This window comes from Melitaea cinxia, chromosome 3 (genome assembly GCF_905220565.1).
Source record: "Melitaea cinxia chromosome 3, ilMelCinx1.1, whole genome shotgun sequence".
Classification (NCBI taxonomy): Eukaryota; Metazoa; Arthropoda; class Insecta; order Lepidoptera; family Nymphalidae; genus Melitaea; species Melitaea cinxia.
Window position 1 is genome coordinate 3,191,541 of NC_059396.1, and position 288,358 is coordinate 3,479,898.

The 288,358-nt window shown below is 32.9% G+C and overlaps 1 protein-coding gene across 1 annotated transcript; it reads right to left on the minus strand.

Moving 5' to 3' along the window:
• Positions 1-32,496: 32,496 nt before the first annotated feature.
• LOC123669311 (RNA pseudouridylate synthase domain-containing protein 2) lies at positions 32,497-209,300 on the minus strand. The gene is made up of 14 exons (XM_045602921.1): positions 209,037-209,300; positions 114,036-114,334; positions 62,940-63,026; positions 45,950-46,037; positions 42,981-43,203; positions 41,316-41,403; positions 37,154-37,262; positions 36,857-36,968; positions 36,171-36,367; positions 35,571-35,768; positions 35,039-35,131; positions 34,612-34,709; positions 34,016-34,237; positions 32,497-32,713 (listed from the first exon to the last, which is right to left on the minus strand). Exons 2-14 carry the CDS (start codon positions 114,216-114,218, stop codon positions 32,639-32,641), a joined length of 1,773 nt encoding a protein of 590 aa, XP_045458877.1. The 5' UTR covers positions 114,219-114,334; positions 209,037-209,300; the 3' UTR covers positions 32,497-32,638.
• Positions 209,301-288,358: the final 79,058 nt, after the last annotated feature.

The following is a 288,358-nucleotide window of genomic DNA, read 5'->3' on the forward strand; positions in this document are numbered from 1 at the left end:
ATTAAGATCCGTGGAAACAGCAGTCAGTGGCCTTGAATTGAGGATGCCTTCTATTTCAGTTAAAACAGTATTTAGCTGTTCGTAGGCTAGTAATGCCTTACCGACTATTCGCTTAAGGTGGTGTTTGGTACTTTTAATATCACTTTCCCAAAGTCCTCCGAATATTGGGCTGTAGCTTTTGGTATAAAGTGAAAATTGATACCTCGCACCGATGCGAAAGATTGCACTTGATATTGATGATTCTGAGAATTTTGCAATCGGTACAATTCATCTAATTGATTCCTTGTCCGTTTAAAGGTAGACCCATTATCGCAGTGTACATCACTGGGCAGGTTTCGTCTCGCGATAAAGCGCTTGAAACTAGCGAAGAATGTGTCAGTTGTTAGATCGGAAGCGAGCTCTAGATGAATTGCTTTCGTTACAAAACATACTAATCAAACAATGTAACCTTTTCCTATTAATTGTTTCCTAATACGACTGTTTTTTACTGAAACTGGCCCAGCGGATTCAACACCAATCTTCTGAAACGGGTCCCATGCACCTTCTGAAACACGTGGACTCGATGCGTAGACAAGGAACCCATTAGTTGCGTTGTAGCGAGAGCCTTTAATCTGAAACAAGTTACACATTTATAGATTATCTTTTTTATTGCACGGAATCCATCTATGATCCAAAATCTTTGTCTGAGGGAAGAAAGTAATAACTTTTGCCGTGCGCATGCAATAACTTTATATATTCATCTCTAATTATCAAAGCAGTAATTTCTGAACCTTTAGGTAATATTGCTGGATGTTGGCTTGTGTAGGGGATTGATGCGTTTTGTAAACGACCACCTGCTCGCATCAGAGCATTCGCATCTAGAAAAGAAGTTAATGCCTTTAAATTACCTGTTAGCTCTTTTTGACACTTAAGAGATTTAATTTCAGCTGAAAAATATTGCTCTTGTTCATGTTTAACTATCATCATCAGTGATCTATTAAGTTCGAAGGCCGTTAAGAAGCTTTGTTGCTTATTGGCTTGCGTTTTGATATTTTTGCAAAATCTAACTACATATACAAGCACACGAGTCATTTTGTTTATACTAGAAAACCTTTTAATCTTTCAAATATATTGGAATCAGCCGTGGTAGTGGCGGCACACAAAATAGTATTATTGGTCTTCATGTCAGACAATTGTGTTGGCACTGCTAACGTACCTGATGATTGAAAGGTATGAGGTTTGTTTTGTAAGAAGGATGGACCGTGCCACCACAAATTGTGGTCCTTAAGCTCATGGGGCTGAAGACCTCTGCTGAGGCAATCAGAAGGATTGTCCTCAGTATTTACATATTGCCAATGGCAGTTCTCTGAAAGTTCCTTTATTGCTCTGACTCTATTTGCAACATAGGTTTGTAACTTTGCATCATCGGTTCTCAGCCACGCCAAAGCTATCTGAGAGTCAGAGAAGAGGTAAGTGTTATTAATATTTATTTTGTTACTAAGAGTATTGAGTACTTTTTTACACAGCTTATCAAGTAATAACGCTGCGTTCAACTCTAGCCTAGGTATTGTTAGCTCTTTTCGGAGTGGGTTAATCCTTGACTTCGAACATAGCAGCTGGACGAGTACATTATCCTGAGCGTCAATAGATCTTAAATATAAACAGCACCCGTAACCCACGGATGAGCCATCAGCGAAACCTATCAGCTGTATGGTGATAGTATTTGATAATTTAACACAGCGAGAAATGCTGAGTGGCTCCATCTATTTCAAGCTCCTAGTGAAATCGACCCAAGTATGGCGTATGTCATCTGGGGGAGTAGAGTCCCAACCAGTATTAGTAGCCCACAAATTTTGCATAATTATTTTCGCATGTACAAATATTGGCCCAATAAGTCCTAATGGGTCGTAGAACTTACTTATGTAACTAAGTATATCACGTTTCGAGTCATTTCGACTGGCATATGAATCGGGGCATGTACTTTTGAAAACATCTTTTTCAATATCAAATGTGATGCCTAATGTTTTTACATAAGTTTCATGTTTTTGCAGGTCTAGCTCATTTAAATTTTGACAAGTTTTATTAACATTTTTAATGACTGAATTGCAGTTGGATGCCCACTTGTGGAGTTCGAACCCTCCTAGAGAAAGTAACTGAATTAATTCAGTTTGCATATGGAGCAATTGTTCTTCTGAACAGCTGTTTGCCAATATGTCATCTATATATGTGTTGTTATCTAAAATTGAAGATGCTAGTGGAAACTGGTCTTTATACCTGGCAGCGAGCTCTATTAAACAAAGGGGGGCTAGGTATAATGATGATTTTAGTCCGTAAGTGCCAGTTTTAAGTTGTATACACCTAATATCTTCTTCGGGAGATTCGCGCCATAAAATGTTTTGTAGTGGCCTATAAGATGGATCCAAATCAATACACCTAAACATCTATTTTATATCGCAGATAAAGAAAAAATTTTCTAGTCTGAATGCAATAAGTATATCAAAAAGACCCTTTTGCACCACTGGACCGTTGAGTAAAATATCATTCAAAGATATTTTTAATTAGTTTGCATCGATCCATCAAAGACAGCTCTAAGTTTGGTGGTGACAGCATTTTGTTTAATTACTGTATGGTGTGGTAGAAAATAAACTGGATCTTTGGACATATCATAGCTATTTATATCGCAGTTTTCACCACGATTTAGCTCCAAATATTGATCAATAAAATTTTTGTACTGATAGAAAAGAGTTGGATCCAAATGTAGTCTTTTTTCTAAGTTAAGAAATCTTGTGTAGGCCAAATGAAATGACTCTCCTAGCTCAAAGTTAACTTGTTGTAATGGAACTTTAATAGGCATTGTAACTTGAAATTTATTATTCTCGAGTTTAATAGTTTCATTAAAAAGTTTTTCGCAAAATTCATGCTCTGACAATTTTTCAGAAAATATTTCAGGCACCCGTTCAGTTGTCCAAAAAGAACTCAAAGAATCCCTCAAACTATCATTACATTCGTGACAAAATAAGGAGCCTTGTTAGCCTTTTTATTGTTAATTGCTGCACTGCTACTGCGACCAGCAACAATGTATCCGAAAGATGTGTGGACTACGATTGGTACATTGGAGTGCAGAGTATCTACTGTTGCAGGACGCTGGCCAGTGGGATAAGCTTTCCCTTCATGGTGTGGTAGCAGGACAATAGACGCATGTTGCAGAGGCAGGCTTTGCAGCTACGACGTGACTGGCAAGCCGCTGTGACTGTTGCTTCTGTTGTGTGAAGCTGCTCCCCGTTGAGAGGTTGTCAAAAGCTAGCGCTCGTTTTTCCAGGTAACTCAGAAACTCTTTAGTAGTGGGACGAGACTTGTTATCCCTGTCCATCTAGAAAGCTCAACCGGAAAAGGGGTCTAGCTTCCGGGATAAAATACATACAATAATCCTGTCCCAGGAGTCCACTGGCTCGTCCAGGTTTTTGAGTGCAGCCATATGTTGCTTCACCTCCGAACTCATATTTCGCAGAGTTTAAGTTGTTGACTTCGTCATGGAAGGTAAATCTAAAAGTGTGTAAACATTTTCGTGAATTATTTTAGTTTTATTATCATATCTTTCCTGCAAAATTTTTATAGCCTCAGTGTAATTTCTATCTTGCAAGGGCAAATTGTTAATTAATGCATGCGGTTCCCCACTTAAAGACTTTTTAAATAATAAAGTTTTTGCACTGGTGTTAAAGAAATGTCATTGTGTATCTTTGAATTGAAAATATTAATAAATTAGTAATAATCTGTGCAGGTATGACTACATTAGGAAGCTTTATTTTGGATGTGCATGGAGTAGCTGTCTGCAATGCAGAATTATTTAACAAAGTGTTCAGTTTGGTTACTAGATCCAGATAGGTGTCCTCGATTAAACTTGAATCTTCAGAGTCGTTTATATCGACAGCTAGTATTTTGATGCAATATTCATTATATACAACGACTACGACTATGACTACGACTACGACTACGACTACGACTACGACTATGACTACGCACCGCACCGCACCGCACCTAATGCTAAATATTTTTTTTAGTTGCTCCATTTTACTAGCGTAAGGGTTACTTCAAAATAGCATACTAAAGCTGACCATAAAAAAATAAAGAAGAATTGTGCTATAAATAAATGATTAATAATATCCAGATACAAAACTAACTCTATGCTTAATGTATAAAATAGATTTCCAAATACTAGATAATAGTCGAAATAAGATATTCGGTTTTTTTTTTCGTTTGCGAGCAACCACAATTATATTTACTTAAAACAGTTCTCGAATAGTAAGTTTTTCGTTCTTCAAAAATATCGTATATTATGTCGAACATATTTTTATTGCTATCATTTGATTTCATTAAATTATTATTTTATACTTGGGTATTATTTTTAACCCGGCAAACGTTGTTTTGCCAATAAACTATCTACTATAAGTGTGCGGGAATTTACTTATAATTGAAAGCGTTGTAGATAATGAAAGTATGCTTAGTGCATATGTATAATTAGTGCACAGAAAAATTAAAATAATACATATAACAGTCACTGCTACGATCGATACGCAAAAAAACAAAAAAAGGAGAGGTGACAACGGTAGATATCTAGCGAGGATAACTGATCGATTGATAGTTATCGACCAGCAAAGGCAGGAGATCAAATTGAAATGAGAAAAAAATCATAATTAAAAATTAATAAAAAATAAAAATTGCGATGGAAAAATAGGGGTTGGTCGTAGAGAGGTGGAAAATTAAGAGTAATATATTTTTTTTATTCTAAATCATGACAAAATAAAAATAAAAATCTTGCCAAAAAAAATTAAAGTTTATAATTAACAAATTAAATATAGGGGTTGAAAAAAAAATTAGGGTTGTATGTATTTTTTTATGTTGTATCATAAAAATAAAAAAAAAAATAAAAATTAAAAAAAAAAGTGGTGGACTACCCTTAACATTTAAGGGGATGAAAAAGAGATATTGTTCGATTCTTAGACCTACCCAATATGCACACAAAATTTCATGAGAATCGGTCAAGCCGTTTCGGAGGAGTTTAACTACAAACACCGCGACACGAGAATTTTATATATTAGATTAAATTAAAATAATTTAATTTGTATTTTTCATTTAAGAGAATTGTGCAAATTCTTATCAGAATAAATATCTTTGAGCTGAAATGTATACAAATGTCGTGTCGCAGTCGCCTTGTTATAATAAAGGACGTAACATCGTTTGTTTGAGTGGAGACTTGAGCTCTTGTGTTCTTTTACGTGAGATTAAGTGATCGTGAGACGTTCAGTGTCACTTCATTCCACATTTTGAATGGCTTTGTTTTTTTAAATATTTACTACTATGAAGATATAATAATGTATATAAGTATTACACTTCCTTATGGTAGGTCACAGCAGGAAATATCTTTTTCAAAATAGGAGTAGCCTTGTATAGTTATAATAAATAACTATATAATAATATAATAACTATATATATAATAAATAACTATATGTACAGAGTAGCTTATTAGCGCATAAGATAGCCAGCGCTCCTAGTGAGAATAAAGTAGTGTTGCCCAAATGCAAGAACAAGACGAGACTTAGCCAGTCTTGGTCTTGGTCTTGCGCCAATACACCTGGTCTTGGTCTTGGTCTTGGTCTTGCGCTCCCAGTCTTGGTCTTGGTCTTGGTCTTGCAGCAAGAGTCTTGCAAGTCTTGCAATTACCTATTAGTCTATTACTATTTATTAAAGTTTACTTTAAATCTTAGAAAAACGTATTAGAATTGGAACATTGTGAGCTTGAATTAACATAGCCATAGTAAAGATCAAGCAGATTAATAAATAACTGAAGATTTGATAAGAAATTCGAAAAATCAACTGACCTATATGTCGTTTTCCATGGAAGTAACTGTTTCTTAATAAACATTTATGATTTATAAGCTTACATTTGCTAAAACATGTAAAAAAACAAATTAATTACAATAACTTGACTGTATTTTAAAGAACAATACTTATCTGTCTAGAAAGAGATTGAACCCTCAACTTATAAGAAATTTAATAAAAGAGTTTTACGATTTATCATTTATTTGAATAAACACCTGTAGGTACTCTTAAAATTCGAAATTATTTTGCATGAGTATACATACGCCCTATGGCGGCAATCAAATAGTGTCAAATGTTATGATTTCGGCGTGGCGGCAACGATTGTTTTAGATTTCAAAAGAAGCCGCCGGCGCGTGTATCATAACCATGTACTTCCGAAAAGCGGCAAATTTCTTTGAGAAGTAAGTACAAAACCTTTGATGCCGCATTATCAAAGTGCCGATGGTTAAAACATAACTATGCATGCACTCAGTTTGATTTTAATAGATATTTTTTTATTCGCTATGTTTATGGTATTAGTCGTAATGCGCATAGGTCCAGTTTTTCATATTCTTTGATACAGTTTTTTGCGTCTCATAGAATTCCTAAGCGTACCTACCTATACACCGAACTGTTACACCTAACTACTCAGTGAAATAGCGCTAAGTCCTAGCTGCAAGACGCAAGAGTCTTGCAGGCTATGTCTTGTTCTTGCTCAAGTCTTGCACGGTCAGTCTTGGTCTTGGTCTTGCTAAAAATACGCGGTCTTGTTCTTGGTCTTGGTCTTGCAAAAACGCAAGAACAAGACCAAGACTGCAAGACCAAGACTGATTTTGGGCAACACTAGAATAAAGGCTAGGGACGGAACCGGCTTGCGATATTTCTAATTTTGCAGGCGTCTGTAGACTAGTCCGTACGTTTGCCATTTTATTGGTAATACACTTCACAGCTAAGTTGTTACGTATGGGATATACAAATTTTATGTAAAGTTGACGTGGAACTCGTGTAGTGGCGGGTGCATCGTGTCGCGCTCACACACCGGCGATTCCGGGGTCATTTCCCGTTCAGGATGGATGTTTGTATTTACATTATTTCTTTCCAGCCTAGTCGGCAGATATATTCCCTACCTGATATATTTCTATGAGTAACGATCGCTATCAGGTTTTTGTAATAACAAACGGGACCGAAAGCTTAACGTGCTTTCCGAGGCACAGTGCGGAGACCGACAAGGACAGATATCGAAACCGCAAACAAATATTTGTACAATACATATATCTATGTCGAGCAGGAATCAAACCTGCAAACGACGGTGTTAAGACGCCTATACACAACAATTACATCAGAGCGATTGTTGAAAAAATACATATTTGTATTAAAATTGCCGGAAATTTCGTATGGTTTAAAAGATAAATAATGCATTAAAAGATATTATCTGTTCCTCTGATGTTTCTATCACGTGGAAAAGCAATAACTGTAAACTCACTGGTTCTCTAAGATAAGATGTCATGAAATGGAATTTAACAGGAAAATGCACAAAACAAGGGCAGCTGAGCAGCCGACCCGGAACCATTTCCAGTTCACCTCACAACTAAGCTACTAATATTCGAAACGGACATATCCAAATCTCGTATAAAGTATCCAACCATTGAATAGTGTAACGATTCATATAAACAAAACTGAATCGTTGAAATAATGAAATACGTTAAATTTTAAACGACTGCGCAAAATTGTATATAATTATTTTTTGTATTTAAAGTTTAGTATAGAAATAAAATTATATATTTAGGGATCATCATCATCATCATCATCATTTCAGCCTACCACAGTCCACTGCTGGACATAGGCCTCCACGAGTTCACGCCTAAAATGGCGTGAACACATGTGTTTTGCCCATAGTCACAACCCTGGTCAGACGGGTTGGTGACCGCAGGGCTGGCTTTGTCGCACCGAAGACGCTGCTGCCTGTCTTTGGCCTGTGTATTTCAAAGCCAGCAGTTGGATAGTTATCCCGCCATCGGTCGGCTTTTTTAAGTCCCAAGGTAGTTAGTAGCGGAACTGTGTTATCCCTTAGTCGCCTCTTACTACACCCACGGGAAGAGAGGGGTGGCTTTATTCTTTAATGTCGTAACTACACAGCATATTTAGGGATAATAAATAATATAAAATCTTATCATTCAACTGTTTTATTTTTTACTTCTAAAACGTTTTTGGAGTTCATAAAATAAACAATAATTTGTAACATCAGTCTCATCATCAATCTCTTTAATCCTAGATGCTAGTGGCTGTAAGTAATACTTGTATCTTTACCTATGGAAGTAATCTTACACGAGCGGTGACTAACAAGGAACTTTGGGCATACAGAATTAAACTTTCAAACTTGAAGATACACAAACTAGACTAGAAATTATGTAAGTCGTGTTTATTACTAACGAAATAAGCTAAAAACTATTTATTACTTTAGTTTTAGTAATATCGAAGAAGTTTATCTTCAAGTATATAATTAAATGAAAGGTTATGCTTTTTATGTTTTTGTGGTTGGAAAATTTTATTTAATCTTTTCATTTTTGTTTTTGTTTGCTTATTAAAATTGTAGAGCTTTTTGTAGTCGACAACTTTTATTAGAGATGTAAAAACAGTTAAAGGCAAAAAAACGAGGCGTTTAAAAAAATTACTTTATTTTTGAATGTTGCTTTTTATTCAATTAATTGACAATGAGTTTGACATTTCACTGATTCTTCTTCTAATTTTAATAATCTGTGCCTCACACTTATGGGTTATGGTATTCGCATATAATAAAATCCCACAAACAATTTTGAAATTTTCTCAACATAAATCTAAAGTTTTTATTACAAAGAAATTAATAAATAAAGCGTATTATTCGGTGCAGGATTACGTAGTTGATAAAGATGTGTGGACTAAGTGGCGCTATATTTCATACAAGATATTACTAATTTTGTGCTAAAACACATTTTATATATTATTTCAAAAGAGTAACTGCGGAGTTTCTTGCCGATTCCTCTCTCCAGAATCTACATTCCGAATCGGTGGTAGCTTTACTTTTACAAAAATAATAAATACAATCAAAATTTAATTTGCAAAATGACGATTCGAAGATGCTTTTGGGGCCTATTTGAATAAAGTTATTTTTGGAACGAAGTTCCTTACGGCAGGCTTAACTTGGCAGGGCGACCGAACTGAAAAAATGTGATACTAAAACCCTAAGAAAAATATATAACGGAAGTGACGTAATGATAGTCGCACGACTGTATAATATGACGTTTGTAAAACTAAAATATTACTAGTAAACTTTTTTAAAATTATTTATGTAATTTTATACTGCCTACAAAAATAAATAAAGACATATGTTTTTTTTATTTCACTTGATAGTTTGAATTATTATTATTCTCTTTGATTTATTTTATTTTACGGTATTTGTTATTTTTTTAAATACGATATTTCCTAAATACTTTTATGTACTTAATTAATAACCAATCAACAAAATTAAAAAAAAAAAAAAGAAATCAAGAACTAGAAAATATATATAAAATTCATGTTTTTTTTTCAAATTGTGTTGCTTTTATACTATCCAAAGGAATTTCGTTCTTACCTGGTGTCCCATGACACCACATAATTTTATACATTTAATTTTTTTAACTATGCATAAAAATACATTAAATCAATAAAAATAAAAAACATTGCACACGATGACACACACTCGAATATATATTATTTTTTTTTTTGATATTGAAAAATTAATTTTGCGTTACGAGAATGTGTACATCATTGAAAAACATAGTATATTGGTAAGTCATAAATATTGCTGGTAACCCAATGATTAATAACATGGGTTGGTAAACATATTTTCAATAAGAGATCAATTTTGTAGAGATTTTTGCATGAGACGTTCTCTAAACGAATCTTATAGTAAAACTTTAGATAAAAAATAGACAACTAGACATCTGAAGGGCTCCTGCGCTGCGGGATGATCCTCTTTGAAACAAAGTGTAAGCTACGTTCCAGGCGGTAAAGCTTTGTGCCGAAGGCGGCTAACAAGTTGAAGCTGCAAATATGTATTTTAATAGAAAATCTGACAAGTATTAAAACGTAATATGAGCTTTTAGTCAGTAATGTAGGTAGGTAGTATAGTAAGATAATAACTGCAAAAGATCATGTATAAAATAATTATACATTTTGCTATTTCAAAATTGAGGAATATTAAATTGTAGAATTGCGTATAGTGTACAAAATATTACATTTATTAACTGAGGTGGGGCACTAAAATTTATTTTAAACATACCCTTGTTTGACAATACATAATATTTTTTTTCTATTTAATGACTTCTAGCTTTTATGTAGCAATACATATGTATTACGGTAAAAATTGAATCAGTAAAACATGTTTATTTATTTCCAAAAGAATATTTTTTATTCATGCAAAAGTAAATACTTTTTTCCTTTTAAAATACGCAAAAAGCTCTCGCGATCTCTTACGTTTTTTCTTTATTTTGTTAACATCTTTTATATAGAGTGACAGCCTCTAATACATTTCTATCTGGCGATGATTTTTTACTATATATTAAAAACATCTAAGGGCATTTTACTTCAGACCAGATTCAGATCATTAAGATCAGATAACTAAGATGTATGTAGTTGAAAATTTATTGCAATTTCTCGAAGATACCGATGAATATTTATTTTTTATTATATCAAATATTAAGTTACAATTATCTTTCCCTGCTTATTTATTTATTTTTCTACTTTGAAGAATATTCAAAGTCTTTGTCTTGAGTATGCAGCAGCTTATTAATTAAAATAATTCTTACTTTGGCAATTGGAGAGCGTTACAAGCTACAATCTAACTGAACGACGTATAATTATTTTAACTGAAATTATTCGAACTAAGAGTCTATGTGAAATGTTTATTAAATTATATATAAGTCATATTTAGTATTTTCCCCATTGAATTCAGTCAGGATAGCAAAAATTTACTACTTACTCTTTGTACTGTATCCACCCCGTAATACAATCTTCCAATTAAATATAGTAATTGAGTAACCATGTTTGATCACTGAAGAACAATCCTGACGCTGCTGTAACATTATTCTCGCTGTAAGCTTTTGAGTTTTCGCGGTCAGTATCAACGTGCTATCAAGAGTCGTGCAAAATTATTGCGTTTGCATTGTCGCACAGCATCGGGCATGACGATAGCTGAAAGCCATGATTTTTGCTTCATATAATTCAGCGTTTTCATAATTTTATTTTTAAATAAACTTTTAAATATATATATTTAAATAATGCAATATACCCCCTTGAGACGTGTAGTACGTGATCAATCTTACTTAATCTATGATCACCCACTTAAATATTCGCAGGAATTTGCTTACACTGTTTGACGTAACGATTAACGATTATCGACCTTATTCTAAGCTACGATAGAATTCAAATTTACCTAAAGCATTATAATTTTTCATCTCTACGCAGACAGTCGAGGGTAAACAGCTAAGTTTAATATACGTGTTTTCAAGGTGCACTTGCGAAGGAACAAAGTCAATAGTTTGTTTCCAGAAAACTCATTTTATTGAATCAGCTAGCCGTCTGCCCCTGTTTTATCCGGGTTAATTTTCGTTTTTAACACGAACGTTTTTTAATTATTAATTTTTTAACGGTCCCTTAAAAGTATTTAAGAATTTAAACTCCAACAGTATAGTCACCGGACAAAAAATTATCCTTATAAAGAAAATTAAGCTTTATAATACCAGGTCTTGTAAAATAACTTCTTTTAGCTTTACGCGAATTTTTAACAGCAAAAACATAAAATACTAAAAAATATTGGTGAATCCTAAAAGCGTTATATAATATTATAAAATAAAATAAATTGTATTGGTAACAAAACACTGCTTACGTAAGATAAAATTCAACAAAATTCAACCCTAATACTAAAATACAAAGATTTACACACAAAAAAAAAATGAATTTGTGATGTCACCAATCGGACGCTCACTCAGTATTGTTAGACATCGTTGCAACACTGATTTTCAGTGAGCACCGTGTATATGTAGACAGCAAAAATTACGGTAACGCTCACCATCAGGTGGGTCGTACGCTTGTTTGCCAATCTAGAAGTATCAAAAAAAGGAATATTAAAAACGAAAATAATTGTGTGCTAGAAATCATGATTAAGATATTCATAAAAATATAAATCATAATACCGCCACGCTGACGGTGCCATTACCGATATTCTAAATCAATGCTTGATAATCGACTCCTGTTAACTACCTTGATTTCCTTTACGGATGCAGCTTTTTCTTGAAAGGACACTTTGATTGATGACGCTATGATTAAGATCGTTTCGATTCTAATGGCGCTTTCGGTTTGATTGACCCAACAGCCAATCTTAATAGCAATTTCCTATACCAAAAAAACCCATTGTGATCTTGATCGCTTTCGTTATTGGGTTTTTTGCATAACAAATGCTTCTCGCGTTATTACGGATTTTGAACGCATTCTGTAATTCAATACCTACTTAAAGCAGCTTGTATTATATGTTATACTATTGTTTTAGTTATTTGTAATTGCTAAAAAAATTATAAAGTTTAGTAAAGCGCTAACTATCAAAGATTAGGCACAAATAATTGTATTTGCTCGCAAATGAAAAAAAAAACCGACTTCAATTACATCGACAAGTAATACAACATAGGTCGACGAAAAAATAGTCAAGTAAATACGCGTTATCAAAGATTACTCAAAAAGTAGTTATCAGATCTCGATGAAATTTCGAATGTGATCATATGATAAACATCAGCTTTCTATTAAATCAAAAGTCATCAAAATCGGTTCATTCAGTAAAAAGTTATGCGGTATACAACGTAGGTCGACGAAAAAATAGTCAAGTAAAAACGCATTATTAGATATAACTCAAAAATAGTTGTTATATCTCAAATAAATAAAGAATTAGGAGCGAGAGGTATACCAGCAAAATCTCTCTACAATCTTCTGAAAGACCTTGGCCTGTCGAGAACTGCAGTAAGTTCTATTTTAGAACGAGTGTCTAAGGCTGCACTAACAGGTTCCTACCAAATTTGACTAGACAGGGCGGGAAACTCGAGCAGTGAAGGTGAGCGTTGATGCGCATCTCAAAGGGGGCCTCCTTCAACCTACACTTAGATCGCAAGTCCTGGGAACTGCTCTGAGTTTCTCCTTCTGCCACACGACGGACCCGACACCCGCTCGGTGAATCCATGGAACGCTAAGAAGTTTGTCTCAAATAGGACCAAATGACACACACCACCTTTCGATTAAAAAAAAATGTCGAAATCGGTCCAACCAGTCAAAAGTTCTGAATTATACATTTAAATACAGTCGAATTGAGAACCTCCTCCTTTTTTGGAAGTCGGTTAAAAAATAGGTAAGCAAATAAAGATAAGTTTAATAATATAAAATAAGCTATAAATCTATCTATAATATATATAAAAGCGAAAGGTCACTCACTCATCACGAAATCTCCGAAACTATAACACCTACAAACTTGAAATTTGGCAGATAGGCTTCTTATAGGGCGTAGACATTCGCTAAGAACGGGTTTTACAAAACTACTCGACCCCTAAGGGGGTAAAACGGGGGTTGGAAGTTTGTATGAAAGTCCTATGTTTTTGGAGGAAGAGACTTGAAATTTAAAATGTATGCTCTATAGATAGTGAGAAGGTGTTCAAATAATGTATCTTTAGAATTCAACTCACTTTTGGGGTTAAAACGGGGGATGGTAGGTTGACTTACTCATCACGAAATCTCCGAAACTATATCAGCTACAAATTTGAAAATTGGCAAGTAGGTTCCTTATAGGGCATATACATTTGCTAAGAACAAATTTTATGAAACTCGACCCCTAAGGTGATAAAACGGGGGTTGGAAGTTTGTATGAAAGTCCTATGTCCTCCCGTGACCATGGTTGCTGTAAAGTATCCGAAACGTCGGGAATCAAAAGTTAATAATAAACCGCGATAAAATCCCAAAAAAAATTGTTTCATTAAATGAGTAAAATTCGCGTAAACATTAGAAAACAATAAGAGACTTGAAATTTAAAATGTATGCTCTATAGATGTTGAGAAGGTGTTCAAATAATGTATCTTTAGAAATCAACTCCCTTTTGGGGTTAAAATGGGGTATGGTAGGTTGACTCACTCATCACGAAATCTCGGAAACTATAACAGCTACAAACTTGAAATTTTGCAGATAGGTTCCTTATAGGGCGTAAACATCCGCTGAGAACGGATTTTACGAAACTCGATCCATAAGGGGATAAAAAGGGGGTTGGAAGTTTATATTAAAGTCATATGTTATTAAGGTAAGAGACTTGAAATTTAAAATGTATGCTCTATAGATGGCGAGGAAGTGTCCAAATAATACATCGTAATCTATATATATAAAAGAGAAAGGTCACTGATTGACATCACGAGAACTCAAAAACCGCTGGATGGTCCATCCATCCAAGATGGACAAAGATGAAATTTGGCAGGGAGGTAGATTATAGTTAGTAGACGTCCGCTAAGAACGGATTTTGCGATATTCCATCGCTAAGGGGGTTTAATTGGGGTTGATAGTTTGTATGAAACATATACAGTAGCAACAAGTTCGCCTGATAGGTTATTCATACTGCAGCCTGAAAATAAAACTAAAAATGTGGTGTATAGAGAGGTTTTATAAAAATAACTATTAAATTATACTAAATTGTGCCTTTGAAAAAGTTACTCAGAGTGATAAGCATTTCAAGTGACTGAAATAAAAAAAATAATTTGCGTTAAGCATCTTAATAGTAATGCATATCTTCATAACTACGCGGACGTAGTCGCGGGCAACAGTTAGTGTATTATAAAACAACCAGGACGCTAATATCAACTAGGACGCAACAACTTCGAGAGGGAGGCCGATAGGAGAGTTCGATTGGGCTGGGCAGTATTTGGCAGACTTCGTCAAGTCTTTCCTTCGAAGATTCCGCAATGCTTGAAGACGAAAATCTTCGAGCAATGCGTCCTGCCTGTGTTAACATACGGAGCCGAGACGTGGACACTGACGAAGGGACTGGTCCACAATTTTAAAGTCGCTCAACGTACAATGGAACGGGCTATGCTTGGGGTCTCTCTCAAAGATATGATTAGAAATGAGACTATCCGTAAGAGAACGAAAGTAACCGACATAGTCCACAGAATTAGCAAGTTGAAGTGGCAATGGGCTGGCCATCAGTGCCGCAGGACCGATAGTCGTTGGAGCAGACGGGTCCTGGAGTGGAGACCGCGTCTTGGCAAATGCAGTGTGGGACGTCCTCCGGCCCGTTGGACTGACGATCTGCGTAAGATTACCGGTGTAGGCTGGAAGAGGATTGCAGAAAACCGCGATGTTTGGCGCGAACTTGGGGGGGCCTATGTCCAGCAGTGGACTGCAATAGGTTGAGCTGACTGACTGAATGAAGAACATTTTTACAATGTTTTTTTTTTATTGGAATGAAATTTAATGGCTAACTTAGTCAATAGAATAATACGGGACGTGCTACTCACTACAATAACTATAAGATTCAAATATGAATTTGTATTATTATTATTTTTTTCCTTTTTTTACGACTTAACTTCACAACTCATTAGTTTAAATAATAAACATTTGCAAAAGTGACAACAAATTAAAACATTGATAAGTTTTGTTTACTTTTAAATGCTCTCTATTAGTTACTCTAGTTTGCCTGTTAATTTCGTATCTCTTATATAAATGAGTCGATGAATACATTTTCAGCTGTTGCTAGCATCGCCGCACATTTGAATGAGAATACTGTTACATCTCACTTTGTTAACATAACAAACTTATACAAGCAGCTTGTACAACTCGTGCCAAACCAATTACTCCCGTACTGTAATGAATTTAAGGATATATTGTTCCAAAATCAGAGCTTTAAAACGGTTTATAAATTTTGTCAAAAGTCCATGTTCTAGCTAAAATCTAGCGTGAAATGTGGGTAATAGAAGCATTGAAGTTTCATGGCATGAATTTTTTAAAATTATTATTATAATCTTTTTGAATATTTGTTAAGTGTCCAATGAAGTGGGAACTTGCTTAGCTTAAGGTTTCAATTGTTAATTAGCTAATTATTTTATATTCGATTCTCTCTCGTGGCAGAAATTTTTATAAAACCTTGTTTCCGGTCTAGGTGTCTTTAATGTCCCCGCTGTCTACATAGGTTTCCTCACCGTGAGCACTGCATACGTAAATCATGGTCTCAATTATTATCATAGACACGCGATAGCGATCGCTACTGTTAAGGAAATTATTAGCCTAATCGTAGTGGAGCAGTGTATTGGATGAAGTTTTACCCCTTCTTCAATATAGAGAAGGTTTTTCCCATCAGCGGAAAGTTTTCCAAGCTAATCCAGAATTATTATAAAGAATAAAGTACACAAACAAATTTGAAACATTTTATAAATCATACGTTAAAATTTTATTTATTTGTCCTAACCGACCATTAGCTAATTGCTTGGTCGACCATTCTGTGGTCGCAGCTACTAAAATATGGCTTGGATTTAAAATTTAATTGTGTTTGTAGTAATAATTAATATGATATTTTTTTGATTATATCAAATTAATATCGATTACTATATTCCTTTATGGGTTTCAACCGACTTCGAATAAAGGAGGAGGTTCTCAATTTAACTGTAGTTTTTTATGTGTCTTTACTAATCACTTTTTACTGTTACTTTTAATTGAACTCTAGCGCTTGTGGTCCCATTTAAATTAAATCGAGGTCTGACAAGTATTTTTTGAGTTATAATAATAATAATAATTATACACTAAAAACAGAAATGATACATAGCAAAGAAAGAAAAATATTAACAATATTTTCATTATGTACAAAGGCTGGCCTTATCGCTAAAAAGCGTTCTCTTCCAGGCAACCTTAGGGCAAAGGAAAGGAAGAAGGAATGGTTGGAAAGGTGAAAGTTATCTATAATAACACGTATTTAACTGACTTTTTTTTCGTCTACTTACTTCGTATTACTTGTCGATGTATTGCAGTCGGTTTTTTTCTATTGTCAGCAAACAAAATTACGCGCTGACGCTTAAAATATATTTCAAGAGTGAAATACTGATGAGTGAAATCTATCTGACTTACTCAGTTATTACTTTATGAGTTATGAATTATTTACTGAGGGGCAGACCTACTGTGGTAGTACCTCGACCTTACAGAAGACCACAGCTAAATAATACTGTTTTGAAGCAGTATTGTGTTCCTGTTGGTAAGTAAGATGATCAGAGCTCCTGGGGGGATTGGGGATAGGGTCGGCAACATGCTTGCGATGCTTCTGGTGTTGCAGGCGTTTATAAGCTACGGTAATCGCTTACCATCCGGTGAACGTACGCTTGTTTGCCGACCTATATATATATATATATATATATAATAAATAGAAAATTTATATCATTAATGTGTATATATGGATGGATAAGTAGATTTGAATTCTACTTTAACTAAAGAAACAATATCTTTTACTGTAAGTTGTAATAAAGTAATATTCAAGATTATTTGTAGATGATACTTATACTTCAAGTAGTTACGACTACTGTTTGGGTCTAGTTTTGCAAGTAGTAACTTTAATGCCGACGGTCGTGGATTTAATTTCCGCTTGGAACAGATAATTATATTTGTACAAATAGGTTCCAGTTAACAGTTTCTGTTGGGTATATTTATATAGTTATGGGTATGTGGATCGGAGAACTCGTAAAGTCATGGGTTGTTATCAAAGATATCTGATGGTATAGTTATTCATTTTTGGAAAATTAATCGCAAACTCTCGGTAGAGTAAAGGGGGAGGTTAAGCCCTTTCTAAATCGAGAAGAGGCTTTTGTACCCACTTGAGATTTTTTAGTTTGTACTTACCCAAGTACAATATGTACAAAGAATGGCGGTAAATATTGTATAGGTAATTAAAGAATACTTAGAAAGAATATTTGAATATGAAAGTAATAAAGAAAATGGGATCTGAAATTTAGGTCCATTATCAAACAAAAGATTTGCAAGACTTCCTTAAGATTTTTAAGTAAAATTCTACTTATATTCCCAAGAATTTTAATTTTAGTAAGTTTTGTTTTTAAACCAACATTTAAGTTTCTTAAATGAACATAATTCAACCTGTAACATTACCTTGCTGAGCATAGGCTTCTTTCTCCATGTAGGAAAAGGATTAGAGCTTAATTTACCACGCTGCTCCACTGCGGGCTGGCGGATATATTCCCAACTTTGAGGAGCGATCGCTATAAGCTCTCTATGACCGGGATCGACAGCTTAACATGCTCTTCGTGGTACGGCGTGGGGACCCACAAGGACGTCCGTCGTCCCGCCGTCGTGTCTTCGTCGTCTGTCCGTCTGTCCATTTGGATGTCTATCCAGATTAGAAATAAACATTTGTAACAAATACAAATGTTCATTCCGAACGTGAATCGAACCAGCAACTGCCGGTGTGTAGGCGCTAACACAGCTTCACAATGAATAAATCTTCGTTTACTATTGGTAATTGCATATATATATATTATTGAATCACCTTAGCCTAATACAGTCCACTGCTGGACATAGGCCTCCATAAGTTCGAGTCTAAAATGGAGTGAACTCATGTGTTTTGCCCATAGTCACCACGCTGGGCAGGCGGGTTGGTGACCGCAGGGCTGGCTTTGTCGCACCGAAGACACTGCTGCCCGTCTTCGGAATGTGTATTTCAAAACCAGCAGTTGGATGGTTATCCCGCCATTGGTTGACTTTTTAAGTTCCAAGGCGGTAGTGGAACTGCGTTATCCCTTAGTCGCCTCTTACGACACCCACGGCAAGAGAGGGGGTGGTTATATTCTTTACTGCCGTAGCCACACAGCGAATTACTGTATGTATGAAATAAAATCTTTTATTTATTTACTTGTATAAACATTTTTTATTTCTACCTTAACGTAATTTTGTACACAACCAATACATTATTAACAAAAGCTTAAAGAATCACATATCATTCACATTCACATATACATGTAAAGGTATATTTTTATGGGACTTAAAAAATCCGATTTATACATTAACCCCCAGATCAAGACAAACTTCTATATACCCAGCAGTAGGATATTACAGGCTGAAGCGCATAAATCAGGATGGAACCCACCCAACCAGCGTAAATATTATGACCACTGCGTCAAACCTTCATTAAGTGTCATTATAAGAAATATCTAGTAAACTTTCTGTCTTTTAAGTGTTCATAATATTATTTCAATTAAAAAAAAAAAATACTTAAGGATTTTTTAATAGTTTCCATTGTCCATAAAGTTATAGTGATATTATTGTCTGAAAAATTAATTATATGATAAAATTGAACGTAAATGACCGAAAACATTAACGCACGAAAGTACAATTGGTGTTAAATGAAATTAAATGATAATTATGTGAACGTTAAATAAATAAAAAATCCATTCACAGATTGCCCTTACAGAGTAATACATTTTCTTATCGTAATAGCTAACGCAAATTAAGAATCCCTTGTTGGTAGCGTTTCTGAACATTGTACTGAATTAATCCGTTTTTTTAGTAGAGATTTTTCTTTTCAAACACAAAATTAACGAAAATATGTCTTACTGTTATGTGACAAAGGGTCTAAAATTGTATATTAGTCGATTTGTTGGTGATAAAATTTAAAATGGCCGCCGGTTTTCCGCGTAATGTCCTTTATCTATTCAATGAGCTTTTCACTTACAATATGATTTGATTGTGTTTGTAAATGTTTCTGTGTATTTTATTTCATTTTAATGTTAAATATTATAGATATTCATTTATTTTAATTACTATATTATGGGTTGTGTTTTATTAATCGTCTAATAATAATATAACATCGAAGGTTAAAACTTTTCGCATATTAAATTAAATTTCTGTAAAAAAATGGATAAAATCATTATGAATATTATATGTATTATTATATTTTTATTTAACACGAATTCGGGCTTATACTTATTTCTAGAAATTGTTGTAGGAAAAATTACACTGTCAAATTTTTTTTTAAATTTATGAAATAAAAAACATGTTTTTAATGATCATTGAAAATAATTCATAATCTCCTCTGGTGATAGGAGTGCAGGTGCATTATTTGGACTGAGAATTGGAATTAAAATTTCACGGAAAATAACGAATTTACCTTGGAGTAACTTTATTGTATTAAGAACAAACAAATATTATTACTATGACATAATTTTGGACAGTCGACAACCATAAGTCAAATTTATTTTATTACGTTCCAATTTTAAATTTAACTTATTTAATGAGACTGGCTGGAAATGCTATATATGTATGTGTAAAAAAAATAAAAAATAAAAATAAACGGTGCAATTAAATTGCAAGTACACCAAAATGAACGACCATTTTACGATTCCTTTTATTGAATACTAATAAGTAGTTTTAACTTTGTTGCAAATAGCTCTTCTGGGGGGTCTTCCAAGCATTCAAGAGCTTGTCAAACCTTCGGAGCTGGCTTTTGTCATAAACTCTTTACAACAAACGGTAGGAAAGTTATCTGCCAACCTGCGGAGAAAACGGCGAGGCGAATTAAGCTCAAATAAAAACTCAAAGTATCTCGCACCTCGTAAAATGTTACCTTTCATTCTTTATGCGATACAAAGTCACATAATACAAATTACAAGACACGGGTTTACACAAACAATGTTTAATTATGAAGTACACGAAAAGAATAATTGAAACGTAATTGAACCCAAAAACGAATAAAAATGGCCTTCAATTTACAATATAAAAGTCATATAACGTGGGTACTCGAAAGTCAATAAGATTCAGAATGCCATCATTTACAGTAATCCTAACAAGTTTTGTCCTAGACGCCTGTTATTCAAATCGACCACCACAGGCGAAAATCTAAGATCGCTATCGATTTGAGAACTTCGAATGATAAATCCTAATATCTGCAATTCGTGCCCGAATAGCGCATAGCATTTAGCGGTGAAATGCGACAGCGAATGTAAAATATTACAGTTCAACTAAATACAAACAGATTATCAACTTTATGAAAAGAACAATAAGGTTTACATTTGTACAGTTATTGCTGTTAAGAAAATTGACAGGTAGTGTTGTCTGCAGCGCTTTGCTTGGAGTAAATTAGTAGGTAGCTGTTAGTTACGTTTTCTTTCGTATATTTTGTTACCTTATGTTGTACGTTATGTTTATTGTTGGCGAACGTCTAAGCCGTATTTTTCGGGTAATTAGGGTTGAATTTGCTTGTTTTAATATATATTTAAAATTTTATTGCTTCAGTTTATAAATTGATGTTATTAACGGTTGCACGCTATTTTATTCTATTTATCCATTTATTACTTCGTCGAGTTATTATTATAATAATTCTACAATATAATATTAAAACCTTATTTACCTTACCATCCGTGTAAGTTTTCACGATTTATACCTTTAATTATAACGAAACAACTAAATCGGTTTTATCGCGGTTAATTAAGTTTATTAGATACTCGAAGTTTCGGATACTTTACAGCAACCATGGTCATCGGAGGACCTCCCGTGGTGACCATGAAATATAAAAAAAAATTAAGAAGTCGGAGACGCAGGTTCGATCCCCGCTAGAACGGATTTTTGATAAGATATTTAAAAAAAATGTTTAATAATACCTGTATAAAAAAATTGTTTTATTGATCGAATCGATCTCTGCACATTTCTGCCACATTTATTCTCTTTTATAAAAAGATACCAGAAACATTCTAACATTCTCAAACGAGTCCCAATTGAGTAGATGGTATTGACCACTGTTTTAATGGTCTCTTCGATTTTTTAACCGACTTCCAAAAAAGGAGGAGGTTCTCAATTCGACTGTATTTTTTTATGTATGTTATATCAGAACTTTTGACCGTGTAGACCGATTTCGACAAATTTTTTTTAATCGAAAGGTGGTGTGTGTCAATTGGTCCCATTTAAATTTATTTGAGATCTAACAACTACTTTTCGAGTTATATCTAATAATGCGTTTTTACTTGACGCTTTTTTCGTCGACCTACGTTGTATTATACCACATAACTTTCTACTGGATGTACCGATTTTGATAATTCTTCAAATTTCAAATTTTTGTTGTAAAGGAGATATCCCAAGTTTAGTACCATGATAAGGAAACCAGGATCTGATGATGGGATCCCAGAGAAATCGAGGGAAACTCTTGAAAATCCGCAATAACTTTTTACTGGGTGTACCGATTTTAATAATTTTTAATTTAATCGAAAGCTGATGTTTGTCATGTGGTCACATATAAATTTTATTGAGATCTGATAACTACTTTTGGAGTAATCTTTGATAACGCGTAGTTACTTGAGTATTTTTTCGTCGATCTACGTTGTATTTATTGCTCGTCGATGTAATTGAAGTCGGTTTTTTTTTCGTTTGCGAGCAAACACAATTATTTCCACCGTGCCTCTGACCGTGCAATAAAAAAAGGAATGAATGAATAATATTTTATGTTGTGTAATAACTGAGAACCTATTAAATATAAAATAATTTTTTTTCATAGATCACCGATAAATAAAACAACTAAAATGAGTGAGCTTTAGATAGTACACGACTGAAGCAAAACTTTCTAAAACTTTTATATATATATATGTATATATATACCTCTCAACTTCTGTTCGCCTCGCCCGATCACACTTTTTGCAACGCTCTCGTCACGCATTCACCAGCTTACTTCCCAAGTCAAGCGTGCGTAAAAAAAGTTTTACTTCAAAAACAATACCAATAAAAAGTCGTTAAAATTGTTATTAAATAATGACTGCTGATACAACATTTTCCTATAATGATACAGAAATTCCGCGTTCCTTTTCACATCCGTGTCTGCTTCTGTTTTTACAATTTTATAACGGAAATTCGATAAAAGTACGTGAATATCACCTTATGTGGCGGAAATTGAAATTGCAAAAATATCATAATATTTTATCATTTGTACGCCAATATATCAGCTGCTCCAAGCAGAATCAACAGAGACCATTTTCAACGAAATTAATCAACTATATTAATTAAAAATAATTAACCGAAATGTATGTAGGTATAACTTTCGGACGACTGCAGTGAATCGTATAATATTTACATATTTTCGTCATTGACTGGATAAAGTTTGTAAAAGAAACGTAAAAAAAAAAAACGATACATTAAGAAAAAAATAAAATAAAATAACCGGCACGAAGATCGCTAGGTTAGTTAGTATAAGAGTATAACAAGAATACCGGAAGAGATTATTATGAATAATATGCAATAACCCCTACGTGTGGGAAGGAAAAATTGTAACGTTACGTTGGCGTACGTAGGCTGTTAAGTCCGTGGGCAGTAAAGAGAGCAATCTCGTATTGTCTTTTAATATGAAGGGCATTATTAATATTCTTATTATTCAAATAATATTCATATCATTATTAATATTAATATTTAAGGACAGATATTTTAATTTGTAAAGATACTTTCATAAATGATATTGAAACGACTATTTTTAAGAGAAATATGAAAAATAGTGTAGTATAGACGGTTTGACGCAGTAACTACTGTTAGTAACTGGCTGTTGCGCTAGTGATCGTGTATTTCAACTATTATGATTTTTTACATATGCGACGCGTTGGTGCAGCGGTCACAGATGACGCGTTGGCGCAACGGTCACAGTACTGACTGTTGCGCTGGCGGTCGCGGATTCGATCCCTGCTCACGACAGATATTTGTATTGGCCATATAGATGTTTGTCGTGATTTGGGCGTTTGTGCTTGTGTATTGTGTGTGTTCCCGGACCCCCAACACAGGAAAAAATCCTACTGGGAGCCGTTTTTGATTGATTTAATCTGTAACATTCCATATAGAGAAAAAAATCACTGTTTAGAGCTGCGGTCTCAAAAGTTGAAATCGCCCTAATGATTGCCAACCTTCGCAAGGAGGCACCTTAAGAAGAAGAGAAGTAACATTTCACTGCTGTACGTAGACTTCTATGCAGGCGGAGGATTTGAACTTAGTCCACCAGGCTGCTCCACTGCGGGTGGGTGGATATATTCCACACTAGAACAGACACCCAGACAGAAAGAAATATTTGTACAAATATAAATGTACATTCCAGGTGGGGATCGATCCCACGATAGCTGAATTTAAGTACTTTACCCACCACTACATCAGAGTGGTTGTTAGACATTTATGTTTGCGCAAACGTGTAGTCTATGATAAAAAATGCTCTAAATTTCTGGACTTACTCATGGGACTAGGGGCCATTAAGTGTAAGGTGTATTAATATTATTTATCAAAATATTATTCCTGTTGTGCTTTATCACAGTCGAACATATAACTATAATTTGATTTATTTAATAGAACATAGATAATTAATTTAAGTTATAAGATTGAACATTAAACAAAAGAGTATATATGCGTGTGTGTCAAATACATGGTTGTGTGTGTAATGATTTTGTTTTTGATTTAATTCATTTTTTATCATAATAAAAAAAAATTAGCACTCCTTTGTATAAACTGTAAGTGTGCGAAATTTCATACTCCTCCGTCCGCGCAATTTTCGTAAAAAGGGGTACAAACTTTTTGCTTCACGTATTAATACATAGATATTTTCTTTTTTAAAATGTAGTAGTAAACTCAAATCGCGTGTCACATCGAACAAACACACTTATTATTTAGCAAATTAATATTTCTCGAACAATAACACTTAAAATATATATGTATGTTACGAGAAACACATACTCTATACAACAGGAAGGCCGCACCCGATATCCGAAACTGTTCTTCGAAGTATTCTGATAATTAACCCTTTCTCTGGAACTGGCGTTGTGTTACGTCACCCTTTAAACCTTTTGCCACACGATGGGTTCATAATTCCATTGAACTACCGCTCTTTACGTATATACATCCGATGTTGTGAAAGATATCGCTGTGTACGATGTCCCTTAAATATGAACCCTTTTCCCTTAAGGTTGTATATTTATGATATTGTATTGATTTTAAGTTTCGGTTATTGCTAGGGAACGAGGTATTATTATGGCGTATGAAATTATCTTAATATTTAAACATTCAACAAATTTATAAATAAAAATATAACAAATGTAACTTAGACTTAGTAAGACAAATTTTATTATAACAAAATCAAGTTAAAATAAATTAATTTAACTTAATTAGTTTAACTATATAAACTAGCAAACATAATACGCCAATCGCTCTCAAATACTGATCTTAATTTAATTAACCTGTTAAGGTCTTAGCAAGATTAGTTTTGCAAGGCTAATTACATACTCTTCAATGTAAAAGATAGTTATCTACAACGCTGCTTGACTGCTTTATCAGTAGTTAACAACTGGGATTATATGCTGTCTGAGAAATGGTGGGCAAACACATATAGTCAAAATAAAAAAATAAATGGGAAAAAAAATGTACTGCTAGAAATACAAAGATATCATCGGATGTGCGATCGCCGTCGTTAAGGAAATTTCATTAACATTACGTAAGAATGACCGTCCATCACCTTCTGAAAGGTCTTCGAAAATTACATTATATTTACAAGAATATTTACAAGAAGTTGAAATTTTGACTTAAAAACTGATCTCAAAATAAAACGCTTTTGTAAAGCGACAAAGAAATTAGGGAAATAAAAGGTTTATTTAGAAATCTCTTTTCCCATCAATTTTGTTTGCAAATGGGTTTTATCTTTATTTCAGTATTCTTAGACGACGCGTTGGCGCAACGGTCACAGGATGTATGGAATTGTATCCATGGATTGTACCTGTTGCGCTGGCCGTTGCGGGTTCGATCCCCGCACATGACAAACATTTGTGCCATACAGGTGTTTGCTGTGGTCTGGGTGTTTGTGCAGTCCTTGTGGGTGTCCCCATCGTGCCTCGGAGAGCATGTTAAACCGTCGGTCCCAGTTGTTATCATTTGCAACTGATAGCGATCGTTACTCATAGTAGGGAATATATCCGCCAACCTGCATTGGAGCAGCGTGGTGGATTCATCTCTGATCCTTCTCCTACATGGGACTCCTACTCCTATATGCCCAGTAGTGGGATATTACGTACATTACAGGCTGAAGCAGTATTCTTAGACTTGTGTCTTTATACTCTTTTTTGTAAAGTAAAACGTGACGAATTTTATTTCCCTGTGTATAACATTCATTCTTTTGAAGTTCAATAGTTATTAATATTTTTGATAACACTGTCTTTAAATTCGTAATTTCTATGCGTTATTTAAGTATTGGACTGACCCTTGCTTCTCAATTCGGTTTTTCATTGAACTATTCTAAAGCAAGGGTTGATAATTTTGTTTCTTCGGAAATTTCTAGAAGTTATAGTTTTACTGTTGTCTGTGGTTATTCGAAGTCCCACCTTATTCTGTGTAAATTTGACTTAATCAAATTAAATTTCAACGTTTAAAATCCATGTTTGATCGAATTTGTCAATAGTTGAAAATTAATAAAAGGAATTTGAAGATTTTTCTTCAATTTTTCCAATCGAGTCAATTCGAATCGAAACTGATTAACCTGTATTATAAACGTATTTTATTATATTTATTGTCTGTCAATGTTAAATGTTAAGCACCAAATCTAGAAACATATGTAGATGTGATTTCAAAAAAAAAGTCGGTACATGAATATAACTGGTGATGTAATTATACCGCCTGATGTCGCTTTAGGGCACTATTATTTTCTGAGGTTAAGGAGCTTTCCTTTTTCTTTCTTTCTATTTTATTTAAATGTCCTAGATAATTTGCTGACTGAAGCCTAATAACTGTACGCGGTATTATTAATTATTATTTATTAATTTTGATTTCATTATCTTAAATTCTTAATTCAAACTAATATTCTAAAGAGATCGACTTACACGTTTAATTATGCAGGTGTATTTACGGAGGCAGTATCACCGCTTGGAGTCTTCTAAAATTATATCTCTAATTAATAATTATTTGTTATAATTAATAGATAAAATAATGTATTAAGCTTCGAATCAAGACAATTAAAACTGCGAGCGACGTTATAAAAAATAATGAAACTTATAACCAAACAATTTTCATTGTAATAACTTTACCGCTTTCATTCTTTCATCTCGCCTACCTCCTGTATAATACGAGCATTAAAAATCCAAATTCGTAATACACCTTAGATCCATATGATAAGGTACATTTTAGCTTATTACGAATACGAAGTGGCGAATATACCTTTCATTTGAGTATACACACTGCTTTTAAGATGGATATTTACTTGAGGATCGTCGATATCTTCCAAATACATTTGTATGTGGTACCCTTTATTTATCTACATATGAGAAGGTAACGTATTGATTATGGTCCAAATACGTGTGGATTTATTTTACTACGTTATTCTATATAATATCTACACAAATAAATAAAATTTGAGTGTCTGTTTGCAATATTAAAATAACCGCTTTTTACTAAATGCATACATATACCAAAATAACATTTTTTTTACAATTTTTTTCTGTCTATCTGTCTGTCTGTTTGTTTCGGCTAATTCAGTATTAGCCGAACCCGGTTGACGGGACTTTCACTGGCAGATAGCTGGCGTAATAAGGAGTAACTTAGGCTACTTTTATTTTAGAAATTTATTTATTTTGTAACTCTGCGAACTGAACAATTTTTTTTAATTCCACACGGATAAAGACGCGGGCACAGCTAGTATAATATAAAAATGAATCTCCGAAATATATGTAATAACTTTCGATAGACTGCACCGAATTAGCTCATTCTTATTCATTTTTGTGTTCCTTATTGTCTGGATAACTTTTGTATAAATAAAAAGAAAATATGATATATATGGCGTTCGACTCCTAACAACGTTCTTTTAAATGGGTCTGTGGGTATATTAGATCATGTTCCATGTAAAAAAAAAAAAAACAATTTCTAGCCCTTTTTTACATATTACTTTTCTTAATATACGAGCTCCTCGGGCAGGGTACTTCTGCATGACAGTGTAACGAGCGCGGGAGCATAGCTACAATTTACAAAGAAAAAAATTCCTCCCAATAAGCAGTTCTCTATTTGTGTCCGTCAGTTGATGATTTTTTATTTATAGGCGTGTTTACACGCCCACGAATAGTATCATACAGAACGAGTCTATCGAAGTATAGCTCGTTTATTTAAGCAAATTTTAAAATGAAAGGAGTCGAACACATTTTATATCCTTGAAAAAATCCGTGGTTTGGTCCGCTAGTGTAAGTTGTACGTAGTAACGTAGAGGGAAATGTGTCGTGTCTATTGTATCATTTGCAATTTTCTTCTACGTTACAATTTGCCCATATAAAAATTACTACTTACAGCAGCCATACTCAACCATTGTTTTATAGGGGCCACAAACACGGTTCAGTCATCGTGTCGCGGGCCGCAAGCAAAAACTATTTAAGTTTCAATTAAAACGTAATTCCAAGTTAATAATGTAGTTACTTTATTAATGAAAAAATAAGCTTTGAAAAAGATATATAGATTTTTACGTAATTTAAAGCGATTTTTGTATTTATGAACACTTTTTAAAACTTTTTTAAGGTCTGGTTTAGCGCTACATGCTATCCTTATTACATCTTCCAGATGAGAATCTGTAAGTATGTTTGTATAAATGTCTTTTGTGTATTTCATTTTTGCAAAAAGACGATTCGTACACATACGTATATCCAAAAAATATTAGTAGGATTTGGGCACATCTTTGGACGTTTTTATGCTTTTGGTACTCAAAAATTCTACATCTAATATATAAAATTCTCGTGTCACAGTTTTCGTTGCCATACTCCTCCGAAACGGCTTGACCGATTTTGATGAAATTTTTTGTGCTTATCTGGTATCTATGAGAATCGGCCAACATCTATTTTTCATCCCCCTAAATGTTAGGGGTAGTTCACCCCTAAATTTTTTTTTATTTTTTAGACCAAATTTTTAATTTCTATTTTTTTATACACACAACCCTAAATTTTCAACCCTCTACCATCAACCCCTATTTTTAAATAGCGTTTGGCGGCAAGACAACGTTTGCCGGGTCAGCTAGTAATCTTTATTTTTCCTTTTTTTTAAACAAAACTTCAAGATTAGTGTCGTTTTTAAAATCAATAAACTCACCGAACAAGTCAGAGTAATTACAATTTGGATCGTCTCAAATTTTTGATCCGAACGCCCATTTTCTAATGGACACAAAATTTAAATTGGTTTACAGTAAATTGGTAACTTCAGATGGGCCAACAACAAGAGCCCGGCGGGCCGCAGTTTAAGTATAGTGGACTTACAGCATAAATATTAATTTTATACCAGAGAGTAAATTGAGTGCAAGTTACTGATAGCTGTTGATAAAAATTTGACGAAAATTGACGGTTGCTTTGTATCATCGAAAATGTAATATTTTACATTTAATTCTAACACTGTCATTAGGATAAGAGTAATGTTGTAGTCAGCAGTCCAAATTGAAGTTATTTTTATTTATTTATTATTAAAGGGTTTTTTAATGAAACAAAATGTGTCAAAGATGAATTTTATTCTAATTATCTTTAAGTGGAAACATGAATTATCATAACACGAATCTAAAGAAGGAAACGCTATTATAACCTTAATTACCAATACTTATACAAAATAAAATGTCTTTCATGTGTCGTCATTCAAATAATTATGTCAAATAATATTTAAACAACAAACTTCTAGTGTATACCGCATTGGTATAAGTATAAATACAAATAACATACATCATGCAAAACATATTTACTATTTTGGTTCGCGCCAAAACTGATGTTCAGTGTGGCCAAACAAAAAAAAAAACAAAAAATGGGTTGCCTACATACAAATCATATAGGTAATTTTTTGTGGTCACACTTTACAATAAAACCGTCGTGCCAAATATAATACCTACATATTAAAACTGTGTAACAATTACAAATAACCGTAATGAAAAACATATTTTTACGTTTTATATTTAAATTTATTTTGAGAAGGCACATGAAAATTTCTTATGAATAAAATAATAAAACGAGCGAGGCGACGAAGTATTTCAATAAAAAGCAGAAACAAATTACAAAAGGCAATGATTTCAAAATGAGGCTCTATATATCGTATTTTAATATTTTTTTTCTGCGACAAAAATCGCAATGTCACAAAACAGCCAGTAATACAATCGTTTATTTTATCCGTTACATATAATTATACATATTATAACACAATGTATATGAACAATCTTACCAACTATATAAAAATACAACAATATTCACTTGTAAAGCTCATTTGGCTTCTATCAAGTCAAATCAGCTTCGCGTTTCGTGATATGCCACAGATTATAAATAATTTTTACACGCTACCCTTTTATTTTTTTAACTTTAACCAGTATTTACGCCGATGTCATTGAAAAAAAAATATCAAGTATGCATGAAGTTTTGAAAGATAAATATAGATACAAAAAATATAATGAAATTATAATGATATCGGTATTTTAGAGAAATTATAGCAATTTACCAATTAAAGTAACCCCATTCCATGACTAACTTTGATCCCAAACTGACGAATAGATATTGGGGTAACGAAAGGTAGACGTTTAAAGTCAACAGTACTCTAACATGAAGCATAGGTATATACAATGTATTATTAAGCCGCAACAGTGCGTGTCGGAGTAAGTCTGTCATTACTTTTACTCCCAAGACATTTTATCGCTACTGTCAAAACTATTTCACATTGAAAAAGTAATAAAACAAAAAAAAAAAAATACCACTTACTCCGAAGTAAATCACAAACACACATACAGGATATCATATAAATAAATATATTGATTATACGCACACTACAACTACACTACGAGTAAGAAAAATATATAATTTTCCATAGAATTAATTTATGAAAGCTCGTGAAAATATTTTTAGAGTTACAAGAATTGTCTTTTATATTTTAATACCTACTAACGTATCTAATAAATAAACCAGCGATGAATATTTAAAAATAAATTTGCGACAGAAGATTTTTAAAACAATCCAAATACGTTCATAGAAAAGACTGAGTGTAAGTTTACGTCATAATAGTAGTAAAAAATACCAATTTCGATTTGGATATTTTCAGTTGAAAGTGCTGCACACACGCTCATACGAATAATCGCATTTGATGTAAATAGCTAGTTTAAAATATAAAACTGACATTTGACATTGACAGACCATATTTACCAACATGACTTTTGACGGCGTATGACATTGACGTTTGACAATTGAAAGAAAAGAATCAGTAAACTCACACCCCGTTCGAAAAAAAAAACTGGTATCACTTATAATCTAGAAACACACAAAACTTATGAATTATGAAAACAAAACAAAAAAACTCTTACTCATGTCTTTAAAACTGCTGCTTCGATCTGTACCCAAACCGAATCGTAAACATTAAAACATCCCTCTTTGGATACACCTATTACTTTGGTTACTTCAAACGGAAAAATAATATCAGATTTTTAATCGGTAGAGATGTCTTTTCAAAAGATACTGTAAGCGAAACGTATGAAGTAAATGCATATCACACTTTCGATTAATCACACTTTCGATTAATCACCAAAACGAAGGGTAACGAAGGGAGATTGGTTTCAAGCGAATAACGCGATTATTTTAACGTATTTAAAGTACAAAATTTCCGAGGATACCTATACAGTCTACTCGAAACTATGGAAGCCAAAAACGTAGCGGCGTCACTAGCGCCGCCAATAAAAATGCATTTATTTCCTTAATTATGCATTTGTAGACGCGTTATATTTTACAGAGATAGCCGTTCTATAAACAGTGGTCCTATTTACGATTATTTTTCTTTAATAAAATACTGCAGTGGTCCGAATTTTTTAATATGACCGAATTACAGTCAACATTTCTCTAATATATTTTAATTCGAATATATAACATTTCGATTTATGATTTAATATAAAAATGATCTTACGCTTAAGCACTGAAAATTAAAAATGATACAAGATTTCGATTGAACAATTCAACGATGATATCAATAAAATAGAAGAGCTATCTCATTTACGTGATGAGATTGTGATATTATATGATGATCGTGGTTCAGACCCTGCCTCGTTAAAGCGATAAATCTATTTTACTGATAGTGTTATTTTTACAAAATTTGTTATTACCCCTTAATTCTACGCTACAACAAGCGTTAAGAAACAACCTAGATCGATAGGAACTGAAGTGACAAAATAAAATCTAGAATTCTACATACTAATCGAAACGAAACGAGCTCTAAGAGGATCACTAGAATTTTGGAAGGAAATGAAAAAAGTAGTACCAAAAAGTGCAATCGATGCATATAAAATAATTTTTTTCACTTACTCTACCTTAAACTAAATTACAAAACCTGCCTCAGCATTAAGATAACAGCCAAGTATTCACCAGTGTCGATATTTTATCTATCTTTGGGTCCATGACTTGGTAGAACCCGATTCTTTTGCTTGAAAAGCGCCTCGCGTGTTTTTAAAACATCAAAACATTAAATATTTTCAAGTAGTTTTTCAAGTTTTAGTTACATATTCTGTGACATTTAGCTAGAACTAACACATCTTGTATTACACGATATCGATCGAAAACATTCTTACAAATTTAAACATGAATTTAAACATTTAATTCATGTTTCTTATCAACAATACCATTAAAACGATCACATTTATTTAATTTAACATCATTATCATCGATAATGTCTTTGTTGGTAAGTCCAATATTCACTTCATTGTTTTGCTAGTAATATATAGAGATGTGGCGAGGCGCTTCTGCAATGGTGTCAAGACGTGTAACTATGAACTCTCTGGTTCCTCCCAATCGATGCTTGCCCATTGTGGAAGCTCCGTCTCGTATTCCCATCCGGGTCCCTGGAGAGAAGTAAATTAATTAAATCTATTCATTAAATTACAAAGAAAAGCCTAAAGAATTTAACATTTTTTTATAAGTAAAAAAGAACCGTACTATGAGAAGAAAATTTTTGACTATTTATTCATAAATAGAAAATACGTAACAATTTCAATCATTTTTGATAGAATGACATCCATACTCATAAGTGTCTTGTAACGACATCCTTTCCTGTGATATTCCCCGCCCTATAAATGTACAATGTTTGTTAGTGTTGGTGTTTAGTCCCTATTGTAGATTTTTGTGTAAATTGTGTTGTAAATAAATCATGTGTCTGTCCTAGTGTAATTAGTTTGTAATAGTTTAGTTACTAACAGCTGTAGTCTTAGTTTAACATTAAATGTTTGTGTTGTTTTAGGTTATGGTGTAACAATGAAAGTCTGACTATTTTGCCTGTTTTCAAAATTAAATTGAGTCTGTTATCTCAACTGCACCGACCAATCAATCTCCTTCGTGTGTTCTCCACTCTACGTGATATTGGCGGAATCAACCGTGCTCCTTTGGCACAACTAAAAGCCATTAAACCAATCAATCAATCAAACAAGTGTCTTGTATCATTGAAAGTTCAAATTATATTTAAAAGTTTGTGTCTATTTATTTATAAGTTCAATTCGCTTTTATAATGTTTAAATTTTTATAATTTTCTCTTCCATTTCATCTGTGCCTTGTGTATTAAGTTACAGTTTTGAACTAAATTCAAACAGACTATTCCCGGAGGTTTTAATCTGAAGTCCTATAAACTTCGTGTAGAATGTTTATAGCGTTCCGCTGCCTTGCTATACCTTGGTCAGATCGACTGCTGCCTTTACAACTTTGCTTACTTAAAAACGATATTTCCCGTGAACTGAAAGATTATTTACGACTTTCTGGGAATTTGTTAGTCTCTTGGTTATTGGAAAAGATATATTTACAATAATTTTCATTTTTAGAAAGCATGTTTATGGTAACTTAACAACATTTTTAAAGTACTAAATAGTTTTGCTGAATTATTAATATAAATATTTTATTACGATTCAGCCTTTAACATCCCATTGCTGGGCTAAGGCCTCTATTTACATGTAAGAGAAGGAGAACTTTTGTTTAATTTGATTATTGTCTTATAATTAATATGCTTTGTTAATTTAAGATTTGATAAATAAGCAGAATTTTGGATTGTTCTGAAAATGAACTTTATTTCAGCAAACTTTCGAAACTGTCAATTTACTTGTAATTTTCGTTATCTTTCAAAAGTATGACGATTTCAATATCAAAAAATGACGACAAACCTTGTACTTCCAAGCGTGTAGGTACATGACCAGGTCCCTTGGTCTGGGATCCCTGTATCTAACACGGCACTCATAGCAGTGAGGATCTGGAGTAAGAGCATCAGATCCAGAAGAACCGCCAGCAGTGGTGGTGACGCCAGCTGCGCTGCCAGGGTTCGTGGAACTCGTGGCTATGATCGCTGGCGTGCAACCAGTTTGGGTCGCCACTGTTACTTTTTCTGACTGTTTGAGAACAAATAACAATTTGATAATTAGGTTACCCTTTACATAAATAACTAAATATGGATTATTATGCATTTTATATATTTCTCTTCCGTTAAAATAAAAGTTGTTGAAGATTGAATAATTTTTAAGATTAGCATTTTATTCAAAATTAAAATGATCAAAAACCGCTTTTATTTTATAAAGCATCATCATCATCATCATCATTACAGCCTATACAGTCCACTGCTGGACATAGGCCTCCACAAGTTTACGCCAAAAATAACGTGAACTCATGTGTTTTGCCCATAGTCACCACGCTGGGCAGGCGGGTTGGGAAAGCATGGTCAATCAGTACTGTTCTAGTAAGAAATTAAGTTCCTTTGGTACATTACCTTAGCATCGCTGAAGTCTTCATTGAGGCCTGGTGAGGCAAGTGGAGAGGGCACTCCCACTGGGGCCTCTGATGCACTCGATGGACTGGCTAGAGTAGCTAAGGAATTTACAATTTCGTTTTTCAAATTATACTGCAAGCAACTGCACTTGCTAAAGGCAATTCTCCTATCAAGAAGATGGAAATAATTATATTAACGTTTTGATCTGAGTTGAGTTTTTTTACTATTTTTATTGTATAAATACAACCATGCTAGTTTTAATCATCTAAATTTAGAATGAAATAGTTTTTTAAAGAAATTAAATTTCACTGAATAAGTGTTTAAGAAAGTGTTAAAAAGAATACAAAAAAAGCTATATAACGCTAAGTTATACACTTTTAAGTGCATATTTTATAAATACATGAGAGTAATGTTAAAAAATGCTTACGCGTCATAACGGTTGACGGGGTCAAACCAGGGGCTGGTGACTCCAATCGAGGTGATGATTCTCTTGATGCGGGACCTTCCTCATCTTCCCCAACTGTAGTCAAAAATACATATCATATGAAAAAGTCACAAGAATTGGTTGGGGTAGAAAGTAGATAGGATGTACTGTAAGATGGTCCAGAACCCCACAGAAGGCAAACAGCTTTTAACATAAATACATAGTTATTTAGTTTCCATCTTCGTTTCAAATTTACATAAAGGAATTCGAAGATAAGGAAGGAAAGGATTTAGTTTTAACTGCTGTACGTACAGGTGTTTATTTTGAACATTTTTGTTATTATAGATTACGTTACGCAGCAGAAAATATCTTATTCAAAATGTAAAGCAACTCAACAACATTTCTCTGAAAATCAAGCCAGACAAAACTGCTTTCAACTAGTAACCGCATACAATATAGATATGTTGTTGCGCTTGTTTTTGCACCACAGTAGTAGAAAAAAGTGTTTTCGTATAGTAATTTTGATTTTTATCACCTTTATCATCAGACACGGGTTTGGAGAATAGCATATCATCATCAGCCGCATCTACGCCGAGCCAGTTTTCAGCATTGTGTATAGCGATCAGGTCTCTCACTAATTGTTCATCAGTTTTGCCGCCTGTATCGCCGCCTTTGCCTCGAAGCGGACCAAATACTGGGTGGTTGTATAGAGGATCGTTTACTACTGGATATCCTGGTTATGGAAGCACATAATTAAGTTAATATTGTGTGGTAGCTATTCGATAACGTATAATAAAGAAGAGGGAGTGTTGAAAATAAATAACCGTTATCACTTTCATAAAATTAGCTAATTATAAAATCGGCAAGAAGAAGAGTTAAATAAATTGTAATTAAATTTTGGTTATTTACATTAATTCATACGTAACAAGTAAATATTTATAAACTCAATTTTGCTTCATTTATTTTAATTGACACTTTTTTTTTTGTAGCTCGTAGTTTTATATTTTTATAACTTTTATTGTTTATGTAAATAGTCATGGTCGTAAAAAATATTACAATGTCAACCGTGAGTCAGCGAATGAGTGAGAACATTCTAATATAACTAAAATTTAGTTAAAAAACTTCACATCCTTACCCAAATATTGCAAATGTACTCTGATTTGATGCATCCTGCCAGTTTTGGGTCGACATAAAACCACGCTAGTGTTTGCTCCTGCATTATAACCCAATCGTTTGAAAACTGTCGAACAGTCTTTGCCCTTCGGCGAGACTTTACACACTCCAATCTTGTAGCTCACTACTTCTATTGGTTCTTGACATTCGATTTCCTCTCTATATAACAGAAATAGGTATATAATAAAAGAAATACATGAATTTGATTTTAACATGGAATATTTTCCACTACATCTATAAAGTAGTACATTTGAAACAATTTTACGCACGAACGTTAAATACGTAATCCTCTCAAATCCAATACAATCAAAATTAAAAATTCGTATTGCATAGGATTAAAAGAATAAAATAAAAAGGATTTTACATTTCGTTTTATTTTTGTTTCCTGTTACTCCGATTAATATTATTTCATGCATATGCATTTCAATTACAACTGGACTGTTCTCTCGCTCTACTGTTACAACTGTTCACATATTGTCGGTTTGTTTAACCTGCTTACTAAATATTATTATAATATTTATACAAATATTAAGTTCATCAATATTTACTATAAATTTTCGCACTCAAGTCTAATCTGCGATCAGATTTGTCATCAGTGTAAGCAAATGTTGCATCGAATATTTATTTAAATTAACAATCTAAACTCACTCAGGGAACTCGCCGTCGACTCGACAAACATACTCCTTTTGAACCTGTCGATTTCTTATTTGATGTTCCATTTGCCTCGCTTTCTTCGGACTCCTCCCGAACAGCAGGAGACCTAAGTTCAGTAATTTTTATAAATATTATTGATGTTGGAAGACTGCTTGATGTAAATAAACGCTTAAATAAGTTTGAAAATTTTAGGTACTGACGCGGTAACGTATAGATTATTTTTAAGTTTCAAAATGTGAACTAAGAAATAGTTAAGAAAGTTATGTAGCTCATAAATAATAAAGCTCTCACCTGATGTTAGTCTGTCAAGCCTGTGAATCGTCCTGAGGTTTTTGAGGTTATATTCTTTAGCGAGTATGAACACAACAGTGTTGTGCCGATAACGACCGCAAGGATGAACCTGTTGAGTCAATGTCTATGCTATAACGCAACATGATAATACCTCGTAACATCAAACAATAATCACATGAAACATTTGAAGATGATAAAAATGAACAGTATACAATGATACAAAGATAACGTAATAATAAATAAAATATTTTATTAAACTTAAATTTAACTTTATTTAAAGATTTCAATTAAATGCAGTTAAATAAAGCATATTAGCAGCCAATACAAATATTATAAAAAGCGGTGTTTAAGCCAAAGTAATTATATTGGTGATGTATTTCTCTACCACCCCATACGAAATAGGGTAGTAGATTTTAAATTCTGTAATTGATAGAAAATACGAGTGATCATGCAATTGCAATCGTGCGTAGAAAATAAAAATATAGTAAAATCTACTACGTTTTAAAGTTTATATTATTTCTTAATTAACTAACTTCTATCCTCTATTCAATGAAATTTATAAATTTCCTTGAACAGAGAATCATGAAACTATTAGAACATGGTTAATTCTGCTTTTAATAAAATAAGTATACCAATGCATCCATTAGGCTCGCGTTGTCACTTACAAGTGGAATTTTAAACGAAACCGAATCTCGTGTCTGGGAATAGTCATCGTTCCAAACTTTTTGTGCGAATCACAATCTTTGTCAGACCCTGGTAGCGAAATTACAATTATGTCACCGAGCACAAAATCCAATATCATTTAATAAAGAAATTTTCTGGTCAATAAAATTTACATCTGAATCTTGCTGTATTAATATTAGTTAAAATTAAAACTTGTAAAGGAAATAATGAAAAGGATTATTAAGATTTATTAGAATCAGTTTTGCTAGCAGATTTGTTGAATTTAGGAATAATAGTCGAACCAGGGCCTGACATAAAATCAAACGGTCCCAACGCTGACTCACCGGCAACGAGCAAGGCTTGTCTAGCACGAGAAGTTCTTCATCCACGTGTATGATGCGCAAGGGACTAGCGAGGACTGGCGTCTCGTGCCTGGCCCGCCATAGACAGATAATTATATTAACAAGCCCTATGATGTTGCTTTTGGGAAACACAACATTTTTGTTAAAATCACTGTTAAACATCATTTTAGATTTGATTATTGTTTTAGACATATCATTAAATCTATTAAATCGACTGCTGGTACAAAAAATAAGTCAATTTAATCTCAAGATAAAAAAAGGGTGTAATGATAAACATTCGCACTTCTATAGTAAAAATAAGTTTTTTTTCTATATCTGAGTGTTTAGTGAAACACTACAAAAATAACATGGATTGTGATCGATCGTTAAAAAAGATTTAAGAAAATAATTGCAGATACTTTGAGGGTAAGATTGAATAAGCTACCATAAAGTATAAAGTACCAGATACATAAATATGAAATAGTATGATAAAATTTTTAAAATCTCTTTGATTGGCGTTTTGCTTTAGTTTAAATTTTCAACAATTTCCAGTTAATAATTATGGTACTAAAAATAAAAAATAGCTGTTAATCCGATGTAATTATAAAGTAAGTAATATTATGAATCCAATGAGATAAAATTAAATAATCATACCTCGTTAACGGATCCGGTTAATTTTAACTGATATAGAATTCAGCGAAAACGTCAAACAGAGAATGAAAATTTTATAAAATCGTAGTAAAATAATGAACAGAATTCGCAATAAAATAGCATAGCATTGTGTCGCTTTCATTTTTTGAGGTCAGGTAAGGAAGAAGATCGAGTAATAAAAGAATAGGAAACGCAAAAGATTTTTTATACCTAGAATAGCTAAAGCAATTTCAATAGGAATAACGTCCTAGTTAACAAAACTCAAAGTAATTTATATGCTTCGTGTATTACCGGTAAAGAAGCAATTTTGATTAGAAATATAACTGAGACTGTTTCAAATATAAAAAGTAACGAATACAGTTCAGCGCAAAAATAGATTAGAACGATGGAGATAATTCATTCAAGAGTAAATTTAAAATTAATTTAAATCAAAAGTGCTCAGCAACACCATAGTAAGGTCGAATAAATAAGTGCGCAGGAGCCAAAGGTTCTATTCTAAAGGTACAAAATGCAAGATCAGATTAAAATAATTTAATAGACATTTTACAAGATGTAGTTCAAATAATAAAAAAATGACTGTGGAGTTATTGGTACGAGTATTTTGAGTGTTCTAGTAACTTAATTTGTTTTTAAAGTTTGTAGTGAATTCATGTATGTTTTACTTATATTTTAATATTTTATTTATCTATTGTTTTGATCAAAAAAAAATTTGATCTACCTACTTTTTTTTGGGACCGCAAAAATATCAAAACTACCAAAAAAAAAAGAAGCAACGTACGAAATTGACATGACTTTGACAGATCAATTTCTGTATATTAGTTGATATTATTTTTTTACAAAGAAGATAATGGTCGTATGTAAGAGATTCAAATTTTTTTATTCGAAGTTATCTTTCATAGAGATAATACCGAAATTAAGAAGCTTCGTACCTTATCGTTTTTAAGTATCCGCCATCTTCGGACATTATAAACGAATAGCAACAATATATCACTTTAAGATTATTGTGTATTCCGAGTTCCCTTGATGGGGATAACATTAATCAAGATAATTGGACACGGTCAGTCACTCGCTATAATACAACAAAAATAACTGTTTTTTAAGAATAATAAATAATAAAGACTTTACGCCTTTGGGCAAAAGTATTCTCATCGTGCTACATTGATTGTATAGCTATTATTAAAGGCATATCCGAAGAATATGTCTGCGTGCAATAAATATAGAACGATGGGTCTTTGATGTGGTTGATATTGTTCCTTGAAGTCACTTTTTCTTTTAATCAAGATTGAGTTTATAAATTTATAAGCTGTAACTAATCGATAATTCTTCTTAAATTATCTCACATTGTTATTTAAAATTAATTTCATCAAATGAAATTTGACTATTTTTAATTAGGTCAGATATAATAGTAAGTTAAAATACTATAAAATACTAAAGCAAAATAAATTACACTCCAATTTAAGCTCAATCTAAAATGTACGAGTGTGAATTTTATGATGGACGCAAGACTATGTTACGAGCATCACTTCATAAACTTTTAACTGCGTTTTAAGTATCAGCAGGTTTCAGTTTATCAAACGTTTTATTTGTGATTAAACTTAAGAACAATTTACGATATTCGATAGTAAAGTTGTTCAGAATGTGCTTCAATATTATTAAGTGAAATATTTAAAAAAAATCCATCGAAGCGAAACAAAGAATAGGGAAACGTTTTGTGTTTTACGACTCCTATAAATTCCGAACGGAAAGGTCGAAAATATATTCTTTGTATTCCTATCAAAACAGCTAATACAAAAAATAATAAAATAAAATCGTAGAAATTGATCGTAACTCTAAAAAATTTATGAATCTCTTTTGTTTAAGAAATCATATTTCATGGAAGCCCGTGAGTATGTGTATAATAAAGTTTTATATTATTGTCATACAAATATATTTCTCCGAATTGATATCAATATAAGAATACGAACAAATAGCTCTTTAAATAGAAGCTGTCATGATATCTCGAAATGTTATTCGTCTGTATATTTCACTGTGGCTATTTTCCCTGATATTACGGAACGCCGTCCTGAATACGTCGGTTCGTAACATCGCAATATTAGAAGTACTCCATCACCGAGTGCTCGAGATTATTTCTTGTTAAAGGCAGCACTTTGCGTAAAGTCGAGAACTTTGAGAGATTTTAGCCTTTACGGACAGGAAAAGCGGATTTCGGTTCGCGTTACACATATTTCGTATTGTTCTCATTGATAAAGTTACGAGACCAAAATGCTTTGTAAATTCAATTGCTGCAAATGTATAGTATTATATGTGTCTTCATTTTAGGTTGTGTTGTTAAATATGAAATTACACTAACTACTTACCTTCATGATGACCATAACCACGTTAATCTACATTAAAGGCATTCAAAGCGACTAGAAATTGAAGCATTGGGATAGATGCAACACAGGACACCAAGTAACATTGAACGTGGTACAAGCGAACATAACATGGCTGTCTCAATTGCCACTTACGGGGATAGAGGCTGGTTTGTTGACAACCACAATGTCCTCGTCGATATGTACGAGGGTGATCGGTTGGCTGGTCACCGGTACTTCGTGCCTGCAACGATACATACGTCAGGCCGTCGGCTCCTAGTTACAGATTCTGAGCTCGGGTGTGTCTAGTGCTTTGTAATTAAACATGTTGCTTCATAGGATATCACCTACGCTTCCAATCATTTTGCAAATAGCACATCAATTTTTAATCCTTTAAACTACAATCAATAAAAATTAAAAACAAAAATATAAAATGTATTTATGAAAAATGGTAAAATAAAAACAAAAAAAAATGTATTTATGAAAAGTAAAATTTCCTTTATTTTTTTATTTTTTGTTAAAATTTACTTCAACAACAAGATCTGTCTGCATTGTGTTTATGACAGGTTTTAGCGTTGAAATGAAGTCGGATGTTTGAAATTATATAATATAAGCGTACATTGGTAAACATATTATCAAAATTATGTTCGATTAATTATTATAATAACATCGTTTGACAAGTAAAGCTAAGCTTTTACTGAAATATATGGTATTATTTTAAGTAATTTATATCACAGTATAAAATGAAATACATAATCCACCATGACTAAAGCGATTATTCTTCGTGTAGTCAGTAGAATAATGTATGTAGTTTGATATTGTTTACATTCCAGTAAGGATAATCTCGTGATAATCTCGCATTGATGTATGTGGGAACAGATTTGTACGAGTGATAGCGGGATATATAAATAATCCCCGTAATGGAATAGCAGATTACGCAGGTGGTATCCTAAGATATAATAATGCAAACATGTTGCTCAGAATCCAACGTAACTAGTACCATTAATCTGATCTCGTAGTGTATGAAATACAGATAGCTCGAGACCAAACGACAACAAATGAACATGCGCGAGCGAAGTAAAAATAAGTTAGATATTCTTTAGATCGACGGTTTCATGTCTCGTGACTTTCTCTTAGTTATTATTCTAAAAGAGATCGTATCATATTATAAATATATTTTTATATATATTTTTCAGAGACAAAAAACCTTAGATGAAACTTTGAGTATTTATCTTATCGAAGTAAAAGAGGACGTTTACAAAACGATACAAGGGTAAAAACACGGGTAAAAATTTGATGTTAAGGAGAATTTATTTCGGTCGGAAAGTTCAGTGCCCTTGAGGTGTAATAAATATTTCAGTGCACTCGCATGCTCATCCGGTGCTCATTCGTTTTCAAAATTTACATAAATCTCATTATACTACATACAAGAAAAAGGCTTGTATATACAGACAAGCTTAATGATTATACTAATACAGAGATGTCAAATAAGGAACTAAGAATTATTTTCGTTGATCGAAAGTCTTTGACAGTAGTTAGTTTCGGACCAGGAAAACAACTCAAAGTTATTAATACACCAGTTGAATACAGGTTCCCTCGTAAGTTAAGGTACGAAGAAGATTGTTAATGTAGAGAAGAAGTTCATAGTTTCCTCTTAGATACTCATCTAAATAACAGTGTCGTGGTAATAGTTTCGTATAAATTTGAAAACAGTATATTGTTTTGAATGATGTGCCAAATGATTAAGTCTATCTTGTAAGCTATCTACAAGAGTAGCCATAGCTATAAATGGGTTGGAGAAGGTTGAAAAGTAGTCGATACCTATGAACGACGTTGGCGAGCAAATCGTTATGTTTGAGTCTGTAGTCGGGGTCGACTCTTTCGTAGTTGACTGTGAGGGTGCCAGCCCTGATACACCTTTCGTACTCAGCGGCGGGATGAGCCCTGAACTCCCGTGCGAAAACATCGAGGATCTTTTCCCCGACCCATCTTCCTTTGGTGAATGTTGTAAATGTGAAGTAATAAGGATAAACTTTCCTAAGGCCTGCAAGTTCAAAAGAAAACAGTTAAAAAAGCTCATCAGTAATGCAAAATAAAATTGAAATTAAAACTTTCAATTATATTTTTGGATAATTAAATCAACAGACCTCTTTATGTAAATTAGTTTAAACTTTGAGACCTTCAGTTATTTTGCATGAGCAATTTTTATAGTAACTTGTATTTTGCAAAATTAGATAAAAATGACTGCTGCTACTGCTGCTACTGCGGTCACCAACCCGCCTGCCCAGCGTGGTGACTATGGGCAAAACACATGAGTTCACGTTATTTTTGGCGTACACTTGTGGAGGCCTATGTCCAGCAGTGGACTGTTTAGGCTGTAATGATGAGATAAAAATGAACACTAAAAAATCTTTGCGAAAACATGATTAAAATGTACCTTTATTATTGTATTAGCTCGTCTTAGAAACGTGAAAACGTAAGCGTTAATAAAAAAACTCAATTCGCGGCCTCTTAATTATTAAATATTGACTTCAGTTTGTTTATAGGTCAAGTCGAATGCATAATGTGCTTGCAAAGTGAATTTTAGGTTACATATGAATTTTATACTGCACACCAACTGCCATTTCATCAGCATAAGTTAAGCTGTACCGAGTCTGACACTGCTGCATACGACAAGCTTCTTGGGATTAAACACAACTGTGTACCATACAAAGTGATAGCTAAAGTAGTAATAAAACTCAGTGAATTATGGATGTCTCGAAGACGGTATAGTTAACTGCGTTCGACATCCGTCTCTGACAAATGTTTGTATTGTGTGAAACACGTGTCTGTATACTTGTATTTTTTGACTCGGTAATGGCCATAAAGTTACTTACCATTACTTACTTACGTACTTTAGTATCTAATTGTAAAATGTACATACATTTTAATAGACAGATTTTTAACAAAAAAACAATTATAATATTTAGCATTCAGTTACATTACTATAATATGTCCACACCCTAAGTAAATACGTATATGAAAATTTCTTACCCACTATATTCTTACGAAGTTCATGTTATTGGCAAGTTTGAATAATGTGCTTTTGAGAGACATAAAATTTTAAAAAGTAGAGCCATTTACTGCCAACTGTGATCGATGAAAATATTTAACAAGTTCAACGTACTATGATCATAGTATAATCTAATATATAAAATACTCGTGTCGCAGTGTTTGTAGTTACACTCCTCCGAAACGGCATGACCGATTCTCATAAAATTTTGTGTGCATATTGGGTAGGTCTGAGAATCGAACAACATCTATTTTTCATCCCCCTAAATGTTATGGGGTCGTCCATCCCTAAATATTTCTTTTTAATTTTTAGATAAATTATTTATTTTTTATTTTATTATGATTTGGCGTTGAAAAATACATACAACTCTAAATTTTCACCCTTCTACCACCAACCACTATTTTTAAATGGCGTTTAGCGGCAAGACAACATTTGCCGAGTTAGCTATTTATAATATATTGTACTCAACAATATCTTCCTAATCTTCATATTTACATTATTTATTTTTATGTTAACCACATATTGGGGAATTCAAAACATTTTTTTTAAATATCATATCAAAAATCGACTGATCGTGCATCTCCGACTAAGCGTGTCAGTGCCCTAGCCAATTAAGCTATGGAACGATGTACCCGCTAGATCGAAATTTTTGATATTATGATTTTATATTCGGTTCTAAGAGACCGAGGCGCCGTCTATAATAAGTTCTTTACAGAACCCGTAACGGTCGATTTCTGATATGATATTTAAATATATATATATACATATATATATATATATATATATATATATATATATATATATATATATATATATATATATATATATATATATATATATATACTTTTTAATAAAAGAAACATTACAATCGAGAAAAATCTCACCACTAATTTTATATTTCAAAGGATTATAGAGCCAACTATCAATGAATTCGTTTTAACTAACGGCGACCGCTCTGGTGTAATGATGCGTGTGCCGTGTCGGCGGCGCCTAAAGAGCTGGTTGCGGGTTCGATTCCCACTCGGAGTAGATATTTGTGTTTATACAAATATTTATTTCCGGTCTGTTTGTTAGTCCTTGTGGGTCTCCCCACCGTGCCTCGGAAAGCACGTTAAGCTTCCGGTTGATATTATGTACACCTGATTGTGATCGTTACTCATAGTAGGTAATATATTCGCCAACCCGCATTGGAGCAGCGACGTGGATTAAGCTCTTATCCTTCTCGAACATGGGGAAACGTCGGGAATCAAAAGTTAATAATAAACCGCGATAAAATCCGAAAAAAGTTGTTTCATTAAATGGGGAATGAGGCCTATGCCCAGCATTGGGATATTACAGGCTGAAGCGTAAATAAACTTCTGTTTCTAGGACTATTGTTTGACTTATGACTTTGGCATCCATACTCGTATTGTAAAAAATGTATTAATTTTTTTAATAATTTATTGCACACTTTTAAATTACATGATTTACTTACTATACACAAACTTAAGAGGCGTCATTTTGAATATATCGATATTCAAATCTATCATTTCAAATCACTTTTGTTGTATTATTATTTAACAGTTTCAGAATATAAACTTAACTCTACATATATTTGACTTATTTATACGCACATGACAGTACTATACGAAAATTATTTATATAACATTAACTAGTTAGAAATGTTATTAAACAAATTAAATTATAATATTAAATTTTTATTTTATTTAGTAACATGTTCCTAAATTAAAACGCTTACCATTTTCAATATAATACGACGTTTCGTTGTATCTGTCGTCGGTGAAGCCGGGCCTTTTCGCCTTCAACGCCTTTGTTTCTAGTTTCGCCTGAAACAAACAATACGTGTAAATTATTGTACTGACGGCACGAACATGCGATGTTAGGACATATTGTACCCGCTGTCTACTCTCATGGGTTTTTTCGGCGTTTACATTATTCTATTCTACGTCTATTTATTGTTTATGTGTGTAAATGTAATATGATTATTGTCTTTGTAGCTAGCAGTAACCATTTTTCAAATAAAAAAAAAGAAAATTAAATTGTTTTAATATTTATCGATTACAATAAACGTATTGTTTTTATGTCGGTATACGTACATTAGGGTCTAGTCACAAGTTACTGATCTGCTTTATCAGTAGATGGTTAAAAACTATCTTCAGAGTCATAATTAAAATGAACGTGATTTCCACAACACAGGGATTCCTAGTGTGGCAGTCACTGCAGTCTTTGATGTTCTTTTTTGTGTATTTTATTTTATATAAAAATGAATGTTAGTCTGTATGTCCTTTATAGAATCGTTAACTATGCACTTCGTCATGTCATGATCTTCAGCAAAGTGTTGTGCATGAGCCCACAAAGATTTCTGAGTTGGTACGACCAAAAAATAAAAAAAATTAGTTTTTGTTTAAATGTTTGTCGTTTAAGTCCTTTTTACACGGTTTTACATGATTTAGTTATAACACAAACATCCAGTTGCTTATTTAGCAACAGACAATCTGTATGTAGGTACATCTATACTAATATTATAAGGTTGATTTGTTTGTTTGAACGCACCAATCTCAGGAACTACTGGTCCAATTTGAAAAATTCTTTCAGTGTTAGATAGTCTATTTATCGAGGAAGGCTATAGGCTATTTTTTTAATGCGTGTGAAACCGCGGGGCACATCTAGTGTTAAAATAATAAAAATATACATTAATTGCTTATGTGTACATTTATTACAAAAAAAAAAAATATATATATATTAAACAGGTGTTATCGAAAATCTAAATAAACATTAAGTTGATAGAGATCAACTTGTGTGGATATAAAAAAATAGTAGTAGGAAAGGACGACAGTGTGTATACAGTTACTAAACAGTATAAAAAAGTTTTGCGAGAAAAATATGTTGTATTTTTAATTTTTTTATTTATACTTTCAAAGGTGAAACACGATACAGATTAATCAGAAGCCTTACGACGTGGTGAAATAAGACGATTACGCGCTAAAATATTCATTAGTACGAAATCGGATTATAATAAACATATCAATAAAATAGATTCATTATTGGGGCTTTAAGTAAACGGCAAAGCGTATATATGATCCATGTAGAGACGGTTCCGTACCATTTTTTTTATTTTCTACTATTGCTTCACGTCTTTCTTATATTATGTTTGTATATCTTGTTCAGATTCGATTATTTTTTCTTTATATTTTTGGTGGATGACACTTGATGTTAATACAGCCTTTTAAATATTTATTTCATTATTATTATTTTTTTAGGAAACAAAAAAAAAATAACGTATTAAATGATTCACATTCAAGATCAGATCGGAACAAGAAATATTTAATAAATTAAATCAATCGAAAGGCCAATAAGTTTAGCGATTCGACACTAGAGGGCGCTTATATTAATTCATTAGGTAAATTTATTGAATCACTCATATTGTTAGTTAGATATGATACAAAGAAAAATGTACTAATTCTTTACACTTAATATTGCTTGGCAACGATTTTTTAGGTTTGAAAATGTAGACGAAAGTAGGTTAAAATGTATGAAAGTATTCTATTCATTCTCTTTAAAAGGTACTCAAGCTGTAAGGAAAGGAAATGCTGAAGGAATCATTTTGAAAATGTAGGTTGGATGTCGGTCATATAAAATGCCAGTTTCTACGTCTGTCTGTACTACTGTAGAAATATTACGTGATATGTTTCAAAGGTTGTGTTTTGTTTTAGAGTTTGTCTCTTGTTTTATTTTATAGTTAGCACTTTAATCATATTAAATCTCAAAGTTACAGTTGGGTCGGGACATATCTGTCAATTGACAGATAGACTGAGTTCTAAAGCATACGCGGTTAAAGTGATGTCGATATGGCTAGATTACTTTATTTCAGCTGCTTTCATGGTATAATATTCTATGGCATTTTGCTATGGGGCAATGCGGTTGATTTTAATGTCATTTTCATTCTGCAGAAAAGGGCTATAATTATATAAGCTACAATGGGATGTAAAGAATATCTAAAAGAAAAGTTGAAAAAGATCAACATCCCGAACTTTGCATTTTTTATATATGTTAGTCGTAATGATCGAGATCAAATGATGTAACATTCAGGAATGACCATAAAATTAATATTTCCTAAATGCCACGTCATCAAATCACACTCAATCACAGATTCCTATAAAGTCGTTCCTTTATAGGAATGTCTATTTTAATACTTAGTAATTTTTTTTAAATATATAACAATAACAAATATATCAGAGCCATAAAAATATTTTTGCTTCCTATTTATTTATTTTTTGGATTTTTAACGCATCTAAATTAAAAATTTAAAAATTAAAACTTGGCAAAATAAAATATCATAAAATAAGAACACAACAGTAATACATAAATTTATTTATGGGATAACGAAAAACAGTTTTAAAAAGAACGTCCCGCTGATTCCTATACGGCCCCTAAAAATAATCCTTAAAGCATATTGGATTGACAGAATATTCGCATTGTTGTATGGAAACGGATATAAAAAGTTTCCTAAGAGCCGTCGGCGAAATGAGAAAAGTTTTTTTTTTAAAACGAAACAATCCGCCCGCCACGAGATTTTTACTCATCCATTGTACGTGTTTTCACTTCACGGGTTTTTTAAAAGTCCATGTAGTTATGTCAAAATCGATTCTTAGTAATTTTTATAGTATTAAAGTCATTGTACGGTCAAATTTATTTTTAGTTCTTGATTTGTTCACGATGTTATGGTAAAAATGATCCATTTAACTAGTGTTTTGGAATGCCAATTTAATTGCCTGCTTAGTGTACAATATTACTCGAGTAATTAATGTATTTTTGGAATTTAGTAACTTAATTAAATTAAAATAAAACAACTTTGTTGGCTTTTATCGCGGTTTATTAAATTTTTCCATGCCCGACGTTTCCGCCCGATGGTCACGGGAGGACTGAGGCGTCAGACGTCCTAACGTTACGTTACGGAATCTAAAAAACCTAATATATCGCGATAAAATCTAAAAAAGGTTTTTCATTATAATGAGTGAAAGTCGCGTTAACATTAGAAAAAAAAACTTTATTCAATTTTATTATCCCATAAAGAACGCCATGAATGGAACGAAATTCAATGTAGTAGTCGTGGAGTATCCGTGTGGTAGTCATAGTGCCTGTGAAATAGTCGTGTAGTAGTCACGGAGTATCCGTGATATAATCATCTAGTAATCGTGGAGTAACCGTGAAATAATCATGTAGTAGTCATGGAGTAACCGTGAAATAATCGTGTAGTAGTCGTAGAGTATCGGTGTGGTAATCATATTGTACTCGTAGTGTCCTTGAAATTCGAAACGAATTTTTTTAAGGATAGTAATATTTGTTTATTTATTTAACAAGATTTTAAATAAAGAATATCAAGCTACTACTCATAGGGACGAAGATTTAACGGATTTTTTTTAATTTTCATTAAGCGTTAAAGAAAAACCGAGACTGTCAACGTACATTTAATGGATTAACGTCGCAAACTGAACGGTGAACGTTCTCGATGAATTGGTTTTGATTTACAAGTTAGGTATAAATTGTGAATAGAGATATATATTTATATGACGCAATAAAATTACAATAAGCAACTTAAAAAAAATTATAATAATATATTATAAATATGAATTATCGTTTCTAATAAGACTATAAGTATATAACATTCAGACATGCTATTTTTTTATTTTTTTTTAGCCCTTCAAATAAAATCTTTGACTGACAAAAAAAAAAACAAACTGCTAACCTCCAAAATAAAAAATACCCTTCGTTCCGTTACCATCACAAAAAAAAAAATCAAGAAAACTAATGTATTCAAATGAAGTGGGAGGGAGTACAAGGCTGAGTCGTAAATTCAGCGACCTCCACAGGACACTGTAGAGATAATGAAAACAAAATGACCCCCGGACCTGAGCGACGCGAAAACTTTAGACTTAAGAGAGTCCCGTTTTTTCAACCTTTTAAACTGAGCACATACTTAGCTTGTAAATAGTAGTCGTTATAACATACGCACAAACGTAAATAGTAAGCGTTACACAATGTGTGTTGTGTACCCCGTGATGGGATACATATTAGATAATAATGTAATAGTGAACTATATATAATGTTCCATATGTATTTTGTGGATGTACCTATAAAATAAAATAAAAAAATAGATAAATAAATAATTATGTAGTGAAATTTAAGTAAATAACAGAAATAGATAACTTATACATAGATAAACAAATAATAACTATATAAAAAATAAAATATATATATATAAGAAAAAAAAAATCCTTACTAACAGTAACATAGGTTTTTTTTTTTTTTTTTTTTTTTTTATAACGATATATATCCACGGGCTTATAATGCCCATGCTCTTGTTATTCCAATTATTTGTTTGTTACTCTCGATACCTTGGCACCTACATATGCAACTTAGAGACTAATTAAACTAAGCTTAGTATCACTAATCCTACGTGAGTCCACCGACCAAAATTTAAGGTTATGCTAACTTAATTTACTTATATATATATATAATTACTACTATTTATTATTACTTTTTCCTTTTCTTCACTTTTATCTTACAATTATCCAGGGGTAGAAGCTGTGTACATTTCTTGACATTTTTGTATTTATACTGTTGTTTTTATTATCTAAGTTTATATTTACACTTATATGCTAGTTATCATATATGTACACTTATTTCCTAGTTACCTTATATATACACTTATGGCCTACTGGCCTACTTACAATATACACTTAGCCTAGGTTACTGTTAGTAAGTTTTTTTTTTTTTTTTTCGTTTTTTGTTTCTTTTTTATATATATTCTTATATCGCACCCTTAATAAAACAAAGATGTAACTCAAAAATCGCAATTTGTGGGAATTGGCGTTTGAAGTTTAGCACTTTTTCCGCATTGTGTTTGATTAAAAATTACCAATTATTTGTAATGCTTTTAATGACTTTTATTATTGATATCAGTAGTTTAAAGTACAGAGATTAATAGAATAATAGAAAAACAACTGTGTTAAAATCTATAATAGCTGTAAAATGGAGATGAAAAAAAAGTTCCGACTTAAATCTCTTTATGCCAAAAATTACTCAATATTTTAGGTAGTATTTCAAAAAAAATCTCTTTAGTATTAAAACATAACAAAAAGTTTTAAAAATAAATCACAATGTTTCGTTTTATGATTATTTAATTGTAATTATGACGTTGTATGTACTAATGCATCATTTTTTTATAAAACGAAAACTGAAATTTATCACCTTTTTTTTAAATTAAACAAATTTTTATTAATCATCCGATATTTATATATCTCTTTATGGCTACAAATATTGTTTTTTAAACAAAACAAAAACTATACACTATTATAAGAATTAGGTACAATTAGTCTCTAGTACTGTGTGGCTACGGGTACTGTGTGGCTACGGTACCAAAGAATATAGCCACCCCCTCTCTTCCCGTGGGTGTCGTAAGAGGCGACTAAGGGATAACACAGTTCCACTACCACCTTGGAACTTAAAAAGCCGACCGGTGGCGGGATAACCACCCAACTGCTGGCTTTGAAATACACAGGCCGAAGATGGGCAGCAGCGTCTTCGGTGCGACAAAGCCAGTACTGCGGTCACCAACCCGCCTGCCCAGCGTGGTGACTATGGGCAAAACACATGAGTTCACGCTATTTTTGGTGTAAACTTGTGGAGGCCTATGTCCAGCAGTGGACTGTATAGGCTGTAATGATGATGATGAGTCTCTAGTAAATATCTCCTAAAATCACAAATAATTACTAACCACAAATAATCTAATATATAAAAATTCTCGTGTCGCGGTGTTTGTAGTTAAACTCCTCCGAAACGGCTAGACCGATTCACACGAAATTTTGTGTGCATATCGGGTAGGTCTGAGAATCGAACAACATCTATTTTTCATACCCCTAAGTTATCATATATGGCAAAACAACGTTTGCGGGGTCAGCTAGTAAATAGTATAAAAATCAGCAGTCTCTTCTTTCTTATATTGTCTATCATCTTGTTTTTGCTCATTGTTTGAATTATCATATGATACACGTATATCACACTGACCTTTTTTTGGTTGGTGAAACCCTAAGTTAAATACCGTCGGAATCAATATTTTCTGCACATTTGAATCGTCTCGCCATAAGACTCGACGAATTCCAACCACCAGAGCAGGTTGGGTTTCGAAATGACTACAACACCGTAGACCACATCCATACTGTTCGACAGATTATTCAAAAGACAGAGACATATAATCAGCCGCTGTGTATGGAATTTGTGGACTGCGAGAAAGCCTTCAACTGTGTCGAGACCTGGGCTGTCCTGGACTCTCTGCAGAGATGTCATATCGACTGGCGATATATCGTAGTACTGAGATGTATGTACGACGCAATGACGATGACCGTTCATGTCCAGAACCAGAGAACAAGACCTATTTCCCTGCGGGGTGGGGTAAGACAGCAAGATGTAATATCACCGAAACTGTTTACCACTGCGCTGGAGGATATCTTTAAGACCTTGAACAAGGCATCAATGTCAACGGTGAATACATCTCACTTTCATTTCGCCGACGATATCGTCATCTTTGCGGACACGTTAGATGAGTTAGGCCAAATGCTAGCCGGTCTAAACGAGTCCTCCCGACGTGTCGTTCTCTGTATGAACTTGGACAAAACGAAAGTTATGTCTAACAACCAAGTCATACCGAGACAGGTATCGGTCGATGGTACCCTTCTCTAAGTTGTTCAGGATTATATTTACTTAGGCCATACTATCCAACTAGGCCGCAACAACTTTGAGAAGGAGGCCGATAGGAGAATTCGGTGGGGCTGGGCGGCATTTGGCAGGCTTCGTCGAGTCTTCACTTCGAAGATTCCGCAATGCTTGAAGACAAAAATCTTCGAGCAATACGTCCTGCCTGTGTTAACATTACCGAGCCGAGACATAGACACTGACGAAGGGACTGGTCCACAAATATAAAGTCCCTCAACGTGCAATGGAACTGGCCATGCTTGGGGTTTCCCTCAAAGATAGGATTAGAAACGAGACTACCGTGAGAGAACGAAAGTAACCGATATAGCCCACAGAATTAGCAAGTTGAAGTGGCAGTGGGCTGGTCATCTGTGGCGCAGGACCGGTGGCTGTTGGAGCAGACGCATCCTGGAGAAGAGATCGCGTCTTGGCAAACACAGTGTGTGACGTCCTCTGGCCCGTTGGACCGACGATCTACCTAAGATTGCCAGTGTAAGCTGGATGAGGATTGCGGAAAACCGGGATGTCTAGCGCGAACTTGGGGAGGCCTATGTCCAGCAGTGCATTGCAATAGGCTGAACTGACTGACAAATATTTGGTTTATTATTGCAGTCAGAGTCAGAAGAACTTTGATTTTCAAACATAAAATTTCTTCTGTTGACAGGCTTATTAAACAACGTATTAAAATCTACAGTGCATCGTCGTCACTCAGGTCGACGTCACTTAGATCTGTGTATTATACTGGAGAAATATTGTAACTGGCCACACTATTGTAATTTCGTCGCTCTCTCAGCTGAATTTGCTCATATTTTGCTCAGTATTTTGTGGTTAATTGGTGTAAGACGTCTTTTCTTCACAATCCGTTGTAAAGTTTTGTGGCGCAGGGTTTTGGGTAGGCATTGAACTATTGGAGCTTGAAAAACTGGATGAAGATGAGCTAGAAGAGCTTGACGATGATGAGCTAGATGAATCGGAACTAGATTAAGATGATCTTGAAGACGAACCAGAGGACTGTAAATGGCTAGTATTATTTAGGTGGCATTTTTCTCGTCAACTCATAAGTGACAGTAAAATATTGAGTCGGTGTCATCATTTTTGTCAGCTCTGCAGTTACATTTTTGGCCTCTGGAGATATATGTATTTTGTTGATTTTCCTCTTCAACCTGCATAACTTCTTTAGTCTAATATAACAATAATTGATAACACTGTAGTATATTTTAAGGATGAATAATAATCATAATTATTTAATGTCAAAATAGCAGCATTGTTGAATGACAATGATCTATTCAGTCGTATTGCCATAAAAGAGTAACAATCATCCATCCATACGTCATCCTCATAAACTTTCACATTTATTACAGTAATCAGATGAAAAAAAATTATAACTTATTACACTATTATTATATTACTTAAAAAGCCGACCAGTGGCGGGATAACCATCCAACTGCTGGCTTTGAAATACACAGGCCGAAGACGGGCAGCAGCGTCTTCGGAGCGACAAAGCCAGCCCTGCGGTCACCAACCCGCCTGCCCAGCGTGGTGACTATGGGCAAAACACATAAGTTCACGCTATTTTTGGCGAAAGCTTATGGAGGCCTATGTCCAGCAGTGGACTGTATAGGTTGTAATGATACACTATTATGTTTATCTTATAACTTTTACGCTCGATACGCTGAAACTTAACAAAAATTGTGAGCTCTAAGACGACTCCGTTTTCAAAACCTATACAAATAAGCACAACAGTTACAAGTTATTCTTAACTTTTACACGAAAAGGGAATTAATGTTGAAAGTTTTTACTTATCTTTCGTCATTCTAAATAATAAAAAGAAGTAAACAAAAGTGACTTTTATAAATAGCCTTATTTATTACAATAAAGTGATACTTAACCAATTACTCCAACAACTAAGGCATATATTTCAATATAAAACTGAAGTGTTAGGCGTTAACTTTGTAAAATTTGTCAGTTTTTAAAACAAAACCGAAGTAAATCCAAATGTTACACATCATTATCAAATGTGTTTTCTGAGAGAATGAAGTATAACAAAAATCATCTTTTTATTTTAAATCCCTTTTAATCTAATATCGAATTATTTGATATTACTCAAAACGGCAGCACTTTAATCTCCGATCACTGCCGGTGCATCTCTGAATCACGCCACTTTATAAGAACTGACTTGTCAGTTCCAGTTCATAGAAAAGAGAGCAACAGTCGCGTATCTCTCTGTATCTTATAGTTAAAACGCCGGAGTCGAAGTCTACCTATTCTTTACGCGACGAAGACGGGTTTTCTTGTAAAATCTCCAAATCCTCAAATTTTGAGTTACATCTTTGTTTTATTAAAGGTGCGATATATTTATCACCATATATCGCACCCTTAATAAAACAAAGATGTAACTCAAAAATCGCAATTTGTGGGAATTGGCGTTTGAAGTTTAGCACTTTTTTCGCATTGTGTTTGATTAAAAATTACCAATTATTTGTAATGCTTTTAATGACTTTTATTATTGATATCAGTAGTTTAAAGTACAGAGATTAATAGAATAATAGAAAAACAATTGTGTTAAAATCTATAATAGCTGTAAAATGGAGATGAAAAAAAAGTTCCGACTTAAATCTCTTTATGCCAAAAATTACTTAATATTTTAGGTAGTATTTCAAAAAAAATCTCTTTAGTATTAAAACATAACAAAAAGTTTTAAAAATAAATCACAATGTTTCGTTTTATGATTATTTAATTGTAATTATGATGTTGTATGTACTAATGCATCATTTTTTTATAAAACGAAAACTGAAATTTATCACCTTTTTTTTAAATTAAACAAATTTTTATTAATCTTTCGATATTTATATATCTCTTTATGGCTACAAATATTGTTTTTTAAACAAAACAAAAACTATACACTATTATAAGAATTAGTCTCTAGTACTGTGTGGCTACGGTACCAAAGAATATAGCCACCCCCTCTCTTCCCGTGGGTGTCGTAAGAGGCGACTAAGGGATAACACAGTTCCACTACCACCTTGGAACTTAAAAAGCCGACCGGTGGCGGGATAACCACCCAACTGCTGGCTTTGAAATACACAGGCCGAAGACGGGCAGCAGCGTCTTCGGTGCGACAAAGCCAGTACTGCGGTCACCAACCCGCCTGCCCAGCGTGGTGACTATGGGCAAAACACATGAGTTCACGCTATTTTTGGCGTAAACTTGTGGAGGCCTATGTCCAGCAGTGGACTGTATAGGCTGTAATGATGATGATGAGTCTCTAGTAAATATCTCCTAAAATCACAAATAATTACTAACCACAAATAATCTAATATATAAAATTCTCGTGTCGCGGTGTTTGTAGTTAAACTCCTCCGAAACGGTTAGACCGATTCACACGAAATTTTGTGTGCATATCGGGTAGGTCTGAGAATCGAACAACATCTATTTTTCATACCCCTAAGTTATCATATATGGCAAAACAACGTTTGCGTGGTCAGCTAGTAAATAGTATAAAAATCAGCAGTCTCTTCTTTCTTATATTGTCTATCATCTTGTTTTTGCTCATTGTTTGAATTATCATATGATACACGTATATCACACTGACCTTTTTTTGGTTGGTGAAACCCTAAGTTAAATACCGTCGCAATCAATATTTTCTGCACATTTGAATCGTCTCGCCATAAGACTCGACGAATTCCAACCACCAGAGCAGGTTGGGTTTCGAAATGACTACAACACCGTAGACCACATCCATACTGTTCGACAGATTATTCAAAAGACAGAGACATATAATCAGCCGCTGTGTATGGAATTTGTGGACTGCGAGAAAGCCTTCTACGGTGTCGAGACCTGGGCTGTCCTGGACTCTCTGCAGAGATGTCATATCGACTGGCGATATATCGTGGTACTGAGATGTATGTACGACGCAACGACGATGACCGTTCATGTCCAGGACCAGAGAACAAGACCTATCTCCCTGCGGCGTGGGGTAAGACAGCAAGATGTAATATCACCAAAACTGTTTACCACTGCGCTGGAGGATATCTTTAAGACCTTGAACAAGGCATCAATGTCAACGGTGAATACATCTCACCTTCATTTCGCCGACGATATCGTCATCTTTGCGGACACGTTAGATGAGTTAGGCCAAATGCTAGCCGGTCTAAACGAGTCCTCCCGACGTGTCGTTCTCTGTATGAACTTGGACAAAACGAAAGTTATGTCTAACAACCAAGTCATACCGAGACAAGTATCGGTCGATGGTACCCTTCTCTAAGTTGTTCAGGATTATATTTACTTAGGCCATACTATCCAACTAGGCCGCAACAACTTTGAGAAGGAGGCCGATAGGAGAATTCGGTGGGGCTGGGCGGCATTTGGCAGGCTTCGTCGAGTCTTCACTTCGAAGATTCCGCAATGCTTGAAGACAAAAATCTTCGAGCAATACGTCCTGCCTGTGTTAACATTACCGAGCCGAGACATGGACACTGACGAAGGGACTGGTCCACAAATATAAAGTCCCTCAACGTGCAATGGAACTGGCCATGCTTGGGGTTTCCCTCAAAGATAGGATTAGAAACGAGACTACCGCGAGAGAACGAAAGTAACCGATATAGCCCACAGAATTAGCAAGTTGAAGTGGCAGTGGGCTGGTCATCTGTGGCGCAGGACCGGTGGCTGTTGGAGCAGACGCGTCCTGGAGAAGAGATCGCGTCTTGGCAAACACAGTGTGTGACGTCCTCTGGCCCGTTGGACCGACGATCTACCTAAGATTGCCGGTGTAAGCTGGATGAGGATTGCGGAAAACCGGGATGTCTAGCGCGAACTTGGGGAGGCCTATGTCCAGCAGTGCATTGCAATAGGCTGAACTGACTGACAAATATTTGGTTTATTATTGCAGTCAGAGTCAGAAGAACTTTGATTTTCAAACATAAAATTTCTTCTGTTGACAGGCTTATTAAACAACGTATTAAAATCTACAGTGCATCGTCGTCACTCAGGTCGACGTCACTTAGATCTGTGTATTATACTGGAGAAATATTGTAACTGGCCACACTATTGTAATTTCGTCGCTCTCTCAGCTGAATTTGCTCATATTTTGCTCAGTATTTTGTGGTGAATTGGTGTAAGACGTCTTTTCTTCACAATCCGTTGTAAAGTTTTGTGGGGCAGGGTTTTGGGTAGGCATTGAACTATTGGAGCTTGAAAAACTGGATGAAGATGAGCTAGAAGAGCTTGACGATGACGAGCTAGATGAATCGGAACTAGATTAAGATGATCTTGAAGACGAACTAGAGGACTGTAAATGGCTAGTATTATTTAGGTGTCATTTTTCTCGTCAACTCATAAGTGACAGTAAAATATTGAGTCGGTGTCATCATTTTCGTCAGCTCTGCAGTTACATTTTTGGCCTCTGGAGATATATGTATTTTGTTGATTTTCCTCTTCAACCTGCATAACTTCTTTAGTCTAAAATAACAATAATTCATAACACTGTAGTATATTTTAAGGATGAATAATAATCATAATTATTTAACGTCAAAATAGCAGCATTGTTGAATGACAATGATCTATTCAGTCGTTTTGCCATAAAAGAGTAACAATCATCCATCCATACGTCATCCTCATAAACTTTCACATTAATTACAGTAATCAGATGAAAAAAATTATAACTTATTACACTATTATTATATTACTTAAAAAGCCGACCGGTGGCGGGATAACCATCCAACTGCTGGCTTTGAAATACACAGGCCGAAGACGGGCAGCAGCGTCTTCGGAGCGACAAAGCCAGCCCTGCGGTCACCAACCCAGCCCAGCGTGGTGACTATGGGCAAAACACATAAGTTCACGCTATTTTTGGCGAAAGCTTATGGAGGCCTATGTCTAGCAGTGGACTGTATAGGTTGTAATGATACACTATTATGTTTATCTTATAACTTTTACGCTCGATACGCTGAAACTTAACAAAAATTGTGAGCTCTAAGACGACTCCGTTTTCAAAACCTATACAAATAAGCACAACAGTTACAAGTTAAGAATAACTTTTACACGAAAAGGGAATTAATGTTGAAAGTTTTTACTTATCTTTCGTCATTCTAAATAATAAAAAGAAGTAAACAAAAGTGACTTTTATAAATAGCCTTATATATTACAATAAAGTGATACTTAACCAATTACTCCAACAACTAAGGCATATATTTCAATATAAAACTGAAGTGTTAGGCGTTAACTTTGTAAAATTTGTCAATTTTTAAAACAAAACCGAAGTAAATCCAAATGTTACACATCATTATCAAATGCGTTTTCTGAGAGAATGAAGTATAACAAAAATCATCTTTTTAGTTTAAATCCCTTTTAATCTAATATCGAATTATTTGATGTTACTCAAAACGGCAGCACTTTAATCTCCGCTCACTGCCGGTGCATCTCTGAATCACGCCACTTTATAAGAACTGACTTGTCAGTTCCAGTTCATAGAAAAGAGAGCAACAGTCGCGTATCTCTCTGTGTCTTATAGTTAAAACGCCGGAGTCGAAGTCTACCTATTCTTTACGCGACGAAGACGGGTTTTCTTGTAAAATCTCCAAATTCACAAATTTTGAGTTACATCTTTGTTTTATTAAAGGTGCGATATGTATTTTTTTAAATTAATATTATATAATTAATCTTAATTAATTTGTTACACATGTTAAGTATAAATAATTTGTACACGTTATGTTATATGTAATTAATCCTATTTAATTTAGTAATTATTATTTATATTTATATAATTAATCGTATTTAATCTAGCACTTAGTACTTATGTTTATATACACACTATTTATTTATTCAACAAGTGTCTTCACACGTCAATAGTTTTCAACATGTCGAGCACACTCTCAGTGACGGCGGCATCTCTGTGATGAATCGCCATCTTGAGACTGTGCTCGAGTATTTTCTTATCCGCGGTCTCCGCTGCCCTCGCCACAAAGCGACCAATTGCGTCGTCACGGTCGTCGGTGTAATAGACACAGGTGTTGGTGTGTCTAGTCACCGCGACTACAGCGTGCGAAACGCTGTCGTGGATCCTGAGCCTCCTCGCCTTCGTCTGGAGGACAATGACATCCTCGTAGGTCTGGCCCTGCGCCTCGTGGATGGTTAAGACGCGCGATCCCTCCCCGGATCCGTATCCCTGGTCAGTCAGCAACCTCTTCTCCTCTTGCGTAAAGACCAGGTATAAGGTTCGGTCTCTTCTTGCAGGAATACGCGCGCCCGTGAGGCTCTCCACTCGCAAAGATCGGATCTTTGGGCTTGAGCTGTATACGTCTTTATAAACTTCGCTGATGGCAAGGGCTACGTCTTTGGGATTTCGATGCGTGCATGACAACTCGCACGAGATGGTTGTTATCCGGGTTGGTCTGCAGTACCGCATTTCGAACAGGTTGTCCCTGTCGATGTACGGCAGCTGGTTTATGTCTCCAATAAGGACTACCTTCTGAGCTCCCGATAGTCGGGCGGCCATTACTATGGCTCCGAAGTGGTTCATGAGGGCCTCGTCCACCGTTAGGCGGTTGATTTTTGAGCCCTCGTTTAACCCATTAACTAGAACGGAGGCCATAGTGCGCACCTTTTGCTTGGCTTTGTTGCCGTAGCGGTGCGCCAGTTTTTCTTTTAAGTCTTTGGCCGCCTCGACTGTGGTCGTAATCACGACCTCCGTGTCCTCATCGAAGTCCCCGACTATGCGAGTTGTCTTGCCGCATCCCGGTACCCCGTTTATCCAGGTTTATACAGTAACATAGGTTAAGTGTACATTGTAAGTAGAACATAAGTGTACATATATGGTAACTAGGAAATAAGTGTACATATATGATAACTAGGCAAATAAGTGTAAATATAGACATAGATGAGAAAAATAATAATGTTAGAAATTAGAAAGCAATTATGTGTATACTTCTGCATAAACAGTATTTAGTAAGAAAAAAAAAAAAAAAAAAAAAAACCGTCGGCGTCGGACCACGTCCTAGTTTTACTAGGCAGTCACAGGACTGTCGATCTGTAGTTTAATAAGTAGAAAAATCGCCTGTAGTATTATAATGCATGCATGATAAACAAAGGCACGGGCATTTTGAGCCCGTGGATCAAAATTTATAAATAAAAAAAAAAAAAAAAAATAGTAAGCGTTATAGCACACCACCAACGTAAATAATAAACGTTGAGTCTTAAGTTTTAGTAAATATAAAATATATAAACAGTTTTGTTTTGACTTGATTAAAGATAAGCTGTTTTTTGATTGACATGAAAATGACTAAATATTATTAATCTAATATTTATGAAAGTTAAATTTGTGTTTAGATATTGAAACGTTACAAGTATTTAAAGGTTTATCATTTTGTCGGATTATTAATTCTTTTGTTTATATATATATATATATATATATATATATATATATACTAAATTACAATAACTAAATTAATTTGATTTTTATTGGCTTAAGCTGGTTCTTCTAACGTATTTATAGAATATACTAAAGAACTTTAACTTCTACAAATAGCCTAGAAAAAATGTCTGTAATTAATTAACTATAATTAATCGAAATAGATTAAAATAACGATCGATAAAGACCCATTAAAACATCAAATGAGTGTGCACAGTGACGCTATCGTATGATTGATAGAAATTGATTCATGCCAACCATTTGGCACGGTGCCTTGTGATGCATGCAATTGTAAGCCCGATGTACATCCAAAACATTTCATTAGTTCAAAATATCTGGCAATTGGAATGGCCGTTTATATAAGCGATGCATTCAGATTTTCCAGACGGGATTATTCTCTGCTTCTCTTTTGTTATCTATTATTGGTTGTTTAATGACTTTTGTGTTGTTGATTTGAATTTAGAATGAGTTTGTACTTATTTACCGTTACCAAAAAGCGTTTTAAAAATACATCCTATTTTTATTGAGCATCAAAGACGTATGTACGAGTACAATTAATTATTTATTATTTACACCTAAATAAGACAACATTTTTTAATTTATAACTTGAATCACTAAATGAGTAAATGCGGAGTTTCTTGCCGATTTTTCTATGCAGAATCTACAACTTGAATCCGTGGTAGTTTTATTATTAATTGTTAATGATAGTTAATGTAAATCTACCACCGAAAGTAGATTTTAATTTTTTTAATTTCTATATTTTTAATATGAACATATTTATCTTGTAAAATATAAGTAATAAATCCAAAGCATTAAATATTCCTTTTGAATAGCATAGTACGTAAGTACAAGGTAGCATTTTAACATATACACTTGTCCTAAGTTCATAGTTTACATTGTACAAAGACCTTATACTGTACACTTTGCTACCGTCTACTTACATTAAAGTTAAGTCACGCTAATTTGAATTTTACACCAAGGGCATAAGACTTAAAATCCTTTCCAGGTTGTTCCCCTCTGGTGGTCGATGGTATCAGCCGATGGGTTGCGTGATCGAGAGCATTGAAAGAGTTCGCCAACTTTAATGTACATCGATGCAAATGAAATGTCTTTATTACACACATGTGTCTTTGGTATCAGTTGTTTGTGCATGTTATGGGGCATTTTATCCGCTTCCGATGTTGATGATAAACCGAAATAGCCAGACTGGCGTCGCTGACTTTCGCTTTCCAAATACTAAATTCGATTTTTTTAAATGCACCTCGTGCTTTAGTGAATAAAAATATTATGAAGAACAATGGATGATTCAAGACATTTTGAAATATGTTTGTAGGTCGACCTGCAATAGAGTAATGTGACCAAACTGAGCTCTAATTTTTCTTTAAGATAAAAAAATCCCTGTGCCCAACAGTGGTACATTTACAGTCTAGTCTAATGCTTCTGTAGATGTCAATAAGAGATGTTTATATACAGTAAGTATTATTTAAGATGAAATATGACATGTTTGCAGTACAGACATAGCAGAAATTATTTTTTTATTATACTCTTTTTTTATATTAGTATAAAACCTTACCTTCTTTAAATCTTTGTTGACGTCTGAGTCATCGGCTTTCCTTTTTTCGCAGGAGAGTATGCAGTTCTTGTTGCTGTCCTTTTCACCCTGTAACAAACGAAATAAAATTAATATGGAAATGAACTCTATAGGCTGAATGGCATAGTTTGCCTTTGAAATTATAAACATGATATGACGATAGATATATATTTTAATTACAGATATTAATCCTAAGTAGCCCCTACATATAAATTCTATTTTTTTCCCTTTTTTTAAATAAATAGTAAATCTATTTCAGAGTTGGTTTTTAGCCTTATATGATTGGAGATATGTGCTTAGTACCAGCGCTCGATCCCTCGGGGGTTACTCTCGAAGTCTGGTTAGAATTTCATCGGTGGAAAATATAAGAAAAATTCTTTCATTTTCTGGATTCATACTCTTGGGAGCCTTGCGGAGGAATCCGTCGAGCTTAATGGCATAATCCTTATTAATTTATGAGATATTGAAAATGAAGCCTCGGTAGTGGAACACTGATTTATCATTAGTTTTAGTAATACAACTACTACTATTGTGACACGAATAGTCCTTTTCTTCAATATAATTTTGTTTGATGGAAAGCAGTGATGAGATTCACTAAGCTAAATTAGGCTTATCTTAACAATGCCATCACTTGAAATTGTTCAAGTTACAAGTTGCTGGTAGAGTATCGTACTATTTAGATTAGAAACGTATATTAAAAATGTTTTGTAACGATGCTCTACAATACCACTCATAACAGTCATTTGACAGAACATACACCATATTTGCGGTTTGAGCGTTTGTGTTTTGTTTCTTGCAGAACTGTATTTTTTTTCAATGGCATTGGATTACATCCAACTGAGACTTGTTGTTCGGTTTTCAGAAAATTATTTATGTTAATGTATTGTTAAGAGTAGATTGGTAAATTCTTTAATATGACCTCTAAATAGATCTGACAAACTTTATGAAGTCGTTATAATCAAACAACTTTTTCGGATTTTAACGCGGTTAATTAAGTTTTTAGACGCCCGACGTTTCGGATACTTTACAGCAGCCATGGTCACGGAAGGACTGGATATGGAGTCGTTTTAGTAAAAGTATAGATATGAATAGATGACCTATTATATAAATAAATCATTTTATGTGAATAAATTCTAAAAAAAGCTGTAGTAAATATAATGATAAGTTTTCATACATGTCATGAATAATACACGCACACACATGACATAATTAGGTGTAGTAAAAATCGCGTGACGTTTACGAGAAATGAGCGTGCAGTTTGAATGCGTGTTTAATTTTGCCGTTCCTTCAAAATTATCATATAAATATATTTTGTAAAAATTTAGTAAAAAATCATTTAAAATACTTTTTCCGCACATAAAAAAATAAACTGAAAGCTATGTGGATATCAAAGACTACGCTAACGCTATAAAAAAATAAAAGAAAATGTTACGAGTAGAAGTCGTATTCATCATAAACTTAGTTTTTTTTATTATTTAATACCGAATAACTGACCGATGGGTATATGAAGTTTTAATTTGATTGTATTATTGTATTACATATAATTCATTATACAAACCGATCTGGTTTCTATCCATAAAAGAGGAACGAACATTTAGCATGAACAGTTTGTCAATTGTAATGTGAGCCCTATTTAGCCCAACTCCTTCATTTATTGGTTCATTTGTATTTATATAATTTCAAGTTTTTAACATTAATTGATTTTAGCATATTACTTTACATAGCGATGTGTTTATCAACCTCTGACAACTTATTTCTAGTTTCAGCAACTCGTAACAGTTTCAGTTTTCAGAAATATTTATCGCCGAAAGAAATTATTGAAAACTAGTAAATAAATATACAAGCAAATGTTCATGGATCCGTCATATAAAATTAATTTGCATGAATAGCGTCTAATGTTATATTTCGTATTATAATTATACATTCTACGTAAATATATATTGAGAGAATATATATGATGTTGGTTGGATTACATAGATTCAATGTCAAGTGACTCGTTATAATTTTACATTATACAGTCATAAAAAAGGGTTAGCAAGCGACAGAACACCGTTTTACGACCGCTCCGAAGCGAAACAGTTATCGTAAACGACAACGAATTTGGCAAGCAACGAAAACTCTGAAAACGCGAAATGCATTAATTAAAAATAAAAGTAGATTAGTTTAAGATCAAAGACAAGGTATAAAATTACGAAATGTTAATAAATCGTTGCGCTAGATTTTGAAATTAAAAGCCTGAAAATATTTCATTACGTAGCTACAAATTAATATAAATTACAATTTTGTACAAGAAAATAGTTAGCTTATCCTAAATTATAAAGATTTCATTGAAATAATTTAAAAAGTTAATGAATTAATTGTTTTATAAATGAGTTACACTATTAGCGTTCTTATCGCTAATAGAGTCATCGCTAATAGAATTTCTTCAAAGTTACATGCAAAAATATACATATTAATTAATATAATTAAAATAATACAGAAAAAAAAACGTAGAAACTAAAATTAACGTTGGAAGATACAGCAGATTTATTTTTACAACGTTGGCAGCACTGAAATTGACCGGGGTTGATCAACTTCAATTGATAGCGGGCGCCGAATTATGTCAATCGAGCTTAACGCAGCCGTTCAAACTGTTGAATATGTAATTTGGTGGGAGAAATCACTTCGTTTGATTGAAAATTATTTAGCTATTGTTGTAGACGGATTTTTATATTGATTATGTAATTGTGTATTATAAAAATATCCCAAATGTAAATGAAATATTTATTGCCCGTTTATTTTACAGTATTTTGTGTTAATTGTAACTGACTCTTCAAAGTTAGAGTTTAGTATTTTTTTATTGTTTATAGATTTGTATGTAAGATAGTTTTGTTGTCTACTGTTTAACTCCTGTTGACTACTTCTTATTAAATGAAAAGTGCTACATAATTTATCGGACTATCGTAAGAAAAATATACAATACATTTATAGAATTATAAAGATAATAATCAAAATACAATTAACTCGAATTTTCGATAAGGTTTCCGGGAATAGAATTCAAAGTTCTCGAATAAACTCTTTCATTACACTTCTTTGTAACTTGCCCTGTACCAGTCCTTAATAATGTAAATTCTTGCCGGCGTCCGCGAGTTTTCAGCACTTGAATTTAATCTCTCTTTTAAAGACATGGATATAGCTTAAAAAATATTTTATTGTAAAATAGAATATAAATTATATGAAATAATAGTTGTATGCTAAATTTTAAATCCTACTTCTGCCAAAATTCAGTGTAGCTGAGCGTAAAACTCGAGGACTTCTGGATCAATTCGGTTATTCGTTTAAAAGTTTTTCTAATACTGATGGTGTGAAAAAAATTTAGAATGAAAATTCGACAGAAAATGGAAACAATTTGTAACGATTTATCTAACTGCATGTATTTGACAGTTCGCAAGACAGGACGTCAGGTGAGTCAGCTGATATGTTGAATAAAGCGGTGGCTTAGACAGAAAAATATACACAACTCAATTATAGTACCATTCCTTACAAGCCTGTCAATTACCCACTGACAAACCTCTAAAAGGCTAGACGGACTCGTAGACGTTCGCTTAACTTTCTCATCCAAACTTATTCAGGTTTCTTTCACCGTCGAATCCAAGATGAATTTTTAATCTAACTGCACTTGAAATTTCAATTGCATCTCGTTCTGTTTTGTTTTGAAGTAGAGATTTCCGAGTATATACGTGTAGCCATTTGTTATTTTATAAATAGTCACATTACCCAGTACAAGTATATATTTTAATATCAGTTTTAATACCATTTCTACTTTAGTATTATTATTATTTTTTGCATATAAATAAATAAATAAAGTTTATATTACGTAAGTTGTTGCAAGCTTTACCATCAACTGTGTGCAGGGGAATATGCAATGAACATTTACAACTGGAGAAATTATTTACTGCTTGCATGCGAATTGAATGCGTATTAGTTTTTTGTTTAAGAATTGAAAATGAATATTTATAATCATTATAAGCGGAAATTTTGTAAAGACGGGTTGATGACTGCTTGTATATATTGAATGCTCTTTGAAATAAAAAACTACCGAACTCATTGCAATATAGCCTGATATGTAGACAGCTAGAGATCTAGAATAAATGATAGGCTAGTTTTTATCCTGACGTTCCTCGGAATTGGATATTACGCGCATGAAACCGCAAGGCGTAGCTAGTTTTATATATAGCTATTTTACTCGTGTATCTATACAAAAAAAAACTTTTTAAATTCTTTTAGTAATGTTTAGATTATGTTATAATCGTTAAAAGAAGTCAAGGTTTACGATCAGTACAACGCGAAAATTCCTATTTTTATTAATAAAATATAGCAACGAATTAATCTGAGGACAGCGAAAGAATTACTGTGAAGTCTTTTTAAGACTACACCTTTCAGTATAAACGGATCTTAGCTTTGAAGAACATGCTTAAAGACGCTATGTGCTTAACATATGAAACGTAACTTCATACGTGTATATAGAAACACACACATTTTACACAGTTTAATAATTATTATTTATAGTAAAAATGTGCTTGGTTCATATATTAATAATAAAACTGTCGCGAAAACCGAACACGAACACACCGGTATTAGACCATCAGACCCGAACGGGCGTCACGTGATTGCATTTTACATGTTCTGTTTTATTTACAGGTTTTTTTTTTGTGAAATAAAGTTATATTTTTTTTTATTCCCGCGCCGTGTAGAATTAACATCCACACGAATGACCTCAAACAAAAATGATAAATGTTTCTAAATTAGAACATTCTCAATTTGTTTGTTTACAAAACAATGTTCATAACTTTTGACATATGGAACATTTTGCGACGTATTTTGATAATTATGACATTTCAAATAATTTTCGTGGAATAAAATAATGTAGAAAAAGGAAAAATATTTTTCTGCTTTTTATATAAAAGGAGTCTTCAAAAGTTTCTTCGGATAATATGAATGTTATTGGTTTATTTCAAGATTTATATTATTACAATATCATAGTCATTATATTGAATTTTATTGTGTTTACATGACAAGTTCAAGAGATAGATGAACGATTAGGCCACCTTTCCATACCTATGTACATTGATAATGTTTCTAAATTGTATATGTGTAAACAATTTTTTAATATCATATCAAAAATTGACCGTTCCAGCGGGGATCGAACCTGAATCTCCGACTTACTCTGTCGATGCTTAAGCCAATTAATATTTCAATATGATGATTTTATATTCGGTCTAAGCGACCGTGGCGCCGTCTATAGTATTATGTATAAAATCATCATGTGTAATAAAATTTTAATAAAAAATGTATCGGTACCTATTAATTAATTTTATTCAAACATAAATATCAATAAAAATCTAATATATAAAATTCTCGTGTCGCGGTGTTTGTAGTTAAACTCCTCCGAAACGGCGTGACCGATTCTTATGAAATTATGTGTGAATATCGGGTAGGTCTGAGAAACGAACATCTATTTTTCATACCCCTAAGTTATAAGGGGGGGGGGGGGGGGAGTAAGGGGGTTATAATAGCATATATACAAAACAACGTTTGCGGGATCAGCTAGTATTCTTATAATTTAAAAACATTCCATTTTCACATTTGGATATTTTAAATTATAAATATTCACGCCACTTAAAACGTTATTTTGCAAGCATAATATTGTTAAATAATATGTTAAATTAAGTTTATACAACGTTTTAATAATCCATTATGACAATTTATATTTAATATTAATTTAATTTAACTGTATGTAAGTAACAAAAATGAATGGAATAAATGTACGAACATAACTTTGGAACGACAGCGTTCAATTGGACAATTCTCTTTTTCCGTTCGTTGTAGTCGGAACAAGATTTGTATAAAATAAAATTTTAAAAAAAGATGGCTGATGGATAAATGGCGGTTCAAAGTTACCTAGTTTAACAAAAAAAGAAAAAAAAAAGTGTGCTGTAGACTACACGACTATTTGTTTCTCAACTTTCGTTCGCCTCACCCAATCACACTTTTCGTAACGATCTCGTCATGCATTCCCCAGCTTACTCCCGAAGTCAAACGTACAAGAAGTTTTACTTCAATAAATGTTATATTTATATTACGTCTGTAAATACACGTGATTCCATAGATTTATAGACTCCATTTCGTGTACGAGTCGGTAAGACCGAGTTTTATTTTACCAGAAACACGGTTATAAATAAAAGAAACGCATCTAAAATTTCAAGATATCCGAGAACAGAAGAGGATCTACTAAAATATATGGTGAGTCATTGTTGCGGTTATTTTACTTACATTTCAATAATACGTTTTTATCATGCCTGTAAAATTATTTAAAGATAAATATTAAGATAGATAATTATATATATATATATATATCTGTTTTTTAGATGGAATTGATTATTTAGGAAAGAGATAGTTCTTTCCTAAATAAATAGGCGTTCTATCTGAAAATATATTTATTTTGTACACGTTGATGATATAGAAAAAAACAAACAAAAAAAAAATACTACAGCTTGCCTATAATAATATATCAACTGGAAAACAAATGAAAAACAGCAAATTAGATTCGATTTACATAAAGATGTTCTACAATAAATAATCTGAAATACGATAAATTCAAAGCTCTCTTACAAACATTACAAAGTATTGCAGTGAATAAGTTCAGAGTTATCCAGAATGCGAGAAAAATACCGTAAAAGTGTATTATGAATAAACTTTTAAAAATGTTGATCTTGAGCTATGAGCTAGAGGAGTCATATGTCGAAGACACACACATAAATCATGACCAACTTTAACTTATAATATCCTCGGAAAAAATAGGGTTGTAACTTAGTTAGATATATTAAAAAAAAAATACTTTTCATTTGAATTTTTTTATAGCAAGTGAATTTTAAGGCGAGTGTTATGTGGAACTTGAGATATTCCAATAGCTATCTTTTTAAAGATTGTTTTTATTTCAATTGTGATACTGTCCTTTTTTATGTATAAATGCCAAAATTATAACTAGACGTATTATTCGTGACGTTCAACGTAATGTCTGTAATATATTTAGCCGATAAACTAGCAAAATTAAAGAAAAGTATCATATATTAAGTAATAAAGACAAATCACAAGATATCCGAAGGCACATCCCTAGCAGTCTCAAAACATCGTACCATTGTCCGGGGCGTTTCAACAGCAACATTTGTCTGAGAGATCGATAGCCGTCCTGTTGACCGATATCGGTGACGGAGTCAAATGTCGCATGACTGGACGCGCTAATATACTTTTTGGACATTATGCTTAGTTAATGTATTTTTTTTGTGTGCCTGCCTTGTTTTATGTGAATAAAAAAAATATATAAACATTTTATGAGTTTTAAATTTACACCTAGAACACAACTGAAAACACTCGACGAAGATGGTGTCGACGTCTTTGTACTGTTCCGGTATTAAACGAATAAACAATAAGAGTAATATCGATGCAAAATCCAATATTTTGATAATTGTTAGTATTACAAATTTAATTTAATTAATTGCTAAATGTGAAGTTAAGCGCTAAACTCGATAACGGTTCAACCAATTCCGTTCTGTTTTTCAAAGTTTTGAATTTAGAAATTCCTCCTTTTTTGAAGTCGATTAATTATTAGTACAGTATGATAAATAGTTTTATAACAATAGATATATCTATTTATAACCCTATTTAAAAAGTGATAAAACAAAGCCACATAAGTTTTAATTTTTATTTGTTAACAAACGCTGTTTATAACACAATTATTTTAGAAAACAAAAAATATATCTTCACTGACCAAAAATATAAAAAATATATATAATAATTGTGTTTGCAGGCAAACGAAAAAAAAAAAAATAACTTCAATTATATCGACAAGTAATACAACGTAGGTAGACGAACAATTAGTCTAGTAAATACGCATTTTCAAAGATTACTCCAAAAGTCGTAATCAAATCTCGATGAAATTTAAATGTGATCACATGATAAACATCGGCTTTCGATTAAATTAAAAATTATCAAAATCGGTACACTCAGTAAAAAGTTATGCGGATTTTCGAGTATCCCTCGATTTCTCTGGTATCCCATCATCAAATCCTGGTTTCCTTATTACACCAGGGATATTACCTTTCCAACATCAAAATCGGTTCATAAACGACGAAGTTATCCCCGATCATACATAAAAAAAAAATACATACGATCGAATTGAGTAACCTCCTCCTTTTTTGATGTCGGTTAAATAACAAAAAACGCCTAACGCTACACAAAAACCGCTATTTCAAAAAACAATTTGTTGCTCGTAACGGCATAGCAACTGGCTCGTTTACTACGGACCATTAGCATAGTTAGGTCACACCATAAATTATGTTTTTAAAGAGCTCCTCGGCCATTCATGGTGTACTATTTATCATGGTTGAAAAATGGGGGAATGTCGAATCAAAATAAAAAGAAGAAAAAACGGTACGATTATATTCGTGATTGGAATGGATAGTAGAAAAAAAAAACCCTTGTGTGGGCTTGTCATTAATTAAAAAAAATATATATCTTTTTAGGGTATAACTTCTGTGTGAAAGAGAGAGTGAAGAAATATTTATTAGTAAACATGTTTTTGTCTTTCGTAGTATTAATATAGTGTAATTGTTTGGCCTATTAAAATAAAAATAAATCTTAATACTAAATAACTTGAATTTGTTGTAGATATGATTCATACCACGACGTTCAATGATAAAATTTTGTTTGACATATAAGTGATGATATAAATATCAAATTACCAATTACACACAAAATTGGTCAATTTGAGACTCCAATATATATTGAACTAGCTTTGAGCCGCGTTTTCCCACGCGTTCATTTGACGTAAAATATAGCTTATAACCTCGGTAAATGGGCTATCCAACATATTAGCGCGTTTAAACGAACAAACATACTTTTCAGCTATATAACATTAAGTATATAGATTCACTGCACACATAGGCGTTAACCATAATTTTATCTTTTCATAGGATAAAATAAAATAACTATAATATATAAAATAAAATAATACTGTGTCAATTAAAAATTAAGGTAAGGGCGGAAGTTGATATATTCTAGGTAATAAAACCAAAGGGCCCTTTTGGGTGACACACTAAGCTAAATATATCACTGAGGTTATCAGTACTAGTTAAAAATGCATATTCAAATTTTTACTCATAAAGGTTATACACGATAAGGTTATAGGCTATAAAAAATAACGGCATGATTGTGACGCATAAACGCAGAGCAGAATTAATTTCAAGAACAGCCGGCCCTTATTATAATATTATTAGGGCGAATTCGCAAGGAGGTTTAGATATTTTTTTCGTTTGTTTGTACTGAGTAAACTCAAAAGCAACTGGACCGATATTAAAAATACTGCCATCAGTAGAACGCTACGTTATCTCTGAGTGACAAACATTGGCTATATTTTAATAGGAGAAAACGTAACAGCAAAAGTTTTGTTATCCAAGCAGTTAAAACTGCAGCAAGAAGCTAATTCAAATACACAGGCCGGAGACGGGCAGCAGCGTCTTCGGTGCGACAAAGTCAGCCCTGCAGTCACCGACCCGCCTGCTCAGCGTAGTGACTATGGGCAACACACATGAGTTCATGCCATTTTTGGCGCGAACTTGTGGAGGCCTATGTCCAGCAGTGGACTGCGATAGGCTGAAGTGATGATGATGAATGATGAAAAAGCTAATATATACTAATGTTATAAAGCTGCAATGTTTCTTTGTTTAACTCGTTAATCTCAGGAACTATTTTGTTACTTAAATTTGAATTAATCTTTTAATTAATTACTTAAAAAATAATTAATTTCATTTTAAATTTGGATAGCTCATTTACCGAGTAAGGCTATAGTTATAGATTTTTTTTGTAAGTTTTTTTCTACGCAGCAAATCTAGTGCGAAATAAAATTAAAACGAACGCCTAAGAAAGTTTCGCTTCCGCATCGTAAGGCTACGATCGATCGTAACCGCCTACGACGCTACGCGTAGGCTTGCTAAGCTCAATGTTCCTCTAGGGTCGTGGAGGAAATGGTTTTTTGGTATTATACCGGTATATTGGTGTATAAAAATCAATCTTTCGAATTGGAGTTTAAATCATTTTACAATTAAAAACATAAACAAAATATATAGAAATTTTTACAAAAAAATTGGATGTCTGTAATGTCGGTTTATGGACAATAGTTTTACGTGATAACTTCATTAAGAAATTTGATGAAAAATTGCATACTATTATGAATTGAATTATTATCACTGAATTATCATTATTTTGTATATACAAAGGAGTTAATTGAAAATTACAATATGTGTCAAAGGTCAACGCTTGGACCGCTCGTGCCTCTCTATCCCTTGTTCCGCGCTCTTGCTTGCACGCTCAGGCTCAGGCGGAACATGACACTTTTTTGTGGGTGCAGCCGGTGTTCATCGATTTATAAGACGTTGTCACGTCAAAATCGTTTGTATATAAAGGAATAAAATGAGTAGGTATATAGTTTGGGTAAAATTACCACAACGTGATTTACTAAAATATAAATTTATGTTTAATTTTATTTTTGAATTTTTTTTAAATATATTGTTGTAATTTACTTAATAAATAAGAAAAAACTAACTAATAATATCTTTTAAATAATTATTTATACACTTTTCTGCCAATACCGTCTATTTTTGGATTTTTAATAACATATATACATATAATATTTTATTAATTACAGTTTGTTAATTTTGTTAGAAAGGAGCTCACATAAAAATAGACCAAGTTTTGACTACTTAAACTAAATATATTTTGAGTTAAAAATTATGAAATAAATAAATAATTAAAGTCTTATGCATTTTTTCGATTTTAATTTTTTTTCCAGTCTAAAATAACCTTATTGTGATTAATTACCTATTTTTAGGAACGAAATATATTATAAAAACGGCTATATATATATTATATATATTTGAAATTCAAAAATACTTTAGATATAATTTAATATAAATTATTTTATTTTATATTATTTATTTTAATAGAAATAATATTAATTATTAGGTGAAACATTTATTTATTGTAAAAAAAAACTACGTTTAAATTATTAAGTAATTCACTTCAAAATAAAACTTAAAATACTTAAATTATATTTCATATTAGAAGCCTATTTTGTTTTGATGACAAAATCGCAGCTGCGTGAATTATTGCTATTTATGTTTTTAAGGCGTTTTCTAAAACTTATTATTTAACAATATAATTTGTTCTGATTTTTCGTTGGAGTTGAATAGTTCTGTAGAAAGATAGATCTCTGTGGAGATTACGACACTTCGGACTTAGACAAATCGTATCTGCGGACCAGTTGTAAGTCTACTTCGATAATGGATGGACTTTTGGAAACTTTGTTTTTGGGTATTTTTAGACCGAAATAAATGGCTTATCGTTAGAGTTAGTAGCTCAAACTTTAGTTTCATTAGTTACGGTTCGTATTATTAATAGAAATATTGAGGGGAATAAAGATTAATTTATAGCAGAGGCTGATTACTGAGACTAACTTTTGAAAATAGAAAAGGAATTTAATGGCCAAGCCTTTACAGTACAATTAGAACAAAAAGTTTGCATTTTACTGCGTAACACTAGTGCGTACTTGTACTCCTTCTCGTAATAATTACAGCCAGTATTTAGTTTACATAAAATATTTTTCTCTGACAAATGAAAGTATTTGTAATTATTAACAAAACAAAAAGAAGAATTGAATTTGTAGATAGCATAGATAATTTTTTTCCTATAACGTCTAATGAGAGTCCAAAAGTTACTCAAAGCTATGAGAAAAAATAAATAAAAGCCTCTTCAAAATAAACCTCCTTACATACGAAACACGCATCAATAATATTAAACTTTATATGTCGTCTATCCACTTTCTTCTTAAAGAAACCAGAATCTATACTTAGCTCCGGGCATGATCTAATGAAGATGTAATGATATCTTACGACATGAATGAGTAACGAGAAACTTACCGATAGTAAAAGTTAGTCACTAGAACTTGATCTATACCTATATAGAAGCGTAATACTTAACCGAAAGTGGCTATACCTAATAGGGTTAAAACAGTTCAAGATATAAATATGGTCAGCTCATTTCTTGAATGGGCAAATCAAGATATGATGCGGACCTGTTTGTGATGGCTTTGGAGGGATTGTAGGATATTGCAAAGTTGTGTTTACATTTGAGATGTCTTGCAAAAATACTTTCGACTTTTCTATTGAACTTTACTTCGCGGGCGATTGATAGTCTTTTGTGTATTGCTTATTATGTATCCATACGTCAATCATCAAGTATCGATAGAGTTGGTGGCAGTTTATAGTTTTAAAATCGATGTATAAAGGATGGTTGGTTTTAAATTTGGAACAGAAATCTATATTATCGGTTTTTATGAATATTTTTTATATATATAACTTCTTACTATTAATTGCTAAATATTAAAAGAAGAAAACGAATAGGTTGTATGATTAATGAGTTTTGATATCGTTCGAGAATATTTGCTATTTATTTGGTACTATATCGTCTTTTGTTTTTAAACTCTAGTTTGTACGCGGCTTTATTTAGCAAATAAGTTTCTGTGGTATCCAAGGAGGTTAATATGTAGTCATTTAACTGACTTTGTTAATAGACAAACTACACAAACATACAATACGCCGAGTCATTCACTATACGGAGGACGTTTGTTATATGTATTATATTTTATATAATACTTATCGTCCGTTGCAATTTTGAATACGGATAAATTTATGATTATTGTTACACTGTTATGAATTAATATTACCGAAAATAAGAAAAACATTTATCTGTCTCATGAAATCTTAATTATTTACCAAATATTCCATGGAAACATTAGATCAGTGTCACAGAGGCGATTAAATCACATTTTATGCGATTGTTCAAGTTTAATATGTTAGTACCAAAAAAATATTTAAATATAAGAATATTTAAATAAAAGTATAATACAAAGGAGATGGGGACTTTTGGGCCAAAATGTAATGAGTAGAGATATGGTTTAAAAAATTGGTCATATTTTTTTATTTTAAAATATAGAATATCAACTCAATTCTGAATCTGGAAGCGGAGAAAACTGAGAAAGATAGTTTTCATCAAATTATTTGGGTATCGATTCAATTATAATCGATTACAGAATTCAAAAAGAAAATGTTTGCACTAGTTAATTAACTCAAGATATTTAGATGCACAATTAAAGCTGTAAACAATAATGTGCATTTCAAATAAAGTTACATTAATATCGACAATATCAATTAATATCTGATAAACCAAAATGATTATCGATTTCATATCGATTTTAAATAAAACAAATTTTTAATGACAGCCTTGACAGCTGGCTAACAATAATACTGTGTCCGTCACTCGTTTCGTGTTTACTGTTTTCCGATGCATTCTGAGTTCATTCCTGATATTTATATATGGTTTCAAGTGTATATCAGTATTTGTAATGAGTTTTCAAACATTCTTCACTAAATATAACAAACATTAGTGCTACAAGAACTTAGTGATCGGGTTTTTTATAGACATTGTAACATAACCTCACTTTTACAAAAAGTCTAATAACTCCACTCTCAGATAGCCACAATATAGATAATTTTCAGCGAAGGATCAATAAACCTAAATGCATTAATTGATACCATTTTCATTTCATTACATTTTGGCCCAAGAATGTATGGAATCGTATCATTCTCCTTTAACACATAACTAAACATAATTATTAGCTTAATGTAGAAATATCACTTATTTGACAAAAAAGGACATAATTTAGTTGATGGTATTGTGATTTTCTGCGTCTTTGAATGAAAAATCATCTCAGCAACATAACGCATAGGGAAAGTTAGACACCGGTAACGAAATCAAAACAAACTATTTAGGCAAGAACAAAGGAAAAAACAAGAAAAACCCCAATACGGTTGGTCACCGCGGGGTTATCGACCAAACCCCCCAAAATACTACACTACAAATGGAAAATAAAACTATAATGAACACCAAGAAAAGAAGACTCCACATAGCGACATTGAATACAAGATCGTTAAAGTCAAAAGAATGTTTAATAGAACTTGAAAATGCGTTAAACAACATTAATTGGGATATACTTGGTATAAGTGATGTACGTAGATCGAAAGAAAATATAGAAGAGCATGAAGATTACATAATATACTATAAAAATGAAATAACAGGAATATACGGCGTTGGATTCTTAGTCAAAAAATACCTGAAAAATAACATAATTGAATTTAAAGGAGTCTCAGACAGGATAGCTGTCTTAAATATTATACTTCCTGGTCACAAACACCCGACATCAATAGTCCAAGTATATGCTCCTACTGAGGTAGTGAAAAAAGAAATTAAAAATAACTTTTATGAAAACCTAAATGAAACAATGGAGACTTTGTATAAGGCAATTATTGTGATGGGAGACTTTAATGGCCAAATCGGCCAGCGAAGAAAGAACGAAGACAAAATACTTGGACCCTATACAACCGGCAAGAGAAACGAAAATGGACAAAGATTGATAAACTACGCATTAGAAAATAATTTACATATAATGAACACTTTTTATAAAAGAAAACCTAAAAGAAAATGGACGTGGGAATCTCCCAACGGCCAAATAAGAAATGAGATAGATTTCATAACTACAAATAAACCGCAGCTTTTCTTAAACGTGGAAGTCCTTAATAATTTTAACTACTTTACTGATCACAGACTACTCCGAGGTCAACTACACCTAAATGAACCTAAAAATTCTAGGAAACATATGCAAAATACTAAGCGAGCAATTACATTACCATTACCAAGCCATATTCTAGAATCCCTAAAAACTAAATTAACACCAATAAGCGAACTAAGAACAGTCCAGGATAAATATGATACCTTGGAAGAAGAATTAAAAAGAACTAATAAACTCTTTGAAAAGACAAACCATTTAAAGATAGAATAGGATCTGAAGCAAGAAGATTAATAAAACAAAGAGCACTTTTATTTAAGAACAGAAGGAACAATAGACAAAACATAATTAAAATAAGTAAAGAAATAAACACTGAAATAAAAAAGTTCAGAAATACACAAAAAACTAATTTAATACAACACTACATAACAAAATTTGGTGGAATCAAGAGTGCGTGGAAGGAACTTCAAGACCACACAAACTGGATTACTAACGTCATACATCATAAAACTCAAAAACATAAATTTAAAAGAAACGAAATATTAAATACAGCAACTGATTTCTATCGCAATCTTTATCATGACAAACCAAGTACATCAATTATAAGTAGTGAAACAGTTACGAGTACCGAAGAAGAACCAGTTCCTAATATATTGAAAGATGAAGTTACCAAAGCCATCAAATCACAGAAAACAGGAAAATCACCCGGCGAAGATAACATCTCTAACGAACTGTTAAAAGGAGTATCAGAGACTATCTTGGAAACACTGACAAAGCTTTTTAACGAAATTTTAAAAACAGAATATATACCCCTTCAATGGACCACATCTACAATAATTTTACTTCATAAAAAAGGGAGAACAGATAATATATCGAACTACAGACCCATTTCGTTGATATCAAACGTATACAAAGTTTTCTCCAAGATAGTACTGGACCGGATAACAAAAACTATAGACGAGAATCAGCCGAAAGAACAGGCAGGGTTTCGAAGTGGTTTTTCAACCATCGACCACATCCACACCATCAAACAAATGATCCAGAAATGCAATGAATATGGAATAAACTACTACTTAGCATTTATAGACTACAATAAAGCATTTGATTCGCTGAAACATGAGAAAATATGGGAAGCCCTCACCACACAACGGGTCCACAGTAAATACATAAACATAATAAAGAATATATACATAAACATGACAGCCAAAATACGCACAGAAAAGATAGGAGAATGTTTTCCCATTAAGAAAGGAGTTAGACAGGGAGATCCCTTATCACCCAAACTGTTCTTGGCAACCCTAGAACATATATTTCGACAATTGGATTGGAAGGAATACGGTATTAATGTTAATGGAGTATTACTAAACCATCTAAGATTCGCAGATGATCTTATATTAATATGTGGTGATCCAAACACTCTGCAGATTATGATCGAACAACTGATAAATAAAAGCGAAAAGGTAGGACTATTAATAAATACCAGTAAAACAAAGTTAATGACAAATCACATCAAAATTCCCATTAAACCTGAAAATGCTGCTGAACTGGAATATGTAAATGAATATACATACTTAGGTCAAATAATATCCCCAACAGACATCACAACCAAGGAAATTCAAAATAGAATAAACCTAGGATGGAACAAATACTGGGCTCTAAAAGATATTATGAAAAATTCGGAAATACCAATAGAAGGGAAGAAGAAAATATTTAATACATGCATTCTACCAAGCATTACCTACGGATGCCAGACATGGAGTTGTACAAAGAAAAATATCAAATCACTAGAAACCTGTCAACACCGAATGGAAAGAAGCATTCTCAACATAAAATTAAAAGATAAAATTAGTTTAAAAACAATCAGAAAACGAACTAAGATTAAAGATATAAAATACCAAATTAAACAACTGAAATGGAAATGGGCTGGACACATAACAAGAAGTAGGACAGAAAAGTGGACAAACGAAGTAACGGAATGGTGCCCTAGATATAATAAGAGAAGTAAAGGCAGACAGTATAGAAGGTGGGAGGATGATATCAAGGAGGTAGCAGGACCATGCTGGATGAGGATAGCAAGAGATCGATCGTTGTGGAGAACACTTGGGGAGGCCTATGCCAAAGAGCAAGACAATCACAAAACCGGTGTCTAATACAAATAATAAAATTAATTACGTTGCTTTCATAAACAACCAATTTAGTATTAGTAAGTAGTACATAAGTAGTGATAAGATGAAATGTAACATATAAGATTGTTAATAAAGGCTTTTATTATTATTATTATTATTATTATTATTGTGATTTTATATGTCAAAAAAATTATGTTACATTTTGATACACACAGTAGAAAAGAATTTGATAACTTTGAGACACCACTTCTAGATTTTTTAATACCATGATTTAGTGCATAAGAATTCGCATGACAAAGAATATTATATAAAGTGTATGCAATAAAAGCTCTTCGTTACTATGTATTTTGGCTTTGCATAATTGGAAAAACTAAACAAAGTACCTGAAAGCCTCAGGCTACGTCTATTATGTTCGTAACATACTATCTCTTAAAAACTTATATTTTATTACATTTACAATGTTCATATGAATGAAATATTCATGAGATGAAGACATTAGTCCAATTAAAATATGATTTACATATTTATATTACGAGTTATGATTGCGTTAAAACAAATAAATGAATTGGAATTATGGATATTTTAATAAGTTGGTTAACGAGTAATTTTATTGGAATTATTCTTAATATAATTGTTTTAAATACAAATCCAATTTCTACTCAAATTGGTCTACGATAAATTTGTAAAAGCAATTTCGATATTAAATTTTCGAAAATCTTTCTATGCTATATATATTACAATAAAATGCATATATAAGTATAAATTAAATAGGTAATAGCTTATAAATTAATTATTTTTCTGTCATATATTTAAATGCAAGAATTGTGTTTTCTTTCATAAATAAATATATGAAATTTTTTATATTAAACATTTTTGAATATCATATCAAAAATTAACCGCTCCAGCGGGGATCGAAAGCGCGTCTCCGACTGACCGTGTCGGCGCTCTAGCCTATTAAGCTATGGAACACGCGAACACGAAAGGAGTTGAGTAGGAAATTCGTGTTACTTTTCGTTATGTCAAGCATCATTTTGAGCGCTTGAAGCGTTAAAAGTGGGTTAAACTGGGACCGAAGGTAAAAAGGTTATTTCGGATCATTAAAAATGTTTAAGAAGGTAGGAAAAGTGGGTGTATCACGACGTTGGTGGATTGGGAGCTACTTAAATTAAGTACTAAATTAACATCTTATTACACATTCGCTAAACAAATATAAGACATATATAATTTGTACAGTATATTCTATTGTGATGAAATTAATTAAACACCATTGCTGATCGACTGATTTTTTAATTCAATTGGTTGGATATAAAATATACGATTAGTAACCAATGACGGAATAGTGCTCGCTTCAAATCCAGCAACCAGAATGAATCCTCCGTTCCTTCTTCTAGCTTACCAACAAATTATCCCCACTTAACATACCCCACTGTAATCAATTCCAATTGGTTTAAATGAAAATTAATTTAGTTGCCAGATTCTTACAATATTTAATAGTAAAATTAAAAATAAGTATAAGTTCTAATGAAATAATAAAATCTTTTTACCGTAAATTACAATTAAATTAATAAAAATCACAACACTATGGAAGAACAATTTTACGTAAATATAGTCAAGGATGGAGAAAAGGAAAGACTGGTTAAGCATGGTTTTAGTTATAAATTTAAAGGCTCTAGCCAATAATTCATTGAAGTAGGGCACATCAGCAAATGTCCTACTCAAAATTTGGGGCAGCTCGACTTGGGAAGTACCTCGACCTTACAGAAGATCACCACTAAACAATACTGTTCTCAATTACTGTTGGGTTACTGTGGAGAATAAGGAGGACAGAGTTCCAGGAGGAGGGTTAGGAATAGGGTCAGCAACGCACTTGCGATGCTTCTGGTGCGCCTATCTATTGTCTACGGTAACTACTTACCATCAGGTGCACCGTACGCTTATTTGCAGATTTAGTCGTGAAATAAATAATTAAATATAAAACATTGTCCAATTGATTGAACAACAGAAGTGTCGATACTATGGGAACTGCCATAGATGCAGATGGATGGCGCTAAAGTGAAGAAAGAGTAAGTAAAATAGTAAGAAGTAATAGTAACTGTAGACTTTAAAGGACTAATTAGATCTTAACCTAAGCAATCAGATTAGTTACTGTAAAACGTAATAGCCTGCTGGCAACTGATGATATAGAAATAGTAATTGTTAATAGCAGTTATTAAGGCAAAACGACTGAAGAATTCTAGAAAATACGTCATAATTGAATCAAATTATGGATTCATTTAATCACAGCGATAAAAGTGAACAGTGAAATGATATTATTCATAGCACGCTCTTTATCATACTTCTCACTGCTATGAGAGGGAATGTTAATAAAATGATCGTAAAATAATTGTACAATATGATCACATTATAAGGCATAATCAAAGTTGCGTTTACAACTGCAATTATCAATTTAGCAGATACCTAGCTTGGATGTAATGTCGAAAAATCTCATCAGTTTGCTTCAAAGGCATCTTTACACACAAAATCGCGTGACTCGATACCTTTAAGTGGGTATTTCAAAAACCCACTGTACGACATAAGTAACAAGAAAATAGCGTTTTTATTTTATTGTAAGAAAAAAATTGAGCTTATACATATATCTTTCTAACGTTGGGTTAGTAACAGTATTTGGTAAAAGCCAGTAATGGCTCGACAGAAAAATATAATGTTAAACTACTAATTGTTGAAATGTGACATTTTCATTAGTTTTTTGCCTTCTACGCTCGCCTCAATTTCAGTTGTACTAGGATGTTGGAATTTCGTACCTCCACAACGTTTTTGCTAGCGGTATGTTATTTTAAATATAAATTATCGCTTACTCTCTCTCCTTTTGCCCCACAACGAGACAGTCGTGATGGTCGCTCATTAAGTTTGAAAAGAGGCAATTCTGACATCCAAGGCGAGTAATTTTGTGAGTTATTCAAGTTTGCCAATTTTTTGTGGACATCCCTGGTGGTTTTACCCTTATCTGATATATTAGTGAACATTTCTAGTTACTGCTCTGTTTTTATAAGTTGCAGTTTATCGTTACAAGATCTAACGCGTTTGTCTTGGAGTTTAAGATCCGCCAAACTTGCTTCAAGTTAGGTGTCGGTTGGTTTTGTAGTGAGGTTAAGCGTTCCAGTTAAAACCAGATAATTGCATGAATTCAAATTCTATAGAACATCGGCCAGATATCCAAATGTTTAGAAAAGTGACCGCAGTTAATGGATTACTCGTACACTAATCCAAGAGCCGAAGTGTTAGATATAAATCAAATCATATATAATCATATAATCAATATCTGTATAAATAAAAGTGAGTCGCTTAATGTGTTGTTATGACAAAACTTGACAATGTCTGGATCAATACTTTCTAACATTTTTTCATTATTCTTTGCGGAAAGAAAAAATAAGAAAACTGCTCTGGAAATCAGTAAATTTCAGAAAATCTAACCACTATTTCAACGTCACGCATTTGACAGTTTGCAAGATAGGACAACGTCAGTGTCAATTAGTACTTAAATAAAATCTTTTAGCTGGTGGTAAATATAGCGACTTACGAAACTCTTTTATACGTAATATATGAAGCGATCAAGCGAAATCGGAGTCAAAAGCCTTCGTTCAGCAATGTCAAATCTATTTGACGAAGTCGACCACATTAAATGGATAAGATGTCGCTTCCAAGCCGGAGATTCTTGCGGAAGTTCAGGATGGCAATTTATATACATAAATTATTGGGAAGATAAATTATATACATCAGAAGCCTCTCGTCCCCGCCCGACTTTAGGATTCTAAAGTCATTTTAAACATTATACTATACACGCGAAGACTATTCTGTTAACAGAACTTTATTTAGATAGCTAGTAGTTTAGTATTTTATGGAAGGTGGTTCCATTTTTGGTTTGATTCAGGTTTTTTTATTTTATATATACCAGCCACTTTTCGCTTTAAGTACACAAATACTGCTTTTTGATTTTGCAATTGATTCAAAACAAATTAAATATCTATAATAATACACACTATTATTTATTCCTATTAAAAAAAAAGTACAAATAAAATTAATAAATGGAAATTCTTCCTCTTTCTTATCTATACAAATAAATAAAATTAGAGTGTCTGCTTGTAATATTAAAATATCCGCTTTTTGCTAAATGTGTATGGATGTATGTAGTAGTATATACGGTACATATACCAAAATAACATTTTTTACAATTTATGTCTGTCTGTCTGTCTGTTTGTTCCGGCTAATCTCTGAAACGGCTGGACCGATTTTGACGGTAATTTCACTGGCAGATAGCTGATGTAATAAGGAGTAACTTAGGTTACTTTTCTTTAGAAATTTATTTGTTTTAATTGAACAATAACTTTTTTGTTAAATTCACGAAGTCGCGGGGAACAGCTAGTACTCTCCAATTCAGATACCTAGATCTGGTGTACAATTTTCATCAAAATCGAATATAAATTTTGATGAAATATCTTTAGTAACGGTTTATTACGACTGAGATAAATAAAATTAAAATTTACGAGCGATAAACGATTTACAGTACAATAAAAAATTATCTACTTTTTATGGCTCGTTAATAAAATAATATCTATAAAAATAAGGTGCACATCCTGCCGGAAATTGTCATTTATTTTACCGCCAAAGATATAATATTGAAAAAATGTCATCAATACTGTAAGTATGTAGACTATTCATAATTTAATAAATCGTACGAATACACCATGCTCTTTTTAATTATATAAATCGTACGAATTAAAAATAGTATGGTGTCGTCTCCTGTCAAAGAATTAATTGTAATGTGAAACTTTGAATAGTTACGAGTGCTGTAAAGGACTCACTATAGACGGCACCACGGTCGCTTAGACCGAATATAAAAATCATCATATCAAAAATTTCGATCTAGCGAGTACATCGTTACATAGCTTAATTGGCTAAAGCACCGACACGGTAAGTCGGATTCAGGTTCGATCCCCGCTGGAACGGTCGATTTTTGATATGATATTAAAAAATATTTAGAATTTCTTAATGTGTGGGTAACATAAAAATAAAGCGTACGAATTAAAATAAATCTAACAAAAATTTAGGTTTTGCCATCGTTGATTTGTCAGTCGCGCTTGAATTATCGACGAGTGTCGAGGAGAAGCGTTAGCGTTTATAAAAAGGTTAGTTGGAGAAATTGGGATCGAGAGTACTGCATATATTATTCAAATGGATAATCCGATTCATGCCACGTATTTAATACATTGGACCTATTTATAACACGTCGGCAATAGTACATTTATAGGAAAATACGAAAAACTTTTGGCAGAAATAAATCTTTTACGCGTTTTTTCCGGTTGGGTTAGGGTTGGGTATCCGGTCATGCTTGATAGTGAGAGATCGTGGCAGGCGGTGGTCTCCTTCTGCGAAGAGGTAATGACGCGGAAGGAGACCGCGGAGCGGGCCAGAGAGGAAGACGCCTCTGCTGGCCCACTCCGGCGCAGACGTACGGGGGCAAGGAGAAGGCGGTTTGCCCACCTCCTCCCCCTCTCGTAATAGTGGGGTCGGCGGCCGATAGTCGGGGGACTTCGGCCGGCCGGACGACACGACCCCATACGTCTGGGGGTGGCCTTGTTGTGAGCGAGGCCACCCCACCATCATGCCGGGGCCCGGAAGCTTTGTCCGGGCCTACCGCTGAGGCGAGGTGGCGAATGCTAGCGCGACCCCTCTCGCCCCACCCAGGCGGATGACTGCTAACACGTGGTGGTTTTTAGTCAGTAGGAGTCTGACATAACCCTCTGGCGCCCCCGCTGGAGGGTATCCATGATGGATTTTCCCCACGTAAAAAAAAAAAAAAAAAAAAAAAGGGTTGGGTATCCGGTGTGTTAATTAATCTAATACAGATGATCAGGTGTAGTATGTCAGAGGATTGCAGATAGCTCTATTACATTCTTCCCTAGGCATCTCTCGTGGTTTCACCTGTATTAACTTTCTAACATTATTTTTTTACGAAGCCACGATTTTTATAAGCGCTACACATAGGGTAAAACCGGGATAGATGCCTCACTTTTTGAAATAGCCACCTAATTTTAAAAATATGATTTTTATACGAATAATTTTTATTAATGTAGCTAGCTCAATCCTTTACGTTGAATTATGACTATGGTTTTTCAACCTAGCCAATACAGATTAAGCAGAAATTAGCTTTTCGTGAACCCTTTTTTTGAGGATAGATGCCTACCTATATGGATAGTTGCCTCACCATGAAAAATATTGTGTAGGATAGATGCCCTTTAAACCGTGTAAACGAAAAACCAAAAACCAAATTTTAGGTAATTCTACTCCTAAAACATCGATTGTCTCCAAGAAACATGGGCCATAGCTATGAAAAAATTTTTGTGTTTTTTTTATATCTTTTAATTGTTAAAATTAGAATATCATTTTTTTACTATACATATATATATAAATTTAATTAAATTTTACAAGCATTTATTCAACAAAAGTATAAATTCTTAATTGTTGGTCTATAATATTCATATCAAGTGTCAACATGCTCATTGCACAATCATACTTTCTCATCGAAAGCTGACTGTAGGTTTTCTGTAGTCCAAGAACATACTCGAGCTCGTATTTCTTCCTTTCTTTTATATTTTCGTGGCATAGTTCTGTTAGAATCAGTAAAACATCGAAACATAAATATACCTAAATACATAAAAAATATAACAGACACAAAAAAAATTATACATATGTATAAACTTACTCTGTATATGGTGAATGAAGGGATAGATGCCCCTAAGGGCACCTATACCTCAAAAAATCAGGGCAACTATCCTTTGTGATTGGGATAGATGCCCACGTATTTTTTAAATAAATTATAAACAAAATAGCATCTATTTACAACTTAATGCAGACTCAATGACCCAGTATATAGACGTGATAAAAAATATAACGGAATTTATTACTATTTATAAAATTATACAACCTTAAATACTAACCTTTAAAACTTTGACGTGTTTTTAAATTTCGCCACGGAGAAAATTACACACACGATCCAAACGCGTCCTTGCCACACGAATATCTGTGGATATCTGAGGTACAGGGTGTCTTCGACTCCTACTTATGCGATTAATTTTTATTTGTGAGTTCGGGATGTTAGGTTTTTAGAACATGAGGCATCTATCCCACTGCGGCATCTCTCCCGGTTTTACCATATAGTGATGTATTAAAATAACATTATTTGCAAAAGGAATTTTGCGCGGAACGAGAATTTTGTTTCCGATTTTCCTGATGTTTTATGATTTCTACTTTAATCTATACTAATGTTATAAAGGTGAAAGTTTTGCTTGTTTATGCGCGCTAATCTCAGGAGCTACTAGTCCGAATTAAACATTCTTTTTTTTGGAAAGTCCATTTACCGAGGAAGACTATAAGATGTATAGTAATTTAGTAAGTAGTAAGGGCATAAGTAGTACTTAAATAGTATAATAAATAACTCGAAATTTCGGGTATCAACTATTATTAATAATGTCTCCTATACATATTATTATATGATGTATTGAAGTATAAGCAGGTCCAGATCGTTTTATCTCAAGACAAACAAGGTCCGGTACAAGAGGCGGGACAATCTCGTGACAGCCAGCGATGTGTGGGCACAGTTTACGAGTGCAGACTTGCAACTGTTTGAATTACGATATGTGACTATACTACAGTTACCATAATCAATTGCAAGATAGGATAAAACAGGAATTACTATAAAAAATACATAATAATTACTAATAGTATGTAATTATAATTATATAAAAATTTTGTTGGACTATTGAATAATAATTAGACAAGCCGGTATGAACAGTTAGCAGGGACTTTTCGTCCCGAGTTTGGATTAATATTGTTATTTATGTCTATTACATACGAGTATATTTATATTTCTTAAGAAAAGATGTACAAAGATCTAAAACGCAGTCGGTTTTGAAGTTCTAAAAGTATTTAGAAAATACAATGCCTTAATCGTATCTGTATCCGCGTGTACTTATTATATTTGGAAGTACATGATACACAACAACACAATATAAACAATACGCAAAAGTTATAAATATCAATCCAAACAAAAAGATAAGAGAAAGTTTTTACTGTAACAATTATGTAAAATGACGTCATATATCTCATTTAAATTATTTAAAATTAATAACATATCCCGTGTAAATTAAATATTTGGTGACCCTATCACACGCAACAACATAAGCCTACCTATTTTTCTGCGTGTCGCTCTCAAGTTATTTTGTCCAGATGTTATAAACCAATGCCATAAAATGATAATGAGCTGCTGTATGTTGTTCCGTTGGACATTGGTTGTGAAAGTAGACAGTTCAAAATAATTAATATCAATGAACGAGACTGGTTGTAATTTTTTTATCTATTTTATTTTTGCATTGCAAATTTTTTATTTTAATTATTCTTAACATGTAACAATAATTTAAAACACCTTTAAATATATAATATCATCTGTAACTATGACTGTATAACTTACATACAACGGCTTCTAATAGGATGAAAATTCTGTGTCAGTTTCCAAAAATATACAGACTATACAAACATTATGTTCAGGGATCGAATCCTGATCGAATCGTTCAGGCACATCAGACAATTGTTGTGGCCACTGTACTAATCTGTCGTTAGATGTGTAGGTATCAGACATACATTTGACTTAGCATTATGGAACATTTCTTTGTTACTAATGTAATCGTATTTGAAATTCCACTTAGACATAACGTTGTCCCTAACTGCCTAAATCTACAAATAACTACGTAGTTAGCGCATAGCAGGTTATCATACGTAACTGCTGATCGCATGTAAGTTTTGGGATTAAAAATACTTATTTTAATCTGATTTTCTAGCGATATATGTACCAAGTATAAGCTAATGGTTAAGTACTTTTTAAGTAAAAAAAATAACAAAACTATTCTTATTTATAATAAACGAAAATTTTTCATATATAATATTACTAGGACCGCTGTTCTGTCTAATTAAAGGGAACAAAGAACGAGACAAACAAGCGCGTCCCAAGAATCTGACCTATCGTTTGGGAGTATGCCAGCGTTCGAATTGATATTTTACTGTTCGGCGGTAACTAATCAGTTTTCTCTGACATTAAATGTACCAAAGAGTTCCAGTCGTTCAGTTCATAAATAATATTCATAAAGGTACTACACAACGGTAAATATACTGCGATTGTTAAACGTGTGTCGTTACTTTTAACTGAGGTAGGGCACAGCAGGAATTTCCTGCTCAAAATATGGAGCAGCCCGACTGGGGTAGTACCTCGACCTTACAGAAGATCACAGCAAAATAATACTGTTTTCAAGCAGTATTGTGTTCCTGTTGGTGAGTAAGGTGACCAGAGCTCCTGGGGGGATTGGGGATTGGGTCGGTAACGCGCTTGCGATGCTTCTGGTGTTGCAGGCGTCTATAAGCTACGGTAATCGCTTACCATCAGGTGAGCCGTACGCTTGTTTGCCAACCTAGTGACATAAAAAAAAAAAAAAAACTGAGGTTTTGATTTAAGCGTTTGTAACAGTCAAGTATGTTTTAAAGAAACTTTGTTCTGTGCTTGTTTGGTAAAACTACCGTTTCAGATTTCATGGGCGACATTATGACGACTACCTCTTTTTACTAATTATTACTAGACGACTGTAATCTCTAGTTTGTTAGAACGAAGTTACTTATGGGGCATTGCGGATGGGTAGCCGGCAAAAAACGTCCGTAACATTAAATAAAAGCGTAAGATTCTTATGTATAGCCATGTATGATGACTAAACAGTATCTAATTTATAGTCTAGTGATGACTGTTATTATAATTGTAGTTTGCTATTATTATTATATCACTCGATAATTATTATATATTTTTATAAATCATCGTAAATAAAATAAAGGTGTTAAGATAATTTTATAAAGTACTTTTTTTATTGATTAAAAAATCATAATAAAAAATGTATACCCGAATAATTATTTTTTTATGCGTCGAATAGAACTCGAAATTAATATTTTATAATCAGGAACTACGTTCCTATCTGATGTCCGGACACACGGTTTTTTGCAAGTTGCACTAGAACAAGTGGTTATTATACATAACACATATTGTTCATGCTTGTTTACTAGGAAAAATACAATACAATACAAATATACTTTATTGTACAACCAAAAACAACTTTTGGAGATTTAAAAAGCAGTGACAATAAGATAACCAACTACATACCCATGTTATTTTTAGACAACAATCTCCATATTTTAATGAGGCTACAGACTGGGATTAAACACGAACTGAAAACTCGCAGCTACTATGTACTGCCTAGGTTGCCTGATATTAAAACAGAAAAATGAAACGTACTACGTACGATTAATACGTAATAGTGTTTCTTCTTTTTTTAAAAATAAATCTGCTTCAAAAAAAATAATAATTTATATTGACAAATATAGTACAAATCACATCATTACGGATCATTTTTAAACTGCTCGTCAGATCTTTATACTCAAATTTAAATGGAACCACATGACAAGCACCAGATAGCGAATAAAAAAATCATCAAAACCATCAAAATCGGTACACCCAGTAAAAAGTTATGAGGTAGGTACACAAAAAAATACGGTCGAAAACGTCGTCCTTATTTAAAGTCGGTTAAAAAATTAACTATTATATATTCGAAGCGTAGTCATCAATCTATTAATTCCCTAAAAGCTTATCAGTATATAGAGAGTTTTATGTTTTCAAAGTAAGTTATATTTACTACAGTATTAGCTGTGCCACGCGGTTCCACCCAGTTAATTTGTGAAAACCTGTTAATATGTGGGAATATAGGAATAAAAAGTAGCCCATGACCTCCAGTTATCTATGTTCCAAGTTTCATTAAAATCGGTCCAGTAGTTTTTGCGTGAAAGAGTAACAAACATACGCCCTTCCTCAAAAACTTTCCTATTTATAATATTATTAGGATTGTTGAAAGTAAACAGTCACGAACGTTTGCGAGGTGTTAAGTAGTAAACTGATTTTATGAGCGTGGCGATGACATTTAAATACTAAAGAAGATAATATGCATGTCTGCGTTTTAATTGTTTTCTAAAATTGTACCTACCAATAATAGTTTTGAAGCAATAATTTTGTAGCTATGAATAAAATCGTTGCTTTAGAGCAATATTAATAACTGAACAGATATTAACATTATTTTATACTACTTAACCTGGCGAATTTCACACAGCAGGAAATTCCCTGTTCAAAATATGGAGCAGCCCGGCTGGGTTAGTACTTCGACCTTACAGAAGATCACAGCTAAATAACAATGTTTTCATGCGGTAATGCGCTTGCGATGTTTTTAGTGTTGCAGACGTCTATAAGCTACGGTAATCGCTTACCATAAGGTAATCCATACGCTTGTTTGCCGACCTAGCTATATAAAAAATATATCAGTTTATTTTTTATTTTTCACAACCCTTTTTTAACTAAAACGAACACAATGATAAACTATACAATTTGGTACGTTCTTACGAAAGTTGTAGATAAATTCGGTGGTTGATTTTTTTAAAGGTTAATATTTTAATATTCATGTCTAAAAATTAGTGTCACAAATAGCTATAATTTGTAAACATGGTTAAAAACCGTGCATATTAAACCGTAAAACGAAAATTGACGTAAAAATACATAATTAAATATGGTATATATAAACGAAACCTGGCAAAGCAATAATAAATACATAAAGCAACATAATATAAGCATTATGGCACAGCGGTCAAATGTTGCGTACGGAAAGTAGGTTGTGAAGACCAACAACCAAGGTCAGTCGAGCCGTCAAGTGACGACGCGAGGCATGAGAGACGAGCGGGTGAATTTATTTGCTTAGATAATTTATACTGAATAAATCAAACCAATCTAACCCTTAATATAAATACCTATTTTATAATTATACAACCTCTACAAAATACGGATGAGGTACTCGACCTGCAAATAAGCATTACGTAAGATGCAATATTAAATTATTAAATTAGAGATTAATATAAGATATGGATGACTTCACTTGGGTTGAGTGTTTTTTTTAAAGTTGTGGATGACCAAGGTAAGTTAAGAATAATCGCTTGTATTAATACTCGATTTCAGCAAATATACGCTTTTTTAGATTAATTATATGTTAGATAAATCTTTTAGGAATTTTTTTTTCTCTTAGTGAACGTTATATAAATCACTAAAAATATTTTTAATAATAAAATAATAAATTTCTCTTTACAGCTAATTAAACGATGGAACTCAAACCACAACTATTTATTTTTATTTTATTATATGAAAACAAATTATGCGAGCGATTTTAATTTGTAGGTTAGGACCTACAAATTAAAATCGCATAAATCGAGTAGATTTTATAAGAAAATTAATTACAACTCATTTCAATTTACTTTGATAAGCGATATATAAAAAAATAAATAAATTTCGTAATATTTAAATTGCATTCATTTTAAAAGTCAATAAAAATAACGAAGTAATAAAAACGTTAAGCATAAAGATTTAGTATCGCTAAGCCTTATGACTCGGGTCGACCGCAAACATTTTACGAGTTACGAGAAAGAACCTTTTATGGAACAATGTGATATTAAACAAAATCATTGCCTTTGCGGCGTAAACAATCTACAAGCTCTTTTCGGTAATTTCTTTTTGAAATATCTGAAGTAAAACAACAGAGGATTATAATTTTATTTCATATCCTCAAAACACTGCATCCTTGCATTCACATTTTATTCTAAGTTTCTATAATTTTATTACCTTCACTGTTTCATGATCTTGTTGACAAATAGAGAAGAATGTAATTCCTATTTTAATGTAATTTTAATGAATCATATACCCTTCTTCTACGTAAAAAAAGACGCCTATACCCAGCAGTAGGATGTTACAGGCTGAACTGATGAATTAAATAATAAAAATCCTTTTTTTACCAAGCGGTAATTACTTGCCATCAATAAACAATTTTAAGTAGAAACAATTAAGCTTACTAGTAAAAAATACAAATATCGGACCAGTGCAAGTATGTACAAAACATATCACTATCATTTTGTCAATTAGTAAAAGTAAGTTTTGTTCTATATTTTACTATTATTTTTTTTACCAAAACCTGGAGCAGTCCGACTGGGAAATACCTCGACCTTACAGAAGATAACAGCTAAATAATACTGCTTTCAAGCAGTGTTATGTTCCTGTGGTGAGTTAAGTAACCAGAGCTCCTGGGGGATTGGGAGCAGGGTCGACAACACGCTTGCGATGCTTCTGGTGTTGTCGGCGTCTATAAGCTATGGTAATAGCTTACCATCACGTGAGCTGTACACTTGTTTACCGACCTAGTTGTTTAAAAGAAAAACCTATAAGTCGGTAAGGAATGGCGTACAAGCGTTCATACAAACAGTGCAAACGTCAGCGTAATGTTTACTTATGGCACACAAGTCTACCTACAGTCTTACAGTCTCGTTGTTCAACTTGTTATTAATTATATTATCTGATTTCGTTTGCGTAATTTGATAAATTATTTTAAATTTTTACTCAATAAGCCTTATTCGTCAAACGTACTTTAAAAAAAGTAAAAATTAAAAACTCTTTAAAAAAATATTCTGAGTGCAATTAATTTAAAAAAAAAATATATCATTACTACTACTGTATTACATTATTTATCTATTTATTTGTTAAAATATTTCAGTCTCGAAATAACGATTAAGTTACCGACCAATTAAAAAAAATTACATGACATTTGCATAAGTCATTATACAAGTACATTCGTTGGCAGTTGAAAAGCGTACAATTCTGATAGATCCGTATCTACGGATGTTCACGGAAATACATCGGACAAAATTATATTCGACGTTCTACAACTCCAACGTGGTCGTAATAATTGATTATTAAATTTTCTTTTTAACCGACTTCAAAAAAGAAGGAGGTTACTCAATTTGACCGTAAATATATATATTATGTATGTTCGGGGATAACTTTGTCTTTATGAACCGATTTTGATAAATCTTTTTTGTTAGAAAGGAGATATGGAAACCAGGATCTGATGATGAGATCCCAGAGAAATCGAGGGAAACCTTCGAAAATCCGCATAACTTTTTACAGGGTGTACCGATTTTGATATTTTTCAATTTAATCGAAAGCCGATGTTTATCGTGTGGTCGCATTTAAATTTTATCGAGATCTGATTACAACTTTTGAAGTAATCTTTGATAATGCGTATTGACTTGACTATTTTTTCGTCTATGTACGTTGTATTACTTGTCGATGTAATTGAAGTCGGTTTTTTTCGTTTGAGAGCAAACACAATTATTTTCACAAAATTATGCTAATATAGAGATTACCATACTGTTTTCAAATCTTAAGTGTATATTCGTTAAAGAACAAACACTAACCCTTTAATAATAATCAATTCAAAGTAATGTATGCTTCGACACGCCCTTCGAGATTATAATGATACTAGCGACCCGCTTTGGCTTCTCACGGGTGCAATGCTGATAATAAATATAAAATACATATAGGTATAATATATGCGCAAAAAAAGTGTTTATATACGATATCACATTAGAAACATCTAAAACTATCAGTTTTCATCTACCATGTTATGCATGTATCTAATACTATTAAACGAGCAATTCTTGTATATATATATATGTATATATATAATCTGAATCTCGGAAACGGCTCCAACGATTTTCATAATATTTAGTATACAGCAGGTTTCGGGGGAGATAAATCCATCTAGCTAGGATTCATTTTTAAAAAATGTCGTTTTATCCCTGTTTTTAGGGAGTGAAAAAAATATCGTTAGAATGCGAAAGTAAATTTCGCATTTGTCAACTTAGTTGCAATAGCTCGGTGGGAAATCGGTCGGTCGGGACCAACCGAGAAGATCATGGTTCAAATCCCCATGTCCCTGGTCAATTTTTTTTCTTTTTCTTTTTCTAATTGCACTGGTTATTTTTTATTTAAATAGGCTGTTCCTACTTTTTTATTTATTATGTCGGTAAAATCGAAAAATATTATTCATATTTTATCATTATTATTTTTTAATTATTTTTCATTTTTGATTTTTTATATTTATTTATATTTGTTATTACTGTCGGTAAAAAAATATGATTCATATTTTATAAATATGTAATTCGTATTTAAATATGATTTTCAAAACAAACACGATTTGTTGGAGCGCCTATCAGTTTTGAGAAGCAATTACTCTCAATTTTGTAATTGTGTATTTTATATCAATTTTTAATTTATCGTTATTTTTTATTTTTATTTTGCTTTAATTCATTATTAATAATTGTGACGCGGCGTTGGCGCAACGGTTACAGACATGGATTGTACCTGTTGCGCTGGCGGTTGCGGGTTCGATCCCCGCACATGACAAACATTTGTATTGGCCATACAGGTGTTGTCGTGGTCTGGGTGTTTGTGCAGTCCTTGTGGGTCTCCCTACCGGAGAGCATTTTGAGCCGTCGGCCCCGGTTGTTATCATGTATACCTGATAGCGATCGTTACTCATAGTAGGGAATATATCCGCCAACCCGCATTGGAGCAGCGTGGTGGATTAAGCTCTGATCCTTCTCCTACATGGGGAAAGATGCCTATGCCCAGTAGTGGGATATTACAGGCTGAAGCGTAGACAAATATTTGCTTAGACATTATTAAATTGTGTTTGCAGGCAAACGAAAAAAAATCGACTTCAATTACATCGACAAGTAATACAATGTAGGTGCATGGAAAAATAGTCAAGAAATACGCATTATCAAAGATTACTCCAAAAGTTGTAATCAGATCTCGATGAAATATAACCTTATGATAAATATCGGCTTTCGATTAAGTTAAAAATCATCAGAATCGGTACACCCAGCAAAACGTTATGCGGATTTTCCAGAGTTTCCCTCGATTTCTCTGGGACCCCATCATCAGATCCTGGTTTCCTTATCATATTACCACACCAGGGATATCTCCATTCCAACAAAAAAAGAATTATCAAAATCTTTTCATAAACGACGAAGTTATCCCCGAACATACATTTAAAAATATATATACATATATGTATATACTAGCTGTGCCCGCGGCTTCGCCCGCGTTGAAATCAGTTTGTCACAAAGTTTTCCCGGCAAACTTCCAGTGAAACTCTCATCAAAATCGGCTTTGCCGTTCCGTAAACCTTCCTCTTGAAGCCCTGTCTCCATTTGTGAAACCGCATGAAAATCCGTTAAGTCGATTTTGACGGAATCGATCACATACGCTTTTGGGAACGTTGTTTTATAATACACTAACTGTTGCCCGCGACTACGTCCGCGTGGTTATGAAGATATGCATTACTATTAAGATGCTTAACGCAAATTATTTTTTTATTTCAGTCACTTGAAATGCTTATCACTCTGAGTAACTTTTTCAAAGGCACAATTAAGTATAATTTAATAGTTATTTTTATAAAACCTCTCTATATACCACATTTTTAGTTTTATTTTCAGGCTGCAGTATGAATAACCTATCAGGCGAACTTATTGCTGCTGTATATGTTTCATACAAACTATCAACCCCAATTAAACCCCCTTAGCGATGGAATATCGCAAAATCCGTTTTTAGCGTACGTCTACTAACTATAATCTACCTTCCTGCCAAATTTCATCTTTGTCCATCTTGGATGATGGACCATCCAGCGGTTTTTGAGTTCTCGTGATGTCAGTCAGTGAACTTTCTCTTTTATATATAGATTACGATGTATTATTTGAACACTTCCTCGCCATCTATAGAGCTTGCATTTGAAATGTCAAGTCTCTTACTTCAAAAACATAGGACTTTCATACAAACTTCCAACCCCCGTTTTACCCCTTTAGGGGTCGTTTTTCATAAAATCCGTTCTTAGCGGTTGCTTACGTCTTATAAGGAGCCTACCTACCAAATTTCAAGTTTTTAGGTGTTATAGTTTTGGAGATTTCGTGATGAGTGACCTTTCGCGTTTATATATATTATAGATTATAGATAGATAAGATATATATGTATATTGAGTTTCCTCCGGCCGGATTGAGTAACCTCCTCCTCTTTTGAAATCGGTTAAAAAAGACTTCGTCCAAACCGGCAGCGAATCATTTTAACTCTCTCTTCTACTACAAATATTTCACGATTTACTAAAAATACCGAGCGGAGCTCGGTCACCCAGGTACTTATACATATAAACCTTCCTCAGGAATCACTCTATTTACTAAAGAAAACCGCATCAAAATCCGTTACGTAGTTTTAAATATCTAAGCATTCAGACAGCGGGAAGCGACTTTTTTTTATACTATGTAATGATATAGAGAAACTTCGATCTACGAGTATATTTCAAGCCACAAACGTTGTTCTGTTATACACAGTCAATATTTGTCTGTCGTATATATTCATTTAGTTATAGGCGGTTTATTTTCTTTATTTTAATTTATATTATTTTACGACTACTAGGAATCGGCAAGCACAAGGTATTAAATTGTACATACATTATTTTGTATTGAAGTTTTAACATTTAAGACGAATGGGGTCGTATAAAAAAATATATGTGTTTTACGATTTTCTAGTATCGACTCGTTTCGATTGCGGCCAGTCATTACACTGGTCACGGACACGTCCATAAACGATACGAAATATATATTTCAACTCAGTATCTCACAACTAATTAACTTTTAACAACTAATTAAAGTTATTAATTTATTACCAACGTTTATTATATACATATACTAGCTGACTCGGTAAACGTTGTCTTGCCGCTAAACGCAATTTAAAAATAGGGGTTGGTGGTAGAAGGGTGAAAATTTAGGTTTGTATGTATTTTTCAACGCCAAATCATAATAAAATAAAAAATAAATAATATAAAAAATAAAAAAAAAATAGGGGTGGACTACCCTTAACATTTAGGGGGATGAAAAATAGATGTTGTTCGATTCTCAGACCTACCCGATATTCACACAAAATTTCATGAGAATCGGTCAAGCCGTTTCGGAGGAGTTTAAATACAAACACCGCCACACGAGAATTTTATATATTAGATTTTATGAAATATCGTTATTACGCAAGACCGAACCCCGTTGAACATAAACAATGTAATGTCAAGAAAACGACCGATAACCATCTAAATTGGCGTCTGTGACCGAAAATTTACTTTTAACGCTGTACAAATTTAGTATCGACGGGACCGCGAAACATTCGAAATAAAGCCGCCCCGAAAGGCCAGCGACCAAAACGATGAAAGTAAAAAAGAAAGATTCGTCGAAACGAACGCGACGGGAGATGTTATAAGATCGGCAAAACGTAAAAGTCGTTTCAACTAACGAAGACGACGATCGAAAAAAAAGGGGAAACAATGCTAAACTGTGACGACGATGGATATTAAAATAAAGCCGCGAATGCCACGCTCGACGGGAGACCGGGAAATATTTCTGCGAAGTTATTTACACAGTACGACGGACGATTGTGTTTACACTGAGTTAAGGCTGTTTGTTCGAACGTGACGTCATCGTTCATGTGCACGATTATCTGAAATGGGTGATATGAAAGATTTTCACGGTGATTTTATCACTATTAATCTAATATCCTGTAGACTTAGAGCTTGAACAGATGGCACCTCCATTTATTTGCTTAAAATTAACTGACCAGATCTTTATCATTCGACTAGCCCGTTGTCGTAGCTTGTAGTGACCCTGCTTTCTGCTCCGAGGGTTGTGGGTTCGATTCCCACCCTGAGTCTTGAGTGTAATATAAATATTTATTTACATATTTATATACGTATTATTATAAGTATGTTTATCGAAAAAAAAATGTAGCTATACCAGTCGGCTGTTACCTATAACACAAGCATTAAGTTTTTACTTTAGGAACAGACGACCGTGTGTGTATTGTGTAGATATTTATTTATTTATTAGAAAACAAGTTTATAGAAGGTTACGTTCTAAAAGCATGATAGCATTCTTCAGTAGTACAAAAAAAAAACTGTAATACATGTATAAAAATTTGTAGTGAAAAAAATGACGCAGTAGACTAGTAGCCAATTAACACCTTACAGTATTTTGTTTTCTGAGCTGCCAACTATTTTCTTAGGCTATTTATGAAATGTTTACAGCACCAAGAAATGGGATATAGCATGAGATCCGAACTAGAGATGTACTTCACCCATCTGCTTAATGGATGAAAATTATTTTAAATTTATTTTAGTATATTAAAAAAATAATCGCGAAATTTGCGTTGACTAAAAATACTGTCCAGGCTGCATTATTAACACAAAATTGAATATTTTATTTTTATTTAAAAATGCACCTACGAGCTTAAATAATAAAATTAATACCTACCGATAGTATAAAGCCTGTAGAAAATGCAAACACTGGGTTGTCTATTATTATCCTGACATAACTACTGGGCAGGTATATAAATATATATATTTTCTAATTACTTTCACCATGTTTGATACATAAATCTTACATCAAAATGAGCGCTGTATCATTGCGAAAACGATGTCATAGGGTTGCCTACTAAAAGTCTGGTTTGGATGACGGTTGCCGCATAAAATATAGCATGGCCAGGAGTTTTTGAGCCAACGCTTTCGTAATTTATCTTTAACGTACTAAAGAAGATAATGATTAAATTTTTATCCCTTAAACAGATGAGTCAATATCACGTCTAGTTTGGATCTTAGACTAATATGACATTTAAAAGTTTTATTTCATATGTACGATTTTTTCCTGTATCCGAAACACACACGATACGCCCAGACAATACTACAGATACAAATGTCTGATGTGACCGGTAATCGAACCCGCGTCCGCCAGCGCGATAGCCAGTGCTATGACCGCTGTGCTAACATAACGTTATACACTACGGATTTTCTTAGAAATCGAATTTAAATATTAAAAGCAGAACGATTGATGTCAGTGGTATGGCTGAACTTTTTTTAGTTAACCTTTTTATATTAGATATGTTACATTCGAAGAACAAAACACAAGTTTGTTTTTAATACAATACATCGTAATACTTCCTCGATTACGGCTAGCTGCGCATTTAAGGTGTGTAAACCGTCAACATTGTTTGTCCCATACAATATAACATAACATTGTAATTATATTTCCTGTTTCATGACCACCAACGTTCACACAAAAATCTCATACTACAACCAGGTACCTAGTTAATTTAAAAAACAATATTGCCTTAAAAAACGTGCCAAATATAAACATCACAGCTCATGTTTTAATACCAAAGTATTGAAAATGCATTCATTTTATTTGCTCCTAAAATACAAATTATTTTGGCCTTTTTGTAATATTTTTGGCAAGAAATGACGTTTTGTGTCCAGTCTAAAATTCTTACACCGTATTTTATTATTTTATGGAGTTTTCATTTTGAGCTATAGTCAATAGCTTGTGTGCTGTCGAGCCTCTTGTTTTTAAGGAAAAGGGTCAGCCAAGAAGTCGCGATGCTTTGGTTGCTTTTCTCATCATCCAGGTATCGTGTTTATTAATTTAGAAATTTTATTGTAGTGATTACGTATTACAATATATACCTAAAGATCAGTGACGGTTTGAGATTTAGTATACATATAAATTCTTGCCACATTATACATAACTAAACATAATCTACAGAACACGACATTCTCAAATCAAGTGTCGTTGTTATGTATCACAGTTCGATATTTGTTTGAAGATGAATCTAAGCCTATTAACAAAATATTTCTAAACAAGAATCGTAAACTAATTCTTACAAAGATTTAAAAAAAACATAATTTCTTTAAACTGATAACTAAACCAAATACAAAATATATAGTCAGACTAACACTTTATCTTCGACTTGTTTATATATTTTAATATAAACAGCTGATACGTGGTTATAAAATCATAATAAACGCGTTAAAGATATTTCATAATATTGAAAATCTAAAGGATGATAATCGAACGATGAACATAAACATCAAGTGAAAACAAAATGAAAGGAAGGATATCGACGCGAAATATACACGAGTATTATATAGATGACATGTTTTCTAAACATGACCGAGAGTTTATAAAAATACAAATAAATTATAGGATAATTATTTCATGAAATAATATGTTATTAAAGAGTATGGTAGAGTGGCCTTGGTCTTCAAAACACTTACTTTTTATTTCAATCTAGCTGTACTCTGCGCGTGTTGCTTCGCTTTTCTTATGGTCGTTCCAACCTTTGTGGGCTCAAGCACAACACTGCTGAAGACCATGACATGATGAAATGCAAAAGAGTTATGATACGTATATATTATAGGTAATCAAAAATAACACAGTATGTAAACTTTTACTTTATGATTTGGCACCCTTGCAGTTTCTCAAGACATTAACAATCAGAGGGGTTTTATATTTATATTTTTATGAAATCAAAAGTTGTACTATCAAAATTTATTTCAAAATCTTAGTCTCAAGATAAATTACAATGATATAGACACGACTTACTTTTACAAATATAACAAAATTTACGTGCTAAAATGTCAATAGAATAATCACAATGTTTTAGTGTTATTTACTACTAAAATTGTTTTAATATATTTAGCAGTGGATGAAACAACAATTTTTAAAAATTTGCTATAAGCATTCTATAATAATGACTAATAATTGTGTACATGTAATTAAAACTTTCGTCAACATAAGCCCACGTAATACCGGCGATGAAAAGCGAGCTAGTTACAAAGTATACTTTTCATCAAAGCGAAACTAGCCCAAATTCCCGCCAACTTTTTGCGGCGGCCATTTTGCGTCCACGCACAAAAACATGGCGTTTGTGGCATAATTGAAATTTGTTGTCACGTGTTTTTTAACGGAAAAGTAAAAATTCCAGTGTTAGGAGATGGATGGACCAATCAGAGGACGCAGTAGTGTTATCGCATTTCTCTTTCAATTTCGTTTTTTGAATAATATTTACTGATATTACATTACCATTTATGGTTAATATGGAGAGGGAATTTATAATAAACATTGTGTAGTCAAACTCGTAAATGCTGATTCACAGCAAAATCTTAATAACATAATCTATTGTTCCCAATTACTCGAATAAATCAATACCGCAGTTTCTACAACAATTTCTAGGAATCTCCTGAGCTCGGCCACTGTTTCGAACATTCACAGAACTAATATAGGAAACGGCGGTATATTAACGACTGACTAGGCTTATTTATACCAACAACGAGCTCGAATATAATAATTTAGACATATTGTACAATATTGTTGAGACTTACAAACATGTAAAATAAAATATTTAACTAATTATCTGTAATGCAAATATATATATAGCTGACCCCGCAAACGTTGTTTTGCCATATATATTATAAACCCCCTTAATCCCGTCCCACTATAACTTAGGGGTATGAAAAATAGATGTTGGCCGATTCTCACCGATACGCACCGATGTGCACACGAAATTTCACAAAAATCGGTCTAGCCGTTTCGGAGGAGTATTGTAACTAACACCGCGACACAATTTTTTTTTTATATAATAGAATATATAGAAAAGAGTTTATTTTATGATTGTTTGTAATGGAGAAACTCTAAAACTATAAAACCGATTTCGAAATTCTTTCACCAGAAGAACGCAATGTTCTCACTAAGTGAGGCCTTTTTAAGTGGAGAAAACAGAACGGCCAAAATCGTGTAATCCATGCGGGCAGTCGCGGCAGAATGCTAGTCATAAAATAAAATTGTTACTCGGAAGAGACAATTTTGAAAGTCCGTGTTTTATTGTTACTCTTTGACAATTCTTGTGTCAAAAATAAATAAGTAAACCCTTAACAATGGGAACCGAACAGTCGTGTCGGTGTGTCAGTGACATTTTTGACATGCCTAAAGGACTTGAATGTCATCGATGAATCGGCAAATTTTATAAGAATGAAATTCTTTATAGATACAGTTTAACGATATTATTACACATAATTTTTACTCTGTGATTTCTTTTTGATTTTCGTAGTTAAGTTCATATTGTTACTAATTAAAAGCGACACAAGTAATATGGTCTAAGCTACTTTCGTAAATTGTTATTATGTTTTAAATGATTGGAGTCGATTACAGTTAAAAATAATTTAGTTTATATAATGATGAATTAACGGAGACGCGTAAATAATGAAATATATCTAACACTCCATTTTCGAAAAAAAAAACCACATTAATTTAAATTCCAAATAAATTAGCATTTTCCTTCGGTTCTGATAGATACAGTGCCAAACAAGGAAGTCTTAACTAAGCGCGTCAAGTATTAACCGCGGCGGAAAATATTTTGAAATCATATTGAGGGTAAAAATATTACTTTTTATGTTCGTTTAGTTTTGGTTAAAGTGTAATTGTTTATTATTATTATATTATACTGGTTAAAAATATCTATTTCTAAATTAATATTTTGTATGCATAGTTAAAAGTTTCATTTTTATGGTGTATTTTGTTACCAAATATACTTCGCTTTTACACACTTTTTGTTATTTATGTCCTTTGCCAAATATATGATTGAATTAAAAAAAAAAAAAAAAAACAATAAAACCAGTTGCAAATAAAAATTTCAAGTCTTTTCCTGTTATTGGTTTTGTGTCAAAAATACTTCGTAAAAATATGACTACCCTCGAAAATGATTCATCGGATGTATACCGTCTCTTTCTAGATTCTATCGAATACCTGGTGTTATTTGTCGTGTCGTCGTTTACATTTCAATACGAGCGGGAACCGGAAATTGGTTACCAAGCACTGTGAACGTTCCCAATGATTTGTATCGGCTTGCGATCACTTGGGGGTCATAAAGACTTTCGTGCTATTTTTGACCATATTTTTACTTTAATAGAGTCCAATTTAGATTATGGTATTTTGAGGTGTGTCATGACCGTTCCTGTTTTCAATGGAATTTTGGTGTATTATCATGTATGTGTAGATGAAGCGTGAAGAACCTTTACAGGATTTTGTAATGACCAGATAATAGTTTCGATTTTACGTATAATAGTTACGTATCTAAAATCTGTGATGTATTTGAAATTAATGTTGTGAATCGAAGCGCCAGTGTGCTTCATAATGGTCTAAAAATGCACACATTCAATATTGGTGTAGATTTAAAAAAAGCAAAAAGAAAAAATATATTTCGTCAATTATTGTTCAAAAAATTTTGAACGCCCGATGATTATTAAACACAAATAAAATAATCATTAGTTTCATTAAGAATAGAACTGAACATACAAATTGAACAAAGTACGATTACATAACAAATCAGATTTAATAAGGATTGTCTTATCGTATACTGCTCTACCGAATATTAATTACAAGACGAGATACTATGGTGCGAGAGAACTCCTACTGCTACATTCCTTCTTTCTCATTCTTAGTTCTATATTATTCTCCTTTATTCTTTTAACTAGTAACGTATTTGTATTTGATATAATAAATTATACAGATGTATGTAACTAAGAGTCAGTGGGTTTTTTTCTAACCATTATCAAAAAACAAACAAATTGTTGTATAACACGTTTTGTAGCATCAAATAGAACACGCGGCAAGTAGTCGTTGGTTGTCCGGGTTTATATATGAGTGCAGGTTTCATGAATACTTAACAGATTGGCTCAGAGCCAGCGCGAAACCTACTTGGTTCACAGCGCAGGTCTTTTATTGCATCAGGTGGTGGTTTGGTGTCTTATTGATTGACGACAAACACTTCGTTGGCGTGTAAACTTGGCCTAATTGGTCCTACTGAGAACTGCCTCTGATACTACCTGCATTTGTATCTATTTGTTAAAGATAAATAAGATTGTTAATATGTTATTACTAAATATATAGTAAGTATAAAAAAATATTTAGTTTAAACTTTAATTGACTGTTTTTTTATTACTTCAATTTAATTCAATCATGTCGAAAGATATTATTTATTAATTTAAAACTTAAACTTTAAATTTAAAAATTCTCGTTTCTGCCTTACCGTTCTCACGATTCGAATTACGCTTTTTAGCACTTGTAATTTTATGATGTATTAATAAATGACCTTCGTAATATCACAACTGTCTTAATTATATCAATTACGTATACCTATACTTTATATTTATTTTGCGTATGTTTCACTTTCTTTGTTTCATAACTAAGGTCCTTGACCCAGTGAAATATGAACACCAATATCAAAATAAAGAAATCTTTCCCGACATTCAATCACTCACTTCCCTACAAACCTACTTCGTTATAACTTATTTAGAATTCGTCGCGCGTAAGTTAGTAGAAGCAATCGGTACATGGAAATAGAGTTTATATTACTTTAGTAATAGCGACCATAATCCTAGCAATATATTTTTATATATATTTAAACCTATTTGTAGTGGACACACAGATGTGAAAGAGATTTCAACCTTATTACAAATAGCATAAGTGTTATAATATGAGTGTAAACGTGTTAATGTGTACCTTCGTACACGTCAAATGTTTGCGTTTACCGTCTCGGTGCACATCACGTGACTCGAATAGCGGAACGATTTTAAATCGATAATTGTGTTCGGTTTCGCGATTCCTTCGATTGATGTTGAATTAATTCGATGTGTAGAATTGAGCCAACAAAAAATGTTATTAGCAAATTTGATCTTTAAAACAAAAAATTCAAAAAACGATTTAAACAAAACTTCGACTGCTTTTATTAATACCACATTCTTGTTAAATAAAAAAATATATTTCATTCGTACATAAACTTTACAGTACTTGTAGTTTCAAAATGTTTTAATCTTGGATTCAGACGGTATTCGTCTCATGAATAATTTTATTTCGGCACATTATATTACCAAGCGCGTAAATATTTATACATTGAGCTTATGGAATAAATTACTGTCACCTTGTTGATGTAATTCCGTGACGCTTTAAAAAAAAAATCGAATATTTTATTTTTATGACGATTATGATGATATAAATAATGTTGAATGTGAAACATTTATATCTTTAATGCAATTCAGTAACGCCTTTACGACGTTATTCATTAATTATTTGCTCGATTTGTTCACATACGCAATACGCGCGTTTTTTGCTTTAAAGCGAATCGTAATTGCTTATTAAACGCAGGCTCTGTATTATTTTTTCTTTTTCAATATTCTTTATTATTTCATGATCATTAAAAGGTGTTATTACCTCCAGTGTGTAATTTGCATGAGTTCGCTTAACAGGATCAAAATGATTATTATACGTTGAAAAAAATAAGAAGATCACTATAATTTGCAATTTATAAAACGAAAATAAAACCAACATGAACATCTCAACCAATCAACGAATCGGTTATCTTTATAAGTCTGACGTTGACAGATGCGACTTTATAGCCTACTTCCAATCAATTGTATGTAATTACTACTTAATATTGCATCTAATATTTCTTATTATACCTTAGGCTATATTTTATCGCTGTTATGATTTATTCACGCAAATTGGCTATCAAAAAGTTTTTGGACGCTTTTATATCTTTGTATCATTATTTTTTGTTACGTTTTGCCTCGTAATTAAATTTTTATGTTAGTTCCACTTTTAGAAAATCTAGAATATATTTAGGCTAGCCATTAAATTGAAAAATGCTTTGAAATTAGCTAATCATTTACATTCTATTGTTTAAGGCATTTTCAACTTTTTATCAATTTATTAAAACGTGGCAATTTAACATTTAAATATTTGAAAAATAATATATTAACGAAAAATCTAACACGCGAATTTTATTGCAATCAGATTATAACTTTTCGCATCAACCATTAATTAACAAAGTTTTATCTCATTATTGTTTTAATGCAACATAATTTGTTACACGAATAATACAAACAAAGGTTCTTTTCATTAAAATAAATGACATCGGCACTAAATAAAATTGGAATAAAATCAGCTCCCTATGACGTTGACGGATGCTTCTACTTACACCCTCCCCGCTGAAATGGGTTTCTACTTTAATACACTTCATATATTTAGTGTTTTATCTTTCGGTTTTATATAATTAAGATTTTCAACTTTACTATCAACTGCGAATTACTACACAGTTTAAACGCCTACGCAGTTTAAGATTAAGGAAGAGGTTTAAAGGAACACATATTTTAAACCAACTCGTCAACTTATGGCCAGTTTCAATACTCTATCTATCTCTAAATTTGCTTACTAGCGATAGATTTTTGACACAATTTATATGGAGTTAACGTCAAAATTCTATCTCTAGTAAGCAAATTTAGAGATAGATAGAGTATTGAAACTGGCCATTAGCCAAGTTGACTCGTTTGTGAAGTTGTCAGTGACTCTATATTCTACGATGGGGATGCGAATCCTGCCTCTAAGCTGGATGTATAAGTACATCATATTTATTATGTAATATGTATTATGAATATGTAAATTTATTAAAACAAATATAGTAAGTTGAATATTTTGGAAGAGACGATCATTTATTTAATTTTAGCAACATTATTTCGGCCATTCAGCAAATTTTGTTTCGTTTAACAAAGAAAAACCTGTTCTATCATTTCAATAAAACAGCTACTAATAGATAATATCATCGGACCTTTAATACACGATGTTCCAGTTTAAAATTGTAATAAAAAATAAACTTGTTTAGTCAATGAAGCTATTAATAATCTGTAACGGCGCGCATTACAGACAAATATGGTATTTATTGAACATAGGGTCAAGCGGGTAAGTGAGAATTATGCAGTGGGACTGCATGCATTTTCAGAGCTGTGTTAGTACCTAATGAACATTTATGTTATGGACATTTCGCATCCTTTCACACACACGGAGTTGAAAACTGAATTTGATTTAGGCACATAATACAAATTGAAACCATATTATGCATATTCAAGGTTCATATGTTTAAATTTATTGCTAGAACTGAAATGGTTTCGTAAATTATATTAGACGATTATGGGTCAAAGTAAAGGCTCAATACAGAAGAAGGATATTGTGATACACAGTGAGGAAGCTTCTGAGATATGTCTGCAAAATAGAATTGGACTAAAATCGTAGACTGTAGACCATAAAATATTTTGGATATCACTTGCGCATAATGTAAGATTAATCTCCTAACTAGAAAGATGTGACATTTTCTAGTTTCTTTATCAACTAAATAAAATAGTATAAATATAAAACATGCATTCGATAAGAAAAAACAGATAAGCATCCAATTACAATATAAATGGTCATCTTGAAACTAGGTACAAAAAGCATAATGAGATGCTGTGAGAATGTCATCTGGATGTAACAGATGGGAAACAACAGTACTAGCATTCCCATATCGGTGTCTTAGGGATATATCTGGTTCTAAATAGTACAATTATTAAAATTAATGTTGCAATTAATGCTGCGTGAAAAAAAACGAATTTTTAAAAATGTTTTTTCTATCTACTTCACTCTTCACTCTTTCGCAAAATTGTAATTCGTTACATTAAAAATTGCAGGTTTACAGAACCCATAGCGTGGGAACTTGGCTGGATTTTTAATTCTTTTTTTGTTTCTTTAGCTATTAAGCTCAGCTAGTGCTACCTGTGAGACCAAGTCTACGATAAAAATAATTTTCATTTTATTTACCAGTTTGTGGGTGTCGTTTTATCTTCACTGTTTTATTTTCAGACGTTCGGGTACCTTACTCGAAGGTATCATATTTATATTTGTGTGCTTCTATGCGAGATTACTTCAACAGGTGTGGATATAATTTTACATATTAGCGGTAGCAACTTTGCACATTCTTTTTTTAACTTCAGTTTCGTTTTGTGAGCGTTTTCAAAAAAAATCTTTTACACTTGCATATTCAAAGGGCTGGTTTTCAATTAAAACAATAAATTGCGATCTTAAGAAATCGATAATTCTTTTTTTAAATATTTTTAAACCTAGATTTGTAACTGTGTTACTGTTATTTAGTGCCTTTCAATTAGTTACATTGTTTATTTTAATTGACCTTATTCATAAATTATAAACATTTTTATTAAAATAAAGATACAGGTAATAAAGATGTTATTTTTTTGATAAATTAATAAAAATAATGAAAATTACTATTGATTAAATTCGTATATGAATTAATTTCGTATAATTAACTATGGCGGCATGGGACTTCTTTAATCGTAATGGAATTTGCAGTAATTAAGAATGAAAACGCACATCTAGATTTCACTTAAGTCCTTATCATTCTTTTTTAAAGTTAATTTATTACGACTGTTCTTGGAGATTGAAAGCGAATTAATTTCGATTCAAGTTATTTTGCGATCAACAACCGCTCTGGTGTAATGTTGCGTGTAATCGCCTAAAGCTTCGACGGTTTGCGGGTTCGATTCCCGCTCGGAATGGATCGATGTCTATCCATGTGTGTCTCTCCACCGTGCCTCGGAGAACACGTTAAGCAGTTGGTCTCTTGGTTGGTTATTATCATAAATACCTGATAGCGGTCGTTACCCATGGTAGGGATATATTATCTGCCATTATATGTCTAGCAGCGTGGTGGATTAAGCTCCAATCCTTCTCCTAAATGGCGAAAGAGGCCTATATGTTCAGCAGTGGGATATTACAGGCTGAATCGTGTATTGTGCGCTCAAATGTAAAAAAGATACATTAATAGTTACATTTATAGAATGAACACAGGTGACGCGGGTATTATAGTAATAACGATAAAAACCACATACATATCATCGTATAAGGTTGCCTCGCTTTTTAGAAAAAACCTCACAATTACTTCACATAAATTATATATCATTTTATACATAAGTGCTTGCTTTACCGGCATCCACAAAAAAAAAAATATTGCTTTTGTTTTCGTAAATTAATTAATCAGTAAAATAATCGTATATATACGGCTTTAATTTTGAAACAACGTCAACACGATTGACAATTATTATACTTATTTAGTGCGAATTCTTCGCACAAGTATTGCTAGTAATGATATAAATGTATTTAAAATTAAAACAAGCCCTTGCTAACCTTCTGCCAAAGACGCGCGTTTATTTACAAATGAAAAAAGACCAATAACGGTTATAAATAAAACAATAAAATGTTCTTACATTAATTTGTGGGCAAGTTAGCAAATGATCACGAAGCAACATCCCGGCAATTACAACGTGATTTATAACTTAAATGTAACCATTAAGTTGTATGGAGATCCGACATTGAAGATGTTAATTTTGCTTTTGAGATGGATTAATTTGAAACCATTTCGCCCACCTACAACGTTAAACGAAAAATATATTGCCGGTCAAAATGGCGAGCTTTGTAACTAAATGTATTTTGGACAAAAATAGTTTTTGTTTTTTATATAAGTGACTTTTATTTTAATTAAAAAAAACTGACTTCCATAATAACTGAATTTTATATTTAATACTAAATTACTTACTGATTGATTAAGTTCCAACTTTTTTCCTATAGGAAATTTATGCAGCAATAGGACGTTTAAAATCTAATTTAAATCCGAACATTCAGAATCATAATACGAGTATAAAACCTAATACAAAAAAGATTATAAAAAAATGTCACATGAAATGAAAAATTTATTTTGAAGTCGGATAAAGCCAGTTTTTAGTACTTTTGTATAATGCACTTTTAAACAAATATCTTTTGGTTACTTAAATAATATATTTTAGTCACTTAAAAGGTTTGCGACTCCACGTAGATGTATTATTAAATAAAACCAATGTTGGTCATTGGTTTTATTAAAACAAGACTTTCCGATTGAGTAATAAACAATGAGTTGAAGATGTCATTAATTAAAATTTGTTTATTTTCAGTTGATTACTGAGAGGTACGAGTAGCAGCGTAATGGTAGTTTTCAATTTAATCGTCTGGCGATTGAGTTTTTATAGTTTTAAAATGATTGTCATTAAGATTGAGATTAATTTCTTCCTTTACTTGTAATGAAACTATAAAGCGAGCGATGTAGTCGTTTTTCAATACATTTGTTGTGGATCCTGTCCATGTTGAGTTAATGCTTTATAGATTTGCTCATTTTATCGTATGAAATAATTAATTCTAGCTGAGTTGTAAGCACTTTTTGATTTAAATCTTAAATCAAAATCTTTCATGATGATTCATAAAATAAAATAAAAATATGTATCTATATTTTATTAATATAATATTTGAAAATAATTATTTACGGATACTTAAATATTAAAATGGGGTTTCATGAAATTTTTAATTTTTTATTTATGTTTTGAGTAATAATCCTTATGTCTTGACTGTGCATGAAACAGTTATAATTATGAAGGCAGTAAAATTATTACGAAGTCAACGCTAGGCGCAGGCTCAAGGACAGAAATTACTATTTAATAAGCGAACTACCCATAAAATAAAACATTATGAAACGTTATCTATTTTAACAACAGGCAGGTCAGTTGGAGACAAGACAAGTCTCCGCTACTAGACAAAATAGTACCTGACCTAAAAAAACTACTAAAAGAATCGACATTTAGAACCATTAGTCCAGAGAGCTGGCGATTCTACGTGATATTTTTAAAGAAAACTAGAAATAAAATGGTACTTTTAAAAGTCGAATATGACCTCCAAAATAACTGTCTTGGTGTCAATAAAAAAAAATATTACATTTTACATCGCAAGTAATACAATGAGCAAGTCATCAACGCAGTCGAAGTTAATGAAATATACTCATTATTAGGGCTCACTCAAAAACTACTTGACAGAACCTACTTAAATCTAAATATAATTTGACTAGAGCCAGCTTTTGAGTACGAAATAAAAATTAAAAATCGGTACACTAGACACAATATCTGATAAACAAGTTCCTAACGGCTACCGTCTAACTCCAAACAAATTACGCGACCATTAAATTTGTCCAGCGCTTAGTATTTATATAGGGTCTAGTGAAATATTCTGCATACGCTCAAGTTCATTCATTACCGAGATAAAGGGATTTACGAGGTACGTTGTAAGTTTAAAATTTAAATACCTTTGAAAAGTATACAACACTGACCGGGTCCGGGCTATTTTTCAATACACAATACCACGCCCGTCGAAGCAAATCAAAGGCAATTGCCACATCAGACAAGATGTATGGTTTGGCGTTGGAATAATGAACATTATATGGACGAGCAACGATTTGGAAGGACAAGATGTCCTGATAGGTACTTTTTCCAAAAAACCAAATAAAATATTAAAAGATTTTTCGACTTTATAGCTCGTATTGCAGCGAAGTAAAGCGCTGTGATAACTTCCATGTTTCGCAAATGTTTTTCAATTACAAAGAATGCTTTGACATATTGAAAGCTAGCTGTGCCCGTGACTTCGTCCGTGGAATTTAACGGACAAGCTTTTTTTCAGTTCGCAGAGTTATAAAATAAATAGGTTTCTAAAATAAAAGTAGCCTACGTTACTCCTTATTACCTCAGCTATATGCCAGTGAAAGTCGACAAACAAACAACACACAGACAGACATCTATTGTAAAAAATGTTATTTTGGTATATGAATCGTGTAAACATCCATATGTATTTAAAAAGTGGTTATTTTAATATTACAAATAAACACTCCAATTTTATTTATTTCTGTAGGTAACACGTTTATAAATATTTATTTTAATTTCGTGGTGTACTATAAAATTGATTGGATGAATATTTGGAAACCGTGAATTCCATGTTGTTAAAGTTACTGAATGTGGCACAAAAAAATAATGTTTATTTTGAACGGCTGTAAGACGTCGATAATTTTTTTTTTTTTACTAAGGAACAAGAAATACTTTTTATTTTAAAACGATTGTAAAACGCCGATTTTTTTTAAATGTACCCGTAAGTGTACAATAATTATCTCTTTCAGTATGGCCACTTTCTGAAAGACAGAGACTTACCAGGTATACTAAAACGCAATATTTATTCTATTAACTTCTAAAATAAATATCGGCATTTATAACGTCCTAAAATATACGACTAGCCATTTAAAGCACGGTAGTAGACGGCAGGTGTCTGAGATCGGTGCACTAAAAATGGAAAATAAGCCTATGTTTGTAACGGCGACAACTGCGTGAACGTATAATCGTATAGTACTATGTGACAATAATAAAATAAGCATCTTGTTTGACTTGAAAGTTTATTTTAAGCTGCAGTCGTAAGTCCGTGTTGGAGGCACGTTTGTCTATATCATAGAAAACTCAACGCTGAACTTTAAAATATTTCTATGGAAAATATTTGTATGGGTTTTCTATCCTTCTGAATTATTTAAATGAATTCAACATCCAGATTAGGTTATGCATTTTCTTTGTCACTAAAGAATTAACTTACCCAATGATGGTTTGGGACACCCTGTATATACCATAGCAGTAATGATAACAGATCAATGACGACTGAAAACATCGTTTACATTTTAAAAAATTAATTCAAAGTGATTAATTCCTAGACGTTTTTAAAGAAAGATTGGTTCTGCAAAAGTGACAAACTATTTTTTGCTTAGAAACTAAAATAGTTTTCTAAACTTACAGCTCACAAAATATTTAAATATTTGAAGCGAGTAACGTAACCAGAAAAATGTCGACGTATAAAGATGGGTCTGTGACTCCTCTTTTAGGAACGTGTGTTTCGACCCTTATCAAGAGCATCCTTTTTTCTATAATTTTGTTTATGCTTGACACAATCTAAATTGTTTTTTTTTCCGTTTCATTAGTCTTTCGACTTCATGCTTCAACAAAAACTAAACCTAATTCCAACGTTCTAGTTGTTTTATTGTTTTTCTGTTGGTATTTTTAGGTTTAAGTTCCTATTTATTTTCGAGACAAGCAATCATAATAACTCGTATAATATTTTGTTTTTATAAACCTTTTAATAGTTTTAGATACCAAACTTATATGCATTTTAGAAATATTACTAGTATTCCAAAGTTATTTGATAAAACTTCTTTATGTTTTGTTTGTAATATATTTGTGGTGTACATGCAATAAAGTATAAAAAAAATAATAAAACATATTCAACGGCATTACAATATATATCATCTAATATGCACTGAAATATGCGCGATAAAGCGTTAACCTTATGTTATTATATGAAGCCAAAATAAACGTATGCACTCAGAGCTTCCCGTAGAATAAAATCCTATGCCAAGGGTCCGAAACAGTACACAAAAATAAATATTAGCATGACATAAAAATTTTGTCATTAGAGGGAAAAGAACCTTGCCAGTGGAAGACCTGATCGCAGTCATTACTGCGTAAACTCCTCATTAAAAAAAACATAATGTAGCTTTTAAAGGTGGATTTTAACTTGTGTAAGATCCTTCTCCAACCAGCTTACCTTTCTTCCCGATTGTGATTGGTGTTGCAAGGGCGGAGCGATCAGCCTGAGCGGTGGTGGCGCTGGTGGCAGAGCCGCCAGCAACGGCGGTACGAGTGGTACCACTCCGCCCATAGGCAGCGCCACCGCGAACTTTTGCACCCCCATAGTCCATGGCACGAACCACCCGCCGCCCGCCTGCATCGCCCCCCCTCCCCCGTACCACGCCAGCTCGATCAGCTTCCGACTAGCCACATTCACAACCACTGACACTATCGGTACCTCGCTGACATTTGATTATTATTCACTTTCACATGTACCTGTGGACAAAATTAAGATCATTATTATTGATATTTATTATATAGGTTCAAGTAGTTCAAGTAGGTCTTATTGTATTTGTATGTTTGAATATTTCAACGGTTTAACTTTAAGATTGACGAAGCGTTAGCGCAACGGTTAAATAACTGGCTTATAGCTATTGCGGTTGCAGGTTCGATTCCCGCACATGGCATACATTTTGTACAGGCTATACAGATGTTTGCCGTGGTCTGGGCGTTTGTGCTTGTGTATTGCATATTTTACCGAACTACCTACACAGGAGTCAATTCTACGGACCGTTGAACGTGAGGAGACGTTTATTATTATTATTGTTACAAAAAGTTGTTAATGAATTATCAGATAAAAAATTATTAACGATATTTTATATTCATTTTATATATTTATAATAGATATTATTAGATAAAAATATTTTAACATGATATTCATTTTTTTTAGTAATGTTGGATTTAGAAATTAAGGAAGAAGTTACGTTTAAATCTCCGTATTAAAAGATTCATACTAATGATGTTTATACTATTAGCAAGCCGATTTAGCCTTCACTTAATCAAAAAAGTCTCGACATACACACGTTAAATATTTAGAAATTAATTATTCCGACATTAAGACGGTCGAAAACTGGGTTAATACCGAGAGCTTTGGCGGTTAAACAAAATCTTTTCGTGGACCGCAGTTTTTTCTCTCGATTACGTAACACCCTCGTTTATTTCGATATATGTCAGCGTCATGTGACATCAAGGATGACCTTATCTCCGTTCAGTCTGTTGATTTTAATCCCAATGTTTAATTAACAGAAAATAAATCTAAAAAATATAACAATTGTGTTTGTTCGAACGACTGCTCTTTGGATAAGTAAATAAATAATAATATAAATAAATAAAAAACAATATAACAAACACACTGTATAAATGTGTAATATAAGTAATTCTTTTTTTTTTTATATTGCCCGGACAAGTTTAGAATAAAAGAAATAAAATCGACATATTCACGAAAAAAATACGGTACGCTGAAGTTCGGCAATTCAGCTAGACAAATATAAACAAATGCTAATTTCAATGTATATGGAATCAATGTATAAGTCGATACTTCCAAACCGTAGCATGTAGATCATTAACTCAGATCAAAGGGATTCTGCGTAAAATACGTACTTATTGGAGCGGAAAACCAAATGAAAATTGTCAGTTATTCGCTTTCTTGGCATTTTGTTGTAAATTTAGGACCGTAGGAAATCTCGGCGAATTAGCTGACCTGGGTCTTAATATATAAAATATATATAGTGTATATAAGCGTCTATATAGTGTAGCGTAGTGTTTAGTCTCTTCTTCTTACGATATCATTTATACAGGTAAAATTTATAAAATAAAAATTTTCAAGGTCATTCTGTTTATAGTTAACTGTTTGACATATAAAATAGTTAACTATCACATGCCATATTATTTCAAATAGGAAAGAAATGACCAAAGGTAACTAAAAAAAATTAGCTTTAAGCTAATCGAATTAGCCTTTAAATTGGGATCATAAATAATGGTACCTAAAATAATTCGTACCGGTAACTAAGTTGTTACTGACAGATCGTGGTTTTAAGCCTTAGTTTTCATTGGAGAGTAAGGCTTATCCCAACATTTGAATCATTATTATACAGCAAAGGAAACAATATATACTAGAAACTAGATAATTCAAACAAAAGAAGAGATGCAAAACGTGTGAAAACTGTTGTAACGTCCAAAGATCGTGCATTTACATAAATGCTAACAACACTTGTCAGCATTTATTTGAATTGAAGAATCCTTTAAGTATTTTCTGCTTTTAAGATCTTCAAATAGCCTTGACTCTCTCACTTTTGTAAATGGGAATTTCTAGATAGTTTTGTTTATTCAAATTCTTGACGTAATATTAAAAAAGTTATTTGCCGCCCTACCATTGAGTAATTACTTACTGAATTAGGCTCCTTTGACCTAAATAGAGAAAAGGTATTTGCCCAGCATTGGTACATTTACAGGCTGACTCAATTTAGATTAGTGCAATTGTGCATGAAAATTTATAAGCAGTATATTCCGTGATTTAAACAAACGTCTGACAATTTTTCCCGATCTGCTGCAATTTCTTTTACAGTTAATGCTTCATGGATGACGTTAATTCTATTGTCACGGAATATCATTGTGACGCCGGGATTCTGACGAAGATATTTGTAAGAAATAATTGCTCTCAGCAACTCCGAATAAAGCTTTTGTGTGCACGTTTATTCTAAAGAGGCGGGTACGTTCAAGACGGTTTTAATAACGATTAATTTCCGTCTCATTTAATGCTAATTTATAGTAACTTGTGGTCGCCCAGTGGTCGAAATTCGACCACAATTAATTTAAATTACAAGTTTGAACACTATTAAGGTTCTGTTGTCAAAGTCTATACTTCTATAATAATAAACAAATGAGTTTATATGCGTGTGTCTGTGAACTGATTTAATGTATTTTTTTATGCATAATTTAAAAAAAAGATATTAGCATTCTGCACTTTTTCTCTATATAAACTAAAGTATGCGAAATTTTATACTCCTCCGTCCGCGCAATTTTCGTAAAAATGGGTATAAAGTTTTTGCTTCACGTATTAATATGTGGGGTATCCACATATATAGACTTTTTATATGGAAATAATAATGAAACCTCATTTCTTGTTTTTATTTTGTTCATGAAAATATTTTTTAATAGGTGTCAAAAATTGGTATTTTAAATTCTTATTTTTAATTTTGTAATTCAATTTTATATTTTACTACGTACACGTGGTTTTTTATATTATTATTATTTAATAAAGAGTTGGTGGAGAGAACGAAGATCGTATCATTAATTCATTCGTTAAATAGCTCATATTCTAAAAATATATGGATTTTTATGTATAATTAAAAAAAAAATATGTGTGCGAAATTTCATACTCCTCCGTCCGAGCAATTTTCGTAAAAAGGGGTACAAAATTTTTGCTGCACGTTATATGTAGATATCGATTTGTATTAAGATATTGTTTTGTAATTAAGTTTTATGTTCTTTCGGTTTTTGTTACAGCATAAATTTTATTGTTAATATAAAAATAACATACAAATTGAAATATGGTCAATTGTTTTATGTTAAGTATTACTGATTATTTAGTAGAATTTATGTTCATAAAATAAAATAATAAAATAAGTTGTATCTTAATAAAATATTAAATAATATTATAGTTTACGAATAAAGTTTATATATTTAATTAAATTATTAATCTGATGATAAAAGATTTTTATTTATGAGATTGAGGAATGAAAAAACATGTCCTTTTTAATGTTATCCATTCGTAACATTTCGAACTAATAAATTTACGTTTACGAGTCGATGGATTTAATTAAAAAGATAAGTAATTTTTTTATTAAAAGCTGAAATAAATAATAAAAATATTATTTTAAGCACTAGCCGACCTTAAAGACCCCTGACACTAATACACACATAATAAACGCTTACGCTGAATTTTGATTCAGAATGTTTAAGATTTAAGAATGTAATTCATTTAAGGTACAACTCAAAATAAAACTAAGTGTATAGAATAAAAATTTCGTGGAGTCCTTACGTATTGCGAGCGAGTAGCGTGTACGTCACACCCAGATAAAGAAACGGAGGTGTCAGTCCGCTTCCGTAACAGGAAAAACGCAAATCAGCTGCAATTTATTCAAATGTGCATACGAGTATTTACATATTCCTGTTTCATTCGAGAATATTTATAGCCAGATAAAAATGAGATAATGATTACAAACAAGGTATAAATCCATCGAAGAGAAAGATGGCAAATACTTGAATAGCGCGCGTTTTTAACGAGCAGGTATCGACTGTCTGCGGTTACGCTCGGCTTTATTTGAAATGAATAATATTAAAATGTATTCTAAAATATTATTCAGAATACTTATAACGTTTAATAAAACCTAACCCATTATTTCTTTTTGAGATAATATTAAAAACGAGATACATTCACGAAGCTTTAAAACGTAGTGATTTATAGTCTGTGACGGTTTCTTGTGTTTTAAAAATAAAAAAAAGTGTCTAGACTTTTTTCAATTCTATTACAAATACCTCACTAGACTTTGATTGGCGTATAGGATGTGCTATTAAAATTTAACATGATGGACACAACAGAAATAATGACAAGCGGACTGTTTGTGATGTTGTAGACAATGGAAGTGACGTGACGAGCGGCATATGGGAAGATATGAAAAATGAATTATGTTTTAAAACGTGTTACTATGTCAAATACGAATGCTTATGATTTATTACAAGAATAAAAAACATACTTTTTTTTTCATTTAGAGTTCACCATTAAATATTTGCAATAAATTATGTCTCACAGAAATAGAATTACTTTTTGAGTAATTCTATTTCTTTTTAATTTTTTTCGTCTACAGACCTACGTTGTATTACTTTTCGATGTAATTGAGTACGGTTTTTTTTCGTTTGCGAGCAAACACAATTATGTATTTACCTATATATTAAAGATTAGCGTCACTAAAGTTGGATTGGCAAATCTGTGCCTTACCTTTTAAATTGCAGTGCGGTAATCGACTTTTTTATCTTTAAAAGTATTTTCGGAACGCATTATTTATGGATATAACGATGTTAAAAGTCCGCAATCAAATGAACGATTATTATTATTGATAAAGTCTGGAAGTTCTTTCGTTTTACACCGTTTTATTTTTATAAATTTTCAAAGACTCGGGCTCATGAGCTCTCGTAAGAAGTTAAGCTTTTATTCACATTAATAGTATCTTTTTAAAAGAGAATCAGTTTATTTTTAAAACCATTTTCAATGTATTTTCATTATATTTGCGTCGTCCTTACTAATTCTTTTAATGGTTTTATTATTTTGCTTCAAAGCATTTTATAAATATTTCTATTATTACCACTTGTATTGATGCTTGTATGAATATTTTGCATGCACTTCTTATTACTTAGTTGTTTATTTTTGTATACTGATTTTTTTTTATCACTAGGTCGGCAAACAAGCGTACGGCTCACCTGATGGTAAGCAATTACCGTAGCTTATACCTGCAACACCAGAAGCATCGCAAGTGCTTTGCCGACCCAATCCCCAATCTCCCCCCCCCCAGGAGCTCTGGTCACCATACTCACCAACAGGAACACAATACTGTTTGAAAACAGTATTATTTAGCTATGATCTTCTGGAAGGTCGAAGTACTACCCCAGTCGGGTTGCTCCATATTTTGAGCAGGGAATTCCTGCTGTGCCCTACCTCAGTTAGTACTGATTTCTAAATATTATCCTTTTTTATTAAAATCAGAGTTATTTTGTAATCCCAATGAAATAAGCTGTAAGTGTGTCTGTCTGTGATTTCAAAATAACTGTGTTTTTTTCAAGTGCATGTAGTTATTTACACGATAATAAAACACAAACAAACGAGTTTCAAACTTTTGTCGGTTGTCTGTCTGTCTTTCTGTTCATCCGGGCTAATCTCAGAATCGACTGCACCGATTTTTACGGGATTTCCACTGAAGGATAATGGAGCAATCGGTATAGAAATCGGGATTTGTGTGGGAAAAACCGGATTTACAGCGCACAAGTATCTACCACTCAAATAGTTATGGAATAAAAAACAATTTTTTTATTAAATACGACAATTTATGCGAGCACAAATAACTAAAATCTAAAAACAAGATCAAGACATCACATCTAAAAACAAGAACAAGACATCACATGGCAACGTATACTTTTCATCCCATAATTCCCACGGAATCAGGATCACGCTGTTAAAACAATAACAAGTGATGAAAAATAATCTCCCACGCGAACGAAGTCGCGGGTACAGCTAGTCTATATAAATAAAAATGAATGTTACTAGCCGCATATCTCAAGAATGCCGTGACCAATTCGGCTAATTTATTTTTTCGTATGTTTCTTAAGGCCCCCACAGATGGTGTTAATACAAAAAAAAAAATATTAAATAGATATATATTTTTTAATTTTTAGTATTAACTTTTAACAGAACGAAGTCTGTCCGAGCAGTTAGTTTTAAATAATTACGTGTCAATTTTAGTTTAAAAAGAAAACAAATTTAAACTTTACAATAAGTTTCGCCGCGTTGGCGCAACGGTTACAGCCATGGATTGTACCTGTTGCGCTGGCGGTTGCGGGTTCGATCCCCGCACACGACAAACATTTGTATTGGCCATACAGGTGTTTGCCGTGGTCTGGGTGTTTGTGCAGTCTTCGTGGGTCTCCCCACCGTGCCTCGGAGAGCACGTTAAGCCGTCGGTCCCGGTTGTTATCATGTACACCTGATAGCGATCGTTACTCATAGTAGGGAATATATCCGCCAACCCGCATTGGAGCAGCGTGGTGGATTAAGCTCTGATCTTTCTCCTACACGGGGAAAAGAGGCCTATGCCCAGTAGTGGGATATTACAGGCTGAAGCGTAATAAGTTTCGTCAGATTAGACCAACATCTCTTACGATTTGCTCGATTTTTTCATAATTCGGAGCTAAAGACCATTGACGTATTACAATAATAAAAAAAACAAGCAATTTTTTATTAAAACAGGATCACAGGATAACATTAATACTTTTGAGTGATACGATAATGTATAAGGGTTGTTAATGATAAACCAATTGGCAACAATAGGACAATGGGTCAACCGGACTTAAGCCTGTGTGGCGGCTAGTTAACAAAGGATAATAATGTTGATTGTGTTGAAATCACCAATTCGACGGAACGGTATACGTCCAGCTAAACTAAGCAGATTTGTCTGGAAAATACAAACACTGTTTTGATTGGTTTGTACTTCTATACCAATGTTGTTAAGACCAAAGTTTAGTTACTTTTTTTTAAACATTTTTGAAGCTATGTAATCGAATTTAATCATTGTTTTTCTTCAAAAGATTATAGCATGAATAATCGATTCAAACAGTACCATCCCACAAGGACAGGTATCCTTAAGGGAGACAAATATTTGTACAAAGACAAAAATCCATCCCGAGTGGGAATCGAACCTGCAAATCGCCGGTGTTTAAGTGCGTACATGGTGCTCGCAGTACTACACCAAGGCGGTTATTATATATGTAATATATATTATAGCATGAGTATAAGCGCTATAATATATCACGCGAGCAGCGCAACTGTATCCTATTAACGTGAAGGCAGATAAAATTATAAGAAATAATTCCATTTCAAACTCGAAGGCGTTAAATTTTAACTTTCTAAATAGGTCCTGATATATCGGATTATTTGGGTCAGTATTGTTCGTTGTTCCATTATTGTTTGCGGACAACGAGTTCCCATTGTTCCTTTGTAATCTAAGCGTGAACGAAATGTAATAGCTTTGATATTACTGGATTTAGTGCTGAGACATCTGATTTAATAGATAATATGTAGATGCTATTAGAAGGTATAATTAAAAGTTATTGGCAAACGTATCCTGGAGTGATGACCACGTCTTGGCAAACGCAGTGTGGGATGTCCTCCAGCCCATTGGACCGACGATGTATATAACATTGCCGGTGTAGACTGGATGAGGATTGCAGAAAAACGGGATGTATGGCGCGAACTTGGGGAGGCATATGTTCAGCTGGGCGCTGCAATAAGCTGAACTGAATAACTGACCGATTACAAGGTATCTGTGATAAATATTTTATTCTAAGCTTCGATCAAGATTCTGTCTTACTGCGATCAGATCCTAGTTAGGTTTAGTGTATATATTTCTTACTACAAGTAACAGTTGCTATCAAGTTTCAACAGTTGGGATCGACTGCTTAACGTGCTCTCCGAGACACAGTGAGGAGACCCACGAGGACAGATAACCAGACCGGAAAAAAATATACCAATATAACCAATGCAATTATCAATCCCGAGTAGGAATCGAACGCGCAATCGCCGGTGTGTGACCGCCCACTAGCTCTGCTACACCATAGCGATGTCGAAGGTAACATTAAATTGGAATCTCTTAAATTTCTCTAAAATAAATCCATGTCAATGAGATTGGTCCTTTTTTAGAGTTCGATAAAAATACAACCAAAAAGATAGGACAATTCCAAAAGCAAAATAGACAAATCTAGATAATATATGACGACTATAAAGTGTTATATTTCTGTACTATCAAAGTGTAACACGTATTCATTAAAGAAACAACTAATCACCTCAAATGTGATTGAAGGTATATTAAAGACATCAATACGATTGGAATGAAAAGAATCACACCGCATAGAGTGATTATTCGGTCGGAATTTACGGCCTCCCGACCGATCCCCCTCGTATTAACAATGAACGTCATTTAGTGAATGTTGATACCGGTATTGTAAGACGTGGGAATAAAAACGATTTGGTACCATGGATAACATGAAAACGTATTTAAAAACGCTACGATATTAATAAATATAAAATCGAAATCGATTCGTTCCTCATTACGAACGACCAAATATTACTATAGTTAGTATTGGACAGTATATCTTTTGAACGAGACCATCTCATTAATCATCATAACGATGTACTTGATCCAATTTAATCCGAAACCACACTCGAACCTTATTAACCAAACGCAAGAAACGAAAAAGCTAATAAACAAACGAAATAAAAAATATGATCGTGAGTCGACGAAGCGGAGGCATTAGGCGTATTTGCAAATTGAGACCGTGTTACAACTGGCCCTTAAACTTTTTCTTCCAAACATGTTCGTGTACAATAAATTAGAATGAGATACTTGACTGGAGGGGATATAAATTTTTAGACTTGACATTTACTTTTCGGTGTTAGAACGAAATGCAAGCGATAAGGCGCAGGTTTTGACCAACTCAACGAATAAATTTTTGATCGTCGGCGTCTGCAACAAAAAATGTTGTATTTTTGATGCTATGAATTAATGTTTAATTTTGTTTGGGTTCGTGGTTTTTTTTTGTATTTACAAAACCGATGTTGTCGATAGTTTTTGTATTAACAACGCGTTGGTGGTTTTCTTCGTTTTACGTCATTTTTGTTTGAGATCTCTTGTTATCGTTTGTTAATGGATTTATTAGCTTTTGAACAAAACGATAATACGTAAATATAAACATTTTTTTATCCACAAACTTTTAAAATTCTAAATCGCTTTCAATAGTTCTTCCGGCAATAGAATGTTACATTATTAAGACACAATAGAAATAATGAAAACGACGTGTTGGCGCAACGGTCACGGCACTGGTTTGTGGCTGTTGCGCTGGCGGTTGCGGGTTCGATTCCCACACGTGACAGACTTTTGTATTGACCATACAGATGGCCATACAGACCATACAGTCTGGGTGTTTGTGCAGTCCTTGTGGGTCTCTCCACCGTGCATCGGAGAGCACGTTAAGCCACCGGTCCCGGTTGTTATTATGTACACCTGATAGCGATCGGTACACATAGTAGGGAATATATCCACCAACTCGCATTGGAGCAGCGTGGTGGATTAAGCTCTGATCCTTCTCCTGCATGGAGAAAGAGGCCTATGCCTAGCAGTGGGATATTACAGGCTAAATCGTAGAAATAATAAAAATAATTTATTTATTTCAGATTAAAATCCGTACAAGTATTAGTAGCATTTAAAAATTTAAAAACTAATATTAATAAATAAAAACGATACAGAAAAAAAATCTTAAGGAATCATCAGATTTTTTGGGTTATTTGATAATTAATTTAAAAAAAAATAGCGTCATTATTATCACACAAACATTTAATATTATGATTAATACCATATAATAAGATATATCGATTATTTTTGGCATTTTTATGTCCTTATATAAATAATATGAACATATAAAAAAAATTATTAACTTCAACATATCTGGTTATAAGGGGACGCGTCCCTTGACATCACGCGAGACAATGACAATCGAATAAATAAAAATGGCATCAACTCTAAATAACAGCAGATACCGATAAACTTCTTGAAAATTACTACGCGTATTAATTTCTATTTCAATACTTCTAAATTAACATTGTTATAAATCAATGGTTCTCAACACGATGTTACTAAGCGGAAATTCCGTATTTTTTATCTAGATTTTTTTTTTCTATTGTTATTAATAGTACAGTATCGAAAAAACAAATAGTATAGTTAAATTATTATATTCTTAAATTACTTTTCTAAAAAGTAAATTAATAATAGCAAATTCAATAAGTATATAAAGATACGCGGAATGTAAAATTTTATTACGTTATAAAAATAAATTATATCACGTCATAAAAACATATTTTACAGTCTAAAAGCCATTGCTCATTTCATGTAATGTCGCTGTTCTATGATTTGCAACAGAGCAATGGCCCTTGAACACATAAAAGTGTTTAAATAATTTATGTGATTTTAAGTTTTATTACATTGACTGTAATGTGACAATCGCGTGACATTAATTATATTAGCTTTTCGTCCGTCGCGTGTATTTGTAATTTTTGAATAATGCTATCTAACGGCCAAATATATAAAGATAAAATTAACCTGCTTTAACTTTGCACGAATTTTATTAAAACAAAAATAGTTCAAAATATCAGCTGTCATTCGTGGTTTCAGCCGCGTAATATTATTTCCGAATTTCTGGACATAAAGTAGTATATTTATATACCTACCATTTTGGATCAAATATCAATTTTCATTTTAATTATATCCGTTAAGCCGTTCTGTCGTAATTTTAGGACAAACATACATTCAAATTAATGCACTTAATACTAGCAAGATGCAGTCGCAGCCTATTTAAAAACCTACCAAAACACAAGTAATATACAGAACATAAAATTTATTTCTCGAAATTTCCTTAAACATTTTATGATAGAAAATAGTACAGAACACTCATATAAAATTAAGCATAAATATGTATTTACACAAACATAACCACCGAGAAACACTTGAAAAGTATTCATAGCGCTGTATAATTTACTATTATTATATCGCCTCCCAAGTAGCAATCGCTTGAAGCGCTTAAAGTATCAAATATCATAGTAAAATGTCGAAACATATTGTCAACAAAAATTATATTACCGCAAATTCAATAACAGAACCATAAAATGTTCACTCGGAGCGGAATAAAGGTTTTAATATCGATTCGACGGTTTTTAGTATCGACGGTCGATATCTGGATTTTAAATCACCTATCATTCGATTCGAGGTCCTCGCACTGCGATTACCGAAGCTGGCATCGATAAAAAAAAAAAAAAAAAGTAATTACCTAATCACCGATTTTATCTTTACCTCGAGCGAATCAAATCGAATGTGTGGTAAGATGTATGGTAGATTACAAAAATGTTATGGTCGGAGCTGGGAATTTTGTAGCTTAATTACTGTATTGCGTTGGAGTGAAAAATTGAAGAAGATTCAAAGATTTGTTCTTTTCGATACATTTCGATGTTAACCGTGTTGTTAAATTATTTACTTGGTTTAGACAATCGTGCACATCTAATAAAATTATTGTGTTAAATAATAACATTCCATTCTAGAAAAAGACGCTTTTGTTCCATAGCGGTTTATTTATAGTATAATACATATAAAATTTCCAATATTTATAGATTTCCTACAGAAAGTAATTTTTCCAAAATTATAATATTGTCCATACAGTTATCAAGTTAAAAAATTACTTTACATCACTCTAATTTTTTTCTCACCCGTAGTATCATAATCATCCATTAAACAAGATGTCATCAATTTCTTCATACGTTTCGACAAAGTATCACCAAACTATTCAGTTGATTTCACCAATGACTTACCAACCAAGTTTACACTTTATCAAAGTTTTTATACCTTCTTTAGTACTTTTCCTTTCATTAATAGCTCTCGAATGTTTCTAGGATAAGATAGTTTATGTTAATTTAACTAGTTCCACAATCGGTAAACAATTAGCGCGCCTGCTTGGAAATCGATCATGAAGCCATCGACGGGTTTTACATAGTAATGATGAAATATATATAGAATAAGTTGGAACACGTAATGGTTACGCCATCGCTGTCACGACATTAAATTTATATGCATTTGTAATTAATTGAAACAAAAAAAAAAAATTAAAACATACTTAACTTGGAACTTGAAGATATAAAACAAAAATTGATAATAAATAAGTAAGATGAATAAATAACCAATTTTTTTTCTTCGTAAGCGAAGAAGAATTCTTGTAGCGGAGGGATATTTACTCGCTTCTATTGACCATAAGGTTAGAATACAGTTGGATACAGTAATTAAAGTAAAGAATAATATATCACTACTAGCTGACCCCGCAAACGTTGTTTTGCTATAAATGTTATTAACCCCCTTAGTCTCCCCCCTTTAACTTAGGGGTATGAAAAATAGATGTTGTGCAATTCTCAGACTTACCCAATATGCACACAAAATTTCATGAGAATCGGTCAAGCCGTTTCGGAGGAGTTTAACTACAAACACCGCGACACGAGAATTTTATATATTAGGTTATGAGTACGTATATACATACACACACACACATATATATATATATATATGATTATTAATCTAACTGAGGTAGGACACACTAGGAAATTTCGTGCTCAAGCATCTCTTACTGAAGATCACATCAAAATACTACTGTTTTTAAGCAGTGTTGTGTTCCTTTTGGTCGGTAAGGTGACCAGAGCTCTTGGGGGAAATTGGGGATAGGGTCGGCAACGCGCTTACGATGCTTTTGGTGTTGCAGGAGTCTATAAGCTACGGTAATTGCGTACCATCAGGTGAACCGTACGCCGACCTTATTAGCCGACCTAGCTATAAAAAAAACGTACCTAATGCCGTGTACGATTTTATTATATTAGTAAAATTACGCCATTCATAACTTTGACAATAGAAGTTAGTACGATTTTAATATTCCAACGTAACATAGGCACGGTATAAATTTGTGTTACATCCTAACATTGGCAAATGACAACGACTAGGCACTGTAAATTATGCCAGAAAATGTATTACATCTCTCAATATCAATTAGTAGAAATGAGCGTTTAACATGAAAAATGATCGTTGCTTTTCATTAATATCTTGTAATCATTAAGACATTTTAGATCTTTGACGCAGTTAAATATTGAATTAATTTCGTATTCAAATGTTTATTTATCTTATCTATCTGTTTTAAATTTAAAGATTTGTCATGAAAGTTTTGAAATTATTTTAATGTAAGCCTTTTATTTTCGAACTATGACTCAAAGTGGTGTGAAAATTTTCTGTAATTGAAAAACTTCGTAAACTTCGAACAGAGCAACCGCTAATGCGAATGTTGGTAGACTTTTTCAACTATTCGCTGTGTTCTTGGTTTCACTACGTTTTCAACTATATAATACTATTAAAGGATTAGATAATGTGTTTTAGAATAAGCTATGTGAGTTTAATTTACCCGCAACTAACTTTTGTCTGCGATTCGCTGATAGAGATTTATTTGTTCGTCAAACAAGATATAAAATAAAAGTACTCTTAAAATTGACCTTTTAAGTTGTTATTAAACGAACATAAATTTTAAGTAAATATTTCAGACATAAAAAGATTTTACGATAAAACGTTCTATGAAAATTTTGATGTAAAGCAGCAAGGCAAATTTAATAAATGAGTATATTTTATACATATTAATTTAACAGTGTTATTTGAGTTAGAAAATTATGTTTTTTTAAGTCTTACTAATTGAGATGTTCCTCAGTCCAACCATTGATATGTGGATATAACCACTTACAATACATTTCTACGTAATCAATTTATCCTAACAAAAAAAAAAGTGTCTCGAAAGCCTATCAAACCAACCCAGTATTGATATGTGGATCTAACCACATACATTTCTACGTAATCAATTTATCCTAACAAAAAAAAACTGTGTCTCGAAAGCCTATCAAACCAACCCAGTATTGATATGTGGATCTAACCACATACATTTCTACGTAATCAATTTATCCTAACAAAAAAAAAAATGTGTCTCGAAAGCCTATCAAAAGCCTTATTATATACGGTCGTTAAGAAGCGACACAGAGGCGACTGTGTCCATAGTTGGAAAACGCAATAAAGATTGTCTAGCATAATTTTTATGAGCGCCGTGGGAATGATACATAAAATGTGATATCGAGAATACAGACAGAAATAACATAAGCAATCGATTGAGGAGACGCCTTTTTATTTACTTTATATACGTAACTAGTTTCTGTTTCTTATTTCTGTGATATATATATGTGTGTGTTATATATTTCATTCAGAAACAAGATTTTCATGTTATATCTTTAAATGATATAAACTTATAAGCGATTCCCGAGATCTTGCAAGATCATAAGTAATTATAATGTCATTGATGAAATATTTAAGGTAAAGGTAATTTTAAATAAACCTGCTTTCGATTCTTATAATACCCAATTTTCCATCCTTAGGGTGAAAATTTTAAAAGATAATTTATAGGGGATTAATTTGACACATACCATTTTCAACGAAAAGGAACTGACTCTCTTGATAATTTTCTCCATTAAGAAACTCAATTCAAAACCACAATATATATCTTACAGATAATTATTCGTTAATTCATTTAGATTACCGTCTTTCAGTAGTACCAAAATAGCAAAAAAGAAAAAATCGCCAATATCACGTAGCCATACATTTGTAAGCGGCTGACGTCGTTAAGTCAAAGGTATTAATTAAGTACTGGCCAGATGTCGCAGTGAACGTAATTTTCATTTCAGGGTGGCAGCTTTGATTCTTTTCTCTCGAATTCTCGTTGCACAATGTTACTTACCATACTTCTCCGAAACGGCTGGACCGATTTTTATGAAATTTTGTGTGCATATTAGATAGGTCTAATTATAGGCCAGCATTTATTTTTCATACCCCTAAGTTATAAGGGGGGGTGGGGGGATTAAGGGGGTTAATAACATATATGGCAAAATAACGTTTTCGGGGCCAGCCAGTATTCGATGTGATTATTTAAAAAAAAAGTAAGTAATAATGATGTATACCAGTTAGATATTACCTTAAGAAAAGGCACTAATTTGACTACCTTAGGAACAGATGATAGAATGTGTCTATGTGAAATATAATATATATATGCAAAGTTAATAGCGAAATCGCAACCCTATATCCTTAAGATACGCAATGTTTTTTACTTAATTATAACGACATTTAAGTAGAATGAGTAATTAACACTCATTGACATCATATGATACGTTTATGTCAAGGTGTTCTTGTTTAAGCGTGCAATAAAAATTGAGGTAACCTTTATTCTTAATTTTTTTATTTTTTATTTACCCAACCGTACAATACTTTAATATCACTTCAGCCTATTGCAGTAGACTGCTGGACATAGGCCTTCCCAAGTTCGCCCGTTTTTTCGCAATCCCAGTAAATCGTCGGTCCATATAATAGGGTTATATATTACACGCATGTTATGCTTATGTATTATTTGACTGACAGTTGTAGTGTCGACATTCGTTACTGACAGATATCTGTACAGAACATACAAAAATTGACCATACGAACCCTCATAACAAAATTTCACTCTCCTGAGACTTGAGTTGACTGAGCTTGTTTATGATGTCCAGAATAGCGCGATTGAGCACTCACAACTCGAAATGCCGCTTTTACAGTTGTGTTACAACCATGCAATTTAGCCATATAATTCACTAGTGTCACTAAAATGATGTTATGAAAATGCTTATTAGTCCTTTTTTCACAGTTTTTAATTTTTTTTCAAGAAATATAATTTTCTTTCTTAGCTTCTTATACAAAAATAAACACAAAAATCAATGGCTACAATTGATATATCGAAGTCAAGAAATATTTCTCGAATACACATAAATTGATATCATACGACAGAATCAGGGCAGTGTCGTTAGACAACAGACTTTTTTTATGACGTTAATATTATTACGTCACTCACACACGCGTACAGAGAGGGTTGGTCAACTTATCTTTTATGAATTATGTTTTGATATCGTGACAAAACATATTATTTTAATATAACTATTCCCCTTTTAAAGTTATTTTAGGGAAGTTTTAAATTTTTAGTAATTTTTTGTAATATAAAGATTAGCTTAAAATTCTGTTGATTAACCGATATGATATAAAAACTACAGAATTAATTTATTTACAAGTCAGTTTTCCCCTTGATTTGACAAAGTTTTTTTATCACAATTTATATCTGTATTTATTGTAGTTTCCAACAAAGAAAATTACTACAAAGTGGTTTTCAACAACAAAGTATTAAATAAATTCATAGTGTTTAATATTAAATAACCTGTTTTTTAGACGGAAGTAGGTTGAAAGGATATGTAAAGGCGTAGGTGGGACGTATTGTTTTAGGGTGATAGATGGCCGGGTTCCGGCGGAGCGATCCTCACTGTGATTGATTAAAACACATTTTCTAATAAATTGAATTACTATAGAAGAGTTTAAAAAAACTTCTTCTGAATAAATCGAGTCATATTTATACATGTAATAGATAAATAAACGACTCACTGCTGCTGGCTGTGTGGCTACGGCACTAAAGAATTTAGCCACCCCCTGTCTTCCCGTGGGTGTCGTAAGAGGCGACTAAGGGATAACAAGGTTCCACGACCACCTTGGAACTTAAGAAGCCGACCGATGGCGGGATAACCATCCAACTGCTGGCTTTGAAATACACAGGCCGAAGACGGGCAGCAGCGTCTTCGGTGCGACAAAGCCAGTACTGCGGTCACCAACCCGCCTGCCCAGCGTGGTGACTATGGGCAAAACACATGAGTTCACGTTATTTTTGGCGTAAACTTGTGGAGGCCTATGTCCAGCAGTGGACTGTATAGGCTGTAATGACTCAACGACCCCAGTAGGGTATAAATTTTGTATTCGGAATATACACACGATGCAAGAAAAACGCCCAGAACGATTATTTATAACATACGATTATTCATAATACTTAAAAAAATCTTTTGACAAAGTTATAATTAACTAATTAATACTCAATTTATTTTGAAGTTAGTTTAAATGGGATAAATAACTATTGTTACTCCTACTTTACGTATATGAGGTACATTATAATAACTTTTATAAAACATACTAGCTTTTACCCGCGGCTTCACTCACATGGTTTTTTTAATGAAAAGTATCCTATGTAGGTACTTCTAATACCTCCAAGAATATTTGTGAAACGTTTCATGATTTGATGACTTTTCATCGGTTTAGTAGTTTTCGCGTGTAAGCGTAACAAAACTGAATGTATCAAATTTATAATATTATTATTAGGAATGATTAATTTACTGTACATTTATATTCGTACAAATAAATTGCGCAATAAATAAAAAAAAATCATTAAAAACACGTTAAGATTAATAACTCTCGCTTCCCCGTATTCGAAGTCACGACCGATTCATATCTACTCAACACGTTTATCCACTGGGTCATCTCGACAACACGCAAATGATGTCATCGTTATAAAGAATGTAAATAATAAATGTATATAGAATCACGACTGTTTGCATTTCATTAGAAACTTCTGTTTATTACAACAAATCGTTATTTCAAAAGTAAACGTTTACTTGACAGGCTAAAGTACGCATATATAATAAAACACATAGATAAAATCAAAATAAAGATCATTTTTTTTTATTTACTAAGAGTAAGGCGGCATTGAATTGTTATTTTAATAAGTCTCACTTTTTTACTTTCTAAATATAAATCTGGTTCTGATTCATGGTTAATTGGCGTTTTAAACCAATGTTGTATTTGTCATAAAGTATGCGAATACAACGTAAAGATTGGAAAAGAGTTCCCTTAGGAATGAGGATACATCCCTATAATCACAATCATAGTGCACATATGTCATAATGCGCAATCGGGAACGATATTGTAGAGACAGCATTTTACAGAATATATTAATAACAATTATATTCCGAAGGGTAAGGTAAGAGACTAGACGCCTAAGTACATTCAAAACCAACCAAACATCGTCATCTGTATCGTAAAATGCCCAAAAACAATATGTTACACAACTACTTAAAAGGGTAAAACCACAGCGCTTTACAAGTGTATTATATTACTAACAAAGTATAAGTTGTAGTGTCAGTCTTGTGATTATGTCTCGATAATTTAATGATAATCAATAGTCATTAAAAAATATCCTTACAATGTGACAGCACGTACGAGTTTATCCCACAATTCTTGTATGACTTGTACGGGTAATTGCACAGGATGACACATACAAAAACACTGTATGACTATAAAATACTTAGTACGTTGTTGACCTGTGCAAATTCAATGGTAATAAAACCTAGTTCTCAACTATAAACTAACTATAAAAAATAAAAAATAATAATTTATTAGAATTGAAAAAAATCTTCTATAAATGAACTTTTCTAAGCTATGTTAATGTTACAAGCAATTTTCTGTAAAGCTAACGGGTAAAAAGTTATGCATGAAAAACTTCACGAACTAACTTAGAACTTGTGTAAAAAGTTTAGCGTCACTCAGAACGAGAGGTTTTGTACAGTAATATGAAGCCATAGAATAGAAAAATTGATAAATATGCAGTTTACCAAGATTTTACAATAAATTTATCTTCATAGAGAAGATATGTATGTAGATATGTTAAAAATAACGACTGATTTAAATCTCCAAAGGATTTGAACAGCATTAAAACTCATTGATCGTAGGCATATTGTGAATATTGAGAGGCTGAAATATTTTAGCAAATCCGTGTTTTGCATTATACTCTCTACAATAGATCCTAGGTTCAACCCCGCTAATGGCAAATTATTTTTTTCAGACGTTTGTTTGGCTTATGCGATATATACAAGTAATTTTGAACTCTCAATAAAGGATTTTCATCCCACTGGAGGCCGTCGATTGTAAGTCCTTAGCTTTAAAAAAGAAACAGCTTCAAAGAATTTCACTTTAATTAGACTGAAATCGAAATATCTAGAAATCAGTACATTTCATACGTATTCCTAATGATTGGGACGAGTAGCGCCGTGTTCAAGTATATGAAAATATTCATACGAATTTTCATCGATTGAAAACATGATTGAACATGTTTTTTGAGGACCCTCACACGTACAGACACTCGACTCATCGGCATGTTTTATATAAGTAGTCAATTAAAATTTTACTCAACAATTACGCGGAAAGTGTACAAACGACGAACAACAATAAAATAGGTAAAATATATTCAAGTACAAAGTATTATATTTTATAAACAGGCAAAATAGACAAAAATGATACTCCATGTTGTGAGCAAGGTATTTTCAGCCATTCCCAATTTCCAATGCAGAGGCATTATAGAGGCGAAATTATAAGTTAAATTATGTATTTGAAGTGAAAACTTCTTCTTTCACTTTGGTAGAGGAAACTCTTATGGGTTCACGTCACTGATTGGCTTATAGCAGTGTATTATAGATTGATATTGAAAATTTTAATTGAAATATTATGAAATTTTAAATTTGAATACCCAACTGCCATTTTTTTTGAATACAAACTAAAATCTACTTTTTCTGAATCCTAAAACGACTCCTAACATTGACCTGTTAGAAACCATGAACAATAAACATTTATTTACATCAAGGGACACATCAAGGCTATTTCTATTAGCAACAAGACAATTGGTCAGAAGGAGAGTAGCCCAATCCGCAGAGGTGTTAATAAGGAATTAAATTGAACAAATAAAATAGTATAGAGATATACCTACTATTGTAATTTAAAAATCAAAATAGTACAATTTTTTTAATGAATTACATTAAATGACCTGCATCGCGAGGCATTTTTTAACCGAGTTAAAAAAAGGAGGAGGTTACTCAATTATATATATATATATATATATATATATATATATATATATATATATATATATATTTATGTATGTTCGGCGATAACTTCGTCGTTTATGAAACGATTTTGATAGTTATTTTTTTTGTTAGAAAGCAGATATCCCAAGTATGGTACCGTGATAATAAAACGAGGATCTGATGATGGAATTCCAGGGAAATCGAAAGAAACCCTCGAAAATCGTAGTGACGACTAGTGCGCCTTGTCGATGTAATTGAAGTCGGTTTTTTTCATTTTCGAGTAAACACAATTACTATTGAACCCTAAAATTTATATTGCGAAGATTTCTTATGTATTAGTTATTTGATTCTTTTTTTCCAATATTATTTACACATTAATTTTGATTTCAAATATCATGGATGCAAATTTAAGACACACACACACACACACGCACACACACACACACACACACTTACACTTTTAATATGACCGTAAGATTTTTGGTAAATGATCCTTTTTACATCATTCATAATCTACATGTTTCATAATCTAGCTAATCCAACAAAAGTTGTTTTGCCATATATGTTGCCATGTAATTGCTCAACTAAGTTTTATATGTATAAGCTTATTTTTGGTATTATTTATTCATTACTATTATAAGCCTATCCCGCCTAACTATTCTTCTATCCTGTCTACGTATTTTACACACAAATAGGTCTAAACGAGGGTGAAATATAGGGGAAAATTTGATAAGATCTTTTGAAATTATATTCGAATTTTCCCTCATCTATTTTTCATTTTTATTACCTCAGATAATTTACGAATTTATAAGCCTTTTATTTTTAGTATTAACTTATAATATGGCCAAGAAAAATATTGTTTTAAAAGTACATAAATAGCTTTGTGACGACATTTAATTTCAAACATTAAAAACTTGTGTGTGAAAAATTGTTAAATATTGTAATTAAACAACACGGAAGGACCTCCCGTGACCATGGCTGCTGTAAAGTATCCGAAACGTCGGGCATCTAAAAAACTTAATAGACCGCGATAAAATCTAAAAAAGTTGTTTGATTATAATGAGTGAAATTCGCGTAAATGTTAGAAAACAATTGTTAAACATTTTAAATAATACATATATTTCTAAAGTAATATTTCTAAAATAACCGATAATCAACAATATTACACATATATATTATAACTAGCTGACCCCGCAAACGTTTCTTTGCCATAAATGTTATTAACCCGCTTAATCCCCCCCCCCCTATAACTTAGGGGTATGAAAAATAGATATTGGCCGATTCTCAGACCTACCCGATATGCCCACAAAATTTTATTAAAATCGGTCGAGCCGTTTCGGAGGAGTTCAATGTTTAACACCATGACACGAGAATTTTATATATTAGAAAGATATCTTCTATCAAAGTTAGTAAATAAAGATAAATTGTACGTACACTCTGTCTTTATAAAGATTAATTTGCTATTTCCTCGACTATTGGTTTTTATAATAAATGCAATAAAACAACGCATTATGTGTCCGTCTACCTATTTACAAGATTTAGTGACGTCATTAAACGTTTCCTTTGCGTGATCGTAAGCAATTTTAAAATATTCAAGGACATGAATAATATATCATTTAGAACTTTATACTGTTTGCTAACTTTAATGTGTCTAATAGAAATGGGTGAAATAAAATAGCCCATTGTTATTGCAGTTTTTGCTTGTGCTTTCTGCTCTATGAGTTGCGGATTTGATTCCTGGAATCTTTTTGAAATTTATACGTTTGTTTTAATACGAGCTGTACCCTGTGGTTTCGAACGCTATAATTTGAGGAAAAATAGCCTATAGTGGTTCCTCGGTAAACGAGCTATCCAACACAAAGAATTTTTCAATTCGAAGCGGTAGTTCCTGAGCGCATTTGAACAAACAAACTTTTCAGCTTTTATAATATTACTTTTATATGTAAATTTATCAAAAAACATATAAAGTTATATAATTTAGCATTACTATTATTTAATCAAACATGAATAAATATGCAGTTTTGTATTTACGTATAATTGTATACACAATATTTGTATACAATTATACAGTGCAGGTCAAATTAATTGTATGTCTATACATTAGAATAGAATTTTGTGAACAATCTCTTACGAACCTTTACATTTTTTACGATCTATTGTTCATAATGATACTACATTAATGGGTTTGAAAATTAGGGTTGTCTAAAGATATTCTTATACTTAGTTATTAGTTATAAATGTCGACTAACCTTACAAGGGTTCTAAACCGACGTGACATTCCCTTTCACATATACTAGATCGTTCAATAAGTCCCGAGACTAACCTGGAAATGGCGCATATATTAAAAACTCTTTTGATTTTTAAAAAGTACTGGCTATCAATACAAGAATATGTGTCAAATTTTTAAAAATGGAACAATAAAATTATTGATTTTGAAACATTTAAGTGACGCTACGGTTGTAATTTCGATACAATGGAAAAAAACGAGTTTCGCGTGTTGATAAAACATTGTTTTTTAATGGGAAAAAATACCGTTGAAGCACAGCAATGGCTTATAAAATGTTATGCAGGATCAGCTCCCTCTAAAGCAACCATTTATCGGTGGTATGCTTACTTCAAACGCGGTCGCATGGACACCAATGATGGGGAACGCTCAGGTCGTCCAAATGAAGCAGTGACTCAACAAAATATTAACCAAGTCCTCAAAATCGTATTGGAAGATCGGAAGGTAAAAGTGCGAGAGATAGCCGAGATAGTGAAGATTTCAGCTGGTAGTGTTTTCACTATTTTACATAAAAATTTGGCCATGAAAAAGCTTTTTTCTAAGTGTGTGCCGCGTTTGCTTACAACTAATCAAAAGGAACAACGTATCAATGATTCAGAGCGATGTTTGGCGCTGATGAATCATAATAAAAAGGATTTTTTACGTCGGTATGTAACAATGGATGAAACCTGGATATACCATTTCACTCTGGAATCCAATCGGCAGGCAGCGGAGTGGAGAGCGGCTGGTGAAAGCCGCCCGAAGCGTCCAAAGACTCAGAAATCGGCCGGTAAGGTTATGGCGTCTGTATTTTGGGATGCGCATGGAATACTTTTCATCGACTACCTTGAAAAGGGGCAAAATATAAATAGTGACTATTACATGTGCTTATTGGAGTGATTGAAGTACGAAATTGCGGATAAACGGCCTCACATGAACAAAAAGAAAGTGGTGTTTCACCAGGACAACGTGCCTTGTCACAAGTCCGTGAGAACGATGGCCAAAATTAACGAATTGGGCTTCGAATTGCTTCCTCATCCCCCTTATTCGCCAGACTTGGCCCCCAGCGATTACTGGCTGTTTGCAGACCTCAAAAAAATGCTTCAGGGTAAGAAATTTGACTCAAATAGTGAAGATATCGCAGCAACGGAGGCTTATTTTGAAGCCAAAGACAAATCGTTCTACACACATGGGATAGAAAAGTTAGAAAAGCGTTGGAGGGACTGTATCGCTCTTGGAGGAGACTATGTTGATGAATAAAAATTAATTTTATAAAAAAGACCTTTTTTTAGTACTTAGTCTTTTTTAGTCTCGGGACTTATTGAACCACGGTTAAATGCGTAAAATTATACTTGTTAACGTCATCGCTGTCAGTTATGTTTGAATTAAAGAAATCAATATAATTATTTTATTATAATCATAATAATTGCGTTTGATCAAAAACGAAAAAAAAACCGACTTTTATTGACATCGACAAGTGTTAAGGAACGTCTCACATTTTCATTGCGGTGCAACTCTATAACGATTCACATCGTGTGATCCATACTTAATTATCGGTCATCGGTGTGAAGTATTTATATAAACTGTGAGTGCAATAGACAATCAGTGATGTGACAGAACGTTGTGTATATAAGACAGTGATTTGACATTAAAACTCTCTTTCCCATATTTCTTCTCGTCGTACGAAGTGTTTGCCTAAACAATGTAATCTTGATAATACAGTAATCTATTCTCTCAAATCTTTCATTTTCTCCATTTCAACAAACAAACAAATTAAAATACAAGCAAAGCAACACAACGAAACATTTGGCGCCCGAACAGGGACTTCAAAACAAGATCCAAGGAACACATGGCCGACGTCTTCTGCCGAGCAGTGATGCACCTCGCAGCATGATAAGATAAGTGCCCCATATTCATCCAAACCCATGATTCCCAATCCTAATCAATCCTATTTTTAATAATCATGATTACCAATCCTAAATCCTAATCCAACCTAATCTCTTAAATTTATATTTCCTTTTCCCCTATTTCCATTTATATTTCAAAATTAGCATTCCGCTATTGCAAATTTACAATGATTTTTGGTTTAATTTCTTAATTGCCGTACTACATTAAACAAACATGTGTTCTTATATTCAATTTTCTTGTTCGAATTTCTTCATTTAATACAAATTTACAATAATATTTTTCAACTTAACCTCTAAATTTCTTTCATCAATGCATTAAAATTAATATTTCACAATAATTTCTTATTCCAAATTTCTTTCATTAAGACATTAAATTTAATATTTTATAACAGTAGTTTTCAATTTACTTGCATATTATTTTTATTCTAAATTTACTAAATAAATTAAATTTAATGTTTTATATTACTAGTTTAACTGCTTCAGATTTTTATTTCTTTACTTCAAGGTGTGTCACACCTAATACAAATGTTTTCCATACATTATTACAAATGTTTATTCAATACTTCATACAATTTAATTACATTTGACTTTTTCTAAATTCCATTACTTAATACAAATTAAACTTAACATTTTATTATATTAGATTTCGAGTCAACAGCATCAAATTTTTTATACAACTACGATAATACAAATGTTTATTCAATACTTAATTCAATTTAATTACATTTAACTTTTTATAAATTCCCTTACTTGATACAACATTAACTTATCAACATAATTCAATTCATTTCAAAGTTGGTTCAATTCATTTCAAAATTAATTCAATTCTAAAGGCAATATTGAGCCTCAATCCTATTTATTGTGCGATGCTTAGACGATTTGGCCGACTATTTCAGCGTTGCGGTACATGAAGCGCACCAACGTGGTTGGGGCTTCTGCCATTTTGTCTTGCCGCTCCGTGCTGGTCTTCTATGTGTCGTCGATTGAGGAGCTTCAGCTAAGACATTTGCATCATTTCATTTTATTTTATTTTCTTTTTTGAGGTGTCTTGTAATTAATTACCTTAAATTCAATTGTAATTTACATTATTCTAGTTCATATTCATATTCAAATTCAAAGAACTTTAGTATTATTCATATTCATATACAAATAATATTAGTATTATTCTAGTTCATACAGTTTTCTATTTTCAATAACTACAAAAAATATTTTCTATCTATATTTTTCACAATGTCCGAACCTTCAGTATCAACTATGAACAAAGAATCCGGGATAAAGGTTTTAATTGTAAAGCGCAGTTCTATAAAAGGACAAATTACTAAATTCAAAAACTATTTAGACAAGATTACAAGGCAATCTCAACTGACGGGTATCGAAGTCGCTGAGCTTTCACTGAAGCTCAGTCGCTTTGAGAATCTGTCCGCTAAATACGATGAGCTGCAAACTCAAATTGAACTAATAAATGCTGACAATTTAGACGAAGAGCTCGATGAGCGTGAACGCATTGAGCAAGATTTCATATTATGTACCGCGATGGTAAAAAATATCATTGAAAAACAAAATGAATTAAAGAATTTAGAACAGGATAAGAGACGACGTGAGTCCTTATTCCAGGATGCTCAATGTGGTCGCGATCATAATAATGAAAATTGTATAACCTTGCCGCAAATACAAATTGCAAAGTTTGATGGTTCGTTCTTCCGTTGGTTAGAATTTCGAGATACTTTTAATAATTTGGTTCACAACAATAGCCGCATTTCATTAATTCAAAAATTTCATTATTTAATTTCTTATTTGGAAGGCGATGCAGCTCGGGTAATTTCAAACATTGAGGTTTCCGCAGCCAACTATAATAGCGCTTATCAGTTACTTTATGAACGTTACAATAATAAAAGATTACTTGTAAATTATCATATTAAATCATTATTCAATATTGAAAAAATAAACCGCGAATCGGACACTTCATTACGTTCTTTAGTCGATCATGTTTCAAAAAATTTACGTGCTTTAGCTAACCTAGGTCAACCTACTGATCACTGGGACACGTTAATTATACATTTGGTTTCATCTAAACTCGATACGCAAACACTTGTTAAATGGGAAGAGCAACGCAATAGTTTAGGTGAAATTCCAAATTTAACTGAATTCAATAAATTTTTGATTGATAGGGCTTATGTTCTTGAATGTACGCGTCACAATAAGAATGATCAAGGTTCTAGTTTTCATAATAACATTTCAACAAATAACAATAGCAAAATGCAACATTCAAGGCCTGTCAATTATCATCATAATCATTATAATCATCATAATCATCATATTAAGCGTGATCGACCAATTTCAAATTCATTTATTACTACTAATCAAAACGACAATAGCACTTCGTCTAGGTGTGTTGTCTGCAATCAAAATCATAGGATTTATGATTGCCAATTATTCAAATCAAAGTCCAGAAAGGACAAACTAAACGATATTTCAAAGTACAAATTATGTATTAATTGTTTAAGGCAGGGTCACTCTTTAGTCGAATGTCGATTAGGGCCATGCAAAATGTGTAAGAAACGACACAATACTCTATTGCATCCAGTTGACACGCCAAAGGTCAACAGTGCCTCTAGTGAGGTAACTGAAACTATAGCAAACTTTTCAAACAAAATTTCAAATAAAGTTTTATTGACTACTGCCCAAGTATACATTTTGAATCCAATCACTAAAGAGCCTCTTAAGGTACGGGCCTTGTTGGATTCAGGCAGTCAGTCATCCTTCATTACAAAATCTCTTCAACAGAAACTTGCAATTCATTCAAATCCAATTTCTACTAATGTTATTGGTATCGGTCACTCAGATAAACAAACAAAACAAAGCTGTGTGATCCAATTAAAATCCATTTATAATAATTATAAGACTAAATTAAATTGTCTTGTGCTTGATAGGCTGATTGGGAATCTGCCTAAGGCACCTATAAATATACAACAATTAAACATACCATCGCACTTGCATTTAGCTGACCCCGATTTCAATCAGCCAGCTCCTATTGATATACTAATAGGAGCCGATCTTTTCTGGCAACTCTTAAAAAACGAACGTATTTCTTTAGGTGCAAACAAGCCTACATTACAATATTCCAGTTTCGGTTGGTTGATTGGTGGTCCTATTTCATATCAAGCTAAACAAGTAATTTGCAATCATTCAGTTATCAATGATAACCTCCCAAAGAAAAACAAAATTAACAATTTAATAACAAAATTTAGGAAGCTAGAAAAGCTTCACCAGAAAACAATTCAAAGCAAAAAGGAATTAGCCTGTGAGAACCACTTTCGGTCTCACACTTCACGGCTTCCTTCTGGCAGGTCTAGTGTCAGACTTCCATTACGCAATTCACCTGATTGTCTAGGTGAAACATATAACTTAGCAAAAAGGCGATTATTCAATTTAGAAAAACGTTTCAAAAAATATACTTCATTAAAATCTCAATACATATATTTCATGAGAGAATTTCAAAATTTAGGCCATCTGTCGGAATCTACAGTTACTTTACCAGATCCTTCTTATTTTTGTCATCATGCTGTCTTTAAAACATCCAACTAATCTACTAAGCTTAGAGTCATATTTGATAGTTCCGCGTTCTCTTCTTCTGGTTTTTCAATCTGTTTTGCTAATGGTTGGACAACACAACATTTAGGATTCTCTTTTCTCCATATTAATTCCAGTTAGTTACGGTTGATTTATGGAGAGAAGATGAGTCCCTACCAATCAAAGCAATGCAACTAAATACTGTCACTTGCTGTACCGCAAGTGCCAGCTATTTAAGTACGCTATGTCTAGGGCAGATAGGAGATGAATGCGACGATAGTTTTATCAAAAATATTATACAAAACAATTTTTATGTAGGTGACCTCTCTAAAGATGCCTTCATCATGATTTTTGCATAGATTTGTTTCGCGCCGCGGTAGGCCAGCGGACATCTATTTCAATAGCAAACGCAATTTTGTAGGAGCGGCAAGAGAGCTCAGTAAATTCACCGACATACAAAACATCGCGTTAACTGAATTTACAGCTCAGCAAAACATCAAAATTTAAATTCATTCTGTCTTACGCTCCTCACTTCGGCGACATATGGGGAGACCGGTGTGACCGGTAAAACATCATATCAACAATGCATCACACAAACAAACATATATATAATATACAAACGAGTCATGGGGAGTTCTCATTTAATTTTTGAAGAAATTTTAACTTTTAAAGCAATTTTAACTTTGTTTGCACGAGTGGAGGCTATTTTGAATAGTCGTCCCTTGTGCCCATTATCCATGTTCCCTTGACGATTCCCTTTTCCTTTCCCCAGGGCACTTCTTAATCGGAAGACTACTAAATGAGCTGCCGGCTCGCGCCTTGGAGAATGAAAAGGAACCACAACTAAAACGCTACGCACGTCTCAAGCAAATCATACAACAAAATGAAGACAAACAAGACTTAAGCTAAAAGTTGGAGACCTGCCACCTTTATATTGGTGTACTGGATGCCAGTAGCCAGACTATATCCGGGGCCAGACGGGAGCTCTCGCGATCGGCCCACTACAGGCTGTTATCGCCGCCCTCTGGTTCGCCACCCCCCCTTACTCAACGATGAAGACACAGAGTTGAAGAATCTGGATTCTTCAACGGGGGGAGTATGTTAAGGAACGTCTCACATTTTCATTGCGGTGCAACTCTATAACGATTCACATCGTGTGATCCATACTTAATTATCGGTCATCGGTGTGAAGTATTTATATAAACTGTGAGTGCAATAGACAATCAGTGATGTGACAGAACGTTGTGTATATAAGACAGTGATTTGACATTAAAACTCTCTTTCCCATATTTCTTCTCGTCGTACGAAGTGTTTGCCTAAACAATGTAATCTTGATAATACAGTAATCTATTCTCTCAAATCTTTCATTTTCTCCATTTCAACAAACAAACAAATTAAAATACAAGCAAAGCAACACAACGAAACAACAAGTAATAAAATGTAAGCAGTCGAAAAAATAATCAATTATTAAAGATAGCTCCAAAATTAATCGTCATTTCTCGATCACATTTAAATTGGACCATAATATGATAAGCACCAAATTTCGACAAAAAAAAGACTCATCAAAATCACACACACATAAACGTTCAGTCGAATTAAAAACCTTCTTTTCGTAGTCAGTTAAAGCTGTTATTCAAAACCCACCGCAATAAACAATAAAAAATATGACTTCACTTCGATTATTGATAAAAGAAAAACCGTTTCTTACCTTTGACCGCTTCATAAAATATACTATTAAAGGTAAATTTGAATAAAAACTATGTTTTAATAAAAAATCAATTTCGCCAGCCCTGTCCCGAGCCGCAGGAACAAAAGAACGCATAATAAAATAATCGTACGTGAGTATCGTTACGTAACCGACGTTGAGCTGTGTTTATATTGTGATAATTTTTGAAAAATAAACGAATTTTTAAAAACAAATTATTATTAACACTGATTCGGCGGTTGTCACTTCCGACCATGGCGTCTACAACTACGCGAACGTAAGAGTTCGAAAAAATATTTGCTATCTTTAAAATAAAGCTGTGATTGTAGTTTTTTAAGTCCACTAGTGTACCTACTACGTACTATTAAAATAAAAAAGGCGTGCCTTTTGAACAAACGCGTTTCAACGCTTATTTATCCACCTATCCTCTATAATACTTGAGAAAGAGATTGATAGATGAAATTTACCTTCCTTTGGTGTATATAAGAAATTTAGGCTCTTTTAAATATTTTATATAGCCTTATTGCGTATAAATTAACACAGTATGTAGTGACCTTTACAATGTAATTGTCCGTTAAATATTTTTTATAGCTTTACGATATCGAAAAGTATTGGAACGAATCGTGTATGAGACCGCGGTCATTAGCAGCTCTGTAATTGAAAAATCGATTTAAATAAATAGTCTTTAGAAATGCGTTAAGTTTTTTATTTGTCAAAAAAAAACCTGTCGTAATTAATAAGCATTGTATTGATTTCTGTTTTTTATTAATTGAAATTATTTATAACCAGCTGAAGGACAGACGTTATTTTTATCTGACGAACTTAAAAGGCGTGAGGTAAAATAATCGGTAGTGGTTTTTTATAATTTTCTGAGCTATTTTCGTAATTTATCATTATATAAGAATTTTTTACAAAGTATTAGAAAAATCTGTAATAGGGAAGTGTAAAAAATTAGGCCGATAGTCTAGCCCTTTTCGAGTTTTGTAAAGTACCTAACACATTTAGCGATTCACTTTTATTCATACAGATTAAAATGATTTTCATTTCGAATTATTATTGTTTAACTAACTACTGTTGAGTGTAAAACCTAAAATTTATTATTTTAAGGGATTATTGTACTTCACTAAATGTATTAAGTTCATTGCGGGTACAAACAAAAGAGCAGCGCAAAATAAATAAATATAAATTTTATAATCAAATCAATTCACCGGTCCTTCATCGATCATTGATAATCAGGCATTCATTACTCGCATAATCAATTCAATGTTGCGAGAGCAACACAAGATATATCTAAGCAACGAATCGATATGCGATATCAAAATTACCTAGATACGGTGCAAGAGATACGTGTATCTGTCCGCAGCTTAACGTGAAGTGTCCATCTGTTATGTACCTACTCAATACATCTAATCGATGTTATTGCTATAAAATTTAAAAGAAATGTTAATCATACAGTAATGTAGGATTTCGCGCTAATTTTAAAATGAGTAACAAATAAAATATTATATTATTTACTGTATTAATTTACGCTTTTAATTTGTCTATGTGTTGTCTATTTTTTAATTGATATTATCGCCAATTTTAAATTTTTTATAGTTATTTATTTCGTCAATAAAATTTCAATGATAATGTTTATTCGATGGCAAAGAAAAAAAGATGATATCTAGGTACAAAGTCCAATAATAATAAATACAATTTTATATTCAAGTAAAAAAATATTAATTGATATACTAACACAAATAATGTAAAGAATGCCAACCTGTGAATATAAAAATCACATAAGGGATATTGAAACAATTTTTTTTAACTTTTAAGAATTTTATTATTAATTATTAATAATTTACAGTATAATTCCAAAAAGGAGGTTCTTAATTCGATTATATTTTTAAAAAATATTTTTTTAATGTATCTATGTCATCAGAAATTTTGACTGGGTTCACCGATTCGTTGATTTTTTTTTTATCGAAAAGTTGTGCGTTTCCTGTGGTCGCATTTAAATTTAATTGAGATCTAACAAGTAATTTTCGAGTTTTATCTAATAATGCGTATTTTTACTCGACTACTTTTTCGTTGACCTACGTTGTTATTATACTTTTCGCTGGTTGTACCAATTCTGATAATTCTTATTTCAATCAAAAGCTGATGTTTGTGTTGAGATCCCATTTAAATTTGATTGATATCTGATAACTATTTTTCGAGTAATATTGATCCAAACAAATCTTTCGAGTGAATCTTGAAACCAAAGAAAATAATTATCATTTCTCTTATTGAGTCAAACAAGTTAAGCAAAGTCGCTACAAGTCAACCCGTCCAGCGTTATGGATCATCTGAAGGCAGGTGCAAAGCAACAAGGCTATAACCGGTCGAATATCAAATAAATAATGGTTAAATTGTACACAAGCCTCTGGTTAAACGTTTTTATTGACGTGCTAATTATATGGGAGCATCTCAGTTTTGAATTCCTCATTAAGTGGGTGGTTTAACTTTTTTAAACCGTTGAGTTATGTTCGCTTTTTCTCGTGGAATTCGATTTTAAAGATCTCGCGACTACAATGTATTGTGATTATAAGGTAGACTTGTGTTAAGTATTGTAAGTCTGTTATTGTCAGTGTTATCCCGATACGATGTTGGTACTTAACATTGTATGCTATAAATAAATAAGCGACTCACGCTACACGGTCTCCACTAGGACTAACTCTCGTCTCGGGAGTCCGGAATAACACACAATACGCAAGCAAAAACGCCAAGGAAACGGAAAACATCTGTACAGCCAAAACAAATGCATGCCATGTGCAGGGATCGAACTCACAACCGCCAGCGCAACAGCTATAAACCAGTGCTGTGAGTTGTGACCATTGCGCCAACGCGTCGTTCTTGTTTCACTTAATAATTAAATCTTTATAAAACAGTCCTTTTAAATATTTAGTGTCCTTAACTTACGAGTACATACATTAATTATGTACTTATTTAATGGATACAAGCGCCTGAACTAGGCTAAGCCTGTCTAAGACGTTACTCAGTAATTGAGTAGTAATACTAAAGAAGAAACGCTAATATGTAAATATTTTAAAACTGTAAAAAATACTCCAATCACAAGTTACATTATTCTAAAATACTATTGCTATTAACAAAAATATTAAAGGTGAAGTTTTATTTATGACGGTAAAAATCTGTTCAATAAGAAAGCCAGGACGCCATAGACGTTACATTATAAGTGATATATTAATAGAATTCGGGGTTCAATGAAAAGAGACAGTTAAACTACATATGTCGTCTGATATGTACACAGTAAAGAATATTTAATATACAATGTTTAATTTATTGACGGTATATGGAAATAATAAGCTTAGAATATGATATTTTACCTTTTAAGGAGAAGGTTTTCTCACAAGTAATATCATCTTAGTAAGTCTTATTTTAACCTTTACTCATCCATCATGATATTGCGTTAACATTGGCATGCAATAGTTTTTTAATAAGTGTAGAACACGACTGAGAAATCTTTATTTCTCATTTCAAATCTCTAGTAATTCATTCACAATATACACTTTTAACTACATTGAATACAATATGACACTAATCACTTATACGCCACTTATCGAGCAGCAACGCTAGCCGCACAATAATTAAATAATAACAGCTTCTTCACTTACAAATTATCATATTTATAGGACAACAATCCCGCATATACACGACAAAGATGGCGACTGACCAATCAGAAAATTAGTATTAACTATTCGGTAGATGGTGTCTCCATCTTTATGCTCTTCTGGTACTTCAACAAAAAATAATCAGAATTAAAAAAATTAAATGCTGACAGTATTTATTGTTTAACTACCCTGCAAAACAGGTAACAATGATAGTGACAGACTAATCGTAAATTAATAGGTATTAACCATTTGGTAGATGGCGTCATCATTTTTGTACTGTTCCGGTTTTAAGCGAATAAACAATAAGAGTAATATCGACATAAAATCTAATATGTTAATAATTGTTAGAATTATAAATTTAAATGCTAACATAAGTATAATACCTATTAAGCCATCTTTCTAAGGTTGGACTGTATGCTAAATAGTGTTTCTGTAGATCGAAAAACAATAAAGCTTGTATACGTGTATGAATAGTAGTATAATAAGAATAATAATAACAAGTTAAAGAAGATTTAGACTGAAATAAAAACGCCTGAAGAAACAAACGCTTACCTAACAAACCACACGAGTGACCTCGTTAACGTACACATTTTATGAGTTGGATTCCAATGTAAAAACAGAATTACCATTGCATAAATTATTTTCCAACGTGTATATACCCGAGCGAACTGTTTCTACTATAAAGAACTTACTTAAATAAAAATAGGTACTACAATCTTCAATTCTAACATTTTGTAGACTAATTTGTTACATACAAAAGTATTCCGCTAAACATCATCCTTGATTGATTGAGTTATCTTAAACAAACTGAGCCGGCGAACTTAATATTTCGTGAGTATCTCAATTTTTATCGGGACTTTCTTTTATTTGTACAAACATTGTTCAGAGAACAACGAATATAAAAAAAGAGTTGTCCTATTTCGTGCACAGAAGTTAATCACGTGTAAGTCTATACATTTCGACCATTTGTTTTGTTTTATATAGTTTTAATTGAAAACGTATAAAATTGACTACGATATCACATTGTTCGAGCGACATCTAGTGGGCAGTGGCGCTTCTAATGTTATGAAGTTGCCGCTCATCGGCCAATGAGAGGGCGACGGGCGGGGGGACCTCACCTAACTTCATACGGTTCGCTTTTCTTCGTTCCAAATTTTAAATTGTAACGTTCATCTTTTTTATCATTCATTTTTCGTTTTTATCTGGTCAGACAATACACGAAATCCTTATCATACGAGTCGTCTTTTATTTCAGAGCAAAAGTAAACGGTAAATAGTTTTAATAACGATTGATCTTGAAATCAAATACTACACGAGAAATCTGAATTAAAAACACACATAATAATATACAAAATAGATAAATCCTTCTTTTCTATGTAGGTCAATAACACTAAATTTATAGTAATTTAATATTTATAAATAAAGATATGTATAAAAACTCCATGAACAATTGTCAGACGAATGTACATGATACATGCAAGCACTTAAGCAGTGACAAAAAAAGAAAAGAATATTGTATTTTATTAACATAACAAAAGGTTACTTAGGCACTCAAATATAATAATAAAAAACAGAATAAATTATATAATTAAATAAGAATGAAATAACTTACAAAATAGTTTTAGCTAAAGTTATTATTAAAAACGCTCATATTTAGAGATACTCGTAAGTAGGTAATAAGAAAAAATAAATTATACAGTTAAATTAGTAACAATACATATTCAGCTAGGAGAAAAAAAAAAACAATTTAGGTCTCAGTACGCGTGAAGTAATTATGCATGCATTCCTAACTATTTGCCGCCAATGAGGTGAGAATTTATGAATTAAGACCCATAAAGGTAAACGATAAAGAAGCAAAATCTAGCAGATAATAGTGGGCAACTGACCCCATTAATGCAGCGGTTGTATCGGCGGAACAGACGAGTAATAACAGAACTCGGCGCTCGTCCGGCCAAGGCGTTACACAATGATATTGCATATCGATGATATACAAGGCAATGGACTAAACAGGATTTACGGGTGGTTACTCGGTAATAAATTCTTTTTTTTGCTACGTACGGGGACAATTAGCGTCGTAAGTATATTTACTTGTTCGGGTAGACGAGTACCTTTTTTAACTTCGATTCCGGTTTGAGTTTTGGCAGACTTGTTTTTTTATCACTTGCAACATGTTGCTTACGAAATGTTTCTTGACCAAGCATGTTGATTTATGGGTGCTGTTCGACTCACAGGAGATGTTTATGGTGTCACATCGATTTAGGATAGCTTTTATGTTGTAAAATAATTATTTCTATTTAATTAATAAACTAAATAATTTAATTAGATAATACTAGGTTTGTGTCCTTTACAAACACAGAAACAAGCGTAAAATTTCGTCTTTATTATATACCTCTGGTGATAACTTGTTTAAATTTTGATTACACTTTACAAGAATACAATGATACCTAAACTATGATACCTAATGAACCTAACCTAACCTAACCTTTGTTAAGAAAAAATATTAAGGAATTTCAATATCTTAAATTTTAGTCGATGTATAGGTTTTTTTTTACTTTAGTAAAAAAATACAATACAACAATAGAATAGATAATTAATCAACAATAAAGAAATATTTGCCAATCATGATTAAATTAGAATATAGTTTACATAACAAAAACATTTATCATTCTAAAAGTTTGAGTGCAAAATAGGGCCGTCATCGTCAAAATTAAAAATACTATTCAAATAATTAGAAAATAGCAAGTAATTTTCCAAGCACATATCCAAAAACAGAATAACAATTTACTACACTTATTTACATTTTTATTAAATAAATCGGCATCTTTGAATTTCGCTTTAATTTTTGTAAAAAGCATTCAATATTAATATACGCGATTTTAAAATTCCTTCGCTCCCTTTTTAAATTTACCGGACAATTTTGCAAAACAAATTAGTAGAAATTCGGACAGCTGGCATCCCTATTTGCATAGAAACTGGTAGTTAAATATGGCCATAAGTATCGTAACTCATTAGACGGTACAATTGATTCGCACAATACTCTCGCGCCCGTTGAGGCTACATACGATTTATCACAGCATCTCATAATGAGTTCGCAACTTAGCAAGGCTACACTTTGTATGAAGTGATGCGAAGTACACACAAGTTCTGGTTGTCGACTATTTTGAATCGATTTTAAAGTGACTCAAAATGTAAATAAAACACGAAAATTGTGACCAATTTTTTGTAATATTATGTATTAATGAATAAAAAGTTGAATGTAAAAAAAATATTACAAAAAATTGCACGACGCGATGGTGTATAATTTTCACGAAAGTATGTTTCTGTTTATCAAAATTACTGCAGGTTATTCCGATAATATGACTACATGTATCTTTGCTTCTATCAGCACTATAGATACGTATCACATTGACATTGTTACTGTTCCTAAAGCCATTTGCCTTTCTATTAAAACATGATATCTACCGCTACAATCGTAACTTTGAACTGCATTTACAATCTGAGATAATACAGCAATTTGTAAGTATCATACTGTTAGACAAAGGTACAGATATAGTTATAAATAAAAGAGACTGTTAGAAATTTAATCCGAAATAAACAACAGAGGGACAAACAGCGGTGGAGACGTTGCGGGTAGACAGTTATTTGTCTACCCACGAAAAAATATTTATACACAGCTTACCTATTTTTTCTAAAATGTCTTCCTTTCCTTAAAATGAATATACAATTTTAGCAGTTGAACGCGTGAACAGGTCATATAACTGTAATTCCGTAATGATAAAAAATCTCCCCAAGTCACAACACTAGTAAGTAGCAACAGATGCAATTACTGTTCAAAATTAGTTGAATTAGCCCGAGAGCAAATATCGCTTATACAGTCGGTTCTAATCTTTAATTGAACTCACAAAAAAGACAAGTCTTTATCGTAATGTTATATCGTGACTTATATGATTTTAGTTTTTTTTTGGTTGACCGTACTTTTTATCGATCTATTGTTTCATTATCTCTTAAAAGTTTAGTCATAGGTATTGTATCAAAAATCAGAAAATTTTTAACTTCTAATATACTCGTAGTAGTTAAATGAATACGAGTTGATTCTGTTTATTTGTAACAATTACGTGGCCAAATGTATTAGTAACATATTTAAATTAAATGATTGTAAGGCATTACCCTTACTCTCTTTTAATTTAATAAGCAATTAAACCTAAAATAAGGTTAGACTTAATTTTATAATTAAATAGTTATAATATTTCATTTTATACTTTAACAATGACTTGTCTTCGATAAAATGTAAGTCACGTGGCCGATGTCGCAGAAAGAAACTAGCTTTTAATAAAATAATACAACAATTGTAATAATAAAATCAAAAATAATCGTAGATATTCCTAGCTACCGACTCGTGCATATCTACATTAGGACAAAAACATTAATGTTTTGATGCATGCGCCAGATACGCGCAAAAACACGAACGAGATGAACATTTTCATGCAAGGTTAAAAACAAGGAAATTTAAATTTTTAATTCGTACTCATAAACCGCGAACGTAAACTATTGTTATCGCTTATAGCATCGTAAAATTTTCATTATTTGCGAACATAATTACGAATTTAACGAAATTAAAATTATATTAAGGAAAAATAATATGATAAAGGATAAAAATAATTATTATATTAATTTATACGAGGTCGTCTTCAAACACGATAACACCAACGTATTGATAAAAGTAATAAAACTATAAAACGAATGACAACATGCGATGATAAAAATTAAAATTTTAAATACATTTAAAGACGTGAATATAACGTTTAAAATAAATAATTTTTGAAACCGAAAGAAAGCACGTATTAAACTTCGAATTAAAAGGAAAATGTAAAAAAGTACATTGAAGGAAATTACGAAAAACAAGTAATAGAAATGATTTTGTTATCGTAGCGATACGACGCCGATATGGAAAGAAATTTACTATGTGAAATAACCATTACAAATAGACTCCTTTCACGCAATCAGATGGCAGCAATGTTAATAAATGAAAATAACGTGTAACTTTAACAGTTTACTCTTGTAAGCTTGGTGTGATAAATTCTACATTAAATTGACGGTTTCCGTTATAAAGTACGAAGTAAACTGATAAACAATTATTTGTACAGTGTACAGAAATATGTACTTTATCAGAGTTTTTTTTAACGTAGGATATGAATGCTGTATCAGATTGAATGCTGTATCAGATTTAGGATATGAATGTTGTATCAGATTTAGGAAAATCAACCTCGATAGGATAGGTCGTGGCGTATGCAAACATTTGTCATAAGAGAGAATTGAATTTGAGAGCGCTAGCACAACAATAAGTTGCTATGATAATTGCGCCAACGCGAGAAATATAATCATAAATTTGATAAATCACTACAAGTATACGTATAGTGATTGATGATTTGTTACTACTAATGAAATGTTTCGACATGTTTCATACAAATAAAATCATTCATAATCACCAAAATCTAGTTTCTAATCAAGGAGCTTGTATAACGTAAAGCTACATCGAATACAAAAGTAAAGCAATAAAACCTTCGCCCAGCCGAACGTGAAGATACTACTGGACTATCTATTTAATGTTCTGTGTGTTGTACATCAGAGGCTTTTTTGTGTTATTTCTTAGCAAAACAATAGACTCGAAAACGTAAAGAAGAACCGAATGATATCACGATGTGAAGACAAAGCCAGTGGTTCTAACAATGCAAAATTAATCCAAGTTATCTCTGAAACAGGACAAATAATAATATTCATTCGTATTTCAACATAACCTGTTGCTGATATCAATGTTTGGCGGAGCAAAAAAAAAACAGCAATGGTCGTTTAATGGCCTATTAGTGGTCCATTGGAGAATAAAAATCTTTCTATACAGTAAGACATTGTAATAAATTTTGATGCCCATAGCACGAAGTTCAAAGGATCCAATATTGCATTTATCGCAACTGTTTATTCCAACCATAAATTTCTTAAGACACTTAAAACGTAACAACGTTGTATATTTAGAACGGAGAATCAAACGAGATGATATTAATACAAATTGATGATACAATACCTACCTTTTTATTTCATACACCTTCAGTTGAAATACCTAGATTTACGCATCGTTGAATAAATATAAATAAATGTTGGAATTAGAATCAGTTGATGGTATCCCTGTGGTTTATCTTAGACATTTTTTGGATTAGGTTTAAAGTAATTTGGGAAAGAAAACTAGCCTAATTTGACCCGATTGAATATTTAACTAAGGATTGGTTACATAAGTACCTTCACGAGCAATCCTGCAAGCTATTAGCGTTCCATTTTACACACCAATTGCTCCTGACCTCAATCGACAGTCTAAGACGTACATTGTCGGACACAAGTGTGGGCTTCAATTGTTGAATGGGGCAGATGCGATCTAGCTTCATTAAATCACAGCTCGGCTGACGTCAATCGACGTCCATAGGAGGTGTATCTTAATATCGCGCAGATATTCATATATTTTGATATAAATGACTTGCACGCAAACTTATTCGTATGAACCAAAGTTAATAATATAAAAAAAATATAAAAAAACGAGAAGGAAACGAAACCGGATGTAGATAAGTCATATATAATAATGAAAAAAAAAACAACTAAGATATTGCTCGGTAAATTAATGACAGCATACAAGGTCATTGCACTTTCATCTATACCCAGTCTGATTGAAACTAGTTAGCTATTAAAAATTAATACGCAAGAAGATAAGGGTCGTAAGTTCATTCATGATCACACGTCGGAACGGGGAGCAATTTATCAAACTGACAAGGAAGAAGAAAAGTTACTGGACAATAATCCGATAATTGATAACTGGCGTGTATAACACACTTGTTACCAATTTACTGGAATAATAAATACGAATTGATTTATTTTACAAGCGATGAAAATTTTAAAGACGGATAAAACATCTGATACATATTGCCGGACGTTTGATGTGTTTTCCGAAGTCTCGAAAATAATCATTTTATTTATATTATGACATCGCTGTAAAGTGGCATTCACTATGCGGAAATCGTTAAAATTTTACGCAGATACTAATAAAAAGTAAACTTCGGTATAACAGTTTAGAGATGAGGCATTCTAGGGTAATTAGGAACTATAAAATTTCTAACACATATAAATAATGATTACATCTAAAATAAAGCTGTTTTTAGGGCGGTAGTTAGCAATATTTATTACGTGATAGCGGCGAAGCCTAAAAGGAAGATTATGTTTTCGAAATATAGGTACGTATTTTAGTTTTACGTTTCACAGTAACTTCTTAATTAGTGATCCGGAGCAATTACATGCAGCGTGTCATATTATTTAATACAAAACGTCGATGACTTTGAAATTCCAATCCAACACAAGCCACGTTGCTTAACTACAACTGAGCGCCTTCTTACATTATTGAATTTTATTAAATAAAATTTGCAGGTTTCTTTATGATATATTTGTTCGCACTGAAGATTACATTAAGTTATTCCTGGAATTTCATTTTGGTGACAGCGATTCATGTGTTCTATTGAATAGACCGTCTCTTCTCAGGTCATAAAATACTTTTAAAAATATTTGATTTTCATCTGCTTGCTCATTTAACCTCATAAAATATATTGTGAGAAATATTCTTTCTAAAAATAATAAAAAACTTTACCTCCATTTGTTACGAAGTAATTTTTAACCCTTTAGGCAAAAAATAAGGTTTAGTATATGCAAGACACATCATATCTTCATGCATCGAGCGATTGAAACTTGTGATTATGATAATCAAGTACATCCCACTTATGGTACGAAAAAATACAATAAAGTACCTTCACAGCGTGCTATGTTAATTTAATAACGTATTTTATATTTTAAATATATTATGATACGGGCCTTACTTGACATATATGTACATAGTAAATGTACATAAAAAAAGTCAATGTTCTAGTACATAGTGTAGTGGTGAGAAAATTTCAATTGGACTTCCAAACTGGTTGAATATTACCGCATATATTAAATCGTAGATCTAGAGTAGAAATTTGCGTTTATGCATAATTTGTTTTTGGCTTTATCTTTGTCCGTATGCTTAATGAGACAGAGCGCGACTGGGCAAGTACCTTAACCTTACAGAAGATCATAGCCAATAAATAAGGCTCTTAGTAGTATAAGTAGTGTATAAGGTAATCTGAGATTTTTTTAGGATACACTGTGTTGACAGCAGGGTTTGGTTAGGTTAGGGATAAGCCTGGCTCAAAATCATCTGGGCCCTAGAGAAGGAAAACTTTATTTAAAACCCGGATTGGGGTCTCCGTCAAGCATTCGTGGCATAGTTCTAAAATGCGGAAAGATTCCTGTAGCTGAACTGGCTCCACACCTATCGACTCGTCGTTGCTGTGGTCCTAGCCAGTGAGGTCGAGAAGGTGGCGCAGAGCTTAGGCAACTCTGCGTTTTCCTGAATAGTGTCCTAGGCAACACAGTGTCTGTCTGATACTGTCTAAATCGTCTGCAATAGACGGATTAAGGCCAATGATGAAATGATGAATGATAGGATAGGCAACGTATTACTTTGTTGTTGCATTCGTTTATAAGCTACGGTATCCGCTTTTCGTTAGGGGGAGCATACGATTGTTTACAACTCTAGTGGTACAAAACTGTTTTCATATCATATTTCTAAGAAAATATAAAGTTTTTAATAGTTTAAAAAAAAAGTAAAGTTTTTTAGTCACAGTCACGTGATGATAATTGAAGGCTGATAAGAAAAGATTATAGACTCTAATGCTTCTCCTATTCAACTGATAGAACCATGTGAAAAATTAACCCAACATTTTGACGCTTAGAATCCGACATACCTATTGATTAAACATAAACTGTTTGATATTTTTATTATTACCTTTTTAAAGCCCTTATTTTCATTACCTACTTGGTGTAATAGAACATTTTTATCCCCAAAATATAACTTCTTGAATCAATATCTAATGATGTATAATTGGCTGAAATCGGCTAAACCATTTATGAGTTACAAAAGACGAGCGTCGGATATATATATATTATAAAAACATAACCCTTCAGGCCTTTTGCGGCAGTCGAAAAATAAAATAAATGGAATATTTTCGTCATGATTACACAGTAACGCAGACCCTTATTGTCTTTTAAGGTTTTTATTCCATCGTAAACGTTGTCGCTTTGTAAAAAGATCGGCATAAACTTCCATAGCTAAGAGACAGCAGTGCCTTCCTCAGATTCTTCGAAGCCTCTCAAGTACAATTCATTAGTAGTCTCGTGTTCAATTGCTTGAAAATACTTCAAATATCGTTCCTCCTTTTATTCTTTCACTTAAAAAAACGAATAACAATTTGACGTTCATTAGAATATTTTGTTGTCTTTTGTTTTATATAAGAATTCTTCTGTAAAAATTATGATATTTTTTGCTAATAATAAAATCAAGTAACAGTGAAAACAAAACATCTATAATAAAATCAATTCTTAAAATAATAAAGGTAGAAAAGGTGACCTTATTTCATAAATTTTTCTTGGTAACTTTATCTATCCCCAGTAGAATGACAACACTCTATCGAGACAGAGCAATATAAACACATGTATGGCAAATTTTTGCATGAGTAATAATATAATAGCGACCACTTTTGCAAACTGTAACAGCCTGCAGCTATGACGGCTGCAAGCCGTGCAGGCAAAAAGTATAGTTGTGTTTGCTCGCAAATGGAAAAAAAACCGACTTCAATTACATCGACAAGTAATAAACGAAAAAAATTAACAAACGCACTAGTCGTCACTACAATTTTCGAGGGTTTTCATTGATTTCTCTGGGATTCCTTCATCAGATCCTGGTTTCCTTATCATGGTACCACATTTGAGATATCCCCTTTCTAACAAAAAAAGAATTATCAAAATCGGTTCATAAACGACGAAGTTATATCCGAATAAATATAAAAAAAAAAAATATACGGTCGAATTGAGTAACCGCCTCCTTTTTGTAGTCGGTTAAAAAACATACAAATAATTATGTTAAATAGTTGTTACGATTATTCGTCATATTAAGCATATCAAGCGAAATAAGTCAAAGTAATGTTGAACAAAACTATACCATTGAGTTAAAATATATTGTTTGTCAGTTTATCAAAAATGCAAAAAAAAAATCCATCAAACGGACGCTCACATGAAAAATATTATACTTTTAGCAAATTATACCGACGAGCTTTTTTATTACCTACAAGTGAATTTGCCGAAAATACTCGTAATTGCGATAATTTTGGAATCACCCGGCGTGGATCTCGGCGTGCTCGGTTTATGGCACATCTTTATATTTACTGGCATATATTTAATGTCTGGTTATTATTTTTAAAGTAAATTGAACTGAAGCGGTCTGTAAAAGTCGTGTTGCTAAGCGATTTCCTAATATTCATTATTAAGAGTTAAATCTTCGAAATGCTGCTTTTCTGTGGGTTGACGGATAACAGTAACACATTTTGGTGGGGAACCAACAACATTTATGTTTATAGATACATATGTTCCTACACTCATCTACTCTAGATTGCCACTATTACCAATACCTATCATTCAAAATTCAAATAAGAAGTTCATATTTATACTGAATCATATAATTATATTTAAAATCTCCATTAAGGTATTGTTGTACGATTTTTTGTTTCGTTTTAATTACTTCCGTTTGTGAGCACTAAAATGGCACTTAGAGTTGTATATTTAAAGAAATATGTTAGTGAATCATGCTTTGTTCAAATGCTTAGTGCAAAAACAGATAAGTCAATTTTAGGTACTATAATCGTAAAAATAAAAGAATTACAATTAAATTATAAAATTATTTTATTATTCTTCCATAAAATAAAAGTTGGAAACACATTTGAAGTTGTATTACCAAAGAATTCCAAACACGTAAAATAATTACGATTACTTTTATTGCAAAAGATAACAAAACATTTAATTAGCTCATTTACAGCTTACATTTAAATGGTTGAAATAAACACAATTATATTGTTTAAAATGAGCACAAAAACTTACCGATGAATAAAAAAATGTACCGTGACTACGCTAGCTAATTACCAACGTGTCAAGGATCAGGCTCATCACCGTTTCAATTATCCAAGACCTTGTGTCAGATGCTATGGATGCTTCAAATTGATTCATGACTGATTTATGATTGTTTCGTGTACGGGGTTACATATTATTTCACATCGCGCTCATTATATTTTTTAAATTTGACTTTTATTCTATTGTGCTTCTGCGGCTACTTGGTTATTAGCTCTAATCGCCTTATAGTAAGATTATAATAATCCGACTGTTTGGTATCATAGCTGTGAATGTAAAGCTAATTAAATATGTTAATGATCATTAATTCAGTTCTAGCTTTACATTTTTCAAATGCCTTCAATGTGATTAAAATCCAATAAGAAAGTTACTCCGTAAATATTTTATTACTTGATATTGTTCTTATTACTTCCTGCTAACACAATTACAATTTCAGTAGAAATGTAATGAAAGTAAAGTTATATTATATTTAATAAAATAGAAACTGGCTGACTGGTTAAAATTCATTCCATCGACTCTCTTCGGAACCACTTTTCGCGAAATAATTATTTAAATAATGAAACGAATGTCACATAAAAATTTAAATGTAGATCGTATAGTTTTTAAATCAAAAAATAACTACAAGTTGACATTTTATTTCAATAAAACCAAGAAACCACTTTCAATTTCTACCGACGTTGATTTAATCTATACAAATAAATAAAATTGGAGTATCTGTTTGTAATATTAAAATATACAAACAGACACTGCAATTTTATTCTTTTCTTTCCAATATCTTTCTTTCTTTTTCTTTCTAAAATAACGTTTTTTACAACTATTGTCTGTCTTCCTGTTTGTTTCGGCTAATCTCTGAAACGGCTGGACCGATTTTGACGGGACTTTCACTGGCAGATAGCTGATGTAATAAGGAGTGACTTAGGCTACTTTTAATTTTAGAGATTTATTTATTTTGTAGCTCTGCGAACAGAACAATATTTTTTTTAACGCGGACGAAGTCGGTTGCACAGATAGTTTTCTAAAAAAGAAAGGTAATCCTCCTAATTACAGACGTCACAATTTTATTTTCGTTCTCTATCTTGATAGCGTGATACCTTAACTTAATTACACATTCAGACTAATGTACTATTGGTATGTCATAATATTGATTGCTTTATTCGCACTTTTAGCCGCCAGTGCTATACATTAAACTTTATGAGAGCTATTAATAAAATATCCGCTATCAAGATGACCGAGAACATAATAAACTATGATTATAACTGCGTCGGTAAATGTCGCTTCAAATACATATGTTTTAATATTGTCCGTAGCAACGATGAAAATACTGCGTCGTCTCATATGAAGATATTTATTAACAAAAGTTGATGACTTATTATGATGATACTCTTTCATTTATCATCGTCGTATTATGTGATCATGGCTGGAAATAGTTACGTTGAATAGTAACACATTTTATTGATAGTTTCTAATACAGTATCATCATACATATTAATACGCTAAAGTTCAGATGTTTGCCTCCCTTTTTAGAAAAAACCTCACAATTACTCCACATAAATTATATGTCATTTTATAGATAATTGCTTGCTACAGGCATAAACATCTAAAAAAAATTTAAAAATTTAAAAAGAAAGCTTAGGTATGCTTTAAGAAAAAGGAAGGCTATTTTTTCCTCAAATCGACGTGGGTGAAACCGCGGGGTACATCTAGTATAGATTACATCATATTGTGAACTTACAGCTATGATAGAAAAATATAGAATAACTTATACAAGACATTTTTATTATTATTAAAATGTTCAATAAACATCGCTTCAGTCTGTAATATCCCAATACTGGGCATAGGCCTCTTTCCCCATGTTGGGGAACGAGCAGAGCTTAATCCACCACGCTGCGGGTTGGCGGATATATTTCCTACTATGAGTAACGATTGCTATCAGACGTAGATGATAACAACCGGGACCGACGGCTTAACGTGCTCTCCGAAGCACGGTGGAGAGACCCACAAGGACTGCACAAACACTCAGACCACGGCAAACACCTGTATGGCCAATACAAAATGTTTGTCATGTGCGGGAATCGAACCCGCAACCGCCAGCGTAACCGGCACAATCCATGGCTAACACGGCGTCAAATCAATCAATCGTCGATAAACATCGAATTCTTTAAATAGTTAACTTCTTTTACTTTAAATTTGTTATCATGAGATTAATTTATTATAAGAGTTTACTTTAAAAATGAAACGTACTGTTTTTGTTTAACATATATATAAAAGTAACAGCCTCTAATTACTATTTTAAAAAAAATGAGCTTCAAGATTTAGCATATCTCGGAGATCATTACCGGTAATTTTCCAGAATCTGTGTGGATCATTAAGTTTGCACTCAAGGCTGTATTCGAGTAATCGCTTATTGCTTGGAAGCTTAAAACCTTGGTCTTGTAAAGATATGGATACACTTATTCATCATTTTTATAGCTCTTTTATAATTACTGTTTAACTTATTGACAATAGATGGCGCTGTCAGGATAAATAAAATCAGTAGATCGCATTGTGTAATTTTGTTTCAGTTGATAATTTAATAAATATTTAAATATAGAACCCAAATATTACGAACGCAGAGTGACGTTCCAAATATTTGAGTAAGATTTATAAATTTTCTAAGGAAAGTTATAACACGAAAAACATTTTAAAACTTTTAAATAAATTTATGTTTACGAAGATAATATTAAAAAAATAAAATATAAGAACTTTTTAAATGAAGACTTGGTTATTGTGTAAGACATGCTCACAGAAAACCGCTTCAAGTGATTTTTAATTGCGCCGAAGCAAATTTAAAATTATAAATTGTTTTAAGACTGTCCTTAATACTAAAGCACGAAAGTCTAAAATTGCTTGCTTTATAAGGCCCAAAATGAAACACGTGGTGTAAAAATTAAAATAGGTATATATTTGCGTCAATGAGTCTAAACAAGTTTTGTTCAATTCCAGTGGTCTAATATGTCGAGAACTAATTCGAGTGTGCAATTAACTTCATGCCTCAGTGCCTTGTAGCGTCAAGCGATAGGAGATATCAGGTGTAACATTTTAATATAAAACTCGTATACCTATCCTGAATTTTTTTAGAGGTATAATTTTTCATATACCTATCCTGGATTCTTTTTAATTGTGCAGCTTTTCATATATCAAGATATTCTAAAGATGTAACTTTACTGCTTAATAGATAGATATTTAACGAGGTATGAGTTATGACGCCTAATATACATATGGCGATTAGTAGGTGCCATTTTTCAACTTCTTGTTGAAGTTGAAAAATGGCACCAAAAAATACTAAGCATATATTTCTTAACGATTGTATTTAGTTGATGTTAAAACTCTATATTTAGTGATGTAAAATAAAGATGTATAGATTATTGACATCAGTCGTTATTAGCACAAAGAGGGATTTCCTGATCTTTTTAGGTACAAGGTATTACGAGGTTATTAGGGAGGCTTTTATAACCCATTACCTGTTAAATAAGCTATTTATGCAGAAGTACAATGTTTTTAAATTAACTAGTGGTCGTCCAGTGGTCGAAATTCGACAATAATTAATTTAAATTATAAGATTGAGTACTATTAGGGTTCTGTTGTCTAAGACTATATTTCTATGACAATAAATAAAAGAGTATGTATGCGTGTGTGCGTCAAATACATGGTAGGTGTGTAATGATTTTTTTTATTGATTTTATGTATTTTTATGCATAGTTTTGAAAAAATATTAGCATTCTGCACTCCTTCTCTATATAAACTATAAGTGTGCGAAATTTTCGTAAGAAGGCGTACAAAGTTTTTGCTTCACCTATTATAACATTACATTTTGCATCAAAATCGTAATAATTTCTTGGTTCTTACACACTTGATTTCGTTTGACATTCTTGTACTCTTAAATTTAAGTAATGATACGTCAAAATGATATCACTTACGTATACTACGGACTATTAGGACGAGGTATTACAAGGTATTACAAACGAGGTATTACAAATTCAATCTTTATGAATATTTCAATGACTAGATTTAAAATAACACGAAATAGCAGACGACATTATTCTAAAAAATAACACGGAGAAAGAGGCATATGCCCAACATTGGGGAAGTTACAGGTTGAATGCGTAACATATATTTGGCACGATGATACAAGAAATCATGCATCGTTAAATCACCTTGTATGAAAAATATCTATACGTGTCTATATATACATATAATAAAATGGTAGGAAAGTCAAAACTGTACATTGAAATTTTTTTAAAAATACTTGGGGTGTGATCTACTATCGATACCGAAGCCAAAAATATAGTTTTTAGAATTTTTGTCTGTTGGTCTGTATGTATGTCTGGGATAAAGTCAAAAAGTACCGCATGGATTTACTTCAAATTTGGCATGAATATTATTAAGAAGTCGGGTCAATATATAGGCTACATATTATCATGCTATCACCTACCGGGAACGAGCAGTGAACCTTTATTTCCTCAACGCATTCTGTAACAACGTGTAATCTAACGACGCATATTTGAATGTTGTTGTTATTATGTTAATAAGCATGTCATAAGCTAGCTTCACACTATAAATAAAGACATTCTGTATTATATTTAGCATCAGCATTGCATCCGTGCGAAGCCGGGGCGGGTCGCTAGTATTTTAATAAAAATATTAACCTAATATATAAGAGCGGAAGACATTTTCAGCACGCACACTTAATAAATTTAATTTCATTTAACCGAAAAACGCTGCGCGAAATTATTTTTGATCGTCTGCCAGAAGTGGGTAAATTAAAATATTCTTTTCAACTATTGTCCTATTTCTCATTTCTTTGCAATTATGTTCTTAGCTATGAATAATGCGCTCTAGCTAGAGTATTTTATGCGACGTACAAATTAAACAACATTATTCTAGCAGTAAATTGTATAAAATTAATACTCTTTCTCATTTGCGTTTCTTTGTCCATTGTTCGGGACTTTAAAGTGATCCTATAGCATTTTCTGATTTCATATTTTAATTAAACAAATATTTAGGACAGCGAATCTCTTTTACCATGAAATTCTTGTAGAAAAGTATGAAGGTAAGGAGCTTTATCGTTATTTTATTAAGCCTGCTAATAAGGAAAGTATAGGCTATAAAAGGTCACGATACGATTAAAATAGTAATCGTAATATCAACCAATTTGCTTCAGTTTTTTTTCAATAACAACTTTTTATTTTGTTTCGCATTCAAGGTAACATAATAAAATTAAAAATGTACATTACGAAATAATCAGCAAGATCATCTTGAGTAATAGATGCGGAAGTCTTACATATGTAAAAAAATTTACTAATACCGTACAGATGAAAAAGTTTGTCTGTGTTAACGTACCAATAGCAGTAATACATTGTATTGGGCTCTTATAGGCTATAATAAATCACGTTAAGAACATTGGCAGAAACAACGATCAATTAAATACACCACAGTTGGTATTAGTATTAGTTGGTAATATTTCTTTATTGAAACAAAAATCATAAAACTATAATTAAGATAGTTGTGTTTGTTCGCAAATGAAAAAACCGACTTCAATTAAATCGACAAGTAATACAACAATAAAATGATTTTCAAGGGGTTTCCCTCGATTTGTCTGGGATTCCATAATCAGATCCTGGTTTCCTTGTCATGGCACCACCATTGGGATATCCCTTTCCAACAAAAAAAGAATTATCAAAATCGGTTCATAAACTACGAAATTATCCCCGAAAATAGATTATACGAGTATATATATACGGTCGAATTGAGTAACCTCCTCCTTTTTTGAAGTCGGTTAAAAATAATTCCAATATTTATTCGGCTACAAAATAATTCTCAGGCATGGCATGGCGCAAAGGCACATTTGTCTGAGTTTGTTGTTTTATTTGAGTGTTTTAAAGTGAATAGCATCTTCCTTTTCTGAAGTCGGTTAAAAAAATAAGTACAGGCGCAAACCATATGGAGTACATTACGATTAATCAGTAGAGATATAAATAAATACTTATTTAGTTATAAGCTAATTCTAAATAATAATAAAAAAATGATCATGCAATTAATTATAAGCATTATTTCAAGGCGAAGAAAACCCATTTTAGCACTTCGCATTTAGTCGTCAGTTTTTTTTAAAGTAAGTTTTTTTAATGCAAATTAAATAATATTATTTATTAAGTCATGATCCCTCAAATTACAGAAACCTTGGACTTTGCATCTTTACTTTTACGGTTCGGAGCGCATCGAAAAACTTAATATAAAAACTTATTTATACAATGCTTAAATATTAACTAAGGAGAAATACTTTACATATTATATTTGTAGTCTTTGAAAGATATAAATTCATTGTAATTATCATGATAAAAACAGCGTAATCTGAAAGAAACTTAGACATATATTTATGATGTTTTCAAAATTTAATAGTAAGTTTTGAAAAGTTGAATACTAAAAACTAGCACGCATCGATTTTGAGCATACAAGCAATAATAATATACATAAAATTATTTTTATTTTTAAAATTTACATTTGTTTTGTGCAAACATAAAAATCACTACCGCTAATACGTACAACCAGTTGCCTTGTGGTAAGTCGTCAAAAATATAATAAATAGCAAGGAAAACGAGAACTTGACAAATGTACGATCGTCACGAGAAAGTCGAGGAAATACGTTAATTTTTCATTAACGGGTATGAAATTTACCTTGTGTCGAGTTCATGGTATGATTCTCCACATAGTAGCTAACGAGCGTATTAAATCAACTGGGCAGGTGTGGAATCGCCTTAAACGGTAGACGGCAGCTGAGTAACTGTCGGGTCATCAGAGCTAGGAGAAATGGAAGTGAAATAAACTTACTCTTGAGACACCAAATCTATATTGATATTATAACGGTGAAGAGTTTTTTACACTGAGGACTGAGGAGAAGGCTATAGGCTATATAATGTTGCTATGTACAGTTCTTTGTCAAATTAACGCGGTGAAACCCCAGGGCGCAGCTGGTACTTAATATTATTTTATAATTAAGATTTTTGTAATAGTCTAAAAATACATCACTGGTGGATCTTTTCTAAAACTCAGGGAAAAAATATTTTTTTACCATTAGGGAGACAAACAAATGTAGGAACCAGTTGATCATAAACGGTTTGTAAACTAACTATGTACGCGTTTCAGAAATTCTTCAGAGTTACTTAAAATCAAACACTTGACAATTATCGGTCCAATAGACATAACTCACAATTTTTGATAAAATACGTACTCTACCCACTACGCTTACGTCTTAAAAAACTTGTATTGAACATAATAAATTTATAAAAACTATTATTAAAAACAAAATTATTATAAAATTAGTTTTTAATTTCAGGTAACCTTGAATAAATTAAAAGTAATAAGCTTTTAATTAATTAGTTAATATATTAAAAATTACTGCATACATGGTCTTGAAGGTATCAAATAAGAATTTAAAAGTTCCCTTTCCTCTATTTATTTACATAATTAAGGAAACGCAAAACATTCCTATAATCGTCGGCATTTCCATCGTAATTCTCATTCTAAGGCGATGCGCTGACCACATGATTTATTTACACAATTAACCATGAAGTCTAGGATCTTATGGGATTATTATTGGACGGTCTGCGTATGTTCTTAGTTCAACGATTTATTCTGTGGAATTATTCATTTGAAATTCTAAACGTCAGACTTGCAAACGTAAATAGTTAAGCCGACCGGTTAGTGTGTGGTACGCTTAATGTTACATAAATAATAATAATATATTATGATTTATTGAATTAGTGGTAGGAAGTCTTCTTTTAAATCAATTGGTGATAAAATTTACTAAGCATTCAGTTTTGTTATATTAATGTTTATTAAGCATTACATTATGTGTGGAATGTATATAAAAGAGGATTAATTATTTGATTACAATATTAATTTAATGAGTTCATTTTTATCAATTAAGTGATAAATCGAATTATGTCAATTAGTAAATATTTGATCCACAATTAAAATGCAATATTCGATAAAGTATCTGAGCTGAACCAAATTTAAGGAAATTGTAAATCCCTTTGTCTAAAGTCCGCTCACATCGCTCTATTGAAGGCTAACTACCAACTAGAAGTGTTATTCTACCTCTATTCTCTATATTACAATACTAGTAATATACTTATGTTAAACAAAATATATTATAACAAAGTACATTATAAACAAACATTTCTGTAAACATAAACATTAGAACGGAAATTCATTCCTCAACCTATCAAAGTTAGGGGATTATTAAATCAAGCAAGTGTCACATGAATCTCTAAAACTTGCGTCAAAACAAACAAGTAGATAACAAAGTTTAAAATAAATCAATTATTGATTCAAATCAATAAATCAGAGTGATTAAATGATTGTAACGTCTCAATAATTAGGAAACCGTTCGAGGAGACCGGTACAGAGTCGTGCTGTCAGAACTTCCGACCAAGTTTCTAAACACCCCGCGTTTGGAACTGACGTGCCCCTGTTATTTCGCACTATATCATACTGTTCGGGGATTTGATACAACAAAAAGCTGTATCGGGTTCGCGTATAATAATTATATTACTAAGTGTATATTATAACAATACAACAGAGGACGAGTGCTCTCTATACGATAATAAGACTTAGAAATGCATAGTCTTATTGTTGTGTGTCCAGCAGTGGGGTTTTATAGGCTGAATAAACAAAAAAAAGTAAAAATGGGTACATGAGATAGTCTTTTTGTTAGGCAGCACTATCTTTCAGTCAGTTTTTTTTTTCCTTACAGCCAGCAAATAGAAATATATAGGATGAGTCTATATAGGTACATCTATACAAATAAATGAAATTGGAATGTCTAATGCTTGTAATATTAAAATAACCGCTTTTTACTAAATGCATATGGTACATATACCAAAATAACATTATTTACAATTTTTGTCTGTCTGTCTGTCGATTTGTTCAAGCCAATCTCTGAAACAGCTGGACCGATTTTGATGAACCAAGCATCTCCATAGGATCAACAGATTTTCTGAACACATATTGTTTTTATAAAATTTTGTAACTCTGTGAACTGAACAATAATTTTTGTAAAATTCCACGCGGACGAATCGCGGGCACAGCTAGTTATAGAATAAAATAGGTACATAAACGGTATATAAACGGTGAAAACGTTTAATAACATTAAAAAATTTATCGTTCATGGAAGAAAGTATTATTGGACGGATATATAGTGCATTTTATTTTATTGAAATAGTCTCAAGAATGTTAAAACTACAATAAGGCTAATGCCTATCTTCTTCATAAATTATGTAATGTTTACTCTGGAATTTTAATGGAAAATACCTGTCTCACCAGTGTTTCATCAAAATAGAAATTTAATTTATTCAAGGAGGCTTCATAAACACTTTACAGTATTTACTTCTCAAATTAAAATCACACGTTTTGTTTTATATAATTAATTAAATTTAAAGTAAAGCCACAATCAATGTAGGATCTAAGGGAAGAATCGGTCAAAAACTCTGTTGTTACTTAAAGAAAAAAAAAAACCTGCAATGGATGGCAGAGTCTTTAAATACCTGCGTGAGCAAGTAAAGCTGATGGTACTACTTGTTATTATACGCAACTGACGAGAATCGTTATTGCAGGTAGAGAAATTACCCGCTAAACAACAATAGACCAGTGTGGTGATTAGGCTTTAGCTTTTCATGTATTTGGAGACATTGGTCCAGCAGTGAGACGTTACGGGCTATTTCAGTATAGTTCACTTCAATTTATACGTAACCAAAATCGTTATAAAATTGTGGCAATAAGTTCTGATTTATGTAAATTCTAAGTTAATATAAAAATTCATGTCATATTTACGCCTCACACTCACTTATCTTACAATAGCACCAGCAACAATTATAGAAATTTAAGACGATAGGCTTTAACACCGTTCATGTAGCCGAAGCATTAGTGTAACCCCAGTAAAGAAACTCCGACAATTAGGAAACGTTGTGATTTTATTATCATTATTGCCGACCATTAAAAGAGCAATTATTAAAGTTATAGCCACAGCTTTACAGGACTCGAAGATATTATTTAAATTATTATAACTTTAACATTATATACGTTAATGTTTGCCGTAATTTCATTTAAGTTTTATGATTTTTATTAAATTGATTTGCTGTCATTATGTTCGTAATAAAGAAAATATATTTTAAGCTTAGTTTAGTTTTTAAATTGTATTTACAACAATAAAATCTTCACTACAACTACTTAGTACCCAAAATGCTTAAATGTTTAATAAAAAAAAACTTAAATATTAAATTTTATACGTATTCTCAAATTGAGTTAATTTTTAAGTCATCATAACCCTTAGGTATGGCATCTGTAACAATAGCTTGAAAAAATAATAACACAAACGGTTCAAAAGCGATCACAATTCGAATAAAACATTAGCAACAAAAGTATAAACAAACAAGAGAAACAAAAACAACCCTCGCATATACAAAATATGCAGATTAAGATAAAGGATTAATTATTTTTCCAAGCAACGATTAAGGATTAAAAGTAGATAATGAACCTGCATTATTAGCACATTCGATCCTAGAAGCGGCCGACTTCAAAGGCGATGACAAAAAAAGACCTAATGATAATACGTACGGGTAGCTTGATACAAATATGATATTAGCTGTGAATTTTTCTATTCCCAGCCGCAGTAACTTGTTTTAGACTCGGCTTCTAGTCAGTGAACTTACCTGTAAAGAAAAAAAAGAACTTGTTAGCATAATATCTCTGTGATAGAATCACATCGCCCTGAGCAGAAAGAATGAGATTATAGAACACAAGATCCGAATGGTATATTTGCAACAACATTGTTTACAAATTGTTACTTGACAATAATGTTGCTGAAAATGATTTTAAAATTTAATTCTAATAAAAATATTCTACACTTCAATATTAGATATGTGATAGTAATCTTATACTATTAAACGAGCAATTCTTGTATATATATATATATAGAATCTGAATCTCGGAAACGGCTCCAACGATTTTCATAAAATTTAGTATTTAGGGGGTTTCGGGGGAGATAAATCTATCTAGCTAGGATTCATTTTCAGGAAATGTCGTTTTATCCCTGTTTTAGGAATTGAAAAAAATATCGTTAGAATACGAAGGTAAATTTCGCATAAGTCAATGTAGTTGAAATAGCTCGGTGGGAAATTGGCCGCCCGGGATCAACCGAGAATATCATGGTTCAAATCCACATGTCCTTGATCAATTATTTTTCTTTTTCTTTTTCTAACTGCACTCGTTATTTTTAATTTAAATAGACTGTTCTTATTTTTTATTATTATGTCGGTAAAATCGAAAAATATTATTCATATTTTATCAATATGTAATTTGTATTTATACTTTATGATTTCCAAAAAACACGATTTACTAAAAATACCGAGCTTAGCTCGGTCACCCGGGTACTAATGTTAATGAACAAACAAATTATTTGAAAGAGAAAATAGGAATATCATTAGTCAGTGATTTTGATATGTGTGACCGTGAAATGCCTACAAAAAGCCGTAATTAATCTTTGATCATTTTAAAGTGTTAATTGAAATCAACTGACAAAAAAAATATATTTCAATTTTTTTTTTAACTAAAATTGTCTCTTTATTTTCTATCGCACTTGTAGAATAATATTTACACATAAATGGAAAAAACTAGTTCTCAACGTTTCATCATTACAGCCTGTACAGTCCACTGCTGGACATAGGCCTCCACAAGTTTACGCCAAAAATAACGTGAACTCATGTGTTTTGCCCATAGTCACCACGCTGGGCAGGCGGGTTGGTGACCGCAGTACTGGCTTTGTCGCACCGAAGACGCTGCTGCCCATCTTCGGACTGTGTATTTCAAAGCCAGCAGTTGGATGGTTATCCCGCCATCGGTCGGCTTCTTAAGTTCCAAGGTGGTTGTGGAACCTTGTTATCCCTTAGTCGCCTCTTACGACACCCACGGGAAGAGAGGGGGTGGCTAAATTCTTTAGTGCCGTAGCCACACAGCACTCAACTCTCAACGTTTATTACATAAATTTTATTTATTTATTCTATTCATTCAAGTAAACTACATTTGCATAGAATATACAGTATTTGCAAGTGAGGCCCAAACTAAGCTACGCCACGGAAGTAGACGCATGCAGGATACATTTTGATAATTAAGTGGATTAAACATTCATAAAAGTACAACTAAACGAAATGAATATAAATATAAAGGTAACTAAAATATATCAGAACATAGTAATAATATTTATCCTAGCACTATGGCACAATCCTAGACGTTTAACATTCAGTCTCGGTTTAATCCAGGCCTAATAGAATTTTAGTGTATATCTAATGGTGTAGTTTTAATTTTACACAAATGTAAAAGAATTTAAGAGTTAATTAATTTTACAGGTAAAAATATAAATGACGAATATATTTGATGTTTTGTTCACTGTAAAAATTACAGAAATCTTTTTGTGTCTAGACAACGTGCTATAAAACATATTGAAAATTATAATTGTGTTTGCTCGCAAACGAAAAAAAAACCGACTTCAATTACATCGACAAGTAATAAACGTAGATCAACGAAAAAATAGTCAAGTAACTGCGCGTTATCAAAGATTACTCGAAAAGTAGTTATCAGATCTCAATAAAATTTATATGTGACCACATGACAAAATCAGCTTTCGATTAAATTAAAAATTATTAAAATAGGTACACCCAGTAAAAAGTTATTGCGGATTTTCAAGAAGTTCCCTCGATTTCTCTGGGATCCCATCATCAGATCCTGGTTTCCTTATCATGGTACTAAACTAAGGATATTTTCTTTCCAACAAAAAAAGAATTATCAAAATCGGTACACCCAGTAAAAAGTTATTGCGGATTTTCAAGAATTTCCATCAATTTCTCTGGGATCCCATCATCAGATCCTGGATTCCTTATCATAGTATTAAACTTGGGATATCTCCTTTTCAACAAAAAAAGAATTATCAACATCGGTACATCCAGTAGAAAGTTATGCGGTATAATACAACGTAGGTCGACGAAAAAAGCGTCAAGTAAAAACGCATTATTAGATATAGCTCGAAAAGTAGTTGTTAGATCTCAAATAAATTTAAATGGGATTAATTGGCACACACTACCTTTCGATTAAAAGAAAATTTGTCGAAATCGCTCCACCCAGTCAAAAGTTCTGATGTAACATACATAAAAAAAAAAATACACTCGAATTGAGAACCTCCTCCTTTTTTGGAAGTCGGTTAAAAAGAACAGAACAAAAGTTTTTTAATCGACTCGCCGCGACATCATCACCGAGACAATAGTGTCAAGGTAGACCTAACTAGCTCTTGAGACTAACACAGTCAGCTTTCCTCGTAGTAAAAGTTTGTTATCCCAGCTTTAGTTCTTTCGAGTAACTATTTTCTCTTCCGGTAACAACAAATCGTTATTTTCTGTGGTTTGTTCGACATTTCAACTGAAAATATTTACTTGCAATTGTTCAATGATTTCAATAATAATTATGTATTTCATAACTACATAATGCGAATCAGATCTCAATTAATATGTAAATTAAAATATCTATTGCTTATATTTATTTGTATAGTATAATATATCCGAAACACAATGATGTTTCATTTTTGTCCGTTGTATTATGTACTGAATTAATTAAATAGAAATTACTTATACCTTTTTTTAATTTAAGGGTTGTTTTTGCAACTGTAGATGCAAGAGAACGAAAAACCCAAATGTACAATGGTGAACAAACTTGTGGTTAACTATTTGTTAATAAAGTTTAAAATTTAAAAGAAAATCTTCTGTATATTTAGTGGTAGCGAAGATAGAGTACAACATTTTATCTCAAGATGGATGAAATTCCTCGAAGCGACGGTACCGGTAAATTGGTAAAAAATCTAGATGTTCACACGCGTCCTAAGTAAATATATGGATACTGAAGAATCCGCTATTGACATACCATTGAAATTGACCGACGTTAGTGCAGGAAGGTTTGCGGAATTAAGAAGAATTTAAGTGGAAGCTTCCTTTATAATTGTGTTTGCTCGCAAACGAAAAAACCGACTTAAGTTACATCGATAAGTAATAATACAACGTAAGTAGACGAAAAAAATTAACAAACGCACTAGTCGTCACTACAATTTTCGTGTGTTTCCCTCGATTTATCTAGGATTTCATCATTGGATCCTGGTTTCCTTATCATGGTACCACACTTGGGATATCTCCTTTCCAACAAAAAAAGAATTATCAAAATCGGTTCCTAAACGACGAAGTTATCCCCGACAATACATTCAAAAAAAAAAACATACACACACACAGGACACAAGTTGTTAGATAAACAAATAAATAATCGATTCAAACATCACGTAAAATAATGAAATCAAATTGTAGGATTACATTTTTAATGTTTCTAAAAACATTTTTCAAAGATTTCAATTTTACAGTTACGGATCCAATCACGTCGGGACATTAGTTGCATGGTATTTAGCTAACGAAGTATTAATAATATATCTTTGAAATATCCAGCAGCTTTTTATTAAATAATAATAAAATCAAAAAAATCATTCACGTAGCAAAATACATAACATAATTAATAGATTGTAAAATATAAACTACAAGGAAGAATTTAAAATATAAATTCTTGACATACAAGATTTTTATAATAATTGTGTTTGCAGGGAAACGAAAAAAACCGACTTTAATTATATCGACAAGTAATACAACGTAGGTAGACGAAAAATTAGTCAAGTAAATACACGTTATCAAAAATTATTCCAAAAGTTGTAATCAGATCTCGATGAAATTTAAATGTAACCACATGATAAACATCGGCTTTCGATTAAATTAAAAATTATCAAAATGGGTACACCCAAGTAAAAAGTTATGCGGATTTTCGAGTTTTCCTCGATTTCTCTGGGATCCTTTCATCAGATCCTGGTTTCCTTATCACGGTACCACACCGGGGATATCTCCTTTCTAATATAAAAAGAATTATCAAAATAGAATTGAAGTCGGTTAAAAAATATAAAAACATAAAATGGAGTTTTGAATATGTTTTGATACAAAAAATTTGTATATGTGTGAATACACCACACAATAACATATTTTGCGAGGTCTCGTGTCTATAAAATATACATAGGTATATATTGTGTAATATGCGTTAGCACGAGACATTAATGTCTACTCTTCTTTGTAATTAATGTGAATGTTCAGTCGAGGGACGAATCAGGACGTTACCAACACATACTACCCTAACGCTAATAAATTTTTAATGTACGACAACAATAGAAAAGCTGGAATAGAACAGCAATTTTTTAAACTATATAGTGATTCTATTTTTTCAATTCTGAATGACAATTATTGGCAATAAGTATCAAATTTTATTGATATACAAATTTTTCGACCCAAAAATATAGTAGATATTAAGATTGACAACAGTCTTAATTTAACAGAAGCTGTTTTATTAAGTTGTAAAATAGATTTGAATACAAAGGTCGTCGTGACACTAATTCGTAAGGCAGAAGATAATATAATAAACAATAAGATATACCGACGAAGACAAATGAATTTGAACAAATATTCGAACTGTCACGGAAAATCAAATCCTTCACTTGGCAGACGAACTGTTCGTGACTGAGCCAAATGGGTCATACAGACGAACTTGTAACGAGATGAAACACGTAACAGATAACCAAAAGTTATTTTAAATAAAAGCTAAAAGTAATTTTACTTGAAATTATGTAGAATTCCAATAAACCCTCTGCACTTCTAAATAAATCTAATGAAAATTATCACACATCTATAAATATAGCACCAACGTGATAATCATCACAATTGACTGCCAACTGGTACGATTGCATTTATAATAAAAATGTTACACCAATCCGACCTTCATTTTTAATATATTTCACAAGACAACTTCATATAAAAAAATTGTCAGTGACATAATTATTTTTGTCTACAGATTTTTCTTTAACAACGACTGTCTCACGTCAAATGTGCAAAAACGTATGTATAACAATAAGATGCACGAGACGAGGCACCGAGCCAACTACACGAGAGATATTACACGGGCTTACACGTGCTGGTGAAATATTTATGCAGATCCACGGCGGACAATTATTTAATGCATAATTGTATTTGGTTTCAAACGAAAAAAAAAACCGAATTCGAATTCATGGACCAGTACAACGTAGATAGATATATATATTTCATTGATTACTAATAAAAAAATAGTCAAAAAAATACGCATTATTAGTAATAACTCAAAAAGTACTTGTCAGATCTCAATTTCATTTTATCACCATCTTTCGATAAGAAAAAAATCATCGAAATTGGTCCACCCAGTCCTAAATTATGAAGATAATTAAAAAAAAAAATAGTCGAAAGTGGAACCACCTCTTTTTTGAAAGTCAGTTAAAAATTTTGTTCGTGTCGATAATTTTTAAGCAATTTCTTTTGATTTAGCGATCTGCTAAAATAAAAATGAGTACAGAAATTATATAAAATATGGTTAGTAAAATTTAAACCATTTCAAAAATTTAAATTAATAAACTTGAAGATAATAATTTTTTTATCACCGAAGTAACAAAAAAAAAAAAAAAACAAGAAAAATACGAGCGTTGGACGTAATTTTAAGTCATCAATATTTATGGTATGCATCGGATTGTTATGCTGCCAAAAATATGGGACACCAGGTGTTCCATATGGTCTTAGATACTGGTTGTATTAAAATCGGGTGGGTTATAGCCGATGGGAATGTGTATATACATGGAGTCGATTCATTTAGGTTTTTTTACGAGGGTCAAAGACTTACGAAAAATATAAAACTGGCTCTGATTTATTCTTTGTCGTGAGATACTGTCAATGTCCGAAGGTAATGAAGTTTCGTCAAAACTTTTGAAACGATTCGTTTCCAAATACGATTAATATTTTCAAATTTTACTTCTTCTCTACACAAAAAAAAAGGTATCAATATAGCACAATATTATAAAAAAATACTTTGTCATACAAATACACTTATTAAATTATATTAGCACATCACAACTCTCTCAGACGCATGTAACATTGGTCCAGCAATAAATGTTCAAGTGGAGATGGAGCATTATGAATGGAATGATGATAATAGTTTTGTACGGAATTATTAGACGACATCTATCTAAAAAACTATGCGGAATAGAACTGAACTCATTGCGTCTCAAATTTGTTAAGAGCTTCGTGGACTATATATATTTTCAGAATCAGACAGTTATGGGGGTATAATTTGTCATGTCAAGTAAAGATTGCGATCAGGAATTGTTCACTCTGCAGACGAAGACAAAGTGTCTAGTAACCGATGAGTAAAACATTCGATTAGTCACAGAATCTTTTCTATGAATTTTTTCTTTTCTTATATCAAAACAAATATCAATTTTTTTATGGTAGACTTCATAAGGTCTTTGAAATTGTCTTTAGACAATGTGCGTTATAAATTCAGAGAAATATACTATATGAAATCCAGCGCATCTGAGCACAAAATAATAAAAATAGCTATAATAATACAGAACTGTTGTCTGTTAATATCGCACCACTTGGTAAGCATCTATTCTTCTATGAAGTGCAAGGTTATTACATATTATGCAAATATAAATCTATTCTCATACTTAGCAGTATTTCTTCCTATGCCCTTTACTGAATACAAGATAAATTTCAAAAGTGAGTTCAGAACATAAAAATTAAAATTGCTAGATTATATTTTAGTTCACGTTCGTCGGTTTCGATCTTTTGATTTGACCACATAAACGATTTTCTCAACCATTACGCAACATTAACAAGCATCCTGTTCCTTAAAGATGAAACATAAATGCTTAAGAATATGGTAAAATTTATAGCGATCGTTAAATATCTATTCAGATAGATTAAAATCCAGTCTACGTCAGACAGATGTTAATGTATGAAAGCAAAGTTTTGACGTGTGAAGTAAACATTGTACGCGAGATGTGGTGCCAGGAAACGTTTAATAAGTGTAGATGCGATTTAAGTCTTATTGTGCTGTGCTAGTTAGCAACGCCAATGTAAACAGAATGTGCACTGACGCAAAGCAAATCACGATCGGATATAAGTGTTCTAATTCTGCATAGCGATGCAAAGATGGATGATTATGAGCGAAGCCTTTGCAGATTACACGAGTAATAAAATATCTATCGTTGAATTTCGAATATTTGATCTTAGTAATCATATACAAGGTGGTCGTGACAATACGACAATAATTAATACTGAGTATAGCTAGTAACATTCTCAATTAGCCCGCAAAAATTAAATTAACTAATATCTCATAGTTTAGTCACAAAACACTTTTCTTTTTTTATAACTAAAACATCACCCCATATCTGTTAATCAGCTGTCATGTCCGACACAAGTTACGTATTTGAAACAATTTAAATAAAAATTGTAAATAATGTAATTTCACTAATCATGCTACAATTTAACGCAAAATAAACTTTATACCGTTGTTCATAAGACACTAGTATTATTATTTGGAGAGGTAATAATTGATTTGCGCTTTCTTTCTGAAATATTTTCATCGGTTTCTTTCGTATTTCGCACATCGTAATTCGTAATCGTAAGTAGGTCACGGTCAGTGTGTCGCCGACTGCCGTTAGCCTGTGACGTATTAAGGTATTTGATACCTCAGCGCTCGCGCAACATTCGATCTAGTGACGCCATTGTTTATAGGTACTCAAGTATATTTTTTGTTACTGTGAGATATTAAAGTGAGATTAAGTGAAGACACATTATTTAGGATATTTATTAGGTAAACTGTGCGAAATTAGACGCTTATTTGTGTGCAAATAGTAATATTTTTAATAAAAATGCCTCGCTATAATTATACGGCTTGAGAGTACACCGATATAATATTAATTTATGGAGAATGTCATACAAACGCTGCTTTAGCGATTCGTTCATATCAAGAGAGGTATGGGCAGCTCGCCATTTTCGTGTGCCCCACTCGTGTCCACAAAATTTTGAAACTCGACAAACGTAAGCCTTTTAAATACAAAAAAGTACAGGCATTGTTAACAAGAGATATGTCTACCAGAGAAGAATTCCGTAACTCAATGTTACGAAAAAATGAAGAAATCCCTGACTTCCTCTTCAACGTAATGTGGACGGATGAAAGTACTTTTACAAAGAACGGTTTATGGAACCGTCACAACTTAAGGTACTGGAGCACTGAAAATCCGTGACTGACGAGAGACAGCTCGCATCAGTACAGATTTACCATCAATGTGTGGGCTGGTATACGAATTGGATGGTGCACCTGCACACTCCGTGATTTCTGCGAGAGCAAGTTTAACCGAGATGTTTGGAGAGCGATGCATCGGCCGTTATGGCCCCACGAGGTGGCCACCGAGGTCACCAGACCTCACACCCTTCGACTTTTTTTTATGGAGTTATGGTAAAAATGATGTTTACGCCACGGATGTAACTGATGTGGAGGACTTAAAAAATCGTATAATACGATCTTTTGATAAATTAAAAAGTATGGCAGTTAATGGTGACCTGTTATCAAAAGTGAGAAATAATATTTTACGTAGATACATTTCGTGTGTTCGAGTTCATGGCGGACATATTAAGAATTTTAAAATTTGATATCTTTTAATGTATTTTGTATTTGTTAATTATTCTGACAATCAAAAACAAATAATTGAATTATAATAGTGTCAAAGTATTGCGATGTATTGTGTTACAGCGGCGAGAGGCTACCTGCCCGCCCGCCTTTAGTCAGAGGTCAGTGACTCTAAATTACAAATGGCGTACTATGTATTTTATTAATTTGTGATATTAAGTTTGTTCGAAAATTTCATTTTTTCAAAAACGGTTCAAAATATTTTCTGATAGTTTTATGATATTTCTATATACCAATACGACCTGTGTTTTCATTTATTGTCGTATGGTCGTGTACACCTTGTATATCTGAAAAAAACTTTACTTAATTAATATTGACTCTACAATTAAATCTATTATTATAATCAATATCCATTAGAAACCGATCCGTATTTGATCACGAAAGTGTTATATTAAAAAATTATTAAATAATAATAGTTTAAAATTTTCAGAAAATTTAATTTTTTAAACAAAATTGTATACGAACACAGCCTCCAGCGTCAGCTAGTGTGAAATAAATAAAACGAGTGAGTCAGAAGAATCGCAGCTTGAAGTTTTAAGTAGACATTTCGAAGAATACATGAAATATTCAAAAGAAAACTTGACAGAAAAAAAATAGCCGACAATGTCGATGCGTATAAAGACGATAATATGATTTATTTTTCCTGTAAACAACGTAAATAGAGAATTGTAAAGTGGTCATTATAATAAATCGTGCCGACGTTTCGCAGATGTACCTACTTGTATTAAAAAGGTAATTCATGAATTATGATAATAATATTTAACACAAGACAATTATATTGAATCACTAACGAGGTTAAGAGGTGAGATGCGGTTAATAATGCAAAGTTGGTAAATAATAATCGATAATATATTCACAGATAAGTTGATCAAGGATAACCGGTTAGATGCTCGTAAATATGTAAAACTATGATAGAAATGGAAAAGTACCATCCCTGATTTGTTAATTTTTATGTTTGATAGCCTTTTTATTTGTGATAGTTCATTGATACATCCAAGCATACCAATAAACACAAAAACAGGTAAATTTTCGCCGTTAAACTGGTATTAAAATAAAGAGTTGTAGATACATTTTAGGATTGTAATATATTTGAGTAAGTACGTTGCATTTTTAAGTATTTTTTTAATCGAAATTTATATTTTGTTCGATTGAGGAAGCGATAAAACGCAAAATATGTTTATATTCATTGCTGTATTGGATTAGTCAATACATAATCAAATATGAAACCTAATAAACCACTAACTATACAAATATTGGATACTAATTGCGCTACGCGGTTTCACTCGCGTATGTTTCGATCCCGTGGGAATGTCGGCATAAAACCTAGTCTATGTGTTATTCTAGATCTACAGCTATCTACGTACCAAAGTTCATTAAAATCGGTCTAATCGTTTTTTGCGTGAAAGATTTACAAACATACATACATCCATTCTCACAAACTTTCATATTTATAACATTAGTAGGATATAAGATTTTATTTTGTGAACTTAACGTTCGCCGTAGTTTCTTCTGCATTACTTTATTACTCGTTTGGGTTATGAGTCACTAACTCGCCTGCCCAGCGTGGTGACTATGGGCAACACACATGAGTTCGCGCCAAGAATGGCGCGAACTTGTGGAGGCTTATGTCTAGCAGTGGACTGCAATAGGCTGATATGATGATGATGAATGATGGGTTATGAGTTGACATTTATAACTAGGTGTTTCCTCCTTTCTATTAGTCATACCATGTTGTTTTACAGCCTACAGTACTCCCGGATAAGGGGTCATTCAATTATTAAGTAAATACCGAAGGGAAGGGGGGGGGGGGTATTTGCTTGTGTTTTGTGTTGCTGTGGTTACGACAACAATATTTATTTATTATTTCTGGATGGATTAAAATATATATAACAAGTAAGCATAGGGGGAGGGGGTGGATTTTGTTGACTTTCGCTGGCAAGAGGGAAGGTTATAAATTAGTGAAATTTGCCTAGTAATACTTGAATGACCCATAAGGTAGCTTACAAATGATCATTAAAATTTTTAAGGATACAATATATTATAAAATTGTTCCCGTTACAGTAGTAGCAAAAAAGTTAACAAAAATTGAGATAATGACAATTAAATTCTTCAAATGACACAACCTTCTGTCTTAATAAGTCAAAGAGATTAACTCTTTGGCTGTCGTTTTGGTTACCGACGAATCAATTTTAATATAGTTCCTATAAAGGATACGTAAAAATTCTATCTCTTGATAAAAATATTACTAATAGTTTATAGACGCTGGCAGGCAATATACGCAGACAACTGGTTACATTAATCATCCGAATGCATATTACGAAGCCAGTTACAAATTCTGTTAACGTCGGTCCATTCAACCAGTACAATCAGGCCGAATTAACTCAAGTTAGATCTCCATTCGTCCGTATGTAATAATCGTATTTTGATATAGAACGGTATCGGCGATATATCGTAAATTGTCGGTAGATTGAACGAACCGATCAGATTAGAGGTGCGCATGACCGATTCAACAATTTGATTCTAAGTTCGGTTTAGGAATTGGTTGATACGACCACCATCTGGTTTACGTTTCGATTCCATTTTTAAAAGGTTTAAAATTTTTATGGAATAATGTCATCTGTTAGTGTAGTGTTGAGTGCTATAGTACTAGTATACTTTATTTTTTTTTTTGTTATTCGAATATTTATATATACATTTAAGGCTGATCTGGTCGCGATCGCGATTATACAACCTGTCAAATATTTTTATGCAATTTTCTTGGTCTGGACTTTTGTTTTTCTGTATTGAGAGCGTTTCTGAACGCCCAACTCAGGATTAATATCATACTGTAGGTTGTTAATTTTGTTAATGTTAAATATGAAAATAGTATTGTGAATAAGTACCTAGTGTTGTAGATTTATCTAGTATGCAGTTCCACTACATATTGGCATATAATATGAATTTGGATTTTCTTCAAAACACATGATGTTTCTCATAAAGTTTTCCCAAACCACCGACAGTAAAACAAAATGTTAAAGAAAAAATATGTTGCAATATATATGTAAATAGTGTTGAATCCGTACTTTTTGACTAGCCCGTTGGCGCAGTTTGTAGTGACCCTGCTTTCTGCTCCGAGGGTTGTGGGTTCGATTCCTACCCCGAGTCTGGGTGTAATATAAATATTTATTTATATATGTATTATTTATAAGTATGTTTATCGAAAAAAAAATGTAGCTATATACCAGTCGGCTGTTACCTATAACACAAGCATTAAGTTGCTTACTTTTGGAACAGACGACCGTGTGTGTATTGTGTAGATATTTATATATTTATATTTATATATTTATATATTATATATATTTTTAAATCCATTTATGCCATCTTAGTTCAAATAATATATTATATACAACCCATAATTTATTTTAAAAGTATGTTTACCCTTTCATCACTACAATACATAGTATAATGATTAATAGCCTCCCTTAATAGATAGATACCGAAATTAATCCCAAACAAACAAACAAACAAACTTTATAACTGTATTATATTGATAGATTTTGCATAAATCCGTAAAACAAACAGAGCGGTATAATATTTTGTTTGAAAATATAAACACGATAATTTGATTGTTTCCGTATTGATTGATATACCTACAATTATTCATTTCGTGCATAAGCACAGTCAATTATTATTATTTTTAAATAATAAATATCTACACAATACACACACGGTCGCCTACTCTTAAAGTAAGCAAATTGGGGTATATAATACTTATCTATAGATCTGTTTATAGATAAGTATTAAGTACGGAAGTAAGAATATAGACCCCCCCCCCCCCCCGACTCTTCTCGTGGCTGTCTTAAGAGGTGATTAAGGGATAACACAGTTCCACTACTACCTTGGTACTTAAAAAGCCGACCGATGGCGGGATAACTACACAGGCCGAAGACGACAGCAGCGTCTTCAATACGACAAAGCCAGCCCTGCGGTCACCAACCCGCCTGCCCACCGTGACTATGGGCAAACACATGAGTTCACGCCATTTTTGGCACGAATTTATGGAGGCCTATGTCCAGCAGTGGACTGCGATAGGCTGAATGATGATTAAGTATTACTTAAATCTAAATTCCGAATCAGTACTTAGTATATTTACATTATTATAACTAGTTAATGAAACACACATACTTAGTAAAATGTCGATTCAAAGGAAATGGCTGATACCACAAATTAAATCAATTAAAATATTTATAATACGTAATTGCCTCGCTTGATTCACTGCGTATTAATTTAGAGGACAAAGAAAAAACTTATACTAACTTAATATACTTGTAATATGTTACTTTAGGGTCAAATCTGCAACTTTATCTGCATTTGTGTAGAACACACGAGTCATATGAAAAGTTATTTTCAAATATTAAAGATTTTTTAGATAAGGGCCGTCTTATAAACAAAACTAAGGTAACATAAGAACGATTTCTGTAATATATTCAGAAAACGCGCGCTTGCTTACCGACCGTTTGTCATTGACAAAACTATTTTCTGAATATAGGAACCGCTAGGACCCGCATCTGAAATAAATCCAGTAGTTTTTCCGTGATGTACGCACGACATAACTATCATTTTATTTATATCGATTACTTCTCGCGTTACGAAATTATAGCCTTGAAATACGTTATGTTTTTTTCTATCATATGTACATTACACAACGTAGTAAATCTTTAGTGAATAAATATAATTGATTTATGAATGGATTTATTATAGGATAATGATTACATTGGGTTTCAATATTAAAGTTTATTGTAAAGTAACTGCCGATAATGATAATGTAGTAAAAACTTTATTGCTTTATATACTAGTTAGATGTCGCGTTTTTACTTATGTAACTGTTAAGTTCGAATCAGCTTGCAAGTATCACAATAATATAAGAAAAAGGTTGGAACTTAATTCACCATGCATCTCGGTTTGGTGGATTATTTTGGTACTACGAGGAATTAAAATTTTTAAATTTAAATATCAATTTTTAATGTAATATGAGTTAATCGGGCAATAATAACTTGTTTAGGAATAATTATTTATTAATTGATTAATAGGAATACAACACAGTTGATGGCAACATTAACATTTATGATTTTTGAAAATGATATATAAGGGTGAAATGTCAAATGTCAATCACAACGTTACCGGCGTGTGAGCAACAGTGTCCTGAAGTGATATTTTATTATTGTATATTATTTGCGAATCAGAACCATTTAAGTTCGCTTATAAACGAAAGTGATAAGTGAGTCTTTTATTTTAAGTGCTATTCAAACAATAGTAAGCAATACTGATGTCTACTCATACCCTCAGAATAGAAAATAATATTTGTACATACGCCAGTGTTAAGGCCAGCGCCAAAAAAGTTGTTAGACTCTGATTTCGATGTCATGCGTTTTTACACGCTGATCTTAATTTTAAGTGAATGAGTAACAAGCTATCATTACAAACTATTAGATTTATATTATTATTATAATTGTTAAAGTTTTTCGATTTTAATATCTTAATATAAATATCAAAAAAGAGACAGGGTAATCCATCGCAACGGCGACCGTAAACCAAGGATTAAGAAGCGTAAAAATCTTACACAAAAAATATACATCAGATGTGGGTTTGAGAGGATTTTTCCCCTAGAGAGGCTGTGAATAGAGATTGCGTGGAACTTCGCTATTTATTAATGTTTCCCTCTGATGTTTTCCGTGGAAAATCCCTGTGGAACATAAGTATTTTGCGGTAATAATAAGTATGTAACGACACTAATATAATACCTATTTATTTATGTACATAGAACATGCAATATTAAATAATAATATGTGTATAATAGGTACTGTACTACATTGATATATCATATAGTAAAACTTTTAACATAATCTTTGGAGGTTATTATTAAATTTATAGCTTTATATGTATATTAAATACATTTTAAATGTAGGGTACTTATACTAACGCGTAACGTATTAGATTTAATTACACGTTCATGCAGTTACGAGTATCAAAGTAGTTAGTTTCATCGTGGTTTCAAAATTGTTGTCTGTTTGATGTATATAAGTTTATCATTCTACTTGTGACTAGTAAGTTCTTTACATTTACTTATATATAAAACAAATATTAACCAAAATAAACATATAAAAACATAATTGTTCAATTATTATAATCGTAATTAGAATCTAACAAGAATCATATTTGATGACATGTGACGTAACCCCGGTCACATGTAGTGAAGAAAGCGTCGATGTGTGCTCGTATGCGTACGCGCTTACGTAACAGCGCGTAATATCTGACGTTGACATTGATTATGACTGTAGTAAAATCGTGTTCGTATTTTAGATCCAGTTTACAACTAAGTCGACTTCAAACGGTTTTACGATTATTTCTCGGACCGCTATATATTATATTATTTTTGCACCGTTTGTAACACATCAAATGTTTTGATTATGAATTTGATTTAATGTTTAACGTTCGTTTTTTAATTTTTAATTTTAGTTTTCATTTAATACCCTGTTTTATTTTATATTTACGAAAAAATGGCGGTAGAAATTTCACCCCGTTAGTATTATATGATTTATTTTAAAATGTTGTAGCGAGTAAATAATTTTTGTACATATATAATGTTTTGACATACTTATTAATCTAATTTAGTTGTTATTGTTAGTTTGTTACATAATATAGTAGAATAAGCGATTCATCAGTATTTATATATAATTAAAGTCGCGTCGGCGCCAATTTCATCTATTGTTCCTCTTACGATATCGCGTGGCCATCTCGCTGGTCAGCTGCCAAATGTACGTCGTTCTATTCTCGGCTAAAGTGTTACTATCCCCTCAACGTTTGGCTAACTATCTAAGAACCTTCAGTCAAGACATATATTAACGTTTATACGATCAATTATAGACGGACAATAGATTGTGATTGAATTTTATTAAATTCTACTAACACTTCATATTTTATATAAGGGGGTTGAGAACACGAAACATTATAGTTCAACTATTATTTTTATGAGTGTTATCTCAAAACTTTTAATGGCCGTATCGACTTTGGTTATTCTTTTTTTAATCAAAAGCTGATGCTTATATATTAATATAATAAGATCTCAGAACTAAACTTGTGTTAGAATACCTACATATATTGTTGTGTAATTTGGAAGAAATGGCTAATTAGCCATACGTCTGCCCATTGTACTTCACTGTCTGTAACTATCTCTATGCTTTGTTTGTAATATATTTGTGGTGTACAATAAAGTGTAAAATAAATAAATATTGATTCAAATATTTTGACACAAATTATTCGAATATAACATAAATCAAAAGGTTCGGAGCGCTGATTTAAATCTTAAATAACATTTGAACATACGAGTATAAAAACGTATCAATCGGTAACCGTTAAGGCACGGCACGTCGACAAAGCGCACGCGTCTATTTGCGTTCGTCGTAAACCGTCGGCTTGATATGATCCGACACTTGTACTTCAAAAAGCGGAATCGAGGTCGGACCAGAGCGGTTTTAAAATATATTATGTTATTGCATCTATCGAATATTGGAACGTATATTATTTTATCAATAATAATAAAACCATATGTATAAAAGAAATGTAAGATTAAGGTCACATATGTTTGAATTTTAACGGCTTTCTGTTTTTAACTTTATGCTTCTGTTACTAATATTAGGATATAAAATGCACTTTTTTTTAAATTATATAATTCATTTTAATCAATAAATAAAAGTTACGATAGAATTTGAATCAGAGCTGTCTATCCTGGAGTATATGTCTGTACGGATATGTATGGATAAACGTATAAAAGTTTTTAGTAGTCTTTTGTTTTACTTATAATATTGTAAAATAAACAATACCCTTAAGAATGATGACCGCGATATTTAAAATATATCCATCATTTTCATTCATCGTGAAAAGTCACTTTCAGGGCCGGTTAGTGTTACCGTTTAACACGATTTCATTTCTCATTTTTTTATAGCATGGGCCAATCAAATTTGTCTGTGTGGCTACGGCAAAAAAGAATATAGCCTACCCCTCTCTTCCCGTAGTTGTCGTAAGAGGCGACTAAGGGATAACACAGTTCCACTACCACCTTGTAATTTAAAAAGCCGACAAATTGCGGGATAACCATCCAACTGCTGGCTTTGAAACACAAACCGGCCGAAGACGGGAAGCAGCGTTTTCGGAGCGACAAAGCCAGCCCTGCGGTCACCAACCCGCCTGCCCAGCGTGGTGACTATGGGCAAAACACATGAGTTCACGCCATTTTTGGCACGAACTTGTGTAGGTCTATGTCCAGCAGTGGACTGCGATAGGCTAAAATCATGATGTTTTATTTTCTTGCTAAGCTTTAAAGGATGAATGAGGTAATGTTCAATAATTGTATCTACAAGGGACATACTTGTAACAACTCTAGTTTCACGGTTCACAGCGCATTAGCAGCGAACTGTGACGCTTAATATCTTTAACATTGCTTAGCAACCGACGATCTTCATTCCTAATCTCTATTATTGTATTTTTGTACATCTCTCGTGTGGTAAATAACAGCAATTTTAAAGTCATGATACGAAAATACGTTGGTCTACTTGACATAGCAGTAAAGAAGTAACAGGTTGTTCATCTTCTCTTGGTTTATTTGACGAAATACAACAATGTGGGAGGGAGTCGCAATGTGACATTCACACTTTATTAACTTTTTTTATTTGTGACGTAATATTTGTTAGGGGGTCTCTGTAAGTGACTTATCGTGACAGAGTAAGGGGTGCAAAATTATAAATTTTAGCATGATGTATTTTATAGCTGGCCCCTAACAACAATTGAGTAACCCTAGATTTAATAGAGATAAAATTACCAATTCTAAACGTTTGTATATTCCAAAAAGAAAAATAGTATATATAGCTCGTACTAAAGATGACGATCAAGATATTTTTTGTTCGAATTCAAGTAATAATTCCTGATGAAGAATATCTTCTTATATATTTTTTGCAACGCTTCAATTAAATCATTATGAATCGATCGTGAAACGCTCCGGGGTATCTCGAGCTTTAAGTTAGATTGATTTTATAAGAAGATGGATTAGCAAGAGATGTTTGAAATTTTAATAATTAAATTTTTGAAGTGCTTTTTTTCAAATAACTACCTATTTACTAAGCTGCCTACTTACTAACCGTTGTAATCCTTTTTTACCCGACTTCAAAAAAGGAGGATTTTACTCTATTCGACCGTACCGGGGTGGTACCATGATAAGGAAACCAGAATTTGATGATGGGATCCTAGAGAAATCGAGGGAAACCCTCGAAAATCGTAGTGACGACTAGTGCGTTTTTTAAATTTTTTTCGTCAACTTACGTCGCATTACTTGTCTATGTAATTGAAATTGGTTTTTTTTTTTCGTTTGCGAGACACACACACAAAACACAATTATTTACTACCATTTTGATTTTAAAGACCTTAGAACACAAAGGTATGATTAGCCTTATTATGTATCGACCCTAGCAGACTTTACTTATTATGATTGTTTTTTAACTATTACGTTTTTTACCATTATGAAATGGAAACTGTAGCATCGTACAAACCTTCGTGCTTTTCTTTTGCTACTTATAATTGCGAATTTGTAAATTTTGTTTCTTTATTTGATAATGAAATAAATAAATAAAAATAAATAACTTATTTAAATGCAACGATGTAGTGAGAATAACTTGATTAATTTACGAGCAAAAGCCCAAGAACTAACCAAGGCCACTATTAGGACTAACAACTAGACCGGAAATAAATATTTGTATAAACACAAATATCCACTCCGAGCGGAAATCGAACTTACGACCGTCGGCGTTTAGGCGCCGCCGACACGGAACACGCATCATTACACCAGAGCAGTTATCGACATAATATAATTATGATAAATAAGATCATTAAAATAAATAAGATCATTAAAATAAATAAAAATTTAATTATAACAACAAAAAGTATCTAGGCATAATTTAAAGATACACGAATTATAATACCGAGTCGCTATAGACCGTAAGCAAACGAGCGGATTGCGTGTTACGTATACATAGAAAATTATTTTTCATAGCGTTAATGTCATAGTAACTAAGTGGTGTTTTATGTTTGAACATATATTATGACCTCTTAACCGTGACTGCCTTGTAATATATGTATTTTTTTAATGTGAAAGAATTAAAATAATGTGAAATATAAAAAAAAAAATGTCTACGTATCCATAACAAGTTTAAGAAAGGTTATCCAAAAATATTCCATTTTTGAAATTTATAATAACTCCATCATTCAAGGAGCTACAGTAAATTTTTATTTTTATTTTTTAGGAACTTCCATCTTTACCTCCAGTAAGATGAAAACTTGTGTCAGAAGTCAGGATATACACAATACAAACAAAAATGCCCAACCACATGATATATGTGCGACCAATACAAATATTTGTCAAGAATGAGAAATAAATCTGCGACAGTTACTTCCTGTGAATATGCCGCCCGTATTTTTTTTACAACCACAATATTAATTTAATATAAGCAATGGGATATATATTGTTTGGGAGTCTGTAAAAGATCACTATTAGTGATAGGATTGCCTTTGCATTATATTAAGTTAGGATATTGTTATTTTATTTTATTTAATATCAAAGATGAAATAAAGAAACAGGATATGGTAAACGAAAGAGAAAACCAGCAAAATGAGCAGGTCAACTAAAGATATAATATAATGTCAATGGACTTTGAGTACAGACGTAAATACAGTCCATTAAAAATGATATAAAATAGAGAAGAAGGTGCTATATGAAAAATGCGAAGTGAACAATAAAACAGACGACGTGTCATCAGCGGCGTCACTGCGCCACTGACCTAAATAGTACGACAATGTCGCAAAATGGCCATACTGTAGATCAAGTTTACCTGGAAGGGCAAATATTTTTAGTTTATCTAAATATAAAGCAGCTATAATTGGTGATTACGTGATTTTTTTATAATAAACTTTCTCGGAATTTCTATGCTATGATGTGTAATTTTAAACATTAGCTCGTAATGTACCTACTAAAAAAATAAAACGAATATTTTACCACGAACTTTTAATACAAAAAATTGTATGTTTAGAAGAAATAATTACAGTTATTTTTGAAGTTAGTATAACGCTTATAGCCTTATTAATCTTTTTGTTAATGATAATACAAAGCTCAGTGCTTTGAATTTTGGCTAATTTAGGAATTACAATTTAAGTATATAGAAATAAAACTAGTCTGAGCTAGGTACATTTTTAAATTTGATTTCAAAATGGTATCAATATTTATACTTATTAAAACAACGTAAAATCTTAAAATTGTATATATGAAGGTAGGTCATTCAAAATTCTAAAGCAGTTCGTTATTAGTTACAATTACAAATGCAGAACAAATGCAGCTCTAAATAATGTATTACAGAGAACGAAACTAGTAATAACTCAACATCTGCATCATTTATTACAAAGATGAAAATCGACATAATATCTTTCTTCTCGAAATTATAACACGTGTGAAACCATGGATGAGTTAATGAAGCTGACATATTTTGTGCCGTTAATGTTTGTAGTAGTTCACGAAGACCATTATTTATATTAAGTGATTCGCTGATGTGTGAGAATACAATATTTATTTACAGCATTCTAAATGATATAATAATATTCATATAATATATGCGCTTGTTTGAGAACTCATAAAATGTTTTCTTGATTTTTACTAAACAGAATGAAACAAATAATTTTAAATACATATTCATTCATATTTATTTTTATAACATTAAAATTTCTGCCAACAAAAATATTCAACTCATTATATTTATTCTTCACACATATACAAATACAAGGATAAATAATAAACAAATGTTAGATCAAACTAACTCTGTTCTAAAAACTTTAAACATCTGTAGTCGACATGATAAAATCGGCGTTTTTTTTTTATGTGACCCAATTTTCCAATGTCAGAAATACCACAAAGAACAACGTGGAACTATTTGACATCGTCTCCGTTTTGGTTGTTTTATTATGAGATATTTAAAAATAAACCATGTTACGCCTACATTTACGCCTTACTGGTTACGAGCGTCCGGCCCTTCCAGTCGAACTTTTTCCACAATTTCTTTCAATGGTGGTATGGTAGTGCTACAGAAAAAAAATACATACATCACGCAAGGAACTATGCGCCGGAACTTTTAAGTGATGCGAAAAAAATGATGAATCATCCAAAGCATTTTGAAGGCACTCGAACGTAATTACATTTTCCATTAAATTACCGCATTGGTGATAAGGTCTTTCAAGGCGATTCTTTTAGTTTGTACCATTACTGTGCATATTTCATTGGTTGCTTGCAAATCGACACAAAATAACATTATTACGACAACCTCGCGCTGTACAAATAATACGTTAGAAGTTTTTGTGTGATGTCGCGAATGGGTATTTAGGCTGCATTTCTTAGAAGTTTTAACGTTTAATAAGGCCTTCGATTAGGCTTATATTTTTCTTCATACATAGTAGTTTACAAATAATCAAGGTACATCGTTTTTAATTTAGAAGACTACAAACGGTTTTACTGGTGGGTTTATAATTAGCGCCGATACGGTGATTTGTTATTAAAATATCGGTGTATATTCGTGTGTCCGGACGATCTCGGGCGACGTTCATCACTGTCCGTGTGTCGGCGCCGACCTGATCGTAAAGCAGATTGTTAAAACGGCAAAGTTTAAAATGGTTTCTCGATTTTCCGCTTCCGGATTAAAGGCGGCACATTTATGTCTCCGGAATCGTATTGCAGTTCCTATTGTAAGGATTCTTGTAATCGATGATGATCATTTAGTTTTAAAATCAAGAATGTGCTGATATGTTCTTTAATTTATATTAATTACATTTAAAAGCAGATTTTAAGTACAATTTATCATAAATGGTAAAATGAAGTAGTTCAAAAACATTACTGACTGTAAACCGTAAAATCTATGACGTCGTTTGGCTTATGAATTTACGTGACGCTAATGCTTTCGGAAATTATGGCGTTGCTTGTATAATAGAGTCAACATATGGCAAAACATTATTAGCTCCTTCCTCTTTCATATAATTTATCGGCCCAAGTTATTTCCCCTCGAATAATTAAGAAAATTCTTAAAATATTGCTGGAAGTTTAAAATTTGAAGACTTTGTGAAGTCTTTTAATACACTTTTCGAACATTAATTGCAGTTTATGATCTTGGTACAAATTTGAAGTCTTGTGCCGTGTTTGAGGTTAGTGGGGCAAGGTTTTCTCATCAGGTTGTATGCGTTTAGGTATAATGGTAGGCTCAAATACTTGGCTAATACTAATGAAGAATATCGATATGCCAAATTCTAAATTTAACCTAAAATTACACGAATTTCATTTTATGGAACAATATCAAACGCAATACGCAGCCAAAACTAGGATATGAATTCTGCGTCTGAAGTCCGGGAACTAACACAGACAAATCAAAAACGCCCAAACCACACCATTTCGAACTCGTAAATGATAGCTCACCAGCCAGTTAACGCGTCGTCAATATTAGGTTACTAGTAATCAAATTTATGACGCACACATATGAACGATATCTGCGATCTTTTATATACAATAAAGTACAGTAAAACGAGTAGTAGTAAGTATAACATACAAAATAAACAAGCGCTACCATTTTAAAGTTCTATACAACTTTAAATTAAAAACCATATTTAATTATGTAATAAAAAAATCTAATCTCAAAGTTCCCAATGTAAAATATTTTGATTAGCAGGCAATCAAGTTTTGTCATCTTGAACATAATATTTGAAGAAGGAAAATACTGAGAAGTAAACATACAAATTTACTGAGATGTCGTGTAATTTATGAGATCTTTGTTGAATTTTCACCCTACGAGCGCTAATGAATAAAGCATCTAACTTTAATATAGAAGCTATGGAACCGGCGAAAGAGCAAATTATTAGGTTTTCCGGTTATCTGACGAAATGATGAAAGGATTAATCAGAGTTCCAAATATAGCGTTATTGTCAACAAATCCTTTGTTAAGTCATGTTTTTGGGGGTAAATAAAATGTTCCTGAAACGGTACAGATATAAATGTATCATCTACTAAGAGATACGTTAACTTCAATAAACCATATTTTAAAAATCAATATCACACAGTTTTTCAGCTTTGAATATTTTTATTTACGTAACAATAGATCTGAAGATAGATATTTTTAATAATACGATACCCTTACGGAACGGAGCTTAACGCAGACGGAGTTATTGTGAGGTTGTGTTTATTTGGAAGATTTAGTTCTCTCCGCTCCGTTCTTAAGATTAAACTAAAATCTTTACATATAATGATAATTGCTTATAAGACGAAGGCGCGGCTCTGATGGCAGATCGTGATAGCGCTCGTATTACGTGTTTATTATACACAATAGAAATAACACAATGGGTACGTTATCTGCGACACTCAGCTAAATTAAAATCTTTAGACTATCCTAAGCCGTCTCATGTACTCCCTCGTTTCTTTAAGCAATTCAAAACAGGATGCTTTTGAATGTTAATATTAATAATTAATTATTTTAATTTTTACGTAAGCTAACACATTTGCTTTTGTTAGAACGCTTATGTCACTTAGAAATTGTATATAATCGTACATCAAAGCTAAAAAACACTGTTTTCAAGCAGTTTTGTGTTCTTTTTGGTGAGTAAGGTGACCAGAGCTCCTGCGTGAGCGTGACAGCTCCAGCCTCCAGAGCAAGATGCTTCTGGTGTTGCAGACGTCTCTAAGCTACAGTAATCGCTTACCATCAGGTGAGCCGTATGCTTGTTTGCTGATCTAGTTACATAAAAAAAAAAAAACAATTATGTTCAATAAATATTCATATTTATCTTACACAAAAATATTTTGAGTAGTTTTGACTGAGGGCGAGGTTAAAGAAAATTCGTGTTTTATATTAACGAAAATATGTATTAAGCTCAACTGACTGCATCCAATCAGACCGTAATTTTCCGTTACAGTAAAGGTGTCTTCATAGATAATAGAACATTACCATAATATTCCACATTGTTCTACCACGGAATGGCGAATAATTGCCCTATCAAGAATAACGATCGTTATCATCAGTAACTGGGATTTATGGCTTAACATGCTCAATGACGAAGTATGGTTAAGAAACTCCCAAGAATAAAAACTTAGACCAGAAACAAATACCTGCCCACACTTACGACCGATGGCTCTTTCATAACTATAGCAATGATGTTATTAAGTTGTACAAAGAAAGGTTGGATAGTCAAATATTATGGCTCTGAAAATACCATTAATGTCACCGTAGCAGTTCTTTCTATTTTTTCCATTGCTATTATAATTCACAGCAAATTTTATACGACACAATTTCCAATAACAATTTCATGAAAATCATGAAATGTTTACAATTTAAAATTGTATTGGTTCAATATAATTTTGCTTCTGGTAAATTATATACATCATGTTAGTATTGTAATCTAATGCCAGTTGTATGTATTTCATTAGAGCAATTAATACATTCGTACAAACTAATTCATAGTAACCTCATAATTAACGCATGTCTGGATTATATTACATATATTTATTTATTTACAATAGCATTTAAATTGTTATCGCCCTACAAATCACTCATTCTTAATTTGTTGCATTCACGTCTATTATTAACGAGATGCTTTCGCAATGCGTCCCTATACTGTTTGGTATATATTTGGACAACTATAAATATATTAAAATTAATGTTTTATAAATACCACTAATTTGGCAAATAAGCTTCAGATATTAAGCAACTTTAGTAGCCTATGGGCGCCTGTCAAATCGAAAAAGTTTGTGATGCTTTGGCCGGGAGCAAAAATTATCGTGAAATTAAACATGCATATTAGGTAGACATTCAAAAAATCAATGAAGTAGCAAGCAGTATAGTGTATTTAACTTTAAGGGTTGTTTGAAACTGCTGCAAAGGTGTATTAAATACAGCAAAATCACTTAAAATGTTTAGAAATTTTTCCACGGATTTGCTCTCGATCTATTTGTTCGGGACCATTGCTTTAATAGGCTATTTCGTTCGTTCACAAATTGAAATCGGAAACTGTGTTCCTAAAATGTAACTGTGTTCCTAAAATGTTTTTTAAAAACTAAAAGGCCACTCATTGGTCATTTACACTAAACGTTGTATGGCGATCGCAGCAGTACTATTTATAGTAATAGCATCGGAAATTCGTTCATCATAAATTTATTGGTCAAGCACTACTTGGAAGTGCACCAACTATTTCAGAAGCGTTTGCGTTAAGCTTGTTGTAATTTAGTACGAGAATCGATGTTTCGATTGATATTAATATATATACATATATTATAACCATAGAAAGATAATATATAAATGCATTAATTGAAAAATCGCTAGCAAAGACCAGAATTAGGTTCTTGGTATGGATCATGATAAGAAATGCTAAAAATGGCAATTTAGAGTCAGACCTTAACATAAACACCCACATGCAATGTAAAATAGTACAAAGACAACACGGGTGATTTACATAACAATAGCATACCATAACCTTCAGAAATATATATATAAAAATATACAAACTATATGCTATAAGTTGACGCTCAAAAAAATCAAGAAAAGAGACGTCAAGAAAAGAGCTCTACAACAAGAATTATTTAAAGATTAGGCTTGTTTATAACATTAATATTAATAACACACATTTATTTACGGTTAAAGATCCATATTTAATTATTTAACAATATAATTTAATACGAAAACAAATTAGACTAAATAAGAGAAAAAACAATATTTTTGGTGCTCGACAAAGTGAGACTGGTAAAGTCAACAGCAATAACTCGAAAGATGGCAACATTAGAATAAAAATAGTAGTGTAATCTGTGGTACGATTTTTTTAATCAATTAGTTTAGTGTATGAAATATTTTACTTAGTGGATGTGGTACTTGGTGCAATTTCGTAGACGCTCTGTAAGTGTCGTCTTAAGAATTTATAAGTTCATGTTTTAATTTATTCATTTAAATTTTAAACATTGTTATCTTTATCTCATTCATGTAATTTAACACACAATACACAAAGAGAAAAGCTAAAATATTGCTTATAACACCAGCGTTACGTTTATAAACGAGATTTGCGTTTCAGACTGGCACAATCATCTTCAATTACGAGAATTGTACAGTCGTAGGATAAATCCATAGAAATAAATTGTACAACACTTTAATAAGATTAAAGAACAAAAACGGATGTCCTTTTAGATATACCAAGTATAAGATTCTAAATAATCACTGGAAGCCGTTTTGGTAATGATGTGCTAAGCACAAAATTTATTATGTACTATTTGTTTCCATATAAATGAATAAATAAATCGATTGTTGTTAGTGTTGATTTGTGGTAACTAATCTATACGAATTATTGAAGAGGAAAAATGTATTGTTTGTTTTTAAGAATAAAATAAATAATTGTGTTTGCTCGCAAACGAAAAAAAAACCGACTTCAATTCCATCGACGAGTAATACAACGTAGATCGACGAAAAAATAGTCAAGTAACTACGCGTTATCAAAGATTACTCAAAAAGTAGTTATCAGATCTTGATAAAATTTATATGTGACCACATGATAAACATCAGCTTTCGATTAAATTAAAAATTATCAAAATCGGTAGACCCAGTAAAAAGTTATTGCGGATTTTCAAGAGTTTCCCTCGATTTCTCTGGGATCCCATCATTAGATCCTGGTTTCGTTATCATAGAACTAAACTAGGGATATCTCCTTTCCAACAAAAAAAGAATTATCAAAATCGGTACATCCATCGGTACATTATGCGGTATAATACAACGTAGGTTGACGAAAAAAGCGTCAAGTAAAAACGCATTATTAGATATAACTCGAAAAGTAGTTGTTAGATCTCAAATAAATTAAAATGGAACCAATTGACACACACCACCTTGCGATTAAAAAAAAATTGTCGAAATCGGTCCACACGGGCAAAAGTTCTGATGTAACATACATTAAAAAAAAATACAGTCGAATTGAGAACCTCCTCTTTTTTTGGAAGTCGGTTAAAAAGTAGGGGTGGCCAATTTTAAAAAATTATGTCCCCAGGACGATGCTTTCTTATCACCGCACTCAATCGTCACTACAGACTGCATTTATACGGGAGTATTTTAACGGAAGAAACGGAACAACCAAACTCTTGAGACCAAACAACACACGCGGGTGAAGTATCGAGTGGAAAGCTATTTATTAATATTTTAGAATGTGGGCAGTACTTGAGTTTCTAACTCAATCTGATCTAATTTATCACAACATATAGTTTAATAATACAAAGGCAAAATTTTAACCAAGTTATAGTCAGTCTGATTGAATAATTAGACTATCCTATACATTAGCAATTTGATGATGCAAATGAAATCCTCGAGACAAAGTGTAAATAATTATATGAACAAAAAAGATTTTTAATAGACGTTTTATCTCATTTATTTTGCACATAAATTACTTTCGTAGATTTATGTCATAATCTTTACAAACTCGAACTTACTTGATGTCAGTTTATATGTGTCTTCAGCATAGCACCTCAAAATATTACGACTTATCTCATAATCATGTCAATATTCTGATCACTTCACATGCACTATTTAATATGTTGGTATTATTCTACATTAATGTTTTAGCTTACGAATGTACGATTGTAGTATGTTTCACACTTCCTCCAGTCAAGTTCGAATCAAGGACGCGGCTATTTTTACGATGTCGTTTGTATCTTCTCATTAGGTATATTATTCACATCGTTTGTTTGCGTAACATTTTTTTCGTAATTTTTAAATGTCAGCTTGACTATTTAAATTACATTTTTGAATATATTTTGGTTCGTTTATTTTAATTTATTTGTTTTATAAAGATATTTATTTTAAAATATTTATTTTGGTAATAGTAGTTCTTTTAGTACATACACAATATAATAGAGTACTCAAAAGCAATAAAATGCAAGAAGTAGCAGAAAAAATCAGTAGTTTAAGTATTGTAAGACAATATTTGCTATTTAAGGTTGCATCAGATGATCAAACCATCGTCGTTAACGATATTGATTTTGAGGTAGTCAAACATACCTTTATTTTTAAGACATGTTGAGGTAGCTTAAAAAAATAAACACTTTACTTAAATCTATATAAATATACACAGTTGAAAGCATAGCACACATAGATTCTAATACTCATATTCCACTTATAAAAATAAATTTAGTTTTAGTATATTACTTTAGAAATCTAAAGACATTAAATTCGAGACTATTTTCTTTTGGATATTTTAGTAGTTAAATTAATTTCGTTGAAACAACGATTTACTCAAGAAATATTTTATTATATTATAATATACATAGAAAGTATGTAAGACACGAGACATACGAGCAGATAAAATTAAAGAACATTTTTACGACTTCTTACGTCATCACTGATACTAATTATAAGGTTTAAATACTTTAATTCTTAGAATAGACGAATGTATGAAATGTGTAATTATAGCTTTACTGTCGAATATTTAGGGGGATTTTATTCTATCATCATCATCATATCAGCTCACGGACTCTGAGCATAAGCTTCCCCTAATGTTTTCCACGACGATCGGTGCTGCGTAGCACGCATTTAGCGGCTTCCCGCGACCCACACCAGATCGTCAGTCCACCTCGTGGGCCAACACTGCGACGCCCGGTACGTGGTCGCCACTCGAGAACCTTTCCGCCCCATAGGCCATTGGTCCTTCGAGCTATGTGCCCTGCCCATTGCCACTTCAGCGGTGCGATCCTTCGAGAAACGTCGGTTACCCTGGTTTTTTTACGGATCTCTTCATTTCTTACTCTATCGCGCAGAGAAAATTAGTCTAAAAAATTTATAAGTAAGTTTAAATCAATGACAACAGCTAGCTATGCAACTTTACTGTACTAGTTATATGTATTACTAGCTGTGCCCGCGACTTTGTCCGCGTGAAATTTAACAAAATAATTATTGTTCAGTTCGCAGTTATAAAAAAAAATAAAAATAAAAGCCTAAGTAACTCCTTATTACATCAGCTATCTGCCAGTGAAAGTCCCGTCAAAATCGGTCCAGCCGTTTCAGAGATTAGCCGACACGAACACACAAAAATGGTAAGAAATGTTATTTTGGTATATATACCGTGTATACATAGATATGAATTTCGTTAAAAGTGGTTATTTTAGTATTACAAACAGACCCTCCAATTTTATTTATATAGAGATAGGAACAAGCAAAATCATGTTATATTAGTATTGAAATCGACTCATTAATAGTCACTTATTTTTAAAGAATCTATATGTTGAATGATAAAAATAAAACCTGATTTTTATTCACACAAACAAGTACAAGTAATATACCTATGCACTTCAAAATTTGTTCACATCACACAATCTTGGTTAGTTATTTATTGTATCTAAATGTCATTACTCTTTCATTTAAATTAACACATGTATGGAATTTTCAATATAAAATATTTAAATGACAAAAAAGGAGTAATATTTTAACTACTTAATAGCTTCATTGACTACCGCTATTTTTAGTAAAACTAATATTTTCCTTTCTTTTCTCAGTAAAATATTAGTAATGTTCAAATTAGGCTAATATCAGCCTTGGTAAGAAGTATATTATAGTTATATTCATACGCGCTTAAGGGCCACTTAACTAAAGTGGAACAGTGGGTCACATTATTGACCATACATACATATTTGAATAAATATTAGCATAATGCTAGATGTACAGTAAATATAACTTTTATATCCCTTTATACTAATTTTATAACCATGCAGCGTAGTATAAAATCAATTATACGAGAATAAAAAAAAAACTATTCATTTTAAAAGATTCTTCAACTAATTTATCTCTTACAAGTATTAAGGCTAAGTATAAATTCTCTCAATTTACTCAGACCTTGATTAAAGTAAAAAAAAAAATATTCTTGGCAAAATGCCGAGTGTTTAGGAAAAATTATGTTAATAAATCTATATTTTATACGTGAAATAAAAACTTTGAACCCCTTTTTACAAAAATTTCGCGGACGGAGGAGTATGAATTTATAACATTTATAGTTTATATAGAAAAGGAGTGCAGAATGCTAATATTCTTTTTTTTAAATAATGCATAAAAAAATTTTAAATCGAAAAAAAACAAACATTACCCAATTATCGTGTATTTGACACACACACGATACATACTCTTTTGTTTATTACGATAGAATTGTCTTTGACAACTTATAATTTGAATTAAACATGGACCACTGGACGATCACTAGTGGTTATAAATATCAATATTAATCGAGATGCAGATAGCATTGACCGATGTCTCGAAATACGAGTTTTTGTTGAAATCGCGTTTGTATTGGCAAAACTTTTCAAATTACGCAACGTTTATACAAAAATATAGTTTAATTATGCCAGACACAGATACAATATTTGAAAAAAAAAAAACATTCGGTTTAAATTGTGGTCATTGTGACGTCACAAATACTGTAGTGTGTGAACAACAATGACACACAACATAAATAATGTATGTGTGTCCATAAGAAACAATCGATTTAATACGAGTTGGCAAGCAAGCGAAAACGTTTTAACTGTCTGACATTTTAATTACTTAAAATCTTATTTAAAGAATAATTCTACATATTCTAAAGTATTTTAGTTTCTAATCCCCGGGAACCAATTAAATATTTTTAAAACCTCACGATCCCTTGGAAAACGCTTAGATTGTATTTGAAACGTTAATACAGGAATTTTCAAACGTTAATAATGAAGGAGATAATTTTGAAGATAATACCGCTATGTTAGCATTTATTTTAGACATTAGATTTTCTACGACGCTCACTGAAATGATGCATAAATTACATCCATTTCAATTCGTATTATACTTGTCTTCAAGAAAATTTAGAAGCGACTAGCTTCAGCCCGCGGTTTTATCCGCTTGATTTCTGATTTCGTAGGAACGTCGAGATATAAAGTTAACTATGTATTGCATTGGACGTAAAGCTATCTACGTACCAAGTTTCATAATAATGTGCTAAATAGTTTTAGCGTGAAAGAGTAACAAACACTCAATTCCCACAATTCGCATTTATAATATCAGTAAGATGACAAAATCAGAAACGGATGTAGTAAAAATATTACACGACACAGCATAACAGCTAATATTTCACAAAGGTCGAGTACTACATTAAAAGTTGTGTGATATAAATTTAAAAAACGATAAAAATATAACCGAAGCATCTTCTGGATCTATCATCCTCTAGACTGGTGATATTTTGAAAATGCCACATTGATATAATAAAGTTAAATCAAGTGTTAATTAGATGAATCGAATACAAAATCAGGCAGCTGCATCGATTGGAAGACAACGTAATTTCTGCATGAGTAGACCGTTAACGCAGTTTGTAGTGGCCCTCCTTTCTGCTCCGTGGGTTGTGGGTTCGATGTCCACCTAAATCTGGGTGTATATTTGGGTAATGTTATATATGTATTATTCCTATGTATCAATAACAAAAGTGCTCTGACTGCTGCTGCAGTCAACTCTTATCTACAAAACAAGCATTAAGTTGCTCACCGTAGGTACAGACGACCGCATGTGTTATATATGTATGTTATAGATATTTTATATCTATATGAGAATGTTCTTCTCTTGCCAATAAGAACGGGGCGCTTTTTTTAAACATCCGACATATAAAACAAAAGGTGCCTGTAGTGGAAAGAATGTCTTTTTAAAAATATAATACGGAAAGTGCGACGTTCGCCAACTATCTGTCGCAGTTCAGAGTGAACGTGCATGAAAATAGACGGTTGCTGGCCAGCTCGGATACTAACAATACTAGTCCGTCGATTGTATCTCGTGACTTCACTTTTTTGAGTCATGTGTTTTTAGTCGAGCTAGCCGCGACATTTCAAAAAAATTATAATTAGTAAAATTTGTTGTATCTTTCGTCTGTATGTTTTATTTATACTTGTATCTGTATATCTATATAATAATACGTGAAGCAAAAACTCTGTACCCCGTTTTACAAAAATTGTGCTGGCTGAGGAGTATGAAATTTTGTACACTTATAGTTTATATAGAGAAGGAGTGCAGAATGCTAATATTCTTTTTTTTAACTATGCATAAAAATAAATTAAATTAATGAAAAAAACATAACACACACTAGGTACCATGTATTTGACACGCACACGCATATATATATATATATATATATATATATATATATATATATATATATATATATATATATATATATATATATATATATCTTTGACAACAGAACCTTAATAATGTTCAAACTTATAATTTAAATTGATTGTGGTCGAAATTCGACCACTGGGCGACCACTAGTCTGTATAAGAAATTCAAATTTGAAAAATATGCTCTGAATTATATACTATGAATTAGAACATGAAATTAGAATAATAAAAACTAACAAGAGGATAGTGTTTTTATTATAACAAGGTTCGAATGTGTAAATAAATATTTCTTCTTTATAATAATTAAGATTTATAACAATAGCATATGCGTTACATGATTGACAATTATTTACTGCATATTTATTTAAAATAAATATTTTCTATAAACATATATGAATTATTTATCACGGAACACAATTATTGTTTTTTATTTATTGCAATAATTGATTTCGTTTCTTGTTAAATATAAAACTACATAACAAAAAAATATTTTTTTAATTCAAAAAAAAATTTTTTTTAACAAAAAAATATTTTTTTTGAATACATCGTAAAAAAACTAATAAAACTGTATCAAAAATTAAATTTAAATTTACAATGAAACTGTAAGAAATTCCATAACGCATGTACATTTCATTTTCTGATAACAAAGACGTGTTAATTTGAAACGCGTAATAACTAATAAGCGGATAACCGGTTATACATAAACTTTATCGTACGTAATTAATAATTATTTTGTTACACTCTTATCCGAGTATAGCATCGCTAAAAAGGTTATTGGTCTTTATATACAGTACATTTATTTTAAACTAATTTAATTGTTTTTGGTCTGGGTGTTTGTGCAGTCCTTGTGGGTCTTCCCACCGTGCCTCGGAGAGCACGTTAAGCCGCCGGTCGCGGTTGTTATCATTTACACCTATTAGCGATCGTTATTCGTAGTAGGGAATATATCCGCCAACCCGCATTGGAGCAGCGTGGTGGATTAAGCTCCGATCCTTCTCCTATATAGGCCCATGCCCAGCCGTGGGATATTATAGGCTGTAGCGAAATTGTTTTTAAAAGATAAACCATTGTATCAAATAGCATCACTTATAAATTTCACTATCCATAGTTATAGAAAAAACCATGAAAGTTTAATCCACCATGCTAGTCTACAACGTATTGGCGAACAATCTCTTATCTATCATGAATAACGACTTTTATCAAGTGTATAGAATAACAGTTAGGTCGACGAAAGAAAATATGGCTAGTCCGCTGGTAAATATTGATTTTTTCGTGGTGTATTTGAGGTGTAGTTAATACCTACGGGTACTAAATTCATGTTAAGCTGTGAGTGATTAATTTACTTATAAATATGGAATAAAGCTGTTCTGTTACAGAATATTAAATTATGACTCTTAATGTCGAACATCGACCTGAGATAGTGAGATAGTATCTAATTTGAAAAGGTTATATATAAGATTATTGATTATTAATTATAAGTTTTACGTTTTTTTTAAAGTCTTACTAGAAATATACACTATAGAAGTGGGTATTGTTGGAGGAGACCTTTACCCTTCTTTGCTTAATAAATCAAGTACCTAATTTAGTGTTAGTAAAAGTAAAATATATATGTATAGCAACTAGTAAAACGTTATAATAATAATAGTAACTGAGATGAAATTTAGCATAGTAAAATAAAGGCTTTTTTATTTATACTTTTATCTAATTTTATAGTGGAAATAAATCTTTGAAAAATTTGTTTTGACTATAAGTAACTAATTATTTATAACACAGCATTAGTTATTAGTAAATAGTTTAAACAACAAAGAAAAAAGCTGTAACTAAATTTACGATTATGATTTGTAGCACCTTCGTCCAACGAACCATTTCATATAATTAAAAATATTTATAAATTTACAGCTATATAAAGTAAAATTTAAAATGAACTTTAAAGAATTTTATCTACCGCAATACAAAAACAACAAATAAACAAGAGAATAAACCATCACAAATACAGTATAAAGTAGGTATGTAAGTAATTAATATTTATTTTGATGTCAAGGTACGCTACAGAGGAAGGCATCGCATGTTCAAATGTAATGAAAAACTGGACCCGTCGAGTTAGCTTCGATATTTTCTGGATCAGCAACTCCTTATAGAAACATTCGAGTCTTAACAAGTAACTAACCGCCTCACATTGAGGCGACTGGTTCACAGATTAACCTTTTTTTCGATATAAAAATGGGGCGAACGAGCAGATCCACCTGATGATAGTTGTCGTCGTCGACTACAGACCATTTTGCAAGTTTTACTGTTTTAATAACCGAGTTATTTTTCAATCTTAAGACATTTTTGACTTTTTTTTACACAACCAGGTGGGCAAACAAGCCATCATTCACCTGATGGTAAGCGATTACCGTAGCTTATAAACGTTTGCAACACCAGAAACATCGCAAGAGTGTTGCCGACCCTATCTCAATTCAAACTGTTTTTTAGCTGTGATCTTCTGTAAGGTCGATGTACTAACCCAATCGAGCTGCTCCATATTTTGAGCAGGAAATTTCCTGCTGTGCACTACCTCTTTTATCGTTTTGATTTCAATTGTCGTTTTAAAATTATAAATTTTGTTACTATTATTATAAAATCTCGATATACCTTAATCAAAATATTTATTTGAATAACGAATAATGAGTATGTGAACAACTGGCTCGAGGCGCATATTAAACCAACTTGCCTTTATTAGATATGTAAAAAATTGTACATTTAAATTCATACATCAAAAACCAGATTCATTACGATACAAAAAAAGTCAATATAATATATATATATCGAGTATGTTTATAACTCGCTGAACTAACTATCATTTTAATATTTGACTAGCCCGTCGGCGCAGTTTGTAGTGGCGAATTTGATTCCCGTCTGAGTCTGGGTGTAATGTGTGTGTCTATATGTGTATTATTTTTATGTATATTTATAAAAAAATGCTATAACAGTCGGTTGTTACCTGTAACACAAGCATTAAGTTGCTTACCTTATATTTTATTCTGATTTACCAAATAGTGAGCTCGTTAAGCTGTCGGTCCCGGTTTTTATCATTTGCACCTGATAACGATTGTTACTTATAGGAGGGAATATATCCGCCAACCCGCATTGGAGCAGCGTTATGGACTCCCTCTGGGTCCCTCTGGGACTGGGTTCCTCGGAGGGGACTTGTCACTGCCGAGCGTCATCACCGCGATGCTCGGCGACGACGAGTCCTGGAAGGCGATGGTCTCCTTCTGCGAGACAGTAATGTCCCAGAAGGAGAACGACGAGCGGATGAGAGAGGGCCGCCGACGAGGCCTCCGTCCGCAGGCGACGAACGGGGGTGCGTAGGAGGCGCTACTTAATGCGTTTCCAGTAACGCCCCTGTGCCCATGTCGGGCCGGGATGGGAACCCGGTCCTGCTAGACATGGCGTCATCGGAATTGTTCAGAGGTGAGCCGGACAGTCCCCATGGAGGAGAAGTCTGGTCTTTTCGCCGAGGCCAGCCTGTCGCTGGAGGGATCCTGTTGCCTGCAGATCCGGGACCCTCCAATTAAAGCGGCTGAAGGCTCCCGCAGGGGTTTTGGTCGGTAGTGTACCCCCAAGTGCTAAGCCGACATACGGTCTAGGAATGCCTACCCGGGCATCCTGGATATCACCCATAAATGGGTTACCCTGCGACATCAAAAAAAAAAGCGTTATGGACTAAGCTCCAATCATTCTCTTACATGGAGAAGAAGTCCTATGTAATGATAATGGCAGTGGCATGTTACAGGCTGAACCGACATCATGACCGCACAATTTAGTGGTAAAATACTTAAAACTAAAGAGTAGGTCTCTACAAAAATCAAGCAGTTTGTTCAGAAAAGTACTCATATTAAAAGATCTATGTTTCTTCCTCTGCAGGTGATTTTATTTAAAACTACTAAATTTTTTGCTTTTAATAAAGGACAAGGTTTCTTGACTGCATTTTTGTGTTTTTTTTTTACTTGACATTTTACTTAATTGACTGGATCAAATGGATACAAGAGTAGCGGGCGATTACATCTATTATTTAGAATAGATCTCATAAATTTTTTAGTATAATTATACATACATACATACATACATACATACATACATACATATATATATATATATATATATATATATATATATATATATATATATATATATATATATATATATATATATATATATATATGTATATATATATATATATATGTATGTTCGGAGATAACTTTGTCGTTTATGAACCGATTTTGATAACTCTTTTTTTGTTGGAAAGATATCCCAGGTGTGGTACCATGATAAGGAAAACAGGATCTGATGGGGTCCCAGAGAAATCGAGGGAAACCCTTGACCCTTATTTAGAAATAGCAAAAAATGAAAGCGACAGAAAACAGTACAATACATTTGCGAAATTATAAAAGTATTTTTTGTCTAAATTCTGTGACTAGCAGTTTAGGGAAACAAAACAATTTGCTTGCCTGAATTATTTGCAAGCCTGATTTCCCTTAATGGTTTGATTATTAATATTATTATATTATTGCGATTGAAATAAACAGTTTGATTGATTGAGGAAAAATATTTAATAGTCAGCTAACAAATGGCCAATAAATTAACTGTCCACATATAATTATAAATAGTATATATATCAAAAAAAAAAAATTGAAAGGACCGAGCGGTCTTATCGTTAAGAGCGACCGTTTTCAGAAAAAAATTGAGCAGTGTGGTAATAATTCAATTAAATACAATTACGTAATTTATGTCGGAATATATATTTTATATAGATACTAGCTGACCCCGCAAACGTTATTAACCCCTTAATCCCCCTCCCCTTATAACTTAGGGGTATGAAAAATAGATGTTGGCCGATTCTCAGATCTAACCGAAAAGAACACAAAATTTCATAAAAATCGGTTTAGCCGTTTCGGAGGAGTATGGTAACTAACATTGTGACACGAGAATTTTATATATAAGAATGAATGTTTACAACGAAAGATAGTGATAATAGTGATGTATTTAAAAATTTCTTTAATTTGTAACTATATTTTATGTTAATTGTTATCCATCGTTATTCTAACTATTATAGCTTTAAACACACATTCGTGTAAGAAATAAGCAAACATAAAAGGGTAAAAAACAAATATAATACTTTTAAATAACGATGTAATGATGAACCGTATATAAAGTTATATATTAAGAATAAAATACAAAAAAGAAGTCAGGAAAAACGTCAGCCGAGGCACATGCTATCTTTTTGTTATTAAAAATAATTATATTGTCAAAGTTTTTGTTTCATTAGCAGGTTTTGTGCTTGCGCAAAAGTTGTTTATAGTAATTACGAGTTTTCATACATATTTCTCACGTAGGTATAAGAAAAACCTCTGTTGGTTTTACGTACGAAAAAACAAATTGCATCAGCTTCGCGTGTCGTTTTAATTCTTAAATAATTTTTGAAATTCAAAGTCAAGTAAGTTAAATTTCAAGGTAATTAGAGAGACAATCTTTTTTAATTATATTTATAGTAACTAGTGGTCGCCCAGAGGTTGAAATTCGATTATAATTAAAAATTTAAATTAAAGAAAACCAAAAAATGATGAAAATGAATAACCTTTTTTTAAACTGTTTAATATGATTACAGACTTTGACAATCAACAAAAGAGTATAAAATGCGTGTGTCGAATACATTGTAGTTTGTGTAATGTTTTTTTTATTATTGATATATTATGTTTTTATGCATAATTTTAAACTAAATATCAGCATTCCGCACTCCTTCTCTATATAAACTATAAGTGTGCGAAATTTCATAATCCTCCGTCCGCGCGCAATTTTCGTAAAAAGGGGTACAAAGTTTTTGCTTCACGTATTAATATACAGATTATGCAAGAAATATATAATACTGCAATTACCGAAACACGAATTATCAGTTAAAGAAAATACAGTGTTTAATAATAAAAAATTACTTGATGAGATGTCGACATGTCGTACATTTTTTTTCGTATAAAACGATATAAAAAATAACTACTATTATTTCTATAATAAGTTACGACGTGATGTGTTAAAGCCTATATCACTTGTGTTAAAAGTTCTTTTATGTTGAAAGAGAAGTTACTGATGCTTCTATTAAGAAGATATTCTACAGTCTCAGATATAGTAAACTACAAAATATATACACTGAGATATATGGTTCCTCTTTAGTAATAAAAACAATAAAATATACATACTATTTCAAAAAGTATTTATATTATTATTTAATAATTTAATAATAACAATTCCACGCGGACATGATTTATACCAAAACTATCTGTAAATATTTAGTTCTTAAGTTGTGAATTGTAAATATGTATAATATTTTGTATAAATAAAGCTTTTATGCTAATTTTACGACAAAAAAAAATTTAATAATTACAAGCAATAAAAGTAAGATTATAAATACATTTTAATAGTGGTTTTAACAATAATCTTTATAATTTTTTATTCGCCGATCTTAGAATAAGAAAAGTGTGTATTTATGACTGATTATAAATTATTAAAAAAAAAAAAACAATGTACAGGAATAATGTTTGAACGCACGGTAGCACCCGCATCCATTATTTCTGCTCCGGTTACATGTATTATATCAGAATATATTATGGCCTATGGCCTCAAAAATGTTTTTTCACACTTAAAGTATGTGTTTATATATTAAGCTATAATAATAATTGTTCCGTATAAGTAATATATATGTATCAGTACTTTTCTTGCGTATTTTTATAAAAATTAGCTGGAGTATAGATTACATATGTAAGTACTAGATATTTATTTTGTATTATATTAACAACACCTACGGACTCTTAGTCGCCCATGTTATTTGTACTACATGAAATATTTGTTTTATTATTGGCGTGTCTTTTTGCCCGACTGCAAAGGAAGGATTATAATAGTTTAACCCCAGACCAGCAGTTCTAAAACTGTCTAGAATTGCTAGGATGGTCCGACACTGACAGCTTTTTGTTTTTATAAATATATTAAAATTATGTAGTTTTATATAGATATAATTGATGCGATCGCTGTATTTCACGATACTTTGTTAAATAGCTGATGTTATGATATAAGTAAGGTAAATTTTTTTTACCTTACTTATATCATAACATCAGCTAAATTTTTAATAAAAAAATTAAACTTATGTTGTATACATAAATTTGGATTCAATAAATTGATCAATTTAATGGCATTGTTGGCTTTGTGACAATAAATGTCATATATGACTTTATTATATACTAGTTGTGGCCCGCGGTTTTACATACACGTTAATTTAAATAAAATAGACTTCTTCTGTCAGAGGGCTATCGAACACAAAAAAATTTTTTCCTCTTTTAACAGTAGTTCCTGATAAGTGCGTTTAAACAAACAAACAAACTTTTCAGCTTTAGAATATTAGTAAGGATGTTTGATATATTCTTATTGTAATCAATTTTATTCACTTTTCCTAACGAAACTTAAGTACATTTTTACGAATGCTATGTACATATACGATTAAGCGTGAATAAACATGAAATGTATATTTGTGTTAATACATTATCAAACGTATTAATCCTGCAAATGATAACCCAAATGCCGATCATAAAAAAATAATTTGTCACAAAAAAAAAATGGAACAGAATAATAAAAACTATACTTTCATAAAACGATAATTGAATACAGTCTAATAAAATACCATAGGGTAGTTTTAATACACCAACTCAACTTATACTCATTAAACTATTAAAAATTAAATTTTGAAACTTCAATGAAAATTTCGAAAAAAAAAACTAAAATAGAAAATTAATTCGAACCTGAAAGCAGTCAAAAATGTTTGAAAATACTCACGTTGATAGAATAAGTCCTCGGAAAATCCGTGAGCCACTGAGCCTTATCGATTCAGTACAAATAAATACACTGAAAGCTTTTAGCAAACACGATCAAAAATACACAGACGAATTGTCACACATCAATAAAACATACGATGGGAAAAACGTTTTACCTATCTCGGACAGTAATAAAATATATCGTAGCGGTCTAAGACGTAAATTTTCGCGGGAACTGCGACAACATTCAACGCGTCCCGCCTACGACACGGCTACAGAGCAACTGAACACTAACAAGCGGATTCACCTGCAATGCGTGCGCTGATCGGTTGATGTTAGAGTGAAACGGGTATATACGTAGAGCGCTATGAGGGAAAGAGAGCGGCATATACGCACGTGCTCGCCCCCTCTAAAGGGTACCGGTTTCAGGAAAGGGGAGCTTTATTGTAAAGCTGCGAATAGGTGCGTACAACGTAGCAATGTACAGGAACAATTTTAATTAACAGAGTTCAGTAAATAGAAAATTATTAGACTTGAAATTGAAACCATAAATACAACAAAAAGTGGGTAAAATCGCGCGGGATAACTAGTTTGTTTTAAGTATAGCCGATGTTAAGTATATATGTAGGTATATGATATTTATGGAAATGGTCGAAGATGAATACGAAATTTAGAATTCTATTAGATTTTAAAAGTTTATGATCTACCTATTATCAATTTTATTATAATTATAATCAATCAACAGCGCCATAATTTATCATGAAGTATAGGTTAGAATTTACGATGGGAGTCAATTACGTTTTTATGATTTAAAACAGTATAATATTCGTATTAATTTTAATTTACTAAAATTTTCAAAATAACTTTTTAATATTGAAAGTAATTTAGAAAATAATAATATAAGTGCGATAGTTTTTGAGGATGGATGAATGTGTGATTGTTATTCTTTCACGCAAAAAGCTACTGAGTTGATAGTGACAAAACATGGTACGTAGTTAGTTGGATATCTAGAATAATACACTTACTAACAGGCTCACTTTTTATCTCCACATTCCCACGGAATCGGAAATTACGCAAGTGAAACCGAAGCCAATTATAACTAAAAAATATGAATGTGTGAAACGCGTATCTAACATTTTTGTTGTATCAATTCTTCATTAGTATGAAACCTGCTGATGGCTCAGTGAATGGCACGTTAACAGAAATAACAGGCGTGGTATCAAGCATTAGGCGTGGCACAACTAGTAACGTTGATTTTTCAAGTGTTTTTTCCTTATGTTCATACTTGCCTGGATAGTTAGCATAAGGCGTTTAAAACAAATTTAATCAATCCTCATGAAAGCAGCTACACTTAAGTTCTTGTCCTATAAAGTAGTAGCCATTTTCGACCTGTCTAGTGTACCAGGGTTTGTTTATTATACGTCCTAACGTTATGGTTAACCTTCTTCAAACGTTGCACAATAATTCCAAGTAAATGAGTTTTTATAGATGTAGATAGTAGTCATAGATAATAATATATTTGAAGGTCATATCTAATCTCGAGTAGTAACTGCATATTCAACGGATGTACATCATAACAATTATTCCATAGTTGATGTCATCCATTACTTGTATTGAAATTTTGCATAAATTAAATATACTCGGAGATTTATTTACTAACATTGTACCGCATATCCATATTTCAGACCAGCGTTATTCTAACTATCAACAGACATCACGTGGGCGAATAATGGGATAATCGAGCAATGAAACTACGTAGACTCTTCGTTTTATTGATTTTCACAAATTCCTTCTTAATAAAATTTTACACATCAACGTCTTGACATTTTGACCGCTTAGCTAGTGCTGCCAACCTTAGGACAGAATAATTTTTCAACTCAAACCAATAGTTTCTGAGATTAGCGCGTTCAAACAAACAGACAAACTTTTCAGCTTTATAATTTTAGTTATTGAACCTTTTGAATGCTACGAAGCACAACCCAAAATAATATCAGAATCATAAAACATAGCGTAGGGTCTTTCTGATGGTATGGGTATAGCGTAGGTTTTCTTTCGTCTGTTTACGCGGATAGTAGGAGGTAGGTACCTTTCCGATAGCGACCGCTAGCTCGTGACTTTTTCAGCCCAATGGGCCAAGGTGTCCTCTACTCAGGGTGAACGTAGACGAAGGTAGTTTGTTAACATCACAAAAAATAAAAGACGTCACTTGAAATATTCCTCGTATTTTCGCATCGCGTCGCTTTATTCCAAATTGTAACTAGACACGCGGTGCGAGAGGGGTCACAATGAGTTGTGTCGTTGTTAATATGTACATATTGCTATGTATTTATATTGTGATTTTGTACGTCATAATGCCAAGCCAAGGTTTAGGAAGTGTTAGGTATTTGGGTACAAGGTTAGTTATGGCTTGACAAAACTATACACAACAGATTCTTTGATTGACTTGACTTTATTTTTAATATGCATGTACTTTTAGGTTTAAGCTGAGGGAAATTTGCTAATGAAGCATATATGGATTAAGTTTTCTAATCTTCTTTGATAAAAACTTACAAATTTACTTTCATACATATCAAAGTTAGTAAGAAAATACAAAACAAAGCTAAGTCTGGATAAAATGCTAAGTGGCTTCGTGGTGTTTATTCAAGCGATGATCGAACTACAATAATAGCGAAAAACATTTAGTGGGTAAGTACACTTAAAAATATAAAAGAGAGAAATAAAACAAAAGAGAAAGAGATCTTATATCGTATTGACGGCTCTAGTACTACACTACTACATTAAAAAAAAACCTAATGTTCATGTTACAATTCTAAAACAAGAATCTTTTCATTTCTTGCAAATGAACACTTAAGTAGGTTGAATATTTTATCAAGTATGTTGGATCTTTGAGTAAGCTGATCATTCTGTAATGCAAATCTAATAAAATTAATGGTACATATAACGATATAATATTATTTAAAATAAATAATAAACATATTCTCGTTAATCAGATGTCGTGACTGACGGCGACTTACTAATATTATGACGGCACAAATCGTTAAGTTATTCATAAATCGACTTACACGGAAGTGGCTTTAAGTATAATTATTCGACTTAGGTACATGTTATAAGTAGAAATATAATTTATGTGATTAATAATAATATCGTAGATACGGACGCCTGATGATGATAATAGTCTCCTAGTTTTGCTGTTGATAATTCTTTTTGTTTAATACTAGCTGACGCAATGTACTTCGCATAACCGTATTTTTTTAGTGACTATTCTTTTATGAGTGGAGACCGCGTCTTGGCAAACGCAGTATGGGACGTCCTCCGGCGCGCTGGACCAACGATCTACGTAAGATTGCCGGTGTAGGCTCGATGAAAATTGCGCAAAACCGGGATGTCTAGCGCGAACTTGGGAGGTTTATGTTCAGCAGTGGACTGCAATAGACTGAACTGACACTGGCTGATATTCTTTTATGCAAACCTAGTTATTGTCAAACTAACACAAAAATGAATTAACCGATTCGGCACCAAATAAGTATCAGATTCATTAAAGTGGAAAAAGGAATTAATAAAAAAATACAGTTTTCAGAATTAAAAATAATAATAATAATTAAGGTCAATGTACTCATAGACATTTATAAGTTAAAGGTAATGAAAATATTGTAAATATTTGCTTATAAATGAAGCACTTATGTCCTTTCTTTGTATACACATGAGTAGTAATTTTTTTGGAGATATTAATAGAATTTCTTATTTTATTGACTCTAAGCGTTCGGAAAAATAAAACTATTTTTGTCATAACAGCAGGAATTTGTATGCCCGAAAAATTTATATTAAATATCACAGTTCAGACGATCAATGGCTGGCGGGACAAATAACTTTAACATGAGTTATTTTGGTCATATTTTTATCTCAATGTTGTTTACCAATATTTATATCAAGTAATATATAAATCAACTAGCTGACCCCGCAAACGTTGTTTTGCCATAACACAAAATTTCAAATATTTTTTCAATTTGATCGCAGCACCAACTGTCGGGACAAACTGAAATTAAGGAAGGGAAGGAGGAGTTCAGTGACATACACACGCACACAAGAAATATATATATAAATATAATATCTTGTTAGTAATCATAGTTACTCATAAAAAATAGCCTTTTATTATAAGGCGCGTCATATTATTATTCTTATGAGACGAGTCATATTATTAGATTATTCATTGGGTTGACATTGCAAGCGATTAATGTCGCGTGTTCAAGTTTGAATTAACAGAACTAAACCATAAAGTACAAGACATGATGCAGATGCCAATAAAAACATCACATCATAAGTAAACCTGCATGTTTCGGTAGAAATCATACAATATGCTTAACCTTAAACCTTATCCGTAATTGTGTTTGTTCGTTAACAAACAAACGACATCAATTCACATCGACCGGTTATATAACACAGGTAATCGAATAGTGAAATAAATAGGTACGCATAAATACTAATTATAATAGGTACTTAAATATAACTCAAAAATAACTTATAATTTTTCAATAATTATGGCAACATGACAAGGTTGGTGCTAAGGCAAAATAATAAAAAAAGAATTATCAAAATCAGTATATGAAGTGTGTGTCAAAAATATAAATCAACTCAGCGGGTACGTTGTATGTGTGTATTCAAATTAACCTTGGCACGCTCTGTAGACTAAACGGTTTAACGGATTTCAACAAACAAAGTGTCGTTAGATTCGTCATAATTGTGTGAATGTTATTGATACATGTTTGTATGTAATCCTTTTTTAGGACACCTTTAGAATCTTTATTCTGACAGACAATCAGTTCGTGTCTGAGCTAAGTATTTCGATTTTTCAAGTGGTTTTTTATTTATAAGATACGACAGATACAACACGCTTCTCACGGCTTCGAATAATAGCGATATATTATTAAAAGCAAATAAATACAAAAAAAAAACAACGCTCATAAAAAAAAAACAAGACTTTCTTAGAATATTTAAATTAAAATATAAACTTTTTACCCATAACCTTCACCAATAAACCAACTTAAAAAAAAAAAAAAAAAAAAAAACAATAAATTTACCAATATATTCTCACGCACAAAAACATAACATTAAGTATGTGGAGATAAAAACACGTGCACTCTCTGACGTCATCGCTTTAACTAGAACCATAGATACAGATTTAATCTCGATCTTGTTCTTTTTCAACACTGTCAGTTTTATTAAGTATTATGAATAGTAATAACAACTAAAATCTTTTTGATAATTGAGTATACAAAAGATTGGATATTGAGAGTTACCTATGAAGGTTTACACGTTCTAAGTAATCTAAAAGTTTCATGAAAATACTTCACTTGTGACAATAAAATTAGAAATATTACAGTACACTGTAGTGTAAGTACTACAGTAGGTGTTAATTTGAGTTCGAATGTCTAAGTGTACAGTTTGAAAATGATTTTGTTTATATCAGTAAGCCTATTTATTAAAGAATGTAAAGGCTATAAAACTTCAGTCTATAATTAAAAAAAAAAAAAAAAAAAAAAAAAAAAAAAAACAGAATAAATAAATAAAAATAAAAGAAAAAACTCTAAAGACATCCTTGTTCCCGAAATCAAGTAATGAATTTAACTCAGGTAGATTACAGCGGGAATATCTTGCACAAAGTATGGAGCAGCACGTCTTTGGAAGTACCTCGACCTTACAGAAGATCGCAGCAAAATGCACTCAAGCAGTGTTGTGTTTTCGTGGTGAGTAAGGTGACCAGAGCTTCTGAGAAGGGTCAGGGCTAGGCGTTTGCAATGCTTCTGGTGTTACAGGCGTCTATAAGCTACGGTATTTGCTTACCATCAGGTGAGCCGTACGGTTATTTGACGGCTTAAAGAAATCACAATAATTATATACCGTAGCATATTGTCTGTACTGTCTGTAAGAGTCCTAATTCTGGGCAAATATCGAGATCGCCCACTTGATAGAATACGTGATATCTAGATTCTAAGAAAAAAACTTTTTAAGTTGCGGACAGACAATTTTATCTCGTTTATATATAAACACTTCATTATTTGTCTATTTAGGAGTAGCTAATGAACGACTAAGTCGTGCCTTGTATGATGCTACAATGAACTGTTGTATAAAATGACCTAATGGCGTACTAAGAATTATACCTACGTGCCTTTTATACTCGCACAAGTAAAAATATTAAATAAATATGTAAAATTTTATATTTAACAATACATTTTGCAGCGACCTTGCTTCTGCTCCGAGGGTTGTGGGTTCGACTCCCGCCTCGACTCCGGGTGTAACATATCTATGTATGTATTATTTATTAGTATATTTATCGAAATAAATGTAGCTATATCATTCGGCTGCTACCAATAACACAGGCAGCAGTTGCCTAACTTAGGGACAGAGGACTATGTGTGTATTTTAAAAATATTAAAAATAGACGAAAAGAATAAGTTTTAAGAGCCATTTCACAATTTTACGCTCTGCAAGTTTAGGTAAATTTGGTCGCATCGCGCGAATCGTACGAGCCGCGCGATCTTTGTGCTAGTACGTATAGTGTGACAACCAAAAGACCATCGTGATCATTTTCTGATGTATAATAAAAATTATAACTATGGTATAAAATGTTTTTTACATAATTAATTTGTAAAAAATTTCAAGTATGTTATATAACAACAGTCAATAAATTTAAAATAAAATTAAAAAAATCAATTTTATGAAACAATTTTTTTAAATTGATTTAGTTTTTTCAGTTTACGAATGAATCTAATATTTACGATATGAATAAAAAAGCATTTAATGACATCGACACCGACAAACATATTAATTAACAAATAACAAGACAAACAGATTGAAATGCCTATTTGTATTGATAGTGTGAGAAAAGAAAATTAAATTATACATTTGTTTACAGAAATTATCATTATATTAATTTACAGTCATTTTCGTAATATGTTTATTATATTTATATTTTATTATGAAAGTATCAAATGCGTTTTATCCGCTATAACAACAGGCGCTTGGCGCGTGTAAGCGAAAGAGACGGCTGCGCAGAATTTGGCGTGGACCTTACCTCTAAGAGCGCTAGCGCTCGACTGATTTACCGGGCTTGATGTGTGGTAATATATACTATCTTTTTATTATTTAATATAAAATGTATTAAAAATAATTACATCTTTTAATTATTTTTTTTGTATTCCTTTATGATGTAAGTTTACTTTGATGAAGATAGTTCGTTAAAATTTCTTAGTTTTCTAAGAGAAATATCGCTTTTAAAATTGTACTTATTTGGAAAATATTCGTAACTTTAAATTTTTTTTATCGTTTAAAAGAGATACAAATGGAATAAAAATCTATGATAGTGGACAACAAAATTATATTCCACATATTATGATATTTTTTAAAAATGGTTTCAACGTAGAGGTTATTGAAAAGTAGGACTTCAAAGTATACATTGCGACCGTTTACCCAGGGAGGAGGCTGATGAAAAGGTTAATAATTTTATACACATAATATAAATCAAAATTCTGATCTGACTATGGACTACAACAAAGGTTGCTCTATTATATTTCAAGAATATAAATTACATTATTGCATCCAACACTGAGATTAACGACGTCAAAATATTACAATTTCGCGGATTGTTACCGATTTTTGTGAAATGGCTCTTAATCAAAAATGAAATACACAAACAATGTGATATCTGTATTTGTGTATTATTTGACAAAGGCTACGGTAATAGTTTTTGTAGTTGTAATACAGAGTAATTGAAATAAAAGTAGCTTCAGTACTAAATTACATTTTTAATTGTTTCTTAAATTGATTTTCTATCATCTAAAAATATACGGAACGACTTTTGTTAATGGAGATGTCACGATGACGTTGCAAACGGCTTTACGAACAGTCTGTCAAGAATCTAAAAAAAAATATTATAATGTAAGAAATATTTTATCTCTAAATATTGTAGGATTATAGAGTAAATGTACATTTAAACATATCTGGAGAGCCTGTATACTTTCTAATTGTATTTTAATTATTATTTGTTTTTTATGTATTTAAAATTTTCCACTGCAATCAACAACAATAGTTATTTTGTTCTACACATTGTTTATTTAACGCATTTAAAATCTATATTTAGGTAATGTACAAGAATATATTATATATATATTTTTTAAGTTAATATGACAAGGTACGTTAAACGATTGTAAAATAAAGAAAAATTAAAAACGGTTTTAACGACTTCAATGTGTGTGACATATTTATATACACCGCGTCTGACCCTTAGTCCTACTTGAGCGAGAAGTGACAACACTGGTTGTAAAAGATTCATGTGCAAGATTACTACGTTATGTCAAATCTCTTGGCTGCTAGTAATTTCACAAATGAAACTAATTTATTAATTTACTTAAAAAAAAATCAAAATAAAACTTAAGTTCAATCGTTAATAAAATATACTCTAGACATTATCAAAATTTATTTAAAGAACTTGTAAAGAAATCATATCTTTAGCTAAGGTTAGTTATAAGTTATAGAAATATTGACGTGTTCATTCACGTCCTCTATACGTTGTCTTATGCGACAGTGTTTTCGAAATCATTTTTTGTTATTTTTACCGATATTGTCACTATCCTACCGAAATATTGATACAATGATTTTTACACGGTTTCTGGTTTTTTGGAAATTATACCGATTTACTACCGATTTCACACAGACGTTCGAGAGCACTGCGCGACAAATGCAACAATAGGGCGAAAATATCAGAAAGTTATAATATTAATAGTTTGTTCTATATTATTATGGTTGCGAGTTAATTAATGTCAATATGTCGATCGCTTCAGCTTATCACAGTTCACTACTGAACATAGACCTCCCCAAGTTTGCGCCAAACTTCCGAAAGACCTCCGCAATCCTCATTCAGCCTCCAGTCTCCACCGGCTACGTTACGTTAATCGTCAGTCCAGCAGGCCGGAGGACATCCCACACCGCATTTGCCAACACGCTGTCTTCACTCGTCGAGTTACGCCAAATCACATATATCGCAGTCCATCGCGCATCTTATCTGTTACAGCACCATCATTTAGTCACGAATTAACAAGCTAATATACAATACAATACATTTAATCATCCAACATGAGGTTTAATGTTATAAACATAAAACATTATGTTTAATTTATAATAATTATATTTTTAATGGCGAACATTTTTCCTGTTTACAATATTACAAGCGATTATTTCATATCGACTACAACTTCATTAGCATTTGTATGCGTTTATCTTATATTAGTTTAGGTGGTGTTCGTAGTTGGTTAATTAAGAAAATCTACAATATAGACATCACTGCTGGACATAGGCATCCACAAGTTTACGCCAAAAACAACGTGAACTCATGTGTTTTGCCCATAGTAACCACGCTGGGCAGGCGGGTTGGTGACCGCAATACTGGCTTTGTTGCACCGAAGACACTACTGCCCGTCTTCGGCCTGTGTATTTTAAAGCCAGCAGTTGGATGGTTATTCCGCCACCGGTCGGCTTTTTAAATTCCAAGGTGGTAGCGGAACTGTGTTATCCCTTAGTCGCCTCTTACGACACCCACGGGAAGAGAGGGAGTGGCTATATTCCTTAGTACCATAGCCACACAGTACACACAATATAGACAACCTACATCTTATTACTAAAATTATTTAAAACGGGATATCTACCATGTTTTTGAAGTTGGTACTTCTTTATCGCGTTAGGGAAAAATGATGAGAGTATGTTTTTACGATGCGCGCGCACACCGTCACGAAAAACCGACACACTGAAGTTAGCTAGTCAACGCAGAAGTTAGCAACGTGAAGTTAGCTAGCCAATGAAGTATACCCTCTTACGTGCATACATAAGTACACACACACTTTTTATTTTTATTTGTTTGCTTGTTTGTTCATTTGAAAAACATGGTAATTATTTCGTATTAAATAATTTTATTAATGAAAACAACCACGTAATTTCAAATTTTATAACCTAAATATTATGTTTTGAGTGAGTTTAGTTTCATATGGTGGGCGTAACCGAAGGACAAATGTAGTGTAATATTAAGATTTACTTATGTATTTGATTTAAATATACTGCCGAACGTTTGCTTTTGGTTTCGGTGACAAAAAACTTGATCCTGGGTTCCAAATGACTCTGAACGTTCCAATGACTCCAAAGCGTATACGCCACGAAAACGATTTACTATCGCTTAATATATGAACAAACACAATTTTTTTTTTCATATTACAATCATATATTTAGTTATACGATTTTTTTAACAATAACGACAAACAGATTGAACGTCTATCTGTATAATTAGCAAGTTAACGAACTAACTTACAAGAGTAACCAAGCTCAGATTTGAATCTGCGATCGCCAGCTACGATCCATATGTTTTGTATATAAATCTCGTGTCACAATGTTTGTCCTCAATGGACTCCTAAACTACTTAACCGATTTTAGTCAAATTTGCACACCGTGTGCAGTTTGATCCAACTTAAAAGATAGGCTTTATTTTATTTTGATATATTATGTTATTATTATATTTCAGAAAAAAATGATAACAATAAAAAGGTGATACGAAGTTCGCCAGGTCAGCTAGTATGTTTTGTATATTTTTGTTATATATCTCAATCAGCCAGCTGTTACCTAAAATACATATTAAGATCCCTTGAAAGGAACTTCTGAGGAAAAAAAACGGCCGTGTGTATGTTTAGTAATAATTATAAAAAAACGGGATTAGTGATAAGTAAAGATTGTTTTTACAGCTCAGAAATTAGCAAAGTTTTATCACATATTCAATGACATTGAATGCGAGAGAATTAATTCTAAAAGTTGAAGGTACAAGGGTCAAGGGCGACAAAACGATTGTTCTCAAACCTCATGACTCGTCTTTTCTGTTAAATTTAACTCAAGGCTCTGACTAATGAATATTTACTGAATCGTAGCTGAAACGTATTTGTTTTCTATATGATATTTTGTTGTGTGAGTTTTAACTAAAAGGTAAATTAAATTAAATAAAGGCCTCATGTTTAATGATTCCACGTCCGCCCTTCTCACATTTCTGGAAATAGTGGAATATCCACAATTATCATTTGGAAGTCTACACAAACATTTGTTATTAGACAGAACCATTCGCAGCAAACTCTAGTAAACTTAAAGGTCGGTGAGACCTGTATGCCAACGTGTTGGCTAAACACGTTTTTGATAAATAAAAAATTCCAAATTACGCGCGGCACGTGCGGGGATCGAACTCGCGAACGGTATGACCACTGCATTACGTATTATGCATTATAATTGTATAGTTAAATTAATGGTTTCCAGTAATGTTATTAGAGCAAAATCATATCACATGGAATTGAGAAGATACGAAGGAGATCGATCGGTGCTGCCGAAATTACAACAGTCATTAAAAAGTATACTATGAAGCCATCAAGCAACATGTTTTATATAAAAACGTGAGTAAAATCGGGAGTGAAGCCTAGTTGTTCGTAAAGCAAATATTTTTTTATTAGATTCTTATAAATATTTATAAGAATAATTTGGCTTCGGTCCCGTTTTCTTTTATTGATAAAATTTATCATTTTTATAGATTTAATCATACCTTATTACACGTTTATTGTTGTCGATACGGAATTTAGATAGTATTTGACATTATTATTGGTGAGATCTATTATTTTATTTTATCTGATAAATTAATACGTTATCATTTTATGTAGTATATTGAACAATTATTATATACCTAGATAAATTTCGCGTTGGCACAGCAGTTTGGTTGGCTGGCTGGCTGTTGTCATCATCATAATGTCATGGCATCATATGGCCGATAAAAATGTATGTCGTGAGCGGGGATCGAACCCGCGACCGCCAGTGTTTAAGTGCCGTTGACACGGTACACGCAACATTACACCAGAGCGATTGTTTCAATAATTCCTCTCAATATATCACTTTAAATCTAGCGCTTTAAAAATACGCACCATTATTACAAGTAGATACATGAAATTTTAACTTATTTAACGAATAATGTTAGTAGCATAATCAGCAAATAGAGAAATGAGTAGACTAGATATTATATATCAAGTACAAATATGTTCATTACTGGTCCGACTCTCTCCTACCTTTTTAATTAGTAGGTCCGGGAAAAAGGTAGTAAAAAGCCGAAATAAAATCTTATTGGTTATATTATGTATATGTAACTGGCTGGTTTTGATACCATGAAAAGGTGACATTTTAAAAATGAAGTGAAAAAGTAAAAAAAAAAAACAGTTTCCCGCCTCCTTTCCTTTTTTTTTCTGCCCGCCAAAATGGGTGAATCCAACGAAGAAATTCGATATATATGAATGTTTTCTTTAAAAAAGGGCAAAATACGATTCAAGCCGCGAAAATATTTTGTGATGTTTATGCACCTAATGCAGTGTCAGTAAGTTAGACAAAATCGGTTTAAGCGTTTTCAGTCAAGAAATTTTGAAAATTGACAATGTCAAAGATGCATTTTGCTCTGGTCGCCGGAGTTACAGATAAACGTGACGATTTTTTTTAAAGAGGAGCTAGATCGACATTTTAGTCGTAACGATATAGCTGAAGATCTGAGAATTGACCATAAAACAGTTTTGACCCATTTGAATAAGGCTGGCTATTTAAAAGAAGCTCAGTATATGGGTACCACATAAACATATTGAAAGAAACCTCATGGACTCATTTGCGATTGTATCTAAGACGTAACGATATCAAAACATTATTGAAGAGATTGATCATTGGTGATGAAAATGGATCACCAACGATAAGAATTTATGAAAGAGATCGCAGTCAAAGGTCGGTTAAGCTGCACAGACTATAGCAAAACTCAGATTGACACACAATAAGGTGATGTTGAGTGTATGGTGCGATTGGAAGGCAAAAAACAAAACCATCGATCCGAATTGAGAATAAGCTGCCATATAATCAAATTAAATTTATGAACAGAAATCGTGTGGTCTTTCATTCCGACTACGCCTGATGCATAAGTCTGTAGCCACTCAACAAAATTGAGAGAGTTTGACAGCGAAGTCTTAATGCACCCGATATATAGCCCTGCTCTTGCACCCTCAGATTTCCATCTTTTTCCGTCTCTTTAGAATTATTTAGGTAGTGTAAAGTTCATACCAAGAGAGGACTGTCAAAACTGCTTGTCATGGTTATTTTATGTCTCAAAATTTTTACAGCAACGGAATCTTGTCTCTACCTACGAGATGGCCGCAAATTCTCAAACGAAATGGCACAAATATATTATAATTAAATAAATTTTGTAAAATCTTACCTTGGATTTCGATATAAAATACGAAGATACTTTTCCACCGACCTAATCTATACAAATAAATGAAATTGGAGTGTCTGTTTGTAATATTAAAATAACCACTTTTACTAAATGCATATATGAGTATATGGATGTATACACGCTTCATATACCAAAATAACATTTTTTACAATTTTTGTCTGTATGTCAGTCTGTTTCTTCCGGCTTATCTCTGAAAGAACTGGATCGATTTTGATTGGCCTTTCACTCGCACTTAAGCTACTTTTATTTTAGAAATTTATTTATTTTATAACTCTGCGACCTGAACAATAACTTTTTGTTAAATTCCACGCGAACGAATTTACGGGCATAGCTAGTACATTATAAGAATCTTAAATACTGATATCCTAATTGTGCCTATTAGACCGCGAATGTCTGGTGTGTAGTGTAACATAGTAATTAGATTTTAAAGGTTCTAGTGCTGCGAGATAAGTAGTCTCCTCGTCTTAGTGTGACAGGACTCGTTTTCAGTTCATTGTGTTACTCGAAGGAGTACTTACTATCCAAATATATTTTAAGAGGGCCCCTTAGAGGGCCTATTAGGAGTCGGTCTAAGTGATTATTATAAGGAAATTATATTATTATAAGAAAGTTATAATATTGCGTGAACTTGTGGAGGCCTATGTCCAGCAGTGGACTGGGATAAGTTGAAATGGTGATGATGATGAATGATGATAATATTATAGTAAAAGTTTTCATAGCTAATACGAACGAAGTTTTTTAATATATCTCTGAGCAATATAAATTTTACATTTTATCGTTACTTTAGCTAGAGAATGTAGAAAATTATCAAATAATGTGATTAATTCTGATCACAGTCAAGACCAAACAGTTTTGTTGAAATTTGTTTGTATGAAATAAACATATATATTACGGCTTCCAGTGTGCTAAGCTTATAACAATTATCTCAAAACAATGATTTTAACAATTTTACATATTATTTCAACAAATAAGTTTCTCGTTTATTTTAGAAAATAAAAATCTTTTCCACCTACCACGACATTAAAGAATTTACAAGTAAAATGCAATGTTACCTATATCACAGTGGTTGTTGAACTTTAGAGAGACAGAATATAAGAATATTTGAATAATGGCGACATTAATTCAGAGTCAGGGCATCAGGGAACGCGCGTGGAATTTTTTACTATAGATGGACAGTAGACGTGCTTGCGGTGACGTTGTTCACGCGGGATTTGTAAGTTCGTTTGGACAGGACGGGTTTCCAGCCAACTCCATGCATGTGCCTGGCTACATGATTTAAGAAGGAAAAGTTGATTGACAACTAAATAATGTCATGGATCGTAGATATAGTATTACACTAGACAAAAGTCTAGAACAAAAGTTCAGAAAATATTTTAATTTGAGATATTTTGATTATACAGTTTTTTTTTATTTGCATGTATTATTCTTTATTTATTTATATTGTAAATAGACTCGTAAAACAATGTACATCGTATTTCTGGAGATTATGAATTAAAAAAAAAATTCTAGTTTAAAGTAATGTAATCTTTTGTATAGGATAACTTAAGCCTTGTATGAAAAGTGAAATAATATACTTTAATTAAATATAATAGCTAACTCATGATAGTCTGAATGCGAAGCAGAGAAAACAAAACAGTGAAGTTCTTGGAGCCACAATTAAGTATTGTGCGATAATTGTGCAATAAAGGGTTATGGATAATATATGGTAACAATCACCGTTAGCATAGAAGCGATTGCTAAATATAATAATTAAAGAATTAATTTAGTTATAATGACACGTAATTACATGTTATTTCAATGAATGCTTTTTGGTAAAATGCAACGGATCGTTGTATGTACATGGAAGATATATGAGAAAAAATATTATTCGGACCTTTATCAACTCAAATAGCACTCAAAACCAATATTTTTAAAAATTTTGTTCGTTTGTCTGTGCGTTTGTGCATGCTTATCTCAGAAACGGCCTATTTGATTTAGATGTGGTTTTCACAAACATATTTTGGTAAGCTTCACTTAACATTTAGTGTTTGTTTCATGTCAATCGGTTCATAAATTAAAAAAATATCCAAATTTAAAGAATCACGTTGAACATGTAAATACCCAAACGACGGTGTTCCAAAAGATATATATAAAAAAATGCCGTCTAAAGTCACTATTCCAAGAGGACGAAGTCGTGGGCACAGCTAGTTTTAAAATAAAGTTCAATAGCAATGAGTTTATTTTTGAGAGCACCAATTTTTGCTAACTTTCAGCTATAATAACTTACGCAATATACCAACCGGTTGAGCTAGTCATATACAAACTGCGAAAAAGTTGCAGCCATTATATACTCGGGAATAAAGAGTATTTTAAAAGAAACAAGAATATAATTTCTCTTAATAGGCAAATAATAAACAATAAGAAATAATAATCACCACAAGCTGCTCCGACATTTTTAATTGTTAATTAGTTTCATTAATAATTACGAATTGGAAAAGTGTCTGAATAATTGGTCCGTTTAATATTAAATTTTCTAAGTGATTATGTTTAATTACTTTGAAATATAATATAATTTTTTTTATAAAACTTGAGTCATTAATACATCATCAAGCACTAAACAAAGCCCAGAAATTAACTACTTACATGAATCAACTTATCGATATTAAATATAATAGCACTGTATACATACATCAAACATAACTTAGATTGACTTCGTTTTTGTGACTTTAGTACTGTCTTATATGAATGATATTACTAAGAACCGTTCAGACAGAACAAAACAAAAAACAAGAACAAACAAGACGTGAAATTTGAAGCTCAAAATAATCTATAATTTCAGTCAAATCTTAAAGAAATCTTTAACAAAAAGCTAGTAATAAAAATATTCTTAAAACCTACTTGTGTTTCAAAAGTGAAGCCTTGTGAATATGGATGGATTCCTATTACGTTTTCGTACAAGAACTACAGAACGGATATTTGAGAGACTCAGTGTCGGAATGATAAATAGACAACATTTTACTAAGATGTCACGTAAAAAATATTTGACTCGTGAACAACAAACACGGGTCACCAGACTTGAATAAATCACGTAAAATGAATATCTTTATTACTCACTGCTAATCGTATACGTCTGGTTCGAGTAGGGTACCATACTTATAATTCACTACTTTAGCCATTTTATTTATTTATTATTTATTTTACACTTTATTGTACACCAAATAAATAAAGCAAGCAACATTAGCAATAATTTGTAGAAAAAAAAAATGTACAAAAGGCGGCCTTATTGCTTAAGAGCAATCTCTTCCAGGCAACCTTAGGGCAAAGGAGATGATATATTGACGGTGTAGGTGTAGAGTATAATTTTACATAGATACATAGATAGTTTGTTTACACACATACACACAAAAGTTCATACTAGATAAATAAGAATATTTTAAACAAGATTAATAGTGACAGAAGAAAATAATCATAAGGCTGGAAACCTAAAGCAAAGGATTAAATCCCATTCATTTTGAGAAAGTATAGTTTAACGGATTTCTTAAAAATAGGAAGAGATTGATTATAATTATATTTATATTGATATTTAAACCGCTCTTTTAAGTAACATGGAGTTGCCGGATTAAACATAATGCAGTATAATAGCCTGAGAATGTGAGTATTCCTTCATTTTATACGGTGATCTGGTAAAAAAATTTGTCTATTCTTTATCTTTCTCCTTAATTCCACCGGATAGCTCCATTTTCAACATCATTGTATGGTTTTAAGCTTTCGCAGTCACTATGAACACTTTTGATTCTACAGGTTACGGATGACTGAGGATGTCAGTTTCTTCGATGTCTGATCAGTTTTATGCAAAAAATCACGGCAGGTAATCGATCATTGGTAATGTACATTTTCAAGAACATTAAATCTATCTTAAATTTATCACAAGGTCGTCATGAATAACAAGGTTACGACAATTATATCCAACCGTTGGTTAAATCTATTAACCTGTCCATCAATTGTAATATTTTCCCATTCATCATCTCGTTTTGCTATTGTTTTAATAATTGTCAGACCTTGCTTTGTTAATTGGCAAAATTATCTTCAAATGAGGGCAATACGCAGTTAAAGATTCTCATCTAAATTAAATTTGAATAGCCCGTTGGCGCAGTTTGTAGTGAACCTGCTTCCTGCTCCGAGGGTTGTGGGTTCGATTACCACCCGGAGTCTGGGTATAATATAAATATTTATTTATATATTATATATGAATAATTTATAAGTATGTATATCGAAAAAAAAGTAGCTATACCAGTCGGCTATTACCTATAACACAAGCATAAGTTGCTTGCTTTAGGAATAGATGACCGTGTGTGTATTGTGTAGATATTTATTATTATTATTATATTCTCATCTAAATGTCTGTTGCGTTTTTGCGGTTATTTGATCGTAGATTTTTTTTTAACTGCTTTATAGATGGCGGCCACTTCATTGGTTAGCAAAATATTGTTGGGACTTGATGTATGTCCACAAAGAGATTTTACAGACATTCCACTCTAAACATTTTTAAATATCACATCGAAAATTGACCGCTCCAGCGGGGATCGAACCCGCGTCTCCGACTGACCGTGTCGGCGCTCTAGCCATGTTTAGTACTCTCTTATATTTTATGTCTACTATTTCAAGATCGCAAAATTGAATCCACTGAAATACTTTTCACATAATTTATTTAAATGTAGATATTAAATATCTCTTTTAGAGATAAGTATGCCCTTGCTAACTTCCTATATTATTAAAATATAATAAATATCTTATAAGACACGGTCGTCTGTTCATATGATAAGCAACCTAATGCTTTTGTTTCAGGTAACGTCCGACTGTTATAATTTTTTTATATGCATAGAAATAATACAAAATTATAATAACTATTGTAAAATTACTTAGTGCAATAAAAAATATTATAAAAATATGTATGAAGTTACACATAATAAAAAGGAGCTATTATGAATCATATTCTTCTAGAGTTCTAATAAATAATTATATATTTGTCATGATAATGAAATGTTAATAATTCCTAATGTTACAATTATGTTATAATTAAACGTAGTTACCGTAAATACACTCGCAGAAATAAAGAGTATACGGACCTGAAACAAGAAAAGTAGGTTATATATAATATATAGTACATATTTATATAAAAATAAAGGACATAGAACATAATAGTAATTAATACACGAGAACAGCATTAAAGCACGAGAAAAGAAAAAAAAATTATAATTGTGTTTGCTCGCAAACGAAAAATATCGATGTGATAAATAATATTATTATTATTTATTACATCGACAAGTGTGCTGTGTGGCTACGGCACTAAAGAATTTAGCCACTCCCTCTCTTCCCGTGGGTGTCGTAAGAGGCGACTAAGGGATAACAAGGTTCCACAACCACCTTGGAACTTAAGAAGCCGACCGATGGCGGGATAACCATCCAACTGCTGGCTTTGAAATACACAGGCCGAAGACGGGCAGCAGCGTCTTCGGTGCGACAAAGCCAGTACTGTGGTCACCAACCCGCCTGCCCAGCGTGGTGACTATGGTCAAAACACATGAGTTCACGTTATTTTTGGCGTAAACTTGTGGAGGCCTATGTCCAGCAGTGGACTGTATAGGCTGTAATGATGATGACATCGACAAGTAACGTAAGTAGGCGAAAAAATAGGCAAGTAAAAACGCGCTATCAAAGGTTACTCAAAAAGTGGTCATCTGATCTCGATCAAATTTAAATGTGACTACAAGACAACCATTCGCTTTTGATTAAAGAAAGAATCATCAAATTCGGTACACCCAGTAGAAAGTTATGCGGTTTAATACATCGTAGGTCGACGAAATATAGTCATGTAAATACTCATTATTAGATATAACTCTTAAAGTGCTTGTCAGATCTTAATTAAATTTAAATGGAACTAAATAACACGCAACACCTTTCAGTTTAAACAAAATTCATCGAAATCGGTTCACCTAGTCAAAAGTTTCGATGTAGCGTACATAAAAAAATAAATCACAAGCGAATTAAGAACCTCCTCCTTTTTTGGAAGTCGGGTAAAAACATTCAACGTTAATTAAGAATATTTAAAATTACAATTTGACAAGCATGACTAAGTTTGACAGAGGAGCGAGGTGTTTAAATACTTCTGGTAAATTCTGGTCCTTTGATTAATTTACAGTCTAAAAAAGAAGCTACATTTCGCGCTGCTCTAAAATGTATTTCGGATTTGTATTTGATAATCTATAATTAAAAATGAACCGAGCTTATTTTAATTTTAAATTATTTAAAGTTGGCGTTGACACATTTTTATCCTGTGTGAATTAATTTTATTGTTATTGGTATCAATGAATGTTGATAGCATACATAAATACATAATATGTCATTCTTCATCGGTACTTCAGTCTCATAACGGTTTCCTAATCAACATATTTCTTCTAAGTGATAATTTTCATGTTCATAAATTTAAGTGGAAACTTTGTTGGCTTGATCACTTTTTTTAATGTCTCATGAACTAATTGTATTCTTTGTGCTGTTTGTTTCCCAATAAAGAGAGAAAAAATATATATATTTGAACCCAAATTTCTTTACGATTTCCGATTGTACTGAGTTCAAAACCTAAAACTATAAAACGATCAATTTTAATATGGGAACTTAACTAAACAAAAAAATTATGATAATCTATTTAAATTCAATATTTAAGCTTGTCTACTTCACAGCGTAGCACCGTTGCTTTAGTAAAAGCACGCATTGGCGCAGTACGATTACTCTAGTACAGAACGGCGTCATGAAATTACATGAAAGCATGATTTGTAGGCAAATGACATCGACTTAAGTTAGTAGATAATTCTTGAACAGTGTGAAAACTGTTGTGCTGCGGTACCACGCTAGTGCCAGGTACCGTATACAGCGGCGCGCAGTTTTCCGGCACGGCGCCGTACAGTGTCAACAAAGCCATACCGTACCTCGCCCTGACGATATGATGATGAGCCAAGCTCTTATTCAAATATTCTAAAGCATATTTTACGTCTTATTAAACATGCAATTTAGTGTTCTATATGTATAAAATAACGTATATATTTGTTTGTTATGAATCTATAATACAATAAGGCGTCAGTGAGAGAACTTCATTAACATAAATAAGGCAAATAACGAACACTTGAAATAGATGGCGTGTCATTAGGTGCGCTTATTTCATGCGTTGTTAATGTCTTTGTGATGAAATATAGCTGATGATAAGCGTAATGATAATGATATGGCATTGTAAGTTTTATAATGGCAAAGAATTTTTTAATCTTTGAAAGAAAGTATTTGTAGTTTTTGGCATAAGAAATTTCTAACTTTAGACGGTCGATTCACACTGTAATATCCCACTGCTGGGCTTAGGCCTCTTTCTCCGTGTAGGAGAAGGATCGGAGCTTAATTCACCAAGCTGCTGCAGTACGGGTTGGCGGATGCTAATTTTAGTATCCCCAGTCAATTAAACCTGCATAATATAAAATAATTATTTTAATGAATTTTTTTTTTATAATACCTTATAATTTGCAGAAGACGGTTAGATTGAGTTAAAATTTCTTCGTAGTTAAAGTTATAAAATAAGTTTTATATAGTCCCTGTCATTGCTCTAAAAAGTAATTTTGTAAACCATCATATATTTAAAATTTGTAAATATAGATTTATTTCGGTGCTGACCAACACATTTATAATATGTTTTCAAGAATTATCACAAGTCGTCTCGCTCATAGTTCGACGACTTTTAGCCAACCGAGTAAATCTATTATTAGCTTAACTATGCTCGAAATTGTCAACGGCTATTTATACTTTACAATGCGGTCCCACTTGTTCTATATATCTTTCGTCAATTATTGTAGCTTTTTTAATCTGCTTTCAAATTAGAGGTAGGTCAAAGCACCCTAACCATTTTCTCGACTCTTATATTTCTCGATGTTTAAGGAATTATCCATTTAAGGGAAAAGTTATTGAAATGTCTACTAGAAAATTATTCGTAGCGACATGCAGTACTGCGCTACTAGTTGTGCACTGTTTCGGTAAAGCTGCATTGAATTAGACTGAGTAGGGTTAGGGAAACTGCGATATTTTTTTGAGCCATCTCTTCTAGTGATTGAAAATAGCATCTGAGCAGTGTATTGTACTCTGAGCAGTGTGTTGTTGAGGCAAAAAATAAGAATTTTAAGGATAATGAAACATTGCAGTTCATTATCTTTTTGCTTTGTGGCTACGGTAGTTAGAATATAGCTACCCCATTTCTTCCCGTGGGTGTCGTAAGAGGCGACTAAGGGATAACACAGTTCCACCACCACCTTGGAACTTAAAAAGCCGACTGATGGCGGGATAACCATCCAACTGCTGGCTTTGAAATACACAGGCCGGAGTCGGGCAGCAGCGTCTTCAGTGCGATAAGGCCAGCCCTGCGGTCACCAACCCAGGCGGGTTGCGTGGTGACTATGGGCAAAATACACGAGTTCACGCCATTTTTGGCGTGAACTTGTGGAGACCTATGTCCAGCAGTGGACTGTAATAGGCTGAAATGATAATGATGAATGGTGATGTAGAAGGATGAAGAAAGTAAAATATATTAGCTAATAATAGTTATAATAGTTTACGTTCAAACTGCATTAAAAATAAAATAGAAACATTAAAAGTCTTCCGTTTCGTATTACTTTGAAATCAAAAATGTTCAAATGAATAAAACTGAAAACGAAAATATATAATAATTGCAAAATGTAATTACTCTGACAGTTTGCTTTAATTGCAGTACCGGTAGCGATATCACCTTACTCAGGCCAATCAGGAACTGGTCTAACTTATAAGCGGAAGCGAAAACTAATACTTCGATGTATGAAAAAAAAAATGAATGTTTTAAATAAAGCACACTCGTTTTTTCGACCACATGACTGAAGTAAAAAAAAAGTAGTTCCATTTAACTTATATCTCCCTCTCAACTTTCTTTCACCTCGCCCTATCACACCTTTCGTAACGCTCTCGTCACGCATCCACCAGCTTACTACGCAAGTTAAGCTTGCGTAAAGAAGTTTACTTGAAAAAGAACTTAACATAAAAAAATAAATAAAGACAGAAATTGAAGGTTAAGCTCACACATCGAAGTACGCGGCGAGGTCGAGCAAGGCGGTGACGTAGTAGAGCCAGGGGCACTACAGCACGAGGTACGTGTACCCGGGGAACAGCGTCACGTGTTCACCAGCTTACTCCCAAAGTCAAGCGCGCGTAAAGAAGTTTTACTTCAAAAAGATACATTTTAACGATTACTCTTCATTTATATTTGCACCACATACGCATCCTAAACTTTTTTTTACCAAATTTAAATATTTCTACCATTGTATTTGTGTTATATTTCTGAAGAATAAATAATTAAGAACACTATTTAAGCGTACACTTAAGTCAGCGATCACAGGTACACTTGTAGTCTTGGTTCAAGTCTCCTATTTTATGTCTTTACAACAACAGTTACTATTTAAGATCACAGAAAGGTTTCTGAAATTAAATTGATATATTGATCAATTGTTGAATTAAATATTACACTAATCTATAATATAATTATAGATAAAAGCGAAAGGTCACTCATTCATCACGAAATCTCCGAAACTATAACACCTACAAACTTGAAATTTGGCAGGTAGGCTCCTTATAAGACGTAAGCATCCGCTAAGAACGGATTTTACGAAACTCGACCCCTAAGGGGCTGAAACGGGGGTTGGAAGTTTGTATGAAAGTCCTATGTTTTTGAAATAAGAGACTTAAAATTTAAAATGTAAGCTCTATAGATGGTGAAAAGGTGACCAAATAATGAATATTTAGAAATCAACCCCTTTTTGGGGTTAAAACGGGGGATCTTAGGTTGACTCACTGATCACGAAATCTCCGAAACTATAACACCTACAAACTTGAAATTTAGCAAGGAGGTTCCTTATACAGCGTAAACTACCGCTAAGAATGAATTTTACGAAACTCGATCCCTCAGGGGGTAAAACGGGGGTTGGAAGTTTGTATGAAAGTCCTATATTTTAGAAGGAAGAGGCTTGAAATTTAAAATGTATGCTCTATAGATGATAAAAAGGTGTCCAAATAATCTATCTTTAGAAACCAACTCCCTTTTGGGGTTAAAACGGGGGATGGTAGGTTGACTCACTCATCACGAAATCTCAGAAACTATAACACTTAAAAACTTGAAATTTGGCAAGTAGGCTCATTTACTAAGAACGGATTTTACGAAATTCGACCCCTAAGGGGTGAAACGGGGGTTGGTAGTTTGAATGAAAGTCCTACGTTTTTTAAGTAAGAGACTTGAAATTTAAAATGTATGCTCTATAGATAGTGAAAAGGTGTCCAAATAATGTGTCTTAAGAAATCAACACCCTTTTGGGGTTAAAATGGAGGATAGTAGGTTGACTCGCTCATTACGAAATCTCCGAAACTATAACATATGCAAACTTGAAATTTGACAGGTAGGTTTCTTATAGGACGTAGACATTTGCTAAGAACCGATTTTACGAAACTCGACCCCTAAGGGGGTGAAACGGGGGTTGGTAGTTTGAATGAAACTCCTATGTTTTTGAAGTAAGAGACTTGAAATTTAAAATGTAAACTCTATAGATGGTAAAAAGGTGTCCAAATAATGTATTTTTAGAGATCAACTCCTTTTTGAGGTTAAACCGGGGGATGGTAGGTTGGCTCCCTCATAACGAAATCTCCGAAACTATAACAGATACAAACTTGAAATTTGGCAGGTAGTTTCCTTATGGGGTGTAAACATCTGCTAAGAACTGGTTTTATGAAATTCAACCCTTAAAGGGGTAAAACGGGGGTTGGAAGTTTGTATGAAAGTTCTATATTTTTGAAGTAAGAGACTTGAAATGTAAAATGTGTGCTCTATAGATGATGAGATGGTGTCCAAATAATGCATCGTAATCTATATATATAAAAGAGAAAGGTCACTGACTCCCTCATCACGAGAACTCAAAAACTGCTGGAGGGTTCATCCATCCAGGATGGACAAAGATGAAATTTGGCAGGGAGGTAGATTATAGTTAGTAGACGTCCGCTAAGAACGGATTTTGCGATATTCCACCGCTAAGGGGCTTAATTGGGGTTGATAGTTTGTATGAAACATATAAGTTCGCCTGATAGGTTATTTATACTGCTGCCTGAAAATAAAACTAAGAATGTGGTGTATAGAGAGGTTTTATAAAAACAACTATTAAATTATACTAAATTGTGCCTTTTAAAAAGTTACTCAGTGTGATAAGCATTTCAAGTAACTGAAATAAAACAATAATTTGCGTTAAACATCTTAATAGTAATGCATATCTTTATAACCACGCGGATGTAGTCGCGGGCAACAGTTAGTGTATTATAAAACAAAGTCTCCAAAAGCGTATGTGATAGATTTTCTCAAAATCTACTGAACGGATTTTCATGCGGTTTAAGAGGAAAGTTTACGTAAAGGCTAAGCCGATTTTGATGAGAGTTTCACTGGAAGTTTGCCGGGAAAACTTTGTGACACACTGATTTCAACGCGGGCGAAGCCGCGGGCACAGCTAGTAATATATATACTAGTATCGAAACGACCGGGTACAAAACCCTTGATACAAAATTATTACCATGAACACTTGCAGCTAACAAAAGCACAAGACACACACACACACACACACACATACCACACACACGCAGATACACCACACACACACACACACACACACACACACACACACACACACACACACACACACGCACATACACACGCACATACACATACACACACATCAGCCTACGGCGCGCCAAAATTGGCGTGAACTCATGTGTTTTGCCCATAGTCACCGCGCTGGGCAGACGTGTTGGTGACCGCAGGGCTGGCTTTATCGCACAGTAGACGTTGCTACCCATCTTCGGCCTGTGTATTTCAAAGCCAGCAGTTAGATGGTTATTCCGCATCGGTCGGCTTTTTAAGTTCCAAGGTGGTAGTGGAACTGTGTTATCTCTTTAGTCACCTCTTACGACACCCACGGGAAGAGAGGGGTTTGGCTATATTCTTTATTGCCGTAACCACACAGCTAACAGATCAAAATAAAACAACACAAAATATATTTTTTAACCGACTTCCAAAAAAGGAGGAGGTTCTCAATTCGACTGTATTTTTTTTTTTTTTTTTTTATGTATGTTACATCAGAACTTTTGACCGGGTAGACCGATCTACCTCGACGACTTCGGTCGACAAAAAATCGAAAGGTGGTGTGTGCCAATTGGTCCCATTTAAATTTATTTGAGATCTAAAAACTACTTTTCGAGTTATATCTAATAATGCGTTTTTACTTGACGCTTTTTTTGTTGACCTACGTTGTATTATACCGCATAACTTTCTACTGGATATACCGATTTTGATAATTCCTTTTTTGTTGGAAAGGGGATATCCCTAGTTTGGTACCGTGATAAGGAAACCAGGATCTGATGATGGGATCCCAGAGAAATCGAGAGAAACTCTCGAAAATCCGTAATAGCTTTTTACTGTGTGTACCGATTTTGATAATTTTTAATTTAATCGAAAGCTGATGTTTATCATGTGGTCACATATAAATTTTATCGAGATCTGATAAATAATTTTTGAGTAATCTTTGATAACGCGTAGTTGCTTGACTATTTTTTCGTCAATCTACGTTGTATTACTTGTCGATGTAATTGAAGTCGGTTTTTTTTTCGTTTGCGAGCAAACACAATTATTAAAGGCATGAAGGATAGTGTGATTCTTTCTACTAGTTTTTACTAGGCAAGGAGAATAAGTAAGTAATTAGAATGTTTTTTTTTTGACATTATCATTGAATAAAACGATATCCGCTCTAGTCTCTCGTTTGCGGCATACCTGATCCGAGTGTAATTATTAAAGAAGTTTCGCCTATCGACGTAGAAGGTAACTGGATTCAATTAAAAGTTGAACACGACCGTCCGTCGTATACTTTTGTTTGATTTGGATTCCCGATGATAAACTTCTGAAATCCGAAGCTGTATTGAAAAAGTATTGTTATGAAAACGTACCAATTGTTGCATTATTTTATTTTTACTTATGGCGACCCGATAAAGTAAATATTAACACATTTACACCGCTATAACCACTGAACTTTTTACTACACAGTAAATTATTATTAAAACCTCATATAACATGCGACGACAGTATTTAATTTACGCCCTCGTAACAAACGACGCGTGAAGAGAAACAATAGGAAGATGTTATTGTTATGAAATATTGAGCGTAAAGCTGTGTTTTATTGTCAAAAACTATATGTACGTATCTCTGTACAAGTCAACTTTTGTATTTGTATAACCTATGATACGAAAACGTCAGTTTCGAAACAGTATATTTCAAACAGTATCAGTAATCATTGATTATATAGAAATATAATGCGGTTGTAATTTCCTGTTTGTTATCATAAATACCTGGTAGCGATCGATACTTATAGTAGGGAATATATCCGCCAACCCGCATTGAGAAGGGTCCGGGCCTAGGCCCAGACCCTTCTCAATGAAACCCTAAGGTTTCTGTTGTGTTTGTTCCCGAGCCCCAGACACATATTTTTAACCTACTGGGGATTGTTAATTTCAAAAGAACACATTTATTTATTACATACATAATTATAATCATAAAGATTAATATATATATATCTATGCTTATTACATGACAATATTATTAAAGCGTAATTTATGTAAGTTGCAAAATCAGAACGTAGCGGTAACACGCGACGCTCGACGATAATGTCTTCGTCTGAATTTACGAATAGCTTTCATTATAGAATTGTCTAATTAAATTGATATATTACAAATTTATACCACACTAGATTATATACTTTTGAATTTCGCAAATGTTTATTACCTAAGTATTTATCTATACTAATATTGTAAAGCTGAAAAGTTTGTTTGTTTGTTTGAACGCGCTCTCAGGAACTACTGGTTCGAAATAAAAAAAAAAAAAAATTGTGTTCGATAGACCATTTACCGAGAAAGGATATAAGGTTATTTTTCCCTCAAATTAATGAGTGTGAAACCGCAGGGCACTGCTAGTTTATATATAAGACTACTGATGTTTACTGCATGTGTTTGTTGAACCCGTAACACAGAATTTATGTAGATGAGTATAGTCGAACCGTAAAGTCGCAATATATTTAGTCCCTTGTATATAATAATAACAAACGCTTTATGTCTCGAGAATCTTGCACAAAAAAATTCGAAATACAGTTGTATAGTTGAAAATAAATTCGTTTCAAGGTAATTCGTAAACCAGTCTCAGGGAATGGAAACCTCAGAAATACGACCCTTCACTGTTTGACGCACTAAGTGATGGTTCTAGTTTCTTTATAATTAGTTAATTATTTGATTAAAGTAGAAATAATGAGCGTAAATTCAGCTAGTAATATAATCTTCTTTTGTATAAATTAGACCATTTTTCTTGAATATGTTTTGAATACAGGGATATAATATTCTAACAAACTCCTGGGGGGAATTGGGGGTAGGGTCGGCAACGCGCTTGTGATGCTTCTGGTGTTGGAGGCGTCTATAAGCTACGGTAATTGCTTACCACCAGGTGAGCCGTACGCTTGTTTGCCGACCTAGTTATAAAAAAAAAGAAAATATTTTTTTTCTTTCTCTTGACGTTGACTTTAGCGGCATCAGCGCATCCTCAAGAGCTCTGCCTACCTTACAACCTTACAACAGGAACACAATACTATTTGAGAATAGCATTATATCCCTGTACCTACATTGCAATGTAATGATTAACAAAATATTCCAACCGTATGACTAAATCAAATCCGATAAATATACTTTTGGTAAATATAACAAAAATATACTCTATGCGAATTCAAGAGAATATTGACGTGCTGTACAAATAAATAGATTTATGTGAAACTGTCGATTAGTTATGTAAACTCCGCTGTTATGAAAATAAACTTTATTTGAGAACGTTTGTTCCGTGGTAAATGTTCATTTTAATTATTTTGATTTATCGGAGGTTGGAGGGGATCGGAGATCGGAGATGCGGTTTTAAACAAAAATTTGCTTTTTTTTCCATAACATCTCTTTAATTTTTAATATCTTTTTGTTTTGAATTTTTAACGTAACATCGTTAATTACGAATTACGATCATCGAGGAAATCATAATGTCTATCTGAATATATTCTGAATTCTAATTATTTTTTATGTTTGTGTATTGTGTGCGCTTTTTAATGGTTGTCAAATATTAATTTTTTTTATAAGCTATACTTAAAATTAGAGTTACCCTCATACTAATTGAAGTCTTTAACAGGTTTTGTTTCAGTATTTTTATCCGTGTCTAGGTTGTTTTTTAACCGACTTCCAAAAAAGGAGGAGGTTCTCAATTCGACTGTATGTTTTTTTTATGTATGTTACATCAGAACTTTTGACCGGGTGGACCGATTTCGACAATTTTTTTTTAGTCGAAGGGTGGTGTGTGTCAATTGGTCCCATTTAAATTTATTTGAGATCTAACAACTACTTTTCGAGTTATATCTAATAATGCGTTTTTACTTGACGCTTTTTTCGTCGACCTACGTTGTATTATACCGCATAACTTTCTACTGGATGTGCCGATTTTGATAATTCTTTTTTGTTGGAAAGGGGATATCCCTAGTTTGGTACCGTGATAAGGAAACAGGATCTGATGATGGGATACCAGAGAAATCGAGGGAAACTCTCGAAAATCCGTAATAACTTTTTACTGGGTGTACCGATTTTGATGATTTTTAATTTAATCGAAAGATGATGTTTATCATATGGTCACATATAAATTTTATCGAGATCTGATAACTACTTTTTGAGTAATCTTTGATAACGCGTAGTTGCTTGACTATTTTTTTGTCGATCTACGTTGTATTACTTGTCGATGTAATTGAAGTCGGTTTTTTTTTTTCGTTTGCGAGCAAAAACAATTTATTTCACATTACACAACAAAAGTTTATTTCACATTCATACGGCCATTGAATAGAAGTGTTAGCAGCAATATATATTTTTAATGATATTATTATTGTTATTAGAATTAAGAATATTAAGTTTATTTGACCCGCTATTGTTTCTATCAAATCTTTTTGGTTAGAAAAAATATTATTTTTTTTTAAATTAAACATTTCGTGTTCTAGATAATATAGAAATTTTGGTAAAAAAAAGAAATTAAAACGTAAATATTATAATTAATTTTCTACGATAAAACATAATTGAAATATAAAACGGATAGCTAGCGCTCGTTTTTAAAGTAACGACTGATTCTATATTGAGCTAAAGCAAATATAATTAGTTCTGTAAACATAATATTGTATATATTGTAATCTATTAATAATTGATTAATATTTCCTATATATTTATAAAATATTCTACAGCACGCATTTCGACCGAGAAGACCTAGTAAACAGAATACTGGAATGGATCAATGAACCCTATATGTCTATGATTTAAATTCTGGTTGGTACCGCGGAACTATCGCGTGAATATATCAGTATAAATATCAAAGTGGGAGATTTGCGAACCCTCTTATTACAGCCAGAACCGGCTCAGTACAGAACTATTCACAAGAACATAGTTCCTGGGGGGAATAGGAGATAGGGTCGGTAACGCGCTTGTGATGCTTCTGGTGTTGGAGGCGTCTATAAGCTACGGTAATCGCTTACCATTAGGTGAGCCGTACACATGTTTGTCAATCTAGTTGTGTGTGTGTATATATCATATATATATATATATATATATATATATATATATATATATATATATATATATATGATTTGATATAGCCTGAATTGACCTTGTATACTCTGCAGATACACTATTATAAGACCTGCAAAGACGATCACTCAGATTAGTAATAGATATTTGTACAAATATATTCTGCTCCGAGCAAAATCGATCACAAGACCATTGATGTGTATAAAAATTTAGCATCACAACTGTCCGCGTACGTCAGAATAAGTTAAATTTTGATAAATAAAATACATTCTACAAAAATATAACAAACACACAACTAAGTCACTTGAAGTGAGCAAGGAGAAATTATTTCCGTAATTACTTCATATTCCATTTTAATACTTAAATAAAATCCGAGTAGGCTCTTCACTTTTTCAAAACGTTCATAAAATATTACAGTTGATGATAGACTACCGCCTCGGAATATATTGTTAAGAGACAGCAAGAAACTTGTTAGTTACTCATTTAAAAATGTTACTAAAATTCGTATATTTTAATATTTTAAATGAATTGCAATTTAATATGTATGAAGTATAACTTATATTAAAACCGAGCTTTTTAAATACTTATTCGAGTAATATGTTGAAGTTCTTCAGTCTTCCAACTTATTAAGAGGAAACTGTGTGTGTGTGTGTGTGTGTGTGTGTGTGTGTGTGTGTGTGTGTGTGTGTGTATACGAGTATAAAAATTGACTTGGATAGTTCATTTTCAGAGGAAGGCGTTAGGCTATAGTTACAATATTTTTGTATGTGTTTTCCTCAAAGTAACGCGGTTCAAAAAAAAAAACCGCGGGCACAGTTAGTTTTTAAATATGTATAAACATTTTATAAAAAAACAAACGAGTGTGCTGTAAACCACACCGAAGTACAACTTAGCAATAGGCCTGCACAATAGGCCTGCACTGTGTCTTAGATATACGAAACGTAACTGGCTATGTGAGAAAGAGAGAAAGAAAAATTGTGATAGCACTTCTCTTTTTTGCTCCGTTCGCCTCACCTAATCACACTTTTCGTAACGCTCACGTTACGCATTTACCAGCTGACTCCCCAAGTCAAACGTGCGTAAAGAAGTTTCACTTCATAAATTTTTTGCAGGAACTCGAACACTGATGGTTGCGTATTCGATTTCCATTCATTGTCAGAGCAGATACTTTTATCTATACAAATAATGTTTTGCATTACATTACCGGTCTTCCGACCGAACATAGGAGTAGATGTAATTTTTTTTTTTTTTTTTTATAAATAAAGTTATGTCCACAGGCTTAAAGTGCCCATGCTTTTGTTATTCCGATTTTTAGTTTTATTACTGATCGCTTACTTGTTACACTACTGCAGCTTACATTAAGAGACCTAATTATTCTGTCTTAGTATCCCTAATGCAGACGTGAGTCCACCGACCAAAATTATGCTAAACTTAATTGATATCTTACATGCAAAAAGACATAGAATTATATTGCGCCTTACTTTAATTATTGTTGTCACTATTATAATAATTATTATTATCTATGTTTATGTATACACTTACTTGCTATCTATAATATATGTACACTTATTGTCTAGTTAACGTATATGTACACTTATGGCCTACTTGGCCTACTTACAATATACACTTAACCTATGTTATTATTAGTAATTTTTTTTTGTTTTTTTTTTTTTTTTTTTTACTTACTCCTAAGTTTTTTCCTTAAATTAAATTACAATTTATTCCTACAAATAAGGTGTGCTACAATTTTAACATTTCGAGCACACCTCAATGACGGCGGCATCCCTGTGGTGAATCGCCATCTTGAGACTGTGCTCGAGGATGTCTTTTTCAGAAGTTTCCGCTGCCTTCGCCACAAAGCGACCAATTGCGTTGTCACGGTCGTCGGTGTAATAGACACAGGTGTTGGTGTGCCTAGTCACCGCGAATACAGCGTGCGAGACGCTGTCGTGAATCTTGAGCCTCCTTGTCTTCGTCTGGAGGACAATGACGTCCTCATAGGTCTGGCCCTGCGCCTCATGGATAGTTAAGACGCGCGATCCCTCACCGGACCCGTATCCCTGGTCAGTCAGCAATCTCTTCGGAGTAGATGTAATAGGAGATAATCTGTCTTGGTTATTGTAAATACCTAAAATGATTAATACGTACAATATTACTCGCGAAATATAGTGATGCACATAAATTAGGTGTCAACTGTCTTCTACAAAGCGGAAGACTAGACAAGCCAATTGACTACGACAATTATTAGCATTAAGACTGTTACAGCTAGCAAATTAGTTTCTGGGTAGAACTCCTGTACCTTATTCAGAAGAATAATTGAAAATTATCACCTTTGCCATCGTCATTTTTCCCAAGACATGAAGGTTTTATTTTCAGTAGAGTACAAAAATATACTTTCTTCATCTCTTTTCGTCTGATCTTTCGGATACTTTCATGGTTTTTATGCTTTGAACCACCATGCTGTTACGTCAATTAATGAAACAATTCAGATGTACCTATTATCAACAATTTTACTATTAAGGTTATTTATTACGCATGTCAAAGGTCATTGACGATTCTCGTGACGCCATACACGTCTACTTTCGCTTTATTAGTTTGGCTAATAAATATCATTATATCAGTTTATCTAGTACATTATATGGACAGTGATCGCGTGACCTATGACGTCAGCAACTCAATCTGGATTCTCAGACATCTGCTATTACGTATGTCCGACGTAAAAAATTTCGTTCACAAATATACTATGAGAAATTTAACATTGAGTTTCAAGTTATTTTAATGTGAGAAATTATACTAATGGCATGTCTGGCTTTACGCTGTAATGCCATGCTGAATAGATTTCGGTGTCAAGTAAGTTGACACACGATTTCTTTTAAAACTCGTAAAATTTAGATATTTCTAAATTACTCGGTTTATTTTTTTAATAAACGTTAGTATTAAGGGATTATGGAAATATTAATATATAAACATGATATTGATAACATACGTACTGTAAATAAAAGCCTTGCCGGATTAATTTTTACGAAAAAAAAGTAAATTAGTATTACAAATGTGTGGATGTAGATACATTACAAATTCACACACATAAATCTATGATACAGACAAAAAATAACCATTGAATTTCGCATTAAATATTTCAGTCATGCCTGATCGGCGTGATTTGTTCATGACGTTGGCTTGAAAAAAAAAAACTATTGGTGGATGTCACAGTGTTTAGGGTGAGCACATACATTGGTGAACAATCAAAGATTTAAAAAAAAAGGTACGTCAAATAACGACAATTTAAAATACATAATATAAGTCATAATTATCAATTGATATTGGATTATGCTCCCACCCTTATCAAACATGGAGAACGAGTGATAAGCCCGAAAGTGAGATATTACAGGCTGAATCGTGATTAATTTTAAAGGTATAAGGAACATCAAAAATACGAACAAAGATAAAAATTTCAAATTAACAGAAAAAAATCTACTAAAATAAGTTTATAATAAATTATTTTTATATAAAAATTATAATAGATTATATGTTATTATTTTGATTATAAAAACAATTGTATACAATTATAACGTGTGTGTAAAATTACAATAATCATTTAATGACCAGAAAGGGCCACAACTATACTACCTACATAAAAATACACAATGAGTGAGATCAGATACTTGTCTTACAAACGCTGTCTTGAAGGAAGTAAGTACTCGCCCTAAAGCTTTTTAAATATCATAAATCATGAGACGTGACGTTACCGTTCCATTCAGCCATGTTTAACAATACTACAAGTTGCCAGATATTTTCGTATTCATTTTTATCTGAGATCAAATGCAAAAAAATAAATAAAATACATTTAAAGAGTTTTGTAATATTTTATGCCCATTGAAAATTATTTATGAATTGTTGATACAAATGTATCTATCTATAATCTATAATCTATCTATAATATATATAAAGGCGAAAGGTCATTCATCACGAAATCTCCGAAACTATAACACCTACAAACTTGAAATTTGGCAGGTAGGCTCTTTATAGGAAGTAGACATCCGCTAAGAACGGATTTTTACAAATTTGAAAATTGGCTTGAAAGTAGGTTCCATATAGGGCATATACATTTGCTAAGAACGAATTTTATGAAACTCGACCCCTAAGGTGATAACACGGGGGTTGGAAGTTTGTATGAAAGTCCTATGTTTTTAAAGTAAGAGACTTGAAATTTAAAATGTATGCTCTATAGATGGTGAGAAGGTGTCCAAATAATGTATATTTAGAAATCAACTCCCTTTTGGGGTTAAAACGGGGGATGGTAGGTTGATTCACTCATCACGAAATCTCCGAAACTATAATACCTACAAACTTGAAATTTGGCAGGTACGTTTCTTATAGGGCGTATACATTTGCTAAGAACGAATTTTATGAAACTCTACCCCTAAGGGGATAAAACGGGGGTTGGAAGTTTGTATGAAAGTCCTATGTTTTTGGAGGAAGAGACTTGAAATTTAAAATGTATGCTCTATAGATAGTGAGAAGGTGTTCAAATAATGTATCTTTAGAAATCAACTCCCTTTTGGGGTTAAAACGGGGGATGGTAGGTTGGTTTACTCATCATGAAATCTCCGAAACTATAACAGCTACAAATTTGAAAATTGGCAAGTAGGTTCCATATAGGGCATATACATTTGCTAAGAACGAATTTTATGAAACTCGACCCCTAAGGTGATAAAACGGGGGTTGGAAGTTTGTATGAAAGTCCTATGTTTTTGAAGTAAGAGACTTGAAATTTAAAATGTATGCTCTATAGATGTTGAGAAGGTGTTCAAATAATGTATCTTTAGAAATCAACTCCCTTTTGGGGTTAAAATGGGGTATGGTAGCTTGACTCACTCATTACGAAATCTCTGTAACTATAACAGCTACAAACTTGAAATTTTGCAGATAGGTTCCTTATAGGGCGTAAACATCCGCTGAGAACGGATTTTACGAAACTCGATCCATAAGGGGATAAAACGGGGGTTGGAAGTTTATATGAAAGTCATATGTTATTAAGGTAAGAGACTTGAAATTTAAAATGTATGCTCTATAGATGGCGAAGAAGTGTCCAAATAATACATCGTAATCTATATATATAAAAGAGAAAGGTCACTGATTGACATTACGAGAACTCAAAAACCGCTGGATGATCCATCCATCCAAGATGGACAAAGATGAAATTTGGCGTAAGTTCCTTATAGGGCGTAAACATCCGCTAAGAGCTAATTTTACGAAACTCGACCCTTGAAGGGATAAAACGGGAGTTGAAAGTCTGTATGAAAGTCCTATGTTTTTAAGAGACTTGAAATTTAAAACGTATGCTCTATAGATTGTGAGGAGGTGTCCTAATGCATCGTTATCTATATATATAAAAGAGAAAGGTCACTGACTCACTCATCACGAGAACCCAAAAACTGCTGGAGGGTCCATCCATCCAGGATGGATAAAGATGAAATTTGGCAGAGAGGTAGATTATTGTTAGTAGACGTCCGCTAAGAATGGATTTTGCGATATTCCACCGCTAAGGGGGTTTAATTGGGGTTGATAGTTTGTATGAAACATATACAGCAGGTATAAGTTCGTCGATAGGTTATTTATATTACAGCCTGAAAATAAAACTAAGAATATGGTGTATAGAGAGGTTTTGTAAAAATAACTATTAAATTATACTAAATTGTGCCATTTAAAAAGTTGCTCACTGTAATAAGCCTTTCAAGTGACTGAAATAAAAAAATAATTTGCGTTAAACATCTTAATAGTAATGCACATCTTCATAACCATACGGACGTACTCGCGGGCAACAGTTAGAGTATTATAAAACAAAGTCTCCAAAAGTGTATGTGATCAATTCCCTCAAAATCTACTGAATGGATTTTCATGTGGTTTAAGAGGAAGGTTTACGGCACGGCTAAGCCGATTTTGATGAGTGTTTCACTGGAAGTTTGCCGGGAAAACTTTGTGACACACTGGTTTCAACGCGGGCGAAGCCGCGGGCACAGCTAGTTTAAATATAAATTTATCTCCGAATTTTTTTTAAATATGAACTTCCATTTCGAACGACTAAATACCAACAAAATTAAATAATACTTGTTTTTGGTACTCGTACAAACGATAATTAACGAAAAAAGGTATGGTATGAAGAAGGTATGAAATAGGTACGTCAAGTCAGTTAATTTAATTTCAATTAATGATAATGAAATGTTTACAGTAAAAGTCAAGTCATGACGTAACGCTTGGCGTCTCACAGATATTCATAAATCATAGCGAGCTGCTCGAGGATGAAAATAGCTTTCATTCATTCCGAAATTCGAGATTATGTCACAGGTCTTTTCAATCTGAATAGAGTCGAGTTTCATCCGCATTGAATGGTCGCCATTTTATTACATGTATGTCTTACGGGATGTGTATTTAACATTAATATTGGGAACTTGTGTTATCTAGAAACTTACACAAATAGATAAATTTGGTGTGTCTATCTGTAATATTAAAATAACCGCTTTTTACCAAACGCATACACGGTACATATACCAGAAAACATTTTTTACAATTTTTGTCTGTTTGTCCGTCTGTTTGTCTGTCTGTCTGTCTGTTTGTTTGTTCCGGCTAATCTCTGAAGCGGTTGGACGGATTTTAATGGGACTTTTACTGGCAGATAGCTGATGTAATAAGGAGTAACCTAGGCTATTTTTATTGTAGGAATTTATTTACTTTATAGCTCTGCGAACTGAATAATAACTTTTTTTGTTAAATTCCACGCGGACAGAGTCGCGGTTACAGCTAGTTTTATATATAAACTCTTAACTTTTGTTTGTTTTAAGTTGTCTCTCTTTATTGATATACTGAAATAAATACGAGAGAGAATCGATAGCCGCTGGAGCAGACGTTTCCTGGAGTGAATCCCGCGTGTGGGACGTCCTTCGGCTTGCCGGTGAACGATGGATGAGGACTGCGAAGATTCGGAAAGTTTGGCACGAACTTAGGGAGCACTATGTCGTGCTGTGGACAGAAACAGGCTAAAGCGACGTTAATCGAAGTATTTCGGTTACCATGTACCAATAAGAGAGTAATATAAACAATTGAAATGAAGTGTCAAAAAAGGTGAGCGTAATCACAATGATGACATTGTATCATCACTTCATCATCATCATCATCACTTCAGCCTCAGGCCACTGCAGGACATAGGCTTATAAAAGTTTGTGCCGAAAATGGCGTGAACTCATGTGTTTTGCCCATAGTCACCACGCTGGGCAGGCGGGTTGGTGACCGCAGGGCTGGCTTTGTCGCACCAAAGACGCTGCTGTCCGTCTTCGGTCCGTGTATTTCAAAGCCGGCAGTTGGATGGTTATCCCGCCATCGGTCGGCTCAAGTCATTATATCTAAGCCAAATTAAAAAAAAAAAGAATACGACAAGACTAACTATTAAAAATATTAATCTGATTTTATTTAAGGTACGAGTATATAGTCTGGTTTTAATGTATTTTTTTTCCTATTTCTGATAAAGTTTAATCTAGCGCATAAGTTACTGAACGCTTTTTCACCAGAAGCCATCACTGCCTTACGGTTCAGCTTGTAAAATCCCACTGCTGGGCATTGCCTCTTTCTCCATGTAGGAGAAGGATCGAAGCTTAATTCACCACGCTGCTCCACTGTGGGTTGGCAGATATATTATTTGTAACGATCTGTTATCATTGGAAAAATTAAAATCTTTTTAAAAAAGAATTTATTTATTAACACTAATTAATTTATAATATAATTAATGTAGGACAACTTAGACATGAGAAATTCGGCAAGTGTTAATGGTTCCGCGATCAGATCCGAACTGAGCTTGAACTTTACTATGGGATAAATCTATGGAGTTAAAGGTGCTGATGAAGCACTTACTCATTATTAATCCCTACAGTACAGGGCTGTAACAGATCGCTATCTGGTGTTTATGATAACAATTGGGACCGACAGCTCAACGTACTCTCCGAGGCACGGTGGGGGGACCCACAATGATAGACACCCAGATTACAAATTGATGTTTGTAAAACACAAATAACCACTTCGAGCGGGAATCGAACCCACAATCGCTGATGTGTAAGCACTCACACGGTGTACGCACCATTATTTCACCTCAACAACCAACACCATTAGGTTTTACAGGTGGCAAGTACAACCACCTGTCAGTATAATATATAAATTTTATCTAGTGGGTACCTACCGTTAAACGTCAAACATTTTATCAGTAACCGGTGAAATAGGCGTTAAATCTCTTTAATGGGGTCAAATTAATTACGAGCGAGTAACAAACAAGACAACGTGACACAAAATTGACCAATTACGTCACGACACGTGTCAGTAAATAAGACTAAAAGCTGAATCCCCTATAAAGGTGTAATGTAGGTCGGTTTCAAAATCCCTCTTTAAAACTGTGTTAATCCTAAGGCTTTCAATGGTAGACCTTTCAGATTTCCCGTCAAGCTTCACTGAGCACTATATATAAATATATACACGTACTTATATTGATAACTTAGTGAATACCGGTTGTATATATGTAGTTGTCGTTACTCGAAGATTTTTGCTTTCTAGTACAATTTTTTTTTGTTTCAAATCGGAAGCTTCGATACTGAGATTACTAAAAATGATTAGAGCGTCCACACTAAACCAACTCTTATTATTTTCGTAATGAACTCAGTAGCAATATAATACATAATATACGATACAAGTACAAACGCCAAAACAGGAAAAAACCTGATAAAATGAATATACTAGCAGTTTTCATAACCGGCGTTCGGTTCCGCGAGTGGTACGGCAACAGTCGGTTATCCTGACTGCCTTCTGTTGTCAAATATATATAGCACAAAACATAACATTATAGGAAAACAACAATTATTACTATACGAAATGGTTTTATTGATAAGATTAAGGCTATTTCCGAAATGTTTAGTTTTCTATAGAAGCAAAAGAATATTACAACTTTCTATTAAAACTAAACAGTATTACATAGATCCATTTGACAAGTATCAAGGATAATGGAAAATATTGATAGGTATTACGACTTATTCAATAAACCGAGTTAAGTTGATCCCTTCAAACGAATTACTCGCGCGATAGCCTCCGAAAGAATTCGGCAAGTTTCAATTTCTCCCGATACGTTGACGGTGACTCATCAAAGGCGTTGGGAAAAAACGAAAGACGTGTCTCGTACAGGTTTCGTTTGAAAAGGGTCTGAGACCTTTGTAAATGAAACCGGTTTTAATATCTTTTGTGCGACACTAACGGCCGTGTTTGTTTTAAAGTTTAATCGTGGCAGATGATTTTGAGCCTAGTGTTGTGGTGATAGCGATCTTTGTGGTTTCTAGTCGATGCAATGTTTACGAGTTTAGGGGTTTACTTTCGCACCTAATATATTTTGTTGCTTATTGAAGTTGACCCTTTAGTTAAGGACATTATTAATTAAGCTACTTGATTTAATATTAGATTAGTTATGTATTAAGTAATTTATCTACCACAAAAAAAAATCAGTGAAGGTATGCGTTCGTTTATAACTACAAAATTTTATGTAACATTAAAAAAAACTGGCTTGAACACTATTTTAAATATATTTAAAAAACAATTTAAATCGGAGTTCGAATTTCAAAAGCTCGCAGGCATTTTCATGCACAATTTCGATCGCACAATAGAGGACGCATCAGTTTGCATCGAGGTTTATTGGTGAGCAGCTGTGCGATAACAGAGTATATTTTACATACGAACCTGTTGCTGCACTGAATATAGATTTGTATTTTAACAAATATATTTAAAAAATAAAATATCTACTAACTACTTAAATATTAGTAAAGTTCAGCTTTTACATTGGTTTGTTTCGTTTTTACTCATGGATTATGTTATACTTGTATTTTAGACTCAAATTTACACAACATAGTACTCATAAACAAATTCAGTTCCCAAAACCAGGCAAGCTCCCGCATCACCTCTCTCCCAAAAAGGCTGGACAGGGTGAGCGGCAATCGGCGGCGCTGAGCAGGTTCACCAGAGACAATAGTCCGAGGCACCCGGAGACGTCACCGGCCGCTCGTACTAAGGCCGACATGGGACATGTAACACCGCCGAGACTTCGACCTGCCTCCACACCGCTACAACATGCGGAGAACGCCCTAATCGAGTTCCTGGCGATAATAAAGGCAAACCGCGAGGTAAGCCTGGCCACCTGCAAAAAGATCATGCAGGCCTACCAGTACGATCACCAAAGATTACTGGAGATGGAACTCGAGGAAGCCGAAGCGGCCATATACAACAGTGAAACCCGACAAATACTCAAGGGCAAGATGTCGGGTAGATATATGGCAGCATATAACAGCACAGCAGGCTTCGTGAGCGCAGTCGAGTCGGAGGGGAATGACGAGGAGCCACAAACCTTCGAAACACCTGAAGGGGACCCAGTGGTGGTAGTGGCCAGATGCACGAAAGTAATGCTGGGGGACCGGATGCTACGGATGGCGAAAACCATCTCGGGCGACCGGGACGGCTTACCGACCGTGCCCTGGGAACTACCATCACTGGAGTGGATAAACGGGGTACCGGGATGCGGCAAGACAACTCGCATAGTCGGGGACTTCGATGAGGACACGGAGGTCGTGATTACGACCACAGTCGAGGCGGCCAAAGACTTAAAAGAAAAACTGGCGCACCGCTACGGCAACAAAGCCAAGCAAAAGGTGCGCACTATGGCCTCCGTTCTAGTTAATGGGTTCAACGAGGGCTCAAAAATCAACCGCCTAACGGTGGACGAGGCCCTTATGAACCACTTCGGAGCAATAGTAATGGCCGCCCGACTATCGGGAGCTCAGAAGGTAGTCCTTATCGGAGACATAAACCAGCTGCCGTACATCGACAGGGACAACCTGTTCGAAATGCGGTACTGCAGACCAACCCGGATAACAACCATCTCGTGCGAGTTGTCATGCACGCATCGAAATCCCAAAGACGTAGCCCTTGCCATCAGCGAAGTTTATAAAGACGTATACAGCTCAAGCCCAAAGATCCGATCTTTGCGAGTGGAGAGCCTCACGGGCGCGCGTATTCCTGCAAGAAGAGACCGAACCTTATACCTGGTCTTTACGCAAGAGGAGAAGAGGTTGCTGACTGACCAGGGATACGGATCCGGGGACGGATCGCGCGTCTTAACCATCCACGAGGCGCAGGGCCAGACCTACGAGGACGTCATTGTCCTCCAGACGAAGGCGAGGAGGCTCAGGATCCACGACAGCGTTTCGCACGCTGTAGTCGCGGTGACTAGACACACCAACACCTGTGTCTATTACACCGACGACCGTGACGACGCAATTGGTCGCTTTGTGGCGAGGGCAGCGGAGACCGCGGATAAGAAAATACTCGAGCACAGTCTCAAGATGGCGATTCATCACAGAGATGCCGCCGTCACTGAGAGTGTGCTCGACATGTTGAAAACTATTGACGTGTGAAGACACTTGTTGAATAAATAAATAGTGTGTATATAAACATAAGTACTAAGTGCTAAATTAAATACGATTAATTATATAAATATAAATAATAATTACTAAATTAAATAGGATTAATTACATATAACATAACGTGTACAAATTATTTATACTTAACATGTGTAACAAATTAATTAAGATTAATTATATAATATTAATTAAAAAAAATACATATATGGTGATAAATATATAAGAATATATATAAAAAAGAAACAAAAAACGAAAAAAAAAACTTACTAACAGTAACCTAGGCTAAGTGTATATTGTAAGTAGGCCAGTAGGCCATAAGTGTATATATAAGGTAACTAGGAAATAAGTGTACATATATGATAACTAGCATATAAGTGTAAATATAAACTTAGATAATAAAAATAACAGTATAAATACAAAAATTTCAAGAAATGTACACAGCTTCTACCCCTGGACAGTTGTAAGATAAAAGTGAAGAAAAGGAAAAAGTAATAATAAATAATAGTAATTATATATATAAGTAAATTAAGATAGCATAACTTTAAATTTTGGTCGGTGGACTCACGTGGGATTAGTGATACTAAGCTTAGTTTAATTAGTCTCTAAGTTGCATATGTAGGTGCCAAGGTATCGAGAGTAACAAACAAATAATTGGAATAACAAGAGCACGGGCATTATAAGCCCGTGGATATATATCGTTATAAAAAAAAAAAAAAAAAAAAACAAATTCAGTTGATTATGATAAATGAAAGCGGAGTTACTAGTATCAGCACATGTAAACGGGATCTACCTCCCTTCAAACTGTTCATATTTACAGTCTGAGCAAAGTTCATACAATACGTAAAACAAATTTAAAATAGCATTCTCGTGATCGAGTCATCGACGCTTTGTTATTTATTTTAACAACTTTAAAAACGTTCGAAGTTTATTAGTTCGCAGCAAAAAAAATACGAAACAATTCCATTCACCGGACAGTAAAAACTGTAGTTATTTATAGACACTACAATCATTAAGACGTCTGCCGAACTCAAAGAGATTTTATGGATCGTTTAGCGGTGGGCCGTTGCTGTAAATGAATTATTTTCAGGCGAGGTAGCCGTTTGAAGTGTTCCTGTGGTTATAAAGTGTTATAGGAATTTTAGTAATCATCTAGTACATACAAATGTATTGACTCATTTTTTTTTGTTTGTAACGGAAAATCCGGAGATCAGAATAGAAGTTGATTGAGATAGATTATTGTAGAGGAACTAAGGCTTTACTTTAAGAAAAGTTTTCGTTAGTAATAACTGAAATATAACATGAATGATTTAAAGTACATTTTACATTGTAAGAAGGGGTAAATTGTAAAGTTAATTACTCGTACGATTTAAGCGAAGCAGCAGATATAAGTAAACAAAAGAAGAAAAAAAAAAAAACAAAACAAAAAAAAAAAAGAAAACAGAAAAATGCTATTAAATGTTACTTTGTACGCAGACTTGCCACCAATTATAAACTGTAATTTTTTCACAAAAAAAATGCTAGCTGAGTTTAAATTAATTCTCTTCTTGAATGCAATAAAAAAAAAGTTTAAAACGTAGTTTACACAGTTACGCGGCGAGCATCATCTCGACTAAGAGAGAAGCCAGTTAAATGATATGAATCTTAATTTCAGGGGCCCTCTGAATTTTAATTAGGTTACACAATAAACCTACTGTTTACATATGACTGTTTACAATGTGTGCACAATGTAATGTGATAATAAAAATGTTTGAATAATAATTTTTCTAATTTAGAATACTCTTTTTCGCGTGAAAATTTCCACGCAGTTTACTTTCTAAGCTAATATCATAAAGCAAAGGAGTTTGTTTTATTTTAAAAGTTTTTCGGGGGATTTACGTGTCGGAATTTTTGTGTGTAGTTTTTTTTTATTTTTATTATATTAGGTTATTTAATGAGAGTTGTATTAGAATAGAAACATTACACTATGTCTTACCTCTTGTTATTAGCTCTTAGATCGACTAAAAATTCAAACTATTTGTTATAATGAAAAAACTTTTTCGGACATTATCTAAGTTTTTTAAAAGCCCGATGTTTCGTCGGAGTTCTCCCATGACCATGGTTGCTGTAAAGTATTCGAAACGTCGGGCTATTGAAAAAAAAAATAAACCGCGATAAAATCCGAAAAATTTAATTCGTATGATTTATTTTTGTGTTACCCACACATGAGGAAATTCTAAACAGCGCTTACATCGTTCCATAGCTTAATTGGCTAAAGCACCGACACGGTAAGTCGGAGATGCAGGTTCGATCCCCGCTAGAACGGTCGATTTTTGATATGATATTAAAACATTTTTTTGAATATCATATCAAAAATTGACCGCTCCAGCGGGGTTCGAACCCGCGTCTCCGACGTACCGTGTCGGCGCTCTAGCCAATTAAGCTATGGAACGATACACCCGCCCGAGCGAAACTTTCGATATGATAATTTTAAATTACGGTTTAAGCGAACCGTGGCGCCGTCTATAGTGAGCTCTTTACAGAAACCCGTAACTATTCAAAGTTTCATATTACAATGAAAATCTTTGACAGGAGACGACACCGTGCTATTTTTAATATCTAAGATTTTTATTTTTGTGTTACCCACATTAGGAATTCTAAACATTTTTTTTTGAATATCATATCAAAAATTGACCGCTCCAGCGGGGTTCGAACCCGCGTCTCCGACGTACCGTGTCGGCGCTCTAGCCAATTAAGCTATGGAACGATACACCCGCCCGAGCGAAACTTTCGATATGATAATTTTAAATTACGGTTTAAGCGAACCGTGGCGCCGTCTATAGTGAGCTCTTTACAGAAACCCGTAACTATTCAAAGTTTCATATTACAATGAAAATCTTTGACAGGAGACGACACCGTGCTATTTTTAATATCTAAGATTTTTATTTTTGTGTTACCCACATTAGGAATTCTAAACATTTTTTTGAATATCATATCAAAAATTGACCGCTCCAGCGGGGTTCGAACCCGCGTCTCCGACGTACCGTGTCGGCGCTCTAGCCAATTAAGCTATGGAACGATACACCCGCCCGAGCGAAACTTTCGATATGATAATTTTAAATTACGGTTTAAGCGAACCGTGGCGCCGTCTATAGTGAGCTCTTTACAGAAACCCGTAACTATTCAAAGTTTCATATTACAATGAAAATCTTTGACAGGAGACGACACCGTGCTATTTTTAATATCTAAGATTTTTATTTTTGTGTTACCCACATTAGGAATTCTAAACATTTTTTTTTTGAATATCATATCAAAAATTGACCGCTCCACCACGCCACCACGCCACGGCCACGCCACGCCACGGCGCCACGGTTCGGAGTACATTTTACATTGTAAGAAGGGGTAAATTGTAAAGTTAATTACTCGTACGATTTAAGCGAAGCAGCAGATATAAGTAAACAAAAGAAGAAAAAAAAAAAAACAAAACAAAAAAAAAAAAGAAAACAGAAAAATGCTATTAAATGTTACTTTGTACGCAGACTTGCCACCAATTATAAACTGTAATTTTTTCACAAAAAAAATGCTAGCTGAGTTTAAATTAATTCTCTTCTTGAATGCAATAAAAAAAAAGTTTAAAACGTAGTTTACACAGTTACGCGGCGAGCATCATCTCGACTAAGAGAGAAGCCAGTTAAATGATATGAATCTTAATTTCAGGGGCCCTCTGAATTTTAATTAGGTTACACAATAAACCTACTGTTTACATATGACTGTTTACAATGTGTGCACAATGTAATGTGATAATAAAAATGTTTGAATAATAATTTTTCTAATTTAGAATACTCTTTTTCGCGTGAAAATTTCCACGCAGTTTACTTTCTAAGCTAATATCATAAAGCAAAGGAGTTTGTTTTATTTTAAAAGTTTTTCGGGGGATTTACGTGTCGGAATTTTTGTGTGTAGTTTTTTTTTATTTTTATTATATTAGGTTATTTAATGGCGCCGTCTATAGTGAGCTCTTTACAGAAACCCGTAACTATTCAAAGTTTCATATTACAATGAAAATCTTTGACAGGAGACGACACCGTGCTATTTTTAATATCTAAGATTTTTATTTTTGTGTTACCCACATTAGGAATTCTAAACATTTTTTTTTTGAATATCATATCAAAAATTGACCGCTCCACCACGCCACCACGCCACGGCCACGCCACGCCACGGCGCCACGGTTCGCTTAAACCGTAATTTAAAATTATCATATCGAAAGTTTCGCTCGGGCGGGTGTATCGTTCCATAGCTTAATTGGCTAGAGCGCCGACACGGTACGTCGGAGACGCGGGTTCGAACCCCGCTGGAGCGGTCAATTTTTGATATGATATTCAAAAAAATGTTTAGAATTCCTAATGTGGGTAACACAAAAATAAAAATCTTAGATATGATATTAAAAATTGTTCCGAAAAAGTTTTTTTTTCATTATAACGAGTCAAATTATTTAGGCTATTAATAAAAAGATACACAGAGATCAGTAATGATAGTAACAAAAACTTTTTAACAAACGCACTAAACAACGCTATTTGACAGATGACAGTATAGTGTAATGGTGCGTGTACTGTGTTGGAGGCGCTTAAACACCGACGGTCGCGGGTTCTATTCCCGCTCGGAGTGGATATTTGTGTTTATACAAATATTTATTTCTTGCCTGGTTGTTTGTACTTGTGGGTCTCCCCACCGTGCCTCGGAGAGTACGTTAAGCTGTCGGTTCCGGTTGTTATCATATACGTATACCTGTGTGTGTTTAATTTGCATTATTAGACACGTTCAAGTTCGCTCCAAATACGGCATGAACTCGTGTGTTTTGCCCATAGTCACGTAGATTAGAAAATTGTACAAAGTTTTTTTTTCTTACCGAAAATAATAAAAGCACTACAAAATATGTTATTTGCCAAACTAAAACACAGACGTAAAAGTATTTTTACGAAACAAAATATAAACGTTTCAATAACAATTTATGTACCGTTTAAATTTAAAAATGTTTCATATCAAACAATCAGTGCAGTTGGAAAAAAGAACAACACCAGAATCGTATTTGGAACGTCCAACTCGCAAATGTTAATAGCTGGTTTTGTTACGGATCATCGACATTATTTTTCCTTTTCGATATATATATATCTATATTCTCTTTTATTATTGCATTCACTGCCGGCACTTGTTAATTCATTTCTCTGTAGTTTATTTAATCCACAATTACGTTGGAAGCACGCGACTGTTTGTTATTTTCAAGAGGAACATTCTCTACTGTGTTTCTTTTTTAATTAAATTGTTGCCTCATAAAAATCGAATATAAAATGATTTCTGTAAATTATAATTGTGTTCGCTCGCAAACGAAAAAAATCGACACCAATTGACATCGACAATACAACATAGGTAGTCTAATAATCAATTAAATACGAAATGAGACTATCCGCGAGAGAACGAAAGTAACCCATATAGTCCAGAATTAGCAAGTTGAAGTGGCAGTAGACATTTTTGGAAGTCTGTTAAAAAATAATTTATTATAAATCAGATATAATGTTCTGAGTAAGATTATTAATAATATTCAAATTGCTCACTTGATCAGCAGGAAAAGCTAACCTTGCGATTAAATTTCGAGTTCCTTAGATGAAAGCTCCTCAAGTACCTACTTTTTTGTTTGCAAACCATTTTGTACTTTGAGGTAAATGGAAAGCTTCTCGAAGAAAAATTCATATCACAGGGAACATTTTAAAGCATTCACAATTTCTAATTCTTGCAGTTACTTCTCTGCAGAACCTACACTCTGCATCAGTGGTCACTTTACTTTGACTATAATTAATTCATTAAAAAAATATGATTTCAATTTGTAAAATGACTATTGGAAAGTTTTTTTGAAGCCCAAAAAGAACAAAGTGTTTTTTTAAATTTTGATTTGGAATCATAAAACCAGTCAGCAGAAAATCTATTCCCTCGCCCTATATATATGTTTTTTTTTTTCCTATTTTGTTACGTTTTTTGTTTAATTATCGAAAATTCAAATATTACTTGTAATCTTACCTATATCGATAACTGGCAAACAATGTAAAGGTAGATTAATAATAATAATAATAATAATAATAATAATAATTTATTTCAGACGTAGTCCATATTTTTGTTAGTTACATTTTTTTCCTTAACTATGTTAGTTTCAATAATTGTGACAAACAAATTATACTAAATCAAAAATCCAATTAAACAACACTAAAATTAAAATCATCATCAATTAACTAAAATTCAATTAATACCGAAATTAAAATCATCACCGAATTCAATACCAAAATTCAATCAATATTATACAATATTTAAAATTAAAAACTAAAACAAATGCTAAAATTCAACATAGCGTAGGGTAAAAAGTCATTCTTCTTTGTTAACACCAAAATTTTTCGGTATGTTACCCGATACATGACTTGCTGTTCTAGACAAGATGGATGCAGTACATGATGTTCGCTATGGAGGAAATTGTATTTTTGGACTTCATCCAAAATTTTGTTAACAAATTAATGGATACATTTTATAAATTAAACGGAAAACTTTAGCGAAACAAAATAATTAATGGATTCTGAGTAATTTAAACATCATAACTTGAATCGTTGCGAAAAGATATTCCATGTTTATAAAGTTAATTTTGTTCCGAGTAATACCCCTTGAAGAAACAAAAAGTAAAATTATTAAAAAACTTACCTCGTTCTATGAAATTGAAAAGCGCTTAACGCGTTCGAAGTATCATCTCATGAGCTGGAAATTCAGGAAATTATACAATTGTGAGATGGAAGGCTCTCGTAAAATAGGTTGAATCTGATTCTACATATTTTTAAGGGATTGGTTTAATAGACTATATGGATTGATTTACATTGCCAACTTAAGTCGACATAGACTATGGTAAATCAGGAGCTAATTTTATTAATAGCACAATTTTTTTCATTTACTTTTTCGCAACGATCTAAAAAAAAATTGAAGAACCATTAAACAAATTAAATACTAAAAAGTTACACAGTGAATAGTTCTTTGATGTTTTATTATGTATTCAAGTATAGAACCATATGATGTGCAGGCGTTTGTTCGTGCAGGAAAACGTTTTCACTTTCGATATCTTTGATAAACAAGTTTGACGTCCAACAAATAAGTTTTATTTCTCTATATTCGTCCTTATTAAAATTCTTATAGTCTACATTGTGAAATATTACCTGGATATCTTTTCATTTGATAAATGAACGCTGAGTAGTAAGGAAGTCTTATGATTTACAAGTTTTAAATAGATTTTTGTTTGACTATGTTTTCAAGTCTTGGTTTAGCGGCTTCAAATGGTATCAAGAGAGCAAAAATGATTTAGCCAATTACACGTAAATTAGAAAATACATGGAAAATAATACAAAGAAAAGAAGAATATAGTAACATGGATCAGTGAAGAACATGTTTCAATTTTCATTTCATAAAGACAGTGGAAAATAGTAGTACATGAGTTTGCAACCTAGAATAACAATAAAATTAAATTCGTATTAGTAGTATTGTTCTTCAAAGAATTCACAAATCATTAATCTAATAAATAAAAATGAATGTTGCTGAGTGCATAACTCGAGAATAGCTCGACCAATTTGGCTAATTCGAAATATTTTTTTCGTATGTTCCTTAAGTCTTACTATACGCAAAGGTTTTAATACAAAAAAAAAAAAAAAAAATAATAATTATTGATTTTACGAAGTCTGTCTGGGCAGCTAGTCATTAATAGATATTGACAGTCAGTATTCTTAGTGTTAAGTTACGACATTTTTTGATTTTGCAATTAAGCTTCATCGCAAAGGAACTTATTTACGGGAATATAGATTAGCAATCAATAAAGCCACATACACATAAATATTTTTTTTTTTAAATTGCTTAGTGATTATTATAGAAATATTGGCTAAAATTTCAGTCCATTCGATAAAGATGAGATCTTTTCAAATTTACATTTCTCTACATAATACGTGTATACCTAATGTCGATCAAATATCGAATCGGCTACTGTTTGCTCGGTGAACACACGCCCGTTCAATAGCATCTCGTGGAGTATGAATCCATATATGAATCCGCAATATGCGTATATATTTCATGATATTGAATTAGTAGTGAACACATCTGGTCTGGAATTATTTTAATCAATTCCAATAACTCGTTCTATTCTAAATACGTTTCTAGATTATGATTTGAATCGTACTATTGCTGTTCGGGTTTGATGAGTTTTAACCGACTTTGAAACGAGGTAGTTTTGGTTTTTGGTACTATTTTTTTAGAATGTGTAACAATATTTTTAGATTTTTGGATAATATTTGTGTTACTCGCATTTTAGTATAATGGTGATGATCTGACGATGAACTATAGAACACACCTTAACAGTTGACAAATTAATAGTGATTTAGAATGTGTAACAATATTTTTAGATTTTTGGATAAGATTTGTGTTACTCGCATTTGAGTATAATGGTGATGATCTGACGATGAACTATAGAACACACCTTAACAGTTGACAAATTAATAGTGATTAAATATTGTTTCCTTTTGTTGATCGTAACTATTTCAGAATAAAATAAAGAAATACAATTGTATTTATGTTATGACTATATAATGACTCACTTTTAGTAAATGCTGCTGTGAAGTTTTTTCTTGTGTTTAATATTTTAATGATTTTTTTATTGTATCACACTTAGTTAAAATACTATTTCTATTAAATTTGTTCAATACACTATTGCTAATCAAACCAAAAAGAATAGAAAAAAATCCTGTTAACCAATGTCATTCGAGGTCCGAGTAAAAATTTTCTTGTTACAAGCCACCGTTTAGAAAAAATATTATGACGTATTTGAATATAAATTTAGGTTTGAAAATAATCGAAATACTAGCAATATTTATTTTAAAATTCTAAGCCGTGTAAGATTTGCAGCATTTCAAAATAATATTACAACTAAACGACACGTAAGTTTGTATAATACGAAACTTACCACGTATAAAATTTTTCAAGAAAAATCTTACTTTTGACGCGTTCTTTTATAACAGGAAAGATTTCCTTTTATGTATTCGAGTCCCTTTGGAAATTCACGAGCAAAGCAAAAGTCGTAGGAAAAATTTTCACCCACATTAAAATCTTAGGTGTAAACTTAGGAAAAATATTCACGTCGCTGTTTCGCTTTGAGGAATCCTCTTCAACAATAGCTATAGGTTGTTTGAAACCAGTGGCATAGGTAGGCTGAAGAGCCTTAAATTTTTATACAACAGTAAAAAAGTATAAAAAATTGTGCATTTTCCTTCTAAAGATAAAGGAATAACGGGTTTAGAGCGCTTATTAGAATAAGGACCTCTTATGATCAATATCATTGACCCGTTAATTAAGATTTATAAGATAAGTGAGAAGGACCTTTTTATTAAGGTAGAGCACAGCAGGACTGGTGATATGTACTGAGGTGTGTGTATGACGCGATGATGTTAACGGTCCATATCTAAGACAAGCGAACAAGTACCATTTTTCTTCGTCGTAGGGTATGACAGGGAGCTGTAATATCAGCGAAACTGTTTACCACTGCGCTGATGGATGTCTTTAAGAAGTTAGATTGAGGAGGACGAAACGGCGAAAAACTAAAGTTGTTTTTAATTACCAAGTTGTGCCGAGATCGATATCGGCCGATGGTACACTTCTCAAAGTTGTTCAGGGTTATGTCTACCTAGGCCATAAAATTCAGTAAGGCCGGAAAATCTTCGAGAAGGAAGTTGATATAAGGATTCAGTTGGGCTGGACCACGTTTAGCAGGCTTTGTCGAGTCTACGTTTCGAAGATTCAGCGATGCAACTTGGGGAGGCCCATGTCCAGCAGTAGACTGTAATAGGTTGAAGTAGTACAGCAGGAAACATTTTCCTCAAAAACAGCGGTTATCAAAAGCGGCAGCAGCTCGACTGGGGAAGTACCTCAACCTTACAGAAGCTCACAGCTAAATAACACTACTCTCAAGTATTCAGTTTTTCTGGTAAGTAAGGTAGCCAGAGTCCCGGAAACATGCAATGCGCATGCAATATTCCTTGTGTTGCATATGCCCATAGGCTACGGCATCCATTTAACATCAGTTAGTAACGTAAGTAAGTATTATGATAGAAAAATATTAAGGGTCTTAATCTAATTTATACGATACATATGTATAATCTAAGACCTTGTTTCAAGAGACCGTACAACGCAACGACAATGGGATCTCATTACATGCGGTCGGATTCAATTCTCTTGCAGATAATTGTTTTGGTCACACATCCTTTAGAACAAATTTCTGTCTTAAGTGGACTTGTTGAAAATTATCCGTATCCAATTTGATACTAAAAATTGACTACATAAGTATTGTTAATTATAGTTTTTTTTTGTTGTGTTTTTGTCTATAGCTGAACAGGTTTAATAGACCTTCTATAGATATTTTATTCTACGAATTTATTTTACAAAAGGAATTAAGATTATACTTAAAAATAAATATGGAGTAGCTTGGTTGATTAAGCTTCGATTCTCCTCCTACTTATGAGGCCTGAGTCATAATATATGCTATATATGCAAGCACTGAGATCAATTAATCACCGCACACCTCGTGGTGTGAAATGAACTATTGGGTTGATGATATAATCTCAAAGAACAAGGTTCACAAACCCAAACATGGTTTCAACAGACCGCCTTCCTGAATCCAATTACATATAATTATGTCTATATTTCAAGACGAAATACGTCACACGTACAGTCGGAGATGCAGGTTCGAGCTCCGCAGGAACGGTCGATTTTTGATATGATATTAAAAAATGTTTAGAATTTCCTAATGTGTGGGTAAAATAAAAATAAAAAATCGTACAAATTAAAAAAGCATGGTGTCATCCCTGTCAAAGATTTTCATTATAATATTAAACTTTGAATAGTTACGGGTTTTTGCAAAGAACTCACTATAGACGGCGCCACGGTCGCTTAGTTCGAATATAAAATCATCATGTCAAAAATTTCGATCTAGCGGATACATTGTTCCATAGCTTATTTGCCGGTCGGAGATGCAGGTTCGATCCCCGCTGGAACGGTCGATTTTTGATATGATATTAAAAAAAATGTTGAGAATTTCCTAATGTGTGGGTAACACAAAAATAAAAAATCGTACGAAATATACACGTATATACAATACCACAATCCAAAAAAAAAAAAAATCATAAAGCTTTATAGCCTTTTAAGCTGAATACCCTAACTCTTTTCTATAGTAACTCCTTCAAGGCGCAAAAGGGTTAAATTTTGTTCCCAACAAATCTAGTGTGACTCGTAAAATCGTACTTAAAAACGACTTTAATTTAACTTTTAATCTTAAGAGATCGACAAATTACTGTTAACTATCGTCGATCGCTTCAATCGGAAAACCTCGATCGACAAATATCCGATGGACTCGAATGAACTATTTCAATTTAATTAAACGAAATTCTCAAGTCGTCTTCTATTTCAAGTGTCGCAAGTTCCAGAATTGTTAAATACTTTTTTATCAACAAACTATTTGTAGAATTTAAGAGTATCTTTTTAACCGACTTCAAAAAAGGAGGAGGTTACTCAATTCGACCGTATATATATATTCCTTTATGTATGTTCGGGGGTACTTCGTCGTTTATGAACCGATTTTGATAATTCTTTTTTGTTGTAAAGTAAATATCCCAGGTGTGGTACCATGATAGGGAAACCAGGATCTGATGATGGGATCCCAGAGAAATCGAGGGGAAACCCTTGAAAATCCGTATAACTTTTTACTGAATGTACCAATTTTGATGATTTTTAATTTCATCGAAAGCTGATGCTTATCGTGTGATCACATTTAAATTTCATCGAGATCGGATAACAATTTTTTGAGTAATCTTTGATAACGCATATTTACTTGATTATTTTTTCATCTACCTACGTTGTATTACTTGTCGATGTAATTGAAGTCGGTTTTTTTTTTCATTTACGAGCATATAAAATGATGTAAACAAACCACATATAGACAGACGTATTTACAAAATTGATATGCAAAGCGTACGGTAGCATGCTACGTCACACTGTTGGCTCAGATGAAAACCTATTCGTATGCGGAGTCAGCAAGTCTTGTTTAAGATTTAAAGCCTTATTCGGATGTTACAATACTTTCTATAATAAAACTATTAAACTAAAAATAAAAAATAATTCCATTTTATGATGAAAACGCCTGACATAGGTTTGAAAAAGAACTTCAAAATGCTGGATCGATTAACATAGCTAAGAACCACCATAAGCAAACTCGCTATCCCGTGTATCTCCGAACATTAACGAAATCGGTTCACCCATCAGAGAGATACGATGCCATAGACAGACCGCCCCCCATATAAGCATCAAAGTAATAACACCCTTTTTGCGTCGAAAGTCATAAAATACTAAAACAGTCTGCAAATGTCCAAAGAGCTTTTTTTTAAAAAAAAAAATAGTCAATCAAACAATATTTTTATTCGCTACTTCTGACTCTAAGCGAGGAATGTTATAAGTTCTCGATCTACCCGCAAAAGTTTACGCGCTAACGGAAAAGTCGTGTACAAGATGAATTTTTCAGTGGATGGCTAAATCTGAAACTAAGATTTATATCTTATGAGCGAATAACAGTTAATAGAGTCTCGGGATTGACTTTGACATACATTTTATGATATGGGTTGGATATGGGTATGGTTAGCATACTCATCTTAATATGTAGACTTTTTTATATTTAAATATCAATTTTTAATATAATATGAGTTAATCGGGCAATAATAATTTGTTTAGGAATAATTATTTATTTATTTGATTAATAAGAATACAACGCAGTTGATGGCAACATTGACATTTTCGATTTTCGAAAATGATTTATAATGGGGTGAAATGTAAAATGTAAATCAGAACGTTACCGGCAACGGTGGCAGTAACAGTGTCCTGAAGTGATTAAATTATTTGCGTAACAGAAAAATTTGGGTTCGCTAATAAACGAAAGTGATAAGTGAGTCTTTTATTTTAAGTGCCATTCTAACAGTTACATACCACTTGCTGGGCATAGCCCTCTTTCTCCATGTAGGAGAAGGCTTGGAGCTTAATACACCATGCTACTCCACTGCGGGTTGGCGGATATGTTCCCTACTATGGGTAACGATCACTATGAGGTATTTATGATAACAACCGGAGCCGACGGCTTAACGTGCTCTCCGAGGCACGGTGGGGAGACCCACAGGTGTAGACAACCAGACCAACAATAAATATTTGCACACACACAAATATTCACATCCAAACCGGAAAGAAATGTTTGTACAGTTATAAATATTCATCCCGAGCAGGAATCGAACCCGCAAATCGCCGGTGTTTACGGCACTCGCACCGATACACAAGAGCGGTTCTTATATAAAATAACTAGCTGGAATTCGCGGTTTGCTTAAGCTCCGGTCCCATATACATCGGTATAAAAAGTAGCCCTTACGTTTTTGATTCTTTGGCACTTTTGAGTTTTAATATAACAATTGCGGTGAGTTTTGTAGAATCAAGTCTTCATAGTGGTCGTGAAAGTTTGAAAACTATAGACCCTGTGTTATTTTTGATCTCGAATTATCAACGTATCGAGTTCCACTAGTATTCGCGTGAAAATGGATTCAATAGTATTTGCGTAAAATAGTAACAAACTGTATCAAATTATCCTCATAAACTTTCACCTTGACAATATAAGTAGGACTATTAACAGCTCAAACTAAGCGAAATCACAAGCCAAGCCTAGTCTTAAGGTATCTTAATAAGTCTTAAATCCAATTTTCTTGAAATCCTACGTGTTCAATCAAAAGCGTCACCTGAATTTTATGTAAATACAATGAAAATGAAACGATTTCATAATAAAGATATTTTAATAAAGTATCAACAGGGTTTCATAATATAAACTGACCTGGAATGTATTACTGAATGTTTTTCATATAAAATCGTACCCGAACAATTTAAAAATTTATATTCGGATTTCGGAATAAGTGGCCGGATTATCCCGACCGACTTGGTTCTGATAATAGCGAATCTGCCCGAAAGATACTCACAAAGGCCTTTTTTTCGTTTTTAATTACAATATTTTAAAGAGTTTTAAACGGATTAGTTTGACGAGTCCACCGAATATGGTTGAATGATTTAATAATGAAACATTTTACTGAAATTTTGAAATGAAAAACCTTTTCTCGGCACTAGCTTACAGATAATAAATAAGATGTACAAAACACAATGAAGACGCGACTATTTTGACGATGCGTTATCGCAATGTTCACAACACTGCTTTAAAGGCATGTAGGTATTGCGCTGGTGGTTGCGGGTTCGATCCCCGGACATGCCATGCGTTTGTATCGCCCAACCCCTGACAAGTAAATCCGGATGGGAGCCGGTAGGTGTGAGTTGAAATCGTTAAAAAAAAACTAACGCGATGGGATTTTAGTGACTCTGTATGTCAAGCAAGACATTATCAAATTTGTATAAAACACAGTTTATATATATATTTTAAAGAGTAACAGCGGAGTTTCTATCCGGTTGTTCACATTTGTTTATCTACTGTTGCTATAAAAAAAAAAAAACATATTACGTCTGATTGTAAGCAAATATCGCTTGCCACTTGCCAGCAACAAAAACGCGTTGCCTATTCTCGATATTAATCATCGACTGCCATTTACTTTAAAGATCGAATAGGCACGTTTAATCTCATTGGCTGTTATAGAAAAACAAAATACACACACACACACACACACACACACACACACACACACACACACACACACACACACACACACATACACACACACACACACACACCAATCTACGAGGACACATCAATTTTAAAAGGCATGATTATTGAAAAAGAAAATTTTAACTAATATGAAATTAACTTTCAGTCTTCGTTTAGACATAATTTTGTTAAGCTTTGTGGAAAGTATAACGGTTTGCCTTTATCAAGAAAATCATTCATGAGTTAAACTTACCGTTACCCACATAAGTTAAGAATATCTCCCTGAGGAAAATTGCTTGTTTGAAAAATAAAACAACTTAACATTTACTTAACTTAGTTTAAAAATATAAAGTCTGTTTGTTATGAGCTGCAAGCTCGGTCAGTCAGTCATGGTTTTACCGACCTACGAGCACGAGTATTATGCGCGGCTTGAATTCATTTACCGGCCACGAAGACACTTGCCAGTTAGTATGTAGTTTAGAAACCAACGCAAGTGGGTTATAGAGATTGTTGTTGTTTAAGCGAATGTAATTCTTATTGTCATTGTAATAAAGATCATAACTGCTAGTTACGTTTGCTTAATGTAAAGTTGTTGTGCCCAGGTTTCTGTTGTCTGTATTTCAGTGTTTCGATATGCCTAAGCTTAAGTTTGAACTCTAGTTGCGACTTTTACATGACAATTATTGTAATACGCCTCGTCGGATATGACATTTAATATTTCTGCTTTACTAACCGACTACTATTGATTAATATAAAAGTACTGATACAAATAATACTGTTTTCAAGCAGTGTTGTTCCTGTTGGTGAGTAAGGTGACCAGAGCTCCCAGGGGAAAATAGGGGTAGAGTCAGCAACGCGCTTGCGATGCTTCTGATGTTACGTCTATAAGCTACGGTAATCGCTTACCATCAGGTGAGCCGTACGCTTGTTTGCTGACCTAGTTATAAAAAAAAAATAAGTGTTTTATGAAAATCTTGCTTTTGATTAGCTTCGCTAGGCAAGTACAAACAAATATATTTCCAAAATAAAATAACCCATATCTCTGCGTTGATCGTAAAGAAAAGAACATGGAAACGTTTTTCACTTACTATACATAAAATTAAACTAAAAATTAAAATACCCCGACACAATAACCTGAGTTGAAAGCTGAGTTGGCCGTTAATTATTATTATATTAACCAAATAACATACTTTAAAGAACAATTTTTATAGAACTTAAATAAATAATATGTTGCTCCCGTGTATTTATTATTTTAAATTATAGAACCTAATCATCATCATCACCATTCCAGCCTATTGCAGTCCACTGCTGGACATAGGCCTCCACAAGTTGTGGAGATTTTCATGATCGGATCAGTATTTACGAAGATTACCCCCTACATACAAATAAAGTTATAAACTTTACCTCTTTGTAACATTAGTATAGATATAGAAAAAAAAACAAAGTAAAATAGGTACATTTACCAAATAGGTTAAAAAATATGTTTCCCGGTAAGTATATACGAGAAAAAACATTAACCTTTCAAATAAATAAATTCAATTCGGATACTGGGACGTGGACGCCATATTGCAAGTCTGAAAAGTTTTTTATTACTTTGAAATTTTAGTGTACGTTTATAGAATATTTATTATTAAAAATATGAAATATGATTTAAGATACGATCAAATTATAATAAGATATAAAATTAAATTTTATTTATTTCGAACAATAACTACACATGTATGTAGTTATTAGTATGTACTTACATACATTTTTAATAAATAAAGTAATATTATACAGCTAAAGTATTTATTTAAACGCAATAATCTCAGTATTCGCTGTATTCTTAAGGACAATAAATGTTTTTATGAAAGTCCGGGAATATAATATCATGATATGGCTCGTAGGAAGGACGATGTTTTATTTACACAACGTGTTAATAAATTGGCGTTCTTCCGTTTAGGGCCATATAGCTATAATTAGAAGTAAAAAAATTAAAAACACCCAGACCACGGCAAACATCTGTATGGCCAATACAAATGTTTGACATGTGCGCGCAACAGGCACAAACCAGTGCTGTGACCGTTGAGCCAACGCGTCGTGTGCAGTTCTTAGGGTCTGCCAACCGTGCCTCGGAGAGCACGTTAAGCTGTCGGTCCCGGTTGTTATCATGTTCACCTGATAGCGATCGTTACTCATAATAGGGAATATATCCGCCAACACACATTGGAGCAGCGTTGTGGAATAAGCACTGGTCTTTCTAGATGGGGAAAGACACTAGGCCCAGTAGTGTGATATTACAGGCTTAAGTGAGCGAAGCGAACAATCGATTCTGAAATCGTAGCTAAATGGAACGACGCCCTTTTAATGAACGTTGTATAAAACATATAATAGAAATCCGAATTTGTGCAGCAGTCTTTTAGTAATCTTAACACTAAATGAATGAGGTTTTTGATAAACCCTCTCTCATTGCTTTTTAATCCTTTCGGGCATATAATTCATTAAGCCTAAGGGCTAAACTAACTCCTCAATGGAAGAAGAACATTTTGTCATTTATTATGCGTTTTTAGTTAGAAATGAAATATTTATCTCACCAAACATTTATTCATTGTGAGAGAGATGATGGAGCTCCGCCAAATCTCGACACGAAAAAAAAAAATATAGCCGCCACAACCAGCTAATGGAATATTCCGCTAAATGGATTTTCAATTGGACTACGAGTCACTGTAAGTGCTTCAGATGGACGGATACCGTGTTATATTTGAATAATGACCAGACATTAGTAAAATCGAGAAAAGTTTGATTTTAAAGGGCCTTTTTGATATTGTAAAAAAATATATAGCACGATATAAAATTGACACAAAAAAGTTTTAAAATTTATTTTAACGAGTAATTCTGTATTAGTTTGGTCGAACAATTGAAAAACACGTATTTTGCACTATTTCAAGCACCGTAGTTACGTTTGTAGCCAGTTTGTAGCCGAAATTGTTGGGGTCCCAATCCGATCTAACTTATAGGTCTACAGTATGATGTTATAATTTCAGGTTAAATAGAGCGTCTTCCTTTTAAGAATCGTTAGACTTTCTGAAATTTTACAATTCTCTGTAACCAAGTTTTCAATTATTGATATTGAATATTATGCATGCTAATTATTGATGTACGTATTAAGGACCTTACTATATAATATAAAGCGTTTATAATGTAAAAATATGAATATTAATGCTATGTTTAAATAAATAAAGTTTATTTACATTTTTTTTTTAATTTATAAACTCAAAATATACAAAGATCTGGGGGCACGGTAGTGCCCCCGCCAAGACGAGCCAAAAAAAAAAAAAAAAAAACGAAAAGCACTACCTATCTTTTCTCGAAGTGCTTCGTCGTTTTTTTGAACCCTCATAACTTGGGTTTGGATTATACTAGATAAACAAAATTCTCGGAATATAATGTCAATAGTGAACTTATTAAACATATAAAGTTTCAATTACATAGCTCTTATACTTTAGATTTTATTGATATCTAAAAAACCCCGATTTCGTCACTCACTGATGATCATCAAAATTCTTAGAGTACTTCCTGAAGTCCCAGAAAGCTGAAATTTGGTATATAAGCTAGTATTAGTACAAAAACAAGAAAAAAATTCTAAAACTTGGAACTTTTACCCCCCAACCCCTTAAACTAGGGGATGGAAGTTTGTATGAGACTTCCGCAAATTTTGATGCTAGAGGTCTGAAAATTGATATAGGGACTCCTAGTTACTCCTTGTTATAAATAATAATAATAAAATACATAAAAAATAAAAATCGGTTATTAGTTTAGGTCGAAAATTTACATTGTGTAATTTTGGTATTTAAGTTTTGGGGGAGGTCCGTTTGCATATCAGTTCAACATAAAATCAAAAACAGCGTGCTTAAACTGAATATGGTGAAGATTGGATGATATTTATGGTATAAAATGTGTCGGAGGTAAAATGCAGCTATAATATTGTCATAAGCAACTTACAAAAAGAAGTGAAATCCCACCAAAAACATTTTCATGTAAAATGTTGCCAAGACGAGATCATATGGCTCGCACTGTTAAAAAGTTATCAGATCTCATGTAGAGACAAGCTTCTAACTCTACATGTCCTAACTCTACAAGCCCTAACTTCACAAACTCTACACCTTAGTCAAAATATGTGGCTTATTTTAAATTAAATATGTTATGCTAACGTGCTTTTAACAAAAAACATATCAACTTATTTCTTTATTATTTGGAACGCGCATTCTGCTAATACCTAAGATTTCCGAGGTGATATTTAAACCGTTTTAGTGCCTAAGGAGATGGTGAAATGTCCGCTAAGCAGAGGTTTGTATAAACTCTAAAGGTGGGACGAACTCAGATGGCATAGCGGTCATAAAATGTTATCCTGTACGTAGGGTTACCCCTGACTCTAAAGATTCGTTTTTATCGTGTAGCTCAAGAACCGATGTAGGCTGAAGATAAGGACTAAATAAAGAATTCTATGACTTTACTTGACACTATTATTTACTACCTCTTAATAGTTCCAAGTGAAAATAAAGAAAACTTTTAAACTGACTGACTGACTGATTGAGTTTTATGCTAGAGTTAAAATCTATTTTTTTTTTAATTTTAATAAATGATAAGTTAATTCTTGTTGGCAGATCACTCTTACTTTCCTAATTATGGATTTTATTAACAGGTCATTCGCATTTTTCTTAAAAACTACATCAAGTTTGCAATAGTAGTCTGCAAAGAACAGACTTCAATTACATCGTCAAGTTAATACTTCACTAAAAATAACTCAAAAATATACTCGTCAGGTCTCCATACACTTTAAAATTTTAAAAGGAAACAAGCGGCTAGCACTAGCTTTCGATGTAAAAAAAAAAGAATCAGCAAAATCGATACCCCCAGTAAAAAGTTATGAGGTAGCACACATAAAAAAAATACATGTAAACTGAGAACCTCTTGCTCCTGCTTTTTCTAAGTTGGTTAAGAAGAATGTACATATCTGACAGCTAATTCATTTTATTAATCTTTTAATTAATCTTAGTCTTTGTATTGTTGTGCGATTCATTCTGGTGAACTAGGCTTTGTTAAAGCACGCTGGCTTCGGTTCATCGACTCGAGTTTTCTAACAATAAACTAACCAAATTTCATCTTCTTGGTAAATTGTGAACTTTCTAAGCATTCAATTCGTAGATAGTAATCCGACATAACTAATCTAATATATATCTAGGGTTATTTATTGATATATATATTATCGGTTATATTCAAACCGTGTGATGTCAAAACCGACATTGTCAGGCCTATCCTCACTTCCCTTTAAAAATAAAATACCTGCATAATTTTTATATCCTTTGTTCCATCCATCAGAATTTAACAGTCGGCTGTTGGATATAGACCTCTGTGACGTGTAGGGACTTAATATATGGAATCATGTCCTAGTTTGTTAAAGTAAATACGCATTATAAAAAAACTAATACTAGCTTCAAATTGATTGGAATAGATGTCACCCCTATGTCAGCCCTATGCTCCAGCTCTCCTTAGTTGCCGTGGTTTAACCTAAACGTAAAAGTTACGAGCGTTCGCCTTAAGAGTATATGGACCATGCTGCAGTGAAACATTGATTGGGCATTGTGTACGTGCACATGACTCACAATACTTTAATCCTTGCAAATGGTTAGGGATACATAATTATTAATTTATTATTTACAAAGCATTACTGTAAATATGTGGCTACTTAAATTACAACGATGTTATTTAATCGCTTATTATTTTTGAAGTAAAACTTCTTTACGCAGGCTTGACTTGGGGAGTAATCTGGTGAATGCGTGACAAAAATCGTTACGAAAAGAGTGATCAGGTGAGGCAAACGGAACTTGAGAGGGAGATATAAGTTAGATGGAGCTATAAAAGTTTTACTTCAATCGGTTGGTCTGAATAAAGGACACTCGTTTTTTTTTACCTTTTCCAATTCAAGATTCAGCCTATAACATCCCACTACTGAGCATAGGCCTCTTTCTCCATGTAGGCAGCTTAACCCATAACGCTACTGCGGATCAGCGAATGTGGATTTCTAATTACTATACTATTGTGCATTATATATATTCTTTATCATACTATATTGAACAAAAATTATACATAAATAATAATATTTGTCTTTGACAAAAGAAAAGTATTGAAAACAAAATAATTATTTTGCTAATACATTAAATTTTATGAACATTTTAGGATTGAAAAAAACTTGTTGACTAAAGATTATTTAGGAAACAAGTAATTAAGTGTAACCAAACACCATCTAAAGGAAAAGATAGCATATATAGATCTTAACCGAATAGTCGAGGGTTTATATTTAGGCTAGTATTACAAAGACTAATTTAGTTATTATTATAAAAAAAAAATTAATTATTAATTGGACTTGGTGAATAACGATCGAACTTATTCTTCACGTTCCCCAACAAAAAGTATTAAAAGAACGTGCAAGTATTACATGTAGAATTCGTTTCGTTTTGCGGATATTAGATCTCTAAAATTTTTAGATTGTCTGAGATTGGGTAGCCACACAATTACATTAAATACGATATACATATATTTAATAATCGAATCTGTATATATATATAAATTAATGTTTGTCTGAATGTACTGCATATAATCGTAAATTATGCATTTGATCACGTCGTGATCTTCAGCAAAGTGTTGTGCATGAGCCAACAAAGGTTTCTGTTGCTACGACCAAAAAAAAGCCTCGCAACGCGCGCAGGTTACAGCTAGTATGACATAAATTACAAATAATATTTTGAATTAAAGAAAAATCTATATGTCTTTTAACAATTTAAACTATTTTATTGCCTAACGAACAAAATAAGGACATTATGAAATGCGTAAATCGGTCTTAAAGCAAAGCTATAAAACACAACTTATGTAATTGTCTCGATAGCCTAAAATCTGTGGTCACTTCTAAATAGAACAGGGTTTCAATGACGAACACATCTCAAGAATCTATTCCGACGAAGATACCCAATCGAATTTCACCAGCTATTTATAAATTCGTCAAACGGATCCCAGCTCGGGAGACGAAGCCGATATAGACAGAGGATGAAATTCAGCGAATGCAAAACGAAAGGTTAGATTGAGAATCGTTTATATCTTTTTGTAGATATCGAGGGCGGAGTCAGTTATAGATCGCTTTGTCATGTGACAATTGACGATGTTAGATGCATTCGACATTCTGATGACATCTATCTTGTTTTCGATTGCTACAGCTGAAAGGGACTTTTTAGGTTAATCTTACACGGCATTGTAGGAAAAAGAAACATGCTATGTAAAATTGTAAGGAATTGTTTTTGAAGGATTACATTTGACTTGAATTCTAATGGTTAGAGAAACTTTATAAATTTTGTATAAATTCAAATATTCCGCACAAGGCTACTTTCAATTTTTAAAGCCTTAAAATTGGTCTTTAAATTAAATATCTCTTACTAGATAAAAAAATCTTTTTGTTTGCCTTTTTATCTTACTTTGACAGATCTTTGTGAATGTAGTTTGAACCGTTTTATTCTCATCAATATTGGGTAGTAAAGTATACAGGAAAGAAATACGTCATAAGCAAAAGCTTGTTTAGATAACATATAGCTTTCGCTTCATAAAAATGTTTCATGTAACCGCTCGAATCCGGTCGTATCCGGTTTTTCGTAAGTTGTTTACTATAAGGTTGTAAAAACAGCGAAACGAAGTTTACAAGTACCCCTGTAAATTCATATAAAAACCCCACTTTGTAAGCGCGAAAATGGTTACTGAACGGAAAAATGATAAAAGGTAAATTCGATTCGTGAGTGTCGCGAGGGCCTCGTCTTGAACTTTTACACGCCGAATGAAATACTATGATACGTTTTTAATGGCGTGTATATTTTGTTATTGTTCTTCGTGTATTTAACTTTTTTAAATGAGAATCATGACAGCATAGTTAATAGAACAGATTAACAACAGTTGCAGTTTTATATACGGACTAGTAGTGTTAACATTTGAACTATTATCGGACTGACTGAAAAATGGAGTTAACTCATGTGTTTTGCCCATAGTCACCACGCTGGGCAAGCGGGTTGTTGATCGCAGGGCTGGCTTTGTGGCGCCGAAGACGCTGCTGCCCGTCTTCGACCTGTGTATTTCAAAGCCAACAGTTGGATGGTATCTCGCCATCAGTCGGTTTTTTAAGTTCCAAGGTGGTAGTGGAATTGTGTTATCCCTTAGTCGCTTCTTACGACACCCACAGGAAGAGAGAGAGGGTGGCTATATTCTTAATGCCGTAACCACACAGCTTTTTGTTACTACTTCTTTCTAAAATACATGTTGCATGCTTTATACATTTACACCTATCAAAAGACGATAAGTGTAATGCAACAGTTCACGTTGGATAAAATCGATTCCTTTCTAATTCTGACACTAAAACAAACACAATTTTGTAATTCTTCAAACAGACTGACGTAGCTGTCGTGTTTGGTTTGGCGTTCGATCAAATGTATTTTTTTCCTTCGATCGTCAACGGTATCAATTGTCGTGTATGATAGACGCGTTTCGTATATCAGTTTTAGATTTTTGAATTACATGAAACTATGATTTAGAAAAATGAAATATAGATTTAATCCTTCATGACATTGTAGGTAGATTCGGAGCACATATTTTGGAGAAGTGAATGTCAAAGTTAGGCTGATTCTGTACTCAGTAAATGGTTTGAAATAATAAACAGTTGCTATTTTCTAGATGCCGAAACTACAGAAAACTTATCTTCAGTAGGGGAAGAAGATTGATGATAGATGACGGACTACGAATACTAAAAAGAGGGAAGGTTTTTTTTGCTTATAGAATCTCTATGTTATATATCTTTATCTCGACTATATTAATATAGAACAAAGGCATACCTAAAATAAAATGTATAAAATATATAATTTGTATAAAGACCTTTTTTAATTGGACCATTTATTGTAAACTAGATGGAATCGAGCTTTGTCAGCTTTTAGAAGCTGAAAAGACAAATGTTCCTGCAATCGCAAAACACCGTAACTATAAATCCGTGAGCGCGGCACGTTAAAATGGGTTAAGGGATACCTTAGCCCATTGTCCATGTCCTATTGGACACACTTGCGAATGAGTGCGCCAGATAATTTTGAAAACACGTTAAAGTGCTTTGATTTCAATGTTGGGATTTCTTCCTTCAGTCTTTACAGTAAGATATGTGATGTCTACGGATTTCAATGGGACAGCGGGATATGCCAATCCAAGTCAATGAGCATATTTACACATAAAAACTTCAACAAACATTTCAGCTTTATTTTACCAGTATGTGAGTAATTATGTAAATAAAATAGTATAACCCTATCAATTAGTAACTACAAAAAAGCCTTTGTAAAATCTATTCATTTTAGAAACAAAAGAAAATTTAATTTTCGTACAAACCCTTTTTAGTAAATAAAACGTTTTACGCCCGAAGGGATGCTTACCTGAAATAAAAAATAAATTCATTCAATAAAAAATAAAAAAGTGCTTTTTACGTTTGAATTACTGAACGACACAAGATCAATTTCATTACGGATAGCCTGTTAATTTGTCGTAGCCGGATCGTAGAAATGATAACTTCGTGAATACATTGACCATTTCATAAAATGGTTGTGTTTCGTGATATTATTATTATGTCGTGTGTGTGTGTGTGTATTACAAAAATTGGCTCATTTTTATTAAAACGTAATAGAATTTTGAGGAAGATAGGAGCTGTATCTGACGACTTACTGAAATACTTTATTGATTTTAATATATAGTATAGACAGAATATTTTTTTTCTTAAATTACTTTTGATTTTGTCGGATGAATTAATACTTTTATTAAAACCAAACGTGACCTCAACACAAACTGTTAATCATTTTAAAAACCTAATATTTTCCTGTTTGGATCAAATAAAATAAGTACATATACGAGAATTAAATTGACACGACATAACACATTTGAAGTAAACTGGTTAAACTGACACCCGTAGTAAGGGTTTTTTAGGTTTCCATTCGACAGACGACGCCCAAACAACAAGCGATATGGGACTATAAAACAGCCTCCCAAGAGCAATGTTTAAACCTTTTCATCATCCTTAGCGTTTAGGTTACCAATGGGCTTATGCTATTCTGAAATCAACATAAAACGTCCCGTCGCCTATATATATAAGCAATTTACTATATTATTCACATATAAATTTAATGATCGAGAAATCATAAATCTAACCTAGTTAATTCTTGCAAACTTTGAAGATTAGCATAAACATCTTGTATACGTTAATGCTATGCCGTAAATCAAATACGGCCTATTTGCAGACGCCAAGCGTTCCTCACATAATATCCATACGTTTGCGGTCGAGATTTGATTAATAACTGACACGACAGACACACCGTCAAATGGATTTCAATGTGACGTTAAATTATTATTTCGTCCGCTAATAAAGCGGGTCCAGCCATTTGATCTTAGGTAGCCCGCTGAAGTATGATTTGGCTAAATGGTATATTTTCTTAAATTTTATTTCTAATACGATTTAATTATTATTAACTTTTTACATTCTTGTTTTATAACAGCTGCTTACATATTGCTATCTCATGTTTACGCGAATTTCACTCGTTATAAAGAAACTACTTTTTCGGATTATATCGCGGTTTATTTGATGCCTACATATTAGGCTTTAGTACTCCTCAGTACTAGAAACGTTTAAACATCAAGTCAAAAACACACAGAAGCAAAGCTGAACTGCCTACTCCTGGAATAAGATCTCTTATTGAAGAGTGAAATGATACTAATTATATCACGCTGTTCCATTTAGGATTGGCGGATTATTTCACTACCATGGCTATGACTAAAGATAGCTATCAGGTACCTAAAATAACAACCAAGAATAAAGGGTTAATATTTTTCTCCAAAGGTATCAAAATAATATGCAGATATTATGGGAGTACTGTACTCTCTTTAGTCTATATGTGTACAGCTGGGCAATGAACTCTGTCTCTCCTTATACAAATCAAAAACAAATATTTTCCAAAATTGCAGGTAGTACAACAATTTCACTATCAAGCGTTATTAATCCTTAACAACCAAGCAATAAGGTTCATAATCATCTAACAATGTATTCTTTAGTCAGTCTTCGACATGTTCCAATCGACCTGTTCTGATAAGATTTCGATTCGTAAGAACGCCAATAAATAAGACCGTTATTATTATTGAATCCCATCTGGTTATGAGTAATTCTTCATCACCATTGTATATAAAAATAAAGGATATCGTAATATTTTCTTAGAATTGTATATACATAATGGAAATACCAAAATGGTAAACCGCAAAATACACAAATACATATTTGTATTATAATAAAATTGTCACGAAAATAGCCAAATGGTATAAACACTCTCACACTAAGGGTACCGTAACAAGTTATGTTCTATAAAAAAGGCTTTTCAGAGGATTTGTTTTATTTACTTTCGCTATTATTGACCTTTTAAGCTTTCATACTGAACTATAATAGGGTATGGACAGCGGAGTTATGGGCACACAATGAACTGTAGATAAAACGTGATTGGTAGTTCGTAATAACGTACTTATATAGCTCAAGCTTATTTGTGGATGATACATGGTGTGGTGTCAGCAAACAAAGCTATTATTGTATTAATTATAATATGTTTGATTCAAACATTTTTTTAAATTCATACGAGTTTAATATCGGCTTATTTATATGAGGAAACAACAAATAAAATATAATTACCATTACATTATGCTATCATATTTATCTTAATTATAATACTAATATATTTATCCGATTCTTAGGTTTAACTCTGTACACCACATCTGTATATCATATCGAATAAGCTAACCAATGAAAATTCTAGTCACAAAACTAGCAGACCTAAACACCCCAACACGAAATAATTTCCAATACCCATCTAGAACATAACACAATTACGAACCAATACATTCAGACCTAAATATATTCAGCCGTGTCCAATCAACTAAAATACGAGTCAATAGCAATACTCATATCGTTCAGGTCAGTGACGTTAACTAGTAATAAATCATTTCGGGCTCAACAGAGATATAGCTGTACGATGTATGTGTATCAACAGATGTCTGGGCCTTGTGTGTTTAGGCTTTATGAGACGTAATTTTCTACAGATGTGATGCTGAGGACAATACATCGTCTTGATTATATTTTGTAATATAAATGATGTCGGCACATAGACGAATTACATACACACATAATGACATATGCTGTGTCGTTACGGCATCAAAGAATATAGCCATCCCTTCTCTTCCGTGTCGTAAGAGGCGACTAACGGATAACACAGTTCCACTACTACCTTGGAACTTAAAAAGCCGACCGATGGCGGGATAATCATCCAACTGCTGGCTTTGAAATACACAGGACGAAGACGGGCAGCAGCGTCTTCGGTGCGACAAAGCCAGCCCTGCGGTCACCAACCCGCCTACCCAGCGTGGTGACTATGGGCAAAACAAATGAGTTCACGCCATTTTTGGCGTGAACTTGTGGAGGCCTATGTCCGGTAGTGGACTGCGAAAGGCTGCTGCGATGATGATGATAATGACATACGTCCCTTTCCATAGAGGCATTGTCTCATCATTACAGCCTATACAGTCTATTGTGGCATTGTCTATTGGGGACAATTATTAAAAAAGAGAATTTTTGAGGTACGTTACTAATTCTTCTTTGCAGAAACTATATTACAAATTGGTGATATCTTAACATGAACTATAATTAGTTTATTAAAAATATATACCTATAATTTTAATTTGTTAAGCTTACGATTCAAAAGTACTTTGTAAGCCTTCTTGAATAATGAAGTTTTTGATTTTGTCTTCTTCTTTTTCAGGATTAATGTTTTTCGGAATAGCTGATGTCGTTAATCCGACGTAGTTTTTTTAATGTTGTTTCATTTTGTATATCATATGCATTATCACTTTACGAAAATAATCATATTTTAAGAGAACATTTATAACAGATAAGTAGAATAAATGAGACAGCGACATAGGCAAGCGCAAACGGTACAGTCCTTACTTTCAAACACTCTTCTTTAAAAACATGTGTGTTACTTCTAAAATAATCAGCAAATGGACTTGAATTTTTTTACGTCCGTATATATGACGATTTTTTTTTCAATTACACCATAAGATTGCAACAAATATAATAATTATCTATTTGGCGGAGCTGTTCGTATATAATCAATTAAATTGCTATTGGCTAGGATATTTAAAACATCGGAGACAGAAAATGAAAATGAATGAAATATAAAAATATTATATTTGTTTTCTAATGTTTACGCGAATTCACTCATTACAAAAAAACAACTTTTTCGGATTTTATTAATAGGCTAGACGTCCTATCGTTACGTTGTTACGTTGTAACGTCGACGACAGTCCTACTGTGACCACGGTTGCTGTAAAGTATCCGAAACGTCGGGCATTTAAAAAACTTAATAAGCCGCGATAAAATCCGAAAATGTTGTTTCATTATAATTACATTTGTTATTTTTCTGATATAAACCACAAATCCATCTAAATTTAGTCTATTCTTACAATAGCCTCAATACGTGTCATGTGCAGAAACGCTTAGCGACTATAAACATTTTCACTTGACAGCACCTCTATAAGACGTGGCCGTAAGATGTTACTTTAGGATTATATCCCCTCCGCTCGAGTAGATCTAAGACGGAAATAAAAAAGTAAAATTACAAATCGCTCGGGATGGTCCTATGCAAACAGAGGACGACTACGATCCATCTTCATTTGAGCGCTTGTGAGCGTATTGAATTCATAACGACAACGTTTCGAGGCAATCTCAATTTTCCGTTTAATGTTTCTGTATTTAAATGTGTATATCTGTATTGAAACACTCTTGTTTATTTCGAAACAAATTAATGTTTATCAAATATTAATAACAATGTTTGAGACAGGCAAGTATTGAGATAGATAGATTAATTATTGCCAAATTAACTTCTATTCCGAAATTTCTTTGTAATCTATCATTTGTCGTCATTATCCAACACGTTTTGTTTTTAATAGCATTAAAGACTATCTTACAGAAAATGGAGGATAATCAAGTAGGTTCTTCAGCCTTTTGTAGGCCGCCACAAGTTCGCGCCATACAACCCGATTTCTACAATACACATAATCAGGTACAAATAAGAAATAAAACACTAACGAAAGTAGAGCATCTCTGTTTTTTAATTCGCTTAACAACCAAGAACAAAAAATTTCAAGCAGCTGAACATTTTCCACAAAACAATTTGCAGAAATAATCAAAGTAACTGCAGGTTGAGGTGTCATCGCCGTACCCGCATCAGATTTACGATGACACGCCCATCTGTTACGGCTTACAGAAAACAGTTTACGATTACGAGGCGGTTAAAAACAACCATTACTGAAAATGTACGACACTGCACGCCTGGGGGAAATTCCTTGGTCACGAAAAACGAACGTTAAAACTTACGATCATCTTGTTATAACAATACGATCATAAGTTTTGACATGAAATTACTTTAAGGAGATTATAGTTAATATAAAGTTACTAAAGCTATTTATAAAACAAAACTCCTCTTGAGAATTTAGTTTAAAAACACCTTATAATTAACAGGGCCAAGTAGGATAACATTCTAAGCGGAGGTCGGAAAAAAATGCACGACACAAAACGCCTATAATTGTGTTTGCAGGCAAACGAAGAAAAACCGACTTCAATTATATCGACAAGTAATAAATAATACAACGTAGGTAGACGAAAAAATTGTCAAAAAAATACGCATTATCAAAGATTACTCCAAAAGTTGTAATCAGATCTCGATGAAATTTAAATGTGACCACATGATAAACATCGGCTTTCGATTAAATTAAAAATCATTAAAATCGGTACACCCAGTAAAAAGTTATGCGGATTTTCTAGAGTGTTCCTCGACTTCTTTGGGATCCCATCATCAGATCCTGGTTTCCTTATCATGGTGCCAAACTAGGAATATCTTCTTTCCAACAATAAAAGAACTATCAAAATCGGTTCATAAACGACGGAGTTATCCCCGAACATACAGATATATATATACGGTCGGTTTGAGTAACCTCCTGCTTTTTTTGAAGACGGTTAAAAAAAGACATTCAAATGACAAGATTTGATGTTAATGTCAGGATATAATCCTACTATATAAATCTAGTTAAATGAAAATCTTAGGATAATAGAATATTATTTTAATTTGAAAATAATTATATACCTATTTCTTCGTAAGTTTTTGTCGTAATCCTCAGCGTAGTTTTTATGACAAAAAACAATTAAAACCTCCTTTCTAAAACCTAATAACGTTTAAAAAAAATGAAAAATAAGCAAAAACCTAGAGATTGCACAGCAAGAACAATGCGAGTGAGCAATAATGAAAACTTGATAACAATACAACCAATTCCAAGCTCAGTGCAAAGCGAGCCTCGGACGCAAATCAAATTGCCTTATATTCTTCGTGTTGGTAATATTTTTAAAGGATTTTATGAAAATGGTGTATTTTTTAAGAAAATAATTAATTGGTAAAGTTCTAATGCATAGCATTTACAATTAATCAAGTGGGATTTCTATATACCACCTAACTTTTTAAATGAGTTTTATTCTGATGGAAATCAAAGGCTAATTTTATTTTCGACGTTCCCTAAAGCTACAAGGCCGATATACAATACTGTGTTGGGAAGCTTGTAGAAAGTTTTATGTTAGAATCTAAATCATGTTTCATATAAACTTTAGCCGCTAGTATATAAAACCTGCAAGAGCAACAACTTTAGAAAAGCAACATACGTATTTAAAAAAATAGACTTACTTTAATTTCAATTAAATTATAACATTTAATTTTAATAAAAACATTTTTTAATTTACATAAAATAAATTACATGGAATATTTAAAATACATAAAATAAATTATAATATTATCTTTAATGACATTATTATAAATACAATTAATTAAAAACACTAACGTATTTTAAATTAATAAGGCTTTAATTCCAACTCGTAAAATGACGATTAAATATAAATAAATGTTACTAATAGTTTATTATGTTACTAATAGATATGTTAATAATAGATATTATTAGATTATGTTTTGGAGCATCGGACCGAGTTATGATTAGATATGTTTGGACAAGTTTTAAAATCAGCAAGTTGTGTAAATATTTGACCGGCTATCATGACGTTCATGTTTTATTTACATAATAAAACCGTTACGAACTATTAATGTGAGCTAAAACTAATCATTAAATAAATTTGAATATATTTTAGTTCGTTTGTCATGAAGCAGTCTAAACTTCATGGGATTTGTATTTAATGAATACATGTAGGGGTTTTTCATTTGTTTTAGTGTGTTGTGTTAAGCCACTAGAAGTCATAAAAAGTCATAGAAAATAGATAAATAAAGGAATCTTGTGGTCTACTGATTTAAGCTTTCAAAAAGGGACAAAAGAGGGTTTTTTTTTTCAAAAATACGTCTGTCACGTGTCATGTGACAAGACAGTGATAATGTTTTTATTTGTTTATTGAAAAGAAATGAAAAAATCGTGTTAAATCCATTAATTTTTTTATTATGGTTATAATATTCTTACACTTCACACACAAGGATAAGGTCTCATATTTATAACGTCGATAACTTAAATTATAACCATAAAATGATTTATAGACAATTATTAAATAAGTAACTGTTAACCTCTTTGCCAGTTTCTCTGAGCAGAATCAACATTTTGAATACTGTCGAAATTTCACATTGATTAATAACTGTACCATTACAATTCGCAGGGTCCAAGCTGAAGTAGGCTGTAGAAATGTATAATTCAAATAATTTTATTTAAGTCATACAACGTGCGACGACGATATGAAGCAAAAAACCGACAGCTCCGTGTTTCCAGAAAATTATAACCTGGGGATCTTTAACTCACTCACTTCAGCCTATCGCAGTCCACTGCTGGACATAGGCCTCCCCAAGTTCGCGCCACACATCCCGGTCTTCCGCAATCCTCATCCAGCCTACACCGGCAATCTTACGTAGATCGTCGGTCCAACGGGCCGGAGGACGTCCCACACTGCGTTTGCCAAGACGCGGTCTCCACTCTAGGACCCGTCTACTCCAACGGCCATAGGTCCTGCGACACAGATGACCAGCCCACTGCCACTTCAACTTGCTAATTCTGTGGGCTATGTCGGTTACCTTCGTTCTCTCGCGGATAGTCTCATTTCTAATCCTGTCTTTGAGAGAGACCCCAAGCATAGCCCGTTCCATTGCACGTTGAGCGACTTTAAACTTGTGGACCAGTCCCTTGGTCAGTGTCCACGTCTCGGCTCCGTGTGTTAACACAGGCAGGACGCATTGCTCGAAAACTTTTGTCTTCAAGCATTGCGGAATCTTCGAAGTGAAGACTCGGCGGAGTCTGCCAAACGCCGCCCAGCCCAAACAAATCCTCCTATCAGCCTCCTTCTCGAAGTTGTTGCGGCCTAGTTGGATAGTATGGCCTAGGTAAATATAATCCTGAACAACTTCGAGAAGGGTACCATCGACCGATACCGGTATCGGTATGACTTGGTTGTTAAACATAACTTTCGTCTTATCCAAGTTCATAGAGACCGACACGTCGGGAGGACTCGTTTAGGCCGGCCAGCATTTGGCCTAACTCATCCAGCGTCTCCGCAAATATGACAATATCGTCGGCGAAACGAAGGTGAGAGATGAATTCACCGTTGACGTTGATGCCCCGTTCCCCCCAATCCAAGGTCTTAAAAACATCCTCTAGCGCAGTGGTAAACAGTTTCGGTGATATTACATCCCCCTGTCTTACCCCGCGCCGGAGGGAAATAGGTCTTGTTCTTTGGTCATTGACATGAACGGTCATCGTCGCCGCGTCGTACATAGATTTTAGTACCTCGATATATCGCCAGTCGATATGACATCTCCGCAGAGAGTCCAGGACAGCCCAGGTCTCGACGGAGTCGAAGGCTTTCTCGTAGTCCACAAATGCCATACACAGCGGTTGATTATATTCTTCCGTCTTTTGGATAATCTGCCGAACAGTATGGATGTGGTCCACGGTGCTGTAGCCATTTCGAAACCCAGCCTGCTCTGGTGGTTGGAATTCGTCGAGTCTTCTGGCGAGACGATTCGTAACAACCCTCGAAAACAGCTTATAGACGTGGCTCAGAAGTGAGATCGGTCTGTAATTCTTTAACAGAGACTTATCGCCTCTCTTAAAGAACAGCACCACCACACTCCTGGACCACGCCTCCGGCGTGGTACCTCGGGGGATGACGGCGTTAAATAGTCTTGCCAAGGCTTTCAGGACAGGTCGCCCTGCGGCTTTAAGGAGTTCAGTGGTAACTCCGTCATCCCCCGGGGCCCTCCCGTTTTTAAGCTGCCCGAGCGCTGCACCAATCTCATCCTCTTCGAAGTCCGGGATACACTCCGAATAATGGCGCAACAATGGTGCCCGTGGATCTTCGGTGTCCCAAGTCGCAGGCTTGCGTGCGCTCGACGAGTACAGCTGTCCATAAAAATTCTCAACCTCTTCTCGGACCTGAGGGCGAGAGCAGACGGTTCTGCCATCTGCTGTTTTAAGCTTTGCAAGAAGGCTTCTCCCCAATGGTCTTTGGAAAACTTTGGACCCCCTATTCTGCTCAATCAGAGTAGCAACCTCTCTCGTATTTGAGCAGCGGAGGTCTCGGCGAATAATTTTCCATACCCTCTTGGAAAGAGCCCTCTGTTCTGGCGAAGCAGCCGGCAACTCGCGCCTCTGCCACATCAGATCCAAGGCTTCGGGAGAAAGTTTGGACTGCTTCGTTGGCTTTGTTGGTGGAAAGTGCCTGCGACCCAGTGTACACACCGTCTTCACCACGTTGTCGGTTATCTCGTCCACGTCGCTAGTAGTTTCCAGCGAATCGAATCGGTTTTGGAGTTCCAACTGAAACTGCTCGGAGCCACATAGTATTTGGGGCAGCGTAGGTCGGAGAGTAGATTTCATCAAGCGGGTCCGCTCCTTTCGGAAACATATATTCAGAGTGCCCCGCACTAGCCGGTGGTCGCTGCCGGTGTTAAACCTGTTAACCACTGAGACATCTCTGAATATATGCCTTTTATCCGCTATGATGAAATCTATCTCATTCCTCGTCACAGTATCGGGGCTTTGCCATGTCCACCTCCTTTGGGGCTTCTTCTCAAAAAATGAGTTCATCAAGAAGAGCCCCTTCGATTTGAGGAAGTTGACAAGCGTCTGCCCCCTGTGATTCCTGTGCCCCAATCCGTGTGGTCCGATGCTCGATCCGTCGCGGCCTTGTACTCCCACTTTAGCGTTGAAGTCTCCCATAACAACGCTGTAGAAGGTCGAAGTAGTGCCATGTATGGCCCTTGTAATATCTTCATACAAGGCTTCGACTTCATCGTCAGAGTGTGCCGAGGTCGGCGCATATACCTGTATCACTTTCAGGGAGTACCTGTCGGTGAGCTTAAGTACAAGATACGCTACCCGGGTCGACACACTACTGACTTCCACAACGTTGTTAGTGAGAGTCTTGTGAACCAGAAAACCGACGCCACCTTGGGAAACCCCATCACCTTCACGGAAGTAGAACAAGTGCCCGGAGTACAGGATCATCGTGTCCTCTCCCTCTCTTCGGACTTCAGACAACCCCAGTATGCTCCACTTAATGTGACTAAGTTCGGACTTAAGTAACCTCAAGTTCGGTGAGGTGATGGTCCAACCGTAGCGTGCGTCCATTATACGTAGCCAGGAATATTTTTCTATGGCAGCCTCCCGTACCCCGGTGATTCTTGGCAGCCTCCCGTACCCGGTGATTCTTGGCACCCTCTACCCCACCGTTACCACGGCCGCTGCCGTAGCCGGGAATAGTGGGGCTGCCGGGAACTGAGGGCCTTATTTTTAAGTTCGAACTCATGGGGGTTTTTGCCCATAGTCACCACGCTGGGCAGGCGGGTTGGTGACCGCAGGGCTGACTTTGTCGCACCGAAGACGCTGCTGCCCGTTCTCGGTCTGTGCATTTAAAAAGCCAGCAGTTGGATGGCTATCCCGCCATCGGTCGGCCTTTTAAGTTCCAAGGTGGTAGTGGAACTGTGCTATCCCTTAGTCGCCTCTTACGACACCCACGGGAAGAGATGGGGTGGCTAAATTCTTTAGTGCCGTAACCACACAGCACATCTCTTCAGGATCTTTAAGTCGCGAGTGAATAGGTTACTTCTAGGTAAGGGTGCTCCATCTTAGACCGCATTTTCACTTATCATCAGGTGCAATAGTGGTCAAACGCAAGCCTATCATTGTATAAAAAAAAAGCTATATTTCCACCATCATCCAAAAGAATTATTAAAATCGGTTCATAAACGACGAAGTTATCACCGAACATACATAAAAAAAAAAAACGGCCGAATTGAGTTACCTCTTCCTTTTTTGAAGTCTGTTAAAAACTCAAAATAGCTTGATTCGAATAGTCTTTCAAAGCATCCTCGAATTGCCATCTTACAAATAAATTTTTTAATTTTCATTAAAATTCACGCTACATCCGATTCAGAATGAAGATTTTGCAGAGAAGAACCGGCAAGAAACACTGCAGTTACCTCTTTCTAAAAATATAAACTGTGTTTTAATACAAAATTTGTAATATCTTGCATGAAATACAGCGTCACTAAATCCACTAATCTTTATTATTTATGTAATACTGCACCGATTACCGCTGCTTTAAGGAGATCCGTGGTCAAAATTAGCCATAAATACATTTAGGATCGTATGTTTATGTGTATCGAAGTAAATATTTACCCGTCGCACTAATCTTGTGTTATAATACAAATATATGACCGTATGGGGAATTGAAATAGTTTAAAGCCACTGATATGGATTATAGCTGCTATATTTATCGTATCTTGTTTATCATGTTTGATCTCAAATTAGAAAAGGTGTGGGAATTTTTTTCTTGTATTATTTGTTATTAGCAAGTTGAAGTGGCAGTGGGCTGTTCACCTTTGTCCCAGGATCGTTGTCCGTTGAACCAGACGTGTCCTGAAGTGGAGAACGCGTGTTGGCAGACGCAGTGTGGGACGTCCTCAGGCCCGCTAGGCCGACGATCTACTTAAGATTGCCGGTGTAGGCTGGCTAAGAATTGCGGAAAAGCGAGATGTCTAGCGCGAACTTGGGGAGGCCTATGTTCAGAAGTGGACTGCAATATGTTGAACTGATTGACTTATTGACTGATTATTTGTTTCTATTTTAATTAATCTGTCATTTAGTATGAGAACTCAATCACAGCAAGAATCTCATCACATCTTAGAGCATCATAGTCGCTTTTTTGTGACCAAGCTCTTTGAAGATTTAAAAAAAAAATATCAGCACATCTGTCTATCGTAATCCACAGCTTACACATAAATACAGACAGACAGACATAGGTCTCTAAATATCTGAATATTTGGCGCAAATTTGGAAGACCGAAATTGGATAATTGATTTAAAAATCTTCTACTACTTTTACTCTGGGTTTTTACTTATAATTATTTATATATACATCCTATGCAGACATATTTTTTTAGGTAAATAATATTTTCGTACAACACACTTGCTTCGTATTTTATTTATAGCATCAGTATGAATATAGATTACCTTATAATGTACTAAAAATCAAGCGGGCGTCTTTTTTTATAAATTCTTTATTAAAATAAGTGAAAAATGTTATTTTTTGAAAAAAAATTGAAAATAGTATTTTAATACCTATTAATAAATTCTCGACTTTCGAGAGATTGAACTAAGTTGTATTTACCTGTTCTCATAAGAGTGATAAAACAAGCTCATAGCGAGTAAACAATATCAAAAACTTACATATTTCACTAGAACATACTTTTAAGCGCCAATATCTTGGTAAAGCTGGTACAGCAATTTTTCTAACTACTAAAATAGAGGAAAACTTGTGTGCTATTTACAAAAGTACATTATTACCGTAAATTTACCAATCGACACTGGTTTATTAAGTTCTGGTCATTCTTCTGTATGGAGAAAGAGACCAAGCATATACAGCCAGACACAGACTGACAGTGAGTTATTACAAGGTAATTCAATCAATTAATAAAATTAGTACTATATTATAACAGTGGGCAAGCGATCCGCTTCTGGGCGAAAGAAAATCCTTATATATGTCTTAAGCTGACATTCCTCCACAATGGACAGTAAATCAAATCTTTACAATAACACTTAAACATGATTACAGATCTATTATTAAACCAAGTCTAGCTTTTTATACGTAATACCAATCTAAATGATTAATGGATCAGTTCACCGAAAAATTATAACTTTTTTCATTACCATTAAAGGACATTGACCTTTCTACTATAATAAATAACGTGTCGAATAGCTAATATCGCGAAGTGGTTTGACAGTTATAGCAGAATATAAAAAGTAAAGAATAAAGCACAAAGTGCTGAAGCTTCTATGTAATAAGAACAGGCGTAATAGCGGCGACAAAAAATCGCTTACAAAGGGGCAATTGTTAAAAACTGTCGCTACTTAATAAACATAATTACAAAAATATGTTAGGTTGTTAGAAATGTAGGTAACATAATTGTGTTTGGTCGCAAGCGAAAAAAAAACCGACTTCAATTATATCGACGAGTACGTAGATCGACGAAAAAATAGTCAAGTAACTACGCGTTATTAAAGATTACTCAAAAAGTAGTTATCAGATCTCTATAAAATTTATATGTGACCACATGACAAACATCAGCTTTCGATTAAATTAAAAATTATTAAAATCGGTACACCCAGTAAAAAGTTATTGCAGATTTTCAAGAGCTTCCTTCGATTTCTCTGGGATCCCATCATCAGATCCTGGGTTCCTTATCACGGTACCAAACTAGGGATAACCCCTTTCCAACAAAAAAAGAATTATCAAAATCGGTACATGCAGTAGAAAGTTATGCGGTATAATACAGCGTAGGTCGACGAAAAAAGCGTCAAGTAAAAACG

What these genes read in the sequence shown, in the direction of transcription:
- LOC123669311 (XM_045602921.1), bottom strand. Translation starts at nt 114,218, where the DNA reads ATGCAGGCGGGCGGCGGGTGGTTCGTGCCATGGACTATGGGGGTGCAA. An exon ending in CTCGCCAACGTCGTTCATAG is followed by an intron (nt 41,404 to 42,980) that starts GTATCGACTACT and finishes GTATCGTTGCAG; the next exon opens with GCACGAAGTACCGGTGACCA. An exon ending in AGTACATTTGCAATATTTGG is followed by an intron (nt 35,769 to 36,170) that starts GTAAGGATGTGA and finishes TTCCATAACCAG; the next exon opens with GATATCCAGTAGTAAACGAT.